Source organism: Manis pentadactyla, chromosome 9 (assembly GCF_030020395.1).
Source record: "Manis pentadactyla isolate mManPen7 chromosome 9, mManPen7.hap1, whole genome shotgun sequence".
Taxonomy (NCBI): domain Eukaryota; kingdom Metazoa; phylum Chordata; class Mammalia; order Pholidota; family Manidae; genus Manis; species Manis pentadactyla.
The window spans coordinates 44,745,943-45,014,585 of record NC_080027.1 but is presented as its reverse complement, the minus strand read 5'-3'; the positions used below and the strand labels follow the sequence as shown (position 1 = coordinate 45,014,585).

Below are 268,643 nucleotides of genomic sequence, written 5' to 3'. Positions count from 1 at the left end.
GAAAGCCCTAGAACTGATTCCTAGGGGATGAAAATCCACACTTGGTACCTACTGGTTTTTTCATTTCAAATTCAGATCCCTTCTCTGGTCTTTTCCTGAAAACATAAGTCTGGACAGCAGAGGGTGCCATTGCTATGTCCAGGAGGCTCTGCTAAAAAGGTGATGACCCTTATGTGCACATCTTTTTATGTTTTTGGCATTTTGTCCTATATCCTCTGTAACCAGCTTCTCATCTTGAACTGGGAACCAGAGAATTTCCAAGAATGGAAGGCCTGAATGTCTCTGAGAGTTACTTGATAATAATTCAAAAGAATGCAGGCTGTTTCTCCTAAGCCAGAACGTCAGGCCCTGAAGCCATGGGATGACCTGCATGCTGGGGTCAAAGGTAAACAGACAGAAACCCATTTCCTTCTTCCCAGCGATGAGAGCTGGAGAAAGTGCTGTGTCAACACGGAGAGAGACTGGAGGTGCCCGATTTGGAATCGCTTCCCTCACCAAACGTCACAGGAGATGGGGGACTGAAAAATTGCTGCCAGAGAAGGGATGAGTGCAGAAACTGCATCATCAAGTAGTCCATTAATTCTATTTGCCTCAGTTCAGAAGTACACAAGGGATAGCTGGCAATGAAAAATGCCAGAAGACCCAGGGAAGTGTTGCAACACCATTTGACCTTGTGCCTCACTGGAGGCACAGGACAGGCCCTACTTCCTTCCTGACTGGGGAGCCCATCTCAGTACCGCTGAGTAGTCCTCTGTCACTCAAAAGTGCTAATGAGGACAAGCACTCTGAAAAATGGAGAACTAGCTGGCCAAAGAAAGAAAAGAGTTTCCAGTGAAAGAGAATTACGGCAGATTTAGAAAAGAATATCAAATAAGTGCAGTTTTAGAACTTGAAGATCACTACTTCCATCCTTACAACAAGGAGAAAGTTTAATATCTGTCAAGCCTAGGAGCCACTGATTCTAAGACTGTCATTTAGCTAGAATGGAGGACAGAAGGACTAGAGGCTTGTCTGTGATTGTCTAGAGATGTCACAAGATGTCAGAGCTGGAGAAGCTCAGTGAGGAGAGGAGGCCAGAGCCCTGTTCTCACTTCATCTACTTCTAAAGCTCATGCTGGGGTCATTAGGATAAATGACTTCTGAAAACCAGTCCATCCTGCCCCCGGGTCCTGGCGAGGTGGCTTGCTCAGTCAGATGAGGCGCTGCCCTCTCAGGTTGTTCTGACAATGGGATATTGTAGTAGGAGTTAAGTCCTGCAACATCCCTGGTGAACTTGCCTCAGAAACAGAACTCCCTGAACTCTTTCTAGTGTTTTAGCTGACCCCACCCACCCACCACTTCCACGGACCATTTCACAGATAGCTAGAGATCCCGAAGCTCAGTTCTTAGACCAAAGTGATTTCTGCTTTGTAAACAACATGTGAACCACCTGCTCCCGGATCTGCTTGGCCTTGACCCCATAAATGATGGGATTCAGCATAGGTGGAGCAAGCATGCAGACATTAGCCAACAAGATGTGGGTATGAGGTGGAATGTGGCGTCCAAACCGCTGAGTAAGGATTGTGAAGATCCCAGGCCCATAAAAGAAGATGATGACACAGACATGGGAGCCACATGTGTTGAGAGCTTTGTGTCGAGCTTCTCGGGAAGGGATATTGAAGACAGTATGGAGAATCAGCACATAGGAAACAAATATTAGCACAACATCTAAAACCACTGTTAACATTAGGATGGAAAACCCATACCAGATGTTCACCCGAATGTCATCACAAGCGTATTTGGCCAAGCCAATATGTTCACAAAAGGTGTGTGGAATAACATTATTTTGGCAGAAAGTCAGTCTTTTCACGAGAAATATGATGGGAAAAAGTGTACAAAAACTTCTCAGAAAGATGGTCACACTAATTTTCCCAATCAGTGCATGTGTAAGAATAGTGGTGTATCTCAGTGGGTAGCATATGGCAATGTAGCGGTCAAATGCCATCACCAGCAAGATCCCTGACTCAGAGATGAAGGTGGAGTGTATGAAGAAGAGCTGAGTGATGCAGCGACCCAGGGAGATCTCCCCAGCATGGAACCAGAAGATGGCCAAGGCCTGAGGCACTGTGCATGTGGAGAGGACAATGTCTGCTCCAGCCAGCATGCAGAGGAAGAGGTACATGGGCTCATGGAGGCTGCGCTTTGTGAGGATGATGCAGATGAGCAGGCTGTTCCCAAGCAGGGCGATGACATAGGAAATGAGGAAGGGGATGGAAATCCACATGTGCTGGTCCTCAAGGCCAGGGATGCCCAGCAAGCGGAAGACTGTGTGGCTAACCCCAGTGTGGTTTAAGGAAGTCATGCCTGCCGCAGATGATCTGGGACCTCACTTCCTGTACATAGAGGGAGGAAAATACATATTCTTTCAAATATACTCTTGTGAAGAATTATATTAAGATATTAATACCTTGTTGCTCATGTAATTGTATATTAATGATACCAAAAAAAAAAAGATGTTAATATCTTTGTGAACTCACCAAAGCTTTTGCATATCTCATACACTCCACTCCTTTAAACATGCAAATAACAGAAAATATGCAGAGATGAAAGGATAAGATCTGGGCTCATGTGAGTGACAGCCAATTACACTTATCTCCAGCTAATCAAAATAAGATACTATTGTATGTATTTCACTTTCCAACAGGATTATGTATATACAGAGGAAACCATTATGCATACCTGCAGAGACTACGACAAGGTGGTACTTGAACTTGACCTTGAATAGACTAGCTTATCATAAAGTGAAGAATGAAGAGAAGGGAGGCAGCATATGAAAAGGTGAATATACAGATCAACGCACAGGATGTATGTGATATGTTTCCAGCTCAGGGTGACAGGTGCACAGGGGGTGCTGAAGAGGGCAGGTGAGGGTCAGACAGGCATTTTCCTGATGGTGAAGGGCCTTGATCCCAACTTCACACTTAGAATTCCAACCTTTACACAGGGGGAGCTATTAGTTGTCTTGAAGCTATTAGTTTAGAACGATCACCTTTGAAGGTTTATTGGAACAGTCATGGACTGAAAAGACTGAATGTTAAAAGGCCAGCTGTGTGCCAGGAATAGAATAGATCTGAATGTAATACAGTCACAAGAAATTAAACTAATATCTATTAAGCATCATTTTATGCCAAGGATTATAGTATGCACATTGCACATGTCACTTTATATATTCTCCCTATAGGGTGCAGATGTGCACTCTGGGAGGTGTGTGCTATCTCCACTTTACATCTAAAGAAAGTGAGACTCAGAGAATGTGAAAGACTCACCAAATTTCATAACTAGTAATTGATAGGAATGAGTTTGAAATCTCTCTGATTTTGCCACATATACCTTGCTTACCTGCGAAGAGCACTAAGATAGCTTTCAGAGGTAGCAGACGGGGCTTGTGTGCCTGAGATCTTTCTGCTGCACACATCTCAGGGAGCTAAGCTGAGAAAGGGCTGAAATTGGAAAAAATAGGCATTATTAGTGGGGAGGCGGTCAGAACTTGATATTTGGAAGATTCTTCTGTTGATAGAAACTAACAGGTACTTTCATCATTTACTTCCTAGTATATTTTACTCATGAGCCTCATCATTCAGCAAGTATATTTTGAGCAGTGACTCTTTCAGGCATGTTCTCAAGTCCTAACTGGGTTTATGGCTTGAGAGAATGGTGGATATGTAAGCAGATAGGTTAGTAAAGTATTCCAGTGTAATGGGCTCAGAAGGCACCTTCTGAGAAGACAGCCATGTCCAATCCCATTTTCATCAGAATGAAGAAATGGTGGCAAATAATAAAACACCCTCTTCATGAGGTTTCTGAGGATATTAAATGAAGGAGTATCTTAAAACATCTAGCTCAGTGGCTAAGATAAATCTATGCTCTTTAACATTTCTTCCACTCCAGTTCCCTCTCTTGGTGGCCTTGATTTTTCTTTCTGAGGAGGAAAAGGGTTCCTAGTTCTCACACCTTCTCAGATGTCCTGGCTGCCTCCCAAGAGCCCCCTCCAATGTCTGGCTCAGCAGAGGTGACCACAATTCCCTGCCAGTTCTCAGGGTTTTTCCATGTGTTTCCAAGAGTGGTCCACAGTCTTAAGTAAATGTGTTTTCTGTTTTCCCTTTTCTAGTCTGTAGAGCACTTGCCGATTACTGAAAGACTCAGCTATTTGCCACACATCAGTAACTTCCACTGCTCTCCCCCTCCATCCCTAGACCTCGCCCTCCACTTCTGCCATACCCACCCAGACTGCTGGTCTTTACCATTCTGTGTGCTCACACATCCATAGTCTCCAAGGGTCCTGTGGCCTCTGGCCTGTCTGGGACACAGCACTAGCCAGTCTTTACCTTGATCCTGGACCCACCCCACCCCAGATGTCTAATCCACTTACCAGACTTAGCCTGAGACTTCAGAAAGATGTAGGCATGAAATCTGAGATCTGTAATAAAATTTAGCTGTTGTGGCTCAGGAGCTGGACGTTTTATCCTCTTTCATGGAACCCTTGAGGGAAGCACACTAGGGCTCCAGGGACAGAGCTGTCTCCGCCAGCCCCACCCTCCTCCCAAATGGGCTGGGTCCCTAAACCATATCCCATCTCCCACCCTTCCTCCTGCTCCTCTTCTCTCCTGCTTTATTCCACATGCTCTGATACACAAGCTTTTCCCACCTAATTTAGCCTTTTAATGAATGTTAAACCCATGTTCAACGGGAACATACTCATAATTAATAATGTACCTATGATTTATAAAGCTTTGTTTTTTATGAAAAGGATTATGTTAAAACTATATGCATCCCCAGGTTTTCATAAGTCTATAATTTCAGGGTTTTAAATCATATTTAACTACTGTCCAAGGGTATGTATACACATAGATAACATTACATACTTAACAGTTAGAAGAAGAGGTATGAGTCTTGATTACCTGTTTGTATTTTACTTCCCTGCCTCCTTTGGCTGCTTTTGGGATTTTTTTTTCTCTTAATTTTCAGTTTGATCATGATGCATGAGGCATAGCTTTATTTGTTTTTATCTTCTCTGAGGTTCACTGAGCTTTTTTGAATCTGTAAATTTATTATTTCATTTTGAGACCCCAACTACACATACGTTAAGACTTCTCAACATTGTTCCACCAGTACCTGAAGGTGTCTTCATTGTTTTTCTTTCTTACTTCTCAAATTGGACAATTCTATTGCTAATTCTTATGGTTAATTAGTACAGTTACCTTAGTCAAAGAGTAAATACCTTTTTAGTTTTGTTAGATACTAAGGATTCCCTCCATAGTGGTTGTACCATATTTCATTACTACTAGCGATATCTGAGAGTGTTTTTTTCCTTATAATCTCACCAGCAGAGTATGTTGTCAGGCTTTTGAACATTTGTCAATCTGATAATTTATCAAATGTGGTTGACCATCTGCAAAAATGGCTGCCAATTATCCCTCCCTCTGCTCCACACACGTGCCATTTTCCGCATCATGAGATGAAGTCTATTCTCCAACCCCTTCAATTTAGGATGACCTCATGACTTTCTTTAACCAATGGAACAGGGCTGAAGCCACGTTGTGTGAATTCCAGGGCATATGAACCTTGCCACTTCTATTTTGCCCTATCAAAGGTCAGTAGCCATTAACAAGCATAGGATAGATAATGAATGGGACCATGTGGAGAGGGAACATGCTGAGGGCAACCAGCATCGCGGGTGACACCATAGAGGCAATGGCTTTGCTTTACTCACTTCCTTAAAGCCTGGACCTGAGCTGTTCTTGAATTACTGGAGGCACATGATAAATATCTGTTGTATAAAATATGATTGAATGAATAAACTAATATTTGAAAGCTAGAAATGTGTGGCTTCAGTTCTGGGAGTAACTTCGAAGGTGCTTGGGTACCCTGACGCCAGGTGAGTGCCCATCAGGGGAAGCCTGATGGAGTTCAAGGATGTTTGTGTAGAATTTGGATGATGCCAGAGAGTGGGATCTGGGAGCCTCTCACTATTCAATTTCAAGGAGGAGTTTCTCAAGAATTCCCACCTGAGCATGGTAATGGAGGCAGGTAGACATTTTGTTGTAGGCCACCTTCCCAGCAATATTTCCCATTTCATATTTCATAACTGTTTCTCAGAAATAGTACATAATTCGAACGTGGATGCAAAAATACTCAACAAAATATTAGCAAACTGAATTCAAAAATACATCAAAAGGATCATACACCATGACCAAGTGGGATTCATCCCAGGGATGCAAGGATGGTACAACATTCGAAAGTCCATCAATATCATCCACCACATCAACAAAAAGAAAGACAAAAACCACATGATCATCTCCATAGATGCTGAAAAAGCATTTGACAAAGTTCAACATCCATTCATGATAAAAACTCTCAGCAAAATGGGAATAGAGGGCAAGTACCTCAACATAATAAAGGCCATCTATGAAAAACCCACAGCCAACATTATATTGAATAGCGAGAAGCTGAAAGCATTTCCGCTGAGATCGGGAACTAGACAGGGATGCCCACTCTCCCCACTGTTATTTAACATAGTACTGGAGGTCCTAGCCACGGCAATCAGACAAAACAAAGAAATACAAGGAATCCAGATTGGTAAAGAAGAAGTTAAACTGTCACTATTTGCAGATGACATGATACTGTACATAAAAAACCCTAAAGACTCCACCCCAAAACTACTAGAACTGATATCGGAATACAGCAAAGTTGAAGGATACAAAATCAACACACAGAAATCTGTGGCTTTCCTATATACTAACTATGAACCAACAGAAAGAGAAATCAGGAAAACAACTCCATTTACAATTGCATCAAAAAAAATAAAATACCTAGGAATAAACCTAACCAAAGAAGTGAAAGACTTATACTCTGAAAACTACAAGTCACTCTTAAGAGAAATTAAAGGGGACACTAACAGATGGAAACTCATCCCATGCTCATGGCTAGGAAGAATTAATATCGTCAAAATGGCCATCCTGCCCAAAGCAATATACAGATTTGATGCAATCCCTATGAAACTACCAGCAACATTCTTCAATGAACTGGAACAAATAATTCAAAAATTCATATGGAAACACCAAAGACCCCGAATAGCCAAAGCAATCCTGAGAAAGAAGAGTAAAGTAGGGGGGATCTCACTCCCCAACTTCAAGCTCTACTATAAAGCCATAGTAATCAAGACAATTTGGTACTGGCACAAGAGCAGAGCCACAGACCAGTGGAACAGACTAGAGAATCCAGACATTAACCCAGACATATATGGTCAATTAATATTTGATAAAGGAGCCATGGACATACAATGGCGAAATGACAGTCTCTTCAACAGGTGGTGCTGGCAAAACTGGACAGCTACATGTAGAAGAATGAAACTGGACCATTGTCTAACCCCATATACAAAAGTAAACTCAAAATGGATCAAAGACCTGAATGTAAGCCATGAAACCATTAAACTCTTGGAAGAAAACATAGGCACAAACCTCTTAGACATAAACATGAGTGACCTCTTCTTGAACATAGCTCCCCGGGCAAGGAAAACAACAGCAAAAATGAACAAGTGGGACTATATTAAGCTGAAAAGCTTCTGTACAGCAAAAGACACCATCAATAGAACAAAAAGGATCCCTACAGCATGGGAGAATATATTTGAAAATGACACATCCGATAAAGGCTTGACGTCCAGAATATATAAAGAGCTCACACACCTCAACAAACAAAAAACAAATAACCCAATTAAAAAATGGGCAGAGGAACTGAACAGACAGTTCTCCAAAAAAAGAAATACAGATGGCCAACAGACACATGAAAAGATGCTCCACATCGCTAATTATTAGAGAAATGCAAATTAAAACTACAATGAGGTATCACCTCACACCAGTAAGGATGGCTGCCACCCAAAAGACAAACAACAACAAATGTTGGCGAGGCTGTGGAGAAAGGGGAACCCTCCTACACTGCTGGTGGCAATGTAAACTTGTTCAACCATTGTGGAAAGCAGTATGGAGGTACATCAAAATGCTCAAAACAGACCTACCATTTGACCCAGGAATTGCACTCCTAGGAATTTACCCTAAGAATGCAGCAATCAAGTATGAGAAAGATCAGTGCACCTCTATGTTTATCGCAGCACTATTTACAATAGCCAAGAATTGGAAGCAACCTAAATGTCCATCTATAGATGAATGGATAAAGAAGATGTGGTACATATACACAATGAAATACTACTCAGCCATAAGAAAAGGGCAAATCCAATCATTTGCAGCAACATGGATGGAGCTGGAGGGTATTATGCTCAGTGAAACAAGCCAAGTGGAGAAAGAGAAATACCAAATGACTTCACTTATCTGTGGAATATAAGAACAAAGGAAAAACTGAAGGAACAAAACAGCAGCAGAATCACAGAACTCAAGAATGGACTAACAGGTACCAAAGGGAAAGGGACTGGGGAGGATGGGTGGGTAGGGAGGGATAAGGGGGGGGAGAAGTAGGGGGGTATTAAGATTAACATGCATGGGGGGGTAGGAGAAAACGGAGGGCTGTACAACACAGAGAAGGCAAATAGTGATTCTACAACATTTTGCTATGCTGATGGACAGTGACTGTAAAGGGGTTTATAGGGGAGACCTGGTATAGGGGAGAGCCTAGTAAACATATTATTCATCATGTAAGTGTAGATTAGTGATACCAAAAGAAAAAAAAAAAAAAAAGAAAAAGGGCAGTTCCTGTGTGGTAACCTCCAATGAGTTCTACACAATGGTATAAAGGGCATATAAAAGTGTAGGCAAAGGGTCTGTTTACGTTTATACAGAAGATCAAAGCCTAATTGGGCTACCCCAAAAATGAACTAAGATACGATATGAAAGAGAACTTCCAACATCAGCACTCTCTGGAAGACTCATGCCAGAAGATGATCATCAAAAAACCCCAACAACGATCCACGCACTGCTACAGCTGTAGATGCACTCATCCCACCAGCTCCTGGACTTGCCATGGGAATGAAGGAGATATCTAAGCTGGCCTGTGCATACAGTAAAACAAAAATTTGACTGGATCTATACTGTTGGAACTCAACCAAGAATTAGGAGAAGTGCAAATTGTAGCGCTCCAAAATCTTACAACTACAGACTATTTACTGTTAAAAGAACATAAGGGATGTGAACATTCCCCAGGAATGGGTTGTTTTAATTTGTCTGATTTCTCACAGACTGTTCAAGTTCAGTTGGACAATATCCACCATATCATAGATAAGTTTTCACAAATGCCTAAGGTGCCTAACCGGTTCTCTTGGTTTCACTGGAGATGGCTGGTAATTACAGATATGCTTTGGTTATGTAACTATACTCCTATTATGTTAATGTGTGTGCGCAATTTAAGTAGTAGCTTAAAACCTATACATGCTGAAGTTACTCTACAAGAAGATATGTCAAAGAAATAATCAATCTTCCCATGTTTTCTTCCGCCTGCTACTTCTATAGCTTTTCTTCTTCCTTCCTAATTACAACCCTTAAATAGAATTCGTGCCTCATATAAAATTTACCGAGTGTCATAATTCTTCAAAGTGGTAAAGATACCTCAAGACAAATGCTGGGCATAGAAGCTACAGGGCATAAATATGCAAAGAAATAAAAAGCTAACCATTTCAAACAATAAGGCTTCTCTCTCACTTACCAACGTTACATTTCCCTGTATGGCCCCGGAAGATGACTGGTTAGCCAGAGATGGGTAAGATTCCTCAAGGGAGGAACAACCTAAGACAGGCACAGTCGCAGGGGGGTCATCAGGTGAGAAATTGGGGATCAACAGAGGTGAAGCTTAGAACCTCACCGCCCCCCGTTCTGAGAGAAATCTTCTGCATACGTGGATGTTTTATTGCCCTTGTCTAGCTTGGATTAACACATAGTCTACAGTCACATACCTGATCATCTACATTTGCTCTCTTACAACACTAAACTATGTTTTCTACCTTTATCTTGTATCTACCTACCACTTCAGCATTTTATTAAAAATAATAATAATAAAGAGAGAAATGTGGTATCCACATATTAATCAAGTATATAAACCAAATGAGTATTCATATTTGAACTGACTGTTTATAGTTCATAATGCATGAGCAAAACTGAAAGTTTCTGTGATGACTGCTCTTGTACTGTTCACTATGTAACTTATTCATTATGTAAGAATTTGTTCTCCATGTAAGAACTTGTTTGTTATGCCTCAGAAGATTGGAGACTGACGAAAATTAGGCTTGGGGTGGATTAATGATTGTGCATTGAGCATTGACTCCCCTATACAGAATTTTATTGTCGTTAACAACCATTTGATCAATAAATATGAGAGATGCCCTCACATAAAAAAAAAAAAATAGGACAGACTTCCAATGGTAAAATAAATAAGTAACCGGTATGTAATGTATAGCATAAGGAATATAGTCAAGATATTGTAACAGCTTGGTAGGGTGATAGCTGGAACCTAGAATTATGTATATAAATGTTTTATCACTGTGTTGTACACTTGAAACTAATGTAATGTAATACTGTGCGTCAACTACCCTTCAATGAAAAATAATTATCTAAAAAAAAAAAGAAATAGTACATAATTCATCCTTCACCCCTCCTTTGGCATCCTACGTTCTTCTACTACTTCTGAGTCCTCATCTTTGTTGATTTTTTCACCAACGATATCCTCTTCCTTTACTGATTGGTAAACTTGCACTCAGATCTTGGGAACCGTCTGAAACCTTAGCTCTTTCACCAAGCATGTTATAACCACCTTTCTACACTAAGTAGTTTTAAGTAATACTTTCGTGAGAAAATATCATGCTTATATTTCTCTTTTTTTTTGAATTTTTTATTAAGGTATTATTGATATACACTCTTATGAAGGTTTCACATGAAAAAACAATGTGATTACTACATTTACCCATATTATCAAGTCCCCACCCATACCCCAATGCAGTCACTATCCGTCAGTGTAGTAAGATGCTGCAGAGTCACTATTTGCCTTCTCTGTGCTACACTGTTTTCCCTGTGATCCCCCCTACATCACATGTGCCAACCATAATACCCCTCAATCCCTTTCTCTCTCCCTCCCCACCCGCCCTCCCACACCCCTCCCCTTTGGTAACCACTAGTTTCTTCTTGGAGTCTCTGAGTCTGCTCACATTCCTCTTTATAAAAAAATTCTACACACTTTTTAGGAAAGCAGATGTATGTAGAAAAATTTGACAGTTTATAAAAATAAAATACTTACAAAAACCATCTATTTTTAAATGTAGAAATACACATTGCTATCATTTTGGAAACTGCTGCTAAATATTTTCTATAACTTACATGCTGTCTGCAGGTAAACATTTGCTTTAAAAATGCATCATATTCTGCTCACTGTTCTGGAACACATTTTCCTAACTTAGCAAAGCAAAGTGGGCATATTGCCATTCCAAAAATATAGACTTTTGCAGACATTTATAATTTAGCCATATAGAAGTATATGTTGGAGGCGGAGCCAACATGGCTGCATGAGTAGGACAGTGGGAATCTCCTCCCAAAAACATATATACTTTTGAAAATACAACAAACACAACTAGCCCTAAAAGAGAGACCAGAAGACGCAGGACAGTGGCCAGACTGCAGCTACACCAGCGAGAACCCAGCGACTGGTGAAAGGAGTAAGATACAAGCCCCGGCCCGGCGGGACCCGAGCGCCCCTCCCCCCAGCTCCTGGCGGGAGAAGAATAGGCAGAGCGGGAGGGAGACGGAGCCCAGGACTGCCGAACACCCAGCCCCAGCCATCCTGGCCAGAGCGCAGACACAGTACATGCCCAGGGGGCCCTGGATACTGGGGGAACAGGGAGTAAGACCTCTGAGCGGGTGCCGAAGCTGATGCCCCTGTGACAAAGAAAAGCGGGGGCTTTTTGAAAGTCTTAAAGGGACAGGGACTTAACAGCTTGACGGAAACAACCCAGGTCACAGTACAGCAGCTGGAAATTACAGGGAAAAACGGGTGCAACAGCTCTGAGACCCCTCACGGAGGCAAACAGTCAAGCAGCACCCCCATCCATTACCCCACCGGGCGCTGCGAAAGCAGAGAAGCAGCCTGAGACAAATTCCGCCCACAGAAAGGGAAATTTCTCCCTTCCGGCCAGGCAAGACACAAAGACCCACTCTACACGCAATTACCCAACACAAGCCACTAGGGGTCGCAGTTGTCACAGTAAAGAAAGGCCAGTAGCAAGTGAAAATTTTGGCCATCCCAGCTGACAGTCAATAGCACCTGTCAACATGAAAAGGCAAAAAAATATGATCCAGACAAGACTAACCCAGACAGCTTCGGCATCTGCTACTTCTTCCCCTGAGAAGGAATCTGGGGAGATAGATTTAGCCAGTCTTCTGGAAAAAGAATTCAAAACAAAAGTCATAACCGTGCTGATGGACTTGCAGAGAAATATGCAAGAACTAAGGAAGGAGAATTCAGAAATAAAACAAGCTCTGGAAGGACTTCAAAACAGAATGGACGAGATGCAAGAGACCATTAATGGACTAGAAAACAGAGAACAGGAACGCAGAGAAGCTGATGCAGAGAGAGATAAAAGGATCTCCAGGAACGAAAGAATTTTAAGAGAGCTGAGTGACCAAATGAAAAGGAACAATATAAGAATCATAGGTATTTCAGAAGAAGTAGAGAGAGAAAAGGGGATAGAAAATGTCTTTGAAGAAATAATTGCTGAAAACTTCCCCAAACTAGGGGAAGAAATGGCCTCTCAGACCACAGAGGTACACAGAACTCCCATGACAAGGGATCCAAGGAGGGCAACACCAAGACACATAATAATTAAAATGGCAAAGATCAAAGACAAGGAAAAAGTATTACAGGCAGCCAGAGAGAAAAAAAAGGTTACCTACAAAGGAAAACCCATCAGGCTATCATCAGACTTCTCAACAGAAACCCTACAGGCCAGAAGAGAATGGCATGATATACTTAATGCAATGAAACAGAAGGGCCTAGAACCAAGACTACTGTATCCAGCACGAATATCATTTAAATATGAAGGAGGGATTAAACAATTCCCAGACAAGCAAAAGTTGAGGGAATTTGCCTCCCACAAACCACCTCTACAGGGCATCCTACAGGGACTGCTCTAGATGGGAGCACTCCTAAAAAGAGCACACAACAAAACACCCAACATATGAAGAAGGGAGGAGGAGGAATAAGAAGGGAGAGAAATAAAGAATCATCAGACTGTGTTTATAATAGCTCAACAAGTGAGTTAAGTTAGACAGTAAGATAGTAAAGAAGCTAACCCTAAACCTTTGGTAACCACAAACTTAAAGCCTGCAATGGCAATAAATTCACACCTTTAAATAATCACCCTAAATGTAAATGGACTGAATGCACCAATCAAAAGACACAGAGTAATAGAATGGATAAAAAAGCAAGATCCATCCATATGCTGCTTACAAGAGACTCACCTCAAACCCAAAGACGTGCACAGACTTAAAGTCAAGGGACGGAAAAAGATATTTCAAGCAAACAACAGAGAGAAGAAAGCAGGTGTTGCAATTCTGGTATCAGACAAAACAGACTTCAAAATAAAGAAAGTAACAAAAGACAAAGAAGGACATTACATAATGATAAAGGGCTCAGTCCATCAAGAGGATATAACCATTATAAATATATATGCACCCAATACAGGAGCACCAACATACCTGAAACAAATATTAATAGAACTAAAGGAGGAAATAGAATGCAATGCATTCATTCTAGGAGACTTCAACACACGACTCACTCCAAAGGACAGATCCACCAGACAGAAAATAAGTAAGGACACAGAGGCACTGAACAACACACTAGAACAGATGGACCTAATAGACATCTACAGAACTCTACATCCAAAAACAACAGGATACACATTCTTCTCAAGTGCACATGGAACATTCTCCAGAATAGACCACATACTAGGACACAAAAAGAGCCTCAGTAAATTCCAAAAGATTGAAACCCTACCAACCAACTTTTCAGACCACAAAGGCATTAAACTAGAAATAAACTGTTCAAAGAAAGCAAAAAGGCTCACAAACACATGGAGGCTAAACAACACACTCCTAATCAATGGATCAATGACCAAATCAAAATGGAGATCCAGCAATATATGGAAACAAATGACAACAACAACACTAAGTCCCAACTTCTGTGGGACACAGCAAAAGCAGTCTTAAGAGGAAAGTATATAGCAATCCAAGCATATTTCAAAAAGGAAGAGCAATCCCAAATTAACAGTCTAATGTCACAACTATCGAAATTGGAAAAAGAAGAACAAATGAGGCCTAAGGCCAGCAGAAGGAGGGACATAATAAAGATCAGAGAAGAAATAAATAAAATTGAGAAGAATAAAACAATAGCAAAAATCAATGAAACCAAGAGCTGGTTCTTCGAGAAAATAAACAAAATAGATTAGCCTCTAGCCAGACTTATTAAGAGGAAAAGAGAGTCAACACAAATCAACAGTATCAGAAACGAGAAAGGAAAAATCACGACGGACCCCGCAGAAATACAAAGAATTATTAGAGACTACTATGAAAACCTATATGCTAACAAGCTGGGAAACCTAGGAGAAATGGACAACTTCCTAGAAAAATACAACCTTTCAAGACTGACCCAGAAAGAAACAGAAAATCTAAACAGACCAATTACCAGCAACAATATTGAAGCGGTAATCAAAAAACTACCAAAGAACAAAACCCCCGGGCCAGATGGATTTACCTCGGAATTTTATCAGACATACAGGGAAGACATAATACCCATTCTCCTTAAAGTTTTCCAAGAAATAGAAGAGGAGGGGATACTCCCAAACTCATTCTATGAAGCTAACATCACCCTAATACCAAAACCAGGCAAAGACACCACCAAAAAAGAAAACTACAGACCAATATCCCTGATGAACGTAGACGCAAAAATACTCAACAAAATTTTAGCAAACCGAATTCAAAAATACATCAAAACCATCGTACACCATGACAAAGTGGGATTCATCCCAGGGATGCAAGGATGGTACAACATTCAAAAGTCCATCAATATCATCCACCACATCAACAAAAAGAAAGACAAAAACCACATGATCATCTCCATAGATGCTGAAAAAGCATTTGACAAAGTTCAACATCCATTCATGATAAAAACTCTCAGCAAAATGGCAATAGAGGGCAAGTACCTCAACATAATAAAGGCCATCTATGAAAAACCCACAGCCAACATTATATTGAGTAGCGAGAAGCTGAAAGCATTTCCGCTGAGATCGGGAACTAGACAGGGATGCCCACTCTCCCCACTGTTATTTAACATAGTACTGGAGGTCCTAGCCACGGCAATCAGACAAAACAAAAAAATACAAGGAATCCAGATTGGCAAAGAAGAAGTCAAACTGTCACTATTTGCAGATAACATGATACTGTACATGAAAAACCCTAAAGACTCCACCCCAGAACTACTAGAACTGATATCGGAATACAGCAAAGTTGAAGGATACAAAATCAACACACAGAAATCTGTGGCTTTCCTATATACCAACAATGAACTAACAGAAAGAGAAATCAGGAAAACAACTCCATTCACAATTGCATCAAAAAAAAAAAAAATACCTAGGAATAAACCTAACCAAAGAAGTGAAAGACTTATATTCTAAAAACTACAAGTCACTCTTAAAAGAAATTAAAGGGGACAATAACAGATGGAAACGCTTCCCATGCTCATGGCTAGGAAGAATTAATATCGTCAAAATGGCCATCCTGCCTAAAGCAATATACAGATTTGATGCAATCCCTATGAAACTACCAGCAACATTCTTCAATGAACTGGAACAAATAATTCAAAAATTCATATGGAACCAGCAAAGACCCCGAACAGCCAAAGCAATCCTGAGAAAGAAGAATAAAGTAGGGGGGATCTCACTCCCCAAATTCAAGCTCTATTATAAAGCCATAGTAATCAAGACAATTTGGTACTGGCACAAGAACAGAGCCACAGACCAATGGAACAGACTAGACAATCCAGACATTAACCCAGACATATATGGTCAATTAATATTTGATAAAGGAGCCATGGACATACAATGGTGAAATGACAGTCTCTTCAACTGATGGTGCTGGCAAAACGGGACAGCTACATGTAGAAGAATGAAACTGGACCATTGTCTAACCCCATATACAAAAGTAAACTCAAAATGGATCAAAGACCTGAATGTAAGTCACGAAACCATTAAACTCTTGGAAGAAAACATAGGCACAAACCTCTTAGACATAAACATGAGTGACCTCTTCTTGAACATATCTCCCCGGGCAAGGAAAACAACAGCAAAAATGAACAAGTGGGACTATATTAAGCTGAAAAGCTTCTGTACAGCAAAAGACACCATCAATAGAACAAAAAGGAACCCTACAGTATGGGAGAATATCTTTGAAAATGACACATCCGATAAAGGCTTGACGTCCAGAATATATAAAGAGCTCACACGCCTCAACAAACAAAAAACAAATAACCCAATTAAAAAATGGGCAAAGGAACTGAACAGACGGTTCTCCAAAAAAGAAATACAGATGGCCAACAGACACATGAAAAGATGCTCCACATCGCTAATTATCAGAGAAATGCAAATTAAAACTACAATGAGGTATCACCTCACACCAGTAAGGATGGCTGCCATCCAAAAGACAAACAACAACAAATGTTGGCGAGGCTGTGGAGAAAGGGGAACCCTCCTACACTGCTGGTGGCAATGTAAACTTGTTCAACCATTGTGGAAAGCAGTATGGAGGTACATCAAAATGCTCAAAACAGACATACCATTTGACCCAGGAATTGCACTCCTAGGAATTTACCCTAAGAATGCAGCAATCAAGTATGAGAAAGATCAGTGCACCTCTATGTTTATCGCAGCACTATTTACAATAGCCAAGAATTGGAAGCAACCTAAATGTCCATCTATAGATGAATGGATAAAGAAGATGTGGTACATATACACAATGGAATACTACTCAGCCATAAGAAAAGGGCAAATCCAACCATTTGCAGCAACATGGATGGAGCTGGAGGGTATTATGCTCAGTGAAACAAGCCAAGCAGAGAAAGAGAAATACCAAATGATTTCACTAATCTGTGGAATATAAGAACAAAGGAAAAGCTGAAGGAACAAAACAGCACCAGAATCACAGAACTCAAGAATGGACTAACAGGTACCAAAGGGAAAGGGACTGGGGAGGATGGGTGGGTAGGGAGGGATAAGGGGGGGAGAAGTAGGGGGGTATTAAGATTAGCATCCATAGCGGGGTGGGAGAAAGGGGAGGGCTGTACAACACAGAGAAGACAAGTAGTGATTCTACAACAGTTTGCTACGCTGATGGACAGTGACTGTAAAGGAGTATATGGGGGGACCTGGTATAGGGGAGAGCCTAGTAAACAAAGTATTCGTCATGTAAGTGTAGATTAATGATTAAAAAAAAAAAAAGCAGTTCCTATGTGGTGACCTCTAATGAGTTCTACATAATGATATAAAGGGCATATAAAAGTGTAGGCAAAGGGTCTGTATGTGTGTATACAGGGGATCAAAGCCTAATTTGGCTACCCCGAAAATGAACTAAGATACGATATGAAAAAGAACTTCCAACATCAGCACTCTCGGGAAGACTCATGACAGAAGATGATCAGCAAAAAAAAAAAAACTCCAACAAAGATCCACGCACTCTCACAGGTGTAGATGCACTCATCCCACCAGTTTCTGGACTTGCCATGGGAATGAGGAAGGAGATATCTAAGCTGGCCTGTGCATACAGTAAAACAAAAATTGGACTGGATCTATACTGTTGGAACTCAACCAAGAATTAGGAGAAGTGCAAATTGTAGCGCTCCAAAATCTTACAACCACAGACTATTTATCGTTAAAAGAACATATGGGATATGAACAGTCCCCAGGAACGGTTGTTCTAGTTTATCTGAATTCTCTCAGACTGTTTAAGTTCAGTCGGACAATATCCACCATATCATAGATAAGTTTTCACAAATGCCTAAGGTGCCTAACTGGTTTTCTTGGTTTCACTGGAGATGGCTGGTAATTACAGGTATGCTTTGGTTAGGTAACTATTTTCCTATTATGTTAATGTGTGTGCACAATTTAATTAGTACTTTAAAACCTATCCATGCTGAAGTTACTCTACAAGAAGATATGTCAAAGAAATAATCAATCTTCCCAGGTTTTCTTCTGCCTGCTACTTCTATAGCTTTTCTTCTTCCTACCTAATCACAACCTTTAAATAGAACTCGTGCCACATGTCGAATTTACCGAGTATCATAATTCTTCCAAGTGGTAAAGACACCTCAAGACAAATGCTGGGCATAGAAGCCACAGGACATAAATATGCAAAGAAGTAAAAAGCTAACCTTTTCAAACAATAAGGCTTCTCTCTCACTTACCAACTTAACATTTCCCTGTATGGCCCCGGAAGATGACTGGTTAGCCAGAGACGGGTAAGATTCCTCAAGGGAGGAACAACCTAAGACAGGCACAGTCACAGGGGGCCATCTGTTGAGAAAATGGGGAGCAGCAGAGGTGAGGCTTAGAACCTCCCCCCTCATGTTCTGAGAGAAATCTTCTGCATACATGGATGTTTATTGCCCTCGTCTAGCTCGGATTAACACATAGTCTACAGGCACACACCTGATCATCTACATTTGCTCTCTTACAACACTAAACTATGTTTTCTACCTTTATCTCGTATCTACCTATCACTTCAGCATTTTATTAAAAATAATAATAATAGAGAAATGTGGTATCCACATATAAATCAAGTTTAAAAATCAAATGAATATTCATATTTGAACTGTGTATAGTTCATAATGCATGAACAAAACCGAAAGCTTCTGTGATGACTGCCCTTGCACTGTTCACCATGTAACTTATTCACTATGTAAGAATTTGTACTCCATGTAAGAATTTGTTCATTATGCATCAGAAGATTGGAGACTGACGAAAATTAGGCTTGGGGTGGATTAATGATTATGCATTGAGTATTGACCCCCCTATACAGAAATTTATTGTGGTTAACAACTATTTGATCAATAAATATGAGAGATGTCCTCACAATATATATATATATATATATAAACACACTTCCAATTGTAAAATAAGTAAGTAACCAGGATGTAATGTATAGCATAAGGAATATAGTCAAAATATTGTAACAACTTGGTATGGTGATACCTGGTACCTAGAACTATCATGTATATAAATGTTGAATCACTGTGTTGTACACCTGAAACTAATGTAATGCAATACTGTTGTCAACTACCCTTCAATAAAAAAAAAAAAAAAAAAAAAAAAAAAAGAAGTATATGTCACATCATTGTAATTACTTATTCACTATCATGTCTACTGGATAGCAGACTCAGAATTCCATATATATTGCTTCACTGGAGTCTATCCTATCATCTGACAGAGTAAGCACTACATTTAGATGTTTATATTTTCTTTTTAAATTGTAAAATAGGGAAATTTCACAGTAAAATAATTGGAAATAATGAAATACATGAAAAGGAAAACTTGTTAGAAAAGTTGTTAGTGTAGTTTATCTTTTCTTTGTTTTTTATGTATGTTTTTACATGTATAAACAAACTAATATTTACAGAGTTTTATAATTTTATTGTATTTCAAACATAATGGTTTTTGGCTGCAATTTGTGGAAGAATCATAATTTACTCATTCATTTCATTATTACTAGTTTAAAAAATTTTAAATAATTTTTGTGGTAAAATACATATAATATCAAGTTTACCATCTTGAGCATTTTTAAGTGCACTGTTCAGTAGTGTTAAGCATATTCCCATTGTTGTGCAACCAATACCTAGAACTTTTCATCTTGCAAAACTGAAAAGATATCCATTAAACAACTTCCCATTCCCCATCTCCTGTTAGCTGGTGGCAGCCACCATTCCCCTTTCTGTCTCTATGAATTTGACTTCTCTACATGGAACTGTACAGTATTTGTCTCGCAACTGCCTTATTTTATTTACCATATGTCCTCAAGGCTCATTTATGTTGTAGAATGTGTCAGAATTTCTTTCCTTTTAAAGTTAAATAATATTCTATTGTATGTATATTCCACATTATGTTTATCCAGTCATCCACTGATGGACACTTGGGTTGCTTCTACCTTTTGGTTATTATGAATAATACTCCTCTGAACATGGGTGTACTAATATCTCTTTGAGAGCCTGCTTTAAATTCTTTTGTATATCCACCGAGAAGAGGATTTGCTGGGGCACATGGTAATTCTATTTTTTATTTTTTAAAGAACCATCATACTGTTTTACACAGCGCCGGTACCATTTTCCATTCCTACCAGCAGTGCACAGGTTTTTATTTTCTCCACATCCTCTTCAATACTTGTTACTTCTTGTTTGCTTGTTTGATAACAGCCATCCTAGTAATCTTAACTCACATAGGTAGTGTAAGTAGACTGACCCCTTTATCATTATGTAATGTCCTTCTTTGTCTCTTGTTACTTTCTTTGTTTTGAAGTCTATTTTGTCTGATACAAGTACTGTCACACCTGCTTTTTTCTACCTATTGTTTGCATGAGATATCTTTTTCCATCCTTGCACTTTTAGTCTGTGTATGTCTTTGGGTTTAAGGTGAGTCTCTTGTAAGCAGCATAAAGATGGCTCTTGCTTTTTTATCCATTCTATTACTCTGTGTCTTTTGATTGGTGCATTCAGTTCATTTACACTTAGGGTGATTATTGAAAGATATGTACTTTTGCCATTGCAGGCTTTAGATTCATGGTTACCAAAGGTTCAAGGGTAACTCACTTATTAAGCTATTATAAACACAGTCTGATGATTCTTTATTTCTCTCCCTTCTTATTCTTCCTCCTCCTTTCTTTATATGTTAGGTGTTTTATTCTGTACTCTTTTGAGTTTCCTTTGACTGCTTTTGTGAATAGCTAATTTCATTTTTTGCCTTTAGTTAGTATTTGGTTGGTCTGCTTTCCTTGGTGTGATTTTATTTTCTCTGGTGACATCTATTTAGCCTTAGGAGTGCTTCCATCTAGAGCAGTCCCTTTAAAATATCCTGTAGAGGTGGTTTGTGGGAGGCAAATTCCCTCAACTTTTGCTTGTCTGAAAATTGTTTAATCCATCCTTCGTATTTAAATGATAATTGTGCCAGATACAGTATCCTTGGTTCAAGGCCCTTCTGTTTCATTGCATTAAATATAGCATGCCATTCTCTTCTGGCCTGTAAGGTTTCTGTTGAGAAGTCTGATGATAGCCTGATGGGTTTCCCTTTGTAGGTGACCTTTTTTCTCTCTCTGGCTGCCTTTAATACTTTGTCCTTGTCTTTGATCTTTGCCATTTTAATTATTAGATGTCTTGGTCTTGTCCTCCTTGGGACCCTTGTGTTGTGAGATCTGTGGGCTTCCATGGTCTGAGAGACTATTTCCTCCCCCAGTTTGGGGAAGTTTTTGGCAATTATTTCTTCAAAGACACTTTCTATCCCTTTTTCTCTCTTCTTCTTCTTCTGGTACCCCTATAATGTGAATATTGTTCTGTTTGGATTGGTCACACAGTTCTCTTAATATTCTTTCATTCCTGGAGATCCTTTTATCTCTCTCTGCCTCAGCTTCTCTGTATTCCTCTTCTCTGATTTCTATTCCATTAATGGTCTCTTGCACCTCATCCAGTCTGCTGTTAAGTCCTTCCAGAGATTGTTGTATTTCTGTTATCTCCCTCCTGACTTGATCCTTTAGCTCTTGCATATTTCTCTGCAGGTCCATCAGCATGGTTATGACCTTTATTTTGAATTATTTTTCAGGAAGATTGGTTATATGTGTTTCCCCAAGCCCTCTCTCAGGGGTTGTCTGGGTGATTCTCGACTGGACCAAATTCTTCTGCCTTTTCATGTCAATATAGTCGTAGGCAGGTGGCATGTGTGTCAGCTGGGAGAACAAAGTCCCTTCCTGCTTGCTGGTTTCCCTGCCCTTCTCTGCTGCCTGTGTCGGTTACCCACACACCTGGAGCAGCCTCCGGATTAATCTCCTGAATTGCCTTGGGTGGGGTTGCCATTGGGGCAGCCCAGAGCCCTGCAGGGAAAGGCAGGTGCACCAGGTGTGCTCTCCTGCGAGAATGGCGCCCCTTCGAATCCTGTCCTGGCTTCCTCTGCCTGTGCTGGGTAGCCATGCACCGGCGGCTCCTGGGTGTGGCCCAGGTGGCTGTGCGCTGGGAGGAGACTCTGGGCAGCTGCTGTGGGCAGAGCTGCTCAGCTGCTCTGGCGGGACCATGCTGGCTGGGGAATGAACAGCAGGCTGTTTATCGCCGTGAGAGACTTCAGAGCTGCGCTGCCTCCCAGGGGGCTGGGGCACCAGAAGCTCCTCAGAATTCCCAGCCTGCTGGGCTGAGTGTGCTGGGATGATTCCATCCAGCTGTGAGGCCCCTGTCCCTTTAAGACTTTTGAAAAGCACTCGCTTTTCTTTTGTCCCAGGGGAGCCGGCTGTGGGGACCCGCTCACAGATTTTACTTTTCTGTTTCCCTAATATCCAGCCCACCATGCAATGTGTGTCCGCGCTCCTGGTGTGGATGTCTAGGGCTGGGTATTAGTCCTGGGCTCCCTCTCCCTCCCCGCTCCAACTCCTTTCCTCCCGCTGAGAGCTGGAGTGAGGGGCGCTGGAGTCCTGCCGGGCCACGGCTTGTATCTTACCCCCTTCATGAGGTGCTGAGTTCTCACAGATGTAGATGTAGCCTGACTGTTGTACTGTATCCTCTGGTCTCTCTTTTAGGTGTAGTTGTATTTGTTGTATTTTCAAAAATATATATGGTTTTGGGAGGAGATTTCCCCTGCCCTACTCATGCCGCCATCTTGGCTTCTATGTAGTGTAAGTAGAAAAGAAAAAAATGTAAGTATTCTCATGTAAATATTAAAACATTAGTATTATAAATGACCAAGTTTAAATGACTTCATTAGTATGGTGTATATTTAAGTTCAATTTTTCTAAATGGTGAAGGAATATATTTTTTATAGTCAGTCTTTAAACGTATATTGGCTTTCAAATTATTTGTACTGATTTAAAATTGCATTTAATATTTACTAATTCCCATGAAAATGGACCCTGGAATATTTGGTTCAATAATGCTACCAATCCATTTATGTAAAATAACACAGGTGCACACTTAATTCAGGTATGGTGTTGCAGAGGAGAGGCTGTTCAGGCTTGGAGAGCCATAAAGATGTTATAAACGTAGTGCTGGGTCTGGGTTACCTGGGGTAATAGCTGCCCCTGAAATCTTCAAGCAAATATATAAACTCTGTTTTTGGTGCTCATCATACTGAGATTCCTGTTGTGACTCATGCTATTCTAGCCCACAAGGACTCTATTTGAAGCAGATAAGAAGTATTTTATGGCTATGGGGTATAATTTCAGGCTGGAATTCTCTATCTAGACTAGATATTATTAGAGCAAAGACAGGTGGTTAAAATATTAGGACTGTCGTCAAGAGTGACATAGACAGAACTGGAGAGACTAGAGCAGTTGGATGCTGGATCCACTTTCATGGTCTATCAGACAATCAATGCAACATTCAGAGTCCTTATGTTGAAATGGGCTATAACAGGAGAATGTAAACCATGAAAATTGGCAAATACTACAAATCAGAGCCTTGTCTATTTATTTATTAATTTGTCTATACTTATTTTTCTATTTATTATTTATTAATTTATGTGTGTATGTATGTATGTCTATTTATTTATTTATTGGTAAGCTTGTTTGCCAGCACAGCACCATTCCAGATTCACAGATAAGGGCTGTCTACCTAGAGTGGGAAGTATCATGTAGGAGGCACAGTGAGGATTTTCTGGGTGTGAAAACCCTTTCTAGCTTTCAGTGTGCAAGTTTTCCTGAATCCCGCCAGATAAAGTACTGTTACTGGTTCCTGATCCTGACTACTGTAAACATCCAGGGCATTCCAGAGGGACTTATAGGTGCCTTGCACTAATTGCACCCATTCAATATTTACCCTCTTGTTGTTTAGTTAAACATTTTGAGGATTTACAATGTGTTTCAGCATGCTAGATTCTGGAAGTACACAAAGAAAATATACTCAGACCTTGGATATTTTACTATTAATTGGAGGAACACTGCCAGGTAATCAGATATGCTCCTATCTGAGAAAGGTCCTCTGAAGATTGAACTGCTTGTGAAAATGGGGGGAAAGGAGTGCTTTATGGGGAGGTGGGTCAGTAAGCACATTCCTGATATATTGGGCAGATAAATACCCTGAATAAGGGTAGTTTTCTCAGCAGCACAAAGCAGGGAGGTAGAGGTGGCTTGTTCAGGATTGTGAAAGCACCTGAACCAGGCTCCTGAAGCCTTCATGAGGCATTTGAGAAATTACTTTAGGGTGACCCTCGGCTAGACAACCAAGCACTCCACTTCACTGTACACCAGACCCCAACTCCTCAGCCTCTTAGTGTGCATTTTCTGCTTCATAGTAGAAAAGCTCTCTTTGCCCCTTCCAAAGTCCAGTGAGCACCACCATCTGTAAGCTTGTTCTCTTTGGGCTCTAATTTTGCTTCATATTAATCTCCTTTTTCCAGCTAGATTTCCATCATCAGTGATGAACAGCTGGCCATGGAACCTCAATAGTATTACGGTCTGTTTTTATTTCTTCCATCTCCTCCAGGGGGCGCCTTTCCAGAGGGCAGGATGTGGACTCCAGGTGGCTGTGGCCGAGGACTGACCTGGTGGTAGCGGTCCTCGGCAGGCGGGTCCTCACACGCCTCTGCTGACACTTCTTTCACGTGATTTATTTTCAGTTGTTTCACCATCACTTAGAGAGCAATACAGGAACAAAAGTAGGAGTGGATTTTCCTCCTCCAGAAATAAAATGTGAAGGTGAGGAGAACAGAACCTAGAGGGGGCGGCAATGTTTACATACACTCACTCTGTGCTACATTCTGAGTCAGAAACTCAATAAATGTAGAGATGCTGGCAGTTGTCTATGTTCTTCACCATATCTTGGATCTCTGACCTTCTCACCTACTTGAGATCTGCACCAAGCTCCTCTCCTGAGAACAGAGATGGGGACATCAAGCACAGCATATGGTCTGAGAGGTCTTGGAAGCAGGTAAGCTTACCCTCGAGTTTGGTTTTAAGAGGATAAAATTATTCCTTCCACCAATAATGGTACTAGCTGCTTCAGAGGAATAATGAGCATGCTGGCTACTGAATCTTCTGTATTCCTTCTAGAATCTGAATGACTTTGCCTCTTTATTCCTGCCCTCTCCACTGCTATTCTGTTACTTAGTCCACGCCCATACGTATGAGTTTGTGCCTACCTGCCCGCCTTGCCCTTCGTGTTAGTGCTCAGCCCCTCCGCTTCTGTAGTACGATGGATAACAGAACGATTTGTGAACTCTCAGTCTTCAGCCAGCCGGGATCCATGGTCACAAATGCCTTAGGTCTTTATCAGAATTTTCACGGTTGCCTGGAGAGACATTGACAAGGAAACTCATCAAATATTGGGAGGGTCTCAAACATCAGTTATCTCAAGACCCATACTATATCACCTCCACTCTTCCTTCTGTAGCCGCCTGCTCAGGAGATGTCTTTGTTCTGCTTCTCTGGCTCCCCTACCCATAGTCACAAGTCCTTTCCCATTTCATTCAGTTCAGAAAGATCTCTTGCCCCTTAATCCATTCACAGAAGATGAAAATATGTGTAGTAACATTTTTTAAATTAATTTTTTACTTTTGGGGAGGGTATTTATTTTCTTTTTTATTAAGGTATCATTGATATAAACTCTTATGAAGGTCTCACAAGAAAAACAATGTGGTTACTACAGTCACCCTTATTATCGAGCCCCTCCCCCGATACCCCATTGCAGTCACTGTCCATCAGTGTAGTAAGATGCCACAGAGTCCCTACTTGTCTTCTCTCCTACACTGTCTTCCCCATGATCCCCCCACACCATATGCACTAATCCTGATACCCCACAATGTGTGTAGTAACTTTTTTTAAATCTTCAAATCCCAACTATATGCCTTAGCACTGTGACAAGATTCTTGAGCCTCAAAGTCCCATGGTGGAAAATTGGTGATGACAACACTTATGGCCCATGTTTTTAGAAGCTAGTGGGGTGCCATGAGCAGCATTTTTATTTCAGTGCCTATCATTTAGATAAGAACTACTTTCCTGATTCTATTTCACTGTGATAGTTAATTCCTCAATCCATCAGATTGTGTTACTAAGGTGAACCTGGGAGTGTCCTAATTTTCCAGTCTTTTCTACCTTTCTCCCTTTTAATTTATTCTCAACTCAGCCACCAGATTATTATTAATATGTTTTCCTATTTCTTAACTCATTATGGCTGACCATTCACTTGTGGATAAAATCCAAGCTACTTAGTTTGTATTCTCGTTAAATGTATTTTGGTTGCCATCTTTTCTCCAATTGCCCACATTTAGTGTCACAACCACAGTGAAAAGCTGGTTTGTTTTGTTTTGCCTAAGTCCAGCCCATCCAATGCCATACAGAAAATGAAATATTGTGTAGTTTTTTTCTAATACATTGTGGCAATCTGCATTTTCTATTGAACTCATTTTGGTTTTGATAATGAGTAGGTCATTTGAAACTGACATTAATTTTGTCAGAGCAGTTTATCAATCCAAGACTAAGGGAAGAACACTAATGGCCATAATAAATATTTAAATCATGTAGGTATGGCTTCTCCTTGGGTTTATCAACAAAACATTACCACATTTTTATATAAAGAACTCTCTTGATATTACCTATTGTGATAGTTTTGCTCAAGTTGTTTGTCCTCCTCATCAACCATTTTTAAGTTACTGGTGAATAAAGCCTCTGCATCCCTTTTTGTGATATGAAATTATCATACCAATAACTTAAGAGAAGGCAGAGGAAGTTTGGTTTGTCTCTTCTTTTCTTTTCCTAACCACTTTATTGATATTCAGTTCCTTGACACCTATTTATACCCCCTTTAACTTCATTAACCACATGCACATCTAGTTATTTAAGCAAATTACTTTGTCACCTATCCATGCTTCTTCCTTTCTGGTCCTTTTTGAGCTCCGGAGCTCCAGCCCCCTTTGCTGCACTCTCGTCAGTACTTGCAGAGGTCTGTCCTGGCAGTGGCAGGGTAAGAACCAGAGCACTGGCTCTGTTGTGGGAGTCAGCCTCATCAGATCAGAGGCCAGCCACTCCCGACTTGGTTGTCCTGAATGTTCTCCAAGCTACATTCATCTTGTTTTATCTCCTTTAACCTAAAATTGCATGGCCATTTTATTTTAGCTTGGCCTTCAATCAAGAAAAGGGATTCTGTTACTTAGTCCATGCCCATGTGTATGACAGGAAAACATCTCACCTCTTCCCTGCTTTTCTTATGAACATTGGACTACAGGAGGGAGTAAACAGCCCCAGAGAAAAAGCTGAGATCCTGGTCTCCTGTGATGAAGTTGCTTTAGGTTCCAAGCACTTATTTTAATGTCCTGTGTTACAGACACAAGGTCTCCACCAAAAGCTCCATTTTCCTTCCCTTGAAATTTGATTGTACATAATTGCATATGCATATGATATTCTCACAATTTTCTTTGCAGTAAAGTGTGGCCACATAACTATTCTCAGCAATACAAAGTGGGCAGAAATTGTGAATCTTATCTAGACACCTAGGACTTAGGGTGCAAATTGTTTCCCATTTTCTTTACCCTTCTGCTGGCTTGATGCTGACAATACTGTCATAGGTGACGGTAGAACCACAGATGAAAGAAAGCTTACACCACAAATCCCACATGAACAGTGCCACTCACCCACTGGGTACACTCATGAGAAATAAACATCTTCAGTTTCTGATCCATTGTATTACTGGATTCTCAAAGCAGGTAAGCCTCAATCACATAAAAAAAAGTCAAGGCCAGCAGGCCCTCCTCAGACCCCCAGGAGAAAGTCGGAGCTGCACCTACATTCCAAGGACCCTGGTAATTCTCTCTAAACCTCAGACTGGGCAACCTTCCCCACATCTCATCTAGAGTCCCAGCAAGTACTTTGGCTTCCTTATCATCGCAGGTCACTCCCTGGGTACTCCGCAGGCAGAGAACAGCTGGGGTACCCCCTTTGTCTGCGATGTACTACACGGCAAGTAAGTGGGAAGAAAGCAATTATTCAGACATTCTCTTCTGCCATCACCTCTTTTCCTCCGACCCCCACCAGCTCCACGGCACTGGTTTGCCTTCTCTCTCATTTCCTATTTATTTCTACCATAGTGCAGGTCAGGATGAGGAGTGTGTGTATGGCCTCTGACCTCACACAAATTTGACCTCCTAAATAAAAACCCTACCCTAGAGCAAACCAGTACCGGGTGCTTACCGTAACCTGTAGTTCACCTCACCGCAGATACGAGTGGGGCTCTGAGGATGGACAAGTACTTCCTCGAACCATGAAGGAACTCCAAGCGTCTGACACACTAAGGGCTAAATACAGGGACCAGATGAGGCAGAGCCCTATTCTCTGGCCGTGATCCCTTCCTATGATCTTCCAAAATGTAAATTTCTAGATATGCTGAGATCCTCTTCTCTCTGCCATTACCTACTACAAAAATGACTCAGCAGGGTAATGGGTCTATGTAGAGGTGAACCTATATACCTTACTCTAGGACCCCCTTTGGGATAGAAACTGCATTACAGTAAGAGCTATCCAGTAGAAATGTAATGTGAGCCACACATATAGTCTAAAACATTTTTAAATCTCCATCAAAACATAAAATTTAAAAAGTTAATATATATTTTATTAACCCAATATACACCAAAAATCATTGCAATCCACAACATCAAAGAAAGTTATTATAAGATATTTTACATCATTTTTTGAACTAAGACTTCAAAATCTGGTGTACATTTTACACATAGAGCACATCCCAATTCAGACTAATCACATTTGAAGTGCTCAAAAGCTACTGGTGGCTCCTGGCTATTCTGTGATGGAGAGCCAGCTCCCGTCTGCTCCTTATTTGTTTCCACCCTCACATCTACTGCATAATTTATTTTACAGTTGGCCCAAAAGGCATGTAGCACCTCCCTACCAAAGTCATAGCAGCTCACCCACTAGCTGTTCACATTTGAGCATAAACCAAAGGGGGTTGTGAAGGTAGAAATCCTCTCTTCCTAGAAGTGCTTTATATTCGTTATTTTCTCTTTATATTTTCCTCCAATTCTGGGAGAAAAATATATACTGGATTGATCATTTTCCTCTTCTCCCCCCTTTTTAAACTTCACTGCATTTGGAAGATTTGTTTAAATTTTTCAATTACTACCCTAAAATATTTAAGATCCATGAAGGTTGTAGTGAAAATTGAAGTTAGAATTTCTCTCTTTAAGTTGAATTTAAAGCCACCAAAATTAATATTATAAGGACTTTTAGCACTGAATCCTATATATACTTATACAAATATATGGCAATTCCTTTGCTCATTTATTGCATTTTATAATTTCTGACAAGGATGTTGCAAGAATATACAATTACAGGTCAACTTCTTTTATAAATAGGTGAAAACAAAACCTAAACCGTGTATTACCAAAAAGCAAATACAGTATTTCATGTGAAGAATATAAGTTTATTTCAGGAATTTGTGTTAGATTTAACAACTGAAACAAATCAATGTATTCAAGTAACAGAATAAAAAGACACATGGTTATCACAACAATTACAGAGACAATATCTGCTGAAATCCAATTTTTCATTCGGTACAAAAACTTAATAGCAAATGAAGAGAAAAATAACTTCCTCAGTTTGATTCCATGACTCAACAAAACAAATCATCAAATACTGTGCTTTCCGGTAAAATGGTGAAACTTACCGCCAGCCCATGTCAAAATCTATAAATAATTAGTCAAGGATGTTAGCTATCACCACTGGGTGTTGGTCTAGCATTTAGTAAATGTTCAAGAGAAAGAGGTGAAATGCAGAAAAACACAAACTTAAGAGAAGCGCCGCTGAACCTCAGAGGGACCCGCCCAGAAGAGGGCGGGGCAGCAGAACGTTCAGGAGCTCGGGCGACGCAGGGTCATCGGGACTGCACAGTTGCAAGGATTAAAATATGGACAAAGGGTGGTGGGAAAGTAATATTTCGAAAAGGTGTAGATGGGGAAGCCATGGTTTGTCACATTATAAAAGGAGACAGTACCAGCCTCATAGTCTAAGAAAATCCCAACACGGCGAGGGGGCACCATCATGGAGAGGAGCAGGGAAGTGGAGGATTCCTCGTAGGCTCTATACTCGTGTTTGTGGTGTAACCCAATCACCCAGTATCCGCTTTGAGGCTGGTATCGGGAGTAAACACTCCGGTTGTTTGTGAACTGGTGGAAAGAGAACGTAGGCCCCGCTGGATTACTGCACACCCCCAGGATCCAGTCGGTCTTCTTGGCCACATCTACCTCCCAGTAATGTTTTCCTGAGGAGAAGTGCTGAGAGCCCAGGACACCGCAGTCAAAATGCTCCTCCAGGTAAGACCCAGACAGCTTCGCACCCACGAATCTCACCCGTCTCCGGTTTTTAGACATGACGAGATTTAAGTTAGCTGTGTGTGGATTCAGAGTCACATCCACTGTGGGAAAAGGCACAACGTGAGCAGGTGAGAATGGGTGTGTGGGGCTTATGGCACTGACAGGGGACACAGGAAGAGGGTCGCAGAACTGGAACTGCATGGTGGGGGCTGGGGGAGGTAACTACACCTCAAACTTGAGAGCATGTGCGGGTCTGTCCGGGGAAAAGCATGTGAAAGAGCGTAATAACATGCAGCTCAAAAAGGCATGGTTTCTGCTTACCCCAGTAGCTCTGGACATCAGTCAGTTCTGTAATGATGAAAAAAAGTCAGTCATATTGTACAGAACCGAGAGTCTCAGGTGTGATGTCTCTCCCCCTACCTGAGTGAGGGGTGAGGCAGGGAATTCTTAAGGATGTGAGCCAGACACTTCATCCCCCCTTAAATATGAACCGCATCTTCTTCAGCCCATTATGCCCCTCCCTCTCTGACCTCTCTCTTTGCCACTATTCCCAAATACCAACTATGCCCTCTATTCATTTATTTTTGCTACCACAGTAATCCCACTTCCAAACTCTGTCTGCTCAATCTGCTCACCTCTAAATACTCGCAGCATCTTTTTCAGATCTGGGGCTCGAAACACACTCTTCAGCTTGGTGGGGAGAGCTTCTGGCTTCTTCAAAGTGCAGAACTCACTCCTGGAGAGACGAGACCTCATGAACCTCCTACACGGCTGACCTTGGGTCCCTCCAGCACCTGTGTCTCCCTCAACTCCCAGGCTCCCTGGAGAGCTTCAATGCTCTTCTTGAAGAAAATTAGCATTGTTCTGTAAAGAACCCTGGCAGGGGATCCAGAAGACCTGGACTAGAAACTAGTTTCCCACAATACGTGTCAACTTTGGTAAGATTTAACCTGTCAAAGCTTCATTTTTGTTTGTTTTGTTATTTTTGTAAGGTACAGTAAATTTCCCTTCTTTCTCTCTATATCCTAGAGATTGCATAAAATAAAATCAAATAATGGCTGGGAAATCCTTTGCTACCTGTAAAACAATACAAAACACTTTACACGTCAGTGTCATCATAGAGGGTCTACCACGGGGGCTGGAGATATCTGCGTGTCGACAGGCAGAACCCCAGGAACCTGCAGCTGGCTGGAGCTTTGAGACCATCAAGTGAAGAGCTCCCTTCTGAAGAGTCTGTGAGCTTAGGCCTCAGGGTCTCCCAGAGGCCAAGGAATAAGGGCCTTCAGAATGGCATCTTAAGATTCACTCTCTCAATGTTATGCCAGTTGGAGAAAGGAGACATCCTCACCTCCAGATGGAGAGTGAAGACTTGAGAAGGGACAGCAGGCTCCATATTCCATGTGTCTGGGAGGAGCTGAAAGGTACCAGGTATGTGGGCAACTTTAGAAGTCACCCTGATGAATGGGATTCTACAGTATGTGAAAGAGAAGAGAACAAGCTCTGTTCCAGGGTTAAAACCACTCTTCTCAAGACCTCAGGTATGCTTTTAGTGTAACTGAGAAAGATGGGCGTCCGAGGGGAACTAGGTTGAGCAAGGCATGGACTGTTCCAAAGCCAAGGGAGAAAGGGAAATTTAAGGCAGATGTTCTAAGTGCTGATTCTTGGACCTTGCAAAGTAATGCAGATGGGAAATTTCCCTCTGATAATATACATGGCAAAAAAACCAAAACCAAACAAACAAAAACTTATATAGTTTGAAGGAGCTGTAAACTACTGGAATTAGGGCTGGAAGCAGGTACAGAGGTTTGGGAAAAAGTCCCACTGTGGGGGACTACGGGGGTCAATGGTACTGCAACCCTTTATGCTTAAAGACACTACCGTCCCCAGTTTGTGACCTCCCTATCACCCAAATTCTCCTACCACAGAAACTAGGCCATCCCTTTATCTTTAGGGACCCCAAAATTCTCATGATGAGCAGTTCAAGACACTATAGTCCTAGATCTCCCCTGCCTTGTGACTTTTTTCCCTTTCCCACTGAACACAAGTTAACTCTATGGATATAGGGATCTTTTGTTAATCCAAGGGAACTACCTCATGTTCTCCTACCTTTTTGTGACATCACTCACATCCTAGGGAGGAAAGAGACATGTTAAGTCAAGGAGTAATAGGCCTTATCCTCTAATATAGCCTCGTCCATGTTCCTCATCCCATACCCACCACCTTGTGATATGATGGGAATAAAGATGGCCCTGATATATGCAGGCCACAAAGTGGATAAGAACTCAGGGTAGACTGTCCCCAAGGCCCTACATAGCCATGTCAGGAAATTCATTCATTCATTAGCACCTTTGTTGTTACAACAGTGTGTGGGTATGTGTGTGCATGTATGTATAATGTTATATATATATATATATATCATCTATTATTTGCATTGTGACTGGCACTAGAGAATCTCACATGATTAAGTTATAATTTTTGCCCTTAAGATGCTTACATTCTGGTTGCTGAGGATACAAGGGCCTTACCTGTGATTGTCTCTCAAACCTCACCTCCATTAACCTTCTATGCTACCTTTGCTGATGTCATCTATTTTTCCTGATTTTAACGCACACATGTGTTATAATTCCAAAATCTGTACTTCTGCTCAGATTTTTCTTACACACCCAGCCAATGAGCCACGGTACCACAAACTCAAGATGTTTAAAAGAAAACTTACTTTTCTTGCAACCATGAGGTCTCTGTTATCTTCCATCTTCTTCAGTGATACGAACATCCATTCAGTCAACAAATTTAGACAAAAAACTCTCCTAAAAACGACTTTATATTCACCATGACGTCCCATATTAAACCAAGCTGCCCATTTCACATCCTTAATCTCTTAGCCACCTGCTCTTCACCTGGTCACTGGTACTGCCTGCATCGTTTGTGCAGAGCTACTTCCTGGCCTCCTGTTTGGTCTCCCTAACTTTTGCTCTATCCACCTCAATGATGCTGGAGAAAAGGTCCACGGTTTGATCAGTGTAACACAGGAGGAATCAAACTGGCTTGAATATAGGAAGTAGTAGGGGTGGTAGGTGTGTCAGCTTACACGCAGCTTCCAGGGTCCTATCAATTGTAAGGGTTGTACTGAGCAACTCCACAATTGGATCAGTGTCCTTTCTTGGCTATTTCTCTTATGTTAGCTGTAGTCTCAGGGTTCATAATTTGAAACTTGAAAGCTGCAGGCTTGCATCTGGCTATCAGTCTTAATGGGAAGCAATGTCTCACAGACAGGGAAAAGAGAAGGAGGAATGTGGCTGTGACGGACAAGTTCTGGAAAAATTGACTGTGGCGTAGCACTCAAGTTAAAATGCCCATCGGGCAGTCATACTAATTGGGCTGAGAGCCTTCACAGGTGCTTGGATGAGGATATAAATTCATGATCCCTTTGCACTTACAGAGGAATTTTTACAGCTTGAGGAGCCCATGGAGGGGCTAGAACAAGGTGAGGGGAGAATATTAGGGTAACCCAACACCAAAGATGAAGATAAAAGGCCAGGAAGAATGCAATGAAGATGTGAAGCCGGAAGCGGTGATTGAGGAAAAGCTCCAACAGGTGGAAAGCAATTACCTATGACCCCAAAAATAGGGCGCAGAACAAGTAAGGAAATAATGACTCTACCAGCAAAAGGAGAGCAAGAGGGAGGCAAGAGGGCAAACAGAAAATAAGGAACAGTCTGAAGGTTCTAGAATGTCACAAGGTACATCTGGCCTCCACTTCAGTCACACTATATTCATGCTACACAGAAAGTACCTGCTCAAATTTCAACCTCAGCTCAAGCTCCATCAAATATCTCTAGATGTGCCACCTTGCACACTCCCAACAACCCCCCCAACACACCGACCAGAGCCCAGTTTTCTTCATGCCCTAAAAGATGTGTGCAAACTCCTATTACAACACGTTAAATGATTTTGCCCCAGAGAAGATAGTGAAAGCACAGAAAGGCTAGAGACTACATAAAGAATCTCTCAGTACTTGAGCTTGGTAAGCTTGATAAGCTTGGTATATGTTTCCTTATGAGTAACTTGGAAGAGAAATACCTGACAAATCCCCAAACAGCACCAGAGAAAACCAGTTCCCAGTGGCCAGTGATTCTCAACAAGGGGACAGGGGAGAGGGGATATGCACCCCTAAGCAGGGGCATATGGCAGTTTGTAGAGGGCTTTCGGCTGTCACAGCTGGAGCGGTTCTACTAGCATCTAGTGGAAGGAGGCCAGGGATGCTGCTGAGCATCTTACAATGTACAGGGCACCCCCAGAGCCAAGAATTGTCCAGGCCAAAATGTCAATAATGATGAGATTCAGAAATGCTGCCATAGAACCTCACAGGATACAATACATCTTCTCCACAGTATCTAATGAACTTTTTATATATAATAAATAAAAATGAGACATTCCCTTAGCATGTGTACTTTTAATTACCCTATGTGTTATACATGACTTCTGCACAGTTTATTAAGAAAGAGGCATGGGAGGGTCAAAGGAAAGTTTTTTCGCCCCTACTGGGCTATCAGCCCCATATCATAAGGAATGGAAATCAGACTCTCTTTGCCCCGACTCCCAGGCTGGGGGCACCTTCAGGCCCCGACTCTCAGGCTGGAGGCGCCCTCACGAGTCTTACCTGCAGCAGCTCCACTGCCGACCCTTGACACCGCCACTCCAGATGTGAGATGAGTTCTCTCAGCGACTGGTTCTGCTGGAACAGCTCATTCTCAGCCTCTTCTAAAATACTCAGTCCCTTCCTCTCTTCCTCCTCCAGATTTTTCAGTTGCTGCTGCTCCTCTTTGTCCAGGATGATTCTCAATTTACTGAACTCTGTCTGGATCCTGTGTCTCTCAGGTTCCATCTGATTCTTCAGGAACATGGAAGAGAAAGAGTCTGCTAGGCTGCTGAGCTAAGGGTCTCCTCTACGGAGGGTGGGGGAGTCAGGCTCAGCTCTGCCCTCCTGGCGGGTCTCACTGGGAGAGGCGGCGGAAACAGGGCAGTAAGTTCCGCAGAGCCTGTTCTTACCCTCTTGTCTCTTCAACTCTTCCCAGACCAGTAGCCCCAGGCGGCCTTACCTCGGCCTCCTAGACACAGACCACAATGCCCGGGTTAGGGTCAGATTCCAAGCAGCCTCCCTGGCCTCTTAAGCCTCGGCATTGGCCTCCCTTCTAGTTCTGAATACTGACATAGGTATGATTGGCCTGTGCCAACCTGTCTTTCCAGGAGGTTTCAGAGCTTGAAACTGCAGAACAAGGTCTAATCCAGAAATTAGGGGCTGTCAATGGCCATGGCTCCTCTCATATGGGACTGTCTTTAAAATACCTAGATTCCCTTTTAATTTGTTCATTTTCTAACTCCCCCTCCCCCCATACACCAAGAACACCCTTGGGTGTTGCTGTGGTGGGCTAGGTGGTGGGAAGCTCCTCCATCCAGTCGGGAACAGACAAGACGAGTTTCTGTGCCTGTGTTCCTATGGCCCATCCTGCTTCTTGTGCCAGGACACCTCTGGAATAATCCCTTACCTTCCAGGATGCCCTCCTCTCCATGATAACAGCTTTGAGCTTCTCAGCTTCCTGCTGCTCTTGCCTCAGCTTCTTCAGAGACTCCTGGAACTTCTCCTGGAAGAAACATATCAAGTCAAGCAGGGTCAAGCATTGTCTCAGTGCCCGGACATTCTGGAATAATGGGGTAGAGATTATTCTGACCTTAGAAGAAGCCTGTCTTGCCCTGGGTTGGAAAACTGAGAACGCCAAAGGATCTTTTACACACAGGGAATGGAAACCAATGGGAGCAAGCTGCCTCTCCTCCCTCCCAGGGAAAACTCACTGCCAGCACACCCCCCACCCTCAATCCACCAAGCCCCCACTCTGCCCCCAGCAGCGTCCTCTTCTCAAAAGGCCATGCAGAGCTGATCTCGGGAGCAAGATATAAAATCTCTATCTACTCTTGGCCATGGGGCATTTTCCAGGTTCATTCCTCTGGTTAAATGGGAAGATTACAGAGAAATTAGATTAGAGCATGAAGTTAAAATCTGCCAAGGACTCTGTTCCTCCCTGCCTTCCACCACCTGGCACTCCTGGGCTCCCACCTGGTACTCCTGGGCAACCTCCTCCATGAGGAAGGTGTGGTGACCGCGGTGCTCCTGAGACCGCTCACAGAGCCAGCAAATCAGCTTCCCATCCTCCTTACAGAAGAGCTGGAGTTTCTCCCCATGGTGCACACAGAGAATCACCTTCAGCTGCCTGCCTGAGCCCAACACCACCTCCCTGAGCCTCTCCACTATGTTGGCCAGGTGCCGATTGGGCCGCAGGTTCCCAGGCTGGTAGCTGGTCTGGCATACAGGACAGCTGCTCTCCCCTTCCTGGCCGATCACCAGTTCCTTGCTACTCCTTGTGATGCAGGCTTGGCAGAAGCTGTGGCCACAGTCCAGGCTCAGGGGTTCTGTGAGGAGCTCCAGGCAGATGGGGCAGGTCACCTCATCTCGTATGTCCACCAGCACTGCTGAAGTCATCATAGCCACTCCCCTGGCTCCTGCCTGCCCAGCTCTCAAGTCTAAGGTACTTCCTGCTTCCAGAATCGTGGCTAGATGGGCAAACAAAAAAAAGAGTCAGCATAAGAGATGAGAAGGAAAAAGGGATGCTGACTATCTTGATAAAGAGGTCAGACCCCTGGGGTAACTCCCAACACGTTCTTTACCCCAGTTCACATTAGACATCAATTATCACCCTCATTAGAGCAATACTGATGACTCCCCTTTCACTCCTATTGTTTGGAGGGACAAACTAAGGCCCCAGAAAGGAGTTGCCCTGTATGCTCCACTGTGTCTCACCTGTTCTCAGCCCACCACAAACACGCCCTCAATGTTAAAAGCACCAAACCACACTGCTGCCTCAGGATGTTTGCACGGGCCGGTACTGCTGCAAGCAAGAGGCTTTGCCCTGACATCCGCCTGACTCTGACTTTATTCAGCTCTCTCCTTACGTGTTCCTTATCAAAGGGTCTGCTCAGCTAAAGCACTCTCGATACACGTACCTGCTCGATTTTTCTTATCACTACATTTAAACAGTTCACTGCTGTATCCTCAGACCTAGCAGTGCTCGACACAGAGGTTCTCAACTTCAGGTGAATAAAAATCTAGCTACACAGGTTCTAGATCTTTCTCCCCATTCCTCCATAGATGATTAGACTTTTCTCACGAGCGTTTTTGTTTCTTTATGCCATTACTCTGGTATTGCTCTCCAGCATATAATTTCCAAGTTCAAAGGATCATTTATTTGTGAAGATGCTTCCACCTTCTGCTGTTCTACATACAGCCCTTTTGTCTCTCACAGTCATCTTCCCAGAAAAACCCAAAGAAACAACACTGACCACAATAACATGAGGCCATATTTCTACAACTAATACTTTTATAACTGGCTGTGATTTGGAAATCACATTCCTCTGTTTTCTCTATCCCTCACAGGAAAACTCTGAATAAGTAAGAGTAGTTTTGGCCCTTTGTAAGGAAATAAAGAGACCTTAAATGACTATAAAATCACATATCTTATTAAGTCCTAGAATTGGCATAACCTGACATGTCCAGAGTCCTGGTTCAAAGCTCTGTCCTGAACCTCAAAACGTTAACCAGTCAGTCAGTGGAAGCAGTGCTGAAAAGTCAGACACCGACCCGGTGCCTAAGGAGTGTGGGAACAGGAGAGTTCCCATGCGGCGGAGACATTTCCCAGGGCCTGTCACAAACTCCTACAGGAGCCTCCACGTATCGGGAGAGGGGACAGGTAGTGGTCGAGGCCACATGTTCTAGTGACAGGACAGTCTTCAGAGGAGGACGTGAGGTATGTGGGGGCTGGATGGGACAAAGGGGGGACTTAGAGCATTTCAGGAAAGAGTTTTGGAATCACTAACTGGATAAACATGTAAAAATGGGGGGGAGGGAGGTAAGAAATACTGATACCTGCTCATTATGGATTAACCTTGAAAACACTGTTTTAAGTGAATGGAGCCAGACATAAAATACCACTTATTATATCTATTTATATGAAACGTCCAGAGTAGACAAGTATATAGACCCAGAAAGTAGGTTAGTGGTTGCCGGGAGAGGGAATGGGGAGTGGCTGCTAGTGGATTTAGGATTTCTTTTGCAGGTGATGAAAATATTCTGTAATGAGAGAGTGGTGCTGGTTGAATAGCTGTGTGATTCTGCCAAAAAACCCCATTGAATTTACACCTTTAAAGGGTGAATTTTATATTATGTGAACTATAGCTCAGTTAAAAAAAAATTGTATGAGAGGATGATAGGAGAGTAGGAGATTACCTGGCGGCTTCATTTCAGAGCTCTCCAACCCACAGCTCTGACACAAGGCATGCTATGGGAGGTCTCAGAGTCCGGCATAGTGCTGCTGTATTTGGTGGGGAGATAATGATGCATGTAATAAATACTCTCCGATAGGTGTAACGTTTAGACTTCCAGCAGGGAACAAATCCATTTTTGAAGACATAGCCAAAGAAAATCATCATTCATGCAGGGAAGTATATACGCATAAAGGTATTTGTTTCATGGAATAGTGAGAGGCAGGAAATAATCACCAATACCATTTTCTAATTACTTTTTATGTGCTAGGCAAAGGTCGAATGCTTTACAGACATCGTCTGACCAAATCCTATGCTAATTCTATCAGGTTATAAGTTTAATGACACCTATTTTACGAATGTGAAAAGTGAATTTCTTAAGATATTTAATCACCAAAAGCCTCAGAGGGAGTAAGTGACAGAGTGAAAATTATAACCTGGTTTTATGTAGCTCCAAATGTCAAGCTGCTAACAAGCCCATCTCATTGGCCTGTCTAGTTCTTATGGGAAACATTTCTTCATCCCACCCACACCACCTGGAAGGCCATGCAGGTCGTGATGTGCCTTGGCTTGTTTCTATCCATGTCCTGACTGGTGCTCGTTTTCTAGTTTTGGCTGCACTGATTCAGCATAGCAGTCCCTTCCTACTGGCATTTGAAAGCATTCTATAGCTCTTCCTAAATTATCTGTAGGCTCCTTCTCCAGCCAAGCTCTACTTCATCCCAGGGACGTGGGCTGCTTCCCTTAGGCTGGCACCAGGGAGCAGAAGAGAAAGCACTGGCAATACAGTAACACAGACCCAGGTCTGAATACTGAATATATGGTCCTAGTTCTGCCACACAAGGCAATTCCTGATCTGACGTGGCTTAATCTTTTGTGCATTGCCAAAATCAATCCCTCCCTAAGAGTGTAGCTATGACAATTACCTGAGTCAATGTGTAGAGGAGTCTCAATAAAAACGAATAAAAACACCTATGGGGGCCACAGCTCTCCAATCCTTCAGGGCCCTTACCTCTTACCTTGAGGAAAAGGGCCTCTTCAGTATTTTTACAAGAGACAGAGCAGTTATGGCAGATTGGCAACTCTAATAATATCTGTTATATGAATGAATGAATCACTTTCTCTCCTGCTTTCAGATTTTCTTACTTCTTTTGGGCCTAGGAGAAAAATCAGCTATCTTAATTCAAAACAAGATTTAATGAGACAGCATTTAAGGACCATGTGAGAAAGCTGGACCTGACCCAGTTTGTCTCTGTGTGCCTGGGACAAGATCAGGTAAGAAAGCTAGAAGTACCTTTAACTAGACAACTAGAGATGCTAGAACTTACTATAACTTTATTTTTCTGTCTTGGCTGAATTAAGATAGATGTCCTTATTGAAAAACACTATTTTTTTCTCATTTTGCAAGGTTTTCAGTTGTTAAATTATATTACTGTTGTCTTATATCACACTGATAATTTTTTTGGAGACATTTAATCTAATTTATTTATTATTCTAGCATTGAATCACTTTCACTGGAGGCCATTTGCTCTGCCTGCCCACCTGGAGTCTTATTTGGAGCCACTCACAAACACACTGCCTAGCTTAAGTCACACTAGCCCTGGTCCCTGTTGTAATCTTCACCCATAGTGCTGAGAGCATGTGTGATTCCATAAAGGATCAAAGGTGATACCATGGAGTGAAGTTTAGTTTCTTCAATAATGGTGCTAGGACAACAGGACATCCACATGCAGTAAAACTAATCTAGACCAGTACCTTATATCCTTCATCAAAATTAACTTGGAGTGGATCAAAACCTAAATGTAAAACATGAAGCTGATAGGAGAAACTCCTAGAAGATAACAGAGGAGAAAACCTACATGACCTTGGGTATGGGAATATCTTTTCTTAATTGATATTTTTGTTGATTTTTTAAGTCTTATTTTAGTTTCAGGTATACAACACAGTGGTTCAACAGTTACCCATATTATTAAATCCTCACCCCCAGTAGTACAGCTACTATCTGTCACATAGGAAGAAGTTACAGAATCACTGGCTGTATTCTCCATGCTATACTATCCCCAGGACCAACCTGGGGATTGAGAATTTCTGTGCCCTTTATTCCCTTCACTCTCCCTACTCACTCACCCCAACCACTCTCCCATGGTAACCACCAGTCACTTCTCAGTGTCTATATGAATCTACTGCTGTTTTTGTTCCTTCTGTTTTGCTTTGCTTTTATATTCCACAAATATGTGAAATCAGATGGTATTTTCCTTCTCTGCCTGGCTTATTTCACTGAGCATAAAGGTAATGTATTTTTACATCTAACATTATAACACAAAAGACACAATCCATGAAATAAATAATAGCAAGTTGGAATTCATTAAAATTAAAAACTGCTTTGCAAAGATAATGTCACAAGAAATGAAAGGACAAGCCACAGAGTGAGAAAAATATTTGCAAAAGACACATCTGATAAAGGACGGTTATCGTAAACACTTAGTACAGAACTCTTAAAACTCAACAACAAAAAACCCCAAAACGTGATTAAAAAACAAGTCAAAACCTTAACAGACATCTCACCAAAGATATACAGATGGAAAATAAACATAGGAAAAGATGCTCCACATCATGTCATGAGAGAAATGCAAAGTAAAACAGCAATCTCATTATACGCTTATTAGAATGACCAAAATCTGGAACACACACAACACCAAATGCTGGCAATGATGTGGAGCCACAGGAACCCTCATTCATTGCTAGTGGGGCAAAAATCAGAGAGCCCTTACAAAGACAGTTTGGTGGCTTCGTACAAAACCAAATATACTCTTAAAAAATGATCTATCAACTACCTCCTTGGTTTTTACCCAAAGGAGACGAAAACTTAATGTGTATGAAGATGTTTCTAGCAACTTCAAAACTGGAAGCAACCAAGATCTCCTTCATAGGTGAGTGGCCAAATAAACTGTGTGGTACAAACAAGGGAATGTTTAGTGTTAAAAAGAAATGAACTATTAAAGCATAAGACTTGGAAGAATGGTAAATATATATTATTAAGCAAAAGAAGTCAATCTGAAATGCTTCAGACTGTGATTTCAGTCTATGATATTCTGGAAAAGGCAAAACTACAGGGTCAATAAAATGATCAGTGGTTGCCAAGGGTTGGGGTGAAGGCAAGAATAGGTAGTGCATGGGGGATTTTAGGGCAGTTTCAATACTCTGTATGAGATTACAATGATGGATATATGCCTTTATGCATTTGTCCAAACACATGATGGCACAACAACAAGAGTGAACCACAAGGTAAACTACGGACTCTGGGTGACTATGACGTGTCAATGCAGGTGCATCAATTGTAACAAATGTGCCACTCTGGTGGGGGATAATGAGGAAGGCTATGCATGTGTGGGATAGGGAGTATGTGGGAAATATCTGTACCTTCCCCTTTATTTTTTGGGACAATAAAACTGCTCTGAAAAATGTCTAATAAAAAATTTTTAGTGATATTATACTTAGTATTTTAACTGAAGGGCCACTCCATCTCCCCTCTAAAACACATGCAGCACTAACATTATTAATTTCAGACAAAAGTGTACTTGATATAAACTATTCTCCCAGGGGAGAGTTTCGCTCCATAAATGCAATGAAATAATAGTCAAACACTGGAAATAACCCATAAACCCATTACCTGGCAAATGAACAAACTGTGGTATATCTATATAATGGCTTATTACCAAACAACGAAATGGAGCTACAGACACATACAAGATAAATCTCAAAAGCATTATGCAAAATGAAAGAAGTTAGACACCAAAGATAAGTTGCTATATGATTTCATGTATATGAAATACTAGAAAAGAGAAAGCTATACTAATTGAAAGCATATCAGTGGATGCCAGTACCCACAGCTATGAAAAGGGGATGAACTACAAAGCGACACAAGGAGACTTTTGGAGTGATGGAAATGCCCTTTATATACCACGATTTTGTTGGTGGTTACACAACTGCTGATATGTCAAAACTGACAGAACTGTGTGCTTAAAATTGATGCCATACTAGATATAAATTATTATCCATCTGATAAAAACAAAACAAAGAAGAAATGCAATGAGAAAAATTGGAGGCTTGGGTTTCTGATCTTCTAAGCATAAATTACACTGTGTTCTCAAATATGGTTGCCACATGCAGCTATTCAAGCGCTTGAAATGTCACTAGTTGAAATTATATATTTTAAGTATAAATACATACGGTGGACTAAACAAGATGGTAGCATGAGAAATGAGGCAGAAACCTCCTCCCAAAACCACATATAACACAAAAATACACCAAATACAACTACTCCTGAAAGAGTGATCCAAAAGAAGACTACAACAGACTGCCTACATCTGGGGAAGAGAAGACCTCATGGAAAAGGGTAAAGCAGCAAAGCCGTGACCTGGAGGGACCCAAGCCCACCCCCACCCCAGCTCACTGGTGGGAGGAAGAGAAATGGAGTGTGGAGGGAGTAGAAGTCCAGGACTGCTAAACACCCACCCCTGGAGATTTGCTCAAGGAGCGCAAACCCACATTACATGGTGCTCTGGAGATTGGAGAGGTTGGACAGCAAACACAAGTGGAATACTTGGAGAGACTGAGATTCTAGCTGCTTGTGGAGAACAGGTACCCACAACAGGACGCTCTGGGACAAAAGAAAGACAGGCACTTTGAAAGACTTCCCAACAGCAAGAGGGATGCTAAAGGGGCAAGGAATGCACAGAGCTTGCTGCTCAAGATAAAGGAAAGGTGGACAAAATTGTCCCAGCACACTCAGCCAAGCAGGATGGGAACATTCAGGAGCTTCAGATGCTCCATTCCCTTGCCTGGCAATGCAGCAGGCCCCACAATGGCAAAATGCAAGCTGCTGCACCTTCTGCCCAGCCAGCACTGGTCCACTTGTCTGCTGCTCCCGCCATTGCATCAGGCCAGCTGGAGGGTGGCTACAAGAGCATAATGCAGAGGTTCCTCCCTGTGCACTCAGCCCACTGGCCCTGGCAGTAGAGGCAGGCACTGCAGCCAGGAAGAAGGAAAGAGCTCTCTCCTCCTGGCAGGCACTGGTACCGCTATCTTGAGACACATGCCATCATTCCAGGGGCTAGGATGCTCCAGATAGTAGAGCTTCTGGGCACTAGAGGGTGCTGCTTACACAGTTTTTATTCCATAGTGATTATTAGAATAATGAAATGGCAAAGGAATTTAGTCCACACAAAAATCTCACAAACACCGGGAAGGGGGCTAAGTAAAACTGAAGTCACCAATCTTGATAAAGATTTAAAAATAAAAATCATAAACATGCTCATGGAGCTATAGATAAATATTCATGACCTCAGGGAGGAATTCAAGAAAGAGACAGAAACTTTGAAAAATACAGTATCTGAGATGAAATGTACAATGAAGGGATTTAAAAGAAGATTAGATGAGGCAGAGGAGAGGGTAAATGAAATAGATATTAGAGAACAGGAATACAAAGAAGGAGGCACACAGATCTCCCAACACAAGGGACCCAAGGACAAGGACAGAGTATTAAAAGCAGCCAGAGAGAGAAAAAAGATCACATAAAAAAACCCATCAGGTAGGATAAAACTAACTGTAAATCAACGATTAATGCATGCTTTAAATATCCTTAATTTTGATCACTTAAAGGGTATCAGACGATCGGCTATGGATGTACACTTTTCTGATAATATTCCTCTCTCTTAAAAAAAAAAAAAAACAGCAGTTCCTGTGTGGTGACCTCCAATGAGTTCTACACAATGGTATAAAGGGCATATCAAAGTGTGGGCAAAGGGTCTGTTTGTGTTTATACAGAGGATCAAAGCCTAATTTGGCTACCCCGAAAATGAACTAAGATACAATATGAAGAAGAACTTCCAACATCAGCACTCTCTGGATCATCAAAAAACCTCAACAAAGATCCAGGCGATGCTGCAGTTGTAGCTGCATTCATCCCACCGGTTCCTGGACTTGCCACTGGAATGAAGAAGGAGATATCTAAGCTGGCCTGTGCATACAGTAAAACAACAAATTTGACTGGATCTATACTGTTGGAACTCAACCAAGAATTAGGAGAAGTGCAAGTTGTAGCGCTCCAAAATCTTACAACTACAGACTATCTACTGTTAAAAGAACATATGGGATGTGAACAGTCCCCAGGAATGGGTTGTTTTAATTTGTCTGATTTCTCTCAGACTATTCAAGCACAGTTGGACAATATCCATTATATCATAGATTTCACAAATGCCTAGGGTGCCTAACTGGTTTTCTTGGCTTCACTGGAGATGGCTGGTAATTATAGATCTGCTTCGGTTATGTAACTGTATCCCCATTATGTTAATGTGTGTGTGCAATTTAATTAGTAGTTTAAAACCTATACATGCTTAAGTTACTCTACAAGAAGATATGTCAAAGAAATAATCAATCTTCCCATGTTTTCTTCCATCTGCTACCTCTATAGCTTTTCTTCTTGCTTCCTAATTACAACCCTTAAATAGAATTCGTGCCTTATATCGAATTCACCAAGTATCATAACTCCTCCAAGTGGTAAAGATACCTCAAGACAAATGCTGGGCATGGAAGCCACAGGGCATAAATCCGCAAAGAAGTAAAAAGCTAACCATTTCAAACAATATGGCTTCTCTCTCACTTACCAACTTTACATTTCCCTGTATGGCCCCGGAAGATGACTGGTTAGCCAGAGACGGGTAAGATTCCTCAAGGGAGGAACAACCTAAGACAGGCACAGTCGCAGGGGGGCCATCAGGTGAGAAATTGGAGATCAACAGAGGTGAGGCTTAGAACCTCACCCCCCCTGTTCTGCGAGAAATCTTCTGCATCCGTGGATGTATTATTGCCCTTGTCTAGCTTGGATTAACACTTAGTCTACAGGCACACACCTGATCATCTACATTTGCTCTCTTACAACACTAAACTATGTTTTCTACCTTTATCTTGCATCTACCTACCACTTCAGTATTTTATTTAAAAAGAATAATAATAATAACAATAAAGGGAGAAATGTAGGATTCACATATAAATCAAGTATAAAAATCAAACGAATATTCATATTTGACCTGATTGTTTATAGTTCATAATGAGTGATCAAAACCGAAAGTTTTTGTGATGACTGCCCTTGTACTGTTCACCATGTAAGAACTTATTCACTATGTAAGAATTTGTTCACCATGTAAGAACTTGTTCGTTATGCTTCAGAAGATTGGAGACTGACGAGAATTAGGCTGGGGGTGGATTAATGATTGTGCATTGAGCATTGACTCCTTTATACAGAATTTTAGTGTTGTTAACAATCATTTGATCAATAAATATGAGAGATGCCCTCACAAAAAAAAAAAAAAAAGGACAAAAACCACATGATCATCTCCATAGACACTGAAAAAGCATCTGACAAAATTCAACATCATTCATGATAAAAACTCTCAGCAAAATGTGCATGGAGGAGAATTACCTCAACATAATAAAGGCCATATATGACAAACTCAGAGCCAACATCATACTTAACAGCGAGAAGCTGAAAGCTTTTCCTTTAAGATCAGGAAACAAACAAGGATGCCCACTCTCCCCACTTCTATTGAACACAGTACTGGAGGTCCTAGCCACAGCCATCAGACAACACAACAAAATAAAAGGCATTCAGATTGGCAAGGGAGAAGTTAAACTGTCCCTGTTTGTAGATGACATGATATTGTATATAAAAAAACCTAAAGAATCCACTCCAAAACTTCTAGATGTAATATCTGAATTCAGGAAAATTGCAGGATACAAAATTTATACACAGAAATCTGTGGCATTCCTATACACTAACAATGAACCAGCAGAGAGAGAAATCAGGAAAACAATTCCATAAAAAAGAATAAGATACCTAGGAATAAACCTAACCAAGGAAGTGAAGGACCTATACTCTGAAAACTACCACTCATGAGAGAAATTAAAGATGATAACAATAAATGGAAACACATCCCGTGCTCATGGATAGGAAGAATTAATATTGTCAAAATGGCCATCCTGCCTAAAGCAATCTATAAATTCAATGCAATTCCTATCAAAATACCAACAGCATTCTTCAACAAACTAGGGAAAATCATTCTAAAATTCATATGGAACCACAAAAGACCTCGAAGAGCCAAAGCATTTCTGAGAAGGAAGAATAAAGCTGGGGGATATTATGCTCCCTAACTTAAAGCTCTACTAAAAAGCCACATTAATGAAGACAATTTGGTACTGGGACAAGAACAGACTCATAGATCAATGAAATAGACTAGAGATCCCTGATATAAACCCAACCATATATGGTCAATTAATATATGATAAAGGAGCCATCAACATACAATGGGGAAATGACAGCCTCTTCAACAGCTGGTATTGGCAAAACTGGACAGCTACATGCAAGAGAATGAAACTGGATTACTGTTTAACCCCATGCACAAAAGTAAACTCAAAATGGATCAAAGACTTAATGTAAGTGATGAGACCATAAAACTCTTAGAAGACAAGATAGACAAACTTCTCCTGAATATAAGCATGAGCAACTTCTTCCTGAATGCATCTCCTCAAGCAAGGGAAACAAAAGCAAAAATGAACTCATGGGACTACATCAAACGGAAAAGTTTCTGTACAGCAAAGGACACCTTCAACAGAATAAAAGGCATCTTACAGTATGGGAGAATATATTTGTAAATGACATATCCGAGAAGGGGTTAACATCCAAAATACATAAAGAACTTACACAACTCAACATCCAAAAACAAATAACCCAATTAACGAATGGGCAGAGGATATGAAGAGACACTTCTCCAAAGAAGAAATTCAGATGGTCAACAGACACATGAAAAGATGCTCCACATCGCTAATCATCAGGAAAATGCAAATTAAAACCACAATGAGATATCACCTCACACCAGTAAGGATGGCCAGCATCCAAAAGACTAAGAACAACAAATGGTGGCGAGGATGTGGAGAAAGGGGAACCCTCCTACCCTGCTGGTGGGAATGTAAGCTAGTTCAACCATTATGCAAAGCAATATGAGGTTCCTCAGAAAACTAAAAATAGAAATACCATTTGACCCGGGAATTCCACTCCTTGGAATTTACCCAAAGATACAACTTCTCAGATTCAAAAAGACATATGCACTCCTGTGTTTATCACAGCATTTGTTATAATCGCCAAGATATGGAAGCAACCTAAGTGTCCATCAGTAGATGAATGGATAAAGAAGATCTGGTACATACACACAATGGAATACTATTCGGCCATAAGAAAGAAAGAAATCATACCATTTGCAACAACATGGATGGAGCTGGAAGACATTATGCTCAGTGAAATATGCCAGGTGGAGAAAGACAAGTGCCAAATGACTTCCCTCATTTGTGGAGTATAACAATGAAGCAAAACTGAAGGAACAAAATAGCAGCATACTCAGAGACTCCAAGAAGGAACTAGTGGTTACCAAAGGGGAGGGATGTGGGAGGGTGGGTGGGGAGGGAGGGAGAAGGGGATTGAGGGCTATTATGCTTAGTACACATGGTGTGGGGGATCACAGGGAGAACAGTGTAGTAGCACAGAGAAGGCACATAGTGGATCTGTGGCATCTTGCTGCACTGATGGACAGTGACTGCATTGGGGTATGGGTGGGGACTTGATAATATGGATAAATATAGTAACCACATTGTTTTTCATGTGAAACCTTCATAAGAGTGTATATCAATCATACCTTAATAAAAAAGTTTTTTAGAAAAGGAAAAAAAAAAAAACCCATCAGGCTATCAACAGATTTCTCAGCAGAGACCTTACAGGCCAGAAGGGAGTGGCATGATATAATTAATACAATGAAACAGAAGGACCTCCAACCAAGAATATTCTACCTGGCAAGATTAAGATTTAAATTTGAAGCAGGGATTAAACAATTTCCAGATAAGCAAAAGTTGAGGGAATATACCTCCCACAAACCATCTCTACAGTGTTTTTTGGAGGCACTGCTATAGATGGGAGTGCTCCTAAGGCTAAATAACTGTCACTAGAGAAAATAAAACCACAGTAAAGGAAGTAGACCAATTAATTACTAACCAAATGCAAAATTAAATCAATTACTCACAAAATCAGTGAACAGACATAAAAACAGTACAGAATATGACAATTAATATATAAAGAGTGGAGGAGGAAGAAAAAGAAGGGAGAGAAAAAAAGAACCTTTAGATTATGCTTGAAATAGCATAATAAGTGAATTAAGTTAGACTGTTAGATAGTAAAGAAGCTGCCCTTGCACCTTTGGTAACCATGAATCTAAAGCCTGCAATGGCAATAAGCTCATATCTATTGATAATCACCCTAAATGTAAATGAACTGAATGTACCAAGAAAATACATAGAGTTGCAGAATGGATAAAAAAAGCAAGATCCATCTATATGCTGCCTACAAGAGACTCACTTCAAACCCAAAGACATGCACAGACTAAAAGTGAAGGGATGGAAAAAGATATTTCATGCAAATAATAGGAAGAAAAAAGCAGAAGTTGCAGTACTTGTATCAGACAAAATAGACTTCAAAACAAAGTAACAAAAAACAAAGAAGGAAATTACATAATGATAAAGGAGTCAGTCCAGCAAGAGAATATAACCATTATAAATATCTATGCACCCAACACAGGAGCACCTACATGTGTGAATGAAATGCTAACAGAATTAAAGGGGGAAATAGAATGCAATGCATTCATTTCAGGAGACTTCAACATACCACTCACTCCAAAGGACAGGTCAACCATACAGAAAATAAGGAGACAGAGGCACTGAACAACACAGTAAAACACATGGACCTAACACACATCTACAGAACGCTCCACCCAAAAGCACCAGGAAACATTCTTCTCAAGTACACATGGAACATTTTCCAGAATAGATCACATACTAGGCCACAAAAAGAGCCTCAGTAAATTCAGAAACATTGAAATTGTACCAGCTTCTCAGACCACAAAGGTATGAAACTAGAAATAAATTATGCAAAGAAAACAAAAAGCCCACAAAGACACAGAGTCTTAACAACATGCTCCTAAATAATCAATGAATCAATGACCAAATAAAGAGATCAAGCAATATATGGAGACAAATGAAAACAACTCAACACCCCAGAATATGTGGGATGCAGCAAAGGCAGTTCTAAAAGGAAAGTATATAGCAATACAAGCTAACCTCAAGAAAGAAGAACAATCCCAAAGGAACAGTCTAAACTCATAATTAAAGAAACTAGAAAAAGAAGAACATATGAGGCCCAAAGTCAGTAGAAGGAGGGACATAATAAAGATCAGAGAAGAAATAAATAAAATCGAGGAGAATAAAACAATAAAAAGAATCAATGACACCAGTAGCTGGTTCTTCAAGAAAATTAACAAAATAGATAAACTCCTTGCCAGACTTATCAAGAAAAAAGAGAGTGCACATACATAAACAGAATCAGAAATGAGACAGGAAAAAATAGTATGGACAACACAGAAATAGAAGATTTATTAGAGAATACTATGAAAAATTACATGCTAACAAATTGGATAACCTAGAAGAAATGGACAACTTTCTAGAAAAATACAACCTTCCAAGGCTGACCCAGGAAGAAGGAGAAAATCTGAATGGACCAATTAACAGCAATAAAATTGAACTGGTAATCAAAAAATTACCTTAGAACAAAACACCTGGACCAGATGGTTTCACCACTTATTTTATCAAACTTTTATGAAGACCAAATGTCCATCCTCCTTAAAGCTTTTCAAAAAGTAGAATAGAAGCAAATACTTCCAAACTCATTCTATGAGGCCAGCATCACCCTAATACCAAAATCAGACAAAAACACCACAAAAAAAGAAAATCATGGACAAATATCCCTGATGAACATAGATGCAAAAATACTCAACAAAATATTAGCAGACCAAATTCAAAAATACATCAAAAAGATAATCCATCATAATCAAATAGGATTTATTCCAGGGATGCAAGGATGGTAGACTTCTCAGAAATCCATCAACATCAGCCACCACATCAACAAAAAGAGGGACAAATATCACATGATCATCTCAATAGATGCCGAAAAAGCATTTGACAAAATTTAACATCCATGCATGATAAAAACTCTCAACAAAATGGGTAAAGAGGGCAAGTACCTCAACATTATAAAGGCCAGAAATGACAAACCCACAGCCAATATCATACTTAACAGCAAAAAGCTGAAAGCTTTTCCTCTAAAATCGGGAACAAGATAAGGATGCCCACTTTAATTCAAAATAGTACTGGAGGCAATAGCCACAGCGATCAGACAACACAAAGAAATAAAAGGCATCCAGACTGGTAAGGAAGAAGTTAAACTGTCATTGTTTGCAGATGACATGACATTGTACATAAAAAGACCCAAAAGAATTCACCCCAAAACTACTAGAATAACTGAATTCAGCGAAGTTTCAGGATACAAAATTAATACACAGAATTCTGTGGCATTCCTATATACTACTGATGAACAGAAAAGAGAAATCAGGAAAACAATTCCATTTACAAATGCATCAAAAAGAATGAAATACCTAGGAATAAACCTACCCAAGGAGGTAAAAGACCTATACCCTGAAAACTACAAGACACTCAGTAGAGAAATTAAAGAAGACTTCAATAAATGGAAATACATCCTGTGCTCATGGATAGGAAGAATTAATATTGTCAAAATGGTCACCCTGCCTAAAGCAATCTATAGATTCAATGCAATCCCTATAAAAATACCAACAGCATTCTTCAAAGAACTAGAATGAATAGTTCTAAAATTCATATGGAACCACAAAAGACCCCTAATAGCCAAAGCAATCCTGAGAAGGAAGAATAAAGCTGGGGGGATTTCACTCCCCAACTTCAAACTCTACTAGAAAGCCACAGTAATCAAGACAAATTGGTACTGGCACAAGAACAGATCCATAGATCAATGGAACAGAACTGAGAGCCCAGATATAAACCCAAGCATTCATGGTTAACTAACATACAATAAAGAAGCCATGGATATACAATGGGGAAATGACAGCTTTTTCAACAACTGATGTTGGCAAACTGGACACCTACATGTAAGAGAATGTAACTGGATTATTGTCTGACTCCATACACAAAAATAAACTCAAAATGGATCAAAGACTTGAATGTAAGTCATGAAACCATAAAACTCTTGGAAGAAAACATAGGCAAAAATCTCTTGAATATAAACATGGGCAATTTTTTTTTCCTAAACATATCTCTTGGGCAAGGGAAACAAAAACAAAAATGAACAAATGGAACTACATGAAGCTAAATAGTTTCTTTACAGTAAAGGACACGATCAGTAGAAGAGAAAGGCATCCTATAGTATGGGAGTATATATTCATAAATGACGTATCTGATAAGCAGTTAGCATCCAAAATATATAAAGAACTCACATGCCTTAACACCCAAAAACCAAAAAACCTGATTAAAAAAATGGGTGTAGGCCAGTAATGATGGCTGCCATCCAAAAGACAAACAACAACAAATGTTGGCGAGGCTGTGGAGAAAGGGGAACCCTCCTACACTGCTGGTGGGAATGTAAGTTAGTTCAACCATTGTGGAAAGCAGTATGGAGGTACATCAAAATGCTCAAAACAGACTTACCATTTGACGCAGGAATTGCACTCCTAGGAATTTACCCTAAGAATGCAGCAATCAAGTATGAGAAAGATCAGTGCACCCCTATGTTTATCGCAGCACTATTTACAATAGCCAAGAATTGGAAGCAACCTAAATGTCCATCGATAGATGAATGGATAAAGAAGATGTGGTACATATACACAATGAAATACTACTCAGCCATAAGAAAAGGGCAAATCCAATCATTTGCAGCAACATGGATGGAGCTGGAGGGTATTATGCTCAGTGAAACAAGCCAAGTGGAGAAAGAGAAATACGAAATGATTTCATTTATCTGTGGAATATAAGAACAAAGGAAAAACTGAAAGAACAAAACAGCACCAGAATCACAGAACTCAAGAATGGACTAACAGGTACCAAAGGGAAAGGGACTGGGGAGGATGGGTGGGTAGGGAGGGATAAGGGGGGGGAGAAGTAGGGGGGTATTAAGATTAACATGCATGGGGGGGTAGGAGAAAAGGGAGGGCTGTCCAACACAGAGAAGGCAAGTAGTGATTCTACAACATTTTGCTATGCTGATGGACAGTGACTGTAAAGGGGTTTATAGGGGAGATCTGGTATAGGGGAGAGCCTAGTAAACATAATATTCGTCATGTAAGTGTAGATTAGTGATACCAAAAACAAAACAAAACAAAACAAAACAAAAAAAGGCCAGTTCCTGTGTGGTAACCTCCAATGAGTTCTACACAAGGGTATAAAGGGCATATAAAAGTGTAGGCAAAGGGTCTGTTTGTGTTTATACAGAAGATCAAAGCCTAATTGGGCTACCCCGAAAATGAACTAAGATACGATATGAAAGAGAACTTCCAACATCAGCACTCTCTGGAAGACTCATGCCAGAAGATGATCATCAAAAAATCCCAACAAAGATCCACGCACTGCTACAGCTGTAGATGCACTCATCCCACCAGCTCCTGGACTTGCCATTGGAATGAAGGAGATATCTAAGCTGGCCTGTGCATACAGTAAAACAACAAATTTGACTGGATCTATACTGTTGGAACTCAACCAAGAATTAGGAGAAGTGCAAATTGTAGCGCTCCAAAATCTTACAACTACAGACTATTTACTGTTAAAAGAACATAAGGGATGTGAACATTCCCCAGGAATGGGTTGTTTTAATTTGTCTGATTTCTCTCAGACTGTTCAAGTTCAGTTGGACAATATCCACCATATCATAGATAAGTTTTCACAAATGCCTAAGGTGCCTAACTGGTTCTCTTGGTTTCACTGGAGATGGCTGGTAATTACAGATATGCTTTGGTTATGTAACTATACTCCTATTATGTTAATGTGTGTGCGCAATTTAAGTAGTAGCTTAAAACCTATACATGCTGAAGTTACTCTACAAGAAGATATGTCAAAGAAATAATCAATCTTCCCATGTTTTCTTCCGCCTGCTACTTCTATAGCTTTTCTTCTTCCTTCCTAATTACAACCCTTAAATAGAATTCGTGCCTCATATCAAATTTACCGAGTATCATAATTCTTCCAAGTGGTAAAGATACCTCAAGGCAAATGCTGGGCATAGAAGCTACAGGGCACAAATATGCAAAGAAATAAAAAGCTAACCATTTCAAACAATAAGGCTTCTCTCTCTCTTACCAACTTTACATTTCCCTGTATGGCCCCGGAAGATGACTGGTTAGCCAGAGACAGGTAAGATTCCTCAAGGGAGGAACAACCTAAGACAGGCACAGTCGCAGGGGGGTCATCAGGTGAGAAATTGGGGATCAACAGAGGTGAGGCTTAGAACCTCACCCCCCCGTTCTGAGAGAAATCTTCTGCATCCGTGGATGTTTTATTGCCCTTGTCTAGCTTGGATTAACACATAGTCTACAGGCACACACCTGATCATCTACATTTGCTCTCTTACAACACTAAACTATGTTTTCTACCTTTATCTTGTATCTACCTACCACTTCAGCATTTTATTAAAAATAATAATAATAAAGAGAGAAATGTGGTATCCACATATAAATCAAGTATAAAAACCAAATGCGTATTCATATTTGAACTGACTGTTTAGAGTTCATAATGCATGAGCAAAACCGAAAGTTTCTGTGATGACTGCCCTTGTACTGTTCACTATGTAACTTATTCATTATGTAAGAATTTGTTCTCCATGTAAGAACTTGTTTGTTATGCCTCAGAAGATTGGAGACTGACGAAAATTAGGCTTGGGGTGGATTAATGATTGTGCATTGAGCATTGACTCCCCTATACAGAATTTTATTGTCGTTAACAACCATTTGATCAATAAATATGAGAGATGCTCTCACAAAAAAAAGTAAAATAAAATAAAAAATAAAAAATAAAAAAAATAAAAAAAAAAAGGACAGACTTCCAATGGTAAAATAAAGAAGTAACCGGAATGTAATGCTGTAATGTATAGCATAAGGAATATAGTCAAGATATTGTAACAGCTTGGTAGGGTGATAGCTGGAACCTAGAATTATGTATAAAAATGTTTTATCACTGTGTTGTACACTTGAAACTAATGTAATGTAATGTAATACTGTGTGTCAACTACCCTTCAATAAAAAAATAATTATCTAAAAAAAAAAATGGGTGTAGGATCTCAACAGATACTTCTCCAAAGAAGAAATTCAGATGGCCAACAGGCACATGAAAAGATGCTCCACATTGGTATTATCAGGGATATGCAAATTAAAGCCACAATGAAGTAACACTTCACACCAGTTAGAATGGCCGACATAGAAAAGAGTAGGAACAACAAATGCTGGAGAGGATGCGGAGAAAGGGGAACCCTCCTACACTGTTGATGGGAATGTAAATTAGTTCAACCATTGTGGAAAGCAGTATGGAGGTCCTTCAAAAAACTAAAAATAGGAGTATCATTTGACCCAGGAATTCCATTCATAGGAATTTACCCAAAGAAAACAAGATTCCTGATTCAAAAAGACATATGCACCTGTATGTTTATCACAGCACTATTTACAACAGCCAAGATACGGAAGCAACCTAAGTATCCATCAGTAGATGATGGATAAAGAAGTTGTGGTACATATACACAATGGAATACTATTCAACCATAAGAAGAAAACAAATCCTCCCATTTGCAAGAACATGGATGGATCTAGAGGGTATTATGTTCAGTGAAATAAGCCAGGTGGAGAAAGATAAGTACCAAATGATTTCACTCATTTGTGGAGTATGACAAGGAAGCAAAACTGAAGGAACAAAACAGCAGCAGATTCACAGACTCTAAGAAGGGAAAAGCAGTTACGAAAGGGAAGGGGGTAGGGAGAGAGGGAAAAGGAGATTAAGGGGCATTATGATTGGCATACACAATGTAGGGGGTCAGGGCGAAGGCAGTATAGCAGAGAAAGTAGTGACTCTATAGCATCTTACTATGTTGATGGACAGTGACTGCAGTGGGGTGTATGGGGGACTTAATTAATATGGGTGAATGTAATAACCACAGTGTTGCTCATGTGAAACCTTCATAAGATTGTGTATCAATGATACCTTAACTAAAAAATACACACTGGATTTCAGATTTAGTTAGAAAAAATAAAACATCTAATAGTCCATACATTTATTGATATAAACTATTCTCCTGTGGGAGAGTTTCTGCCTCATAAATGCAATGCAATAATAGCCAAACACTGGAAATAACCTATAAACCCATTGCCTGGCAAATGAACAAATTTAGATAACTGTACAATGGCTTATTACCAAACAATGAAATGGAGCTACAGACACAAGATAAATCTCAAAAGCATTATGCAAAATGAAAGCTAGACACCAAAGATATGTTATTGTGTGATATCATATATATTTATATTGATTATACAGCCTAATTTTGGATACATTGAATTAAATAAGGTACATTATACAGCCTATTTTGGATACATTGAGTTAAATAAGGTACATTAAAATCAATTTCACCTGTGCCTTCTAACTTTTTAATGAGGCCACTAGGAAATTAAAAATTATATATGTGTTAGGCAGAAGACAGAAATGAGTGGGATGGAAAGAAGAGCACCCCAAAGATGACTCAGGGAGTTGATCAAATAGAACCAGAAAGCCAGAAATGACTCAAAGAGTTAATCAGATGAAGCCACAGAGTCCAAGAGTGACTCAGGAAATGTCCAGGGTCCCTGAGATAAGAAACATCAGAGGCACAGTCACAGCACAGCCCCTGTCCCCATTTCACCAGTCAGAAGAAGCCTAGAGAGCTGACAGATGTCAATCAAGAACCTCTCTGCCCTGCCAAAAGCCACATAAAAGCAGCCTCAGAATGAGCATCCACGCCTGGCTGTCTCACCTTAGGCAGGCCCGCTCTGTGACTCTATGCAGGGTGTATTAAAACTTACTTTGCTTCCTTGACTTTGGTCTCTTGTCTCACTATATCTGATTTCCCTGCGACACTGAGCCAAGTCCTTTCATTCCTAACGTACGTACCTCTGTTATATATTCTGTATTTCTTTTCCATCTAATGCTCTACTTTGATATTCAAGACAGAGAAGGATTTTTCAACAGAAAAAAACAGAGTTGCTGTCTCGTCAAAGGGTATATACATTTGAGGCTGGGGAAAGTGGAGGGGGGAATTCAGTCAGCATGCTTGGCCACATACTGGCAGGCCCTTGATCATTTCCTGCTGCAGCAGAGCACAGCCCAGAGGAAACAGGAGAGGCTAACTGAGTCTCCCACTAAGGCCATGCTCCATGGGCAGTGTGGCTGGGCTGAGAGATGAGTCTGGTGGGCAGATCCCAGAGCCTGAGGTGCAAGAGCCCAGTGCACAAAATTAGCAAATGAAAGAAGCCAAATTCAGGACCAGGTGGGGCCATTATATCAGAGGCAGATGCCTGGAAAAGGTCAAGTGGTCCGCTATCTAGCAGCACAGGCATCCAGGGGAATCTTTATGCAGAATCTCAGCTCACCCTGATCAATTCAGTATTTGCACTTTAATAAGGATCTCCAGGTATTCCTATGCACATAAAAGCTTCAGAGGTACTGCCGTAGGTGAGGGAGCCTCTTTCTCAAATCAATGCAATTTAGGGTGCAAAATAGCTAGGAGGGGGTGGGAAGGGGAAGAGCCAAAAAAGAGACTGATACTTAGATCTGAAGCACCTCTTAGAATGGAAGCTCACAATTTCATATCAAAATGGCTTTCAGAATAAGTCAGTGACTGAGCAAGGAATACTGTTCCATGCTGGGGGCTCAGAATGAATTAGCAGGAAGATGGTCAGGGCTGCCTCCCAAAGCTGGGGAGCTCTGGGAAAGTGGACAGAAAACCTCAACAGGTGGCAAGCTGCATTCATAAGTGAATTGGGTTTTCCTGTGCTTAGGTAGTAACTAATTTTTACCTTTGTTTAGGGTTATAGTCTCCTTTAACCTATTATCTGGAACCGATTATCAGATGGCACTTGACAAATACTTGAATTGGAACATCAGCAGCTTCAAAGATGCCTTTAATTCACTTCAAAAGAATCTGTACTCCATGCATCTCAGAAACTTGTAATAATTAAGTAACTTTGCAAGTTATTAAAATCCTGTCTTGCACAGGTTACTTACTTCTCCCTGAGGTTTAGATAACCCATTAGCTGATTTTTTTTTTAGGATTCTAAGATTTTTACAGTTTTTGTTTTTGTTTTTGCATCTGTAATTCCTAGTTCTCAAAACTGATGCACTTTTACTTGCTTAGCGGTTAGAAGTCAGTCTCTTCTATCATAGTGCATTTTAGCATATTTTATTCCCCACTACATTCAAAAACTTTTAACTGTGCTTTTTTTTAAAAGTTGGCATTGAGTTTGTCAAGAATAATGACAATAATTTGAGTATTTAGTCAGAGAGTCTCATATGTGTTTAAACCTCTGCCTCTCTTAATCCTCACCAAACGTATTACTCTATTTTATAGATGGAGAAATAATCTCTAAGAGATAGATCAGTGTCAGAGTCGGAACTTGAACGCAGGCAGCACAGGTTCTTAATCACATTTCTGTCTTGATTGATTAACCTTGTCCTTAATCTCACTTAACTCATTTGCAGAGAGAATGAAAAAGAGATAAAATTGTATCATGACCTCCAAAAGGCGGGGGGCCTCATGTTTCACTGCCCTGTCACCTCTGCCAGAAGTGACGAGTGGCCGCGCCACAGGACTGCAGGCAAATCCCTGTGACCCGCACATCGAGACAAGGAGGAGCCATCGAAGCTCCAGATGTGAGCAGCACCTGGCAGCCAAGGCCCTTGGGGGCAAACCCGGGAGTGTGAGTCAGAGAGCGGGCCGCCTCCTCGGGGCGGCTGCCTGACTCGGCCCGGCCCTGCCGCCTCCCCAGAACCGCAGGGCTCTCGGCCGGCCCCGGCCCCGCACAGCCCCACCTCGCCGCCGCCTCCGGGACACGCGGGGCTCGCAGGCAGGAGAGCGGGGAGGGCGCTGGCCTCAGAGCGCACGCCGGAGGCGCCCGGCTCAGCGCTTCCAGAGCGGCCGGTCCCCTGCCTCCTTCCGCTTCCAGAGCCCCGGCTTCACTTCCACTGCGCTTTACACAAACTCCCCAAACTTAAGGCAGCTCACACTGCGAGGTCTCCCTCCCTCTTCCTCCGCCCGCGAACGCGCACCCAGCCGCAGCGTGGGCCCGACTCTCGGCGCCCCCGGGACGACTGTCCGGGAAACGGGTTCGCTCACTAACCTGGGACCCGCGGCCTGGATGGGAGCCGACGAATTGCGGCTGCGGCTGCGGCTCCTGCGCCGAAAGGCCGGCGCAAGGGGCGGGCCGAGGGAGGGAGGCGGCTGGGCCCGCCCGGGAGACCAGCGCCCCGAGGGTGGGGTCGGCCTGGCCTGCAGGCCCCTAGGGCTGTTCCCCGCACCTGACCCGCAGCGAAGGCGGGGGCCGTGCCGAACACCCGAAGGCCAGGCACAGCGCTTGTAGGGAGCCTACAGTTTCCTTTAGCTTTCCCACAAACTGTCAGGGTTCCAATAACACTGTTAGTACGCCTGTACTCCACAGTAATATATTAATTAAAATATCTAGCTATACAAGTAAGGAACGATAACTATTTAGCATCATAATGGCATGTTTTGTAAAAAGATGACTAACATTTATAATTTAAGATTGCAGATGTGAAATTATATCGTGTAATTTTTACCTATATGATTAAAAAACTGTATAACTTATATAACGAAGAGTCCGTAAATGTTCTTAGGTTCTTTTGAATATGTGCAAAGCTTATGAAGATTGGAAATTGTAACTATAGGGTCTCGGTTGCACGACTCAGAAGAAAACAACTCAGAAGAAAACGAAGGCCAGAATTCCTGACCCAAGGAGGCCTAGAGGGGCCTGACCATGTCCGGGAAGGTGAGTTGGGGGAGGGGTCCCACAGGGAAGAAGGTATCCAGATAAAAGTCAGGACAGAGGGCTGGGCAATGTGGCTACTTTCAGTCAGCATAATATATTCAAAGTTCATCATGGTGTAACATGTATTAGAACTTTATTCTTTTGATGGCTGAATAATATTCCTTTGTATGCATTTTCCACATTTTGTTTATTCAGTTTTTAGACATACAATGGCATATTGTTCAGCCATCAAAAGGAATGAAGTACTGATGTAGGCAACATCATCGATGAACTTTGAAAACAGTATGCTAAGTGAAAGAAACCTATCACAAAAGATGACTTATGAGTCAGTTTTTTGAAATAGCTAAATCTGAGACAGGGACCGTGGGTGTAGTCAGAGTAGGGTGAGGGCCTCCAGAGAAAACCAGAGCAAGATAATTACAGTCAGAACAATGTAGCAATGTGCAAAGAAGTCCCTATTGAAACTCTGTGATAAGCATTACACAAAGTCAGAGTCACACTAATTCTCTAGGGTAAAGATACCACACTAGGAATATAGACATCTTCAGTGAGATCAGTTAAAACTCAAAAGGCCAGCAGCAACTTGGCCTGGAATGTTTGAGTGTTCTACAGATAAAGAAAATTGTCTCAGCATAACCCGTGACTTCACCGTATCAATTTAAATCATGACACTGTAAAATTTACCTTAGCCTGCTAAAAGGCCCAGCTTATTTTAACTGTACCTATGTGCTATATTTCCTTCTCTGATCCTAACCAAGTAATCTGCAACCTAGGAAAAAGACTAAATTACTAAGCAAGCCCAACTATAAACAGCCCAAGAAGTTAAGAAGTAAGATTCTTAACTTGCTTCAGCAAACAGGCAGCAACCCAGCCCACCTTGGGGGCAGGGTAGGTGGTCTTAATTGACATGCTCCCAGAGGGAAACTGCTATCTTGAGAAAGAATCAGAGCAGAAAATTTCTTCTATTACTCATCAAAAATGAACATTCTGGGACCACTCAACAAGTCTGCACCCCTAACCCTTTACCCTCATTTCTGAAAATCCTCAACTGTGCATAAAACCCCTAGACAATGAGCCAACCACGAACTCTCTTGTCTCCTGACATGAGCCGGGAGCTCTGTCCTCTTACTTTCTCTCTGAATAAAAGCCTGTACCTTGCTCTCCTACCTTGAGTGTTTGTGAAGCTCATTCTTTGGCTTCCTGAACAAGAACCCCAGCATCAAATCTATAGACAAAATGATTTTTGTGGTGGCCTAAGGCGCAGGGGGTGGGGAGGAGGATGAAGAAAAGGAAGAGTGATTGCTAAAAGGACACTGGCTTTTGTTAAGTGCATTGGGGGGGGTGGTGGTGGTGATGGTAATGTTCTAAAATTGATTGTGGTGATAGTGGCACAGGTTATAAATATATTTAAAAATATTGAATCATACACTTAAAATAAGTGAATTGTATGGCATGTGAATTATATTTCCACAAAGCTCTTACTTGAAAGACAGAAAGACAAAAGAAAGGAAAGGAAAGGAGAGGAGAGGGGAGGGGAGGGGAGGGGAGGGAAGGGCAGGGAAGGGCAGGGAAGAGAAAGAGAAACTGCCTTTATTTCCTGGAGTAGAAGAGAACTAGAAATGTGGGCTCTGGCCTCTCAATCTCTGCTTATCTGATGGTTCAGTCCCTTTATCTAAGGCTGCGGGAACGTATCTCCCATCTCATTTAGCTCCCTGCTTTAGGCTCTGCTGGACAATAGCCTTTACACAGCTACGTCATGGCCCAGGATCTTTTCTGTGCTTTCTTCCCAAGCTTGAGTTACACTTTAAACCTGCAGAATTCTCTACATTTCTCGACCCAACACCAGACAATTGCTGAAGTCTGGGAGGGGAGGTGAAACCCTCCACAGGGAGTGTAAAGGCCTCCAGGTTTCACAGACCTGTACCTGTACCTGCATATGCAGATCAGGACAGAACGTAAAGAAAGCATCTGGGGGTGCATGAGGGTAAAACAGGACAGAGTGGGTTGAGGAAATGTCTTGAAGGGACAGGAGGGGCCAGATAAGCCTGCTATAGGGCCAAATTCAAAATACGTCCATTCAGCCCCAGTCTGTGGTTTGGCTGGGAACTGCAGCTCCAATCAGAAAATGGGAAGAGAAAGGAATGTGTATCCCAAGCAAGGAAGGACTTTGTCGGGATCTTGAACAGCCTGTACAAAGGGCTTTGATATTACCACCGGCCAGTAGAGGAGGATACTGAGGTCTCAGCCTCAGTGATGTTTACTTTTCCTCTAAGATTTAGAAGAACAACACACCCACATCTCACTTATTAAAAATAATAAACTATGAAAGTTGAATTGAAGCATAACAGTATGATTAATAGATATTTAGTTAAGCACTGATTTTGGTTTTATAGCTTACTCTCTACCTATACCACGGAGTCAATAAGTCGTTATTTTTAGTATACAAGTCTTTCATTGTTAGTATCCACATATTTTTTGTAAGCTCTTAAAAAGTCCTGGAGTCTAACATTGTGTATTTTAAGGCAAAAAAGAGACTGGGAGAACCTGACTGGCTTGCAGAGAATAGGTGAAGTACATCTTGTCCAAAATGGAAAGGAATGTTGGGGTGATGCCCCCAGAATCAAGAGAGTGCCACTCACCTCTGCTCCAGAGAAGACCAGCCTTCCCCCAGCCTCCACATCTCCATTTGCTAGAGCAGACAACAGTGACTTCTTCTGGATTGACCTCTGATGGTACTCACCATCACTCACTGAGGATCAGTAGGGACAATGCTATTATGCATTTTATACCCATTATGTCACATGTAATAAGCTCAGGGTTCAAGATCCTTGCTCAGACCCTCAACTCCACAGGGCTCTATAAATCCAAGATTTGATTCTATATACCCTCCTCTCCAACTTCTGAAGTCCTTTACTAGGCAATCGGGCGCATAGTCAGCTATCAGCACAATTCCCTATATTATCAACTTCTTGGAATATTCTCCTTGCTTTCTTGGTCCAACAAAAGCCTGGATCTCAAGGAGAACTTGTTCATCCTCTCCCATGGTTTTTATATCCTTGGACCCATGTTGGTATTAGTTGTCATTGTTCATTTCCCTCCTTTCTCTGAAAACAAAATATAAAACCCCCAAATATAAAAATTCCTTTAATTAAACGACATCTCTCACTAACCATCCATGTCCCAGTTAACTGCTCACCCCTGGTTACTCCTCTTCTCTCTGCAGTGGTTTCTGCTCCTGGTTCTTGGTCTTTCTGTCTCTGTAATTCTCTTGTCACAATTCTTGGTGATTTCAATACTGACATAGATGATCCTTGCCTGCTCTGACCTTCAGCAGCTCCATTCAAATCTCTTCCAAAGGAAGCATGTCTTCATCCTTAGCCTCTCGCCCTCCAAAGTCAAGCTGCATGCCCTGTTATCACCAACAATTACATCTTCCTATGGCCTCCATGTCAAGTATGTCATTCTCCAGCCATCATCTGTCATGTTGACTTTCTCTCTCTAGTGCCACTGTAACAGAAAAAGCTTGGCATCTCTGCCTCCATACTCTATTTGTCTAATTTGCTGCTCTACCCTTTGGGGCAGAAATTTAAAAAAAAAAAAAAAGGGAAAAGAGCTTCTCTCAGCCCTGCAACCCTAAATGTAGGATTGTTAATTATCAGAAGTAATTTTTGTACTTAGATTTCTGCAAATAGCCCCTTACCCAAAGCTTGCTTCCACAAAGAAGATAGGGAAATATGTGTGAAAATAATGGTTACCTTGTAAAATATTTATAGGAACATCGTGACCAGACCTATGTCTACAAGAGTCAACTACCCAGGGACAGAGTTGCCCAGCTCTCCTCGGGCCCTTGCTGGCACCCAATGTCTGCAGCCTTCAGTCAGCCCCAGCCTGCTCCCCCTTTCCCTAGCATAAACGAAGCTCGAAATAAACCCTGAGTTAAGATGGTTCTTTAGGACATAAGTCTGTGATCTTAGTCTTCTGACTTTCTGAATAAAGTTGCTTTCCTTCCCCCAACAGCAACAACACCTTGTCTCCTAACATATTGGCATGTCATACGGTGAGTGGCACAAGCTTGGACTCAGTAACACCATCACTCCAATTTTTTTTATCTCACTGGAATCAAACCTAGTCCCCATCCACAGCACCCCCTTCATGTCTACACTAGTTTCCAATTTTCCCCATTAAAATTCCACTATTATAATCACTCTGCGACATGTTCATTCAGGTACTTTGCCATTCTCCACCTTCACTGCACTTCCTTAGCAAAATACCAACCCCTTTTACTTGACTCTGCTGCTTCTTTCTTCATCCAGGCAGCTGACCCTGGTTGGAAACACACACACACACACACGCACAAACACACAATTCTCACTTGAAATTCATGATCACTAACTTCAAGTGAGTCTTAAATGCCATTCCTTCTCCCATTCTCCCAGGTTCTTTTTCATCTCCTTTCTCATTAAAGGATTTAAACCAGATCCAAAATCGCAACACTTTCACAGATATAAAATAAACACATGTCAAAGATTTATTTAACTCATTAAGGAAAGAACCAGTAAGACATTAAAATCAGTTCAAATAAGAATACGACTTAAGAAATGAGGACTGAAATTGAAAGGAAAGGAGCGACACACAGCAGCAATTCACCGGAGAATTCCACTTTATTAGGGAAAGGTGCTGGGTTATATAGGAAGGGGCATGGGGTGATTGTGGTGTCACTTCTACGGGGCTGGTGGCTATTGGCTAGGTGCTGGGATTAGGGGGGCGAGGGGTGATTGGGCTTCAGGTGGCGCCGGCGGGAACCGAGGACCCTGAAGAGAAGCAGGAAGTTCACCATCTTAGGGGTGGGGGCCCTTCATTCCCCCCTTTCTCCTCTATGGGGTTGTGGACGTTGCTTTCTCTCTGACTGCTTCCTGCTGAACGGGGGTGGAGAAGGGAGTGAGGGCTTGAGGACTGGGAGGAAAGGGTTGATAGGACTCCCCACAGTAAGGACGAGTAGATGTGGACTTCTTCAGGTTGGAAATCAGTGAAGGTTCCCTGTAACCATAGGTCGAGGACTTGTTGATTCTAATGGTGCCAAGAGGATACGGGTGCCAGAAGCCAGGCGTCTGCGGCCATTGTTTCCAGGAACAGTTTCCAGCGGAGAGAGGGGTTCATCTCAGCGTGTGGTGAGGAGGTTACGTGAGGGTGAGGGATCTTCTGTGGCTAAAAGCTGGTAGTTCCTGAGTAAAAGCTGATTGAAAGTTTGATTAGAGATTTTACCAACTTGGGATTTGATAAACTTTATTATGCAAGGCAAGAAGAGACATGAGAGGAGAATGATTATTATAGGGCCTGCAATGGGCCACAGCCAGGTGAGGAAGGGGTTTGTTAGTATTGAAGAGAATGGGTTGGAATTGGAAGCAGAGTGGAGGCTGGAGGCAAAGTCGGTGAGTTTGGTAATGTCAGTTTCTACAATGCCGGATTTGTTGATGTAATAGCAGCACTCTTCCCGAAGGAAGACGCAGGTGCCGCCCTTTTCTGCTGTAAGCAGATCTAAGGCCCGCTGGTTTTGAAGGGTGACCTTAGCTAGCGAAGTGACCTGTCTTTGGAGAGAGGCCAGGGAATCATCAGTGGGTGTCAGGGCTCCCTCAAGTTTGGCGTTGAGATCTCTAATTGCCTATAGAGAGTGACCCAAGGCTCCCCCTGAAAATCCTGCCCCAATGGCTGAGGTGGCTAGGGAAATACCGACCATAATGGGAAGGAAAGCAACCCTTCTTGTGCGCAAGGGCAAGGGAGGTTGGAGCTCAAGGAATTCTGCCATGCTGTAAAGTGTAAGCTGTGGGATTAGGGTGATGAGAATGCAGGGTGTGCTGGAGTTGGGAGGCAGTGAGTTGAAAAGACTGCCATTACACCAAAAGAAGTGTTCCGGTTGCGTAAAAGTCTTAGAGCCGGAGGTAGGGGTGTAGATAGAGAGGCAGTGAAGTGCGCTGGAGGGGGTGGAGTTGGGCCTACACAGTGGTGGATGGTGAGATTGTTTGCGTATTCTGGTTCCAATAGGGTATGTCTGCCAGGGGGCGGAGAGGTTGTCCTTCTGCATGGAAGGAGTAGTTGGAAATATTAAGGGGCACGGCGGCCAGCAGTGGGCGCTGTAGTGATGCACACAAGAAACAATTGGCAGTGTTGAGGGTGTGGTTGAGAAAGATGGTGTCTTGAATGAGCTGTAACCAAGAGTAGGAGCGGGGGTAAGAAGATGAAGAGGCGCCGTCAAGAGTTTGGACAATGACTTTTTCGGAATGTCCGATATCTGATGCAACTTGAGAGATCTGGGAATGAGAGGGAACATACTCTCGAGAGATATGAAGGGTACCGTGGGAGGTCGAGGACCCCCCATAGTAAACTGAGGCTGTGACTCTGGTGGCCCATCAAGAGTTCCAGGGATCTGGGATTGATAAGGAGAATGAGCTGTTGGGATATTTTATGAAATGGTTGGAGGAGTAATACTGTGGGTACCGGGAGTTACCCATGTAGTGAATGGCGCAAGACCAGTAGGGACATCCCCCGTAGGTGTCTGGCCACTGCCTGCATGAGGCTTGTTTTTGGTCGTAGAGGAAGCAGAGGTAGGGAGAATAAAGGTAGCTGCTAGTGAACACTTCGGTGGAGGGAGGAAAGTGGAGGTATAAAGGCTCGGAGCAGCCTTTCAGAGGGCAGTCTGATGTGGCAATGAGGGCAGTAATTTTTGTTTGATGCTGTGTGTAAGTCTGTCTGACTTTGAATCGCCATACAAAGGAGGTTGGGGTGGCGGGGAAGACAATAGGAATGAGGAAAAAAAGCGAGAGAGAGCGAGGGAGCAGTAAAGGAGGAAAAAGTCATGATTCGGGTATGGGTGGCAAAGAGGGTGAACGGGATTTTGGAGGAAAGAGGACAGTAAGGTCAGGAGTCTGGAGGGAGGGAGAGTCTGTAAACTTCTGTAGGTTAAGAGATCCTTTAGGTGATGTGGGGACAGAATGGTAAGGGGCGCCCTGAATGTCAGTTTATGAACTTCCTTCTGCAAGAGCTGTCCAGTGGCTAATGCCCGTAGGCAGGGGGCCCATCCCCAAACTGTGGGGTCTAATTGCTTGGAAAGATAAGCTACTGGGGCAAAGGATGGGCCATAATGTTGGCCTAGGTCTCCTAGAGCTTGACTGGACCTCTCATGAATGTATAATGAGAAGGGCTTCGACAAATCAGGAATATGGAGAGCTGGGGCTTCCACAAGGGCTTGACGGAGCTTAATGAAGGAGTGTTGGGGTGAGGAGGATAATGGTTCTTCAGGGGGGCCCTTGCTGAGGTCGTATAGGGGTCTTGCCAACAGGGAGAAGTTAGGGATCCACGCTCTAAAATACCCAGCCAGGCCTAGAAAGGAAAGGATTTCTGTCTTGGTTTTGGGAAGGGGCAGGTCAGAGAGGAGCCGTTTTCTGTCTAAGGTAATGGACTTTCTTTGTTGAGATAGAAGGAATCCGAGGTGAGTGACAGAGGGGAAGAGATTTGAGCTTTGACAGGGATACCCAGTAACCTCTGGAAGCTAGAAGGTTAAGTAGGGAGGCAGTGTCAAGTTGAGACTGTTCCCACGAGGGACTGCAGAGTAGAAGATCGTCCACGTATTGTAATAAGGTGGACTCCGAGTGATCATGATGAAACTGTTTGAGGTCCTGAGCTAGGACCTGTCCAAAAATATGGGGACTATCTCGGAAGCCTTGTGGCAAAACTGTCCAAGTGGGTTGTTCAGAATGTCCTGTGTATGGGTCCATCCAGGTGAAGGCGAAAAAATCTTGGGAGGAGGGGTCCAGAGGGAAAGAAAAAAATGCGTCCTTGAGATCTAGGACTTAGAAGTGGGAGGCCAAGGCAGGGATGTGTGATAAAAGGGTGTATGGATTTGCGACTACGGGATGGATAGGGATGATGGCCGTGTTGATGAGGCGAAGGTCTTGGACGAGGCGGAAAGATCCGTTGGTTTTTTTAACAGCTAATATGGGGGTTATTAAATGGGGAGTGAGTGGGTCTGAGGTAATTTTTGTTTAAAAGATCTTGAATGATGGGTTGAAGGCCTACGAGGGCTGAAGTGGTTAGGGGGTATTGGGCCTGACAGATATACTGAGAGGGGTCACGTAATTTGATAGAGGCAGGAGGACATAGAGCCACGGAGGGGCTTGTAATGTCCCAAACTTTGGGATTTACAGGGTGTATGAGGGCGGACCTGGAGCTTTCATTGGGTAGAGGGGTGTCGTCGGCTATGAGGGCCATCAGAAAGGGAGTACTGGGGGCTGTGGGAGTGGATATAGTTATGGAAACATGGAGGAGAGAAAGGATGTCCCGTCCTATTAAAGGGATGGGACATTGGGGCATAACCAGGAAGGAGTGGGAGAAAGGTATGGGATTGTCTTGGATTGTGCATAAAAGGGGAGGGTTTAATGGGAAAATCTGTTTACCTCCTACCCCGACTATAGGAGTAATGGCAGGCGTGGTAGGGCCCCGGTATTCTCGCAAGACTGAGAAGGTGGCTCCTGTATCTAGGAGGAAGGAGATGGGGCGACTGTTTACTATTAAAGTAACCCTGGGCTCCTGTTTGGTGATGGAAATGGTCGGGTGAGAAGCCCCTGGGCCCCGTCAATCTTCTTCTGCCAGCCCCACTAAGGCAGGCTTAGGATGGGGGTTGTTCGTCCAGCCTCCCCTTCGGGTGGCTGGGCAATCAGACCCCCAGTGGCCCTTTTTGTGGCATCTGAGGCATGGGGTGGTAGGAGATCTGGGGGAGGGGCACGCCCTTGACCAATGTCCTTCTTTTCTGTACTTGAAACAAGCTCCTGGGGGGGGCTTGTTTGTAGAAGGGCACCCAGGTTGCGGTTTTATCAGCTGGGCCAACATTTGGAAATTGGCCTGATCAGCCTTTTGTTTACGGCATTCTTTCTCCTCGTCCCGGTTATGGAAGACTTTAAAGGCCACTGTTAGGATCTCAGTCTGTGGGGTAGCGGGGCCCTGTTCTAACTTTTTGAGTTTAGCTTTAATGTCGGGGTAGCTTTGAGCCAGGAAGTATGTCATAAGGACATGTCTCCCGTCAGGCGTTTCTGGGTCCAGGCTGGTATACTGTAATAGGGCTTGAGTGAGTCTGTCTAAGAACTCGGAGGGAGCTTCCTCCCTCCTTTGAATTATGTCTTGGAGCTTTTGAAAATTGACTACTTTACGAGCTGCCTTTTTTAGACCTGCTATTAAGCAGCAGGCGAAGTTATCTCGAGAGCGGAGACTTACGGCGGTGGGGGACTGAAGGGTTCTGGCTCAGTCTGTGGGGGAGAAACAGGTGATGGGGGCAAAGATGGAGGAGGCTCCTGGGACTTAGAGGGGGGCTGAAAGGCTCAGGCTTGATCTGCAGGGGGGTGAGGTGGGGGAGGAGATGGTGGTGGAGGAATGGGGAGGGGCTTTGTAGGAGAGGAGGGGGTAGGGAGTGGGCGGGAGGCTTCTGCGGGGGAGACGGCTTGCAGGCTAGGAGAACTTGGGGGTGGGCGGGGGGAGGAGGAGGCGGCGGCGGCGAGGGAGACGGGGGGAGGAGGTGGAAAGCTTCGGTACAGGGAATCTCCTTCCATTTTTTCAGGCGCTGGCAGTAGTTAAAGAGATCGCGAGTGATGTTAGGATCAAGAGCTCCCCCTGCGGGCCATTGGTTGTTATTGTCTGGGGGGTATGTCGGCCAATCTTGGGAGCAGTATTTACGGAGAAGTTTTGGTTTTATATAAGGTGTCAGGGAGGGGGTGGCTAGATGCTTGAGCAGGCATTCAAGAGGTGAACTTTCAGGGAGGGATGAGGAGGCTCCCATGGCTAAAGGACAGAGGAGGAGACAAACAGGGGAAGACGAACGGAGACCCTCGGACTGGGAGCAGACCGCACGGAGACAAAGGGCGTCCCCGATGACCCTTGGTGGTCTGCGGAAACTCGTATACGAGTCGGTTTCTTAGGAAGTGTGGGTCGTCACCCAGACTTCTCTAAGAAGGCAGAGTGCCGGGGTCCGAGGTACCCAGTACTAGGAGTTTTCAGCGGAAGGAGTTTTCAGCAGAAGGAACGGAAGGGGAGGGGGAGGGGGCGTTCTCATCCGCAAAGGAGTCGCCTCACTTATGGCTGTTGGAGGGGGGCCTGAGGGTCCGCCGCAGCCGTGAAGGCCTAAGGCGGGGAGAGTTCCCTCCTCGTCCCCGAGCGTCAGGGCCTTGCCGGACGATCACGGTCAATGGCGCTGCAATAGCTCAGGGAAGAGCGGCCCACCCCGGGGGAAAAGTTACCCAAAGGCCAGACAGGAGTGGTGAGTGTGAGGAGCCAGCGCCGGAAAAAGAGGACGAGGGCAAGCTGCTGCTGGTGTCGGGGGAAGACGGGGCCCAGTTGGGGTGTCCCGTCTCCCGGGTTTCAGCACCAATGAAAGGAAAGGAGCGACACACAGCAGCAATTCACCGGAGAATTCCGCTTTATTAGGGAAAGGTGCTGGGTTATATAGGAAGGGGCATGGGGTGATTGTGGTGTCACTTCTGTGGGGCTGGTGGCTATTGGCTAGGTGCTGGGATTAGGGGGGCGAGGGGTGATTGGGCTTCAGGTGGCGCCGGCGGGAACCAAGGACCCGGAAGAGAAGCAGGAAGTTTGCCATCTTATGGGTGGGGGCCCTTCAGAAATATTCTGCATTCCACACAGCTTAATGTCTACATTAACAAAATTTTACTATCGCACTGTCTTTTTCAGCGTGGTTTTGCTATTTTAGAAAGTTCCTGCCTAGGAAGATAAAAGTTTCAAATAACTTTACTATTCTACCTGGAAATTCATTTAAATGTGTATCAACTTGTTTAACACATCGGTCGATAGTATCAAACAATAGTTTACTCCCTTATCTCAAAATTCTTCAAGCCTCTTCAAAATTCAAGCTTCTTCACCTCAAAATTTTTACCTTGCTTTTTCCATCACTCCTAAACTGTTATCCTTACCCAGTCATAATCAAGCCCCTAAATTGCAAGGCCCATCTTACACAAGGCTCCAAGTTTTCACAAATATCCCACAAATAACTTTACCCTCCTCCCTTGGAAGACCGTCTCCCTTGTTGTGCTGAAATTAAACATCACTTTGTTTTAGCGACAAATCATTTATGGGATATTCTGAGGGGGCCAGTATTTGACAAATTCTTTTTCTCTACCAGACTAAAATAATCTGCATTTGCCATGAACAGGAATCGTTTGCAATGCCAGAAAGAAAATATTTGCTCTATTAACATTATCTACAATCTACAGGGTTGCAAAATAGCCTAAACTCTAGTCATTCAAAGAGAATCAAAGTAGTATACATCCTTTTAGAACTAGATAATCCTCAGACTTAGAATTCCACTGCAAAGACACCCAGGAATCTCTTGTCCCATTTCCAAGTCTTTAACAATGTTTCCTGACAATGCTTATGAAGTTTCTTTTAAGGCCCAGCTCCAGTGCCCTGGGGTTTTCAGCTAGGACGGCCAGTTGAGGAATGGGCTGGTGTTTTCTAGGCTGATGGAGGACACAGCAGCATAGGTTTACTCTTTTCCTTGGCTGACTTCACTTCTCCCAGATTCTAAAGGTGCAGCCTCTGCAGATGCTGTGGGCACAACTGGTGTTCAAGGGCACTGTTAGGAGGTCCAGGGTGAGGGCACAGGTCACTCCCTCCCTTGCTCCTCACTAGTGGCTGTTTCCTAATTCAAGCTGGTGAGATTCTGTTTGCTCCAGGGACTTGTAGGCTCTCATCTTATCCAAGACTGTTCAGACTGAGGAAGGGGAGGAGCCAAAGAATTTGTTACCAAAAGTTACCAAAGCAGTTCCCTGAAGTTTGCTAAACTGGAACAGATCCTCTAGGGTTGTTTATTCAAATCATCATTGATGTGTACAAAGATATGCAAGTAAAGTTAAAAAAAAAACTTCTCATTAATAAAAATAGCATAAATAAAGAAAGCAAAGAAGGTGACCATCAGTAGGCTTATGACACCTGGAAGCTCAAGAAAAAGAATTTCATCTAAAGTCTTTTGAATGCTTGTTCTAGGGCTAAAAAGTAAAATAATAAGGAGATTGAGGGTTTTGAGGCTTGGAAACATGGGAAGGACTGTCCTAGGTTTTTCTTTTCACAGTTCTTTCTTTCATTTAAAATTTTTTAATGTTGAGGTATATACAATTAAATGCACAAATCTTAGTGTATAGCTTGATGAATTTTGTCATGTGTATATACTCATCTAACCCTCTCCCAGATCAGGATGTCTAACATGCTCATTTTTTCCCCGTTCTCACTGTTCTTTCCAATTTAATTCTTCTGAAAAGCTGTCAAGTTGAAATGGTAAGGATACCATTCATTTGGTCATTCTCAGGGATAACTGAGAAAACTTTAATGTCAGGGGAAGGCTGAGATAGAGGCTTGGAAGAATGGTAGAGACTCGATGAGAAGAAAAATCTCAAATCCCCAGGTACCTTTTCCCATAAACTATATTTTACCTTCTGGATCAAATCTTCCTTATTCAACCTCCCACTCAGAGTCAGCCTTCAAAGGCCCCCTTGCGTGCTTCTTTAAAAATATCTGATCCTCCCTTTAATTCTGGACAAGAACATGTTATTTTTGTGGAAATAACACCTGGGAAATTTTGCTTTCCACTTTTAAAATTTTATTATTTACTAATTGTGCTAGTTTTTTAACTAAAAATATAATAACATAAGAAGATATAGAATGTTTATGTCTTTAAAAATATATAGTAAATAATTAGAATTTTTAAAATGTATAATATATGATTTAAATGTTCCATTTTTACACATTTAATCTACAGAATACAGTTATCTGAGAGGTGTGCACAAATATAGCTGATTTATTAGATCCAGCTAATTTCATTAATAATCAATACTGTTAGATAAATTCTAGCCAAAATATGCAGGCAAAGAGAGGCAACAAAGGGCCAGGTAATTTATTTAAATACCCCCGGGTGATGTTCTCGCGGCCTGGGTACTACAAGCCGGAGAAGTCACACAGGGTTAGGGAAGTGGGGCGTTTATAAGGGATTAGGAGGGGGAGGAGTGGGCAAGCTATCCTAAGGGGTGTTGAGAGGTATGATTGGCTAAAGGTGACATAATAGTCAACTAGAAACTTTTTTCCTTCCAAGAGGGAGAAGGCTGACAACTGGGTCTTAGTTGGCATATCAGGATGGAATTCAGGGAGAGCTGTCCCCTTTCCATATACAGCACAGACTTTGGGGTCTGGTCTGTTCTCCCCCTAAGGCATCTCTCTGTTCTGTTTGCATGTCCTTGTTTTTCCTTTCTCCAGCCTAACAAATACAACTGTGAAATAGATATGGTCACTTTTTCTAAGGAAACTGACCTTTAAAGAGGTTTAATATACTGCCCAGTGACAAACAGCTAATATGTTCTAAACATGGTCACTACACCTTAACCAGAGTCCATGTGACTTCAGAACCTTTGTGTAGCTTGGGAAGGATAACAGTGCTGAGTAAGCATAAGGGGATGGAATTGTGGCCGGGAGTTCAGACCCCATTTAAGCTGTTGCAAACATTTTTGTATTACAAAACCTTTGCCATCATTATTAACCTTGTCATATGTAGTTTTGTACCCATGGAGGCATATCCAAAAAGTATTTCCTGTAAGTGTGATTGCTGAATCAAGGGATGAATGAATGCATAGGAATTTTGTTAAGAATTTCCAAGCTCCACAGACATTTTATCATACTATGTATTCAAGAGCAGTGTATGAGAAGGCTTGTTTCCCCACATCATTGCCAACATGGTGTTAGTACTTCTAATTTTTGTCAATTTAGCAGGTAAGAAAGACTGTCTTGGCATAGTCTTAATTGAACTTTTCTTGTTAGACTTAAGCATATTCTAATTGTCTTTGTCCTTTTCTTCCATCAGACTTTTGGTCATTTTTTCCCCCTACATTTTAGGGGCCCCATATATATCAGGAAAAAAACAGTCTTTTATCTGTAATATAATTAGAAAACATTTCTTCCCATTTTGACGTTGACTTTTGTATTTGCTTATAGTGTCTCTTTTGCCATGGATAAGAAAGAGGTATTTTTTGTATTGGAAGGTCACAGAGATATCTCTTTGGGAGAGACATAAACAGAAAGCTGAGTGAAAGGAGGAAGTGAGTCATGTAAAGATATAGGAAAAGAGTGTTTCAGACAACAAGGTGAACAAGTACCAAGGCCTGAGGAGAAACTGAATTTGATGTGGCTACAGAACAAGCAAGTCTCTGTGTCTTAAACTATTTATAAATAAATAGTTATATTAAATCAGTGCCTACAATGATTTTTTAAATGCATTTAATTTTGAGTTTTTAAAATTATATTTGTTGAATTCAGTTAAACATTATATTAAAATAATTTTCCTTTGTATTATTGTTTACTCTTACTACTCTTTGTAGAAACAAAACTGGAGCACCATCATGCAATCTGCTTTAGTCTTAGGACAATTTTTTATTAGTTTTGAGGTGATGAGCTATAAATAGAGTTGGATGAGCTACTAATTAATAATAATTAGAACAACAATACAAATAAAGCTATCATTTGTAAAGCATTTATGATATGCCAAGACCATTATAAGATATATATCATATATGTTATGCATATTATATATATAAGTATATAGTTCCCATGTATATATTATGGAGAAAATGCAAGTGGATGCTGAGAAAAGTCCTATTTGGATGGTAGATTTCAGATAAGTTATCACATTTCCCCTATTTACTTTTTCTTGAAATGGTGGAGTATCAGAAGGTATTCAAATAATAGGGGGAAGAAAGTGGGGTGGCTATTCCTGCAGATTTCTGAGAAAAAAATCAAACGTGGATTTGAGTAGAGCATGTATTTAAATAAATTGGGACATAGATGTGAATAATGGGGATAATTGGAAGATGTAGAGATGAGGAGAGGGTGAATATTGGATAATTGATACATACAGAAAGGGATTAAGCTGAGATCGAGTTGGGAGCATTTACTTGGTTTCCTTGTCAAGGTTTGAAAACATCTGTTTAGCCCCTTCTAAAATCTGCTTGGTCCTCACTCCGTAAATAATGGGATTGAGCATAGGTGGGATGACCACATAGAGATTGGCCAGTAGGATGTGGACATAGCGTGGGATGCGTCTCCCACCAAACCTGTAGGCAAAGACAGAAAAGAGGGCAGGGATGTAGAAGAGCAGGATGACACAGACGTGGGAGCCACATGTGCTCAGGGCCTTGGACCGGGCGTTTTGAGAGGGGAGGCGGAAGACAGCTTGGAGGATGTGAATGTAGGAAACAGCGATAAGGACGATGTCCAGGCCTGTGGAGAGCAGAGCAGCTGCCAGTCCATACCAGACATTGATGGAGATATCGGAACAGGACAGACGGGCGATGCCCATGTGCTCACAGAACGTGTGTTCAATGATGTTGATCCGGCAGTAGTGCAGGCGCTTGAGTAGAAAGACGGACGGAAACATGATGGTGAAGCTGCGGGTCAGGGTGGCAGCCATGATCTTCCCAATGACTGTGCTTGTGAGGATGGTGGCATATCGCAGTGGGAGGCAGATGGCCACATAGCGGTCAAAGGCCATGGCCAGCAGGATTGCTGAGTCAGCCACGAAGAGGAAGTGGATGAAGAACATTTGGGTGAGGCAGCCATCAAAGGAAATGTGTCTAGAACCCAGCCAGAAGTTGGCCAGTGCTTTGGGCACTGTGGAAGTGGAGAGCAAGATGTCGGCACTGGCCAACATGGACAGGAAGATATACATGGGCTCATTCAGGCTTGGCTGGGACAGGATGATACAAATTAAAATGCCATTGCCTGTCATGGCAGCTACATACATGGTGCAGAAGGGGATGGAGAGCCAGATGTGTAGGTGCTCCAGTCCAGGGATGCCAGTGAGGAGGCAGCCTGCTGTGCGAGTGTCAGAACTGTTCAGAGCAGCTGTGCTGTTAGCAGATAAAAGAGTCATGTTTTTTCTTCAGAGCCCTCACCTGTGCCATAGGAAAAAACATAGCTTCAGACTTTGTATACACTAGCAGAGGTGTGGGTATACATAAAGGCTTGCAAACAACCACAGGTCTGTACATACTCACAGGTCCTACAACCATTTTGGGCTCTGTACACAGGCATATTCTCATTACACACAGGCTCTGCGCAAAGTGCATGGTTGTAGGCCCTACCCACAGCTGGGCTCTGTGTCTTTATTCAGAGGCTTTCTATACAGCTGTAAGGCTTTAAGGTAACTACAGGGCTCAAATACATTGCCTGACTCTGTACAATGCAGGTTCTGAAGAGTATATGCACAGGTTCTGCAGAGAGCAGGAAAAGCTCGAACATCAGAAACAAGCCCTTTAATCTCTATGGGTATGTGAGCTGTCCTAAGCTCCGCAGAAGCCCCAGGCTCTGTACACAAGGGCTGAAGTCCTGCACCAAAGGGCAACTGCCTCTGCTTGACAGACTGTGTGGGAGAGCAGGGTTGGGGGCAGTGGGCACTGTAGACTCCACCTCTCTCCTCTCAGTCACAGATGCTCTGACAAATATGGAGGTTGTGAAGGCAGCTACGGTATTTAGGAAGAACACAACATTGTGTAGGAAAAAAAATAGGTCAGAGATCTGCTCTGTCAGGTCATGTGATTTGGGACAAGTCACTATCCTCTCTGAGAAACAACTCTGGGACCTTCAAAATGAGCATAATTGTCATCCTGTTGGTTTATTAAATGAATTTTGTCTGTGGAAGCCTTACTAAACTCTGTGGTGCCTCCGCTGTCACCTTTCTGGCCCTTAAGTGAGGTGCTATCACCCAGAACAAGAAGGAAGCTATGGAGCAATGCTTCTCCAGACCAATACCAATAGCACCACCAGGGACCTCGCAAATTCTTGAACCCTACCACAGGCCTAATGGAGCAGAACCTCTGCAGTTGGAGGCAGCAACCTGGCTTTTAGCAAGACCACCAAGTGACTTTGTTTCACATTAATGTTTGTCAACCCCGATGTAAGAATCTTATTACTCTCTTCCCTAGCTAGTCTTAAACGTCCATCACTTCTGACGGACTAACAACTTCTCAGTCCCGACTGGTCTCTGCAGCATTCTCCCTGAAGACGCTCAGGCTTCCACTGAATCTAAGCAGTGTCATCCTCAGCTCACGAAGTCACAGTGTGAATGGCACAACCACACACATGGTCTTTATACATTAGGGCACTGGACCCCTCAGTCCTATTTAATTATTCTCACAGTGAATATACAATTTTACCACTGCCCAAATTCCATTCCTTTATTCAATGGAATGTTCCTGCTATGTAACTGAGGTTTTAAAACTATCAGGAGCCAACTTAAATTATTATTTCAGTCCTGTGAATTTTTTATCTCTGCACCCATCCTCCTCTTGTTTCCTCCAGTCTTAGAGGAAGTGGTGTGAATGTGAATGTTTCTCCTGCGTTTCAATGATGCCTTCATTATTAAAATTGTGACATATTTTACTTAGGTATAAAAATGCTCCCTTGAGTTACTTTAATTGATTGATTAAATTATTTATTTATTTAGTACAAAGACAGTACAAGTAAACATATTTTTCCTACTAGTGGTGAACAACTGGAAAATTAAAAAGTTCTATTTATAATACAAACATAAGAACATACAAAATGTATGTTGAAAACATAGCATACTTAAAAAATAAACTTAAATATGTAAAGCCTCTGCATTAAGAATTACAAACTATTGTTGAAAGAGATTTTTAAAAACAAATAAATGGAGATGTACATCATTATACAAATTAGAGGACCCAATTAAAATGCCAGTTTTCTAAAAATAAATCTATATTTTATTTTTGTAATTTAAGTTTTCACTTTTATTGCCCACTTACCAAAGCCTCCCAACTGGTCTTTTAGCCTTCAGTTCTTTAAGTCTCTAAACCAGCATCTACATATAAATTATATTTCCAAGAGATAATTTTGAGCTCAGTACTTATTTGATTGCAGATAATTTCTCACTGCCTGAAAGATTCACACAAACATATTTCCTTCCTTCTCTACTAAAACTGGACAAGGTGCATGTCTCTGAAACTGCTCTTCTTTCTCTGTGGTCACTTATATATTCCACTTCCTTGACCTCCATCCTCCCCTTTAACCTAGCCAGCTTACATTTCTCATTCAGGAAGCCTTTCCTCTTGCTCCAAGGCTGGGCTATGTGCTTCCTCTGCACTCCTATACCCCCTGCAATTACCTCTCTCTCTCTCTCTCCAGCACTTAACACACTGAAATATTTTCAGCCCTGGTGTATTGTGAGCTCTCCAAGGGTCAGAACTGTGTCTCATTCACTGGTGTCTGGGGGAGCTGACACCCAGTGAATGTTAAAACAATGACAGAATAGGAAGGTTCCCTCTCACTCAATTATGTAAGGTTATGCCATCAAGGGTACACACTCATACCACACCAATCATGGGTTTATAACCAGATCTCACACCCTCCTCATGTCTGTAGTCTGTGTGATCCATCCGTGCGCTCATTCCAGATCCTGTGTGATCATCTTCCACTATGTGCTCCCACATGTCAGTCACCTGACACCTGCGTCAACTCCTCTTCCCTAGCTTCAGCGCCCCTCTGACATAGTCAGCGGCAGCCTTTGCTCACAGTTTCTCCCATTCATTCATCCATGTGACTTCTGTTTTCACTCTAGTTCAGGCACCTATTGATGTTAGGGGATGCCACATCCCCTAACTAGTGAGCATCCCCAAGTGTTCCACTTGAAGTTTTCTCTCTGGCAGCCCATTTTCAGACCTTCCACTCCTATGCCCGATTCTCTTGTCCTCTAGTTGCTGCTTTTCATATCTTTGGAGAAAATACCAGAAAAAGTATCCCTTCTATTCCAGTGAATTCCCATCTCCACCTGATTTTGAATCCTTTGCCTGACTGCTCTGTCTAGGAACTTTATCCTTTGCACGTGGCCCCCCAAGTGCAGTAGAGTACTTTTCCTCCCATCATTCCTCAGTATCTGAGGATACAGCCTATGTGTCATTTAGTAATCTTGTATCCTCCTTAGGAGTGAGGATCACTTACTCGTCAATCTCCCATCCTCAACTGTGAAGTGACCCCCCCCAAACTGCCCTGCCTTCCCCTCCCCAGAACAGTGCCCTGCAGTCGCCCCAGCTGATTCTTCCCTTTCGCCCTTGGCTCCTCTCCAGCACTGCTGCAGAGCTGTCTGCTTATCTGGTACCCATTCCTCATCCATTCCTCCATATTTCCTCCCCATCCTGAAAATAACATACCCAAACTTACCTCCCTTATGTCACCTTCTCAGACTCAGTTGCTCAATTCAGTGTGTCATACACAGCGCAGGCTTCCTTAGTAGAGAGTTGAATCTCAGGCCTTGTCTCCCGTGGTGTTTATCCCTGCCTCTCCTTTGGGAGCAGGGATTCTCCTCCCTTCGTGTATCCTCTCCTTCCTTAGGACCAGGCCCCTCCCCCACCACTTGGGCCGATATGACTCTGTTCAACACAAGGATCTAAGGCACATGGGGATATGCTTTGCCCTAGAGCCAAAGAGAAGAAGTCTATTGACAGACACTCTGAGCATCTTAAGGGATGGTCAGCACCAGCCCAGAGGCTCTTAGCCTGAGAGTTTTCACTGAACTTGATTTTGCATTTCCCATTCCAGTGCTAGCCCTTTTCCACAACTTCAATCCCATTCTTCTTTCTTCATCTCATCCTATTGTCCTTTCTAAAGCATTGTCCTCTTGGGCTTCTTTCATTCATCATCTACTTAGTGTCTATTTTCAAGTCTGTTTTTTTTTAACCTTAGTGATCTTTCTTCACCACTTCACAGCCCCTAAACATTGACGGCATTCGTATATCATCCTAAAGGAAAGGATGGGTAGGGACCTCTGTCCCTGTCTTGTTCATTCAAAAATTTGACAAGCCATGATTGATCCCTTCTTTGGATAAGCATTTCAGGCCAATGGGTAAGGGAATCATGCCCCTTTACCATGAGCAGTGATCAGTAAGTGGTGATATAGCAGTGGGAATCCAGAGGCCAGAGAGTCATTTTGCTAATATAGTTCATAACAGAGCATTGAATTGCACTGGGGACTGAAAAGAACATGTTCGCAGCTGGTTAAGCCAGTGAATGTGAAAAGAATTCAAGGATGAAATAAATGGTGATGGTAATGCTTTGGAGAATTTGGATGGAAGGATCAGATGGAAATTAGAATACTTGAACCAGAGCAGAAATATTAAGTAGCACTCAGGAGATAATTTTTCTCAGGCTCTTCCAAAATTAAAATGACTCCTCTTTTTGGGCCAGGCTTTACTTAATTTTGTCTGTCAACTGAGGTATAATTCACATCCCATATAATTCACCTTTTTAAAGATACAATTCAGTGGCTTTTAGTATATTCACAAAGTTGTTCAATCATCATTACTAATTTCAGGACATTTTCTATACTCCCAAAAGAACCACCCCGCCCACTGTAGTCACAACCCATTCCTTCTTCCTGTCAGCTCTGGAAACCACTGACCTATTTCAAATACATTTACTTGTTCTGGACATATCACATAAATGAAATCATACAATATGTGGTCTTTTGGGCCTGGCTTTCACTTAGCGTACTGTTTTTAAATTCATCTAAGTTGTAGCATGTGTCAATGCTTCATTTCTTTGTGTGGCCAAATAATATTTCATTGTCTGGATATAACTCATTTTGTTTATCCATTTGACCACTGATGGGTTATTTGCATCTTTTGGGTATTATAAGTAGTGCTGTTGTGAAAAGTTATGTATACATTTCTCTGTTTATGTTTCATTTCTCCGTTATATACCTTCAAGTGGAATCACTGGGTCATACGGTGACCTTGTAGTTAATTGTTGAGGGACTGCTAGACTGTTTTCCAAAATGGCTACATCTATTGACATTCCCACCAGCAGTGTATGAAGATTTCCATTTTTCCACCTCCTCTTCAACATTTCTTGTTTTCTGAATCACTTGCGTCTGTTAATTTTCAGTGAAATTTAAGTTCTTTCAATGGGATGGGCTCTTACAAGATTTAGCAGAAAGAAGTCAGAAGTCAGGATTTCCTGTCTCCTTTTATTTTTCAAAAAAATGTCAAAGAAGTTTCTTTGCTTATTTCTTCACTTATTTGTCTATATTCAGCACCCTTCCAGTATGGCTGGTATGTGGATGTTACAGCCATCTGTGGTGGTGTCACTGGTGACTCCTTGTGATCCTTAGATTGTAGGTTATGAGGATTTCTTCAGCAGCCTTTGGGGATTTGAGAATCACCTGTGATAATGCTAGTGGCACAAGTGTCAGCTTCTTGATTATGGTATTTTTTTAAGGTGTGACCTCAGATATAGTAACTCTCCTCATGGAATATTATTCTGGCAGACATTGCTCCTTTCTTGGAACCTGTCCTTTCAACTCTTTCAAATATTTTTTAAAAATTAGCATCAAATTATTCTCTAGAGTTTCTATACTAATTGTCAGTGATATGAGGTTGTAATTGTCAGTACTGACTTTTTGAATAAGCCCAGTGTCCCTTTTTTTTCTTTTAGTATGAACCTTTTATGAACATATCCAAACACTTATTGTTCATTCAATAGTATTTGTTATTGACTGCTTACAAGGGATAACCAAAATCAGATAAAGTCATTGCTGTCATAGAAATCACATTCCAGTGGAAAGAGATAGATAATAAGTAAATAAGTAAATGAATTCATAATATGACATCTTGTGAAAAGTTATATGAAGAAAAATAAAGTTAAGGAAAAGGGATTGAAAATGATGGGGGCAACAGGTAGCTGCTATTTCAGATAGGATCATCAGGAGTGATATTTTATCAGACACCTGAATAAAATGAAGGAACCAAACATTCAGAATTCTGGTTGCAGATCTCTAGCAGAGGGACAGTTAAGACCAAGAGCCTAGAGAGGTGAGCTTCCTTGTTGTATTTGAGGAATAGAATAGGAAGTAACATACTGTGGCTAGAGAATCACTGGAAGCAAAAGGTAGGGGAAGCGGTCACATCATTTAGGGCCTCGAAAATCATCTATGATAGATTGTTTATTTTATTCTTAGTGAGCCAGAAAAACAGGGTAAGAGGTTTTTAAAAACTTTTTACTTTGAAATAATTATAAATTCACAGAAGTTTACCAAGTAGTGTGCTAGGAAGTCTCATGCACCATTTTCTAGCCTCTCCTAGTGTTGTTCTCTTAAATACATATTATACAATGTCAAAACCAAGAAATTGACATTGGTATAATCCAGAGAGCTCATTCCAATTTGACCATTTGTATATGCACTCATTTGTGTCAATTTGCTCCTTCATAGCCACAATTACTGCCTCCCTCCTCCTAATCCTTGATAACCACTAACCTATGCTCCATCTCTATAGTTTTACCAATATTTCATAAGTGGAATTATGCAATATGTATTCTTTTGAGGATGGTTTTTTTCACTCAATGTAATTTCTTTGCGCTCCATCCAAGTTGTTGAGTATATCTGTTAGGCAGAAAGATAGAAATGAGTGGGATGGAAAGGAGAAAGGGCCCCCCAAAGATGACTCAGGGAGTTGATCAAATAGAACCAGAAAGCCAGAAATGACTCAAAGAGTTAATCAGATGAAGCCACAGGGTCCAAGAGTGACTCAGGAAATGTCCAGGGTCTCCCCAGATAAGAAACATGAGAGGCACAAGCACAGTACAGCCCCTGTCCCCATTTCACCAATCAGAAGAAGCCCAGATAGCTGACAGATGTCAATCAAGGACCTCTCTGCCCTGCCAAAAACCACCTAAAAGAAGCCTCAGAATGAGGCTGCCTGTCTCACCTTAGGCGGGTCTGCTCTGCTACTCTATGCAGGGTGTATTAAAACTTACTTTGCTTTCTTGTCTCACTATATCTGACTTCCCTGTGACACCAAGCTGAGTCCTTTCCTTCCCAACATATCCACAGTCAGTTTCTGTTTATTGCCAAGTAGTATTCCATGTAGAAATATACTACAGTTTGTTTAACCATTCACTCATTAAAGGGCATTTGTGTAATTTTCCATTTTTGGCTATTAGGGATAAAGCTTTATGAACATCAATGAACAAGCTCAGGAATAAAAATATCTTTATTTTTCTGGGATAAATGCCCCAAAGTGCAATTCTTGGGTCATGTTGTAAGTCTATTTTTAGTTTTAAAAAATACTGCCAAACTATTTTCCGTAACAGTCATCAGAAAGATTTTGGATTGAGAAATCATATGTTATGACTTACATGTTTTAGACACATTACTGGCGTTTACATGGTATGTAAACTGAAAAGAAACCATTTAAGAAGCTATTACAATATTGTGTTGATATTGTGATATCAAGAGATATGACTATGTGGACTTGGGAGGGGGAATTAGATATTTTGAAAATAGTCAGATTTTGAATGCATTTTGATAGTAGAGCTAGCAGGATTTAATTTAATGATGATTATACACATGATATAAGTGAAAAAATCAAGGATAATTTCAAGCTTATTGGTTTGAACAACTGAAATAATAGAATTGTTATTTACAGTGATAGAGATGATTCAAGGAGAAGTAAAAGTCTGATTTTGGACATGTTTAGCTTGAAATGCCTATCTGGCATCCAAGTAGATATACTGAGAAAGCAGTTAGATTTATAAATCTGGAAGATAAATGTAGGAGTCGTGAGTGAATAAATGTTATTTAAAATACACACAACTGTTTCAGGTAATCTAGGTAGTAAAATTAGAGAGAGAAGAGAGCTGAAGATAAAGTACTGGGATAATCTTAAGATTTAGAAAAATAAAGGACCTAGAAAAGGAAACAATAAAGGAATAGCCAATGAGGTAGAAAAAGAGATAGGAGAAAATACAAAAGTCCAGACATGAGGAGAGAAAACAGTCAGTGAAAGAATTCATAATTTTCAAATGCAGCTGATGTGTTGAGTAAATTGAACACTGAGGACTGCCCGTGGAAGTAGGCGTTACAGAGGTCACTGGGAACCAGGACGAGGGCAATTTCAGTGGATGGTAGAGACTGGAAAATGCTCAAGAGAGAATGGGAAGAGAGAACTGGAAACTGTAAGGAGGGGAGTATTTTTTCTTGTACTTTTAGGAATTATTGTAAAAGAAGATAAATGCCAAATAAAAAGAAGTTATCTTGTATCCTGTTACTATAAATAATCTCTTATCTTAAATAGTTTTTTGGTATGGAAAACTTATAAAGACTACTGAGATTTCCTGCAATTAATAATAAGGCATTATTAATATCTTACATTAGTATGGTACATTTGTTATAATCAATGAACCAATACTGACACATTATTATTAAGGTAAACATATATTAACTAAAATCCATTTCTGATATAATTTATATCAAGATTTATTTCTGTTTATAGTATATTTTCAGTAGAAATACTAGTGTATAATTTTTAAAGTTTATGCAAATGACTTTATAGTAATTTGCTATATTAAACCACATAATACATATATACTTCTTATTACATAAATTAGCTAGTAGTAATAAATATCTTTTAAGCATTTACTATATGCTTTGTAGGTTCAGGAAATAACCAATGTTTTTTAGGAAGAGCCATAACTTAATACTACTTATTCTGATACAGCATTCTAGAATGGTATATATCTGCTCCATTTTCAACAAATCACTTCATAATTTAAAATTTATTTGTTGCAAAGAATCATAATTTTGGTGGGCTAAATAAAGAGGACAGACAATAGTAAAGCTAGTTTCTATTTCCAGGGACTCAGTGCTTCTTAGGGACATTTTTATTTTGCTAACCTTCAAAATAAAGCAGTCAGTTGTTTTATCAGTGAATGGCTTTATTTGGGAATAGCAGAGAACTGCAAATTCAAGACAAACAAGCTGTGGCAAAATCCCAAGCATGTGGGGAGAACAAAGGAGAAGAGTGCTAGAAGAAAAAGGGAGAACTGGGGAACTGTTCTAAGCAAAAAGTCCACTGGAGGAAAACTGGGAGTCCCATATTCATGGATGCTCTTTGGCTGAGTTGCAACAGTCTCTCATTGGCTTGGCTGTTGCCAGGCTGTTGCTGGGGGTGGCAAAAAAATTATTCTCTCTTACTACTGGGGGGACAAAGTGGCCAAAAATAGTGTGAGTTGTAAGATGTCTCTCTTCCTTCCTCTGGGGTCTGCAACTAATTGGGAGTGGTGCGCATGAGAACTCCCCCTGCAGGCTTCCTGATGCCATGTCAGTAAGGTTTCCTTCAATCAGTTTTCACAGTGTCATCTGTTTTTATGCTCAGTGTATGATGTATTTATTTTATATTCCCAAATTGTCTATGTCAAAAACTGTGAAACGTTTGGAGTTTTATTCTATGTGCAAGCTAATGAGTAAGCCTATTGTAGTTTCATGGAAGTTGGCAGGAGACAAAACCCTGCTGGGTCAGAGACAAAGAACACTTCGGTGCCTGCAGCAATGGCAGATTTCTCCAGTTATAACTACAGTAATGTCTTTTTCTATCTCAGATTTCCATCCAGGAAAACTACATTTAGTTCTAACACCTCCTGAAATGCAAGTTTAGTTTTTAAATGTTCTCTCTTCATTACTGTTTTACTTTAATTTTTAAAATGGACTTCTTTGTGTATGTTGTATTTTTACTTTACAATGTTAATTTTTTATATTGTGGAATGGATGCAGTTCATGTTACTGTGTGCTCAATTTGATATTCTGCCCTAGTGTTTGAGGGTAAAATTGCAATATTTCCAGAATCTCTGGCCTGGCCTTAGTGCATTTCCATATCAATAGGTAGCCCAAGGGGTGGAGAGAAGTAGCTTATCTCCATATCAATAGGTAATTACAAGAAGGAGCAAGGGCATATCTGGACCAGAGAGGTTGAGTGGGGTCCCTTCTGGCAGCCGGGTCACAAGAGACATGGGCAAACAGAAGTGGACGACTGCTTGTAAACAATAAATAGGTTTCTTCTACTTTATTTCTCCTTTGACTGATTTCGGTTCCAAAGGCATTTTACCCCAGGAAGGGAAGGTGTATTCCCTGCAGCGTCACAGCTTTCCAAGTCTGCCTTGCTGCAATGAGAGAAAGTCAACTTCAAGTAAGCAGCTGAAAGATCTGCAAGAAAGAACTCACTGACACAGCCAGTCAAAACAACATATTTTTAGGGAAGCAAAAAGTTACTTTACCCATTTAATGTTTCACTATTGACATACCAAGCTAGTCAGCATACAACAACCTTTAATACTTTGGCCTGTTATCCCTTGAGATACTTTGTATTTGATATTTATATCTGATTTAGTAAAATGGAAAGCATAGTTAGCACAACAAAATTAAAATGTATCTTCAGCTTTTTCTGCAAAATGTAAAACTTATTCTTCATTATATATTTGTTTCAATTGTTATAAGGACAATTCAAGTGTGAAAGTTCTCCGTAAGACGCTAAGATCTATGGTAGTTCTTTTTTGGCATTCAGTTCTGTAACCCAGCTCCCCCATCAGAATCAATAAAACTAACAGAATCAATAAAATGAAATGAGAATATGGGAAGTGAATGAAAAAGTCGTGTCAAGAAGGTTTCTGCCATAAGCAGCTGGATGTTAATGATACATCTCCAGCCACATGGCAAACATTCAGTAAGTATGCAATGACATAAGGGGAGTGTGGCATATGTACAATACTAGCTCTTCTTGCTCATCAGTCACTGAGTTTCTTCAGTCCAAAAAAATATCTCAACACAGTTACAAGTAGACACCAGACAGCCCCATGCAATGGAATAGAAGGTGATACAAAAATCCAAAAAACCTCACCTGATGGGGGAGCTGGGTTATGAAACTGAATGCATCAGAATTTGGAGGGCATTGAAAGCTTGATGTTTGTATCTGTCCTACAACCATATCATCTGGAACTCATCAGCATCCCTAACTAATCAAAGGTCTTTTCTCTGAACAGTCACACAAACATCTTCTGAGACCCAGAATTTAAAGGGTCATCATCACTATCCTTCCAAGTCAGAATGTGGACCCTAGCTACTTTAATTCATTTATTCTTTCAAAAAGACACTTGTGAATGTCTATAAATGACTCATCTACATAGGCTATACCCTTAAAAAATCCCAGCACTTCCAGGTTTCTCCCCTGTCTAAAACCTTGAATCATATCCTATTGGTATATGATGTCATTTCTAGACCAGGAAAACATTAATGTGACCATTTACAGACTAATAGTATTGACTGGGGACTGGAGGCTCTGGAGTCCCCCTAGATTTTAGAGTTCTCACTTTTCAGTCTCTCCATCCCCTGAGAAAACCAATGAGAAATAAAAGGTTACTCTACTAAGGGTTGTCTGTTTTTCCTGGCTGGAATTAAGCTGCTTTGTCCCCATGCCTCACCTTCTTATCTGCATACCATTCCCTTCTTTCTTTTTATATATATGTCCTCCCCAGTTGTGTTGTGTTACCACCCATATATCTCTGTTTGCATCTTGGAACCATCCTCTTTAAGTCCTATACTGGCTTTCTAAACTAACACCAACATCGAAATAAGGTGCCTGTGAGTATTTTCTGAGAGTGGTAATGGTGGCAGAAGTCTTGGGGAGGCAGAATGGGAAAGATAACAGACAGTATAAAAGGTCCTTGTGGTAGGCAGAATAATGTATGACCCCTCAAAAATATGCACATCCTAAACTCTGGAAGCTGTGCTATGTTATTTATATGTCAAAGGAGATATAATTATTTTTGAACTATCTGAAACTGTTATTATCTGTTAATAACTTATTATGAATGTGAAGAAAGAGACAATAAGTCAAGGAAATATATACACACACACACATATATATCATGAGACATGTAGACATGAATATGTGTATATATATATGTATGAATTGAAGAATGTAGATTTGCTAATTCACATATGGTCCCTGTTATTTCTTTGAATGGATATCTCAGTGAAGATATTACTGAGACTCATACCGTAGGATATTCAATACTTACACCTTTGAGAAATATCAGACTGAATTATGTGGTGAAGACAAGACAATCCTGGAACTTTACTTTACAATAAAGGACCAATATGCCCCTAGGTCATGGATCTAGTAGGACATGGTCTCAAAACAGTAACAATATAGTTATGGCAATGTCTATAGATAGGGAATGACTGGTTTAACTGAGATCTCTTTGGCAACCTTTGGGAAATGCTGGAGAGGTATGACAAGAGGTAGGCTTGGTTTTACCTAGTGTTTGTTACATGATAGAAGGAAAGGGATCTTGGCTCTTAAAAAGGCAAAGGGAATTCATGGACGGTCAGTCTCAGGAATCAAAAACTGTATTTTGTCCTCAGGGAATAACAGTCACCATGATGGCCACACTGAATTTGACAAGTGTCAATCTGGGCTCCTTCATTTTGGTGGGGATCCCAGGGCTGGAGCAGTTCCACGTGTGGCTTGGGATCCCTTTCTGCGCTATCTACCTCGCGGCCCTTGCAGGTAATGGCATCCTTCTCTACCTCATCACTACAGACCGCAGCCTCCATGAACCCATGTTTTTCTTCCTCTCAATGCTGGCCTCTGCAGACCTCATTTTATGTACCACATGTGTCCCCAAAGCACTTGGCATATTCTGGTTGAAAGCTCAGGAAATCACACTTCCCGGCTGCCTCATTCAGTTGTTCTTTGTCCACTTCAGCTTTTTTCTGGACTCAGCTATCTTGCTGGGCATGGCATTTGATCGTTACATGGCCATTTGCTCCCCTTTGAGATACACAAGCGTCTTGACACCCAGGACAATTGTCAAGATCATGGTGGGCATTGTTGGTAGGAGCTTTAGTGTAATTTTGCCTGTTGTTTTCCTGGTGAAACGTTTGCCTTTCTGCAGGACGCATATCGTCCCTCACACATACTGTGAGCATATAGGGCTGGCCCGCCTTGCCTGTGCTGATATCTCCATCAATATTTGGTATGGCTTTGCTGTGCCTCTAATGACTGTTTTCTCAGACCTGATCCTCATTGGTGTTTCCTACACCCTCATCCTTCATGCTGTTTTCCACCTTCCCTCCAGAGATGCCCGCCAGAAAGCCCTCAGCACTTGTGGGTCCCATGTCTGCGTCATTCTCATATTCTACATACCAGCCATGTTCTCTGTCCTTTGTCATCGCTTTGGCCACAATATCTCTCTCACCTTTCACATCATGTCAGCCAACCTCTATGTGGCAATCCCTCCTGCACTCAATCCCATCATTTATGGTGTCAAAACAAAGCAGATCAGGGACAAGGTCATTCTTTTATTCTTTCATAAAGGGGTACAGTGACCTGGGGTTAAGATCATGGAGAGAAAGAGTGTGGGGAGTCAAATACTCATATTGATTTGATAGGATTACTTTTGTTAGTAGAGGGAAGCCTTCCAATAATGGATCCAATTTCTATGAATTTCAAGACCTCAGTTCTGCTGGAAAAAATCATTGGTAGAATTAGGAGAGGGGTAAGGATTTTTCAAGTCCCAAGGACATGATAGGCATCAGATGGAAGTGTCCTAAATGTCTACAAACAGAAACAGAAAAGCACACATTTTACTCTTTCTTTGGTCTTTTTGTTTCAATTTCTTGCTTTAAAAATATAGAAAAACTAGTAATTAATTCATAGACTTCTTGTGAGGTTAAGTTTGTTTAGCACAAAGTAAGCTTATAAGTTTAATAACTATTCATAAATTCAATAGAAAATTCCCAAGTCTAAAGTTCTGCTTCCAATTCTTTCTATGTCCTTCATGACTATTTGATAACTCCTCTTGACTAGCCCACTGAAACTTCAAAATCGACATGAAGCAAAAATATTACCCATTTTCTCCTCTTCCTTTCCTCACAATACATTTTCTTGGATTCTCCATCCTACTAAATGGCATGGAATTTAACCAGTTTCTCTTGTCCAAACCACTGTTCTTATCTCATTTGTTTCATTTAATTATTTAACAATCTATTTATTATTGATTATGTCTTCTGAATATCCTTTAAATTCATTCATGTTTCACAGTAAAACATGATCACCATTCTATTTCTGTCTGGGACTTTTTTAGCAGCCTCATATAGGAATCTGCTGTCTCCAAGTTTTTCGCTCTCCCATCCATTTTTTACTCAGAAAACCCATCTTAGGAAAATCCAACTAGATTATGCCAATCCTCTACTTAAAATAATTCAATAGTTACTCATTTTGTGTGGAATAAAACCCAAATACCTTAATATAGCTTTAAAGCCTTTTCTGGCATTGTTGGTGCTAACCAATTTCTGTTGGTTTCCACTGACCTAACTCTTCTTTTCCTCCCACCTGTTCACTCACACCCTCTTCAGGCTACAGTCACTCTGTCCTTCTTTTGGTTTCTCAAACTATGTGCTTTTCCTTCTGGACTTTCACACAGGCTATTCCCTCTGGAATCTGTAGCTTAGCTTGAACTTGGGTAGCAATGAGAAGGAAGGAGAATGATTTGTTAATCCCGTTTCATTGTTCTATTTTACACCCATTAGGATAACTATATTTTTTTCTAAAAAATGGTAAATAGCAAGTGTTGGTGAGAATGTGGAGAAATTGGGCCCTTGAGACATTGCTAATGGGAATATAAAACAGTGTATCCTCTATGCAAAACCGTTTGGCAGGTCCTCAAAAATTAAATATTAAAACATCAAAAATAAATTAAAAATTAAAAGCTTATAATATAAAAATAAAAAATTAAATATATTAAATTACCAGTGACCCAGCAGTGCTATGCCTAGGTATGTACAAAGGAGAACTGAAAACAGGTGTTCAATCCAAAACTTTCAAATGAAGGTTTGTAATAGCATTATTTATAATAGCCAAAAAATGGAGAGAACTCACATTAAATGTATGTTGCAGGGTACATGGGCAAAGCCTCCCCCAAAACGTCCTTGTTTGACATGTAGATTATTTCTAGCTGAAAATAATCAAGGCCCAAAAGACTCAGGAAGAAACTTTGACCTTCCCCCTGACTGCCTAAAATACTTTACATAGAGGACCTGCTCCAGGAAAGGAGTCATCTCCATAGATAACTCCATTATAATACGGACTAGGCATGGTAGGCAGAAAGGCCTGTTTGTTAAAATTCCTCTGTGTTCCGTTGTTTCTGTGTGGCCAGGCAAATGTTTGCTTACCAAACATTTACTCATTTTCATCTCCCTGTGAACCACTTTCCTTCCCTTTGAGGTCCCAGACTCCACCCCTTCTTAGTTCAGGACGACATATATACACTCATTATGCCTGAACTGTCTTGGGAGTCTCATGTCTGTGTGGTTACCTGTAGAGATGAAATTAAATTTGATTTTTTATTATTAATCTGTCTCATATCAATTTAATTCTTAGACCAGCCAGACAACCTGAAAGGGTAAAGTTTTTCTTCCCCAACAGTATCAACTTACGAATGGATAAAACAAATGTGTGAAATCTAAACAGTAGAATAATTTTCAGCCATAAAAAGGAACGAAGTTCTGACACATGATGCAACATGGATGACCTGGAAAACATTATGCTATTATGCTACGTGAAAGAAGCCAGATATTGATGGCTGGCATCTTGTATGGTTCCATTTATGCCCAAAGTCCAGAACAGTCAAATCCGTAAAGACAGGAAGTCGATCAGTATTTGCCAGATGACTGGGGAAAGGTGAAATAAAAAGTGACTGCTTAGTGAGTATGTGGTTTCTTTTTGGGGTGATGGTGATGAAAATGTTCCAGAATTAGATGGTGGTAATAGTTGCACAACATTCTATATGTACTAAAAGCCACTAAATTGCATAGTGTAAAATGGTTAAAATGTTGAATTTTATTTTATGCAAAATCTTACCTTAATAAAAAGTTAAATAGTAAGCTGAGTATCATACAAATAATATACAATGCACATACAGCTAATAAGCCTGATTTCAAGTATTTGTTCTCACCTACTCACTGTCCACCTCCCAGTGAGGCAGGATTTCTCAGTAACATTTTTCCTGAGTTAAACCAAAGCCACAGGTTTCAAGTTCATTCTAATTCCAGTGTGTCAAGCCCAAGAAGAGCTACAGTTAGTCGTGTGCTAGAGACTGTGTGTACTGGCTTGTAAGAGTCAAGTGTTAAATTTTCAGCAATTCTGTGAGTGGGTCAGCATCATATTGGTAAGTCTGAAATTAGCCATAGTAGGAGTGTCTACACCTTGGGATTCAGCAAATCTACAAATCAAACCCCCAAAAGCCAGTTTTCAAACTTCAGTACAATCTTGCAGTATAAATGTTCTTCTACTTTCATAGTTCTTAACCCTGTAAGTCTTGAGTGACTGCTGTCCCAACATCTATCCCTTTCTCTCCTTCTCATTCTTTTCCTTGCAGCCACAATATCCTTATACTTAAAAGCCTATCTGCATCACCATAAATAATGTGTTATTCCCCCTCCCAAAAAATGCTACCATGCTTGGGAACATGAAGGGTAAGCATTCACCAGCCCGCCATTGGCTACAACCCTCTTACTCCCAACTTATAAATCAGAGTGCGGCTCAAGCCCCCACTTCAGACCTCATCTGGCTGCACTTCAATTTCAGCCACTCTGTCAGGCTGAAACTTTCTTCTGAGATCTGATTTTTGTGTCTCTTCAGCTATTTTTTTTTTTCCAATGACCCTTCATGTTCCCAAGCATGGTAGCATTTTTTGGGAGGGGGAGTAACACATTATTTATGGTGATGCAGATAGGCTTTTAGGTATAAGGATATTGTGGCTGCAAGGAAAAGAGTGGGAAGGAGAGAAAGGGATAGATGTAGGGACAGCAGTCACTCAAGACTTACAGGGTTAAGAACTATGGAAGTAGAAGAGCGTTTATACTGGAAGTTTGTACTGAGCATGCGTTGGGTTTTAAATATTTGTGTTATCAATTTTACCCTGTATGCACACACAAAATGTTTCCGATCAGGGGCAAATCACCATTATTCACTTAGAAAGCAAACAATAACTGCAGTTCCCCACACCAGATTCTGACCCCTACAGCTAGACAATGAAGGTCAGGTCAAATGCCCTATGCATGCAGAGTCAAGGAATGAAGAAAATTATGCATTTTCTCTGCTTATAAAAGCCATGGAGACTATTCCTCTTCCCCCTACCTCCTCTCCTTCAGAGATCAGTCTCCAAGGAAATAAATCTCTCCTGGGAAAAGATAAGACCATTCTCTCCAGCTCTAAAACCCAGCCATGCTGTCATGCGTCTGAAGTTAGGTCAGTCTCTCTGGAGTCTCTCACTCTCTCCAGTTGTCTCTCCAACTACATGTGTAAATCAGTATCTCAAGACTTGTTCTTAGCCCAGGATCCCAGATTTGGGCAAAATTTATTCAGAAAACCCAACTCAGGAAAAATCCAAAAATATTGCTCTACATCCCACAATATGCCAGGAATCTGAGCAGACAGCTGAGAAGAAGAAAGTCCCACAGAGCAAGGTACAATTTCCTTGAAAATCCCCACAGAGCTCCTGAGAGATGGGAAACGTCAGACTGGCTCACACTGCCTGGCATGTGGGCGGTGCGGACAGAACACCCCGAGAGTGTGTCCCAGCGTCACAGAGTGGGCGGTGCACAGAGCCTGGAAACGCTGTGGGAGGACCCCTCGCTGGAGCTTGAGGACGGTCGCTGGGCGGAGACAGGAGGGTGGAGATGGAGGCGTCTGGCTGAAGCCCAAGGACGAGTTTGTGCTTTGTTTTCAGCCTTTGACCCCAGGACGGTGAGAGCTCATTCCAGGACACGTATGACATCAGCAACAGTGACACCACACATTTGTAGAAACTTTTATAATTTGTAAAGGGCTCTAGCATCCAGTTTCTCACTGGATCCTCATACAACAACACTGTGAGATAAATGCTAAGAAGTCTGAAAGGAGAGCTACTCAACCTCAAATTAAGAAGGTTGTATAGGACATCCAGGTTCCAAGGTGGTTTATAAACACTTCACCTAATTATTGTGCCCTTTTTTCTTCTTCCAAATCATGTACATACTACAGTAAATCTCATTTCACTGCTGTGGGCCATGCTGCTATCATCAGGTACTCCTCCCATTTGTATTACAGGATTGTTAAGGTCCTCTGTGGATAAGGTGAGACAGAAGGGGGAGTCTCCAGTCTCCGTCTCTCCCCTATTTGTATACAATCCTGGTGTTTCTGTTTGTATTCATCATAGCCGTTGTGGAGGACACAAAGAGATCTAAAGTTTAAATAGTAGCTGAAGGAAAAGTGTTCAATAAACGTTATTTTTGTTTGGTAGGATTAGAGATACTATCACCTAATACTGAAGAATCCTATCGACATTTAAAATAGTTTTTATGTCTCTTAATACACATCTTCTCAAGATTCTATTTATCTTTGAAACAAGGGACTCATACAATTTGGGTCATCCTTACTTAATGAAGAAGACTAACTTCATAGCAAGCAAAGCCTATCCTAAAGGACAACCTTTCTGTCCTCTTTTCTAAGAGGACCCTTCCTGCTTGCTTATAAGAAACCAGTGAGAGCCAGTCACTCAGCAACACTTCCTTTTTGAAGAAAACACAAGGGCCACATGTTCACGGATCTGTTTGCTCTTTACTCCATAGATGATTGGGTTCATCATGGGGGGAACAAGGACATAGAGGTTGGCCAACAGGATATGGACATGCTTGGGGATATTTTGGCCAAAGCGCTGAGCAGTGACAGTGAAAATCCCTGGGAGGTAGAACATGAGGATGACACAAATGTGGGAACCGCAGGTGCTGAGAGCTTTCATCCGAGCATCATGGGATGGCAGCCTGAAGACTGCCTGGAGAATGAGCCCATAAGAGATGACTATTGTAATCATATCTAGCATAATACTGAGTAATGGCACAGAGATTCCATACCATATATTGATGGTGATATCAGCACAAGCCAGCTTTGCCAGCCCTATGTGTTCACAGAATGTGTGGGCAATGATGTTTGACCGGCAGAAGGACAGACGCTTCACAAGGAAGACAATGGGGAAAATAGTTGCAAAACTCCTGAGCACTACAACACTCCCTATTTTGCCAGTGACGCCAAGGCTAAGAAGGGTGGTGTATCTCAGTGGGTAGCAGATGGCCACATAGCGGTCAAAAGCCATGGCCAAGAGGATGCCTGACTCTGCCACAAAGGCAAAATGCGCAAAGAAGAGCTGGGTTACACAACCACCAAAGGAGATGTCCATGTTATCAAACCAGAAGATGCTCAGGGCTTTGGGGACTGTGGATGTGGATAGAATCAGATCCCCAAAAGCCAGCATGGAGACGAAGAGGTACATGGGCTCATGAAGAGTGTGCTCCATTGCCACCACACAGATCAGGATAACATTTCCTGACACCACCACCAGGTATATCAGGCAGAAGGGGATGGAGATCCACCCGTGTAGCTCTTTCAGGCCAGGGATGCCAGTGAGGATAAACGTATCATATGTGAAAGTGGAATCGTTGTGATTTGCCACGCCTAAATTATGGTATGGAACTTTCATCACTTGCCTGTAAGGAGAAAGAAAGAAAGAGAGCTAGCCTGTCACAAACAATGAAGACATACTGACTAACCCTCAGCAGGTGCAGACATCTGCTGTGTAACATCTCAGTTACTGAGTTCCCACCTGCTCAGAGATAGTAATTATGGACCTAAATATGTGCTGTGTTCTGCTATGAAGAGAGTGATTCCAGACATGCAAAATGGGATCAAAGCATTTTAAAGATATTTCCAAGGAAAATCCTGCAGCCAGTACTATTTTCTCATACAACTGACATAAATTTAAAATGATGGTCATACAAAGTTTTAAAAGTTATATTCTCTGACTAAACATTTTAAGACTGGAAAGAAAATTATGCATTTGTATAAGTAATATTAAAAAATGAATAAAAACAAAAAGTTTTTCTTTTTTAAATAATTAAACAGTTCTGATATTTAGCACACACTCTTCCCTGGCTGATTACCTAAGCATCTATCAATCACCTAGAGTGTGTATGGAGATATCAACAGGTGCATAAAAGAGAAAAACAGAGATATAATTGGCTACTGCAACCACTTCTTATTTAAACTCCTTTTAAAATAGATTTGATAATGTCTTTCTTTGTTGGTTTTTAATTTCTTAAGGTTTTATTTCTGCATGTGCAAGGAATAAATTTTAATAAAATTAGTAGACAAGGAAATTCTGTCCTTTAGGGAATACAATACAGCTGACTTTCCTCAAATCACCCCTCCCAGAGATTTTTGGAAACCTTCCCACACCTCATGCTAAATGGGTTTCATCACTGAAAAGGGAACATACAATGGAATATGCTATATTCTTTTTTTTTGTTGTTCAATGAATATTTTATTCATCAGGATTTGTTTAAATACAATACTGAAAACAACTCAAAGATATAAATACCTGTGATTTTTCTTTCTTTTGATATTTAATGGCCTGGATTTATTCTACTTCCTATAGTACAACAATAGCATTGACAAGGTACTCTGTAAAGGTGAGAGTTTCCGTTTTGATGAGAAGTTTTACTGTTTCTCCAGTTTTTAAGTGCTGGATCTATTTTTGTTTTCCCACAGTGTTGTATTTTCTCAGAGTTCATTAAATTTAGCAACTAGTGTCTCCTCGAATATTCAAATACATCGTTGTCATTCTCTTTATGCCAATGAACTTCCATAGTAACTTTTTATTGTAGCACAGTTCTTAGTCCGTCCACACAGGTTATGGACTAAAACTGCAGTTCTGGTCATCTTTCTTTGGCTGACAGTGGTCATATTTTTGTTCAAGAAATACAGGGAAGAATGATAGGATCTATCATCCTAAATGTCCTTAGCAACATTTGTCTACGTATTAGAAGGCACCAATATTCTGAATAATTAATAAAGTAGTATTCTATTAAGATGGTGGATTGAGCCCATGCTCTTATTTTCTCTTCTGGTAACCTCACCAAAATGACATCCAGGGAGGCCGGCGCCAGCAGGGCACGTGCGGGGCTGCGGGCGGGCGCAGGCGGCGGGCAGGGCCGGTGGCGTGATCCGGGGGCACGGGGCCAGGGCCGGGGGTGCACCGGGGGGCGGGGAGGGGAGGTGCGCGGCTGGAATATGCTGTATTCTTTAAAAATGATCAAAACAAAATTTCCAAACCTGCTATCATTTTAAATGACCTAAAAATTAATAATTAATCTTTTTTAAAAAAGTTAATTTTCTTATTAAAGAAAAAAAATAGTTTTCCTCTAACAGGAAAGATCAATACACAAAGACAGCTTAGTTATTTTTATGTTAAAAATAAATGCCATTTAATATTTACCATTACTGTTAAGTTAAATAAAAAGAGATTTCAAAAAATGTTTTTGCTTGGTGTCATTGATGAACAATAGTAATGCTACATAAACATATATTTTCATAGATAGAATGTCTGGTAGATGAACCATGGAAATACTATTGCTATATTTGAGTAGTTGAACGAAGAGATGATTTTATTTGATTTTGTTTATCTAGTAGTTTCTATTTTTCTATTATAGGAAAAAATACATTTCTATTGTCACGTATATGAAAATAATTTGATGAAGTTTGTTTTATTATTAATGGGTTAAAAATGTAGGTCTCCATTAGAAGTTACATAATTCATATCTTCAACCTCTAGAGGAGTTTACTCAGTATCACCTCTAATCTGGAGTAATCTAACTTTCTATTGGACTAGTTCCAGGCTCATGAAGGATCTGGAGTTGTTCTTTGACTTTAAAATGAAACAGGAATTCTGGAATTGATGGATTACTTGAAATATTCACTTATGAATCAGCATGGCCAGAACAGGGAGTCACATTTGCCAAAAAGAATAAGTGTGTATGGAAAAATATATACTTGTACTTTACTTCATATTAAGATATCTCCCTAATATTACCTAAAGTTAAAAATCAGGGCATTTTCGGTATTTACACACACACAGTTTCTTGCACTTTAAAAGCTTGAGACATCACAAAGTGATTTTGCCTGGCAAGTTAATCTTTGTGTGGGTAAGCCCTGAGCTTCAGAGCCATGCGGAAGTCACAGCCACCCACAGAGAATGAGATCTGAGAAGCACCCTAAAAGTTCTGACTTTTAACAGGGTCTATTCCTGACTTCCCTAACCTATCAAGAGCTCCTGTTCCCCAGACCACCCACTCAGACACATCTCAGATCTGGAGGCCTACCTTGGGTAAAAAAGATGAGAGCACTCTCCTGAAATAGCCCCCATTCAACCCTATCTCATGCAGGGACCCCTGACTGCAGGCATTCTCATCACACACTCTCCTCTAGGGAACTGGAATGAGATCATGACAGCTGTAAGATATCACCGGGAGAGGCACAAAGAGCAAGGTACAGGAGCGGTCACTATTCCAGGGAAGGGCAAAGAAGCCTGAGCTCAGAAGCAGGGGAGGACCTGCTGCAGGGGAGCAGGGGAATGCAGATCTGGAGAGTAAAGATAACCCAGGGAAAGGCAGTCAAAACATACACTCTAAACAGGTTATGTCCTTTATTATTTACCTCCTGCCACGGACACAGGAACGGCTTCCTGCAGTCTAGGTAATTACAGTCACTGCACTGGGTCTGTGTGTCCAAGTTCACTGGAAATGCTCTTCCTGTTACCTGTGCAGCCTAGCTCTGTCGCCACCATCCATTCTGTCAGCCACAGAAAGGAGACTCTCACAGAAGGCAGAATGAGCCTGGGTCATTTATTGCTCCTGGCAAGTCCTTAGGGAGTGACCTCTGGGACTTGGTGCCTGGTCCTGCCTCCAGCTAAACTGCAGACTGCAGATGGGGTCAAATGAGCCAAGACAATACTTACCTCTTTTCCTGCTGAACTGTCACTTACACCTTGATTGTCCGGGTACTGAGCAGTGAGCTCCGTAGAGATGCTAAGGGCACAACAATTAAGGGAGCACTTAAGCCCCTGAGAGTGAGTTCCTCCTTAATCTTTGCATTCTAGGCACCTTACTGGTCTCACCTTAGTCAGTCCCAGCTCTGGAGGGAGCATGATTTAGTCCATCCCTGCAGCCTTTCAATGCTTAGCTCCTCATCATCTCTGCCTGGACTGGAGTGAAAATTCTCCAACTAGTTTCACTGCCCATGGAGCTTCATTCCAAATGCATCTTACTTATTCCAGTACCAGGCCCACATGACAGCCAGAATGGCGTTTCCAACATGCCACTTTCACTCTGTCATACTCCCAAGTAAAACCTTCCATCAGTTCCTTCATCTCTTAGCCTTTAGAGTGAGATCTAAGTTGCAGAGCATGAGGACCAAGTTCCTGCTCACCCCCTAACTCTTCTGATCTTGCCTTCCCTCTTCTCAGCCTTGCCTGCATGCAGGGTGTGCACATATCAATGTACAGACCGCTCCCCTCCTGTCACCATGTCCTCATCTGTTTCTTCACATTTACTGCCTACCACATTTCTATGCCCCTGGTTTACCTTGAAAACTCCTATTTTCCCTTCAAAACACAACTTTCCTAACAAAATTCTTGACCATCTTGCCCTCCTCACTAATTATATCAGCACCCTCACTGTGTCATCACAGTGCCCTGTGCTTTTTAAGGTCATATCTCTTGTCAATAGCCCGGAATTACCTGCTTGCATGTGTGTTTCACCACCCGTCTGTGATACTCTTAAGGACAATAAAAAAATGCTTTAGTCCTATTTGTATCTGAAGCACCTGTTGTACAGTAATTAGAATAAAATGGAATTAAAAAAATGATTGTCATGTTCTGCCCCAAACAATGTGCAAAGTGCCTTACATACAACATCCCAGTAAGACCTCAAACCTTGTGAGATAGGGAAGCTCTCCATGGATACGTGAGAAATCTGAAACCTGGGTGGTTAAGGGAATTTTCCAGTCTCTTTCCAAGGGGACTGGTGAACTGCAGCTAGTGTTTGGCCTCAAGCCCCTTCCTCTTACTCCCTCTTTGCTGGCTGTAGTCTGCCTCAACAAGTGGGGGATGCGTGAACAAATGAGTGAATGACAAACAGGGACAGCAAACACACTGTTAAGCTGAATGTCATCTTTCAAGTTAGTTCCTTGAACAGGCGAAAGGAGATCCACTGCTCATAACTTGAGCATACTTCCACTCATTTTTTTTAAAGTATATGAACCACAAATGAAAAACAAAATACCTGCTTTTAAGGAGCTTGTGGTCACACCTTCCTCTTTGTTGCCTAAGGGCCATTGCACATTCTTTTCTCTGTGTCTGGAATGTTCTGCCCTTTCCATTAAACTGCTGGAGAAAATGGAGCATGCTGTGAAGTAGAAGTATAACTCAGGGGTCAGCTACCTCAGTTACAAAATTCTCCACTTAAACATCTGGCCAGTTTGGATACATCTTCTACTTTTCATTTTTCTTATAAGATCTGCCTCCTGCGGGGAGAGTAGGGATTACATTTGATAATGTTTCTAAAGTCTTTGGCCCTATAATTGATAAAAAACCAAAAACCCAGTAAACATTATTAACTTTAGTAGCTTTTAATTAAAATTAACCTCATCTTCCAAGTATCTTCCTCAAAGAATCTTTCCCTTTCTCCCCCAGGCCTGACCAGACACCTCAGTTATTTACTTTTACGATGCCCTGTAGATTCCCTCACAGTTGTCAGAGGTAGTGATTCTTTATACGCTCATAGTCTGTCAAGTATTTGAATAATGTGTCTTCCTCCATGAACTGAATACTCGAGTGAGGCATTCCACTGGCTATTCTTCACTATGTTCCTGGTGCCTAGTGGGCACCACACGTGTCTGTATTGAATATTGAACGCGTGCATAAGTGATTGGTTGCCTGCCCACCTCAGCAGTTTCACTTCTCAGCACTTGGCTAAATGTACCTGGGTCTACTGAGTGGCACATGATTCTCAGAACACATCATACCCACTCCCCCCTCTCAGCCTTTGCACCTGCTGGTCTCTAGGCCTGAGATGCCCTTTCATGTCTTTGAACCTTACTCATCCTTGAGACTCATATTGAGTTGACCTAGTCCTCCAGCTCTTCTCTGACCCCTAGGCTGTGGCATTACCCCTCTGTTTGGTTTCTGCGGACAGCCTTGAGTTTCCTATGACTCGTTCTCTATTGAGATTTCACTTTACAAGTCTGTGGACCTTAGCAGGTTATGTCCTCAAGTGAACAGACTGATATTTATCTCTGAATATCCAGGGTCTGGCACAATGCTTGGTGTCCTGGGCCTGATGTACTATTCTTATCTTAATAAATGATGTGTGAAAGAAGTGATCTTGAAATCCTTTTACAGATACCATGCATGGTGCTCACTAGACTTCACACATATAGGTGGAATCAGCTCTATAAGTCACCTTCCTTGCTGAGGTCAGCTTCAAAGGGGGTTATTCAAATAGAATTAGAGTGGGTTGTCTTTAAGTAGCCCAAGTGGCTTGGAACTGCCATTCCCTTGCCTTGACCTTCTGTTGCTTATCTACAAGTAGGACTGTAAAGTGATAACCTGCATTTCTTTTCATGTTAGTTACCTCTAATGTGTAACAAATTAACCTAAAAGTTAGCAACTTAAAACAATAAACACTTATTATCACAACAGTTTCTCTGTATCAAGAATTCAGGAGAGGCTTATCTAGACGGTTCTGTCTTGGGTCTCTTATTAGGCTGCAGTTGAGGTGTTATGGGATTGCAGACATCTGAAGGCTTGGTGTGAGCTGGAGGATCTGCTTTCAAGAGGGCCACTTAGCTCAGGCTGTTTGCTGGCAAGAGGCTTCACATCTTCCCCACACAGGCTGATCGAATGTCCTCACGTCATGGAACCTGGCTTTTCCCAGAGTGGGCAACTCAGGAGAGAGGGCAAAAACGAATCTTCAGTGCCTTCTGTGGCCCAGTTTCAGAAGGCACACACAGCCACATCCACCATATGTTAGTCATTAGAGATGAATCATTAAGTCCAACCCATATTCAGGGAGAGAGGATTATGCTCTATCTCTTGAATACAGGAGTACCAAAATTCATGAACATATTTTAAGACCACTATACTTGTTTATATTTATAATCACTTGAATTATTTGTCTTTCTAATGTTTTGTCATCTGACCTTGGGGCTAACAAGGCTATCACACTAAAATGCCCTATAGGTTCCACGTATGAACCATGATACTCATATTGTATGTGGTATCACTGGTTCTACTCAGAATAAAAACTGTTTTCCAAACTATTCTGTATGAATAGATGAAACACTTATAAAAAATGTAACAACTAAACCCCCAAAGAGAAAAGTAAATTGAGTGCAGCAGTTAAGGTCCCCCAATTATTTCTTTTCTACAAACCATAGTTGTTATGGGGCATGAATTTTTCTAAAAAAACTGGAGTGGGGTATGGGTTTGAACTAGGAGAAGACTACATAACAATGTTAACAATAAAAAAAGAGGTTGTAATATAAGGTGCACTTTTGTGACATTCTGCATTAATCTGAGTTTTCAATACCACCATAAACTAATCAAGAGTTTCTTAAGATTCAGCAATGCAGTATTATCTCTTTTCTTGTCTATATTATGCTATAACTTCAGAAGACTGTAACCATAAAGAGTGTGAAGGGGTGGGTCACTAGACAATGGATATACTGGTAAATAATACAAATACACATTTCATGTCCTTTTACAGATGTATAAAGTAATACAAAATTGTTTTCTAATTGGCAATACTAAAGTTAACATATTAATGTTACAGAATAAATGTCATATAAATAGGTGATAATATTATATTGCTATTACTAATAATATTGAGAAGTTAGATTGAATGCCTAATGTGAACAACCATAGAAGTCTAACGTTGAACATTAAGAGTAAGATACTTATCACCAAGGAATTGCCTTCTGGAAGAGGAAACTGAGAGCTAAGCAGTAACTGCAAAGGATGTGATTAGTGCTAAGGCGGGAATAAACACAGGTGAGTGAGGGATGCCTTTCCAAATGAGGTGATGCTGGGTTTTAAGCTGAGTCAGCCAGAAAAGATCAAGAAGTATGTTCTAGAAGGAAGGAACAACATAGGCAAGGGGTTGATGCTTGCAACATCAAAATGTGTATTTGGAAGTTCAGAGAGATTATTCTGGAAAGTAGGGTATTTGGGGATGAGTGGCCAAAGATGAACTGAAGAGAAGGTCAAGGGCTTCACATTGCTAAATCTTGTATGCTATGCTAATGTGGATTTATTTTATCCTAAATGCATTATAAACTCTGTGGAAATGACAATCATGTTTCTACTTTAGAGTCATAATTATGGCTTCAGGGAAGAGGATGGATTGGTGAGGAAGGACTGAAATGTTTAGATCAATGAGGGTCTACTTAGCAGAAGTGACAAGGGACCAAAGAATAGTGACTGATGGAAGGAAGTGATTCCAAATACATTTTGATAAATTGATAGGGTGGGCAAGCATTTAAGTATGTTCAAGTGTTTGATCAGTATGACTGGTTTGTCATAATGAGGGCATTCTCTTTTTAGGTTTGAGTCAGAAAGAAGAATCTGTGCCCCTCCTTCCATAGAACCACTTGCATTTTCATACTGAAGTAAGATTACATGTACTTACACAAGTGACTATTTCTAACATCACAAAGTAACCTGCAGGGCCTGAAGGTCTTGCTCACACACACTGGGAGCTCAATGCAGAGGGCTCTGGCAGCAGAGGAGGGAGCTATGGCCCCTTCGAAAGCCCCCAGGGCGCTGCTCACTTCCTGCCTGTCCTAAAAGACAGGTGCCTGCAGGGACTCAGTCCACCCCAGGCTTTGGGACCTCCAAGCCTCAGGAGCTAGACCTCTGGGAAGGGTCTGTACCTACGGCCTCAGGCCCATGGGCCTGAGTGCCCTCAGGAGGCCGAGGAGGAGGAACAAGAGCGTCAGTGGCTTGAGGGCACTGTTTCCATGTGTCCCTCTGTGGGTAAATTTGTAGTATTTCCAGAATATCTCGCCTGGTTTTGGTACATCTGCATATCAACAGGCGTTCAGAGGTGGAGGGAAGTATGGCTTTAGTGTATTTGCATCTTCCCTCAGGGGTGGAGAAGTTCATTTCCATATCAATGGGTGATTACCTGGGCAACAGAGGGCTTATCTGTACCTGAGAGGTGAGGGGGGCCGGTGTGTTGCTGCTGGAGCAGAGAAGAAAGATGGCCTGGGTCTGCAGTTTGTGAGCAATAAACGGGTTTTAAGCTTTATTTCTCCCTTTGACTGATTTTGGTTTTTAGAGGTATTTTGCCTGGGATTTCCTTTCCCCGGACTTACACCCTCATTGTGCTCCAGGGCTTGGTGAGTGCTGCTTGGTGGACAAGGTGGGCATGGTTGGGAAGCCAGGGCAGGGCTCAGCCCCAGATCCTGGAGGGCTAAGCCCACTGAAGGACATACAGAGGACCTAAGCCGAGGGACAGGAGATGCTAGGAAAGGCAGGGGTGGGCTCAGTCCAGCTGACCCCGTGAAACAGGGTCAGCAGGCCTGGGGACTGGATTTTAAACAGTCTTAGGGGTTGGAGGGAGGAAGGATAAATGGGGCAAAAGGGAACAATTAGGCCTGGGCTGCCTTGAGAACACAATTCAACCGCCAAAATCAAATGATCTGAGAGCTTGGATCAGAAGTGAAGACTTGGACTCTAGTTCCCCCATGGTTTAAAACTTTTTGTCATTCTGTGGGTTTCTGCCATCCCTGTGTATTCCATGTGTTTATAATAATAATGACATTACATAATAGCCAGTTTTTATTGAGAGCTCATGTTGTCCCAGTCACCTAGCTGAGGACTTTTCCTGTGTAATCTCCACAGAAATTCCAGAAGGAAACAGGAATTTTAGAGAGAGCAAAAAATGTGACTGGTATAATGAAAAATATGCACAGATAAAATGCAAATCTAAGATACTTGACTCAAAAATCCACCTTCTTAAGCAGTAGCTTTGGTGTGACTGCTTATGACTCCATGTGTGTCTGGGCATATGTATAAATGTGTGTGTGTTTTAATTCACTTATTCATTATTTTAGCCACTCATTCATTAAACTGCACTTTAAAGAAATACAGAATAAAAAGAAGGAGAATAGGGGTGGGGTGTGAAGGGCCCCCACCCATAAGATGGTGAAATTCCTGCTTCTCTTCCGGGTCCACGGTTCCCACCGGCGCCACCTGAAGCCCAATCACCCCTCGCCCCCTCCCAATCCCAGCACCTAGCCAATAGCCACCAGCCCCATAGAAGTGACACCTCAATCACCCCATGCCCCTTCCTATATAACCCAGCACCTTTCCCTAATAAAGCGGAATTCTCCGGTGAATTGCTGCTGTGTGTCGCTCCTTTCCTTTCAGGGTGGGGAGAGATATAGGTGAAAAAGTAGAAAGGTCCCATATAAAACAGGAGTCTGTTTGCAATGATTTCAACATTATTCATTTATTCAATAAAACTTCAGTGTCTTATACAAATTGAACTAGAATAAGGAATAAAACCATGACTATGAAAATGTCTTTACACTCAATAAGGATAGAAGATAGGCAAATAAAAGCAATACATTGTAAGTGCTTCCATAGGACATTATTGGCGTAAATAAGAGGACTCAGTCATAGGAGCGAAGAAAACGTTTTGGGGAAGAATTTTCACCTAAGCTGAGACAAAAGAGCTGTGGCAAAAGTAAGCAGTTCTGAAAATGTCTTATTTCTCTGGGTAGTTCTTCAGCAATATTAATAAAAATGTCATGATAACCAGGTGCTTATTTTTATCTTTAAAGGAAATGCCTTTAGCATTCTTCTGGTTTGGCATGTTATTGGCTTCCATTTTGCAGGGGATTATTTTCTTCTGTTTATTCAGCTATAAATATTTAATGATTTCCAATGTGTTTTCAGAGACAATGAGAATATTCTGTATTGACTCATTAGCAACATTCTATCCCAGAAATACTTAACTGAGCACTTTCTAAGTGCCAGCATTATGCAGGCATTGAAAACATTACTGAAACAACAGTAACAATAAGAACAATAAAAATAGGACAGACAGCATTGCAGTCTAGCAGAGAAACAAACATTAAGCAAGTGGTTGCAAGAGTGATGAATTTCAGAAAAGACAAAACATAATTTGGAAATATAATTTTCTAATGGAGAGATCAGGAAGACTATTCCCAGGCAAGTCATATTTGTAAGATAAATTCTAGCCGGAATAAGTAGGCGGAGAGGCAACAAAGGGCCAGGTAATTTATTTAAATACCCCGGGGTGATAGCCGGAGAAGTCACGCCCGGTTAGGGAGGTGGGGCGCTTATAAGGGATTAGGAGGGGGAGGAGTGGGCAAGCTATCCTAAGGGGTGTTGAGAGGTATGATTGGCTAAAGGTGACATAATAGTCAACTAGAAACTTTTTTCCTTCCAAGAGGGAGGAGGCTGACATCCGGGTCTTGTCACATCAGGATGGAATTCAGGGAGAGCTGTCCCCTTTCCATATACGGCATGGACTTTGGGGTCTGGTCTGTTCTCCCCCTATGGCATCTCTCTGTTCTGTTTGCATGTCCTTGTTTTTCCTTTCTCCAGCCTAACAATATTTAACTGAATGAAAAGGGGCTAGCTGAGACCTGAATGGTAAATAGAATTTAGCCTTGTTTGCAGATGGGAATAGAGAGGAGAATGTCCTGAAGTCAAGGAGGAAGTATGCACACAGCCTCATGGGGGAATCTGACAGTGAAGGAATATGTGTTAGCATACCTGTATTTAGAACACGTTAACAGTTTAGACTTTAATTTATGTGTAATGGCCATGGTTCAGGTGAGGGTGTCAGTGCATGAGAGCTCAATGCACAGGTACTACCACCTTGAGCACACTGCAGTATGATAGCTCAACCTTGGGGAGCGGCTGGGGTCTCCTCTGTCTCTGACCTCATTTCTGTTCATCTGCAGAGTTAAGATCTGAGTCTCCATGGATACTTTAAGTCAAAATTTAAGAGGACATACATCAATACTAGAGTTGGAACACTGGAAATAATATTGTAGAGGAAATTACCATCATCTTTTATATGGAAATTGCTTTTAACATATACATTTTTAGAAACATAGGATGTGTTTTTATCCTGGCAAACATTCTTGGAGTGTAACAAGAAGGCTGATAAGACAGCAACATCAGATTGTGGAGACCTTGGTAGCTATGCTAAGGACTTTCTATTTTGATTCAAAAAGGGATTGGATCAATACAATTGATTGCACGTGGGGGTGTAAAAAAAGGAAGATAAATATGGATTTCTAGTTTTTGCTTTGTGTCAGTGAGTGGATAATTTGATATTTCTGAGATATTTGACACAGCAGGGGGCATCAGGTTTCTGAAGAAATATGATGGCTTAAACTTCCCAAATTTGAGGAAAGATCTGGATATAAAAATCCAAGAAACTTCCTCGTCAGAGACTTTGGAGGCCAGAAGGCAGTGGGTCAATATTTTCAAAGTGTTAAAAGAAAAAAAAAATGCTTTTCTGACAAAACTGTTCTTTAAAAGTGAGGGAGACGGAAGATGACTGGTTAGCCAGAGACGGGTAAGATTCCTCAAGGGAGGAACAACCTAAGACAGGCACAGTCGCAGGGGGCCATCTGGTGAGAAAATGGGGAGCAGCAGAGGTGAGGCTTAGAACCTCCCCCCTCATGTTCTGAGAGAAATCTTCTGCATACATGGATGTTTATTGCCCTCGTCTAGCTCGGATTAACACATAGTCTACAGGCACACACCTGATCATCTACATATGCTCTCTTACAACACTAAACTCTGTTTTCTACCTTTATCTCGTATCTACCTACCACTTCAGCATTTTATTTAAAATAATAATAATAGAGAAATGTGGTATCCACATATAAATCAAGTTTAAAAAATCAAATGAATATTCATATTTGAACTGACTGTGTATAGTTTATAATGCATGAACAAAACTGAAAGCTTCTGTGATGACTGCCCTTGCACTGTTCACCATGTAACTTATTCACTATGTAAGAATTTGTACTCCATGTAAGAATTTGTTCGTTATGCATCAGAATGGAGACTGACAAAAATTAGGCTTGGGGTGGATTAATGATTGTGCATTGAGTATTGACCCCCCTATACAGAAATTTATTGTTGTTAACAACTATATGATCAATAAATATGAGAGATGCCCTCACAAAATATATATATATATAAACACACTTCCAATTGTAAAATAAATAAGTAACCTGGATGTAATGTATAGCATAAGGAATATAGTCAAAATATTGTAACAACTTGGTATGGTGATAGCTGGTACCTAGAATTATCATGTATATAAATGTTGAATCACTGTGTTGTACACCTGAAACTAATGTAATGTAATACTGTTGTCAACTACCCTTCAATAAAAAAAAAAAAAAAGAAAAAAAAAAACAGTGAGGGAGAAATCAAAACATTCCTAGATAAACAAAAGCTGAGGGAGCTGGTGACCACTAGACCTGTCCTGCAAGAAATGCTCAAGGAAGTCCTACAGGATGACATGAAAATAGACAGTAACTTGTAGCTGTAAGGAGACAAAAAAGATCTCAGTAAGGGTTAATACAGGGTAATTATAAAAACTAATATTATTGCAGCAATGGTTTATAACTTTATTTTTTGTTTTACACATGATTTAAGAGACTAACATATTTAAAGATAAACCAGTTATTAATGTACAATGTAGTATAAATAAAAAAAAGAAAGAAAAATACCTGACAAGATGGGAAGACTTGAGTAAGAGGATATGGGTTTGTTTTTGGCCCCAGATATAAAAGGAATATTTTTGCAATATAACAAGAAAAAAAGGTAGAGAGTTAGATATTGTGATATATACATATGCATCATGTATATCTACATCTACATGATACATATATGCTTCAGATATGAAGCTGTCTTACATGATATCATATTTAATAGCTTCCAATTCTTCTGTAAAACAAAATGAAGGATTATCTGTTGAGATAGACGGAGCTGGATTTGGCGAATGTACTCAGAGGAAAGTAGAAAAAAAAATGAGATGGAGCTAAAATAGGTTCATGTTGCTGGACCGTTAGTCAGGATCAAGGGTTAAGTTTAAGGCTGATGATCACCAAATTATGAGAACACAAATATGCCTAGTTAAGAAGTATTTTATCATAATGACCCAAGAGTACTTATAGGGTGATTAATCTAGGAATTGAGTTTTGCTGTGCATATGTGATAGAAGGTCAATGGCGCAAAGGCAAGCGAAATATTTGTAAGAGAGTGGTTGGAATGATAAATTACAGAATTTAACCTAGACAAAGAGGAATGCAAAGACATCTGGACACTGAATGAATGGCAGTGGAAGAGACAACGGCCTACAAGACTCGAGTTGCTGAAGAGCAAACTGGTAATAACAGAACCACAAAAGTGCACAAAGCAGGATGTCTGTGTGAGTTGTGAGGTCAGTCAATTCTGAGTTACAGCACTTCAAAGATAAAACCCTGGAACTGTGTAGCTGAGCCCCCAGCAACGAAATAAAATGATCCAAGATGATGTCATGCTACTTTGAGGGAAAAGTGTGGAACAGGTGAGGGACAGGGATGCTAAGCTTGCTGCAGCTAATAGCTAGACATGTGTATTCAAAGAATTAAAGGGAGTACAAGGAAGTCTGTGGACAATAATAAGAAAAGAGAAAAAGTGGTAGATGAACAGACTGCTGCTAAGGAACAATGCTTTTTTGTTTATTTTAAATAAGTGCTAAGAAGAGATGCCTGTGAGTGGTATGACTTACATCTTCATTAAGGAGGGTTCCTTCTAAAAGTTCAAAGTACCTTTTGCTGTACTTAGTACTTCTTAAAGCAAACTTTTTCTGATTTTCCTTTTGGTAGACATTCTTCCTTTGTGTTCCAGTTTGTCTGAAGCATGCTTGAATACCCTTTTCATTCATTCTTTCTGGGTCATTTTGTTTTTGGTCTTTCTCATTTGAGTAAAATATAATTAACTGAATTTTATTTGAAAAGATTTAATTGATTCCTATGCTTTTAAATAGAGGAGTTTAAGCAATCTACATTTATAAGCATAAGTGATGTGTTTGGTTTTATGCTGTTAATTTGTTTTATGCCTTCAGTTTTCTCTGTTTTCTGTTTTTACTGAGATATAATTGATATGTAACATATTAGCTTCAAGTGTACAACATGATTAAATATCTGTATGTTCTCTGAAATGATCACCATAATGTCTATTCACATCAACCACCACAGATACTTGCAAATTCTTCTCTTGTGATGAGAACTTTGAAGATCTTCTTTCTGACAATTTTCAAATGCATAATACAGTATCATTAACTATAGTCACCAAGCTGCACATTACATTGCCAGGATTTAATTTATTTTGTAACTGGAAGTTTGTACCTTTTGACCCCCTTTACCCATTCCACCCATCTCCCACCCCGCCTCTGTCAAACCACCAATCTGTTCTCTGTATCTATGAGTTCAGTAGGTATTTTTGTTATTTTTTACAGATTTTTTAGAGTTCACATATAAAAGTATTTGTTTCCTTTATGTGAACTAATTTTTATCTTTTGATATATAGATATCATGTATATCATTTGCCATAAGCTCTATAGAGAATTTTGTTTTATGTACATGGGAATCTATGGGAGGACCCCATGGGTGTGAGTCCCAGCTCTACCACGTCCTTATTGTGCAGCCATAAACAAGTTACTTAACTTTCCCCACCTTAGTTTCTGTCTTTAAAATGTGGACACCGTATTACCTATCTCATAGTGTTGTTCAGAAGTGATTTCATGTGAAAAATTTTTAGATTTGTGTAGTTAGTAAATTGAAGGTTCCAAAACACATGAATTCTCATTATAGAGCTTGCTTATCTGCTTTCACCTTGACCCAAAACGTAGGACATATTAATTCTGTATTTCTTCCACTAGAGGTCACCCTGCATTTGTCAAAAACCACAAACTAGCTTCCTCTTTAAACCGAACAGTGGGCGGGAGGCTCAGCTGCATGCCCTTTTTCATATTATTCTCCATGGTGAGGTACCAAACTCAGCCTCAGAGAACATTCCAGTCTGCAAAGCTCAGGGTTCTATAGTGTAAGGGATAGCAGGGCAATGCTTGCAGGTGGGGTAGGGTCCTTGTGCTGGACAGTTACAGCTTGTGCGCTATGTTTTTCCATACACTCTTCTCTACACCCCATGACTCTTCACTTTTTGGCATCCACAAGCACACTGAGGCAGTCACCCAAGGTAGGACAGCGGCATGGAAGGGCATGGCTGTGGGACCTAATGATCTTGGCTCTTCTAGTCACTAAAGAGGAGACTGGTAGGAATATCTCAAAGAGTTTCAGTTTCAGTTTTAAAAAATGAGGGGGATAAAAATTCATATCTTAGAAGATTGTTCTAAGTGAGATAATATTTATAAAGGCTGGCCTGTAGTAAGAGTCTATATTTGTTAATTATCTCCTTATTTTCCCAAAGGTGCCCCCCTTTCCTTAGTTTCTTTCTTTCTCTGCATGTGGTTGCCTTGTTTTTCTCTATACTCACATGTATAGAGCAACTGATTACACTGACTCAGGAAAAACTTATTCATTAAAATGGAAATAACATTTTATGCAGTTTGAAGAAGATTCCTGAGTGACTGAGTTACTAGTACCAGGGGTATTAGATTTGGGGACTCTTTCTTGAAGAGATGAGCATTGGGAGGTTCTTGGCAGACAGGGAAGAGAGGAGCCGCCCCTACAGAGAGGGTGGAGGAAGAACCACCTCGCCATTTTCTCATGTACATCATACACAGTTTGTTCTTAGGATGAAGAATCTGTTCATCAGACCTCAACAGCCATGTACAGCCTGAGTAGCTATAACCTAGGTGCCTTCGCCCTTTTGGGTATCCTGGACCTGGGCAGTCCCAAGTCTGGATCAGCATCCCCTTCTGCTTTGTCTACCTTGTGGCCATCGCGGGCAAGAGTATCCTTCTTTACCTCATTGCTGTGGAGAGTAGTCTTCACGCACCCATGTTCTTTCTCTTTTCCAAGCTAGCCATTACTGATCCGATATTGTCTACCACATGTGTCCTAAAACTCCTACCATCTTCTGGCTTGGTCCCCAGAAAATCAGTTTTCCCGGTTGCCTCACCCAGTATTCTTCCTGCACTACAGCTTTGTCCTGGACTCCGCTATCCTCCTGGCCATGGCATTTGATCGCTACCTGGCCATCTGTTCACCCTTGAGATACACCACTATTCTGATCCCCAGGACCATGGTCAAAATTGTTTTGGGAATTTCCTTCAGAAGTTTCTGTGTTTTGTTTCCCTGTGTCTTCCTCATAAACCGTCTACCCGTTTGCAGGACACATATCATCCCTCATGCATACTGTGAACACAGAGGTGCTGCCCGGCTTGCTTGTGCTGACATCTCCATCAACATCTGGTATGGGTTTTGCTTTCCCATCATGACAGTAATTACAGATGTGACCCTAATTGTTGTTTCCTATGCCCTCATCCCCTGTGCCGTCTTTCATCTCCCCTCCCGAAACGCCCACCAGAAGGGCCTTGGCACCTGTGGCTCCCATGTCTGTGTTATCCGCATGTTCTATGGCCAGCGTTCATCTCCATCCTTGCTCACCGCCTTGGGCATAATGTTCCTCGCCCCTTTCACATCATGTCTGCCCACCTCTATGTACTCATCCCACCCGCACTCAATCCCTGTCTGTGGAGTAAAGACAAAGCAGATCAGGGACAAAGTTATTCTTCTGCTCTTTCCTAAGGGGTCCCATTGATATATCCTGATGTCTGGAGGTGGGGGCGAGTTCTCAGTGTGTATTAAAGAGTGAACCTATAGCCAATGTTCCAGAGAAGGGACAGATGAAAAAATTCCTTATTAATCAGAACCTTGGTTTTGCTTTCTTTGTTATTTTAGGCAGCAATATACTCAATCATTGAAGCTGAAAAATAATTCTGAGTCTAAGAAATAACATGTATATAAATATAAACAAACAAACAAACAAATATATATGTTTATATGTGGAAACTAAATTTTGCAATTCCTTTTGACTGGTCAAAGGTGATTATAAAACTTTTAATGAAAAAAATAAAACAATAAACATCTCTTTTTCATTATAATTGTGTTTTTTGAGATCTGTGTATCATGGTAGTTTACATGTCATAGTAGAGCAAGGGGTTTCTGCCACGATGACTCTGTGGGGTTCTGGAGGTTTAGTTTGGCTACCCCAATCCATTTCTAGACAGCATCAAGGAGAGGTCCTGGCATGTACTAGCAGCATAAACAATGTTCATCAAATAAACAAGTGGTAAATAATCATGAAATTATTAAATTAAGAGTGCAGGTATTTTTTTTGGATGAGGAAAGAAGGCAATGATGAAACCTGAAACTCATTTTTCACTCACTCTTGAGAAAGCCAAATGAGATGTCTGTGGTCAGAGTCCCCTAAGAATGAATGAAAGTAAGATGCTAAATTCCTATGGCCAGGAAGATGGAAAAGCATTCACAGACTAAGATGTAGGTTTGAAACCTGACCAATTTGAAGTTCTGGTGGCCCCAGATTTCTTCTTCAGTCTTGTATCTCAAAAGAGATGTAGTCTCATGCCCAAAATGTACATTTTTGATTCATTATCTCTTCAAATCAAGTATGTCTATGTTGGTCATAGTGAGTCATTCCATTGTTAAATTAGTCAAGGAATAACTATTTTTGGTGTTTGTCAGGAGCCAATGATAGTTGACATCTGATTTTCTCCTAATGTGTCCTCAAAATATATTGATTCTTTCAAAACAACCTCTTAGTGTCACCAGCCTGGTATGCACACCCCGCTCCCTTGCCCCTGTGATCCAAATATTCACTTTTCATCTGAATCAAAATACCAGAGTTCTGAATGGTACTCAACTTCGACACTGCTTTCTCACCCCCATGTTACCACTCTATTCATATGTCTTTAGATTTATATTTCTATAATAACTCTCAACATATAATTTGAATAAGAAAGATATATTCTTTGGATGCCAAGACATAAGTTTTGGGTATATATTATTTTATTATGTGACAGTAGCCACATATATTGTTTCCAAAATTATTTGCTATATTTTGAACACCATAAATGAAAATACTATGAAATATGAGTACAAGAGAAAGTAGAAGCAAAAAGAAAAACAGAGATAGAGATTTATTTAAAAAAAGGTAAGAAATAGGCTAATATGCTTTCCATCTACCAAGAATTCCCAACATTTTATCATACATGGGTGATGAATTCAGCACTAACATATTGAGAGTTAAGCATGACTTAGTTAAATAATCACAGTGCCTATAAACTAGAAGCCAGTAAGTTGCTCAGAGAAGTAAGAGTTCTTCTGATATGAATAACAGAAACATTTATTTTCAGAGACCTCTTGGAGAAAAGGCACCGAGTAATGCAGTTAATCACATTCTTACATAATATATAGTTAACAAGGGACTCTTCAGTCCCTTTTTGCAGTAGAGAGCACTGTAAACATCCATTCAATAAAGGCTAAACATTGTGTGGGGAGCCAATATAATGCTAATCTCCTTAGGTTTAGTATAGTCCAGATATTCAGAGTACTGAGAGGATGCCAGGCAATATTTATCCATCAATTAATTAATTAATTAATTAAACAATATTTACCAAATATTTGACAAACATTTTCTATATCTGAAACACTGTGTTAGGTACTTTGTTTACTAGGTTGAACCTAGCAGAGATCGCCCTAACCCTCCTAGAGTTAGTAATTCAGTGAGGGAGGCAGGCCTCAATCACATAAACACCCAAGTGGACATATAACTTCAGATTGCATTAGGTCTTCTGTCAGAGAGAAATAAACAAGAATTTTAAAACAGTGCTTTAGGAGAGAGACTATCAGAGGAAACCAGCTTCAATGTAGGTGTGCAGGAAAGCCCTTCCTGAAAGAAACTGCATTTTCTTGAACAAAGATGGAAATCATGAGAAATAAGTCAAGTTAGGGTATGAGGTGGACATGATTCAGACAGAGGAGATGACAGACCTGTATAGAGAAAACTATGAGACACTGAAAAAAAAAACTGAAGAAGACACAGATAAATGGAAGCTATCCTGTGTTCCTAGATTTGGAGAATTAATGTTAAAATAGCCATATTACCCAAACTGATCTACAGATTCAATGTAACTGCTTTCAAACTCCAATATCACTTTTTACAGAAGAAGAAGAAAAAATTCTAAAATATGTATGGAACCACAAGAAACCCTGAATAGTCAAAGCAGTCTTGAGAAAGAACAAAGCTGGAGGCATCACACTTCCTGATTTCCAATTATATTATAAAGAAATAGTAATCAAAACAGTGTGGTATTGGCATGAAAACAGAAACACAGCTCAATGTACCACAACAAAGACTGAGAAATAAACCCACACATATATGGTTAACAAAAGTACCAAATGGGGAAAGGATAGTCTATTCAATAAATGGTGCTGGGAAAATGGCACAGCCATACACAAAAAATAAAACTGGACCCTTATATTACACTACTCATAAAAAGTAACTCAAAATGGATTAAAGACTTAAAATATATACCTTAAAACTATAAAACTCCTAGAAGAAAATAGAAAAACTCTTTGACCTTGGTATTGGCAATGACTTTTTGGATATGATACCAATAGCAGAGGTAAAGCAAGAAAGATTAACAAGTGAGACTACAGCAAACTAAAAAGCTTCTGCACAACCAAAGAATCATCAACAAAATGAAAAAGCAACCAGGGAAATGAAGAAAATGTTTGTGATAAGGGGCTAATACCCAAAATATATAAGGAGCTCATACAATTAATAGCAAAATATTACCATAATCATCATCTGATTAAAAAATGGGAAAAATAACTGAATAGATATTTTTTTTCCAATGAAGAAGACATATAAGTGGCCAACAGATACACAGACATGTGCTCAACATCAGTAGTCATGAGGGTAATACAAATCATAACCACAATGAGACACCACCTCATGCTTTTAGGATGCCAGTTATCAAAAAGACAAGAGATAACAAATATTGGTGAGGATTTTAAGGAAAAGGACCCCTTGTACACTGTTGGTGCTAATATAAATTGTTACAGCCATTATGGAAAGCAGTATGAAGGATCCCCTCAAAATTACAAATAGAACTACCATATGATTCTACAATCCCACTTCTGGGTATATCTCCAAAGGAAATAAAATCAATATCCTGAAGAGATATGTGCTCTCCCAGGTTCACTAGAGCATTAATCGCGATTTCAAAGATATGAAAAGTACCTAACCTAAGTGTCTGTTGGTGGACAAATGGATAAAGAAAATGATACAACATTTTATTCAATGGACTATTATTCATCTTCAAGAAGGAAGGCAATCCTGCTGTTTGCAACAATGTGGATGAAGGACATTATGCTAAATGAAATAAGTCAGACAGAGAAAGACAAATATTGTGTGGTATCATTTGTAAGTGGAATCTTAAAAAAAAAGCAAACTCATAGAAACAGAAAGAACAATTGTTCCTAGGGGCTGGCTGGCTGGTTGGGTGAAGGACACTGGGAGACGTCGGTCAGGGGGCACAAGCTTCTAGTTACAAGATGCATAAGTTCTGCTGATGTAATGTACAGCATAATGACTATTCATTAATAATACTGTGTATTGTATACTTGAAATTTGTTAGGATAATATATCTTAAGCATCCTCACCACACACACACAAAAGTAACTGCATGATGTCATAGATGTGTTAGTTAACATGATTATGGTAAATATTTCACAAATCATATATATATATTAACACACACACACACACATATATATATCAAATCACGCTGTACACCTTAAATATGACAATTTCACATGTCAATTATACCTCAATAAAGCTAGAAAAAAGGGAAAAAAGTAAACATTTATGGGTGAGTAAACTCTTGCATGCTTATTTTAAAAAGAAGAAAGAGAGGCAGAGGGCTTAGCACCTGTAAGGACACAGAGCTGAAAAAAGGCTCAGTGCATTAAAGGAACTGGAAATAGGTGGGACGGGATGGGTGTAAGCAGAAGAAATACAAAAGGTGAGATTGTAGAAGGTGGAAAAATCCAGATCATTTAAAGGAGTTTAAAACTCTAAGAACCATGGGAAGCCATAGTATTTTAAGCAAGGTGGCAATGAATTCCAAATTGTATTTTAAAACATCACACAAATATCTACTGTTTTTGTTACAAGATTTATGATAGTTTTTGGTGGGGGGGATGAAGGGAATCACCAGATTCAGCAGCCTCTGTCTATTGTCCATTATCATACCCATTAACCTTCAGTAGGTGGGCAGCCTCTTTTGACCAAGGGAAAACCTAAGCCCTCTACCTGGAGGAAAAGGCAAAGGCAAAGTCAGCCTCCACTGGACACTGACCGATAGAAACTCCTTCCCATGGGGCTGAGTCCCTGTGAAGTAGCTCTGATTCCACGTTGTGCAAAACAGCTAAACGGAAGTTCAAGTAATTGATAGGGGCCCAAACTAAAATGAACAAAATATTAAAACTGGCATAAAAAATTTCCACCTTAATCATTTCAAAATGAGCAACACGATTTCAAGTTAAATTGTTACACACATGACAGTCATTGAATTGGAGGACTTTCATTCTGAAATAGTTGATTTGTACTCATGCATGACAATACTAGACAGCAGGACCAGCTGACTGCTAAGGTGCTATTGCTACATCATGCTAAAAGAATAAAAACTTTTGTGCATAAATAATAGTTCGTTTTTGGCTGTTAAGTGAGAGTGAAGGGTAAGGCATATAATTTAAAGTTTTAAGGTGTGAATTATAAATGAAGAGGGCAGGGGCACCAGACCACGTTCCTATTTTAGTCCAGTGGAAATCATTAACTGATTCACCAGAAAACTATTTTTAGTAGCCCAGGTTATGGCAACATTAATCATTAAGTTAATAACTGTGTATATAGAACATGTGTTCATATAAACACTCAAGCAAATTACCTATAACCAGTCCTTTCCCATCCAATCAATAGTCAAAGAAAGACAAATGTCTCCACAAGGAAACAGAATACACCAAAGGTAAGAGCTTGGAATTTCCATGACTTAACCATGCCTATTCCTCCTATAAAGATTCTGGCCCCAAAAAACTAGACTAACAGTACATCAAACAAAACATTGTTGTACATTTGACTGATATTTTCAATAGTCCTGCAATGTGAGATGTAGAAGAGCCATTGAGGATGGAACTATTTGTACTCTGGGTCCAACCGGAAGGAAAGGCAAACAAATGAACAATTTTGGAGTCCACTCTTCAGGCTACTGGTGAGTATCTTTGCAGACACATAGAGAGAAAGACTGGATGTGTCATGCTAGGAAAACTGACCTGGCTGTTAGGTTTATGAAAGAAGAAACTCTTATGTATAAAATGAGATCTGGGCTTCCAGGATTCTGGACAATACCAACAGTCAGATCTAACGGTGTTCCCACAGGAATTTTATTTACATGTTTTATGAAACATGCTCCCAGGGTGTTTTATTGATTTCTATTTTTTTACCAATAAAAATGATAATATAGGTCCAATTTACATTGAGTTTGAAATAATAAAAATGTGACACACAAATATCGGGAGGAAGATAAAAGTAGAGAACATAGCAAAAGTTAAGAATTTGAGATGAGAACAAAAATGAGATTTCAGCGAAGGAATGACATAATCAGATATACTTTGGAAAAAGTAGTCTGCCTGCAGTGTGGAAAATGTGCTGAGCAAGACAAAAATGGAAACAAGATGATTGTTTAGGAGGCTGGTAGAGTAATTTAGTAAGAGACCACAGCAGCTGGACAATGGAGTCAGAAGAGAATAGGATCAGGAGTTATTTAGGTGAGAACAGCAATACAATTTGGAGTGAGCTGACATTCCCTGAGCTTGTGAGCACAGAAAGAGCGAGTTTGGGGGAGTGATGAATGTAGTTTGGGACATGACAGCCTTGAAGTTAAAACGGAATATTCAGCCAAACATGGTCCAAAGTGGCAGCCATTCCATGCTCAGCAGGAACACCCTCACGCAGTCCTTCAAAGGAAACAGCATCCAGGGTTTATTCCACTCCTTCCCCAACAGAGATAGTTCCAACCAACTCTCCTGTGTTCTAGTTCTTGTGCTCACATCCATGTCTGCACTGGCCCCCAGGGAAAAATAACAGGCAAAAAATCCACTGTAGAGCTTGTGAATGCAGATCTGGGGCCCCACTTTGAATGGCAGTAAAGCATCGTGAAGTGGCCATAGAATCATGTTACAAACGTGCTATGAGCCCAGCATTGTGTAAGCATTTCCACAGGCACTGTCTTATCACTTTTGTCAATCCTTGTATAATCTCAAGAGGAAGATAGTATATTATTACCTTGCTAAAGACATTAAGTACCTTATCCATAGTCCATTGTCTTGGAAGTGAGGTCTTGAGCTGGGTGATCTGACAGATGGGCACACACATGACACACACTCACTGGCGTATCAGCTCACATGCAGATGCAGAGAAGAACTACATCCTGAAGCCATGTGAACTCACAGGCATGGGCAGGGTTAATAGAAACTCCTTTATACTCTTCCCTTGAGAGTGGGAAGAGAGGCTGTCAGGGTCCCTCAGGCCCAACTATTTGCCTCTTCCCTACATTGAACAACGGCCGGAAAACATAAACGAGCAGGAACTGGCCTGCCCATCAGTTCCTCCTTCTTTCCTTCACTTATTTCTTCAGCTGGTGTGTCTCTCCCTCTTGCACACTTTCTGTGTGTCTGTCAGCATAATCTTTCTTCCTTCTGTTTGGCCCAGTTCCCAAGATTACGTGAGTGCTAGCTGTTTAAGGGTCTGTTTGAAGGGGCCTAGGATTTGGAGAGAAAGAGGGAGTGAATGAAAAGCTCAGGGCTCCATTTTCTGATGTCTGATGTGGATCAGACACATGACAAGGACCCACAGCCCTAACATACAGGGTGGAATTAAGTGTGCGGGTGTGTGGGTGGGTGTATGTCCCGGAGTGCTTTTAAGTTTTTATGCATCCGTCTATTTACATTCTCTTCACTGTGTGATCTGACATCTGACTGTCAGTGATACTACTGATAATATAAAATATAATCTAATAAAAAATTAGATATAATCTAACAAAATCTAATAATTTATTACATGCTTGTCATGTACCAGATGTTACATTAAGGAGTGGTCATGGGGGGCATATCTTATTTTGTCCTAATAACAACTAAGAATTCGAGATATTCAGCCCTTTTGAAAAATGGAGAACCCAAGGACCACATAGTTCAAGTAAGCAACTCCCACTGCTAGCAGGTTACTCAGCTCTGAGCAAAGTGCCTAGCTGTCTGGATCCACAGAACATACTTTGTGCCAATATTTTATGGAGACACTATGGGCACTTGTGTGTGTATCTATCAGAATAGATGATCACATTTAATAACATCAATACTAATTACTTTATATCATCTAATACCTAGTTGATATTAAATATCCCCAATTATTCATTATCTCCTATTTCTGGTTTGTTTAATAGAATCAAAATTGCATTTGGTTCTTTTTCTTAAATTTATTTTAATCTAGGAAACTATTTCCTAATGGCATCAACATGTGGAAAAGACCAGACTGTTTTATAGATTGCCCCACATTGTAGATTTGTCTGCTGTGGAATGACAAGCCTCAGAGTTAACTTTTTTTACATGCCCACGTGTGTGTTTGCAAATGCTTTGGATGATTATATGAACATCTGTTGTGTTTGAGTGCATGAAAACATAAAATGTAGAGACTTTTCCTCAAGTATGTACGAATAAAAGATGACTTCAGACAAGTTGGAAGAGCTGTGAGACAACATATATGGTTTCAGGGTGCTGACGCCATGCACTGTTACGGGCATGTGAGCAGCATAGAAGAGAGGTTTCCAACATGAAGGCTGAATGGCCTAATCAGACCTCCACTTTGGGTGCTAGGAGGTTCTAGGACCCCAGGGGTAGGAAAACAAAGATCAACATGAGAAAACTGGAGAACAGGAAATCTCAGCAGATCGGGGCTGGACAATCCCACTGTCTGAATTCTGGACTATGTCCCCAGAACCATATGCATCATGGAGACTGTAGAGGAGAGTTTGAGTTGCTACAAGAAATGTGTTTTTGCTCATAGATAAGGGAAGATCAGAAAGAAAAGAAGAGAGAGTCCTGTTTCTTTCTCTTAAATGTGGGAGAATGGAGAAACTAAGGGTTGGCCTGGGAGCTGGAAGGTACGGTAAACTGGGCCAAATAATGAGACAAAAATGGAGTAGGGATGAAGCTGGATGGGAGTTTTGGTCTTGTTGGTTCAAGAAATTTGAGGCGCATGGCCATCACAAGCTTCCTCTTAGTTCCAATCTTGGGAGTTCTTGGTCTTTCTTTATGGCTGGTTATTGATGGATTATAAATAGCTTTCTAGTAAGCACATAACTGGAGAAGAAGAAGGTATATGAGCCTAGTCCCTAAAAGAGCAAGTCTCCAAGTAAGGATTTTGGGAATTTATAAAACAATGGCAGTGCCAAAATCCAATCGTGAAATATTTCATTTATATTTTCCTTGGCATGTGTGCACACACGTACGTATGGTGTATGTGTGGTGTGTGCATGTGTGTGTGAGACAGAGAGAGGGAGTGGAGGAGTTTATGTTTGCATAAGATTTACTGTGGGTAAACATATGATAAAATGTATAATAGAATCTAAGTGTAGATCAGAGTATGATTGAAATTGTATGTATTAAGTGTGTGTGTGTATCTGACAGTATGTGTCCTAGGGTCTATATATCTATAGAATATATGTTCACAAGGGAACAATCCTTCTTTTGGATAGAAATCTTGACTAATGGTGCTAAGGCCAGAGTATTAGGATCTTATACATCTGTATAGTGTATAGGGTCCTAGAAAGTGATATTTTTGGAGGAGCAAGAGCTCCTGGGCCTCAGTTATAGGAAACTTTTAATTTATATTTAAGTTACATGTGTTATCCAGCATAGTGTAGGAACTCGGCTAGTGTTTATTGAACTGAGTTAGGTTTTTGGGTGGCAATAAAGGGCATTGACTTCACAAATTTAAGAGCCACAGTCATCAGGTAGCTTTGAAAAGAGCAAGTAATTGCCTTGGTACAGAGACTGATATTCCACAATGACAGAGGACACAGATATTAACCAATAATGTCCATAAAGTTATATAAACTATAATCCTCTAACCCATGGAAAATATACCCTGTAATTGGTTAACTTGTATTAGGGGTATATTATGTATAATAAGAAGAGTGATTGTAGGCAGTCTGGAACACTGCCTGGAGAAGTAGGTAAGCCAGCAGAGATGTCCAGAAGAAAGAAGATAATCTCTTTAGGTAGAATGACTATACATCCCACTACATCTGAGACAATCCCAGTTTGTGCCTGTTACCTGCCATTGTTATAATACCACCCGTTTTTTCACTTCAAAGTTGTCCCCCTTTAGATGATAAATTATATGGTCACCTTATCTTTAGAAGTCAATAATGATAAGTGGGGGGAAGTGAGAGTGACTCTAGTGACCCTAACTGTCCTTTACTACCCTCTGTCCTCAGGTGCTGGGACTTATCCACCCCAGTCTGCCATGGCCATTTTCAACATGAGCAATTACAACACAGGACCCTTTATTCTGGTGGGGATCCCAGGTTTAGAGCAATCCCACGTGTGGATTGGGATTCCCTTCTGCATCATCTATATTGTGGCTGTTGCGGGAAACTGTATCCTTCTCTATCTGATTGTGGTGGAGCATAGCCTTCACAAACCCATGTTCTTCTTTCTCTCCCTGCTGGCCATGACTGACCTCATCTTGTCTACAGCAGGTGTTCCTAAAACACTCAGTATCTTCTGGCTTGGGGCTCGAGAAATCACATTCCCAGGTTGCCTTACACAAATGTTCTTCCTCCACTATAGCTTTGTGCTGGATTCAGCCATCCTGATGGCCATGGCATTTGATAGATATGTGGCCATATGTTTGCCTTTGAGATACACCAATATCTTGACCCCCAAGACCATCATCAAGATTGTTATGGGCATCTCCTTTAGAAGCTTCTGCATCATCCTGCCAGACGTATTCTTGCTCACACGCCTGCCTTTCTGCAGGACACGCATCATACCACACACATACTGTGAACACATAGGTGTCGCCCGGCTCGCCTGTGCTGACATCTCCATCAATATCTGGTATGGTTTTTGTGTTCCCATCATGACAGTCATCTCAGATGTGATTCTCATTGCTGTTTCTTACACTCTTATCCTCTGTGCTGTCTTCCGCCTCCCCTCCCGAGACGCCCGTCAGAAGGCCCTTGGCACCTGCGGTTCCCATGTCTGTGTCATCCTCATGTTTTATACACCTGCCTTTTTCTCCATCCTTGCCCATCGCTTTGGACACAATGTCTCCCGTACTTTCCACATCGTGTTTGCCAATCTCTACATCGTTATTCCACCTGCACTCAACCCCATTGTCTATGGAGTAAAGACCAAACAGATAAAAGACAAGGTCACACTTTTGTTTTCTTCCAAGGGTAAAGAATGATGCTCCTTTGTGCAATGGGGAAGCTGGGATGACTTTGTAGCATAAAGTAACATAACAAGAGTTAAAAAAAAATTCTGTTTAAATTAGGAATTGGCTGCAGATATTTTTGCATACCAAGAAAATGACATGATATATATGAAAGAGATGGTTCTATGTATAAAAAATACCTTGACGACCTGTTGGCTTGTGGAAAGTGAAGGTGCATAGGATATGATTAGAAAGAAGAGGTGAAAACACAGAGCTGAATTACTATAAATGGAAAAAATAATAAGAATTTGGAATTCAAGACTTGTAGCTATGGAAAGCAATGTGTTAAGTGAAATAGAGACACTGAAGAAGAGATATTAAAAGTGAAAATATCAATGAGAAATTTCTCATTTAGTGGATTAGTAGATAGATTTAGGTAATTTATACTATTCAAATCTTATTATTGTCCATGCTATACCTATGTAATTCCCTTTAAATGTCCCATCTCCCAAAACAGACACTTTTAGTATAAGTCTACTATAAGCAACAAGTTCTAGCAATGGTATTATACAGAAATGGGAATGGGAGAAGTAGTATATTTACCATGCCAGGGTTGTTAGCACCAGAGGTGATAGAGAAGAGCTTTTAGGCCTTAAGACGCATTGAGGGAGTGAGCTACAGAGAGATTGCTCAAGAGAACATGACCCCTGAAAACAGTTGGAAATCTGAGAAAAGGCTGGACTTCTAACAATACATAGAAGAGACCTCAAGCCAGTTCATTTGGACAATAAATTAAAAATTAAACCCCACTGGCCAGAGGATTTATGGAGCTCTTATCTACAGAGTATATTGCTTTGCTCACAAGAGAGAATCAATTAAAAGACACATTTCTGTAGTGAAGGTGGGGATGAGGATAGGAACTCTACATTAAAGTAACATGTCCATGGTAAGATGCATCCATAAGATCATAAGCACTAGCATGAAAAATGGCATATGTTGTGATCAAATAAAGATCTAGAGTTCTTCCAATAAATCTTTTTCAAAAAATTATTTGCTTGGAAGTTATTTATTGAGTGCATACTGTATTACAAATATTGTTCTAAGTGTTCAGGATATGAAGGTAAATGATATGGAAGAGGCTCAGCCCTGCTTCCATGGAGTCAATATTATGAGGAGCATGACAAATAAAAAGCAAGGGAACAAACTCATTACTTGCGAATAGTAATGTAACCAAAAGAAGAATACACTGAATACACGATGGACTGAAGAGATGAGAGGACAGTGGAAGAGGGGAGAGCAAATGAGAAGACCCTGGGGCTGGAAGGAAACAGTGTACCGTGGGTTGAGGACAGAAAGAGACCAGTGTGGCTGCAGCAGAATGAGATGGGGATAGCTGATGAGGGGGGACGAGAAAGAACAGGGCCAGACCCCTGGGCTGGAGCCATTCAAACCTCGTTCTTGGAAGAGGAAACTGAAGCCCACAGAGTGAAAATGACTTTTCCAAAACATACAGCATGGAAGTTAGGAATGTAGAGTTGGAATAGAATGTACTCCCTTCCAGTTCAGAGATATTGCTATTGAACACCACCTCAGTCGTGTGAGAACAGGCTCCAGTGGAAGGGAAAAAATATCTAGGAATATCAGAGTCTGTTTTTACTGTTTTGATGAACTCTAATTTTATTATTAAATTAAGCTACATCTGACTAAATGAGGATTCTGCTCACTGTGCCAGCTTGTTAATGCATATGAATGTTGGAAGAGATGATCTCTTATTCTCTTCTGGATATATTCTGCTGAGAACATGGATTGGATAAGAGTTGATATTTTTAAATGTTTACTGAAGGAATAATAATAAGTAGAGTCTGAGCTGAGATCATTTGAAAGCACACACTCTTTTCATCCTGATAGGAACTCAAACCCATGGTTACTCACCAACACTCACGAATGGTTTTCATGGAAGCTCAATGACGGAGAAAATACAATAAAGGGATTGTCTCCTACACTCTCTCCCTTTCCTTCTCCCACACTCTCTCTCTTTGGCCCAGTTATCTGTAATTACTTTTCTACCCTTTTTCCCCAGTAGAGTTCATTTATTTCTATGGCTTTATGGCCTCTTTGCTGGTAACTCTGTATCTTAGTTTCTATAAGTGATATTCCTGATAAATTTCAGTGTCTACTTTCCTACCTTTTAGGGTCCGTATTGTGATTAAGATTAAAATATCCATGAATGTGTTTTTCAGATTGTAAAACATCATCTTAGTATTAGCTGTTATATTGGTATTTTTACCAATTATCACTGCCATTCTCATCTGGACTCATCAGGTTTAAATCTGAGCTCCTCATTGTCAATTAAAATCTTCCCACCACTTCACTGTTATGGGAGGGAAAAACAGGTTAAATAAGCCCAATTTTGCTCTTCCCTCAAGATCAAACTTACTGTCCTAGCTGCCAATGGCTCTTTCTGGTGAGACTGTCTATTCCACTGTCAGAACATGAATGAAACTGCATTTGCACAGATGGCTGGTTGTTTATGGTCTCTGCGCCATTTCTCAGTAACTGCTTTCACAACCTCTAGGTTATAAAGTACACATAAACTCCACAAGGGAAAGCTCTAACATAAGAGAAGCTTATTGGATTATTTTAGAATATCAAAACACACAATTATGAGAATTTTGTTGTTTGGAAAATGTGAATTTGTTCTGGGACAGTGTAAACACAAACAAACTTCATTCAAACTAGTTCTAAAAACAAATATAAACTGTGGGTAACATATTGTGAAATATCTGCCATTAATTCTTATGCGCCTATAAATGGAAAGGAGCACCTTTTCTGAGGGAGGGAGACATTGTGACACTAAAATGTCTGCATTAGGGTCCAACTGCTAGCCCAGCAGGTTATCTCAGACAGCCAGAGCGTGTCCTCAAGCTGATTCTTTCCACGTTGCACAACCTTGAATAATGTATTAATCTCCTAAACTCAAGGCACCCTGCTAGGTGTTTTATACATATTACTGTAATTAATCTTCACAACCACCTCCTTCAGAAGATACACTAAGTGTCATTACACAAAGGAAAAATAATAAGGACAGAAGAGTTAAGGAACTTGCTCAAGACAATGCAGTAGAGGAGGCTTATTCCAGCCAGGTCTGCCTGATTCAGAGCCAAGGCTCCTTCCCACCAAGGTGCTTGTCTCTTTGTAGGGCTATGGGACAGAAACGATACTGAATCATGGTGACCGTCCATCTCTAGATGGCACCTGAGTTTGTCCTTTGTGTCGAGGGAAGCACGTCTCATGCGAGTCTGCAGCTGCCTCTTCCAGGGAGACACCACTGCAGAGACCTCCCTGCTCAGTCTCTACCTTTCTCTACTGGTGCCTTTCTCTACCAGTCCACAGCATGTCAGGCATAGAAACCTGGGGACCGGGAGAGGCAGCAGAGATGACTACAGGCCTCTGCTAATTCCTCACTAACAGTTCACAGCTGTGACTAGCAGCTTCTCAATCCCATCAGGGGTGCAGCATCCATGCCTCCTGAGGGGCTCGGATAAGAGACCCATAAATCCTTCTCACCACCCTTGCTCCCTCCCAGGCTTACCACAGGGGCACCTTTGGAATCTCCGAGGTCTCCCGTGCACTGACTACCAAAAGGACAGGCTGGAGCGGCTGACACTGATGCAGCACTGGACAGACAGAGGCTGGCTGCCCATTCCTCACCTGTAACCCCACCTCCACAGCAGCAGTGAGAGGTTCCTGCCCCATCCACGGCAGGGGTTCATCGGCCAGGTTGGTCACACTCTGGATAGGATTTGGGGCTCCTGAAAAGGTCTCCTGCCTATTCCCTTACCCAGATTTATTCCCCTATTGAACTAAACAATGAACTTCTGCCAGAAGTGCCAATTCTCAAGGACAGGCTCCAGGAAGCTTCCTTGTCCAAAGAACTAGTTTTTCTGAGAATCACTTTGGGGTGCAAAGGAGAGCATGTAATGCAGGGCTGGGGCAGCTGTTAGGTTTGAGAACGGGGACTGAGTCACCAGCACTCCTTTGCCCTCACTCACCATTCCTGGCTCAGAATGATGTGGGAAGGTGGAGGCTGGGGCCGAGAGCAGGAATTAGAAGATAATGCTACCGATTCCCCATTTCACTTAGAAACGGTTTTGTATCAACCTCCTTTTCTTGGCTTCAGCAGTAAAGAAGTTCCTTCTTTGGTCTAATCAGATCTAATCTGGATCTTTCAGCTTGCCTTTTAGCCATTTTCTTCCTTTTTTTTTTTTAATACTCAAGATCATTCTGCCTTCACACCTTTTTGTTTTTTAAGATATGTTAAAGGATTGTTGATCAGATTATGAAACCGAGAACTAAGAATGCAGTGGAGAGGGACTCAGAAGAATGGGTCTGGGGAGTAACAAAATTGCTAAGGATAATAATGACAATATTATCTAACATGTATTGGGTATCTACTGTGTTTCAGGCAGTAATTGCTTTACATGTTATTTTATTTATCCTTATAACATTCCTGTAAAGTATGTGTACTTACTATTATCCCTAATTTGGAGATAAATAAATGGAGACATATAGAAGTATCATTTTCAAAGTCCACAGCTTATATGTTGCAGAACTAGGATTTGAACCTAGACAATGTGACTTCAGAGTCCACTCTAGATCTTAACCCCTGTGAAGTGGGATAAACAGGAGCACGAAAAATGTAATTCTGTGCCGTGTTTCCCTCTCACAACTCCCTCCTCCAAAATCAGGCTGGGGATCCTATCTGCTTAAACCAAAGCTGGAAGTGATGAAATGATTCATAATGAGAAACCTGAGACTGAATGCATGTTGTCTGAGTTCATTTCTTGAACTCTTTTCATTCTCCCTTGTTTTCCCCTAATGTTTCCGGCTGCATTGAGTATATTCTTTGATGTTCTACTCTTCCTTGGAGGGAACAGCTTGTCCCTCAAGCTCCTTTGGCGGGACACAATATGTGAGCAGAATGGCTCTGAGGAGCCAGAGGCACTCTGAAAGGGCTCAACAGAAAAAGAAGAGGGAGGGGATGACCTCTGGCGTGGAACCCAAGGGGAGGAGGTGGCACACGGTGGGAGACAAGTGTCAGTGTGCAGCTGGTTCAGGCAGGCCGGTGTACCCCCAGTGCCCTCATGCCGCCTGCCAGTGAAACAGAGTGCATGTGTGAGCAGAGTCAGAGCAAGGACACCACCAGAGCTGGGGTGGAAACCCAGAGCCAAACAGAGCTGCAGAAGCCGTGTGCGTGGCAGACAGAGTCTCCAGCTAAAAAGAGAACTGCTGTCAAGTGAGGATCAGGGCACAAAATCCAGGAGAGGAAACAGTCCCGGACTGGGATCCCGGAGAGTTTGTTCCTGGTCCCAGCTCTGTGTGACCCTATCCTTTTCTGAATGTTGATTTCTTGATCCTAGAAAGGGGCACAGGAGGGTGTGGTACCTCTGCGGAGCATCCCCACCAAGGAGATGCTCCCAGACTGGGAGCCACAGCTCAGAGACTGCCCTGTGCCAGGAGCTGTGTCTCAGGGAGAATACAGATCCTACTTATTTCTCACTCAACATGTCGCTTTCTGAACTCATGACTCACAGAAGCTGAGTTGATACCTGGAGATGAGGCAAGAGACTAGACAGGCAAGGAGAGCAGAGCAGGCAGTGGGAGACCAGAGGGCGCTCCTGTGCCTGGAGGGAACCGGACATGGGCAGCGGGCGGAGGCTGAGCTGGTGGCTGGGGAACATCCGGGCTTCCTCCTCCCCTCCACTCAGCCTTTGGGGGAAGTACAAGGAGCAGATGTGTGGGCTGTGGACACGGACAGAGCTGTCTCTGGCATTTTTCCAAAGGAACTGTGGTAGTAGGGTCCACACCCTGAGGCCAAGGCTCCTGCTTGGGTATGGGTTGTGTTAGCCCTGTGGTTTGGGGAGAGACGCTCCCAGGCCCTGAAGGAGTTGACATCCTTCTTCCTTTGAGAAGGCTGGGCCTGCCCTGTGGGTCCTGGCAGAATGTCCCCAGGGTCCAGAGGATCCCACAGGGCCCCCACTGTGAGAGAGGCAGGACCAGGCCCCGTGACGCGGTGAAGCTTCCTCCTTTAGAAGGAAGCTCTGGTTTCTGAACCAACAAGACTTCCACACGGGGAAGTCTAGCTTGGTTTGTTAACTGACTTTACTCTGCAGGAGTCAAAAAGTGGGATGTGAGAGAAGGCCCAGGAGGAAGGGCTGCAGAGAAGCCTGGAGCAGCCCACAGACGGCAGGAAGCTTGACAGCTTCACCTGGGGCTAGAGATCCTATTCTCTGCTCACCTGCCCAGGTTCCTCAGTCCCCAGGATCAGTAAGAAAGTGAAAATCTGTAAAGCAAGATAAGGGTGTGATCTCTTATCAAGGATTGCCTACGGAGCCCAGGGCATGACTTCCTGGAGTCATACATTCACCTAAGCTCTCGGACACTTTCTTTGGAAGGAGAAGAGACCTCATATGCCTTTCTCTAGTAGGTATTATGTGCTGGGCAAAGGACTCTCAAGGATGGGGTGCAGAAGTAGACGGCCTTTATGCTAAGTGCCTACAATATCTGAATTGGAGTGAAGTGAGAGATAGGGAGTTAATAAAGGACACAGAGAGCTACAGAGACCAAATTCCTCAGCTGGACAATGGGAGCAATAAACCCTCAAGAAGAAATCTGAGGCATTTCAGATTTCCTTTCCTAAGGCAACTGGGTGGGTGTGAGACTCATCGCTCCTGGAGAAGTGACACAGCAGAAGAGGACAGAGTGCTTTAGGGTGGCCAGCACAGGAGCACTGAGCTATGACCCTTTGTCCAGGCCTCAGGAACCACACTCTGCCTTTTCTGTAGGGTTACCACAGCCAAGGGCCCAGAGGACTGGAGGCTGCCGGCTCCTGTGGCTGGTTAGAAGACATTGGGAGGGGCTTCCTTGAAGGATCGGTAGTGGACACTTCTGGCATGAGGAGCTCAAATCAGCAGATATATTTGGATAGTGGGGTGGGTGGAAATGTTTGTTTCAAGTGTCTAGAACAGTGGAGGAAGCAGATTTCCAGGGGTGAGGGAGGTCACATGGCAGAGCAGGCCAGCACAGTGTTGCTGAAGCAGTCTTCCCAGACACACAGCTTGGCCCTCACCCAAGGGCACTTGGTCACATAAATGGCTTCTGTCCTCAACACTGAGCAGGCAAGTTTGCATTCCCCTGTTGACTGTTTCCTCCTGCAAAGTTCAGGGAAAGACCATGTCCCTTGTGAAAGGGACCCGCCCCAGGATGTCTCAGGTTTCCCTTCATTTGTTTGAACAGGAAGACCCAGCAGGATGAGGGTAGATCTCAGCTGGGGTTGGACGAGAAAGGTCCTGTTGCAGAGAGAAACTCACTTCTACCCCATCTCTGGAGGCATCAGCCAGTCATTACCCTTTCCTTTCACCCCTGTACCCTCCCCACACCCTCTCACACTCTCAGTCCTTTCAGATGAAGAAATCTGAGCCCCTCCTGCTGAGACTATTCACTTGGCCCAGAGATAAAAGTCCAGGGGACTCAAGGGTATTACTCCATTCCTGCAGCTGATGCAAGATGCAGTCAGGCCTAGCCCCCCTGACCATCCTACTGCTGCTTTACCTGGCTCTCCCTGGACAGTCTCAGGTACGACGGAGAGTGAGGGATCCCACGGTTCTGTGCTTTGGACTGGCTTCTCTCACCACCTGGATCCTTTTCAAAAAGCCCCAGATTCTGGGAGACAGTGAAAGTAGAGAGACTTAGAAACAAATGAATAGCGGATGGGACACCTAGTCTGCTCTGAATATCCTAGGCGTGGGTAGGCAGAGGGGAGAGAGGGAAACAAGCATGGAAGCAAGAGAGGGAGGAATCGTGCGCAGGCCACCTGCTTTTTTATGAAGCCTTGTTTTCTGCAGACGTCTGCCACCCTCTCCCTGTGCAAAAGAATGTGGAGTTCTTGTAGGCATGTGACTTTTCCTTCACTTTCCCCAAAAGCTAAACTACTGGGCTGGAGATGCAGGCTGAAGACATAGTCAGATGAACTACCAGAACCAGAGAAGTTGTGTGCAGGACCACTCAGAGAAGGATAGGGGCCACACATCTTAATTCATGAAGATTCTGTAAGGAAATCCCAGCGGTGCCACCAGCCCAATCAACAATTTAGGAAGAAGTCTCTGATCTAGAATGGGCTCATCCAGCTTTAAAATGGGAGTGGAGAAAAGACAGGGATTATAATAACCAATGTAAATTACTCTCCCCATAGGCTAGGAAGACTCTTTATAAATGTAATCTCTACATTTATTTATAATTCTTAAAAGAGTATATAATTATTCTTCTTTACACACAAGGACTCTGGGACTCAGAGATTAAGTAACTCCACAGAGTCAGAAGTAGAGCTCAGGTGGTCTGGCTTTGAATCAATGGGTCTGGGCTCTGAGTGAGACTGAAGGCAAGGTGACAGGCAAGGGGGAGAAGCCCCCAAATATGCATCTCTCAGCCCTAGAATCTTTTCCCTCTTCCTCTCTTTAGCTGAGTCATATCAGCTGCTTCCCACCCTCACCTTTTTGGCCTGTACTGCATGCCCACCTCAACATAGGTTGCAGCTCCATAGCTCTCTTAGAAGAGGCAAGGATCTAAGGAGAGGTAAAGGCACAGAATCTAGGACAAACAAGACTTGGGGGCAGCTTGCAGCCTTGTCACTTATTAATTATGTGACTTCATAACATATATTTGACTCCCCAGAACCTCTGTTTTTTAATTTATAAATTGTGGATTACAAGTCATACATTGTCATGTTCCTGTGAATGCTTAAGATCAGTCCACACTCTGGTGCCCCATGGTGCTGTTAATATTAATTTCCCTTCTATGAAGATTTAGAACTCTCTGTTCTTGCTGTCTTCAAGGCAAAGTGAACTCGTGCAATCCACTAAATCTCTAGAGTAGGGGTACTGCAGCCCCTGAGATGTTCTCCTAACACCTTTTCAGACCAGCTTTCCTCTCCCCTACAGGGCCTCCAGCAAAAGGCTGCTCCCAGTTATGTGAACTGCAGCCAGAACCAGGCGGCACATGAGGTAGGGTTGAGTGGCCCTACCAACAGGACGTGGAAGGGGACTGCTCTTCAGTTAGGGGAAATCAAGGGGAGGGTCACTCAAGCTCATGACAGAAGGATGCCTAGGCAGTTGAGAACCACCTCCTGCACAGAGAGAGTGCCTCTCAGGCATTCCAGAGCAGGGCCAGCCCCATCTGCCTCATGCTCCCAAATGGGACACTGTGCCCCAACATACTTCATTGTGCTTAATGTGCCTCTGGCCATGCTTTTGCAGCTGCTGAGAAGCGTACCAGGCTCTGTGGATAAGGAAGGTGTGTGCTACTGCGTGGTTCACCTGCCCAGCAACCGCATGGCCCTGCAGCAGCTGGAGCAGCTAGTGAGCACGGCCCAGGTGCTCATGGGCAAATACAAGCAGGAGCTGTCCAGGGTGAGTGTGGGGCTGTGGGTTGCAGCTGTGCTAGCCCCAGGGCTGGGGCTGGGCATTATACAGGCACAGCCCCTCCTGGATCTTTGGGGGGATGGTCCTTGGCAGTAGAGAAGGAAGCACAGCCCTCATTTGCAGGGCTATGAATCCTGAGTCTGAAGGGAATTCTGGGTATGAAGGGAAAATAAGGTACTGTTCTTGGGCCCCTCAGTGGCAGTAACAGCATAGAGAGGCTTATGTGGGAAATGCTTCCTACATTAGTCAGTGAATTAATGGGTATGGAGATGGGCAAAGGGTATAGATCAAGAAAAGATGGCAAGTGGGATGACCAGTACATAGGAGGCAGGAAAGCTTCAGCCGAAGAGCTGTGGTGAAGGTATACGGAGAGTCTGGTAAGCCAGGCTGGGAAGCTTGGTCTTGAAGCTGAAAGGAGGAATGAATGGAAATGCCACAGCAGCAGTATGACATGGGCTTTTTGTAATGGTCGCTCGTGGAGCTCCTGGTGGGTGGATGGGGTGGGGTGAGACTGAAAGCCAGGAGTCTGTCCATTCACTCAGTCACCAAGCTACTCCAGAGAGCATGGCTCTACCCAGAAAAGGGAAAAGAGGGTCTGGGTGTGCAAGGGGAAGAGTTGTTTCCTGCAGTGGAAAGGATATAAGTGTCCTCAGCTGTGAAATGAGGTAACACTCACGATCACCTCAAGGGCTATGAATGGAAGCAAATAAGGTGACAGATATGACAGTATTTTGTGAGCTGTGTGGCACTGGGGGGATGTGAGCAGGTGAAAAGAACCAAAGTACTGAGGTTGAGGGGGCTGCCTGTCCACCCACCACCCCAGGTCAGTGAGTGTATGCGTGTTATTGAAGATCAGAACAACCATGTCCCAGAGATGAACCGTGTACTGGAGCCCAGGAACCCCACCATGCTTGCTTCCTCCTATGAGGCCCCAGCCTTCAACCTGCTGCGCCTGGAGCTGGAGCGGGCCCTAGAGATGGTGACCCAGCTGAAGGCCAAGGGGAGAGTTAGTGGGGCCGAGGACCTCCTCTATCAACTCCAGGGCCAGGTACGTGGACAGGTTAAAGGATCTCTCCCCTTCTGTAGCCTCCTGTCTTTTCCAATCTCATCAATTTGACAATTTCCCAAATCACTTATTTCTGGGAATAAAGAACACTGAGCTGAGAAACGTGGGAGCCTAACCTCAGTTCTTGAGAGCACTCTGTGAGTTGTACATCCCTGGCCTCTCGTTCCCACAGGTGGCCAACCCTAGCCTGACAGTCAGGCTCCTGGCTGACTCTGATTGGCACCGCTTCCGTGCGCTCCGTGAAGAGGTGGACGTCCTCAAGGGCGAGCTGAGCCAGTGTGAAAGGGAGAAGGAGCAAGAGGCCTCCAGAAACACTGGCCCGTACCTGCTCCCTGGTGAGGCCTCAGACTGAATTCCCTGAGATCTCTCCTCCCCAAGGACACGGTTGGGAATGCAGAGCTGGTTATGGTTTACTGTGTGGTGGGCAGTAAATATCTTGATATAGAACAAATCTTCCATTTCCTGGCTTGTTATATCACTATGTCACACATGGGCATACCTGAATACACAGACATATCAACACATATATAGTCAGACATACACACCAACCATCATCCATGCAAAATCACATGTTTACACACTCACGTTTGCACTCAGGGATATGGACACACACGCAAATGTACACACAGTTACTACACTTCCATACTCTGCTCTTTGCAGGTGTGTGCTTCACAAGTACTTCATACCTCACCTGCTCTCTTTCTAGGTTCTTGTGCCTATCAAGGACTCCAAAGGTCAGCAGACCCTCTGTGGTGCAGCTCAACTGGAAAGGCTTCTCACATAAGGCAGGTGCCTGGGGCCGAGACTCAGCACCCAATTCAAACTCTTCCCTCTACTGGGTGGCTCCTCTGGATATAAATTTCAGGTGAGTCAAGGATGATTTTTCTTTTGCAGCCAGGTTCAATCCATATGTTCCCTACCCCACCCAACAGGTTTCTTTGTAACCCCAGCTCAGCTTTCTCTCTGTATTTCCCCTGATACACTTAGCCTAAGCCTGCCAGGTTACCTCCTACTGCTCCTCCCATGGGTTAAGAATGACCTAGACTGCCCTAAGCTTCTCTCACAAATGTGCTGTATAAAATTTCTAATCTCATCATAATCCAAAGCTGGTTCTCTCCCTACCTTGACCTTATCTCAAGAATGAACTCTTATACCAGAGCCCCAGAACCCTAACTTCTTCTAAGAAAAAGTTTAGAGGATGAGATTGCCCAAGCTTGTGACTTGGAGTCAGACATCTGATCTCTGAATCTCAGTACTGCCACTTAAGCTAAGTGACTTTGGAGAAATGAATTAACATTCAGAACCATTCTTAGTCATCTGTAAAATGAGTTCAAGTAAATATAAAAGCATATCACATGAGAGTGTCTAGAAAAAGGTGGATGACTATTGGGCACTGATAAATATTTGTTAGATAAAGGATTGCTAAATGAATCAGTGAGTAGATGAATAAGCCTTTCCATAATCTGGCAGCCTGGCTAGAGAGGTAGACACAGCTCACAGACAGGGTGTTTAAAGTCAGTATATACAGACGTGTGAAAAGACCCAACTGAGTAGGAGATTATAGAAGGGAGGGTGAATGTGGGTTGACACAGTCATTGAAGAAGGCCCTGTGGAAGCTCATCTCAGAAGGACTAGTGTTACTGATACGATAAATGATGCTCTCCAATTCCTATGGATGTTTTACAAGCATATGAAACACATGTATGTGCCTTTGTTGTTTAAGTCCTCTTAAAAATTGTTGGTAAGGTTGGACCTACTGGCCAATGTTAAGCAATAACAATACTCATAAATCAGCAATAATTTAAAGGACCTTCCAGAATGATCTCATGACTGCTAATCTCCCTGAATCCAGCTCCAGAACTATGTCCTGCTACAGGACATAAGTGTCTTAAGGGCAGGTAGAAGGCAGAAGAGTCTGGGTACAGAAGAATATCTATAAAGAAAAAAAAATAGCTATGACTTATTGATTGCTAAATTTGAGATGAATACTCTACTAATTACTTGCATCATCTCAGTCAGTCCTGACAACAAATAATATAGATTCTTTTCTTATTCCTTTTATGGATTTTCATTATGAGCTGAGCAACCTTGAGTGATTTAACTTTTCTAAGACTCAGTCTCCTCTCTGTGGGGATAAAACCCACCTTACAGGGCTTTTACTATAATTAATGAGAAGATGCATGTACAGTGCCCACTAGCATTACTGTGGTGATGTCAATGCTCTTACTGTTAATGCTTTTTATATTTAATTAAAAGAGATTATGAATAATTTCTTTTTGATTCCCAATCCCACCCCCCCACACATACACACCATTAATTAAACATTAGCCTGCTCATTTTTTATAGCATTTTATTACTCTGATGATCTGGTGTGCGGTTTGGCCTAGGTTCTCTGACTACTACTGGCTGCACGAGTCTTACAATGACCTGGTACTGCTGAAGAACTATAAAGAGTATTTCAAGGGCTATGGTGATGGCAGTGGTGACACTGTGTATGAGAACTTCATGTACTTCAATGCCTATGGCACACGTGACATGGCCAAGGTGGACCTGCCTTCCAACACCCTGGTGCTGAAGCGCATGCTGCCCAGCGCCGCCTATAACAACCGCTTCTCCTATGTCAGGGTGCCTTGGAAGGACTTAAATTTTGCTGGTGATGAGAAGGGGCTGTGGGTGCTCTATGCCACAGAGGAGAGCAGGGGCAACCTAGTTATTAGTTCTCTCAATACCAGTACTCTGGAGGTGGAGAAAACCTGGAAGACCAGCCAGTACAAGCCAAACCTATCAGGGGCCTTCATGGTCTGTGGGGTGCTCTATGCCCTGCGCTCACTGAGCACCCGCCAAAAGGAGATCTTCTATGCTTTTGATACTAACACTGGGCAGCAGCACTACTGTAGCATCCTGCTGGATAAGATGCTGGAAACACTGCATGGCATCAATTACTCCCCCTCCAATCATAGGCTCTATGTCTACAATGATGGCTACCTGGTCACTTATGACCTCGGCTTCCTAATGCCAGGGCACAGGCTGCCGAGACCACTAGCTAAGAGGGCTGCGGGGGCTTTGGAGCCAGCAAAGTCTCTCACACTCAACAGGGCCTCCAGGCCCTGAGATCCCAGGGCAGAGCAGTGGTGGATACATGTCCTCTTCCTTGCTCTCCAAAGTGGCCCCCAGACCTACCGATTGGGAGGCAATGATTATCTAGTTAGTTCTTTGTAATTAATATCTCAATCAGCACATTATCTTTAATAATGCTCTAGGTGGAATCGACTGGGGTTTAGTTGGGACACAAAACACTAGCTGGGAAATGGTACCGCCTCTTTATTGGTATCCTAGAATTGTAGGAGGTGGACTCATTTGTTTTTTTTAAAACAAATCTCACATTCAGAATTTTGAAAACTATAAATCCAGCTTTAACAACTGTAGGATTCTCTGAGCTGGGTTTAGAATCTTAGTCTCAGGTTGAGAGCCTCTGTTTCTAGTGCAGAAGATCCAGGGTTGCTGGTCATTACAGTGGATATGGAAGTTCCCTTTCTCACCCAGCCTCCTGTGGGGCACCTGGGGAGAAGAGGAGCAGTGCCCTGGTGTGACAGTCAACATTTCATGGTCCGGTATCAATCTCATTTTGAGTGCAACTGAGAGAGGGGCACAGACCTGAGTCCTGCTCCAGGAAGTGAGCAAGTCAGAGCAGAGCATGAGAGAGTCTGACATGGAATGGGCTGGAGGTCCAGACATTCTTAATGAAGAATCCTTTGGTGCGATAGCAGGAAGCCTCCTGTCCAGCTGTCTAGTTCCTTTGCTCATCTTGAACGCACTGAGAACATACAGGCCTGCACTCTGCTCTTCACTTATCTATCTGCATGGTGCACCTCACCTGAAGGCACGTTGGATGGAATGTTCAAGATTTCAGACCCTAAAGTCTCCCCGGTCACACCAGAATACTTTACACACACTGTCTCATCCTTATACTTTCACATATACATACATTCAAAATCACATCTATGAATCCTCACTCGTATAGACCATATTTCCAAACATCCACACAGACAAAATATACATTGTAACACAGCCACTAACAGAAAATTTATCTTCTACCCAAATAAATATCAAACACCATCCTCAACTGAGAATCTGGCTTTTTAGTTGCCTAAACCTGTCCTGTTAGGAATTTCACTATTAACTATCTCCACCCTCATCTCTTGATTCACAGATCTCTCTCCCTGTTAATGCTTTGACAGTTAAGACCAAGATAAGGCATTGAAACAAATCATTCTAAGAATTCTGCTATAGTGACATGTGGAGAAGACCAAGTAATAGGTGAATAAAAAAAAATAATTTGCAAGTAATGGCACATTCACGTTAGTTTGGAATGCCCCTAGAGGGCGTCTAACTGGCTGGCCCTCTTCCCACTTCCAGGATAGAGGAATCTCTTTTTTGCATCCCTGGGAGCACTCTTAATTAAGTCTAGAGTCCCCAGCTCTAGACCCTGAGAAAAATACGACCTCCTCTTCCATGTAAGATTTTTGCTTTTGCTCCATTTTCCTTTCTAAGGCTTCAGTTTTACCAGATCATTAACAAAAGTAATAAGCTCCTTCTTATGGGAGGGATTCCATTCTTACCCACAGGTGTGTGGTTTTATCTACAGCTTCAATGGACCCAACTTTTTATTACAAGCCTGACATCTCTACAAGGGACCCACACATAGTACAGAGAAACACACATCCCATATAAGCAACCTGGACTTTTTTTTTTTTTTAATAGTTCCATCCTGAGAACTTTGTCCCCAGTTTTATAGAAAATTGTCCTATTTAATTTCTTTATGGAGACTGAACCCCACCCCACCCTGCCAAATCTTCCTCCCTTCCCCACTAGTCCTGGCAGACTGTGAGGCTAGAGTTGACATCACAATATTCCTCTTCTGAAAGGGTTATGCCCTTGGTGGGTGGAGCAGAGGGAGAAGTCATCTCCACTTAGCCCACCTTGTACCAAGTATGAATCAGTAGCCATGACAGGTCTTGGCTGGGCCGCATCTGGAGAACTGGGGTCGGGGTACAACATTGCAAAATCCTTGGCCTCAGACTGGTGACTCATCCCTTTTTGGGCAACAGGAAAACTAGCCTGTGGCCTGAGAATACAACACCTGAGACAGAAGCCAGCAGAAATATTTGCCTGCCCTCACTGCTTCTGCCCCTGCTTCTACCTGTCCTCGCACTATGCCACATGCCATTTCTCGAATACTCAGGATGGCCCAGAGTGGGCATATGTCAAGTCTGCCTGCAGGCAAGAACACCTCTTTGAGTATCCCTCGAATGATGGTGAAGACACCAGGAAAGCAGGAAGACTTTATGACAGCAGATGACACCTTGGTGAGGCAGTTTAAGGAGAAGCTTCTTGGCTCACTTTAATGCCAAATGGACCAACTAGTGCTGCTCTTCATGGGCTGCCTTCTCAAAGATCGTGACACACTGAAGCAGAGGGGCATCCTGGATAGCCAGACCATCCACTCGGTCATCAAGTCCAAACAGAGCTCCAGATCCCTAGCCCATTCCTCCCGGAACCTGTCAGACAACAAGCCCTGCCACCAGGACAGAAGCAGAAAAGGAAAAAGCAGTGAGGTACACCAACCTGCTGATGTGAGTTACCCCCGACGGGAATCAGCTGTCTTCATCGAGCCTGATGTGCCCAAGGTGCATACCCAGGGCCTGGAAGTAGGCAGTCCAGAGTACATGACACGGGTGCTGCAGAATCCTAGCATCCAGCAGCCATTGTCCAACATGGACCTCATGAGACAGTTCATCTTAGAACACCCAGACATGCAATAATCGATGCAGCAGAACCCAGAGGCCTCACACATCCTTGACAATTCTGAGATCCTATGGCAGACTCTGGAGCTGGCCAGGAACCTTGCCATGATTCAAGAGATAATGCAGATCCAGCAACCTGTGCAGAATCTTGGGCAGCCACTGAACCCACAGTCACACGTGGACGTGGAGACAGTCCCAGATGGGGTCAATGCCCTGGGCCAGAGCTATGCTGAGTTCAATGACCAAATGCTCAACAGCGTACAAGATCCCTTTGGGGGCAACCCTTTCACAGCTCTCCTGGAAGGACAAGTGCTGGAACAAGCCCAGTCCTCACCCCATCTCCACCATCACTCCAGGAACGGCAAGACCATCTCCCACAGCTCCCTACAGCCCAAGTCATCTATTGTAGTTCTCAGGGTTTATCCTCCATCACCTCGGCCAGCACTGCCTCCAACAGGGTGAGCCATACTTCCAGGGCCAGCAGTGCCACTATCTCCACTGAGCACTGTAGTCACACCTGTGCCATTGAGGAGCCAGCTAGGGTACCAGCCTTACCTAGCATAGAGCTTGGCCAGAAGCCCCAGGGAGAAGCTACAGGTGCACCATCTTTCTAGATAGCCCTGGCCAGAAATGAGAGGATGATATACAGTGGGCAGATGAGCAGACCAGCTACCCCATCACAGGAAGCACAATCCAGTTTCTTTTAAACAATCCTTACCTGGCAGACCAGATGGTGGTGTTCATGAGTGTGCCCCAGCTGAGGGAACAGGGGAGGCAGCAGCTGCCCACATTCCTGCAGCAGACACCGCTTTCTGAAGTACTGATGGCCCTTGCCAACCCAAAAGCTTTGCAGGCAATACTGCAAATGGAGCAGCGCCTGCCCCTCTTGGTCACAGAGGCACCTGTTCTTCTGCCTTGGATCGTACCCTGCCTATGGGGCCTGGGTTGGCTTCTTGTGCCCAGCTGCGGCCACCCTGACACTGTGCCCTGGGCCTGGGGTGCATCGATATGGCTGAACCCAAAGGGCCTGAGTGCTGACACAAATCTGGAGCTGCCCTGCAGAGGCTGCAGTCCCTAGCTGGAGACCCTGCCTACTTTCTTCAACCCCCTGAAATTTGTTTCAGCAAGCAAATGAAATCTCTTTAAGCCACGGGATTTGGGAACCACCATGCCAATCTGCAGGACTCATTGCCACTGAGGGAGACACCAGGGCTGCTGGCCACCACACCTACCTATCTGTGTGCTACCTGCCTGCTCACCTGTTTGACTACCTTACCTGCCTTTTCTACCTTTTCTAACGCTTCCGGCCAGAAGTCCTGGAATAGGAGAAACCAAACAATGCTTTCTCTGCTAAACGCTAGAACACAGGCCATGGCTAGAATATCTGTCAATAAAATGGCTACACCCATTTGCCCCATCTGAGGTTTGGCTTTTATCTTTTGCAGAAAGGACAATTATCTATATGTGATATTCCCATCTCACCTACAATACATGCATGAACACACACACAGACCCCACATACATATGTTAACATAGAGAATCATCATTGCACACATAGGACCACATGGACACGTAGCCTCAGACAGGTGTGCATGCATACACAAGCTCACACAGTCAAAGATTCACACACACAGGCATATGAAGTCAACAAATGGTACACGCAGTTGTGTGTATACAAAGTTATACACAAACACAGATGCATAAACAGAGCCATGTGTAGAGGAAGACAGTTACAACATACCCATACAAAAAGGGAAAAGCACTATAGGGAGACCCAAAAATTTAGTCATGAAGACTTCCCTGATTTCTCAAGTCCAAATTGTTCAACTTTGAAAGTAGAAGAAGATGGCCTGGTGGGCCAGAGCAGGAAAAACTCACATTTCCACCAGGTCTTGGTAAGTATTTATCCTCATAGGACCTCTCACTAATTCCCATTGTCACAGTCACAGGGCTTTACTGTCACCAATCTCTCTCCAGCCCAGAGAGACGCAGCTGCTGTCACCCCCACTGCATTGCCCGATCAGCAGGCCTTCGGGGCATGTGGCACCTTCCACAGTATCACAGGCTTTAGCACATCCAGTGTTTGCAGCTGGTGTGTCTGATAGCGAGCCGAGGTCCCATCTCCTTCTCTTCCTGCCTCAGTAAGAATATCCCAGACAATTGATATGTCAACAGGGGTGGTTCAATTATGCAATTATTAAATAATAAGCTCTTGCTATAATTTAATAAATCAAATATTGTGGTAGGCATTGAAAAAATAGCAGTGACAATACAAAGATCCTTTATTTATGGAGTCTCTTTGGTGGGGATACAGACGGCATTCAACTTAGCTCATGGATGTGTTAGGTGGTGATAAGCACTATGAAGGAAAAAGGAGCAGGATTAGCTTTTCTATAAAAGGGAAATCAGGGAAAGCCTTTCTGAAAAGGAGACATTTGAGTAGAAATCAGAAGAAACTGGGAGAGCTAAACATGCAATTCCCTGGGCTAAGTATGTTCCAGGCAGAGAAGGAACATAAGAGTGAAAGCCATGAGGTAAGAGTGTTCTTCTTGTCTTTGAAGAATAAATAGGAGAAGGTGTAGTTGGAGTGGAGTGAACAACAAAAACAACAACAACAAAAAAAATGGGGAGAAAAAAGAGGACATCAGAGAAATCATGAGGACTTTGTAGCCTGGTGAGGATTTTGGATTTTATTGTGAATGCAAGAGAAAAATCACCGCTGAATTTTGAGCAAAGGAATGGAGTGAGTCACCACAGCAACCTGGCTGCTGGATGGGGAACAGACTGGAGCAGTAAAAGTTGGAAGAAGGGAAATTAGACAGCTTTGGCGACAGAGCAGGTGGGAGACGGCAGTGCCTAAACTAGGGTGGCAGCAGTGGGTGATGAGAAGTATTCGGATCCGGGTCTGTAAAGGGACCCACAGAGGTTTATGCATTCCTACAACCACCCATCCTTGCCTCGATGTTGCCTTCAGCAAGCACGAAGAATGGACCCACAAAACTCCAAGTGCTCCCAGCAAGCGCAGTGCCAGAGAATGCCCACTCCACCACCAAGAAGGCATGTCTCTGGAAAGAAACCATAGCTAAAGCTGACTCTTCTCCTCATTATGACATCTCTAGCCAATTAATTAATCTAATTAAGCCTTATACCGTGTTTGCCTCAGTTAACATAGAAAGCTTAAGCGCTCCAGGTCATTTTTCTGATTCTCACCTCAAGAGGCTCTGAAAAGCCCTCATCTAACTCAGCTGTCCACTCACCATCAATTCTCCAAACTTTTCCACTCTATCAGATAGAACTCATAATGTAGCCATAGCAAAACTGTCACCTCTCTCCTCTCTCAATGCCTCCTGACTGTTTTGCTGTAACTGAAATCTGGCTTTCCCCCAGGACACTGCTTCTCTAGTGGGGGCTGCTTCTTTCAGCCCGGTGGACTCACACCTTTTGCTTCCTGACCACAGTTTTCCAGCTTCCACACCATTCTATAATCTGTCACTATAATCACTTTGGCATAATACTCACCTAGCAAACTCACCGCGGTTATATTCAACTCTGCCTAATCTCGGTGTAAGCATACAACTCTGCTGACTAGTCTCATTTAAATTTATTGTAAAAGTGTTAATTGGTCTGTTAGTAATTCTACTGCATTTTCCTACTCCAGCATTCCTCACCAGAATCTCATCAGAATCACTTGGAGTGTGTGTTAAAATACAGAGTTCTGGGCTTCGACCCACGGGTTTCTGATTCATAGGTCTAGAGTGGGGCCCTGAAGTTTTCATTTGCAAGTTCCCCAGGGGCGCTGATGCTGCCGGTCTGGGAGCCACACTTGAGGCTCCAATACCCTGGTCAATTCACCACCTTATTCTTTTTTTTTTAGATAATTATTTTTTATTGAAGGGTAGTTGATGCACAGTATTACATTACATTAGTTTCAAGTGTACAACACAGTGATAAAACATTTATATACATAATTCTAGGTTCCAGCTATCACCCTACCAAGCTGTTACAATATCTTGACTATATTCCTTATGGTATACATTACATCCCGGCTACTTATTTATTTTACCATTGGAAGTCTGTCCTTTTATTTTTTATTTTATTTTTTATTTTTTATGAGAGGTGAGGGCATCTCTCATATTTATTGATCAAATGGTTGTTGACGACAATAAAATTCTGTATAGGGGAGTCAATGCTCAATGCACAATCATTAATCTACCCCAAGCCTAATTTTCATCAGTCTCCAATCTTCTGAGGCATAACAAACAAGTTCTTACATGGAGAACAAATTCTTACATAATGAATAAGTTACATAGTGAACAGTACAAGGGCAGTCATCACAGAAACTTTCGGGTTTGCTCATGCATTATGAACTATAAACAGTCAGTTCAAATATGAATACTCATTTGGTTTTTATACTTGACTTATATGTCACCACCTTATTCTTTATGAGGATCATTTCATACCTTTTCTGTCCTTCTCAAACTTTAAATGCTCCTTTTTTAATTCTCAGTCTCAACTGACAACAAGAAGACAAACATGATCAGAAATGACTTATATCACTAAGTGCATGAACTAATCTGCACCTGCAGCTGTGCTGCACCCCATCCTATTTCAATGAATAAAATGTCGATTGTCCTAAATCAAGCTCTCTACTTGGGCACTTAATCCTAATCCCTGTATAATCTGTCTGTGCAGTAACTTGCTCTTGCAATTATTTTCTCTTTGTTTTGCAGGATTCTTTCCCTCCTCATTGGATTGTTCCCATCAGAATCAAAACACAATGTAATATTCTCAGCATAAGGAAAAACAAAACCAAAATGCCTTCATCCCCATATTCCGACACAGCCACCCTCCCTTTTCTCTACTCGGCATGCTCCTAAGGGTCCCACGTCCTGTCCAACCCATTGGCTTTGAACCCCACTCCAGGGTTCCACCGCCACCACTCTTCCAGAGCCAGTCTCATCACAGTCCCCAGCTCTCTCGGGTAAAATCCAGTGGCCCGTTCTCAGTCCTCACCTCACTGACCCACCAGGATCATTTGGTGCAGGTGGTCACTCTCTCCCTTTTGAAACTCGTCACTTGCCTTCTCTCTCTTCTTCTCTCCCCTTTTTCTGACAATGTTGTATTTCTTCTTGGTTTCCTTTGCTGAATTCATCTAACCTTCCAGACTTCTATCTATCGTAGTGCCCAGGACTCAGTCTTTTTATCTCTATCCTTTTACTGTACTCATTGATCTCATGATTGCAGATACTCTGTCACTGCTGATGAAGTCTAGACTCACAATACTGAACCACCTTCCTACACGTCCATTTGGATGTAAAACAGATGTGCCAAATATGTGTAAAACTGAACTCTTAAATTTTCTGTTTAACTTTATTCCCTGGTCATTTTAAAATTTAAAATTTGAAAATTTCAGCCAGTCCATTCTTTGAGTTCTTCAGGGGAATAATAATATTAAAAAAACACAGTTTAAAATTTCATGTCATTCTTGGCCTGTCTCTCAAGACTCTAGATCCTACTCATTGGAAAGTCAATACTTTGAATGTAGATAAAGAATTCATGGCTAATGTTGAATTAGAGAGAAGACATAGAGAAAGGTACATAGATTGCTAGGAAGAAGAGCAATTCAGGGTGTAGCTGAATTTGGGCCTTAATAGGGACAAAGGCATTAAGGAGACTTTCTTAACTCTCCTATCTGCATCGGAGTCTCCACATACCACATACCAGTTTGTGTGGTAGCAGGACTATTGGCCTAGGAAGAGTCAGCCCAGACCCCTGTGAAGAAGGCAACTGAGATAAAGGGAGAAGATGAGTTGAAGAGTAGAAGAGATGGAGTCCTCAGGGATCCAGAGCCCCTTGGCGAAGAAGTCTCAAGAAGCCATTGTATGAGGCTGTGATGTCAGAGCTGACATCACAGAGGCGACCTGACAGAGTGAGTTCTGACCAGAAGGCTTCATGGGTGGCTGTTAGCAAGATGAGGGCAGTGTGGAGCCCTGTATAAGAGGAAGGACAGGGCTACAGCTGATTGGTATGTATTCCTCAGACTGGGCCCTTTTTCCTGACTTTGCCTCTTTACTCAGCAAATAGAGACCTCTTTCCCAGGGCCTCAGGTTTCCCTCCCCTGATCCTGATATCTCTCAAATCCATAGTCTTCCAAAGCATCCTATCCTAAAGGCCTCACAGCCCCTTCCATGTGGATACTCCAGCTTCCCCACCCCAAGATGCCGGGCCCTTTTACCAATCACATTTCCTACTCTCATCACTGCCCAAAAGGTGATCTTCGTCTCCCATCCCCATCCCCCAGCTGTGTCCCCACAGACCTGGGCCTCCTGCTGCCTACCATGGCCAAACGCAGAGAGGCGCTGCCACAGGGCAGCCCAGCACCAGGCCAGGATCCCCAGCTCATCAAGGTGACAGTGAAGACACCCAAGGACAAGGAGGATTTCTCAGTTACAGACACTTGCACCATCCAGCAGCTGAAGGAGGAGATATCCCAGCACTTTAAGGCCCACCCTGATCAGCTGGTCCTAATCTTTGCTGGCAAAATCCTCAAGGACTCTGACTCATTAGCACAGTGTGGAGTGCGAGATGGCCTCACTATACACCTAGTTATCAAGATGCCACGCCACACCCTGGCCACTGAGCGCCCCGCTGCTTCAGTCCTCACCCCAGCCCTAAGCCCTGGGCTGCTCCCTCAGCTGAGCTCCATTTACTCAGCAGAGGGACCACCCACCTTTAGCTTGGGTGTTCTCACAGGCCTCCGTGGGCTAAGACTGACCTCTGGTAGTTTCCCCAACCAGCCCAGCTCACTCATGTCTCAGCACGTATCTGTGCCTGAATTAGTGGCTCAGATCATTGATGACATCTTCACCCAGGGTCTGCTATCTAACACAGGCCTTGTGTACCAGCTGATTCTCAACAACCCCCACATGCAGCAGCTGATCCAGCACAACCCTGATATTGGGCATATTCTCAACAACCCTGAAATCATGCGGCAGACGCTGGAGTTTCTACGCAATCCAGCTGTGATGCAAGAGATGATGCGTAGCCAGGACCGGGCACTCAGTAACCTGGAGAGCATCCCCGGTGGCTACAATGTGCTTTGTACCATGTACACAGATATCATGGACCCAATGCTTAATGCTATACAGGAGCAGTTTGGTGGCAATCCCTTTGCTAATGCCACTACCGTTAATGCCACCAGAGGAAGCTGTCAACCTTCAAGGATGGAGAATTGTGACCCTCTCCCTAACCCTTGGGCTTCCACCTATGGAGGCTTGGGTGGCAGACGAGGCAGGGGGCCTGGGGATGAGGCTATATCCGAAATTAGAAATAGGGTCTCCAACATTCTGGGAAACATAGGGCTCTATGACTATCTCCAGCAGTTCCATGAGACCTCTCAGTCCCTGGGAAACTACCTGCAGGGGTCTGTGTCCACCCTCAGCCCCAGCCAAGAACCACCACCACCACGAAACCGAGCTCCCCCAGCTCCACCCTCATCCCAGGAACCTAAGGAAGGTCAGCCTCTCCCCAGGGAGTCAATAACAATCAAAGGAAAGTCATCCTCTCCAGCCTTCTTGAGATACTCCACAGAGAGCAGTACTGGACAGGACGGAGGCCAAGATAGTGCAGGGAATGGCTCTGACGGCCACAATGCCAACATGCCTGATCTCATCTCGGGGCAGGGGAGCCCTGCCCACAGGGGTCCATCTGCTCCTTCACTACCTTCCACCATGGCAGCTTCTCCTGGGATCCCTGAGCATGCCCGGCTGCCACTGCCAGCTTATCTAAGATCTCTGAGGCCAGCCAGCCTGAATCCTGTCCCACAGCTGCAGGATGAAATGCGCTGCCAGCTGCCACTGATGCTGCATCTTCAGGCGGCCATGGCCAGTCCTCGGGCCATGCACGCCCTGCTGCAGATTGAGCAGGGTCTGCAGACCCTGGCTGCTGAAGCACCTAGCCTCCTACTCTGGCTCACGCCTTGTCTAGCAGCACTGGGAAGTACAGGAGGTACTGAGCCGAGAGAGGGCACCCTTACGCCTGAGGATCCCCCCCAGGCCCCAGCCCCTGAGCTTTCCACAGTACAGGGCTCTCTGGGGCTGGGCTTCCACACTACCCTCCTCCTCCAGATGTTGCAAGCCCTGGCTGCAGCCAATCCCCAGCAGCTGCAGCCCGAAGCTCACTTCTGGGTACAGCTGGAGCAGCTGCGGGCAATGGGCTTTCTGAATCCTGAAGCCAACCTCCAGGCTCTCATTGCCACTGGGGGTGACGTGGATGCTGCTGTGGAGAAGCTGAGGCAGTCGTAGGAGCCCTAGGTGTTCAGACCACATCTTGGCTCTGTGCCCTTTCCCCACAGCCACTACCCTAATGTCCCCATTCTTGAATGCAGTTGCACTATGAACCAAATTCACTATGACGCCCTTTACTGCAGAGACAATGTTGGTCCAGTCAGTGAGGAAGAATGAGAGCCGGCAACAGGGTGGGGGTGCTGTGTGATCCAAATACCCCTGCCACTGTGCCATGATGGGGCCCCAGTCTGAGCTCTGCTTATGCCTATCTTGAGATGCAATTTTATCCAATCTCCAGTGTCAGGTGCTGCCTAAGTCTGATTCTTTTGGTCTGTGTGAAAGGGGGAGGATATGGGAAGAGAGGTGGGGGAAAGAGCTGTCTCTGCATGGTTGGGAGAGCTTGGTTGGGAGAGCTTGGAGGAGAAGCTAAAAGGGCTAAAGTTAGAAGAACTAGAGTCATGAACAGCAAAGGGGGTGAGCTCAGCCCTGTGGCTTTCCTGGTGTCCTTCCAGATATCACTCAAGATTGGTGCCCTATAGAAGCTGCAACCATGTGCTCTGTTCTTAGGGGCTCTCTTCCACCAGCCTGACTGAAAAGGGAGCATAGTTTCTTATTTTTCTTGCTGCTGAAGACTACCCCTCAGGGAACTTTCACTTTCTGGGTTTGATGCTGATCCCTGAGTGGATATAGATTAAGCAAGCATTCAGGCTGAATTCTAAGATATCCTAATCTCACCAAGTTTACAAACTTACTCCCCCTGGTAGCCAGATCCAGACGGCTGATCTCACTGCCATGGACTCAGCCTGTCCTGGGTTTTGTCTTTCTTGCAATTCCTAGTTCAGGAACTGAGTGAGTACCCTGTGCTCAGTATCCTGCTAATAATTTGAAATTCAACATGAGTTAAGAGAGATATGATCCTGCCCTCATGAGTTTATGATCTGGTAGCAGGAACTGTTCCAACTGTGAGTATTTGAAGAGCACTTGTTAATATATAACTAAAAACTATGAAAAGTGCTGTGAAATAGCCTAAGGGGCTGAAACTAGTTGGGGAGACTTGAAAGGTTCCTGTAAGTGCTTCAAGCTAAAATCTTAAAAGTGGTAAGGGTGGAGCTGGGAAAGATCTGAAGGGGGAGGGAAGAGTACTCCAGCAGAAGAGCCATTGTGCACAAAGACGCCGAGGTAGGACGTACATAACACATAAGAAGTGCAACTGAATCTCAGATTAGGTTCTTATTGGCACTTGGGGGCACTGCCCATTACCCAAGTACTTCTAGGGTGAAAGTGTTACAATGCATAAGTTGAGTGACCCATCCATGCCTTCCAGTACACAAAAATGCACCTGTGAGCTCACATGAGTAAAACACACAAATGCATATTCACACTCAAACACATCTTTATCTGGGCATACCTTTGTACTCGTGTACAAGCATACAAAACAGAGTCTGGTCCTGTCAAGGAAAGAAAAAGCTGTTTGATGGAGGACACCACCATGGTAAACATGGCTGTCATGCACAGTCAAACATCAGAGAGTATATTTAATTGCCAAAGGAATCATATCCTTTGGGACCTTGGAGAAACAGAACCTCTGCCTGGAACCCAAGATTCAGTAAGTGGACCAACTGTCATTACCTTTTAGCTACCAGTGTGTAACTCAGAGATGAAACACGTTTTTGGGGCAAAACTCTCCAACTACTCTAGGTCTCCTCCTGTGGAGCAGCTCACTAAACATACCTTCTACTCCCTCCACTCCCCATCGGGGTGTGTGGAAGAGAGCGCTCATCCAGATCAAGGAACCTGTTTCTAGTGGTGCTAAGGGAAAGGCGAGGAAAACCCTGCCTCTCCGTCTCCTGTAACTAACAAGAACTTTGGGGCTGCCTCTGGAGGGGAGAGAGGTACAATGCAATCTCTAATTTCAGTCCTCAGCAGAGGGCTAAGTCAAATATCTGGGCCTTGGGAGGACCCCACATGAGGGACTTGTGTGGTAGGAGAAGAGAAGCAGAGACATAATTTTGATCACATTGGGCCAAGTGCCTGACTCCTCCTAAAGAAAATGCAGCCTTTCTTCAGACCAAGAGATTTTGCAGAAAGCAAAAATGCAGTGAAGCAGCAATGCTGGTTTGTACCACAAAAGCTGGCAGGTGGACAGTAATTTAAGGAAAAGGTACTATCCAAACAAGTGAGCTTTTTTTTTTTTTCAGATATTCCCCTCAGTCATAAATATGGCCTGCATTTTTTCTAGATATTTTAAGGTTTCACTACTTAAATTTAAATAGCATTTAACACTTATCAAGGCTTCCTATATGCCCTGAATATAGGAAGGTTCTAAGCCTTTTACATCTGAAGCCACACAATACAATAGTTCTTCCTTTTGCAGGTAGTATGATTTCCCTATTTTTCAGACGTAGGAAACTGAGGCCTAGGGAGAGGGGAAGTACATTGCTTAGTTAGTTCCATGTAGTGGAGCCAGGATTTGAAATTAGACAGTCTACTTCCACAGACTACACTTTTTACTACTGCACTAAATTGTTTATTAGTGTTTTAATATTCACCCTTAAAAAGCAAAGAAGGGCAGGGTTTGTGGAATTCATGGGAATTTTTGTATCACTGGCTCCTGCAAATCTCTGCACTGGATTAAAATATGTTCTTTACCATATCCTACACATGTGTATATGTGTGTTTATGGGTTTTTACATCTGCTAGTACCAAACTTCAATTATTTTAACTTTGAAATATTTAATGACACAAAGTTTAATGCTTGACTCATTGTTTCTTAACTAAATATCACTGTCTAACTTTGTTTTTGCATATACTGTATAGATGTCCACCAAATGCGACCTTGATTGGCTTTCTGTTATGTTTATAAATTAGAGGAGAACTGAGAAATTCAAGTAGGCAGTTTTTCCTTTTAGAATAGGGAATGCTTCCACTGAAGTTTAATTTGTTTCTCTTTAAAGAACTATAGTTTCTTCATATAATTCTACACATTTGAGTTTATTTAAATGTTACATTTTCTGTTATTTTGAGTGAAAATTTTTGTCTGTTATGTATTCAGAATGGATATTATTGTCCTGTCATCATTTACATTATGAATCCCTATTTTAGATATTTTGTTGATTTTCATGCAAGCAAGCATAAGCATTGTTGAAAAATAGTCATAAAGCCTCTACTCTTAAAATAGTTAAACCTCTTCTCTAAAAACATAATTTGATGTTCTCTCAGTTTAAAAGCCATATATATATATGTATATATACACACATATATATACATGTGTGTATATATATATATATATATATACACGATAATTTCATAGATGATAAAAGCCAGGCTTGAAAGGGCAACAGGGCCAGGGAGGTAGGCATGGGCCAAATTATGAAGGCATTTTAATCTTGGTAAGGCATTGAGATTTAATTCAAGTTCAACAGGAAAACCTTTGGTGATTTTGGTAAAGAGATGAGATTAGCCGATCTATATTTTTAAAATATAAATTTGGCTATTGTGGGAAGTAGTGACTGATGGAGCAAGAGAGGATATAGGGAAACCAGGCAGCACTGAAAATGTGGAGGTGATCAGATTCAGGTATATTTTGAGGAAGAAGCCCATAATATTTTCTGAGAAATCAGATGTGAAAAGAAAGGAATCAGGGATGATTCCAGTACTTTGGGCCTTAACAACCAGATGAATGGTAATCTTAATAGAAGGGAAGGGGAATGGAGGAAGCAGCAAGTTTGAGGTTCTGTTCTGGCATTAACTGTCTTGTTTATAAAATTAGCTGAGCCAGGGAAGGCTATGAGAGAAGCAGGTTTGTGGAGAGAGAGCAAAGAGTCCATTCACTATGGTATATGATTCTATTTATCATGACACCAAAGGGTTCTAACATATGCTTGCTCTATGTTCATCCTATTGCTGGATGTTTAGGTGAGCAAACACCATAAACTCCCATGGCAGTAAATCATTGTTGTGTCTTTAATTCAACCTCCTCTTCTCCCAAATTTACCTCCCTCTGTCCTACCTTTCCTCTCTCCCTTTATATATATATTTTATTTAGTTCCTGCTGGCAATGGGGTAACAGTAACAAAAGGATAAGGTCCCTGTTCTCATGGAGCTTATATTCTAGTGGAGGAAGACAGAAAAATACAATGAATAAGTAAAGAAGAAGCATGATATAACTGTAAGTTCTACACAGATAATTAAAATAGACTGATAAAATCGGGAATAGTTGGGAAGGTCTCTGTTAAGAGATGATCTGGATGGCAAGAAGGATGACCCTTGTAAAGATTAGGTGGACATGCATTAAAGGCTTAGGGAACAGTGGCTGCAATGGTTTTGAGTACGGGAAGGCACTCAACCTGTTCCTGATACAGAAGGGAGGCCAGTGTGTCTATATTCTGTAGGAAAGTTGAAGTCATTAGAAGTCAAAGAGGCAGTCAAGAGTTGCAGCCATGAGAGGCTCTGTAGCTAGACCAGGAGTTTGGATTGTACTCTAAGATGATAAGGAAGTAGCCTCTGCCACTCTCATTAGGGAGTCTCTTGGGTTTAATTCAACAAACTTATAAGATTATCACAAGCCACATTTGGCTCAAATTTACACAGAGGATACAGAAAGGAACACAGAGCTCACTAGCATGGCAGAATCAGACACTCCTCATGCAACAGGAGTTCCAAGAGCAGCCCATGCATCAGGCAGCATAGTCGTCCAGAAGCCCTCTTAACCCAGGTGACAGTTCCAGGCTAAAACAATTAAGCTATTGTTAGATTTTTCTGAAATTGCTGAAAAGAAACACTGAAACTGAATATAATACTGAACCTTTCACACAGTTGGATGTCTAATGAAACTCTCATTAGGATGGGAAATCTCTGTGAAGAAATATGGGAATGCAGTATGTTCTCAGGACATTAGATCTTAATGTTATAAACTTCAAATCAAATGCTTCAAGTCAGTGTTTCACTGAATCTGGTTGGAGTGCTTGGTCTGAAAGCAGACTTCCTGGACACCATTTTTCCCCTGCCAGCCAGTCTATTTGGAGTTGGCTCCATCACCTGTTGCGGAGTATGTTCCTTGGCATTTGGTCAACCTTGACAGACACACCAGGTCTGACCACAGGGTGTGCCAAAGATTGGCAGGGACTATAGTATTTGATAGCATATTCAATATTTAACAAATGTTTGCTTTCTGCCAGGTACCTTGGAGTACAATACTTTATATGAACTATCGTCTTGAAACATCAAAACAGATCTGCGAAAAATGATCATTTCATAGATGATAAAAGCAAGGCTTAAAAGGGTAGATGACTTGTGAAGGTTATGAAGTGGTGGTGGTGGGATTTAAACCAGAGCTATTTTACTCTAGAGAGTCCATTTCCCTTTTTTTCTAAATAGGAAATTATGAGTGGATTAAATAAAAAATAAATCATTTTATTGTATTTTAAAATTATAAAATATTTGTACAATGTGAAACTTTCAAATGAGGTCAGCTTCTCAGGAAGGATAAACCAGGAGATTTGTGCTGAAGAATTCAGTGGACATGTGGACAAGACTCCCTCACCGATGCACAGCATATACCTGGGCTGGGAAAGGCCATCAGCTGGTCTGGGCAGGAGGCATTCAGGCACTGGCAATATAGACAAGGTAACTTGTGGCCTTGACTGGGTCATGGCTGGTTATGTAATCTAGTGGAAGACAGGTGACTAGAATCATCATTTCCTAAGCCAGTTCTTCAAACAGAGCCTTTTGTACTCAGCAGCAGTCATTTATCAAACTTAAGTGGTATGATTTTCAACAGTCAAATAGGCTAGTGCAAAACATGTTTCTAGACAGGAACATTTTAATTTTTTTTCTATACTGTTTAAATCAAATCGTAGATAGCCAGCTTCAGACAGGTGGTAGAGATCTCTGCCCTTCCCCCATTCAGGTCCCTCTCAACTGTGACCTCATTGCTGACACCATATCTCCTAAGGCTGGCCTGGAGAAGGGCTGCTGATGCCCCTATGGAGGACCGGTGGCTGCACAGCTGTACTGGGAGTGGCATCTGCAGGATGTAGATAAGAGGACATCACTGGACCCACTGGGCCCTGTGCCCAGGTGTGCTCAGTGTCACATCTAGGCTTCTACAGGTCTTCAGCTGGCCCTACATTCCTCTTTTGGAATATGGCAAGGGCTAGGGAAGAAGCAGGCGACAGCCAGCTGGTATCTGGCCGAGAGCTATCATCACACATCATTAGAGTGTCTGTCGAGACCCCACGGGACTGCCACGAATTTATGCTGGCAGAAAATAGCAGTGTCCACCACTTTAAGAAAGAAATCTCCAAACGCCTTAACTGTGACGCTGACCGACTGGTACTGATCTACACTGGAAAGATCCTCCGGGATCAAGACAAACTAAGCCAGCGTGGCATTCTTGATGGCACTACGGTCCACTTGCTGGTGAGAACCCATCTGAAAGGAACCCTGCCAAGCCCTGCAGGCCATTGCACCCATCGTTCTGAACCCTCCACGTCAGAGACTGCTGGCATGCTAGCCAGAATGGGCCAGCTAGCCCAGAGTTCATCTAAGCTGGCTGACTTCCTTGGCCAGCTGGCTCAGCTACTGATGGATGTGCCTGAGTCTGTGGTGCAGTCCTTGGATATGGCTCAAGGCCTATCAAGTGAGAAAACAGCCAATGCTAGCCATGTTTCTGAATCCTCAAGGCCAGGAAAGAAACCTGAGCCAGCTCTTAAGCCTCGAGAAATCTTGCAGAACCCAGCCCGGCAACAGGAACCCCTGCAGGCAGACAAGCACGGGCTCGAGCTCTTGAAGGCAGTGCCAGGTGGTAACAATGCTATGCGTCCAGTCTGCTTTGATATCCAGCAGCTCATGCTCTACACTCTGGCCCCACTGGTTGCCTCCAAACGCCATAATCCAGGTTCAGAACCTTGGAGCAGGGAGGCCAATGCTCACAGCAGTACTGACACCACCATCTCTACAGCCTCTGTATCTACCAGGCCACTGGCACAGGAGGTCAGTGCAGGAGGTGCTGCCCAGGCCAAGGGCACAGCCCCAAATTGGGCCAATTCAGGGTGTAGGACCAGTGTGCCAGACTTATCCCCAGGCCAGGATCTTCCCTCCCAGGAAAGCCAGGAGCCCACAGGGAAAGCCACTCTAACCAGTCAGCAGAGACCCTCCCCCTCTGCCTTGCATAGAGCCTTGCATGTCTTGCAGCAGAATCCAGCTCTGCTGTACCAGCTTGCAACTGGCAGCCCCCGGCAATACCATATGCCACTACTTCCCATCCTCACCAACCCACGGGCACTGCAGGCATTGATCCAGATAGAAAAGGGACTGCACACACTGTCTAGGGAGGTGCCTGGGCTGAGATCTTATTTATGGGGCCCAGGTAGACCACATGGGGATAGAGGAACCCCTGAAACTAGGGGTGGAGGACAGGGTCACAGAACAGACCCAGTGGAATCCACCTGGGCTGTTCTTCAGCTCCTCCATGCACTGGCCAATGGCTGCTCCCAGTTCATCCAACCTGCACCATTCTCATCCCCCCTCATTGAAGGCCTCTACCAGCAAGAACTGGAGCATCTGAAGGCCATGGGTTTTGCTAATCTTGAGGCCAATCTGCAGGTCCTCATGGACACAGGTGGAGACATTCATGCTGCCATTGAGAGCCTGCTACAGGAGGCCTAGGTCTCCCCAGCTGATGCCCACAAGGCTCCACCTCATGCAGAAAAGGAAAAGGAAAACGGAAGGGAAGAGGAAGGGAAGTAGTTTTTTTGCAGTTTCCTCCTAATCAGATCATATGCACACTTGAACAGGAGTTCCCTCACTACTCAAGCCTGTTCTACATTAAAAAGATTGCTTGGATCTCATGTGTTATGTCAACTTGGGGGTAGGTGGGCAAAGAAAATATAGTTTCCGGGAGGGATTGATCATGTTATATGGTCTTGGGTCTGGGCTTCCCCTCTTCCCATATCTCAGAGCATTCTCCAAATCTGGACACTAGGTGGGGAAATCCTGAGTTTTATCAATATCTTTCTCCTGCTCAATCAGTAAACCAGTCCCCACCAACATTACCATCATCATCACAGCCAGCTCTATTCCAAATGCAGAGACTCTGAAGGGATCCTGGCTTTTGCTCCCTCAAGAAGCCATGGTTTTATAACCTCTGGAGACGACCCACTCTTTCACCATGTTCTCCTGATACTGTTGAAAAGATGTTTAATTTCCCTTTCAGCTAGGGCTTTTCCTTTGGTAACTGCCTATGCCAGGATCCTGTTATTATCATAATCAACTTCCACTACTTCTGAGCTCCACCCTGTCTTCCTATGCAGGCTGCTTCCCTTTATGCGGCAAGATGCTTGAATCTGCTGCCTTCTCAACTACTAAATTTTATCTTTTCTTTTGTCTCTGAATTTCTTGAAAGCATCTCCTCTTCCAGGGCCCATGTTTCACCATCCTCTGCAATCAGACACTCATCCCTGGTATAGTGCAGCTTCTCAAAACTGCTTCTCATTCCTCGTCTTCCCATTCTACAGAATTTTATATACTGACCTTTCTTTAAGCCGCTTCATTTAATCTATTTTCTTATCTATTATAGAGTAGTGCTTCCTGAGAGTATGTTACATTGATGCTTCTTTATTCAACTTTCAAAGAGTCTGGCCATTTCCTTGGTTATGGCTCATACTTCTATGTTTACGGTTCCTAAATCTTTGAGTCTATTTGCACTTTTTCACTGCCTACCAGCCTTCCCTTTGGGTGTCCTTGAGGAACCTCTGGCTCAGCAAGTCCAAATACAGCTCAACATCTTTCCCCTGGCCCCTGTTCTTACTCTAAATCCTGCTTTCCCTATGCCCTAGTGAAAGTCACCAGTGCTCTCAAGCCACTCCATTCTCTTCTGTAAAGTGCTGATCCATCAACGAAGCGACCCACCATGTAAGCAGATGAAGATGCCCCAAGGACCAGTGGCTATATGTAACCATGTAACAAGAGAAAAGCTGATGAGGGGTGTGGGGGAGCATTTTGGGAGAGATGCTTTGGGGAAACCAGGGACTAAAAATTCAGATCCAGACCCAGTGGCCAGAACTGGCACTTCTCTTGTCTTAACCACGGACTTTGTGATACTTGTTTCGTAGTTATTTTCCTGAGTTAAAAAACTCTCCATTCCCTCTATCTTGATCCTTAGGGTTGTGCCCTCATCTGAAGAGCCCAGTGTAAAATAAATAAACAACAATTAAATTGCTGAATATCTACAGGGTGTCACACACTATGACAGACCCTCGGCATTCACTGCCATTGTTCTTCTCAACGAAGACATCATGCATTTTTTAATTCAACAAAGAATGTGATTCATACCAGTAGAGTCCACAACATTTGTTCCATAATATTTATTGAGTGCTTATTATTTGTAAGGCACAGACGAGATGCCTGCTGTGATGAAGTGTTAGAATGCTATGAGTGAATCAATCAAGAAGTAAATAAACACTACAGATTATTTTAGATGATGCAAATACAATAAAACATAGCAGACTTTTATATATTAAGGATTGTTAGCTAAATGCTATTAGCACATATTTTTATTGAGTGATTTATGTCACATACTGTGATAACCCCTTTGTCACAGGAATATGGATAAAACTAAGGTTGGGGGTAGTTCAGCGGGATATCGTAATTTATGCAGCTATTAGTAAATAAGGAAGCCAAGATTGAATCCCAGGGTTATCTAGATCCAGATCTCAAATTTCTTTCCATTATAAAATAAAATCCTGGGTAGTGTATGAGGTATTGTCCATTTAAATGCAAAATTAGGACTATTAGCCCTTCTGAATCAGAGGAACTTAATTTAAAATGCAGATAATAACAACTGTATTTCCTAACTGTTTGGAGGAGTATCTGTGCATTTTTTATATATTTTAGAACTGGGGTTGCTAAGGAAATGAAGGGCTATTAAACAAGGCACATGGAGTCTGAGAAGGCTCCCCTGAGTCCTTGATAAGGGATAATTTTATGGCTAAAAGGAAAGGATCCTCAACATGGGAGACCAGAGGAGGAATGGGAGAAAACAGTTCTAATAAGCACTACTCATATCCCAAGCACTAGGCAAATATTTTAGAGTTGTTATATACATAGATAGCACAATAACCCCCTGAAGTGAAATCATATAAAACAGTCTTAAGTAAGTTATAACTTGGCTAATAATGTTTAGAGAGGTTACAGGACTTTCTCCTATTTATTTATTGTTTTACATGTTAGGCACTGTCTCAGGTTTTCTACAATCATTAATTCATTTAGTCCTCCCCACAACATTGAGAGATATTAACATTATCCTCCATTTAACAGTCAGCCAAACGGAGGCATAGAAAGATTTAACAACTTGTTCAAGGCCATAAAACTCGTAAGTAGGGAAGCCAGGATTCAAACCCAGTTACTCTGATTTTACACCTTCTGTTCTTAAACACTACCCAAAGTACTGAAATTCAGATTAAATTTACTTCAAACATTCCTTTTTTTTCTACTTGGACTCCCAGGAGAATACCTTCACTATGAAACCCAGACTCCTTTCAAGAACAGGAACTGACCTGATCTTTCATAAGTTGTAAGATACTTTTGAGGCAAAAGCAAAAATACTAGGAGCTTTGTGCTATAGCAGTACTGTAGCTAATGAGGTTTACCCAAGATGTGGTTATTGCTAATTGAAAATGTTTCCCAAAAACAAAAATATTATCATCTTTCTGGGACACTCAGGGCTGCTGAAGTTGCCGCAGGAATATGGCATGCTCAGTGTTAACTCCTGACATCTCAGATTCATCTAACCTTGCTTCCTCCCAGGCAAACACATTCCACTCATATCAGAGATCTCCATCCATGTAAATGCATCTGCACAGATACCATACCCACTTACTTTTCTGTTCTCCAACCTCTGCTCAGAATTCATATCGACATTTTCCCCAAGTGAAGCAGTCTTAGAAATCGACTCTGAATCTCCTTGGTCCTGGCCCCATAGATGATCGGGTTGAGCACAGGAGGCACCAGCACGTAGAGATTAGCCAGAAAGATGTGTACATGCTGGGGGACTTGGTGCTGGCCAAAACGGTGGGTGAGGAAGGAGAAGAAGGCAGGGATGTAGAAGACCAGGATGACCCCAAGATGCGAGCTGCAGGTACTCAGAGCCTTGTGCTGGGCATCACGGGACGGAAGACGAAAGACGGCATGGAGGATAAAGCCATAGGAGATAGTAATGAGAATGGAATCCAGACCCATGGCCAGCAGGGCCACCGTCAGCCCATAGACAATATTGACAGTGATGCTGGCACAGGCGAGTCGAGCAATGCCCATATGCTCACAGTATGTATGTGCCAGGACACGGTGGCCACAGTAGGGCAGTCGCCTCAGCAAGAAGATGAAGGGTGAGACAACAGCTATGCTACGGAATACCCCCACAAGGCCAATTCTGCCTATGACGGTGTGGTTGAGGATGGTGGTATATCTCAGTGGGTTGCAGATAGCCACATACCGATCAAAGGCCATGGCAAGAAGAACCGAGGACTCCAGAGCATAGATAGAATGGACACAAAACATCTGAGCTAGGCATCCCGCAAAGGAAATCTCACCAGCATGAAGCCACAAAATGGCCAAGGTCTTGGGCACAGTAGTGGAGCTGAGGGCCAGGTCAGTGAATGAGAGAAGGCAAAGGAAGAGGTACATGGGTGCATGAAGGGTGCTGTCTGTCACAATGACCAGAATGAGGGCAGCATTCCCAGCCAGCGCCACCACGTACAAGGCACAAAAGGGGATGGCAATCCAGATGTGGGCCCACTCCAGCCCTGGGATCCCCATGAGGTACAGAGTGGCTGGGAGACTGTCATCACTGATGTTGGAAGCTGACATTCTGCTTGGCAAATAAAGGGCTCTACCAAGGGGTGATGGTACGCCTGCCCTGTAACACCAGGTGTCTGGTTCATTCACATAAGGTGTTGGCCATTCTGTGAAATAATCTTTTTAAGCTGAGAAAAATATTTGTGGTTACCAACTTGTTCAAGAATCTTAAAAGACTCTATCACATATAATCAATTTTTTCCATTGACATTTTCTATACTAAATATTTATACTCTAAGAATTCTTCAAGCTAAGAATTTAAGGATTTGCCCAGTTTAATCCCTCCAGACTTTTCTCCCACATACATCTAGGGAATTTTCTTGCCTCTTTTTAAAAAAAATTTATGCTATTCCATATGCTCAAGGAAACGTTTTTTCTTTATTTTCTCCCTTTCTAGTTTGTAAATATCAGGGCAAGTATCTCTGCCTCCCAGAAGCCATTCCTCTCTAATCCACTACTTTGCCAAATCCTTTTGGGCTGAGACTATGTCATAGAACTGCAACCTCCACACAACATGGGTGTGTTTGTACTTCAAAATCTAATCAATATTTACTAAAATATTCAATTCTTATAACTCTTAGTAACATACCATTGACCTCTTGATCTAATGCTGTGATGTGTTATTTATTTAATCTGTGTTTGTAACATTTCATCCCAGATACACACCAAATGGCTTATTTTTAAGTCATCTGAAGAGCCTATAAAGAGGCTAGGTGACCTGAACACACTGAAATTTGTCATAATTGGTTATCCACAGTGATCTGAGCACACACATGAAGGAAAGCAAGAGATGCATCAGACATGCTAGCTGGGGAAGAGAGGGCCCCTCACCCTGGCAAAGCCACTCAAGTCCTGCCCGCCCACCAATGTAACGGGTGGGTGTAGTGGCCGGACCAGGGGGCCAAGTACTGACAGAGGCAGGCTGAGGGAGTAAGTGGTGTGTCTGGGAGTTCGTGAACAGTAGACCGTGGAAAAGAGAGCAAATTACTTTTTGTTACAGAGAGCTAGTACTATATACATCATTCATCAGTGAACTCGTATGCCTCAAGGAATCCTTTGTAGGATGTCTGGATCTTTAGACTTTTAACCGACATAAGAATGTTGAATGTCCTTGAGAAAATCTTTCCCTTCTTTGGACAGTCTCTATTTATAAAAAACAGTGACTCCAGAATCCTAGTCCCCACTTTTCTACTTATTCACTCTTTAGCATTGGCTAAGTCCCACAACTTTTCTGAGACTGAATTTTCTCTTTTATAAACTGGAAAAGGTGACACTGGTTTACTTATCTCACATGGTTTTTGTGGGGAACAAAGAGTAAATCATATGGGGTTAAAAGGTTTAGACACCAAAGATTATGTCCTACCCATTTTTACAAGCTTTTTCCCATAGCCACATATTGGGCTGAGAGAGAATCATAATTATTTTACCTCTATTTTACCAAGGAGAAGTCCAAGTTCAGTGAACTGCTGAAGTCCAGATCACAAAAGCAGGTTGTTGCTGTCAAAACTGAATTAGGTCACGAGCCTCCTGATTCAAAGTCTGATGCTTTTACTTCACTGAGTTGTCTGTTCATTTATATGGCAAACACTGCAATTCCTACCTTTTTCTTGAGAGGCTCTCTAATATCAGTGTATCTAAAGCTGCAACCACTTTACTTAATATCTGGACTCCAAAGAGACAGATAAAAATGAGAGCCCCTCTTACTCACCTGGGGACTTTGACTGACGGCCCCAGCCCCTAAAGGAAAGAAACCTGGGTGATGGAGAGTGGAGACCTGGAGTCACTATCACCTTCTCTTCCCATTCCCCAGCCTTTTCTTGCTTGCGGAGGAAGATTTCAAATGATTACTGTATAAAGAAGCTGCTACTTTATGAGCATCTGTGGATGTAAGAGAAAGATTAGGCACAAGCGAGGCTGCCCGCCAAGGAAAACAATGGGAAAAGGACACTGAGCTGGAGGACCACTCTGGGCAGAATGGGGTATTCTTCCATTTGTTCCACTCAGCATTATGATGGCTAAGTTTTGAGGTCTCCCTTAAAAGACTTAGACTTTAACAACTGAACTCTTGAGTTCTTCCTCTGAGCATATTTTTTGGGGGAATCTCATTTCCAAAACATACCTGTGTGAGTGGCATGTGCTCACAGGTGGAGCTCTGCGCCAAGCGCTTCGGGTGGGAGCGTGGGCTACGTGGGAGAGCATGTGGAGCCACAGCTCGTGCAGGTGATGGGTGCCTGGCTGCAGTGGTTTGTCCAGGGATGTGAGAGCTGTGTTTTTATGCAGATCGCATGGGTGTGATCTGGAGGACAATGGGGTCGGAGCATGTAATATGGATTGAAATGTCTGATCTGTCTTCAGTTCTGGGAGCTGAGAGAGTGTTTCAGTTTAGTTGTGGTTTCCTGCTTCCTTCAGTCAAGGGACTTGCTGAGTGAGGTTATTTATTGACTCTCTGTGACACTCAGGTGTGAAACTCGGGAGGGAGGGGCCTGCCCAGGGGATTTGATCCATGCTGCTCATTCGCAGGGAAGGAGGAAGGAGGGGCTGAAAAGGATGAGGAAGGGAAATTTTCCACAAGGAGTTTTTAAGCAAAGTGGAAATAAAATCTAGTAATTTTTCTCTTCCCATTTACTTTCTCTCTTTTTTTCCCTCTGCTTTTCTCTGTAATTCTGTGTATCACTGAACTTCCTTACATTGTGGCCTATGGCATTCTGTGTGCATACAGCATCATTACTGTTACAGGAAAATACAGTGGCAAGAAATGGCTGAGGACATGCCCATGCTCCATTGTCCCATTAGCCTTCATAAGTTCAAAAATAAATTAAGAACTTCAAGAACATGGCACCCAAACACTGAAACAAACATGGGACCCTTTTTCTGAGCATGGGCCTTATGCTACCTCCCGGGTTTCACACCCACAAAGCTGGTCCTGGCAGAGAACGTCAGTTCTGCAGGCAGATCACTCTACCCTGACATCAGCCATCCGTCAGGCTGTTGCACCAAGGATGCCTTCCATTAAAGCCTTCGGAATACTGCAGTCTTTTCCCTTGTCCACACCTTTTCCCCTCCTATTAATACAAACCAATGTTCCTCGAGAATTTTTGCCTGGCTACTTTCTAAAAGAAATTTGCAATAGTATATGCCCCCTCAAAAATGTTAAGTTGACATCTAAAAATTGTTATTTAATATTTATATAGTAGAAAGTATATAATGTTCAGTATATCGTGAGCATTGACATTTTTAAATTAAAATGCCACATGAGTTTTTTAAGTGTATTCTTTGGAATCCAAGTATCCTAGAAATTTTCTTTCCCCCATTATCCATTAAAAATACACGAACAAGATCTCCATAGCTGTCATAAACTTAGCATTATTGCTTTGTCTCTTTGAAGTTGGTCCAATCCTACATAATAATTTTTATGCTTAAAAATCTTGTGATAGTCATTCTTTCATCATTGTTTGCAATAAAAATATGTATACACATTGGAATTATTTTCTTTTCTTTAATCAATTGGCTCCAGGTATTAAAATGTTCTCTAATTGCAATGTTTTAAGTACACATTAATTCAAGCAACGTTAAAAAAACTATAATTTTATAAATTACTAAGCAGAAACCTATTTATTTGAAAAGACCGTCCTTATTTTCTTGTTTTTTTCTCCAGTTAGTTTATATATTTAAAAAATCAATATTGGTGGAATGAGACAAAATGCCTTCAGTTCTACTGAATTTAATTTTGTATAAAACTAAGCTCTGAGAAGCCTTGCTTTATGTGAGTAACTTAGCTGAGAGTGGAAGGTGTTTGAATCGTGCCATAATGGAGAGGCAGTAACTGCTGGAATCAGCTTCTGTCCTAAAATTCTGGTTATCCAAAGCTCCCAAGAGAGTGCTCCCAGAGGTGGGACCCAGACTTTAAGGATGGGCAAAGAGAGCTGATGTTGGTATATTTGAGGAACATAAGGCTGTTTTGAGGAAAGAGTGGGGGAAAAAATACACTACAAACTGGAGCCAGTTGCTTTTATTAGAATTAACTGCTGTTGCCAAGGAGAGGACAGTTGCTTGGGTGACAATGACAGGAACAGAGAGCTGCCAGGAAAGCAAATCCCTGAACCTTCCCTCCAGCTTTCCCGTCTACATCTAATGCTCCCCATTGGCAGAGCCTAACAGGGTATTAATTTCAGAACTTTCAAATGCTACCCAAATACTCTGCCTAAAGTCACATATTATTCTTAAAATACATGTAAGATCAGGAAAGCAAGCTAGGTAGATATTTGGTGACTGAATTAATAAAGTGGCTTGCTCTAAGTCAGTAAATGAAATTATCCCATGTGGGCTCGTTTATGGCAGCCTTTCTCATTCCCTATGCCTGCGGAAGTTTGTGAGAGGAAAAACAACAGTCTGTTACGGAATGAAAGAATGCTATTCTTTAACAACTCAGAGGAAAAATAAGATGCTTTCAATGTTGGAATTTCTCTCTCTTAATTTTTCTTAAGCTTTGTGATTTACTTTTGTTTGTACCATAATCTATTGTGTGATATGTGGTTTAAAAATACATATTTAAGTTTAATATTAATATATGCCATGATTTTGTCAAAGGAAGCACAAGGTACATTTAATTTCCCACCTAAACATGCTTTTAAATTATAGTAATGACAGTACTTCAATAATGCTTCCTATGAGCAGGACCTGTTCCAAGTCCAAGTTCTTTTTCTCTCTCCCTGTCTCTGATTCTCTCTCTGTATATGGATGTGGATTTGTATATCCATACTATCTCTTTGTGCCTCCCATACTCAACCCTACCATCTATTCCATTAAAACAAAGGAGCCATGCCGCAGGCTTCCCAAGATGCTAAGGTTAAGTCCTGAATCTAGAAGCCCGAGAGGACTTGGAATCGGGGGTGTAGTCATCCAGGCACCAGAGGAGGATGTCAGTCTTGCACTTTAAGTTAGAGCATCAATGATGAATCACTTCATCTACTGTACTGGGCCAGCACCTGCCAGGACCATTTTGAGTCTAATCCAGAAATCAGCTCTGTCAATATCCTCTAGAGACAGAAAAGTGGCTTCTTTGCAAGAATAATTCAGAGAATGTCAACCATCACCACAGAGTGGGGTTATTTTCTGGAGGAACAGGAAGGTAACTTCAGGAAACATGGTGACATGGTTAAGATATCTGGTTATGGACCTGTATAATTCTGAAAAAGACAGAGGCACAGAGGGGGTAATTATGGGCTGGGTGTCACATCACTACCAGTATGCAAGTTTAGGTTGGGTGACTGGTTTCTGATACCATCAAGAGCCAGAGCCCTTTTCATCATGCTGTTTGACAAGTTAAGGTTTGGAGTTTGACAGCTGTAATGTTAATTTTATGTGTCAGCCTGCCTGGGCCCCAAGGCATCTAGATATTTGGTTTAACATTATTTCTGGGTGTGTCTGTGCGGGTAGTTCTGGATGAGATTTGAATTGGTAAACTGAGTAAAGTATATTGCTCCCCACAGTGTGGACGGGCCTCATCCATAATCCAATGAATGCCTTAATAGATTAAAAGGCTGAGTATATAAGAAATAAATCTCTCTGTCTGACTGTTTTTGAGCTGGGACATTAGTCTTCTCCTGCCTTTGGTCTCAGACTTGAACTGAAACTTACACCAGGGTGTCTCGTAGTTCTCAGGTCTGAACCCTTGGACTAGAACTGTATCATCAGCTCTCCGGGGTCTGGACTGCTCAGCCCCCATAATTGTGAGAACCAATTCCTTATAATAAATCGCTTTACACATATATCCTATTGGTTCTGTTTCTCTGATGAGCCCTAATACAACAGCTACAGTATTTAAGTAGTCAGAATTAGACTTGTTCTAGTATGTTCCTAGTATGTTCCTTAGGATCCCTACTATGCTCTTTTCACATGGGAGACCATGAAATATGTAGGCACTAAACTCTGCCAACCTCCAGTAAACTCAACAGTCCTTTGCATTTCTCTCTCCTGAGACCTTTCTCTCACTCTTTCCTACCTATCTGCTTTCCCCTCGTGGAATCTGAGCTCCCTAAGCAGCAATCATGTCGGCCACTGTGCCTCCACACCTGACCTTCTCCATTCAGAAAGTGTCTGATGATGCTAAAGCAACAAGAAAGAGTAAGTGAAAGAATGGATGAAAAAATACTAATGAATGAATAAGAAGGAAATTATGAGTAAACAAATTAATGAATGAACATATGAGTCAATAATGAATGTCATTTAATCAGACTCTCATATCAGGAAACATTTCCTCTCTCTCTGTTCCTATAACCACTCCTATAGAGAGAAGTGAAATTAGAGGTAACATCATTTTTTTCTTTTTATTTCCCCAGTTTCATTGAAATATAACTGACATATAAATTCTGTAAGTTTAAAGTGTCCAACATGATGAATTGCTACACATATATACATTGTGAAATGATTACCACAATAAAATTACTTCATCCATCCAAAGAGGCAACTTCTTGAATAAGCATACTGAATTCCTCAGTCTTAATGTCCTCATCTGTAAAATACGATGCCAATCTCTGATTTATGTACCTCATATATTTATTTTGGAGAGTGAATAAAATAAATCGCTCTACAAAGTATATAATAATACACATCCCTTATTTACTCATATAATTTTTATTCAGCAAGAATACAAAATTCAAAATATCATGAGCATAAGACATAGTCTGAAGGAACAATTTGTCTAAGATTTTCTTGAGCCTTAAGTAGAACTACCCATTCTGTCCCTGCACTGAGTCCCCGCTGTGCTCAGAATTGCTTTAATCACATTGGTTAGTTTGGGTAGTTTGTCTCTTCCACTAGACAGTAAGTAGTTCATGGGCAGGACCCTGTCTTATTAATCTTTATACTCTTCAGTCTCTAATACAGGGCCTGAAATATATAGGACATACCCCAAAAAAGTAGTCAAGGAATGAGTTAATAAGTAATTATATTTGAATATATTTACATACCAACCCATCTCTTTATACTTCAATGAATTACTATATCTTAAAATATTTTAGCCTAATTGGATAATTCTATTAAAAAACAATTTTATATGAAGGTTTTTATATTGCTCATAGTCTAAATATCATATGCATTATAGATCTGACCAGAGTGAATAAAAAATAAATTGTACTTGAAATTTCAAACGTGCCACAAATGCACCTTGCATATATATATATTTTTATATTGGAATTTAGATTTTTTTTTTGAGAGGGCATCTCTCATATTTATTGATCAAATGGTTGTTAACAACAATAAAAATTCTGTATAGGGGACTCAATGCACAATCATTAATCAACCCCAAGCCTAAGTCTCAACAGTCTCCAATCTTCTGAAGCATAACGAACAAGTTCTTACATGGTGAAAAAATTCTTACATAGTGAATAAGTTCCTACATGGTGAACAGTGCAAGGGCAGTCATCACAGAAACTTTTGGTTTTGATCACGCATTATAAACTATAAACAATCAGGTCAAATATGAATATTCATTTGATTTTTATACTTGATTTATATGTGAATCCCACATTTCTCCCTTATTATTATTATTATTATTATTATTATTTTTAATAAAATGCTGAAGTGGTAGGTAGATGCAAGATAAAGGTAGAAAACATAGTTTAGTGCTGTAAGAGGGCAAATGTAGATGATCAGGTGTGTGCCTATAGACTAAGTATTAATTCAAGCTAGACAAGGGCAACAAAACATCCAGGATGCAGAAGATTTCTCTCAAAACAGGGGGGATGAGGTTCTAAGCCTCACCTCTGCTGATCCCCAATTTCTCACCTGATGGCCCCCCTGCGACTGTGCCTGTCTTAGGTTGTTCCTCCCTTGAGGAATCTTACCCGTCTCTGGCTAACCAGTCATCTTCCGGGGCCATACAGGGAAATGCAAACTTGGTAAGTGAGAGAGAAGCAATATTGTTGGAAAAGGTTAGCGATTTACTTCTTTGAAGATTTATGCCCTGTAGCTTTTATGCCCAGCATTTGTCTTGAGGTATCTTTACCACTTGGAAGAATTATGATACTCGGTAATTTCATTATGAGGCACGAATTCTACTTAAGGATTGTAATTAGGAAGGAAGAAGAAAAGCTGTTAGTCCATTCTTGGGTTCTGTGATTCTGCTGCTGTTTTGTTCCTTCAGTTTTTCCTTTGTTCTTATACTCCACAGATGAGTGAAATCATTTGGTATTTCTCTTTCTCCGCTTGGCTTATTTCACTGAGCATAATACCCTCTAGCTCCATCCATGTTGTTGCAAATGGTAGGATTTGTTTTCTTCTTATGGCTGAGTAATATTCCATTGTGTATATGTACCACATCTTCTTTATCCATTCATCTACTGATGGACATTTAGGTTGCTTCCAATTCTTGGCTATTGTAAATAGTGGTGCAATAAACATAGGGGTGCATCTGTCTTTTTCAAACTTGAGTGCTGTGTTCTTAGGGTAAATTCCTAGGAGTGGAATTCCTGGGTCAAATGGTAAGTCTATTTTGAGCATTTTGATGAACCTCCACACTGCTTTCCACAGTGATTGAACTAATTTACATTCCCACCAGCAGTGTAGGAGGGTTCCCCTATCTCCACAACCTCGCCAACATTTGTTGTTGTTTGTCTTTTGGATGGCAGCCATCCTTACTGGTGTGAGGTGATACCTCATTGTGGTTTTAATTTGCATTTCCCTGATAATTAGCTAGGTGGAGCATCTTTTCATGTGTCTGTTGGCCATCTGTATTTCTTTTTTGGAGAACTGTCAGTTCAGTTCCTCTGCCCATTTTTTAATTGGATTATTTGTTTTTTGTTTGTTGAGGTGGGTGAGCTCTTTATATATTTTGGACGTCAAGCCTTTATCAGATCTGTCATTTACAAATATATTCTCCCATACTGTAGGGTTCCTTTTTGTTGTATTGATGGTGTCTTTTGCTGTACAGAAGCTTTTCAGCTTAATATAGTCCCACTTGTTCATTTTTGCTGTTGTTTTCCTTGCCCAGGGAGATCTGTTCAAGAAGAGGTCACTCATGTTTATGTCTAAGAGGTTTTTGCCTATGTTTTTTTCTAAGAGTTTTATGGTTTCATGACTTACATTCAGGTCTTTGATCCATTTTGAATTTACTTTTGTGTATGGGGTTAGACAATGGTCCAGTTTTATTCTCTTACATGTAGCTGTCCAGTTTTGCCAGCACCATCTGTTGAAGAGACTGTCATATCGCCATTGTATGCCCATGGCTCCTTTATCAAATATTAATTGACCATATATGTTTGCATTAATGTCTGGATTCTCTAATCTGTTCCACTGGTCTGTGGCTCTGTTCTTGTGCCAGTACCAAATTGTCTTGATTACTATGGCTTTGTTGTAGAGCTTGAAGTTGGGGAGTGAGATCCCTCCTACTTTATTCTTCTTTCTCAGGATTGCTTTGGCTATTTGGGGTCTTTGGTGTTTCCATATGCATTTTTGAATTATTTGTTCCAGTTCGTTGAAGAACGTTGCTGGTAATTTGGCAGGGATTGCATCAAATGTGTATATTGCTTTGGGCAGGATGGCCATTTTGACAATATTAATTCTTCCTAGCCACGATCATGGGATGAGTTTCCATTTGTTAGTGTCCTGTTTAATTTCTCTTAAGAGTGAGTTGTAGTTTTCAGGGTATAGGTCTTTCACTTCTTTGGTTAGGTTTATTCCTAGGTATTTAATTCTTTTTGATGCAATTGTGAATGGAATTGTTTTCCTGATTTCTCTTTCTGTTGGTTCATGGTTAGTATATAGGAAAGCCACAGATTTCTGTGTGTTAATTTTGTATCCTGCAACTTTGCTGTATTCCGATATCAGTTCTAGTAGTTTTGTAGTGGAGTCTTTAGGGTTTTTTATGTACAATATCATGTCATCTGCAAATAGTGACAGTTTAACTTCTTCTTTACCAATCTGGATTCCTTGTATTTCTTTGTTTTGTCTGATTGTCATGGCTAGGACCTCCAGTACTATGTAAAATAACAGTGGGGAGAGTGGGCATCCCTGTCTTGTTCCCGATCTCAGAGGAAAAGCTTTCAGCTTCTCACTGTTCAGTATAATGTTGTCTGTGCGTTTATCATATATGGCCTTTATTATGTTGAGGTACTTGCCCTCTATACCCATTTTTCTGAGAGTTTTTATCATGAATCGATGTTGAATTTTGTCAAATGCGTTTTTAGCATCTATGAAGATGATTATGTAGTTTTTGTCTTTCTTTTTGTTGATGTGGTGGATGATGTTAATGGACTTTTGAATGTTGTACCATCCTTGTATCCCTGGGATGAATCCCACTTGGTCATGGTGTATGATCCTTTTGATATATTTTTGAATTTGGTTTGCTAATATTTTATTGAGTATTTTTGCATCTACATTCATCAGGGATATTGGTCTGTAGTTTTCTTTTTTGGTGGGGTCTTTGCCTGGTTTTGGTATTAGGGTGATGTTGGCTTCATAGAATGAGTTTGGGAGTATTCCCTCCTCTTCTATTTTTTGGAAAACTTTAAGGAGAATGGGTATTATGTCTTCCCTGTATGTCTGATAAAATTCCGAGGTAAATCCGTCCGGCCCAGGGATTTTGTTCATGGGTAGTTTTTTGATTACCGTTTCAATTTCTTTGCTCTTAATTGGTTTGTTTAACTTTTGTGTTTCTTCCTTGGTGAGTCTTGGAAGGTTGTATTTTTCTAGGAAGTTGTCCATTTCTTCTAGGTTTTCCAGCTTGTTGGCATATAGGTTTTCATAGTAGTTTTTAATAATTCTTTGTATTTCTGTGGAGTCTGTCATGATTTTCCCATTCTCATTTCTGATTCTGTTGATTTGTGTTGATTCTCTTTTTCTCTTAATAAGTTTGGCTAGAGGCTTATCTATTTTGCTTATTTTGTCAAAGAACCAGCTCTTGGTTTCATTGATTTTTGCTATTGTCTTATTCTTCTCAATTTTGTTTATTTCTTCTCTGATCTTTATTATGTCCCTCCTTCTGCTGACTTTAGGCCTCATTTGTTCTTCTTTTTCCAGTTTTGGTAATTGCGATGTTAGACTATTCATTTGGGATTGTTCTTCCTTCTTCAAGTGTGCCTGGATCGCTATATACTTTCCTCTTATGACTGCTTTTGCTGCGTCCCACAGAAGATGGGGCTTTGTGTTGTTGTTGTCATTTGTTTCCATATATTCCTTGATCTCTATTTTAATTTGTTCATTGATCCATTGATTATTTAGGAGCATGTTGTTAAGCCTCCATGTGTTTGTGAGCCTTTTTGTTTTCTTTGTAGAATTTATTTCTAGTTTTATACCTTTGTGGTCTGAAAAGTTGTTTGGTAGAATTCCAATATTTTGGACTTTACTGAGGCTCTTTTTGTGGGCTAGTATGTGGTCTATCCTGGAGAATGTTCCATGTGCATTTGAGAAGAATGTACATCCTGTTGCTTTTGGATGTAGAGTTCTATAGATGTCTATTAGGTCCATCTGTTCTACTGTGTTGTTCAGTGCCTCCGTGTCCTTACTTATTTTCTGCCTGGTGGATCTATCCTGTGGGGTGAGTGGTGTGTTGAAGTCTCCTAAAATGAATGCATTGCAGTCTATTTCCCCCTTTAGTTCTGTTAGTATTTGTTTCACATATGCTGGTGCTCCTGTGTTGGGTGCACATACATTTAGAATGGTTATATCCTCTTGTTGGACTGAGCCCTTTATCATTATGTAGTGTCCTTCTTTATCTCTTGTTACTTTCTTTGTTTTGAAGTCTATTTTGTCTGATACTAGTACTGCAACCCCTGCTTTCTTCTCTCTGTTGTTTGCCTGAAATATGTTTTTCCATCCCTTGACTATTAGTTTGTGCATGTCTTTGGGTTTGACGTGAGTTTCTTGTAAGCAGCATATAGATGGGTCTTGCTTTTTAATCTATTCTATTACTCTGTGTCTTTTGACTGGTGCATTAAGTCCATTTACATTTAGGGTGACTATTGAAAGATATGTACTTATTGCCATTGCAGCCTTTAAATTCGTGGTTACCAAAGGTTCAAGGTCAGCCTCTTTAGTATCTTACTGCCTGACTTAGCTCACTTATTGAGCTGTTATATACACTGTCTGGAGATTCTTTTCTTCTCTCCCTTCTTATTCCTCCTCCTCCATTCTTCATATGTTGGGTGTTTTGTTCTGTGCTCTTTTTAGGAGTGCTCCCATGAAGAGCAGTCCCTGTAAGATGCCCTGTAGAGGTGGTTTGTGGAAGGTAAATTCCCTCAGCTTTTGCTTGTCTGGGAATTGTTTAATCCCTCCATCATATTTAAATGATAATCGTGCTGGATACAGTATCCTTCGTTCAAGGCCCTTCTGTTTCATTGCATTAAATATATCATGCCATTCTCTTCTGGCCTGTAAGGTTTCTGTCGAGAAGTCTGATGTTAGCCTGATGGGTTTTCCTTTATAGGTGACCTTTTTCTCTCTAGCTGCCTTTAAAACTCTTTCCTTGTCCTTGATCTTTGCCATTTTAATTATTATGTGTCTTGGTGTTGTCCTCCTTGGGTCCTTTGTGTTGGGAGTTCTGTGTATTTCCGTGGTCTGTTCGATTATTTCCTCCCCCAGTGTGGGGAAGTTTTCAGCAATTATTTCTTCAAAGACAGTTTCTATCCCTTTTTCTCTCTCTTCTTCTTCTGGTATCCCTATAATATGGATATTGTTCCTTTTGGATTGGTCACACAGTTCTCTTAATATTGTTTCATTCCTGGAGCTCCTTTTATCTCTCTCTATGTCAGCTTCTATGCGTTCCTGTTCTCTGGTTTCTATTCCATCAATGGCCTCTTGCATCTTATTCATTCTGCTTATAAATCCTTCCAGAGTTTGTTTCACTTCTGTAATCTCCTTCCTGGCATCTGTGATCTCGCTCCGGATTTCATCCCTTTGCTCTTGCATATTTCTCTGCATCTCCATCAGCATGTTTATGATTTTTATTTTGAATTCTTTTTCAGGAAGACTGGTTAGGTCTGTCTCCTTCTCTGGTGTTGTCTCTGTGATCTTGGTTTGCCTGTAATTTTGCCTTTTCATGGTGATAGAAATAGTTTGCAGAGCTGGCTCAAGTGACGGCTGGAAGAACTTCCCTTCTTGTTGGTTTGTGGCCTTCCTCTCCTGGGAGAACAGCGACCTCTAGTGGCTTGTGCTGCGCAGCTGCGCACAGACAGGGCTTCTGATTCCTGCCCTGCCGCTATGGAGTTTATCTCCGCTGTTGCTGTGGGTGTGGCCTGGCTCAGGCTGCTGCTCCAAAATGGTGGAGCCGCGTTGGCGGGAGAGTGGCCGGGAGGCTATTTATCTCTGTGAGGGGCCTCCATGCTCCCTGCTGCCCAGGGGGTTAGAGTGCCCAGAGATCCCCAGATTCCCTGCCTCTGGACTAAGTGTCCCACCTTGTCCCTGTAAGGCTTCCAAAAAGCACTCACCAAAACAAAACAAAACAAAACAAAAGCCGCTTGCTTTTCTTTGTCCTCAGGCACTGGCCTCCGGTACCCGCTCACCATTCTTGCTGCCCTGTTTCTCTAGTATCCAGTTCCCCCCGCCCACGCACTGTGTCTGCGCTCTGGTGGGGGTGGCTGGGGCTGGGTGTTCGGCAGTCCTGGGCTCCGTCTCCCTCCCGCTCTGCCTGCTCTTCTCCCGCCGGGAGCTGGGGGGAGGGGCGCTCAGTTCCTGCCAGGCCGGGGCTTGTATCTTACCCCCTTCATGAGGTGCTGGGTTCTTGCAGGTGTGGATGTGGTCTGGATGTTGTCCTGTGCCCTCTGGTCTCTATTTTAGGAAGAGTTGTCTTTGTTATATTTTCATAAATATATGTGGTTTTGGGAGGAGATTTCCGCTGCTCTACTCATTCCACCATCTTGGCTCTGCCTCGCACCTTGCATATTTATACTGCCAGACCATATACACTACAGAAGGACACTCACAGCAATTTAAGTAGAATACCAGTACTGGGCCTGGGTTTTAAAAGGTGCTTAAATAAAAAATTTTAAAAGTGTGTTGCTGTTTAATGATTTTGGGTCTGTCACAAATGACTTATAATCAAGTTACCACCCTAATAATTAGATAGTGTGCTTTCTGTAACAGGACTTCTGCTTGTTCCTTTAAAAACTGAAGGACTTTGTAGCCATTATCTGTCTTATTTATGTACCTGCAAAAAGCTATTTGGAAACATTGGAGCTACTGTTTTCTATACCACTTTCTATAAATAAAGACACTGTTGGGGAGAAAGAATTTTCCTTTACCATTCAAGGTTCTTCTAGCTGGTATAAGAATTAAATTGACATGAGACAGATTAACAGGAGGAAAAAACAAAGGTAATTTTGTGTGCATGGAGGTCCAATAATGAAATTGAGACCTAAAAAAATGACCAAGGCAGGCAGTTTTTACATTTTTTAGACGGAGATATAAATCTGTGATGAGTAGCCTAAAAGTTTTTAATGTCCTCTGTTGTTTAACTTCCTAAACATTCTATAATGTAATTATGATTATAACCAATTTTATAGGTGAAGAAATGAAGGTGTATGTGGGTTATGAACTTTCTCAAGGCAAGCGGTAGAATGCAGACTCAAGCTCAGATCCATTTCACCCAAAACTTATGACCTATGTTAATGCTAATTCTTATTACCTATGTTGTCTCCCTAGCAGCTCTTCAATAAACATCTGTGAAGAAGGCAGCATGGTACTGTGTCCTCAATGCCTCCTTAATCAGGGCAAATGTTTTCTGTAATTCCCCTGGTAACTATACTACGCGTGTAGTCAGCCACAGGGTACCAGTGTTTCTTACCATGCTTGGGGTCAGTTTCATGGATGACCCCGGTGAGGATTTCACATGTTCTAATAAATACAAATGCTTAAATTAATTTATGTAGGCTTAAGCGTTTTTCATAGGATTCAGCATTTTTGCAGATATTGACCATATATATAGTGGGAAAGCCATAAGCTACGTTAGAAGACTTTGCTTGAAATATTCTGTGACCAACAAACTGTATAAATTTGAGATGTCTCTTTTCCTTTCTAGACTCTACTGACCTCTTCTATTAAATGAGAGAGTCAATACAATACTCTTCCAGGTCCCTTCCTGTTCTTATCATCCCCTCTCCTCTGCTTCAACCTTTGAGAGCAATGAAGTACTAAATCAGAGAGGTGTGGAGCATGTAGCTGCCCCATATTCCCAGCAGTCCATGAGTTGCTGAGCTGCTACAAGCTCAAGGGAGATCCTGGATGCAGCCTTATATTGCACAGGCCAGGTAGGGCATTGGCAGCGGTGACTGAGGGTCCTGGGGGCTATGGGTGGGGCATGTGGGGCCCCCACTACTGCTCTTCTTCCCTCCACTGCACCTTCCATGCAGAGAGCTTCAGGGAGGTAAGGTAGAGTGTCAGACACTCCAGACTCAGGTCTTAAAGCACTCTGCCCCTAGTTTAGAAGTACTGAGTGCTATAATACAACCATCTCTGGGAGGGAAGGTTGCCCCTAATCTGAGTCAGAGTCAGGATTTTTTTTCCTGCATGCTTTCACTTTTATCACATTCCCAGTTCTCTATCTTCCATTTGTTGTTCTTGTTCTCTGAAATCCTGCCATGCTTTCTGCTTTAAGACATGACTTTCTTAGCAGGAATGCTTCTTCAGGCTACACTCCTGGTATAGATGCCTTGGTGTGAATAAGCACCCTTACACTTTCCTCAGAACAATTTGGTATGAGGGGATTTATAAAAAGACACTGGCTACTTTGGAATCCACTTGGCTGGAACTTAGTGCTAAAAGTCTCTATATCAAGGGTGTCTTCATACTGTATACAGAAGCAAACAAAACTGTTTAGGAAGAGTTTTCAGATAGGGAAAACAAAAGAGTCCTAAGAATCTGGAGTGGAGAAAAAGTTGCAGCCGGAAGAAAGGATAGAGTCCTTATGCAGACAGAGGAGCAAAGTCAGACACAAGGCAGAAGGTGAGGGTGCAGAGCAGCCTTTGGAACTCAGAGCTGCAACGCCTTTGGTCCTAAGAGTTTTCTCAGCTGTTCACTTTGAATCTTACCACCCCATCAGCTAAGTTTATTCACATCTCCAATTTAACAATAAAGAGAACCAAACCCAGAAGAGATCAGTGACTCACTGAGCTCATCTCCTGTGCAGCGTCTTGCACTAAGCACAGCAGAGCCTGAAACAAGAGTGAGGGCTGAGCTCTGGGGGAGAAGAGCCAGCAGGGAAGGCAGGACTCAGAGCGCTGATGCAGAGCAGGCAAAGGAAAGAGCACAAAAGGCGCTGCAGCCCTATAGCACTGAGGGTGGCAGCAGGGAACGCAGCCTCTGCTGGCAATGAGCAGCCAGTTATTCAAGGAAGGGGGCACATTCTGGGCACGTTTCACACATTCTGGACTGCTCCTCAGAGCTGAGGAGCTGCAGCTCATGTTTGGATAACAAAAAATAGAACAACCTGTGTATCTTGAAGTATGAGGAAGGAAATTTTGAGAATTGAGATCAGAGCTATTGATGTGCTGACCACAGAGGTCCTTTAACTCCAGACTAGTGGGTGTGGATTTGATCCTTTGGTAGTGAGGGGGTTTGATAGTTTCTAATCAGATCTGCACCATATTCAGATGTTCCTCTTCATAACATTAGTTGTACTCCATATTAGAAAATGAATTAGATTTATTAGGAGGCTGTTATTATGGTGAAACAATGTGATTTCTAGCGTCTCACCTGTGAGACTACAGGTGGAAGGAAGTGGAGAAAGGTGTTGACAGAGGCACTTGGGGTTTTCCTTCAAATTGGTTGTTGGGTGAAGGAAAGAAAGAGTCAAAGTGATATTTGGTTCAAGTCTCAGTCTTAGACATAATGATGGTATTATTCAAAGAGATGGAGAACACAGATGAGAAGCAATTCCATGGTATAAAGAAATGATCACCAATCCAGGAACTTTTAGAAGCGAGGTGCTGTTCAGTTCTGAAAGACATTCTTAAGAAATGACTTTCAGTAAATTAAATTATCCAGGGAAAAAGCAATGCCGTAAGTTGAGTAGATAGAAGAATTAAAAGGCAAGTGGAAATATGGGAGACCAGTGCATCTCGATGGATGTCAGAAGGTTATCTTTGTGGATGGATATCTTTCTACTCATTTATCTACTGTTTGGATGAATGGATGGAAGAACTGACACTTTTTTTTAAGGGTATGGAAACTGGGGAGTTACAGTAAGGGAATAAATGTTCAGTAGGATGAGACAGTGGAAAGAGGAAGAGTTAATGGTCCAATGAGTAAGTGGAATGCAGAGGAAGATGGCAGAAGAGTCAAGAAGCATAATCAGGAGTTTGTCTCAGGTCTTGAGCAAAGCGATGTACCGAGACTGGTGAAAAGAGTCCCCAGCTTGAGTGTGAGATGGGGCAGGGCGGCAACAGGCACAGATGTGAAGGGAGGCAGGGTGATCTGTTCAGCCAGCTGGATAAACTGGGAAAACTTAGAGAACTCCAGAAATCTTGGTGACAATCAGACGCAAGGGTGAGTGATTTGGTGAATGAAATTAATTAATGCTATAAAGTAAGGGACTGTATGATGTAAAGTCTTAAAGTATTAGATCCAGGCTAATAAAACTGAACATTTGCCTCCTTTACAGGATAACAGTCCTAGAACCGGCACAGTAGTCCCAGCATGGGAGGAAACCCTGACAACAGCTCAGAGTTGCCTCCTTTCACCCTGACAGGGCTCCCAGGGCTGGAGTCCTCCCAACACTGGATGTTTCTGCTCCTTGGTACTCTCTACATTGTTTCCATTGTGGGCAATGCCCTTATCCTTTTCATTATCAAGGAGGAGCAGAGCTTGCATCAGCCTATGTACTACTTCCTGTCCCTGCTATCAGTTAATGACCTAGGTGTGTCTTTTTCCACACTACCCACAGTGCTGGCCACATTTTGTTTCCACTTAAGGAATATCAACTCTGATTGTTGCATGGCTCAAATGTTCTTTATCCACCTCTTCTCCTTCATGGAGTCTGGGATCCTGCTGGTTATGAGCTTTGATCGGTATGTGGCCATCTGTAACCCACTGCACTATGCCACAGTGCTCACTGATGCCCACGTGGTGCGCATGGGCATGTCTGTCCTCATCCGCAGTTTCTGCATGGTTTTCCCACTGCCTTTCCTTCTGAAGAGGCTGCCCTTCTGCAAGGCCAATGTACTTTCCCATGCCTACTGCCTGCATCCAGATCTGATCCGCCTGCCCTGTGGTGACACCAGGGTCAATAACATTTTTGGTCAATTTCTCGTCATCACTAACTTTGGCCTGGACTCTGCACTCATTCTCCTCTCGTATGTACTCATACTGCACTCTGTATTTGCCATTGCATCCCAGAAGGAACGGTTAAAGACACTCAATACGTGTGTATCACACATGTGTGCCGTGCTCACCTTCTATGTGCCCATGGTTGGTGTGTCCATGCTCGCTCGCTATGGGAAGCAAGCCCCACAGTATGTGCACACACTCATGTCCCTTGTCTACCTCTTTGTGCCTCCAATGCTCAACCCTGTCATCTATTCCATCAAAACCAAAGAGATTCGTCGGAGGCTTTGCAAAATACTACTGGGAACAAAGACTTAAGCAGGAAAAATGTTGAAAGGCCAAGTTCCAGAGGATCTTTACCGTTAGTCCACAAATTCGAGTTTTCAAAAACTGCTTTGAAAAGGTTTCTTAAATTGCCTTTCGTGCACTCACCTACTCTTAGGATTCCTGTCACTAGATGTGCGATGCATTATGTTTCATGAGTGCCTGCCAATAGTTAAGACCGAACCATCAGATTTTGGGGCAAGGTATACGGGGCATAATTGTGCAAAAATATTTGCTTAATTTCCTTCTTTTTAAATCTCAAAACATAATTTTCATAATCAGTCCCCCATTTTGTCACAATTGTGTTTTCCTTGTGTACAGTGAATCATTACAAAGGAAATTACTTATTACCGTGAAAATACTTTTCCCCAAGATTATGTCAAAGGTAATTCTATTTTTAATTTTTGGAGGATTTTCCATAGTGGATGCACTATTTTATAGTCTCACCAACAGTGTGCAAGGATCTGAGTTTCTCTACATCCTTACCAACATTTGTTATCTTTTGGATTTTTTAACAATTGCCATCTTGACAAATGTAAGGCTGTACCTCATTGTGGTTTCAATATGTATTTTCCTGATGATTAGTGACATTGAGCATTTCTTCATATACTTCTTCAACATTCTTATGTCTTCTTTGGAGAAATGTCTATTCAACTCCTTAGCCCATTTTAAAAATCAGGTTATTAGGGATTTTATTTATGTTTTTTTATTGTAAGAGTTCCTCATATGTTTTAGAGATTAACTCCTTATTAGATATATGGTTTACAAGTATTTTCTTCCATTCCATAAGTTGTCTTTACACTCTTCACTGTTTCCTTCATTGTGCAGAAGCCTTTTAGTTTGATGTAGTCTCACTTGTTTATGTTTGTTTTTGTTCCCTGTGTTTCTGGACCCATATGACCCAGTAACCTCACTTTTGGGTACTTATCCAAAAGAATTGAAATCAGAATCTCAAAGAGATATTAGCACTGTGGTGTTCACTGCAGCATTACTTATAATAGCCAAGATGTGGAAACAACCTAAATGTCCATTAACTGATAAACAAAGAAAATGTGGCATATAGATACGATGGAATATCATTCAGTCTTAAAAAAGAAGGAAATTCTGCAGTATTTGACAGCATGGATGACCTTGAAGACATTATGACAAGTGAAATAAGATAGTCACAGAAAGACAAATACTGCATTATTCCACTTATATGAGGTACAGAAAACAGTCAAATTCATAGAATCAAAGAGTGGAATGGTGGTTGCCAGGGGCTGCCAAAAACGAGGAGTTATCAATCAATGGGCATAAAGTGTCCGTTATGTAAGATAAATAAGATGTAGATATCTGCTGCACAACATTGTATCCATAGTCAATGATGTAATATGCACTTAAGATTTTAAGAGTAGATCCTAGTTAAGCATTTATATAAATTTAGAAAAAAGATTATGCCAAACAATATTAGCTAAAATGAAATACATATATAGATACAGAATAGATATACAATAGCTATGGCTACATATATCAAATATATTTCATATAACATACATTATCCACCTAGCTTTTAAGAGATGAAATAAACTTAATTGCATATAAATTATATTAAGTGATCTAAACTGCAATAATAATACAATATGGTAAAGTGTATATTGTAATTTCAATTATATATGCTCACATATATGGATGTATATACATTTATACTAATAATATAAATGCATATAGTGACAAACAATAAGGAAATAATGAAAGTAGTAATACTTAGTAAAACATGAAATATATAACTGATGTGTTCTGCCTAATTTCATAGTTTTATAAACTTTTGGTAGTATTTTTCATGACAAAAATAAAAAGTTAAGAAATTAAGCATTCAATTTGAGACATTATAAAATAATAAAATACCATATAAAATAATTGAAAATAGTTAAAAGGACTGAATGAATGAGAATGAGAAACACTGAAGGTAATCCAATAACTAATCCTAAACAAGCTTGCAAAATAGACCAATTTCTGAAAAATCTAATCAAATGGAAAATAAACTTAGGAATCATATACAATACTAGATTAGAGATTTTTAAAATCTGCAGTAGAATGTTCTATAAGTAATTTGAAATCTTGAATAAATTGTTATTTTGGGGAAAATTATAAAATGTAAACAAATGATGAATTAACTGATAATTGTAGAAGAAATGGAAAGTTAATGATCACACTCTCACCATCTACAACATATTATGGTATAAGATCTTTTTCCTTACTTTTCCCCCAAATTTCAAAAAACAGATCATTCTTCCTATATATCTTAAATTATCAATAAAATTGGAAAGCTAAGAAAAAGGACAAATATAATCCTGATAAATACAGAGAAAAATTTATATCAGCAAAATTTCTATAGATTGAACACATAAATGGAAACATATGTGTAAATGTTAAAAGTTGTGAATACAATTAAGTAAATAGACAAAGAATAATCAAGATATATTCTAGGATTTAAAAAATGACTCATTATATTCATGAGTTAACTAATGAAAAAAACAAAGCAACAGATTCCAGAAAGTGTACCTAATCATAACCTAAAATCCACCCTACATAAAAATAAAACAAATTTTTTTCTGTATATTTTGTTAATGTATTACTGTATAAACTTATTGGCTAAAATAAGAGAGAAACAATTCTGCCATTACTATTTATCACTTTTCTGGAGAAACCTTTGGGTAATATAGCAAAACTTGAGATAGAAATAGCTATTTTTATCCTTTATTTTTACTTTACTTTTTATCTATAACTGGATACTGAATCTAGACAACTCTGATTAGATTCTGAGTTCAATATGCCTCTATATATCCATTGTTGCTACCTTATTTAGGGGCTTCATTATCGCCATTCACCTCACCTTGGAAATATCTTCCAAACTGATCTCATTGTTTACTCTTTCCTCTCATTTTTCCAAACTGCAGCCAGAATGATCTTCCTAAAGAGCCTGTGTGATTATAAAACACCCACAGCTTTGAGAGGCTCCTACTGCCTAAGGATAAAGTTCAAAACCCTATGATGTATCTTAATAATATTACCGTTCTATCCATCTCTTATGTCTCACTAACCCCGCCCCAAGATTTCTTTTTGCTTCAGCCATATGGAACTACTTGTAATTCCTGAACCAACTGGCTACTTCATGCTTCTGTATCTTTGTTTTGATAGTCTTCCCTTGGAATATCTTCTGTGCCTGGAAACAGTATATCATTCTAATTATCTATCAAGAAATAGTGATTAGACAGATACCAGGGACCAGACGCTGGCTCAGCCTTTGAGTTATTACTCTGTCAGCATTTCCAGCACTCCCTCTACCATCTGTCCCTGTTTACTTGGCTCCCTCACCTCCAACAGTGGTAAAAGACATGTTTTATTATTTTTATGCTTCTAGTCTGTTTGTGTAGAATTATATAGCACAGCAGCTAGATGTAATTCTGTACTACTCTGTACTTAGCTCCCTATGTGAATCATAAGTTTCTTGAAAGAATACATTGTTTGTTAATATCAGAAAGAGCATGAACTTTGTGCAAGACAGATCATGGACCTGGGAAAATCCTACCATCTGTAAGCCTCAATTTATTCATTTGAAAACTGTACAACAATAACCAGCTGATGTTTTTATAAAGTTTAGAGCTAATGTACCTAAGATGGTTGTTACATTGCTTAGCATTTAACAAATAATAAAGAAAATTCTTACTTTTATAATAACCAAATTATCCTCAGAACTTAACATTTATAAATTATATAGATTTCAAAAAATATTATGAATTGGATAAGTGAATGAATGCAACCATATTATCCCTATTTACAAATGATGTAATTTGTGGATCAAAAAAACCACAAAGGCTTATTATTATTATTATTTTTATTCATGAAACTTTCAATTTATTAATGTTCCTTCACCCTTAAAGATACATGCAAGGAGTTAAATCATGTTTTTCAATATCAACAACAAAGGCTTATTTAAAGGGAAAAATTACTAAGGATTGAGAAAACTTTCCAAATGTAACAAAATAATACAAAACTAGTAATTTTAAAAACACACAAATATTTCAATTAATAAATATTCCAATTCCTCAACTTAAGAAATTAATTTATCTCAGTAATATTTTAATGATAAATTTTATGGAGTGAAACTTCAAGTATTATTGAAAGATTTGAAATTAAACTTGAATGAATGGACACAAAAGTATGTGCCTAGGTGGAAAGACTAAACACATAATCAAGGTGTCATTTCTTTCTGATTCAATTTACTTCTTCCTGAATATCCTGGATAATATTACAACATGTTTTTAAAATTAATTTAGAATTGTTACACAGTTGACATTACTCTCCCTTGAAAGTTCTAAAAAGGTGGGAAATAGGAAAGGAATGTAGTAAAATTTCCAAATGTTAAAACATGAAGAAAAAACCCAGGAAGTTATACTAATTAAAATAGAGGATACAGCTGCAACAACAGATTTCTAGCACAGGATAGCTTACCATAATTTAAAAACAACTGTAAAGTAGTATATCAAATAAAACATTTTATCAAGTAGTATTTATAGCATGCTGATAAAAACACTAACATATACTGTTACTGTAAAACGTTTATATATTTGCATAGAAAAATATTTGAAAGGACTAACAGAAATTATGTTAGTAGTCCCTGGTTAGGGAGATTGGAAAGATTTTTTTTATATATCTGTATTTTCTACTTTTCAACAAAATATATATATTATGTTTTAATAATAGAATACATATTTTATTTACATTAACAATAAAATAGTTTATATTTATATTATATATTTTATATATATATTACATTTAATAATAACATAATGATTTAAAAAATAAGACTGGGCAGTGGGGAGAGAGACAGAGAGAGAAAGAGATGCAGGCAAAGGAGAATAATCTGAGCTTTCCAAGGAGATGAATGTCACAGGGGCAAAGTCTGAGTGTTGGTTCCCCTGCTGGCTCCCCACCGGGGTGGTTTCCAAACGCTTTTCTCTGCTCATCTCAAGGCATATGTGTTTCCTTTTTCTAGCAGAGCCATCCCCTTCTAGATGTGGCTATGGTTTTGTGGGGGGCCCGCATCACTACCCATGGGGACCTGATTCTGGGCCCCTAGAGCTCTTTCCGCCCAGTGCACATCAGAAACACATAGAACTCACACTCTCCAGATCCCACTTCACCAGAAGCCTGGACGCACCAGAATGTTTATTCTGCAGTGAAAGGCTAGTATCAGACAATTAGCTTAAAGCAAAATGACAGAATATCTATGGCAGACTTGATGTTAGGAGAACTCCCATCTGATCTCTTCAGTTAGGCTAACTAGACCAGTTATTTAAAGTCGCCGATGTTCACTTCACTAGCTGCAAAGTAATACTAATGATAACATTTCTTGATGGCATACTATGTTCCAAAGTTCAAAGGTTATTTTATTTTATTATTAAAAAGAAATCATTAGCACTGATCAGCAAGCCTATGATGTAGGTAAAAGTATTTTTGTTTTACTGGTAAAGGCACTGTTGTAATTGCCTAGGATTGAAATACTGATATACTGACTAGAGAGTGACTGGGAATGGCAAGAAGTCAATTAAATAGAAAGACATTTAGGAGGTCTAACTGAAAGGACACAATAATATTTCTGTAAGTAGAGTTCTTGAAGTCCAGCATTTATTTATTGAGCTCTCTTCTCTCCTCCCCTGGATACTCAGTTTATCCTTTAGGGTCTTGAGCTAAACTCATCTTCCAGATTCTTTTAGGTCCCCTCTTTGAAACAGTTCCTATTCATAGATCTCTAAAGCTCTTTTCTGAAGCAGATTAATGTGGGAGATTGTCTACTGTCCTGATGACTGTGAGAGCAGAGAGAGAAGGCTTCTCACCGAATCTCAGCGCTCCCCTCAGTGTGGTGCTGTCTCAGGGACGTGCTCACATTCACCAAGACAATGACAGAGATGCGTGATGCTCTCAGTTTACAATGAGAAACAGAGTTACTGAATGGGCAAAGATTCTCTTGCCAACATGACTAGCTCATTCTACTTGATGGGAGACACACCATCATTACATTTTTTTGTGTGAATAAGAAATAAGAAGCAAAGGGGCATAATTATGATATTTGAAAGTTTCATGTCTTAAGTTCTGTTGGGCCAGTATCCATCTCCCAAGAACCCCAACATGTTAATTACTCATTAGCCCTGGTGCTTAGTGGGTCCATTCATGTCTTTTCCTTATAACTGCATGGTTCACGTTGTCCTTCATGTCTGTTTTTTCTTTGCTTTTAATATCTTCAAATGATGACCTTTGTGTGTGTGTAGAATAGCTGTTTATAATTATGGTATTCCATACAGATTGGAATCCTGGTTCTTTCAATAAGTTTATGATCTTGGCAAGTGCCGGTAAACTTTCCAAATCTCAGATATCTCATCTGTATAAATTAGGTAAAAAGTTATATAGCTGATAGCATCCATGAGTATTAAATAATGTATATGAAGATTCTAATAAGTATGTGGCATATACTAGATGGCCAATAAATGGTAACTATTTTTGATAGCTTGTATTTTTAATTAAGTTAAATTGGTCAAATCTTAAAATGTTTAGAAATCACTATTTTTTATAAAGGTGTTTTTTCATTTTTCTCTTCTGATTTCTTGCAAGTGAGTTACTGATTAATTCTAAGAAGGCATACCTATTTTTCTCATTTCTAAGTAGTTAGAGGACCTTCCCTTGAATGTTTTTTCTCCACTGCCACAGACATAATGGCACATACTCACACACAGATACAGACACTACAAGCAGACATTAATGAAGGCTTTTAGAGACAATGTCTGAAGTACTCAGGTATTCCCCTATATAAATTGAAAATCAAATTTGAAAATTAAGTCCTTAAAGAGGTAGAGTGAAGTCCAGTAAAGTTCTACTTTTGAGGAAGACTAGGAAGATTCTGAAACTTAAAAAATATTTAATTTATCTGGAGATATCTCTCTCTCTCTCTCTCTCCTCCTGGTTTTATATATATATATATCCATTGAATATATGGTTGGATATACATATAATATGGTTTATATGTATATATAGATATAAACATGTATGTATATAAACCATATACACACATATACATGAATATGCATTTATTCATTAAAGTATATTTTATACACATATGTAGTTTTTTAGTGTATCTATGTTGCTCTAATGGTGTACTAGTCTGCCTACTGAAAGAGATAATAAAAGTATTATCAGGTTTTCTCTGAGGATTAAATGAGTTCATCTATATCAAAGAAACTATTGTGGTCCTAGACACTTGCTAAGTGTTCAAAACATATCACTTATTTCCTTCTTCCTCCTCAACCTTGGTGATGAGGTACATTGGCAGTGGAGGTATACTTTGGGGTCCAGATCAAGATAATTCCATTCAAGTCCTCAATCTAACAATTTCTCTGTGTATTCAGCAAGCTTCTCCCCCTTAAAGCCTCAAATTTTCCACTACAAAAATTTGGGTGTGATGCAAGATGGCTGCAGAGGTAAGACCTTTGAAGTAGTGTCTTAGGAATCAGCCTGCCCTCAGCCTCAGAACCCATACAGCCAGCTGGCTATCCCATCTTCTACTCAATTCTTTTCTAGCAGATGAAAAACTGGCACATCAGTACAGCAGTTCTTGTTGCATAAGAACTAATCATGGGAGATCAAAGTTCATAGTCAACTAGATCTCCAGGCATTTGTACTCCATTTTAGAAATGAAGATTTTAGAGCTTGAACCAATTAAATAATTTTCTTAAGGACACTAACTTAGACAGGGGAGGAGGTGGTTTTGAATCCAGATCTGGATGTAGGGTGAGAATAACTGTCCCAGTTTGTAACAACTGAGGGGTTTCTCCTGTTGCAGGATTTCCAGTGCTAAATCAGTACATTATCAGGCAAACCAGAATGGTCACTCTTTTTGTTGATAATAAATAATAAGGCTCTTAGTGGTTATGCTATTTTGTCTCTTGAAATCTATTTGGGTTGTGGCATAATTAGTAGAAAGAGACCTAATTTGGGACTCAATGGGAGTTAAAGGGCCTGGGATTCACTCCAGCTCTGCTTTTGATTTACTGAATGAGTTCTTTCTGGGCCTCAGTTCTTCCTCTATAAAATGAAGGACACAGTTCTAACTCTTAATTTCTCTGAAAGCCTCTAAGAGGGAGAAATTCCAGGCATAGAGGAGCCATCCATTCACATTTATTTTGCATTCCCTGCTGCCCCACCACCTCTCTGAGCCCTGGGAGTAAACAGTGCCCAGGGAGACTTTAAGAGACAGCTTTACAGAGATCAGAGCAGGGAGGGAGGGAGGCAGGGAGGCTGGCAGGGAGACTGTGTGCAGAGTCCTTGGTGCTCCTTCCCTAGCAGACACTTTGCCTACGTCTCTCCTCCCATCCACCCGAGCTGCCCTGGAGAGGTGAGCTGAGACTTCTCTCTTCCCTCACAGAGGTCTGAAGGAACCCCATTCATAGCTTCAAGATCATACCCTACTCTCTTATTAGAGTATAGATATTTGCAGTAGGAGAAGCTGACTGTAATCTAAGTTTAGAGATATTCTCTGCATTCTACTTCTGTCCCCAAACCCATCTACAGCTCTTGGTGCCTGAACTCCACTACCCTGAGCTCTACTCTAAGTTTCCTAGCCAGGCATCTTCTGAAGCTTTTGTGCTGAGTGATTAACTCATACTGCATTATTCTCAGAGGGCAGTGGATAAAAGGTAGAGGAAAAAGGAGACAGCCTTCGGTTGGGAAACTGAAAGCTGGAAGATAGTACGGAAAAAGGGCCACCGCAGCCCTTAAATGTCCCTCTTCATCACCACTCTCTTGGTAGCTATTTATTCAGTGCCTGTCAAGCTCCAGGGTCCTGAACATGAATTTTAAATGTCTGCACATTTTTTTTCTATGCAACAGATGTGAAAACAGGGTATGAAGAAGTGAACTAAATGCACAGCTGGTATATGGAAAAGTTGATATCAGAACTCAGCTACTACATGTTCACTTATCTAAATTTATTTTACACTGAAAAATGCAGCACATCACACCTTCTTCCTCAGTTAGTGTATTGATCTATGCAATCATTACTAATTGGCTAGAACTAGGGCTGGAAATGTCTGAGTCCTATACCAGGGCTCTATGCCCAGTGAGTTGTCTAAGCATTGAGGTCAAAATGAGAAGAAAAATAGACAATTGTGGGAGCACATAGTTTATTCGGGGAGAAAGATACTAATCAAATAACTAAACATATATATAATAACTCACTGAGATTCTGAAGTGTGATAAGAGTTATGAAGAGGAGTATGTGTGGCCATGTAGAATAGGGATGTACAACCATGAGCAGAAAGAAATGCACAGAGTAATAGGAAGATGACAAGTCCCTAGGGACTGATGATGCTGTGTGCCATTCATGGGAAGGAAAACTGAATTCTTATTTCACAGGATAAGGAAAGCCCTTGGAAGATTTTCAGTAGGAGCATAACACCATTTTATTTCTATTACAAACAATTTGGCTGCTTTGTGGAGAACAGATTAGGAAGGGCATGACACTAAGCTGGGTGAGGAACAAGGGATGTCCTGCAGACATCCTGGTTAACGATGCCAAGGGATCAGTTACAGGTGGAAGAGGAGCCAGAGCTGAGTATATTTTGGAAAGGTGGTAAAAGATTCATTAGATTTGGGAATGGGGGAGGATGAGAGAAGATGCCTCCTAGAGTTGTCTGGCTTAAGCACACAGATAGATGGTGATAGACTTTAATGAGATGGTAAATATAGGAGAGAATTAAGCATGGTGAGTAATAGCAAGTTCAACTTGCATTTGTTACATTTGAGAAGCTGATGAGCTATTACAAATGGTAGTCCAACAGGGAGTTGGATGCTTGAGCCCACAGCTAGAAGAGAAGTCTGAGCCACAGACATAAATTTGGGATCATTCGCATGCAGAGGAGAGATAAGAAGGATATTATGAGTAAAAAATAATTTTGAAGATAACAGTTATGAAAGAGAGTAGAGAAATGAGTGTTTACTAGGATAGTATGTGGGGGCAATAAAAAAGGGTTTTGTTGGTGGTGTTGGTTTGTTTACCACAATAGCAGATCCTGAATTGATCCTCAGTATGGAAGAAGTTGGTGTGGGGTGGAAAACATTTGAAGCTAGTAGGAGTGACCCAGAGCCCTGCTTCTCAAACCTGGCTGCCTATTGGGAGGAAAATGTAAAAGCAATACTGATTCTTGTGTCACACTGCCAGACACGCTGATTTAACTGGTATGAGTGTGGCCCAGGCAAAGGAGTTTAGTTCCTCTAAAGAAGCTAATATACAGCACAGTTTGAGAATCATTAATCTAAACAGAGAAAAAAACATGACAGTACAGGAGAGGAAAGCCAAGAGTAATCAGGAGTGCAGTTGCATGAACTTCCGGACCTTTGGTGAGTAAGGGAGGGGCTCAGGAGATGAAGGCAGGCTGAGGAGCCTCAGTGACTGAAGCCTGAGTGCAGGCGAGAGAGGGGACCGCTCAGAGGTGAAAAAGCCATCGTTTGCACAACAGGAAGCACATTAGTCAGTGGAGTCAGTGGACAGTATACGAAGGAAAGACTCATGGAAGACATTCTACACCCCACTTCTTGAAGAAGGTGGTGGCTAAGACCTGGTAGGGAGAAAGAGCAAAATCTTTCACATTCATTGGAGAAAGGTTTGATTTTCCTGTAATGAATACAGAGACAGGAAAAACAAGGGGGTAATGTCCAGAAAAAGAATCATAGGATTTTTGTTAGGGAAGGATTTGGAGCCCAAGACCCATCTGTGGATGTGGTCAGACTGCAGAAGGCCTGAGATGAACCAGTGTCCCCTAGCCTGCACCTTCCTGACTCTTTCATGATCTTTGGTATGGAATCTAAGTATCATTGTCCCCTCTACCCTGAGGTCAGTGATCACCTGGTCTTTGTGTCTTCCACTATGTGATCATACTTCACCAAAGCCACTTGAGGACCCTCTTGGAGAGTTTTGGGATGAATATCTCTCATGCTGCCAGCTTCACACTAACAGGCTTCCCAGAGATGGCAGGCCCGGAGCCCTGCCTAACTCCCTGCTCTTGCTGCTTTATGCTGAGTCCATCCTAGGCAACATCCCAACCCTCTTCATCATAAAGGAGGAGCATAGCCTGCACCAGCCAATGTACGATTTCCTGTCTCTGCAGTCTGTCAATGACCTGGGTGTGTCCTTTTCCACATTGCCCACTTACTGGCAGCCTTGTGCTTTCCATGCCCCAGAAACTGCCTTTGATGCCTGTCTGACCCAGATGTTCTTCACCCACTTTATCTCCTGGACAGAGTCTGGGATTCTGCTTGCCATGAGTTTTGACCAGTATGTGGCCACCTGTAATCCCTTGCAGTGCTTACTGAGAGTCAGGTGGCTCACATGGGCATATACACCATCACCTGAAGCTTCTGCATGGTCTTCCCACTGCCTTTTCTTCTGAAGAGGCTGCCCTTCTGTAAAGCCTATGTGCTCATCCATCCCTACTGCTTACACCCAGATCTGATCCCCCTGCCCTGTGATGGCAATACCACCATCAACAGCATGTATGGACTGTTCATTGTCATCTCTGCCTTTGGAGGATGAGGAGAAGACTCATCCTCCTTTCCTACGTGCTCATATTGCGTTCTGTGCTGACCATTGCCTTCCAGGAGGAACAGTTTAAAACACTCAACATGTGTGCACCACACATCTGTGTTGTGCTCATCTTCTATGTGCCCATGGTTGGTGTGTCTATGGTTTATTAGTTTGGGATGTACGCCCCTGAGTTTGTGCACAAGTTCATGTCCCTGGTATATTTCTTTGTGCCTCCAATGTACAACCCAATTATCTATTCCATCAAGACTAAGGAGATTTGTAGGAGACTTCACAAGATGTTGTTTGGACATAGGCACTAATTAGAAGGGACCACGTGGAAAGTCAGGTACCTTAGGAGTTTGCTGTTACTGTTGATTTGGGGGTATATGAGGCTAGTCTGTTGGAGTGTTTCAATCTCCTTCTATAAACTGACCTGCAATTGGGCACCTGCCATTAGTTGTACAGGATGGCCAGACTATAACCTATCAACTCAAAACCTCACACTGCCTTACAGTGCAATTAACTATGCTACAAGTTGCCATAAACGATTTCTCTCAGACCTAATGAGGAACAGTCTTCAATTAGTCCCTCTTATTTGTCCACGTATACTAGTGACCTCTATGCTTTCAAGTAAGTCCCCAAAACAGACAAAACTAGTGCAAGTATATAAACCGTGGTATGACTGGGGATTATGTTACTTGAGATCATAGGTATCACAAGACACTTTTGAAAGGAATAATACTTCTGAATATCTAAAAATTAGGTACACAGTAGCTATGACCAACTTTTCCCTTTTGAAGTAAGAGGATTCCTGAGTCCTTCAAAATGGAACATACGCGCTTGCCATTCTGACTATGTGGTGGAACCCATGTAACACCTGAAATCCTGAAGTTTAAAACAAGGAGAAAAGTATTCTGGAAAAATATCCTATGTTGCCATGCCCTGGGTATGACTGAGGGGAGGATTAACTTTCTTCTAGGGAGCTAGCAGGCACTGTAAGTGGAAGCTAATAGACACTAGTGATTGATGGTGAGGGAGTCTGATTCAGAGGCAATGGCAGTTTGGTCCACAATTTTCTGGAACATGGACTTTCATGGCCTGTAGTCAGCACCCAAGCCCAGAGGCTTCAGCACACCCTACAGCAGAGGAGAGGTAGCTGAAGAGTATCAGGAAATTCACAAGGCATAATCCCTGGGGAGTAACAGCTACTAAAATAGGAATCCTCTGCAAATTCATTCAAAGCACACACAACTCAGACCACACAGGCATGTGGAAGCTTAGCAGAGATAAACACAATGGTGTGGGGAACCTTCCTGGCCAGTGGCATAATTTAAGTTTGCTGGATGATGGGAGAAAACAGACTCCATGGCAAAACTCTGTAATTTTTCAAAGAACGATCCCTTTCTGTGTTTTTTTTTCCTTCTCAAAGGATCGTGAAATAACTTTTCTAAAAGAAAGCTGTAAGGATTGAGCGACATGATGTCCTGTATATAACAGCACTATGAAATCTCTTCCAAACCCCTTCTGAATGCCAAATTAACCAACCATAACAAACACCCCCCCAAAAAACAGAATAAAAACCTAGAGATAGTATTTTCAACAATATTAGGTAACAGGGAAATCTCAAGTGTTCTAGAACAAAGTAGGTATAGCTAAACCGCCAGGTTAGAAACTCAGTGGTAGGGAAGTGTGCAGTGGAGGGGAATAATAAATCTTACTCCAACAAGAAATGAAGACAAAGCAAAAGAAAAAAAAGTCATAAATACTCACCCTCACTACTCTTAGCAGAAACCTGGGCAGATGGCTTTGAGAATGACAGGTGAAGCTGGGAACAATCCTGATAAGGGCCATGTCCTTGTGCACCTAAGATCATGGAGCGCTGTGGAGGTCTGCCATTTGAGAACCTCAGGATTGTTCAGCAAATAAGCTTGTACAAATGGATTTAACTTCATCCTGAAAAAAAACAGATAAAACGGATACAGATCAGTTGAGTAAAAGAAGTTGCTGATGACAGATAAAAAGGCTATAGAGGAAGCCAATGCAAAAAGCACAGGGGCAGCTAAATAAAATTTCTCAAGCTGAGAGTACCCTCAGAAGGCAGGCCTGTAGAGCTCTAGGGTGAGAGCAGAGGGAGGGAGCTAAACCTCCTCTAGAAATGGATTAGCTCCCAGACACAGAAGAGGCCTCAAAAAGAGGTGTTACTTTGAGCTATTTGCACAACAGAGGGAGCCCTGGAACCGCAAAGCTGCAAGAGCTACCCTGCCAACCCCTCCCAGTCCAGAGAATCTTCCTCCCAGTCACCGTGGAAAAGCACCCTTCTTCACATATGGGGATGAAGAGTGCACATAAGCTAACTCTGTACACAGTTACGACCAAAAATGAAATTTAAAAAGTCAAGGACAAATATTAGCCTATGGAATTTAGGGTCATGCTTACAATGAGAAAATGGGATTGGTCTTTCTTTTCTTTTTTTTAAAAATCTTTTTATTACCTAATGTTTCAGTATCTATATCTGAATATCAGAAATCACATGGCAGACATATTTCCAAGTATTTTTTAGGCTTCTCTTCATCTCTTAATCTCAGCTACAGAACTGAAAAGTCACAGAAGTAGGTATGAGGATGGGAAGAGTAAAAAGTCACATTAGCAGGTATGAGGTGGGAAGAGTGAGTACCACCATAACACTGAAAGTATTTCTATCATCATTTTGTGCAATGATCCCTTGTTTATTCACTTAGCAAAACCCCATGGAATGCCTTGCACTGGCCAAGCTCTGTGCTAAGCATGGAATGTGGAGATGACTTGAGCCTGGATCCTGATAATGAAAGCATGTGACCTTGGGAGATGTACCCTTGTGTGTGTCTCAATAGTTGAATACAGATGTGCTGAACTAAGTTTTGAAAAAATAAGGAGTCACTGCACAGAACAGTGACAGCAATCTCTTTCAGTGTTATAGAAATACCCACTTTCCAGCTCATAGTTGGATAAAGACCACTGAGATGCAAGCACATGTGTGCATACATGCACACAGCCTGTTTATACTGACTATAAATTACAGAGAAATTTGTTGAGACACGAAATTAAAACTATTATTTCCTTGATATAGAAAAAATAATCCATTGTGTGTGTGCATTTTCCAGCTTCATAATAAATATTGAACCATTCTCTAATAGGCCTGACAAAAAAAGCTTTTTTCTGAAATTCTATTTGTTCAAACTAGTAAAATAAATATTTAAATAATGTACTGACATCTAAGTAAATGATAAATTTTTATAAGCCTGTTTATAATATTTTTGTGTCAACTGAAGGCTGACAGGTTTAAAAATTATACTGAAAATACATTACGATCGATTTAAAAATAGTGCCCAGTTGTACAGTCTATACCCGAGTTGTGTCTTATTACTGTCTTTTGCCCTAATAATCATACACTTGTTTTTCTGCATTATTTGTAAAAACATTCTTGTCGATATTTGGATCCCGATGTTGAACAGTATTTCCTGTTGAAGGCAACCATTAATCTATACCTTGCTGAATAACTGACATGGGGCTTATTTTCAGTCTAGTGTCTGTAACCCAATTTTACAGTTTTGAATATATCTGTTTAGCAGGAATTGCTTTGTTTGAGTTTCAGATTTATTTTTACTTGCCTCTTTCATACTGAGTCAAAGATATGTTTATTAAATAGCTGACTCTCAAGTGTTTGTGTTAAAATCCACAATAGATTTTGTTTTCCTAATGTCCTGACAAATATAGAAAAGACCACACAGCACTGTCACTTATAAGCTGTTTAGCATTTACAGAGGAGTTTGTCTCAGTCAGAGACATTTGGCTTGACTATCAAGACAAATAATTAAAGCTGACTTTGAGCCATTGCTTATAGTCTATCTTTCATTGTAACAATACAGATTGTCACTCAGGAAGCTTACTGACCGGTATGAAATACAGGATATTTGTGTTACATGCATAGCCTTGTGCTTCCAGGCCTTTGTTCTACTCTGACACAGTTTGCATGCACATTTACTATGTTTCCACCAGAGACCCTCCTCCACCACATGGCAGCCATTCAAAATGTGGTGTAGCTTGGGAAGGGAGTATTTAAAAGGAATATGTAGTTAGTAAACACATCCCAGGAGACTTTGGCATGTCTCGTCCATCTCTCTTTAGGTAGTTTTTCTCACAAACACTAGTAACTAATTCCATAACCACTGAGCTCTCAAAACTAACAGCATGCCTGCCACATTGTAGTTTCGATAAACACTGTTGAATGTATAAATAAAATGAATGAGCTGTTTTGCTTGACAGGCAAATGAACAAAAAGCAAAGCTTGTAAAGAAAATCGTTTGCAACCTGAATTATATCCACTCCCTCCGAACATCTCCACTAGTTTTTACACCTGGGGTCAAGTAAAAGACAGTGACCAAATATCTCTGCCAGGAGGAATGAAGGTTGAGGAACACTTTAGGGAGAACTTTTCCTGAGCACCAGGGCTGGCAGGAAGTGATGTAAAATCAGGATGGTCCAGTAACCAGCTCTGTTCTTTGCATTTTTATTAGTTGAGATGCTTTTCTTCTAAGCTTGTAATAAAGCCTCCACACCCTAATGCTTTGGGTGAAGGGTGCATGGCTCCAGAAACGTAGAGAGTTTTGTCTGGGTATTATCCTTTACATTTGAAGAATGTCGGAGGCTTATGCAAATGTCACTGAAGTATCAGGTATTTAGATGCTGCGACAGTTTCCAGGCTCCTTGGGAGCTTCCCTGGTGAAATCTGGAACTGGTCCCCTTACGTGGAGGGCAGGGAGTTGGGGAGAGATGGACGGGAGAGGCAAGCGCTCCAGAGGGGCAGCTGGCAGGCTCAGCATACCGGGACCCTACTCACCGGGCGTGCGCCGGCGGCTGCAGGACCAGACGCTCCGCACACCCGCCACCAGAACGTTCAGAGCTTTCGCGGAGGACCTCACTGGGTTCAGAACGGTCCCAGGAGGCACAGCGCTCTCAGGGCAGAGATCGGAAATGGCTGAGGCTGCGGGGATGGTGGGCGGGACAAACGTTTCAGGGCCGGAAGCGGGTGAAGAGCCTCCGACGTCCCGGACCCAGCTCACGGGGTCATCTCCGTGACCCTTTCACGTTGTAAGGCGTCTCATGAGTCACACGGGGACAAACTAACTAAATGGAATAATCGCTTAACGGTTAATGTATCTCCTTTATTTATTTGCTTACACTTATTTGATAAACAAGTTTTCTATTAGTAATAGAAGAAAAAGGGAAAAAGAACACTTTGTATTCTAAATATGAGCCAAACCACATCTGCCGACCCCTAGCGGGACACATCCCGAAACCAAATCTGGGTTTTTGACATCATGCTGAGTTACTGCTCGCTCAGCAGAGCTCCTCTCCCTTGCAAAGGGTAATTCCTCGCCATGATCCTGCGTAACTGAGGTTAGCAAGATGATAATTCACAGTGATTGCTGGCCTCATAAACTGTTTGTAGTTTCTATGAAACCTGGACCATATAGGGGCACATATTTCATTCAGCTGTAGGGGGGGCATCTTCTGGTTGTTTGTATGCAAATATATAACTGCCAACAAATAGATCCCTCTTACCTGGAAATGAAAGAATAATACAGCGTCTGAGTCTACCCTGCACTGGGATAGTTAGGAAACGTGTCCTGTTAATAATGGAGTAGTAGATGCTCTCCTGATGAGGAATTAACTCAGAAGATAAACTCTCCATGCCCCTGCTCCTACGTGTTCTGTAAAAGGGTTTTTGAGGGAAGAGCAACTCCTCACCCACCTGAACTGTAACCTCAGCAGCCCAGCGTCTTGTCCTAGCAGAGCTGATGGGGTCTGGAGATGGCTTCGCTGCAGCAGGGTTGGGCCTCTTGGTGGCATTCAGCAAGTGAGGCTGATAGCCATGCCCAGCGGCCTCTCCATCACCCTCTTCTACCGGGCTGGGCTTTCCTTTCTGAAGCCTCCCTCACTTCCTGGGCTCACAGAAATCAATTGCACAGAAGTCCACACAATATGGATTTGTGTTTTTTCAATTCTGTATTACATTCTAGTTATATTGACTTTCCTCTGAGTCTTATTATGAGGCACAGAGATCAAGAATCCCTTCCTTTCATATCTCTTCTTCTAGTTTCTTCTCTCTCTCATTACCCCCCCCAACAGGGACCCTTCAGGATGAGATATGCACCGATGACAAGGTGAGCCAAAGGCATGATCTTTACTACTCAGAGATTATTTTTTCCACAAACCTCAAAATAACCCCCTTGCAAGTTCAGCTCAATTATGTTCAGTTTTTAATATTCTTGGGCTAGAGGCAGACCTAAGGGGCCTAAAATAAAAGAAGTATAGTAATTTCTTTTTTCCTTTTTATTAGTCTGAAATCCAAGTATTTTACCTTTTCAATAAGGAAACATACTGAATTCAAAGAAAAGCTCATTAAATTAAAATATGTAAAATAAAGTTTCTACTTAAGGCCAAAGCCAGGCTTATCCTAGGCCTTCTTAGTTAGGATGGAATCTTCAGGAATGGACTTAAGTATTTCTTAAGGCATCTCCTCTGGATCACATATTATCTGAATTACTCTGAAGAAACCTAAAGGTGATTTTTCCCCATCCCTTGCAAACAAGCAGCGTTTCTAATTGATGGTGGATAAAAAACGGAGGAAATAAAGTGCAGAGGAACACGAGGCTTTCAGGAGGATCACACTCCCCTGATCCTTGTCCTTTCTCCTATTGTTCTACTAGGCTTCACACTTAGGGCTGTGATCATACGGCTGTATTCCTCTCTCTCCCTGGGGTGGGAATCAGTGAGAGTTTTCCCTATATTCATAGATTCAGAGATTATTTTTTCCACAAACCTCAAAATAATCCCCTTGCAAGTTCAGCTCAACTATGTTCAGTTTTTAATATTCTTGGGCTAGAGGCAGACCTAAGGGGCCTAAAATAAAAGAAGTAGAGTAATTTCTTTTTTCCTTTTTATTAGTCTGAAATCCAAGTATTTTACCTTTTCAAAAGAAAACATACTGAATTCAAAGAAAAGCTCATTAAATTAAATATTCATAGAGCAGCTTCCCAAGCCTTGCTTTTGCATCTATATAGTCATTTAAAAGTAAACTCAAAAGGCATAATCAATTATGATGATGATTATTATTTGATGTTGCAATATAGAGCTTCTTCTATAAATCAGAAAGGTCATTACTTAAATTGGCTGAAGACCATAGTCTGACTCTATCACCAAATGACTCAATTATTTTCCATTTAAGGTCATGCTGAGTTACGTGATTCAATCATGCCCTAAAATAATTTATTTAATAGATAAGGGCACATATATTATGAGTCTTTTACTGTACTTATGTGCATTTTTGGAAACCTGAATCCCAAATTCTAACTTTATCTCCATTGAGAAATAGACCTCTTCCTCTTGCACCTGACACTTCTCCCTGATATTTCCTCAGGAAAGCTTTGCACAGAAAGAAAACATCTAGACAACCATATGCTCTGCTGCAGTGAGGTCTCTGCTTCAGTTTCTCCGGTCAGTAGGTCAGTCTCCATAGGGCATCTCCTTTAATTTAGTCAAGAAGTAACCCAAAATTAATGAAAATTAACCCAAGGGAATTCTTATTGTCTGCTATCTCCTTGGTATCAAAGAAAGAGTATGCAAGGAAAATCAATCCAACAGGAGGTCTAGAAGAATCATTGTCTAGTGTCTAAATCATAAATTCTATATTCTGCCTATCCCAGGACTTTTTGGAGCTAGATCTCTAGAAGGCCATAGTTTCTGACATCTCCTATTAGAGTGTATAAGAGAAGTAAAGTTGCAGGGAGGGAAGAGAGAGAAAAATTGTGTACTTAGCACAATGTCCAAAAAATAAAAAAGTTGTGATTCAGCTGTTGAATATTGTTTTCCTATGGATGGGCAGATAAATGAAGCAGAGAGAAATCTGGAGTTTCTTCTAGATATTAATATCTACCAGATTTCCTGGGTCATATTTGTTCTTGCACCTTCTTTTTTTTTTCTTTTTCTCAGTGCTTATTCATTTAGTATAGGTAACTGTTCATATGTTTCATGGAAAGTTCTGACAGTCTTTCAAATTTCACTCTGTAAAGTTAAAGCAACTCATGAATGTTTGAAAATAACAGTGGTGGTGAAAGCAAAGATAACTATGGTAATGTTAATTTTGATGCCAATAGACACAGTTATTGTAGTGGTTAGGGACAAATACTGGAGACAGACTAGTATTGAATCTCCTCTGGATCACATATTATCTGTGTTACTCTGAACAACTTAATTTGCAACACCTCATAAGACTGTTATGAAGATTAAATGAATGTACACCAATAATTTAGAACAGAACTTGGCACTTTTAAGACTCAACATATGAATTATTATATTAGTATTATAGAAAACAATTCCTAGCTTAATCTTCTGTAAAATTTTATCTAATCACTCAGTTGCCACCAATATTTATCTTTCTATGAATGCCATTTGTGTTTGCTGAATGCACTGTGCATTTTGTATTATAAATCTTGCAATTCTACTTCCTGATCTTTACTTTTCCCCCAGGACACAGATCTATCTTATTCTTAATGATGATGAAAATGGCAGTGATGTTGATGATTCTAACACCATGGATGACAGTCTATGGCTACAATAAACATCAGATTTTAAAGCCAAATGTGAAAGTCACATTTTGATCTGGCGAAACATACGGACAATGGCTCTGCGGATCTCCTTTGTCTTAACGCTATAAATGAGAGGGTTTAGCACAGGAGGTACAAAGAGGTAAACATTGGACATGAGGACATGTATGTAGCGTGGAGCATGTTTTCCAAAGCGATGCACTGTGGAGACCCCAATCATTGGCACATAAAATGCAAGTACAGCCAAGATATGTGACACACATGTGTTCAGTGCTTTGAAGCGTTCCTCACTGGAGGCAATGGCCATGACTGAGTGCAGAATGAGCACATAAGAGAAGAAGATAAAAAATAGGTCCATGCCAAAGGTGGATACAAGAACAAAGAGTCCATAGATGCTGTTGATAGTGATATCAGCACAGGCCAGCTTCATCATGTCTGGGTGCAGGCAGTAAGAGTGGGAAAGAACATTGGATCTGCAGAAAGGCAGCCTCTTGATGAGGAAGGGAAGAGGAAAGAGGCTGATGAAGCTCCGAGCAGTCACAGCTAAGCCCATTCCAGCAATGACTTCATTAGTGAGCACGGTGGCATAGTGCAAGGGATCACAAATGGCCACATAGCGGTCAAAGCTCATGGCCAGCAGAATCCCCGACTCCATCATAGAGAAGGAATGAATGAGAAACATCTGGACTAGGCAGGCATTAAAAGTGATGTCTCGGGCATTGAGGCAGAAGGTTCTGAGTACAGTGGGCATTGTGGCCATGGACATGGCCATGTCGCTGAAGGACAGTATGGACAGGAAGTAGTACATGGGCTCATGGAGACTAGGCTCCCCTTGCACTGCCTTCAGGATCACTGTGTTGCCCACAAGGGACACAGCATACATCACACAGAGGGGCCCTGCTAGCCAGGAATGAGAGCTCTCCAGATCAGGGATACCAGTTAGGAGGAAGGAATCAGGGTGGGTGACGTTGAACAATCCCATGGCAGGAGGAATCCCAGGGCACTTTCCAGGCTCAGACCTTTTGACTTGGAGATTTCTGAGTTTCACTTCCTAGAGGACAAGAAGCCAGGGAGTAAAAGACAGTGGGAGATGTTTCTATTGCAAACTGATACATCCATGAAATCACTGGTTTGGGGAAAATGCAGGTAAACTTATTTTCTTCATACTTTATGTTTATCAGGCCACAGGTTGGGCTAATATTTCCCTCTGTTTTGTGGAAGAAGGAAGACATTGACCTGCTTCCTAAATGACAGTTAGTTACACAGAAAACACTTCAGTTTTTTATCCAAAATTTTATTGTGTTTTAGAAGAATTATTGAGTGGAAATATGTTAACTATAATCCATAGATAGTTATTATAAAAGAACACCAGGAGTTTAAGTTTTTAATAACTCTTGAAAACGTTTTAATATTCCCTTGAAAATGTTGTTTAATTCAGAGGTGTCCCTGATTAATGACAGCATTCCCCAGAGCTCGTCTGAATTATGGCATGTGTTGGTCAGGATGGGGAAGGGGCAGAGGGAGGTGGAGGAAACTGCCTGAATATTAGCCTTTCCTGGCGGAATTGCTGCAGAAAAAGCAACAGAGAAACTACGTTTGTGCAAAAGCACAAAGCTGTTCCTGTTTGTGGAAAAATTATGACTTCTTCCCCAGCATTCTGTAGGTACACTAACATTCAGCCTGTAGGTGGGCATTGTTCCAAACACAGACTTTCACCAGCATACATGGTCATATGTATTCTCAAACTATCCATTATTCACATAGACACATTCTTGTGCCTTCACAATAGCCTTGTACTGCCTTCTTCCCATCCTTACTCTTAGAGACATTCACCCAGTCTTTCTCTCTCACAATCTTACAAATATATTCAACACTGCTTCTTGAACTTTATACTCTAACATGCACACTCCATGTGGTGCTCATGTTCTCAGTCCACATGTGTATATATGCATCATTTATACATGCATAATACTTGGGTGTACATGCAGATTTGTATACACACACAACACTTCCACCTATGTGTCTGTAGACTCCCACCTGCCCACTCTCATTAACCCACTCACCCACACAGAGTGAATATTGCATTCCCTCACAGTTTTTCAACAAGTGACACTTAGTTATTAATTGTTCAATTCCTAGAGGATTACCCACAACCATTTCTCTGTGAGAGTGATCATAGTTTTTATTCTCCTGTCATTCTGATGCTCTTGAATTCCCTTCACCTTCATTCTTTCATGATGGGTGAAGGTAGAGAAGTCTAGAAAGCTTTTCACCGGGCATACATGTTTCAGCCTTCTGAGGTACCCTCCTTTGGGAAAAGAAATCCAGAAATAAATACCACTGTTTTCCCTTTCTCCTTCCTTTCCAAATTGTAGCAAAGTAAGGCCAGAGCATAATCTTAGAGTCCTTTCTGATGGGAATGGAGGAGTAAGGGTACCTGCATTGCATTATCTGGGAACATTGCTGAATTTTCTCCGGCAATGTGGAAGTCAGTTCTCCCTGTGAAAGTGGCCACTTCTGTGTATGACTGATTGCATCCCTTCTGGCCTTAGAGCTTGGTCTGTGCATGGCTGTCTCCCCTCCAGAACTATGATTTCTTGGTCTCCAGGACTGACCAACCTTATTTGTCTCTCATTTCTCCCACCTGACTACAATTTCCATTCTTTATACAAGCCTCATGGAAGGTAATAAAAAAAAAACAGAAGAGAAATGAGCCAATGTAAAGGGAACAGAAAGGGAAGGGAAAAGAAAACAGGCCTCAATGAAAGCAGGATTGTGTATAGGGCAGGGCAAAGGTCATTCTGGGTACACAGATTTAAGTTTTAGTATTTGGGGGAAAAAGGCTGCCTGACAATCCCAGGATCACATTCTTTATCATACCCAGTGGCCACTGACCTTGTCGGTTGTCTGGATGCATGTTAAGAGAAGAAAACAGTGAGAGAAAACACAAGATTATTGAGCACATGCTATATGCCAGTTACTATGCAAGGGACTCTACATCCATTTGCTCATTTAATCCTTGATGGACGTGGAAACTGAGGACCACTGAGGCAAGCTTGCCTCATGGTGCATGACAAGTCAGTGATAAAACCTCAGTTTAAATGAAGAACTGTAAGACCTTCTGTTTTCTTACTGAGATCTTTCAGGCAACATTAAGGTGTTGGAGAAGAAGCTGAAAAGGAAAATAGAGGTACGCCTTTCTGGATGGAGATTTCTCAGGTACTCTTAAACAAGGGTCTTGGCTAAAAGCAGAATTGCGCAGAAAATGATGCAAAAACTACCTGTTTCCAATTCTGGACGCAAGTTTTCCTGCCCCTGGAATGCAGAACTCTTCTTTAACTGAAATGAAGGTGGTTTAGGGTTATGACCCCTAGGTAACACCCTGGGGGTCAGGGGTCTCGGAATTTAACCCTGGCTCTCCGAGCTTTGGAAAATCTGTTTCTCTTTCTAGACTTCATGATCCTCTCCCTTACAAATTTTTTATAGGACGTATTCAAAGATCCTTTATAGACCTGATGTTTTATTTTACTTTTTGTATTCTAGTAAAGTGAATGCCTAGAAATAAGGTGGAGACAGGGTTTGACAGATGTACAGAAAAGCTTGTCTAATGACCAGAGTTTCTAATTTACATCATGAATAGTGAAAGATTGAAAATGCTTAGCTATTTCCAATTCATCTAAAGTTTAGCACTAGCTGATTTCTCCTACTCTTTTAATCTTCTTGGAGGACTTTAACATATTTTATCTCAGAATTCCTGAGACAAGACCAAAATTCAGCCATGTGTGCTGGCTCAGCTGTTAGTCTGAGTCCTGGAACAGGTTGTGATGGCTCTGCTCCTATATATCTGAACCTTTTCTGTGCCCTGAGTCTTGCTTTTCTCCCTCAACTTGCAACAATGTTAATGAATCACAGAACCATCTAACCCAAGGAGACTACTCTGGAAAGTGAGGGATCTAGAGAAACACATTGATTACCCAAAGTTACAGTCAGTGGCAGTGCCAGGACAAGAGCCCCACGTCCAGGGGCTTTTCAATTGACTCTGCTCATAATGCTAAGATGTTTGCATCTGATGACCAGACCACCACACAGTCTCTCCCTGTTCACCTCACCTACCCTTCTCCCTAAGGTGAACCCTTTCCTTAGAGCAGGCTTCAGGAGAGTCAGCTAGCTCACCCTTCCTGGAGTCAGAACTCACCTTAACACAGACGAGTGAGAGACACGGAGAAACATACCCTCGTCTCAAGCAGCAGAAGTGAATCTCTGCCGGCCACTTTATGCCTCACCCTAAGCCCAGGCGAGAGAGGAGCGATGCTGACGGGGCCTGAAAATGCTTCAGGAAGGTCCCTTGGGTCCCTTAATGACTACTGAGAATAAAGCGTGTGCTCTTTTAGCTGGAAAATAACTCAGCAATCTGCCAGAACAATTCTCTACTCAGTACAAGACACCATGTGGTGATGGGTGGACAGGCACATAACAGAGGGACTCATTACCTTCTAAGAGATCCCAGGATTATGTAATATGTTGACCAAGTCCAACAAACAAGGTATAATCAGAGAATAACTAATTTTATTTTTCTTATCCCTTTCAATGTATAGAATAGGGCTAGTTCTTTCTTTTTCCGGGGATGAAAATTCAGTTCCCTGAGATTTATGCTCACATTCACATAATAAGACATATTTTATGAGTCTGGAGAGTAATCAGAATGCTCAACCTCATGTAATAGTCAAGCTTTCCAGCACTCAGAGTCACAGCCTTTCCTCTTCTCTCATCCCTCATTTGCTGCTAACCATTATTTCTGGCTCTTACTTTAGGGAGAAGAGAGAAGGGACAGTGTTTGATTTATGATTGATTAGTGCTTCAGTTAACTGCTATCATGTTTACTAAGTATGTTACATGTTTAGAGCTGACTTTCACTGGGTGCTTTCATAGATTATTTGAAGAAGCTTCTTCTTATCTTCTAGTTCTCCACTTGATTTGTACTCATGTATCTGTACTCTATATGGTTGCTTATGACTCCATCCACAACCCAGATCTCCCTGTAGAACCATGTACCCTTTTGGACAAGATCTAAGAAAACACCATGACAGATCTCTCTAGCATGGAACCCACCCAGGAAATGGTCAGCCTTCCTCTACTGCAATAGATGCTCTACTCTAAATCAGCAACCATTTTCATTCAATCCTGCCATCAGGATAGCAAGGGAACTTCCGTCTCTCCACTTAGACTGACAGGCATGAACAAAGGCTAGTCTGTTGTCTCTCTTTCTTGAATTTCGGGGAATACATGTGTCCTGAGTAGAATCCCCGATATCCCCCTTTGACTCCGGGTAAGGTGGGAAGCGCTTCCCTATCCCTTTCCCTTCCATGTGGGGTGGAAGTTAGCTCTTTCCAGTGTATCTCTTCAGAAATCTTTATTTAAACCCTCTAATCATAATTCATTCATGCCTTTAATTAGGGCAGAATTTCTCAATCTTAGCACTATTAACCCAAATACTAAGCCCCAAATTAACTCAAATGTAAAGCCCACAATGTTAATAATGCTAAAGTTGAAAAATTCTGCCCTAATTATGATTATCTTTAAGTATTCTCAATTACATATATTTTTATTAACAAAAGATAAATAAATACAAAAGAGACACCAGTGTCAGACTTTATGTTGAACCACCCTATGTTAAGGTACAAATATGAAAACATACGTTTTTGATATTCTCAAGTAGGTAAGAATTAGCTCCCTTGCATTGCATTAGTTCCTCTCACTTCCACCTACTATATGTTGGTTACTCAATAATATTCACTGAATAAGGAAATGAGTGAATAAATGAATTAGCTAAACACCACTCATTGCTAAGTGTCTAGTCCATGCCTAGACTTAAACCTTTCAGGCTTTGACCTATGGATCCTGTATTCACATTAGCAGTCCATTAATATATAACAACTTACCAAAAAAACTCAGCAGCTTAAGATAATAAACACTTATTCTCTCACTAAACTATGATATCTGTGCCTTATTCATTAGGTACTAGGGGTCTAGGAGAGGTTTAATCAGGTGGTTCTGGCTAATATTTTCTCATGAAGTTTCAGTCAAGCAGTGGGCTTGGGTAGCAGTCTGTGAAGGAACCTGACTGGGTCTGGAGGGTACAATCCAAATTCACATGGCTGTTGGCAGGAGGCTTCAGTTCCTGGTCATACAGTCCTTGCCAAAGAGCTGCTCATGACAGAGCTCCCTCCAGAAAGAGGGCTCTGAGAGACAAATGCAAGGCCGCCTGCCTGTCCTCCCTCCCTCCCTCCCTCCCTCCCTCCCTCCTTCCCTCCTCCTTCTCTCTTCTCTCCCTCCTTCCCTCCCTTCCTTCCTAAAACCACATCAGTTCCTTTAATTAGGAAGAAATAATGTAAGCAATTGTTAACCAAGCATTAGAGAACCCACAAGACAAAAAGAGAATATACAGACGGTCACTGGAAGTAGCAAATTCAGGAAGTGGTTTCTAACCCTAGGGCTGGAGGAACAAAAAGAGGAGTTTGGAATTACTAATTCTTATGAGGTTGGAGGGGAAGCGCTGCAAAGCTGAAACCCAGAAGAGTGGCGCCATTTCCGTGGTGCTGCAGTCTCAAGAGTTCAGACAGGTAGACTTACTCCTCTGAGAAAGGAAGGGCAGGGGACTTCTCTAGATTGTTTGGAGGTGTTTAAGAAGTCATGGTAGGACCGGTTCTGGGATTGTTGAAAAGCTGCAAAATGTAACCAACTAATGCTTCTGGAATTAACCACTTGTGCTTGGGTGAAGAAGTGTTGCTGGGGCAACACAATAGTCACAGAAAGCAAGTCTTCCTTCCTACTCTAGCTTTCTGGTGCCCCCTATTTGTAGACCTTGGGAGCTGGTCGGCCTAGGAGAAATGCAGTTTGCAGAGTCACAGGCCCAACATCACTAAGAAAAATATGAAAGGTAGGATTGGGACCAAGAAAAAGTAACATAATAACCATAAGTCAGTGAGTTTAATCATATAATTTGTTTACACAGGTTTCAAAAGAGCTGAGAAACTGACCAGCAGATGCTTATAAAACCTAGAGATTTGAAACAGCAGGAAGCCACCAATATCCCATGGCTGAAGAGTCTAAGGTGCGCCAGAGCTGGAGCCAAGTTGATCTCAACCAACAGAAGCTGGAAGAGATGCCAGCCCATGCCAGACTCTGCTTTAGGCAGAAGAGTGGAGTGAGTGACATGGTGACATGTCGTCTGTCTGCCAGTGCTTCCCAAGCAACTGACCCATCTGGAAACCAGCTGACACTGGAGACTGGGTGTCTTGTCAATTGGTTTTAGCCCCAGGCAAGTTCATTATGGATTCAATGTGACCAAAGAAATGACAGTAAGACATATTTGGGGTGAAAGGGTTTATACCCAACTTTATTTTCACAGTGGCAGGTCAATCACTACAATTCTGTCCGCTCACAGCAAGTCTGCATGCAGCAAGCTGGTCTCCGCCTCTGGACCTCTGTCCTCGGCACTGCCACCACTCCAGCCTCTGCTCTGCTCTCCTGCAGCCTTGCAGCCATGCCACCGTGTGTTGCCCAGAGCATTGGGCAGAGCTCTTTATACAGAGTCAGTAACAACACATTTCCCACACATGTGGAGTGAGTTAGCCAGCCAGGGCCAGGTGAGAATCCTGGCCACAAGAACCTTCATTTTATCCACACTGGGATATTCGTTAAGCAATGACTGGACCCCTGTGATATGGAGAAGAGCTTCAGAAGGGTGAGGAGCAGATCTGAGGGTAACACAGACTATCCTTGGTCCAGAATAGGAGCATAATTCATTCATTCCTGTCAGTCTCACTGCTTTGTTGCACTGTAAAATACATACTCTCCTGTGGGCTTTCATCTCCACAGTCAGCCCATGCAACGTGTCAACTCACTGTAGTCTGTGAAAAGTGAGAGTAATGAACTTCTCGAGTTCTGAGTAGAAATTTGGTTTATAAAATGATCTCTCACCAAGTCAGCCAGATTTCCTGGGAACAACTTGAAATTAGCACATAATCAAGACCTACATGTGTCCTTAAAATCGTACACACTTAAGTAAAACTGACAGCTCTTAAGAACATTATTCATTTCTACTGTGACAGCCGTGATTTCTCAGAGTTGGCTCTGCATGGCTCTGTAGCTCTGCTGGAGAGAACATCTGTGGGAACAATCAGGTGCCCTGAGGATGGGGCAGAAGCACGGTGGGGAGGGTTTATTTGTGAAACATAAGCGGATGGCCTTGGGACGAAACAAGCTGATGCTGAGAAACTTGATCCTCGTGTTTAATCATATGAAGATATATCAGTTATGCCAAATATATAATTTCTCCCATAACACACAACTAAAACCGAGTTTATACAAAAGATGACCAGGAGATGGTTTAAACTGGGATTTGAGATCATTTTGCCTTAGGTTGAATTTTCATTGCGGTTGTGAACATGCTTTATGCCTTCAGAATGATCCATATCTTGCTCCACTTTGTTATTTTTTCAGATTTTCCAACCTTCTCATGAAAAATTTTAAACAGAGAAATTTGAAATAATTTTACAGTGAACATCAGTATAGATATATCACTAATATTTTATTATGCTTGCTTTACTATGTATCTACCTATACATTCTTCTTATCTATCCATCAGTCCATCTATCTAATTGATGGATTTAAAAATAAGTTGCAATATCATTATACTTCCCTGTAAATATTTCAGCACTCATGTTATTAATTGAAGTTTAATATTTTGTGTAATTCTTTGACTTTTTTCAAACACATAATGCATAGACCTTAAACTCACATTAGATAAAATTTGACAAATAAATTGATTATGTGAAATTGGTTTATGACATATTTCTAGGTAGCATCTGGAGGTATATTTGTCTGGACTGTTGAGCGGTCAGTTTTTCAATATTTTTCTTCTTGTAAGAATAGGTGCCATGTCTTTACTGCTCTGAGAATAATACCTGGTGGAGAATAGTGTTCAAAAATGCATTTTTCTACCATTTTTTGTTTGGTTTTAGTTCAAACTAAGTTGCAATTTGTAAGCCCCATAAAGTAGTGGAGTAGAAGGAGTGTTCACATCAGAAGCATGTCTATGGATGCTGACATGCATTTGAAAAAAATATGCAATGCATTTATACTCCAAATATGAGCCTGTGAATGGATGGGGTGATATGAATTTGTTGATGTGAACATTTTGTTGTCGGTTAATGAGAATGTGAATATGTGTTTGAAACATGCACTTTTGGATATGTGAACATTAGAGTGTATTTAAATATATTCGATTGATTCTTCAAATATGTGTGAGTCTCCAATTATTTCTAAAATTCTATCTGTAACCTATCAATTAGTCTCTAGAATCAATGTAAGCATTTATAGATTATAGTGTGTGTTTGATGTCAAGATTAGAGACTAGTGCACTGGGAGGTTGATGAGCATATTTGTATTTATCTGTATGTATCTGGATCTAAGGGAGATAACATGAATGTTAATAAACAGCTGAATGTGTCTAGGGGTGTATCTGTGGGAGTCTCAGAATGTCTATGACTATGTATGTTTGTGTGCATATATGTCTGCACTCCCTGATCAGGAAAGATTAACATATTAATTGATATGGATGATGACATCAGGGATAATGGGGCCAAGGACCAGATCCTCCTGGGAGCAATTCTCATATGGCCCAACTCACTGCTCATCAATATCAGCCTCTCCATTATTTCCACTCTTCCTTCTACCACTGCAAACAAACAAGCCTTGGGATTCTGGGATATTCATAAACACATGAGTCATAGAAAAGTGAGCTGAGCTGCTCTGCTGGCTGGACTCACAGACTGGTACATCTGGCTACAGGAGAGGAAGCATCTGCCACCCAGTGAGTGCCTCTCCTTCAGATGGCCCACCTGTTCCTTACCTAAAACTTGGCCCAAACTTTAACATCCTTACTACAACCTCAGACAATCTCTGACCCTCATATTCCCTCTCCAAACATGAGCCCAATCTGTTCCCTCCCAAAGCCAAGGAGCACAGGCCCTGATGCCAGCTTCCCATCTGAATCAAAACCCTAATACCAAACCATAACCCTTAGGTTAAGGGGTTGATGCATCAAATCTAGATATTTGTCTTGAGAATATTCTATACACTTCTCCCTATAATTTGAATTATTCCCTCCTATACCTAACTGTTGAGTACACAGCTGGAGAGAAAAATCACAGAACTGAATAAATCAGTCATTCAACAATGTGGTTTTCACTCTTAGCTGGATTTTCAGTATTGAGTATGTCATGGGAATATAATTGGTGGGGATATTACTGTGGGTGTGTTAATGTTGACAATTTGTGGTACTGGATATATATGTGTGTGTGTATGTTTGTACATATGTGTTCCAGAGGGCATGAACATGAGAGGATATCTGAAACATCTGTATAATGGCAATGAGTAGCTATGAGTCTTCCTAAATTCTGTGGTTGTGAGTGTTATGTGTGACTAAGGGAGTGTGTGATAGTTTCTGTGTGATATGAGGAAGTACCTATGAATATCTGAGTGTCTTAAGTATGTGTAGGAGTATAAAAATGTATGTTTGATGGTTCCTCTGTGTGGCTATGTGTGTGTCCCTGCTCATTCACATCTTATGCAAAAGAACTACATTATTATTCTGCATCCATCTTCTTGACTTTTCTTTCTAAATTAGTCACATTTAGGAAGCCTTAACCAACACACCTATGGCACAAACAAAGAAAAAGTGTTTGTTGGGTGGTGACAGAGCATATTTTCCTTTGGGGAAAAGTTTTCAAAATTCTTTTCTAGGTTGAGAAAAATCTGGAACATGGATGAAATATGCCCTGTTGGGTTACCTACATTTGCACAGCAGGAATTAAAGACAGTGGGTAAACCTACCTTGTAGGAGAGCCCTTAGTATCTGTTGATGTTCTTTAGAGTCTCCCCATTCCTTCAAGTGTTAACAATAATCTTGGAGTGAAGATGCTAAAGAAGTAGAACTGCAGAGGCTGAACCTAAGAAGACTTCTTGAAGACATTAACTTTAAACCTGGGTTAGGGGGAAGAAAGATGTTTAAAGGGGAGTAGGGAAAAGAAATCCTATTGATTAAAGGGTTACTTTGAACTCTCAGCTGGAGGACAGAGAAAACAAAGGAAGAGACAAATACTTTCTCATGGCCCATATATTGTCAGGATTATTACTGATAATTACTGGTATCTGGGAATTCCCCAGCCTCTAGTCACCATCTAATTTCACTGTGTTTACTAAGAGGACTAGGAAGAAGATGGAAACTCTAGAAAAGTCAAAGGAAGAAGGGAGTCATTATGCCTCAATTCCAGAATGGAGCTTTATTTTTAAAATTTTAAATATAGTTTTTTTCCCAGATTTAATGAGATATTATGACATATAACATATATGTTTAAGGTATACACTCTGATGATGATACATATATATATATTGCAAAATGATCAGCATACTAAGATTAGTTAAAACCTCTATTCCCTTACATAATTACCAATTTTGTGTGTGTAGTGATTATATTTAAGATCTACTCTCTTAACAGCTATCAAGTGTATATTATGGTATTGTTATTTATTGTCACCATGCTGTAATTAGATACCCAGAAATTATTCATCTTTGAGCTGGGACTTTGTATCCTTAGACTAACATCTCCCAATTTCCCTCCCCCTTCCCTTCTCAGCTCCTAGCAACCACAAACCTATTCTCTACAAAATGGAGTTTAATTCTTAGATATCCAGTACTATGGAAAGTTACAGAGATATTTTACATATAATCCAGTTGCTATCCTCAAATTGCTCCTAGTTTAGTATGGGAAGCAGGAACAGGGAAAAACACTTTCAATCTCTGACTTTTTGTGTTGGAGACAGGATGTCTGAAAGAAAGTGAAGACCTCCCCCAGTACGCCCTCTTGGGCTTGGCCCCCATCGTATCCTCCCGCCTGCCTGCCATGCTGGGCCTCAATGGTACCCCCTCCCAGCCGGCCACACTCCAGCTGACAGGAGTTCCTGGGATGCAGACGGGCCACGCCTGGGTGGCCCTGATTTTCTGCATCCTCTACCTGATTTCCATCATAGGCAACCTCAGCATCCTCTCTTTGGTGGTCCGGGAGCCTGCTCTGCACCAGCCCATGTACTGCTTCCTCTCTATGCTCTCTGTCAACGATCTGGGAGTGTCCTTCTCTACACTTCCCACAGTGCTTGCTACTTTCTGCTTCCACTACCGTCATGTTGGCTTTGATGCCTGCTTGGTTCAGATGTTCTTCATCCACACTTTCTCCTTCATGGAATCAGGCATACTGTTGGCCATGAGCTTTGATCGCTTTGTGGCTATCTGTGACCCACTACGTTATGCTGCTGTGCTCACCAATGGCCGCATCTTGGCGATGGGCCTGTGCATCCTCGCCAAAAGTTTCATCACTCTCTTCCCTTTCCCCTTTCTGGTGAAACGCTTGCCCTTCTGCAAGGGCAATGTTTTGCATCACTCATACTGCCTCCATCCTGATCTCATGAAAGTGGCATGTGGAGACATCCGTGTTAACAACATCTATGGGCTCTTTGTGGTCATCCTCACCTATGGCATTGACTCAGCTTTCATTCTGCTTTCTTATGCATTGATCCTGAGGGCTGTGCTGGCCATTGCATCACAGGAGCAGCGGCTCAAGGCCCTCAATACCTGCATGTCACACATCTGTGCAGTGCTGGCTTTTTATGTGCCCATAATTGCTGTCTCCATGATCCACCGCTTCTGGAAAAGTGCCCCACCTGTTGTGCATGTCATGATGTCCAATGTCTACCTATTTGTACCTCCAATGCTCAATCCCATCATCTACAGTGTGAAGACAAAGGAGATACGCAGAGGGATCCTCAAAGTCTTCTCTAAATTCCAGAGCTGATGAAGGCTGCAGACCATGAAAGGATTTCTTTGGAGAAGGGACTAGAACTTGTCTGCTAATGTTAGCAATACTAAAACCAAAAGGAAGAGGAGAACCAGGATTTCATAGCTGTGAATATGGAACTAATAAAAGAACATCTGACTCAATAAAATGGCATAAATATGTACTGAACATTTACTGTGTGAAAAAACTTATGTCAGCAAGAATATTATAATGGTGAGTAAGGCATATTGTTAAGTAAGAGACATATCAAGGGAAAAACAAGAAAGAGTTACAGATGCTTGAAAAATGTTTGATATGTAGGGAAATAATGGAAGTTCTGCAGAGCAAATAGGCTTGAACACAACAAATTCTACTACCATCCAGAGTGAGAGAAATTATAAATACTTGAGACAAACAAAATTCTGTAGAGACTTGGTGCTTCATGTGAGAGAGAAGACCATTCTGGTTTGTGGAGATCAGGATGAGTGTGTGTGTGTGTGTGTGTGTCTGTGTGTGTGTGTGTGTGTGTGTATGTGCGTGTGTGTGAGGTATCTTGTGAAGGATGAGAGGGATGTAGAATGTGGTACAGGGTGGCAGAAAGAAGGAAAGATAATGATCATGGCAAAAGTCATGACCTGAGAAGAAATATTTAGGCAAGAAAGTCCTTACTATCCCAAGTGTGGCCCAATGAACAACAGTATTGTTATCAGTAGCTTGTTATAGAAACAGGATCTTAGACCTCACACAGGACCTACTGAATTCAAGTTGCATTTAATAGGAGCCATGGATGATTAACTCTTGAGAAGCACAGTGCTTCTCTTTTTGAATACCTCTTGGGTCATGCTGATCTGATAGGTAGCAAAATAGTAAGACTCATCAGTGATAGGAGTCTGGAAGAGTGTGAGTCCCAGACCAGCATCATCAGTATCATTTGGGAACCTGGTAGGCATGCAAATTTGCAGGCCCTTCCTTGAATCTCTGGAACCAGAAACTCTGTGTGTGTGGTGGGGCATGGGGGGTGAGGTTTAGCAATCTGTGTTTTAATAAATCTGTACTGATTAGTAATCCTGACATTAGGTTGAAATTGAAAGTTTAGAACCTTTAACCTGAAATACTGGCCTACAGTATTTGGGATAATCGCAATTGTTTAGTCAAAGGGGAGGTTTCACATTGAGAAGCCCAGGAAACAATATATCGTAGATTGCCGAAGTCAGATTGTGGAAGGTTTTTAAAGCTGGGGGAAACGAGTGCACCGCACACCCACGAGGCATGTGGTGTTGGTAGTGAAAGGAAATGCAGACTTGGAGCCTTTTCCTCCACGAGCTGACGTGGATGGAACACTGACATCACCTCACAGCACAAATTCCATGAATGATCTCCAGCCATCCCCAGTCACTCTGAGGCCTCTGCCTCTCAGTGATCCCTTTTTTTTCCCCCAGGCCCTGGGACTGGCTCTAGGTTCCAGGCTCTCGCCTCTGGAATTTGCCCATTTGGCTCTAAGCTTTAGGTGCTGCCTGTGATATGGGTTTTAAGCCCAGAATTTGGGGATCTAGACTCTGGGATCTGGGCTCAGAGTTCCAATTTTGAGACTGGATAATTAGGGGCAGAAGGGATATTGTCATGGAGCTTGGAGGACTTTGTCTTCCTCTTCATCACAAGGGAAGGAGTTGAAATTTTATTTTCTTTGTCGAGAGAGGGCAGTATGTCCAGTAGATGTGTTTTTTCCTTTCTGCTCCTGGGATGAGATACAATCCCCTTCCTTTCCCATCACCAGGACAGCATGACACTTGGGCAAACCAGGACCCTAGAGGCCCTGGCTTCTGGGAACTGTTATTCAGAGACATAAAGTCTGCCTTTTCTCTTGACTGGTGCCTGCCTGAGGCTCATTCTGGAGCCATTGTGGGCTCTGGCCTTCTGTCTTTCAACTCACTTGTCATTTCACAAAAGTCTCAGGTGAGTTTGAACCTATTTGTGTCTCCTAGATATGTGCACAAGAACTGTGTTTCTGCCTACAATTCTGTCTGTGCCTCTGTGTGGTTTTCAGTTTCTCTCATGTCTCTGAATCTTTGAGAGAACCTGCCACACATGTCTGTCTATATGTCTGTGTGCTTGAGTATTTGCTGCAATTTATATGGCCTATGATGGAGAGGCTTAAGACAAAAAAAAATCACCAAATTTTATTTTCATGTAAGTTTCTACAAAAAAGAGTACCATTCTTTGAAATGCTCTTGTGTCCCCACAGACAATTCCAGACAGGGCTTCCAGAGGCTGCTTTAGCAGTGAAAGACTCATAATGATCCCATGGCAGGGCTGAGAGCTTGCCTCTGTTCTGTCCCACACACAGCTCCATAGCCATGATATTCTCAGTGTCACAGAAAAGGCGAGACCTTGACAGTCTGGGACATCAGGCCTGAGGGAAGGGGCATGGAAACAGCATTTAGTGGCAGTTCAGCAGATGCTGGAATTCTCCCTCCAGCATTCCCATCAAGGGTTATTCAGTCTGCTTGGACATCTCTACTGACCAGAGGATTACTAGTCCATTGTGCAGCTTTGACTCAGGAAATCCATTTTTACATGAGCCCCAGACTGTCTTGCTGTCATCTCCACCCATCAACTCACCATCTCTCACACCTGCCCCCGCCCACCCCTACTGCAGGCTCCTCTTCTCAAAACAAAGCATCACTGGTTTCTTTGATGCTCTTTCAATAACTAGATCCCTCTGCCTTTGACTGTGTCCCAGTTGGTTTAACTGCAATCTAGAATATGAAACCTAGACAGAGCTGAATGTGCTTCAGTTACGGCTCTGAGCAGGATGTTCATGCTTTCATTAACTCACGGTTTCTTTAGCGCCTCTTTATGTTAGAATCACATGAAGTGCTGGGCGGGCAAGGATAGAGCAGGCACGAGTCTGACTCTAACAAAGCTCAAAGGATTTTTAGAGTGACTTTCTTGACCCAGAAGGCAGATACATAAATATAATTCTAATGAAGTAAGAAAAGTTTGTAGAAAATATTTTAAAGTTACAGATGAGAATGTCATTATTTCCACTTAAATAGAGTGAGGAAAAGCTGCAGATAAAATGAAAGGTTTGAGTATGAATAATAGTAGGAGTTTAAAAAGAACTAATGAGGAAGAGAAAGACAATGTAAGTGGGGGGAACAAAGGGGAAACATAGAACTGTGAGTGTCTGTTTCAAGACATGTCATCTTCTGAATAGAATATCTGTTTTAACAGAGCCTAAAACTCGTTAATTTTTTATAAGCTGCACAACAGGCTGTTGATTGATACTAGATTTCCTGTCTCTGAGACACTGCGAGAGGAGGACTCAAGGTGAAGAAATTCAAAATCAGGTCCTTTGAGAAGCTAAAGGAATTTAGGATAGGTGATCTGAAGAAGAGATGACAAGACACGATGACTGAAATCTCCAGGTACAACTAATTCATCAATTATTTATTAAGTATCTGCTACATGCTGGACCCTGTGCTACTACTAGGTATCTAGTGATCAAAAGTGAAAAAAAAAAGGCAGTTAATACCCTCCGTACTTTGATGGAGTTCCAATCTAATAGGGCATATAGGTATTAAAGAAATAATTACATGTAAATATGTGCTTAGAAATTAAGATGTGTTTTGCAAGAAAATTAGAGCTACCATGGAGAGTGGTATTCCAGTGACACCTGAGTCAGATTGTCCTGTCTCTGCGTCTGCAGCATTGTATACACTGTGGAGGACACAGGTTTAAGGCCATGGTAAGAAAGCACTTTATGTCTGGACAGGGGCTTTAGGAGCAATGAGCTCCCTGTCAATGAGAGTGCTCAAGCTGAGTGGGGACGACATTTTGGTAAGGATGCTGTGGAGAGGATTCTCTCTCAGTGGGACTCTGATTTCAGGTCTTAGAGAGTCTGTCATGTTGGTAACTGAATCAATGGACTTCTGAGCAGGGTCACCTTAGAAGGTCACCAAACAACTAGTCTCTTCCACTTGACCCCCAGTCTGCTTAGGAGACAGAACATAATGTCTGTCTGCCATTCTGTCCTTTTCTCTATGAAAATAAATTTGATCACCTGCTCCAGCATCTTGACATTCTTGTAACTCAGGTGGCTCCAATTTCAGAAGGCTGGTTGCTGGATGTCACAGAAAAGGCCTCAGAACTTAACAGCTGGAAGAACTAGGCTCTAGTCCCAGCTTAGCCACTTAGTGGTCTAAGGCAAGTCCATAAATATTGTTGGTATGGGACCCAAATAAGGCAGCTTGGCAGTGAGGCAGTTGCTCCTCTGGTTATCATTTCTACCACCCAAAGACTGAGTTTATTACCTGGAGCTGTGCTCTCTTGTGTATGGCCCTTCTCATCCCCCATCCTGCATGTTCCTGCTCGATGACATGGGTCATGGCTAGTGTTTCCAAGCCTTCATTGTTACTTCCTGCCAAAGATGTAGTTTCACCAGGCGCAGGAAGTCTCAGGTGAGGCAGGTCAAGACCCACAGATGAGATGATTAGAGAAAATTTCAAAATGCTTCTACCCTGCCCCTTTCTCCCTTTTGGTATATCTCCAAGAAGGTGATACATGACACAAGTCTACCTGTGTGGGCACCACATTAGAGTGTTATGAGCAAACCCAGGTTTATTTAGAGGAGCTCCAGGATGCTGAAGAATCTAGAAGGTGATGAAACACAAGGAAATATTTAAGTTCCAGGTCAGGAATGGGGTTGGAAGGTTGTCTGAAAATAAAAAAATGGAAGACCTGGGGAGTGCTTGCAAGTTACATTTTTTGTCTAATAAAACACTGTCACTGTAAAGAGACTGGAATGTCACAAAAAATGCATTTGGAGTGGTTCTCAACATTGGGTTTGCCTCAGGAGCTTTAAAACATATTGATAACTAGATACCACACCCAAAGAGTTTAGTTTAATTGGTATGGGGTATTATGTGGGTACTGGGATTTTTAAGTTCTCCACTTAGATTTTTAAACCAAGGTTGAGAACCACTGATCTACAAGGCAGGACCAAGGGAAATCAACAGATAAAAGGCACAAGCAAGTATATTTCACCTGTCAGGGAAGTTAGGGAAGTTATTGATCTCAAGGGAAGCATAAGAAATAGAATGAATGGGATTTTAGCAGGGCTGGTACATGAAGAGAGGGCTTGAGATTGAAGAGAGTAAGAAAAGGTAAGCTCTGGGGCCATCTCATTATTACATTGTATGTGTTTCCATGGTTCTAGCTCTCTTTATTCCCTTAGCTATATATTGTTCTATCTGTCCATCCATTCCACTGGGGCATTCCCATTAGACTCTTCAGATATATGGACCATTTCACATCAACATGAGGAAGCCACAGGATAAAGAATTGATAAAGAATCAGGGAATCATATATCCATATCAGTTGAATGAATAAGTGAACTTATGATTGGAGATAATTCAGCTTTTATACCATTTGTGACTGCACCTTGTTTTTTAAAATTCACTTTACAAATGTACTTTATTATATTTCATAACATAATATTAATTATGCTACATACAAGGACAAGAAGAGTCTGAAGATCTAAGCTATAACCTATACTCTGCAGAAACTGATTCACAGGTTTTTGGCATATTACCCACTCTTCCTCTCCGGGTCTTAGTGTCTCCCTAAGAATAAAATAGTTTGTTCAGTGTTTCACATACCATACAATATCATCTTGTTAACCATTATAACAACCATATGAGGCAGATGTATTTTTATCACTAATTTACAAATAGATACACTGGGAAGGTTAAGTTACCTGCTCAAGGTCACACTGAGCGTAAACTGTCAATTAAGTTTCAAACTAAGGTTTACTAGAATCCATTTGTAGAGCTCTAAAACACTGAGCATATATTAATTTTCCCATTTCTTACAAATAAAGAGTATTACTATTATTATTATTATCTCTCTGCACAAGAAAATAAAACTTCAGATCAGAGTATAAATAAGATGCCTACATCACAGTTCTAGTAACTGGCTGAGTACAGTTTTTGTCCCAGGTCTGATTTAGTCCAGTGTTTCTCTCTTAATTTTAAGCTCTGCTGTCTCTCAGAAGATTAGGAAGTCTCAAATATCCCTTTCACATGTAAAGTTTTGGAATTTTGGAGGTCAGAGGATCAGGAAGTGAGAAGAGATTGTTATGTTTTTGCCCAGATTGAATTAGATGACGCCAACCTCCCCTACCTCCTTTCACCTCTCTCATTCCATCTTTGAGGTGGGCTGCTATGGCAAAACACCCTTTAGATGGGAGCTAATTTCATTTTTTTCAAATGACAGGTGAACACTGATCCCTGCTATTGGTGACATGGGAGCTGAAAGCAATGAAAGTCTTGACCTCCTGTCTGTCTTTCTAGCCGGCATCCCGGGACTGGAGGCCCAACATGGCTGGCTTTCCATTCCCTTCTTCACCATGTATATTGTGGCCATTGTGGGCAATAGCCTAATCATGGCAGCAGTGCAGGCAGCCCCTGCCCTGCATGAGCCCATGTACCTGTTCCTCTCCATGTTGGCTGTGACCGAGGTGGGTGTTTCTGTGTCTACTCTGCCCACTGTCATGGGTATCCTTTGGTTTGATGCCCGCCAGGTCAATTTTGATGGCTGCCTGGCTCAGATGTTCTTCATTCACACTTTCTCCTGCATGGAGTCAGGGGTCCTACTGGCCATGAGTTATGACCGATTTATAGCCATCTACAATCCACTGCGCTATACAGCCATCCTTACCCTGCGCTGTATCATCTGCATGGGTTTGGGGATTACAGTGAAGAGTGTGACCCTCATGGCCCCACTTCCAATCCTTTTGAAGCAACTGCCCTATTGCCACACTCATGTCCTCTCCCACTCGTACTGCCTCCACTCAGATCTGATCCAGCTGCCGTGTGCTGATACCAAGTTCAACAGCATCCTGGGCTTGGCCATTGTCCTGGCCACTTTCGGGCTGGACTCACTGCTCATTGTGGTCTCTTATGTGCTGATTCTTTATACAGTGCTGGGCATTACTTCTGGGGAGGGAAGGCGGAAGGCCCTCAACACATGTGTGTCACATATCTGTGCAGTCCTCTTGTACTATGTGCCTATGATTGGTGTGTCTGTGATGCATCGTGCTGCCAAGCATGCCTCACCCCTGGTCCACACACTCATGTCTAGCATCTACCTCTTTGTGCCTCCTGTACTCAACCCCATCATCTACAGTGTCAAGACCAAGCCAATCCGACATGGAATCTTCACCTTGTTCTCCTGCAAGAGGGAATTGCTCTAAATCACTTCAACAGGGCAGGGACTTTGAGTCAGTCAAGTCTGATGGCATTTCTGCTACAGATAAAGGTCTGAACCAGGCATTTTTTTGAAGAGGAATAAGGAGGAATTCAAAGAATTGCTACAGGCTTACCCCTGGATCACAAGAGTTATCCCTAGTCCCTTCCATTTCAGTTTACCAGCATATGTCTGTCTCTGTATGTGTTTATGTGTGTGTCTTCTCCAACCATGTATGATCAGCTTGAGGGCAAAGATCATGAATTTCTCTTCCTTTTCCCTCAAAACTTCTGGCATGTGCCTGATAAATAGTAAGTTAACAGTAAAGACTTGAGACTTCATGATATTTGAATTGAAATATAACAAATGTCTGTTTTGATGTGTTAGGCAGGGGTTAAGAGTATTCCCCAAGAAAGAAAGATCATCGTAGGCACAGACCTTTGAGTAGGATGAGCATGTTTGCTGCTTTGCCCCAGATCACTATGGTTTACATTTACTTTCCCAGCATTACTATCAATAGCACTCCCTAACCCTCTTAAAAATGTCTTTATTTAAATAATAAATTATATGATAAATGTATCTGTGAAGAAGAAACATCCTTCCTGTCATGTAAATAACCAGATTTCCCCCACAACCCACCATCCAGTGGTCTCTATCCTAAGAATTTATGGACCAAAAGACTCTGAGGTTGACAAACAAATGACTAAATGGCCTCAACTCTGGTGTAAAGTACAATATGGACAACCTCATAATGTCCAGGTTTCAGATCCTACATATCCCAGCAAAAGCACCATATTCTCTTTTAGCAGAATCTTAGAAACTGCAATGAGATAGCACCTCATACCAGCTGGAATGGCTACTGTCTTAAAGACAAGGAATAACAAGTGTTGGCCAGGATGTGGAGAAAGGCATCCCTCCTACACTGTTGGTGGACATGTAAATTGGCCCAGACACTTTGGAAAGCAGTATGTGGTTCCTCAAAAACTAAAAATAGAAATACCATACAACCTGGTAATTCCACCTCTGGGAATTTACCTGAAGAAAACAAAATCACTGATTTGAAAAGATTTATGCACCCTTATGTTTACTGCCATGCTATTTACAATAGCCAAGATATGGAAGCAACTGCAGTGCCCATCAGCAGACGAATGGATAAAGAAGATGTGGTACATATAGTACAAGTATACAATGGATTATTATTCCGCCATAAAGAAGAAAGAAATCTTGCCACTTGCGACATTGTGGATAGACCTAGAGGGGATTATGCTAACTGAAATAAGCCAGGCAGAGAAAGACAAATACCATCAGATTTCACTTACACGTGGAATCTAAAAAACAAAACAAAACAGAAATAGACTCATAGACACAAAGAAGAGATTGTTGGTTATCATGGTGGAGGGGTTGGGGCAGGTGGGTGAAACAGGTGAAAGGGATAAAGAGGCACAAAATCTCAATTAAAATATAAACTAGTCATGGGGATTAAAATTATCATGGAGAATATAGTCAGTAATACTGTAATATCTTTGTCGGTTGACAGATAGTAACTGCACTTACTGGGGTGAACATTTAATAATGTAGATAACTGTTGAAGCACCTTGTTATATCTTGAAAGCAATATAATATTGTGTATCAAATATACTTCAATAAAAAGTGAAAGAGTTTTAGGCTCTATTTTTAGGGCCAAATAGGTCTGGGGTCACTGGGCCTGGATATTTCTGTTTCCCTTTCTTCCCTTCCCTTCAGCCTTCAGTAACCTTACCATGTCACAGGATGGCTATTTTTTATCTATCTATTCCTTGACCCCTTCTTTTTCTCAGCCCTGTCAGTAAGGACCTAGTTGGTCCTGCTTGCATCTGCTTACGGCATCTAGGGTTTCCTGGAAGCCTTTACACAAATGGGAAAGATCATTGTAATGTTCCTAAACAGTTCAGGTTTTCATGACAAGTGGATTGGACTGGCTGACCAATAATTAACCCCAAGTTTTCAGCCTCTTTCACTTCAGGGGCTCCAGTCACAAGGAAAATGTTTTCCTGACCATATTCTATTCTTCCCAACCTGATCCAGCTCATTAGGGTCATTTTTATACAGCAACCTTTTTGAAATAGTCTGTTTAGAACAATACACTAAAAAATCGATTTTTTATGTACTTCCTAAAATAATAAAAAACTAACCATGTACCTTTTTGCACATTTTCAGGTTGACATCTAAAATCATCATATGTAGTTGTTGAGCATGAATTTAGGGATATACTCTAAATATAGTAAGTTAAAAAAATTTTATATTGCATCTTTACATATTAAATGGAACCTAAATGCATGATGTTTTGATAACTGACATCATGAATTTAAAAGTCACAGGGATGGAAGTATAGCACAGGGAATGTGGCTCATAGTATTACCATATCTTTGTATGGTGACATATAGTAACTACTCTTATGGTGATCATTTAGTAATGTATATAACTGATGAATTACAAAGTTTATCTGAGACTAATATTTCAATTAAAATAATACACAAACATATTAAAATTCAGATATTTTACATCAATCCACTTCCTCATGGAACTCGTTTTTATTTTACCTCCATCAAAGTGTTTAGACCATGTAATATATTTTTGTTTGAAATAATTTTAATGTTTTAATCGAAAACAGTTGATATACAATATTATATTAGTTTCAGGTGTACACCATAGTGATTCAACAATATATACATTACTAAATGCTTACCATAGTAAGCGTAGTTGCCATCTGTTATCATACAAAGATATTACAATATTATTCACTATATTCCCTATGCTGTACTTTTATCCCTGTAATTAGTTTATTTTATAATTGGAAGTTTGTACCTCTATTGTTTTAAAGTAATCATTCTTTATGTGCCACTGATTTTGTTTTTTTTAGAGGGCATCTCTCATATTTATTGATCAAATGGTTGTTAACAACAATAAAATTCTGTATAGGGGACTCAATGCACAATCATTAATCAACCCCAAGCCTAGTTCTCAACAGTCTCCAATCTTCTGAAGCATAACGAACAAGTTCTTACATGGTGAACAAATTCTTACTTAGTGAATAAGTTCTTACATGGTGAACAGTGCAAGGGCAGTCATATCACAGAAACTTTTGGTTTTTATCACGCATCATGAACTATAAACAATCAAGTCAGATATGATTATTCATTTAATTTTTATACTTGATTTATATGTGAATCCCACATTTCTCTCTTATTTTCTTTTATTTTAATAAAATGCTGAAGTGGTAGGTAGATGCAAGATAAAGGTAGAAAATATAATTTAGTGCTGTAAGAGGGCAAATGTAGATTATCAGGTGTGTGTGCCTGTAGACTAAGTATTAATCCAAGCTAGACAAGGGCAACAAAACATCCACGGATGCAGAAGATTTCGCTCAAAACAGGGGGGGTGAGGTTCTAAGCCTCACCTCTGTTGATCCCCAATTTCTCACCTGATGGCCCCCCTGCGACTGTGCCTGTCTTAGGTTGTTCCTCCCTTGAGGAATCTTACCCATCTCTGGCTAACCAGTCATCTTCCGGGGCCATACAGGGAAATGTAAAGTTGGTAAGTGAGAGAGAAGCAATATTTGAAAAGGTTAGCTTTTTACTTCTTTGCAGATTTATGCCCTGTGGCTTCTATGCCCAGCATTTGTCTTGAGGTATCTTTACCACTTGGAAGAATTATGATACTCAGTAATTTTCGATATGAGGCACGAATTCTACTAAAGAGTTGTATTTAGGAAGGAAGAAGAAAAGCTATAGAAGTAGAAGACGGAAGAAAACATGGGAAGATTGATTATTTCTTTGACATATCTTCTTGTAGAGTAACATAAGCATGTATAGGTTCTAAACTACTAATTAAATTGCGTACACACATTAACATAATAGAAATACAGCTAATAACAAAAGCAGACCTACAATTACCAGCCACATCCAGTGAAACCAAGAAAACCAGTTAGGCATCCTAGGCATTTGTGAAAACTTATCAATGATATGATGGATATTGTCTAACTGAATTTAAATAGTTTGAGAAAAATCAGACAAATTAAAACAACACATTCCTGGGAACTGTTCACATCCCATATGTTCTCTTAACAGTAGATAGTCTATAGTCGCACGATTATGGAGCACTGCAACTTGCACTTCTCCTAATTCTTGGTTGAGTTCCGACAGTATAGATCCAGTCAAATTTGTTGTTTTACTGTATGCACAGGCCAGCTTAGATATATCCTTCTCCATTCCAATGGCAAGTCCAGGAACCGGTGGGATGAATGCAGCTACAACTGCAGCATCGACTGTATCTTTGTTGAAGTTTTTGATGATCATCTTCTGGAATGACTCTTCCAGAGGATGTTGGTGTTGGAAGTTCTTCTTCATATCATATCTTAATTAGTTTTCTGGGTAGCCAAATTAGGCTTTGATCCTCCATATAAACACAAACAAAACCTTTGCCCACACTTTGATATGACCTTTATACCATTGTGAAGAACCTATTGGAGATCACCACACAGGAACCACATTTTTTTTTAAGAGAAAGGAATATTATCAGAAAAATGTACTTCCATAGCTGATCATCTGACACCCTTTAAAAGATCAAAATTAAGGATATGTAAAACATGCATTAATCATTGATTTGCAGTTAGTTTTATCCTATCAGGGAGTAATCCCCCTTTTCTTTCTCTTCTTTTTTGTTATCATTAATCTACAATTACATGAAGAATATTATGTTTACTAGGGTCTCCCCTATACCAAGTACCCCCCACTAACCCCATTACAGTCACTGTCCATCAGCATAGCAAAATGTTGTAGAATCACTACTTGTCTTCTCTGTGTTGCACAGCCCTCCCCTTTCTCCCACCCCCTACATTATGCATGCTAATCATAATACCCCATTACTTCTCCCCCTGCCCTTATCCCTCCCTACCCACCCATCCTCCCCAGTCCCTTTCCCTTTGGTACCTGTTAATCCATTCTTGGGTTCTGTGATTCTGCTGCTGTTTTGTTCCTTCAGTTTTTCCTTTGTTCTTATACTCCACAGATGAGTGAAATCATTTGGTATTTCTCTTTCTCCGCTTGGCTTATTTCACTGAGCATAATACCCTCTAGTTCCATCCATGTTGTTGCAAATGGTAGGATTTGTTTTCTTCTTATGGATGAATAATATTCCGTTGTGTATATGTACCACATCTTCTTTATCCATTCATCTACTGATGGACACTTAGGTTGCTTTCAATTCTTGGCTATTGTAAATAGTGCTGCGATAAACATAGGGGTGCATCTGTCTTTTTCAAACTGAAGTGCTGCATTCTTAGGGTAAGTTCCTAGGAGTGGAATTCCTGGGTCAAATGGTAAGTCTATTTTGAGCATTTTGAGGAACCTCCATACTGCTTTCCACAATGGTTGAACTAATTTGCATTCCCACCAGCAGTGTAGGAGGGTTCCCCTTTCTCCACAACCTCGCAAACATTTGTTGTTGTTTGTCTTTTGGATGGTAGCCATCCTTACTGGTGAGAGGTGATATCTCATTGTGGTTGTAATTTGCATTTTTCTGATAATTAGCGATGTGGAGCATCTTTTCATATGTCTGTTGGCCATCTGAATTTCTTTTTTGGAGAACTGTCTGTTCAGTTCCTCTGCCCATTTTTTAATTGGATTATTTGTTTTTTGTTTGTTGAGGTGGGTGAGCTCTTTATATATTTTAGATGTCAAGCCTTTATCAGGTATGTCATTTACAAATATATTCTCCCATACTGTAGGGTAACTTTTTGTTCTATTGATGGTGTATTTTGCTGTACAGAAGCTCTTCAGCTTAATATAGTCCCACTTGTTCATTTTTGCTTATGTTTTCCTTGCCCGGGGAGATATCTTCAAGAAGAGGTCACTCATGTTTATGTCTAAGAGATTTTTGCCTATGTTTTCTTCTAAGAGTTTTATGGTTTCATGACTTACATTTAGGTCTTTGATCCATTTTGAATATACTTTTGTGTATGGGGGTAGACAATGGTCCAGTTTCATTCTCTTACATGTAGCCGTCCAGTTTTGCCAGCACCATCTGTTGAAGAGACTGTCACTTCCTCATTGTATGTCCATGGCTCCTTTATCAAATATTAATTGACCGTATATGTTTAGATTAATGTCTGGAGTCTCTAGTCTGTTCCATTCGTCTGTGGCTCTGTTCTTGAGCCAGTACCAAATTGTCTTGATTACTATGGCTTTGTAGTAGAGCTTGAAGTTGGGGAGTGAGATCCCCCCTACTTTATTCTTCTTTCTCAGGATTGCTTTGGCTATTCGGGGTCTTTGGTGTTTCCATATGAATTTTTGAATTATTTGTTCCAGTTCATTGAAGAATGTTGTTGGTAATTTGATAGGGATTGCATCAAATCTATATATTGCTTTGGGCAGGAAAGCCATTTTGACGATACTACTTCTTCCTAGCCAAGAGCATGGGATGAGTTTCCATTTGTTAGAGTCCCCTTTAATTTCTCTTAAGAGTGTCTTGTAGTTTTCAGGGTATAGGTCTTTCACTTCTTTGGTTAGGTTTATTCCTAGGTATTTAATTCTTTTTGATGAAATTGTGAATGGAGTTGTTTTCCTGATTTCTCTTTCTGTTGGTTCATTGTTAGTGTATAGGAAAGCCACAGATTTGTGTGTGTTAATTTTGTATCCTGCAACTTTGCTGTATTCCGATATCAGTTCTAGTAGTTTTGGGGTGGAGTCTTTAGGGTTTTTTATGTACAGTATCATGTCATCTGCAAATAGTGACAGTTTAACTTCTTCTTTACCAATCTGGATTCCTTGTATTTCTTTGTTTTGTCTGATTGCCATGGCTAGGACCTCCAGTACTATGTTGAATAACAGTGGGGAGAGTGGGCATCCCTGTCTTGTTCCCGATGGCAGAGGAAAAGCTTTCAGCTTCTCGCTGTCCAGTATGATATTGGCTGTGGGTTCATCATAGATGGCCTTTATTATGTTGAGGTACTTGCCCTCTATACCCATTTTGCTGAGAGTTTTTATCATGAATGGATGTTGAATTTTGTCAAATGCTTTTTCAGCATCTATGGAGATGATTATGTGGTTTTTGTCCTTCTTTTTGTTGATGTGGTGGATGATGTTGATGGATTTTTGAATGTTGTACCATCCTTGTATCCCTGGGATGAATCCCACTTGGTCATGGTGTATGATCCTTTTGATATATTTTTGAATTAAGTTTGCTAATATTTTATTGAGTATTTTTGCATCTACATCCATCAGGGATGTTGGTCTGTAATTTTCTTTTTTGTTGGGGTCTTTGCCTTGTTTTGGTATTAGGATGATGTTGGCTTCATAGAATGAGTTTGGGAGTATTCCCTCCTCTTCTATTTTTTGGAAAACTTTAAGGAGAATGGGCATTATGTCTTCTCTGTGTGTCTGATAAAATTCCGAGGTAAATACATCTGGCCCGGGGGTTTTGTTCTTGGGTAGTTTTTTGATTATCATTTTAATTTCTTTGCTCATAATTGGTTTGTGTAACTTTTGTGTTTCTTCCTTGGTCATTGTTGGAAGGTTGTGTTTTTCAAGGAAGTTGTCCATTTCTTCTAGGTTTTCCAGCTTGTTAGCATATAGGTTTTTATAGTAGTCTTTAATAATTCTTTGTATTTCTGTGGAGTCTGTCATGATTTTTCCATTCTCATTTCTGATTCTGTTGATGTGTGTTGATTCTGTTTTTCTCTTAATAAGTTTGGCTAAAGGCTTATCTCTTTTGTTTATTTTCTCAAAGAACCAGCTCTTGGTTTCATTGATTTTTTTCTATTGTTTTATTCTTCTCAATGTTTTTTATTTCTTCACACATCTTTATTATGTCCCTCCTTCTGCTGACTTTAGGCCTCATTTGTTCTTCTTTTTCCAGTTTCAATAACTGTGATGTTAGACTACTCATTTGGGATTGTTCTTCCTTCTTTAAGTGTGCCTGGATTGCTATACACTTTCCTCTTAAGACTGCTTTCGCTGCGTCCCACAGAAGTTGGGGCTTTGTGTTGTTGTTGTTATTTGTTTCCATATGTTCCTTGATCTCTATTTTAATTTGTTCATTAATCCATTGATTATTTAGGAGGATGTTGTTAAGCCTCCATGTGTTTGTGAGCCTTTTTGTTTTGTTTGTAAAATTTATTTCTAGTTTTATACCTTTGTGGTCTGAAAAGTTGGTTGGTAGAATTTCAATCTTTTGGAATTTACTGAGGCCCTTTTTGTGAGCTGGTATGTGGTCTATTCTGGAGAATGTTCCATGTGCACTTGCGAAGAATGTACATCCTGTTGATTTTGGATGTAGAGTTCTATAGATGTCTATTAGGACCATCTGTTCTAGTGTGTTGTTCAGTGCCTCTGTGTCCTTACTTATTTTCTGCCCAGTGGATTTATCCTTTGGGGTGAGTGGTGTGTTGAAGTTTCCTAAAATGAATGCATTACATTCTATTTTCCCCTTTCGTTCTGTTAGTATTTGCTTCACATATGCTGGTGCTCCTGTGTTGGGTGCATATATATTTAGAATGGTTATATCCTCTTGTTGGACTGAGCCCCTTTATCATTATGTAATGTCCTTCTTTATCTCTTGTTACTTTCTTTGTTTTGAAGTCTATTTTGTTTGATACTAGTATTGCAACCCCTTCTTTCTTCTCTTTGTTGTTTGCCTGAAATACGTTTTTCCATCCCTTGACTTTTAGTCTTTGCATGTCTTTGGGTTTGAGGTGAGTCTCTTGTAAGCAACATATAGATGGGTCTTGCTTTTTTATCCATTCTGTTACTCTGTGTCTTTTGATTGGTGCATTCAGTCCATTTACATTTAGGGTGACTATTGAAAGATATGTACTTATTGCCATTGCACACTTTAGATTCGTGGTTACCAAAGGTTCAAGTTTAGCCTCTTTAGTATCTTACTGCCTAACTTAGCTTGCTTATTAAGCTGTTATATACACTGTCTGGAGATTCTTTTCTTCTCTCCCTTCTTATTCCTCCTCCTCCATTCTTTATATGTTCGTTGTTTCATTCTGTGCTCTTTGGTGTTTCCTTTAACTGCTTTTAGTGGGTAGTTGATTTTATTTTTTGCCTTTAGTTAGTATTTGGTTGGTCTGCTTTCTTTGCTGTGATTTCATTTTCTCTGGTGACATCTGTTTAGTCTTAGTAGTGCTCCCGTCTAGAACAGTCCCTCTAAAATGCCCTGTAGAGGTGGTTTGTGGGAGGCAAATTCCCTCAAGTTTTGCTTGTCTGGGAATTGTTTAATCCCTCCTTCATATTTAAATGATAATCATGCTGGATACAGTATCCTTCGTTCAAGGCCCTTCTGTTTCATTGCATTAAATATATCATACCATCCTCTTCTTGCCTGTAAGGTTTCTGTTGAGAAGTCTGATGATAGCCTGATGGGTTTTCCTTTATAGGTGACCTTTTTCTCTCTAGCTGCCTTTTAAACTCTTTCCTTGTCCTTGATCTTTGCATTTTAATTATTATGTGTCTTGGTGTTGTCCTCCTTGGGTCCTTTCTGTTGGGAGTTCTGTGTATTTCTGTGGTCTTTTCGATTATTTCCTCCCCTGGTTTGGGGAAGTTTTCAGCAATTATTTCTTCAAAGACACTTTCTATCCCTTTTTCTCTCTCTTCTTCTTCTGGTACCCCTATAATACGGATATTGTTCCTTTTATATTGGTCACACAGTTCTCTTAATATTGTTTCATTCCTGGAGATCCTTTTATCTCTCTCTATGTCAGCTTCTATGCATTCCTGTTCTCTGGTTTCTATTCCATCAATGGTCACTTGCATCTTATCCATTCCACTTATAAATCCTTCCAGAGTTTGTTTCACTTCTTTAATCTCCTTCTGGATGTCTGTAATCTCCCCCCAGGCATCTGTAATCACCCTCCGGACTTCATGCCTTAGCTCTTGTATATTTCTCTGCATCTCCATCAGCATGTTTATGATTTTTATTTTGAATTCTTTTTCAAGTAGAGTGGTTAGGTCCGTCTCCTTCTCAGGTGTTGTCTCTGTTATCTTGGTGTGCCAGAAATTTTGCCTTTTCATGGCGATAGAGATAGTTTGCAGAGCTGGCACGAGTGATGGCTGGAAGAATTTCCTTTCTTGTTGGTTTGTGGTCTTCCTCTCCTGGGAGAACAGCGACCTCTGCTGGCTTGTGCTGGGCAGCTGCTCGCAGACGGGGCTTCTGATTCTTGCCCGGCTGCTATGGAGTTTATCTCCGCTGTTGCTGTGGGCGTGGCCTGCCTCGGGCAGGTGCTCCGATATGGTGGAGCCCCATTGGAGGGGGAATGGCTGGGAGGCTATTTATCTTTGTGAGGGGCCTCCATGCTCCCTGCTGCCCAGGGAGTTAGAGTGCCCAGAGTTCCCCAGATTCCCTGCTGCTACACTAAGTGTCCCAGGATGCTTCTGTCCAGCTGTGGGTTCCCTGTCCCTTTAAGACTTCCAAAAAGCACTCGCTTTTCTTTGTCCCCAGCACGCCGGCTGTGGGGACCCACTCACAGGTCTTACTATCCTGTTTCCCTAGTATCCAGGACCCCACGCATGCACTGTGTGTGCGCTTTTGTGCGGATGGCTAGGGCTCGGTGTTTAGCAGTCATGGGCTCCCTCTCCCTCCCCGCTCTGACTCCTCTCCTCCCACGTGGAGGTGGGGTGTGGGGCACTCGGGTCATGCCAGTCCGGGGCTTGTATCTTACCCCCTTCGTGAGGCGCTGGGTTCTCTCAGGTGTGGATGTGGTCTGGATGTTGTCCTGTGTTTTCTGGTCTCTCTTTTAGGAAGAGTTGTCTTTGTTGTATTTTCAAAAATGTATGTGGTTTTGGGAGGAGATTTTCATTGCTCTACTCATGCTGCCATCTTGTCTCTGCCTCCTATGTGCCTCTGATTTTTAAACATCAAGTTTAAATGTTTTTGTTGCAAGTAATTATTTTACAAGTGCATTTTCTATTGAGTTATTTTTCCAATACTTATTAACATATAACTGATCTAAACAACACAAGTACAATACAAATTTTGATATATTGAAAGTACAATTTGTTTGGAAATCCAATTCTTAATGAGGTACATGAGTTTTTCTTTTCTTGGACCTGAAAATGAATATTATTTATTAATAGAATGTGATATAGTCCAGCAATTATATTCCTATTCACTTGTTTCCCTTTCTATAAATATCAGTACTGATAAGCTTGATATCTTAAAGAAGAATATGGTATTGGAACCATTTTATCATAGTCAACTACCATTTTTAATGTTTTATGGAATTAAGTGACAAAATCATATGATGATCTCATCAAAAATTATTTGAATGACCTAATTAATTATAATTCAATTGTATCCCTCTTTTGTTGAAAGCAATGAAATCATAGCATTTGTCTTAAAGTATGTTTTTCATTTGTGTCATTCACTTCACCAAAATCTATGCTAATATTTCCAGTTGTCTTTTTGTTTGGTATCTCAGAAATTTTTACACCTTGAGGTATATCATGGAAAAATTCCAAACAGCTTTGAGATTTATGCTTAGTCTTGGGTTTTTTTCCTTTCTTAAATATAAAAACAACAAAAAATTGGTAAAATTTGAGAGTGAGATTGTGAAAAAGAAAAAATGGTTTAAAAATGGAAGAAAAAATGGAGACACAGTAAAACCAGGTACATTCTTGACAAAGCAATTTAAGCAAAGAGATTATATGGACACTGAATACCTAAAAAAACCCCATTCCTTTAAAACTATTTGTGCTCAGGCACTTCCAGGAATATCTCCTCATTTCTTCAGCGTAACTTCTTCATGTAGTTAGTTTAAAGATCACTAGATTGAATGTCCAGCAATGACAGCTGCTGTAAAGCCAAGGTGACTCTCCTGGAGAAATTCTGGTCAAATCTCACTGTCAAAAATCAGGGAAGACAATGCCACTTGTGAACGAATATGGATGTCTTTCACCAAAGAGTGGCTAATTATTTATTTATTCAACTAATATTTTTGAGCACCCATCACATGTGAAGTGTAGATATGCAATAATCATTTAGTTTTAGACATGTAAGGAGAATAAATCTAAGACCTTAACAACAGATGTTGCAGTAATTTCTTGGGGCAGGTCCAATAGTCCCTTCTAGGTTTTAAATGTCATCAGCACATGAATATACCAAGTCAGCCACAAGTCTAAAGCATGAACATGCATGAAAGGACTTTGGATATGTGATCAAATTTCATTTTTAGCAGGCTTACTTTCACAGTCACTTCTGCTATAGTAGAAATAATCACTTCTGGGGACATTATTGCCCAGCAATACTCAGTGAGATGTCCAGATCATTCTTAATATATTTTTTTCATAGTTCAGGAATCCAAGACTAAGAAAAATCCAAAATAATAGGTGTTTGATTTTTTTAAAAAACATTATGTTAGAATATTATGGAGTAAACTTTTTGGCTATCTTCTGATTTTCTCAAGGACTGTACATATTGAGGTATATCATGGAAAATATTGATACACAAAAATAACTAATTTCTAAGAAAAATTTGTATAATATTATGGCATAATGATTGTGCTATCTGTGATTATTTAATACTAGCCAATTTTTGATATACATGAATCTACTACCTTTTTCTGCAAATTCACAGGTTAAAAGTGGTTACTGGAGTCTTCTGCTTTGCACGTATTACCTGGTGAATAATACACAATGCATATACCACACTCAGTAAACATATATATTTTACACATTTATTTATATATTGAGAAAGGCACTGAAACTATGACTAGACCCTAGCTTCCAAGATGAAAGATAAGGAAATACTGAAATAGATACCAGGTTGGAAAGCTATGATCACAAAATGTACCAATAAAAGACGCTCATATAAAGACATAAACAGCATGTAAAATGTTTTAATATTTTGTAAATAAATGCAGAAGGATTATATAAGTACTCAGATTTACTTTGTATTCCTGGTAAAGGTGACTTGTTAGACTAGTTAGAATAGGTTAGCATTTTTATTAAAATAATATTTAAATGTATTTTATGCCTGATATTATTCCAATATGGGATAAAATGCTAGAATAACATTTGAATTTATAGAAGACTTGGGTTAATTTTCTCATGGAAAAATGTAATCATGTTTACCTTTAATATTTCCTGTATTGGTTTTATTTGTTAGATAAATTTAAATTGTTCCCCACAATATTTGATTTTATGTGAATGCATATGATTATTGCAGCTGGGTTGTTGTTATTTCTAGGCTCTCCTGGCTGACAGAGTGAGGAAACAGATGTCTGTATACTAACTTGTGTGTATACAAATATCTTTAAATATTTCTGCATTTAACCATCTGCATCTACATGAATCTAAATACGATTTCATACTGATGTCTTCAACTCCAGCACATGGATCACTCAGGCCTTCTCCCCTTGCTTTTCTGTAACCTCCCAACCTAACAGTGAGAAATTTGGCTGCTATCTATTTACTGAATTGTTCAATTCCAGTACACATGTGTAAAGTTTGTGGAACTTTTAATCCACACTCCTGTGAGAAATTGCTTTATCAACTAGAGTACAGCATTTATTATACTTCCTTTTGCCTTCAGTCTTACAGACTCCACCCATTTCCAAGGTTACTTAGTTCAGAAACTTTCCCCCCTAATCTCTTTCAGTGTGGTTGTTTAAATTGCATATATGTGTAACAGAATCATATTTCACCCTAGGGTCCCCTGGTGTCCCAAATGCTTTTTTTAAATTTACAGACCTTGACATTCACTCTGTGCTGCCATAAAGTTCTATGGGTTTCAGCAAATGCATACCTAGTGTCCTGTGTGCACCTTACAGTAGTACAGCCTGATCTCACCACTCCAGAACGTCCTCCGTGCTTCCCCAGTCCAACACTCCATTCCCCCCAACCATCGGTTACCACTGATCAGTTTAATGTCTCTATGGTTTTGCCCTTTCCAGAATTTCATATAAACAGAATTAGACATTGTTTTAGACATTTCAGACTAGCTTCTTTCACCTAGTAGTATACATTTAGGATTCATTCATGTCTTTATGTATTTTGTAGCTTACTCCTTTTTAATTTCTGAATAGTATTCCATTGTATGGATGTCCCCTGATTTTTTTTAATCCACTTGCCTACAGAAGGACATTTTAGTTACTTGAAGTTTTTTCTCTTCTCTTTTTATGGTTATTATTTGCAAAAAGATTCGTATGCACCTGGATGGAATTGGGTGCTTTCTGCAGTAGAAGCCTGAGCTATCTTCCACTCAAATTAGTATAATCCATTTAACATCTCTAAAAAGCTGATTCAATCCTATGTCTTATTGTATATCTCATTTAAAACAATTCACAATGAGATAGTAAGACCATCCACTAAATTTTATGAAATATAAACATATTTCCATGATCAAGTGTGACCCATATAGTTATTTACATTCTGGACAGTGGATAACTTATGCAGAAGCATTTCTAATAAAAGAGTTTCCAAAAAACAAATCTATTTTTAAACTGAAATATATCATGCTGTTTCTTAAGTCATACAAATATATGCAAGCACACGCACACAAGGAAAATAATAAACAATTTTTTCTTGGGAAGGGAAACAGGAAGGTTGAAGAACAAAGAACAAGGGCAAGCTTCCTGATTTAACCTTCATTTGATTTTCAGTTAAATTTTGGCTGTTGTCTGGAGTTCATGATCTGTGACCATAAAATTCAAATGACAGATAATTCTCATCAAAATATTATTGAGAAGACAGAGATAATTCTCAGCAGTTGCCAAAAAGGTGTTCTGCAGACTGACAGAAGCCTGTCAACAGAAGCCTGTTGACTTTTGAGTCAACGCATGCCTTATCTTCAATTACTTAGCGTTTGTAATGGTCACCAGGAAGTCAATCAGGCCATTTGTTGGTTATCAAACAACTTATTTTGTCCAAGATTCCCCTTTATGTTTCTAAATCCTAGTCCCTTCACAACTGAAGTATTTTTGCTTTCTTCTCTCACAACTAACCTTAATTTTACAGTTACAGAAACAGAGGCCATGGATTCTTGGTTGTATTAGTTTGTGAGGGCTATTGTAACAAAGTAACACAGACTGGATGGCTTAAACAACAGAAATTGGTTTTCTAACAATTCTGGAGACCTGTCATAATTTCCTACCAGTCTGGCTTCTTTTGAGGTGTCTCTGTCCTGGCTAGGAGATGGCTGTGTTCCCCCTTCGTCATCTTGTCTTCTTCCTGTCCTGTGCTTCTCTGTGTCCTAATCTCTTCTTATAAGGATACCATCCTAATGACCTCATTTGAATTTAATTACCTCTTTAACAACCTCATCTCTAAATACAATCAAATGCTAAGTTATACAGATTAGAATTTCAACATATAAATTTCTTCGGGGACACAATTCAACCATGACATTGGTGGATCTCATTGTCATGAAGCTAGTTTTGCTGTCACTTCAACCTTCAGCGCCCACCCACCCCCATCCAGGGAAGTCTTTAGGGCAGAAGCGGGGAGCAGCTGTACATGCGGACAATTACCATTTAGCCTTCCTAATTCCCTTCTTACAAGGGTTGAAATCACAGTTGTCCTCATAAATGTTCCTATACATAATCTGCAGTGTAACTTTTTGGAAGGGAGAAGGAGAAAAGAATTCACAGAAGTGGAGCACCTGTTAAGCCTAGGAGTAATGGAAGACACACTGTGTTTCATTTGAAACTCTCAGTAGCCTTATGAGATCGATATTATTATCCAAGTCTTAGAAATCCAAAAAATAAATCTCAGGGAGTTTAATAAGCTGGTAAAAGAAAGTCAAACAATTAGTAATGAAGATAAAAAAAGAGATCATTAATGGTGTCATGTGTTCCCTTCAGACACTGGCACAACCCAAGGTTTATTTTACCCTAATGTTGTTTTGGGAGATTCTCAACCTTATACCATGCATTGAAAGAAAAGTCTCCTTTGGTCCATATTCTTACCTATTTCCTTGACTGTTTTTTTAATACTTGAATTCCTGATCCTAGTTTTCCTTACTCTGAGACTGCATTCGTTTCCCATTCTGCAATGTATTTCCCTATGCCAGTTGACTCATGCTTCTCTAGATAAGCATGCTAACTTTTAGACTCTGGTATAGAAATAGGAAAATAAGGGAGGAAAAGGATACTGGTGGAGAGAGATATACCCTTTCCCCATTTGCTCCCTTCCTTTCACCTCCCAATCCTCCCTCCCACTATGCTCCCACTGAAGCCTGCCTATTTTGATCTAAATCTAAGTTGGTCCTACAATTGACTCTCTGCACTATGAGTTCAGTAATTAAAAGCTGTGACCCCAAATTATGGCTGTGCTTCAAATGGATATTTTTGAGAGAGCCTACCTGGTTTCCACAAAATTATCTTTATGATCATTAAGGTCATGCCCATTCTATCACAAATTTTTTAGCATGTAATCCATGATGCCAAAGGGAACCTGCCCGAAGAATATGAACCACATTAAGGACATTAAGGTTTTAAAAACAAAAGTCTGTTCTGGTCAGAAAAATGAGTTCCTGTTTTCACAAATATCACCTGTAGACTTCCTTGACATTTTAATTCTAAATGCTAAGGACCTCTAGCAAGGAAGGAGCCTTACTCTGGCTGTTGGGAATCTAACCACCCAACCCCAATCTTTAGACTTGGCATGTGTTCATTTTGTCTGCTCAAATCATTACAGGTGTTAATTAGGTAAACCTGAATAGTTGAGAAACTTGGTTTGTATCCATTCTCTTTTAAAGTTTTATCACTCTTTTGCAAAAGGAAGTCAGAGCACACCTACACAGGAGGAGATGTCAGGGCGATGGAGCTGGTTCTCCTGAGTGCCCAAGCGGAGCTGCCCAAGGGAGTGGGTGATGAGAGCAAAACGAAGGCTTTCCTTCAGACTTATTTTAACCGTGCCATGGGAAAGAAGATATCTAGAAATGAAGACAAAACTTAAATGGGTCTTTACTCAGTCGATGAAGCTCATCCCACTGGCTGGTAAAGGTGCTAGAATTTAATCAACTCAGGTCTGCCTCTCTTTTGGATGGAATGTTTGCTGTTAGCTCCTCCCAGACAGAGGCATGCCAAAAGCCAAAACCATGTCATACTGTCTTAAAAATAGGATGGGGTTTTATTTTATAGTCTCCATTTCCCAATTCTGACTGTACTCTCCCTGTAAGCCTATGACTCTACCTCCTGTAAAATCTAACAAATCCATTCTTTTACCTTAAATGCATGTTTTTTTGGGAAAGGAGGCTGGTAATTCCCTGGCGGATCTGCTTAGTCTTTACACTGTAAATTATGGGGTTCATCACAGGAGGTGCCAACAGGTAGACACTGGCCATGATAACATGGACCAGTGGAGAGACATGCTTGGCAAATCGATGAGTCATAGATACCCCAACCATGGGGACATAAAGCACCAGCACAGCCAGAATGTGGGACAGGCAGTTGTTGAGGGCCCGGCGCCGCTCAGCCATGGAGGCTACTCCCAGGACACTTCTCAGAATCATTGCATAGGAGAGCACAATGAGCAGAGGGTCCATCACAATAATGAGCAAAACCAGAGCAAGTCCATACCAGCTGTTGACCCGCGTGTCCTCACACACCAGGCGAATCATATCCTGGTGGAGGCAGTATGAGTGAGACAGAAGGTGGGAGCGGCAGAAGGGCAGGCGCTTGAGGAGGAAAAGAGAGGGAAGAACAGCCAGAACACAGCGGCAGACAATGGCTAACCCAATCTTGCCGATGACCTCATTGGTGAGGATGCTGGCATAATGGAGGGGGCGGCAGATGGCCACATAGCGGTCAAAGGACATGGCCAAGAGCACAGAAGATTCCATGAAGGAGAATGTGTGAATGAAAAATAACTGTGCAAAGCAAGCTTCAAAGCTGATCTGACCAGTGTTGAACCAGAGGAGCTGCATGACGGTGGGCAGGGTGGTGAGGGTGAGACCCAGGTCAGTCAGGGCCAGCATGGAGAGAAACAGGTACATGGGCTGGTGGAGGGATGGCTCTTTGCGGAGGACAGCGAGGACGGTGGTGTTGCCCAGGATGGAGGTGACGTAGAGACAGCAGAAGGGGATGGAGATCCAGATGTGGGAGGCCTCAAATCCAGGGATGCCCATGAGGATGAAGTAGAAGGGGTCTTGGGTGGTGTTAGTCTCCTCAGACATGCTCTTTGAATGGAAAACCAAAATATGCGAGTTCCACAGTAGAATCCCATCAGTGTGCTACTTCTATAGAGTCATTGTCTGCTCAATTTAGTATGCAATTATATGTCAGGCTTGGTTTTTATACTGCCCCTGAGCGATGCCCCAGCCAGAGCACTAACACGCAGAATTACAGGTTCTTCTGCTATAAATATCTAATTAAACCGACCTTGTTTTTTCAACTCTCATACCTGCCACTATGCACTAAAGTTTAGCTTTATGCTTTCTGAAACCTTATACTATGGATTCCACTAACTCTTGTATATATGTATATGTTCATTTAAACTTACACATATGCATTTACCAGCTGAAACTTCTCTCATCAATATGTCAAACCCAGAGACATTTTTAGTTCATCTTATAGTTGACACACAGGAAAATAAGATTCAGCTGACCACTTATCTCTATTCAGTTGGATGGAAATATTATTGATAGAGGGAAGCATGACAATGTCCGGGTGTCTTGTTTGTGCAATTCGGTGGCTCATAGTGATGGTTGTTTTGTCTGGAACATTAGAGTGGGAGGAGACTCTGGGAGAAAGATCACAGGTTTGTTTTGTGCACATTGAGTTTGATGTTCATAGGAGCTGCCCAAGAGAAATGACAACTGAGCACATGGATATGAGGCCCCAAAGGACAGAGAAGAACCCTGCCAGGAGAATAGGCATATGGATGGTAGCTGAGAACCTAGAAGTTGACGTTGACAATGTAAGCTAGAATTCAGGGTGAGAAAGGAAGAAGGTCGAAGACATATCTATAGAGAAATGTAAAATTTAGCACTTGGGTAGGTGTGGGAGAAAAGAAAACCCAAAAACTGTGAAGGACTGCCTAGATAAGTGGGTGGAAAACAATGAAAATGGGAATCAGAGGCCAAAAAGGTAAAGGGGGTGTGGCGTGGGCCATGCTGCTCATGCTGTTTGACAAGGTCCAGGCACGAGGAGGAATCCTGAGAACAGGAAACCTCATAGCTGGCCCCTGCTAATTCCCGCACTTATTTTTGCAGTTATGATGTTGGTGATTGGGCTCATATATGGGAAATCTTATGTATTTAAGATTTCTTAATCTTTAGTAAATAACATAACCCAAAATATTGATCAAAGCAGCAATTCCAGAAATGAAAGCAATATTACAGAACCAACTGTTCCGGCATACTGCCACAAAGAAGTGAGGCAGAACCCAGGCCTCTCAAAACTAGATGCAGTTTGTTCCTCCTTTTGTAACAATTGAAACATGATTAACCAGGAGTTATGGTAAACTGGGCCATAGAAAAACCCCCATAGAAAAACCCATTTTTCCAAGAAATTTATATGAAACAGCAAAGTAATAAAGATTAGTAGTCCCCACTGCCCAGGGTCCCCCTTATGTTGCTTATAATATTAGAAGATACCTCTGGTATCTACCCCTTATAGAAAGAATTTATGAGCAAAATAGGAAAATTTATATTTATAATATCCCATATATAAAAGTTTATAATAAATTAATGATAAAATATTATTATAATGGTAAGGTAGTAAGAGCAGATTTAGCGTCATTATATGAAAGATTAAAGAAGACTGCAAGGCTCTGGTGCCTGTGGACACAAGAGGAAAAGTATAAACATCTGAAATTGTGGAATGAATATTATGAAAGAATAAGGTGTTTTTATTTTATTTGTAAGAATGTTGAATGGGTGATAGGAGTGCCATCCCTAGACTTTAGATATAAGCCTAAACCCACATGTGTAGGATAAGATTTAATTAATACTACATTTAATAACCAGAAGACATATAGCTTGCATTTTATATAACCTGCTTAAACTTTACATAGCCTTAGACACATATCTTAAACTCTATATAATCTTACATGCTTATAAGTAAAAATCAGCCCACACGCTTAGCCCACACACTGTCTTACGCCATTTCCTGTCTAGCTCCTAGCACGTAACCTACATCTCTGGCCAAAAAGGTTAAGGGAAAGTTAAACATCAAATGTTACAAGAAAGCTGTTCAAAAAAATGATAACATCTGTAATGAGCCAGAATTATACAAAAACTGAAAGGAAAAAACATTGTACCATCCATGATCAAAGAAAATGTGTAACATTATGTAAACCTTAAAAAGATATAAAAATAAAAACCCTGCTACTTGATGTCAGGAGATGTTACAACCTTAACTGGGTGTTTCGTCTCCTCACTCATCTCACTCGCCGACGCTGTCCTTTCCTTCATGACCCACACCTCGGCTGGAGCTGGACTCCGGCAGGGGAGGTCACCAGTTTAGTGCTGCTCAGATGCTCAGAATAATGAGTACCGGAAAACATCTATTCAATTTGGTGATGTAAATGTTAGCAGTAGTCTTTTGGAAAGGTATTTCAGTAGGGTGATGGGTTAGACCAAATTCCTGTGAAGGGTTGTTCAGTTTCTTTCTGTAGACCATGATTCCAAATGGAGCTATACTGCCTCCAAGTGGATGAATGCAGACTTTTATTTTTTAAATAAAAGAATTGATATAAATTCAGTAAATGGTTATTAATTTTCAGAGTGTTCTGAGAAGGAAAGCTGTGAACTTTCTTTTGGGAAAATATACATATCACTTAGTAGGTTATTACAATTCATGGAATCTAACCATATTCCCCCTAAAGGGTCCATCAATGACAAAGACTCCCTGGAAAATCATTAAACTCAGGAATTTAGAAAATAATACAAAAAAGAATTAGGGGAAGTGGCAAAAAGTATATGAATATATATTTTTTGCATTATAAAAATAAAAGTTAAAAACATTCAAAATATTTTTTTGGAAGAATCAATGTAATTTGAAATCCTCTTGCAAATCTGATCAAGAAAAAGAATTATAGGCAAACATTTTGAAATAAAACCTAATGAGAGAGACAAAACTGCAGGGAAATGACAGAGGCCAATGAGAGGTCACCATAAAATAGGATGTGATAGCAATTATGTCTTTTATGACTGAAACATACATAAACCAAAAGACCAGAGACCAGAACAAAGGTTTCCTAAACTTCTTCACACTGAATCCTAATGGGTGAGGTTAATGTATTTGAGGTATTGTAAACTTACATAATATTCTAAATAAATGCTTCTTAGGGCAGTGCTTGGTCGTTTGTAGATGCATAAAGGGAAGAAAACTCCAGAGACAAATGGTGGGGGTGCCCATTCAAGCCCCCTGTTGGGAGCAGGTCCTGTTATATCTCCAGGAAATGGCAACGGTTGTTGTTACATGAGGCCATAGAGCTTGATACTATGCAACATTTAATCACTGACTGCAACCTTGGTCTGATCCAGGGACTCTTGACACTAATTTTGATTCCTGCATCACTTTTTTTTTTTTGGCACAAATTTTTCATGTATGTGGTACTTCTTCGCTTTTGTACTTCAGTTCCCTTTAGCTTAGTTGGTGTGAGTATTAAGAGAGATATATTTGATTTTGACAGAACCATGATTAGAGATAACAGAGTTAAGAATCAGAAAAAAATGCTACAAAAAATTACTAAGAGTAAAGTAGTGCCATATGGAAAGGGTTCTTGACAGCGAAAACATCAGGCTTTTCTGTGCAACTTCCAAATACTTTCTTTCAAGCTTCGGTATTTCAAACTTCAGTGTGTCCTCCACAAGTATTATGTGTCATAGTGCTATGGTTGAGTGCATTTGGGGTAATCCATGTGATATGCTTATTGCTCTACTGGCAGAGAGCAAGGGACAGCAACAGTGTTTGCAGAGAACTCACTATGGGTCAATACTGTTGCTAGAGCAGTAATTGCTTAATTGATGTCTATGGTTTTAAATAATGAAGGACACGTGGCACTGGTGAATAAGTAGTTTATTTTTTTTCTTTGAAAAACTAGGCCAGTCTTGAGGGAGGAATTGGCCTATCAGCTGTTTTGTAGTTTGAGTAGAAACTCAAAGAAGGGTAGGTGAGGGGTAAGATGAGAGATAAGAGTATTTCAAATAAAGTATATGGTACTAGTGTATGAAGTGTGGGAAATGATGTCCTCTAGTCCTCTATAGGCTCTGATGTGGACATGATTGCAGGGGTGGTGAGAATAGAATAAAGGCTTTAGAGGATGGTCGTGGGGCCATCAAAAGGCTTTACAGCTGGGAGTAACATCATCACATTTTTAGTTGAGAAAGGGAGTGTGGGAAGATGCAAAACAAGACAGAATTAGGGGGAAAACACTCTTTTCTGAAGAGAAGCAGGTGAGGAATATGAGAGCTTGTGTCTGTATATGTAGCATGTGAGTATGGACACCTGTGGGCGGATGGGCAGAGGGGGACAAGGAAGAAGACATGAGAGGTGCACCACCCCGAAGTGTACCAGACAGTAGAGAATTTAAGGACTTATACTTGACCTTTTTTGATCTCAGGGCAGACCTAAGCCAATGGGCGTTAAGAAAAAAGAAGTCAAGGTTTAATATAAAAAAAAACTTGATAATAATTTTCCTCTGCTGTAAAGCAGTTACTTGTAGTCTTTCAAGTGACTAACTCTCCAGGTAGACAAAAGGCTTTGGGACCTTTTACCAGGTGCAGATGACGAGGACTCCTGCATTAGGTGTGGCGGTAGTTCCCTGAGGTCCTTAGGTTTCTTCCAGCCCTACTTCTTTGCTGCTTTGACTTGTCCTTGTGTCCTAAGAGGTCTAGTAACTCAGTAACATGCAAAAATCGAGGTTTTTCTTTTTTTTAACTTTCACATCAGCCTCTGACTTCTCCAGGCCTTACTTGAGGTTAATGGTAATTCATGAGCCCCCAGCTGGTTCTTGCTGGCTTCTGTTTATTCCTCATTCATATGTTTCATGCTTCTCTGTACCCACCTCTTCCTGAGATATTTGTTGAGCCATTTGCCCCCAAGTACAAATAGGAACAAAGGGGCAGGATCTGTTGACAGACGATCCATGACACTTACCAACATGCACTGAGAACTCTTCAGCTTTGACAGCCACAGGTATTGTGTAAAAGAGAATAAAGGCACTAGGGCTACTTTCAACTAAGTCGGAAGCAGTGATAAATGTCTCCATGACTATTTCACTTACGTTCCTTACCTGTCACAGCCCCTCATCCTAGTCCCATCTCCTGTCAGTACATGTCTGAAATGGGTTGGCTTCATTCTCCCGGGCCTCTGTGGAGTGTCTTCTGTTCTTGTCCCCAGGTGTCCCCCTCCTTTATTGCTAATCATCCACGGAGCAGTCCAGACTCACCTTTGTGCTTTCTTGCTCCATCAATGCTGTCTGTGGCTTCTGTTCTCTGCTCTGTGGCTAAGTGTGGTTAAATGCTCCTGAAGACCCCAGGCTGACAAAGGGGGGAGGGGTACGCGGAAACCTCTGGAGGGATCTTACAGGAATATGAAGTTCATGCTCTGAGACCTTAGGCCCCAAGGGACAGAACCAGAGAAAATAATACTAATAATAAATATAAAAGCAGCTGGTGTTTATGAAGTGCTCAACATGTGCCAATAGTTAAGCTAGCTGGTTCATGGAAAAGTGAAGATTTTGTTAAGTGATATGGAAAAGAGACATATTCTGGGAAATTTTTTGTGATGATTAGTTCTCTGCTTACTATAGCAGCATATGTGATTTTTAAATTTAAATTTAAATTTTTTTAAATTAAGGTATGATTAATATACACTCTTATAAAGGTTTCACATGAAAAAACAATGTGGTTACTACATTTACCCATATTATCAAGTCCCCACCCACACCCCAATGCAGTCACTGTCCATCAGTGTAGTAAGAAGCATCATATGTGATTTTGAGAGGGATTGTCGTGTTGGAATAGAGTGCCCTTTTGATGTCATCTTGAATAAGAAAAACATCAAATTTGGGAAGGCTTGAAGATTTTGGGGATGGTATCCTGGATCTCTTGATCGATTCAAAAGTCTGAGAGGCAAAGTGGAATTTCCTCTTCCGTCTTCCAGCTGTCAGCCTCAACATACACTGTATTTCACCTTTTCCCCAGGGAGGCTGGATCTCTACTCAGACAACAAAGGGCTGTGATGAGTGTCATATGACACAGGTGTTTTATGTGTGTGACTTTAGGTTATACTCCTTTCCAGACAGCAGGAATTGGCAGCTGTGTGTGTTCACTGTGAGCGTCTCTCGTTTTCCACCACCAGAGGCACACTGTTGCCACAAACACGGCTGTCCTGTGATTCCTCCCGTATCTGGACCACTTGCCTTTTAAGATGGATTCTGGCTCCAAGGAAGATCCACCTCTACACCATTCCCATGGCTTCAAAAGGGAGATGATGATGATTATAGAGCAGAATATAAAGTTATAAACTCTGAAAATGTAGCTATTAAATAAAGAATAATCTGGTTGGAAAGGTAGTATTACATTTGGGATGTGGTGTTTAATATATGATTATTTATCTTTAGTAGTTAAGTCTTAAAAGACAAAATTCAAAATTGAAAAATAAAAACACTGTTCTTTATCAGTATAAAGGTAAAATTGTCAAAACTGATAAAATATGGGCAGTATTGGTAATTCTTGAAGTTGAGTTTGAATAAAGTATACGTGAGAATTCTCTATAATATTCTCCCTCTTTTTATGTATATTTGAACATTTCCCTAATAAAAGGTTTTTAAAATAAGACAGTAGGTAGAAGTTGGTGGTGGACTAGAAAGTTCATTAATTTCATTGTTGTTTATAGTAAGAGATTAGTAGAAATTGACTAAAGAAATAGAATATTAAATGTATATGTTTTTGTATGGCTCACAGTATAAGAACTGGTTTTACATTTTAAATTAAAAACAATTATATTTCGTGACATGAAAGTTATATTAAATTTATTCAAAATTTGGTGTCCATGTATAAAATTTTGTTGGAATATACTCACACTCATTTATTTGTTTACTATGGCTGCCTTTATGCTACAGTGATAGCGTTGAGTAGCTCTGAAAAAAGTTGTATAGCTCACAAAGCCTAAAATACGTGCTATCTGGCTCTTTGCAGAAAAAATTTACCAACCTCTGACTTCACAGGAAATGGACATAGGAGATAAGCAAATTTCAAAGAAATGGAGATAAATTTCCCTAGTTATATACAAAGATGTTCATTCTTCTTTATAGTAAAAAATGAAAAGAAGAGAAAGTTTTAAAAAATGAAACTCAGCATATAGATGAGTGATAACTGACCTTACAGAGCAATGAGATACAGAACTTAATTGACTAGAGAGGAGCAAATAAACAAGAAGCTAAGCAATTCTGGTAACTCAGGAAGTTTCATGGATGTGAAGCACTGGGAATGCAGTGTATATAGGACACAAAAATGGATATTTTGGGAATATCCATGTGAGAATAAGTTAGATGCAAAGACTCACTCCTCCCCACCACCAGCAGATGACTGTTACACTCTAAAAATGTCAGATTGCATTTTTATACAATTTTTATTGGGGTGTAATATTCATAGACAAAATTATCTATCTTCTAAGTATATAGCTGAATAATTATCACAAAAGGATTAGTCTTGTATCCTCAATCCAGATCAAGATGGAAAACATTATTATGCCCAGTGGTCAATTTTGGTAGGTTGTTCCATAAAGTCATTTGAAAAGAATGTGAAGAATATAGTTGTTGGCTTCTTTTTCTTTAACTGTTAATTAGATCAAGGTTTTAAATCAAGTTTTTCAAATCTTTTAAATCATTTTGGTTTTTATTTGGCTTACTTATGATGTTAGTTACTATGAAAGGTGTAGTAAAATTTACCATTATGATTCCATAATTTATCTACTTATTTTTGTAGTGCTGACAACTTTTGCTGTCTATATTTTGTCCTCTATTTCAAGCTTAGAATTTTTTATATCATTTTTGTATGTTATTTTTTATTATGAAACGTCCCTCTTTATCCATAATGCCATGAGGCTTACTTTATATAATACTCATGTAGCTGTGCCAGGCTTCTTTTTAGTGAGTGACTACAGAGAATATCTTTTTCAATAACTTTACCTGAAATGTTTTTGCCTTTATTTTAGATAGGTCTTAAAAGCTTACATATATATAAGCTTGCCAGGAACCTAATCTACCAGCATTATATATATATAATACATCTAACTTGCCATCTTACTATTTATCATACTTTTATCTTGCTTTATTTTAGATTATTTACTATACTTTATCATTATATTTTCCATTATATAAGATTTTGTTTAAATACTATTTTACTATTCTTTTAATGGTTATCATAGAGATTAAAATATGCATCTTTTATTTATCAATTGATGGACTGAATATTTGTCCTCAAATTCCCCCAAATTCATATGTTGAAGCCCTAACCCCCAGTGGGATGGTATTTGGAAGTGAGTCTTGGAAGGTAATAAGGCTTAGTCAAGGACATGCGGGTGAGATCCAAGTTATGGGATTAGTGCCCTTAAGAAAATAAAGCAAGATCAGGTCTCTCTCTCTCCATCTTGTGAGTACACAGTAAGAAGATGGCATCTGCAAGCCAAGAAGTGGGTCCTTGCCAGGAACCTAATCTACCAGAACCTTCATATTGTGCTTCTCAGCTTCCAGAACTGTGAGAAATAGGTTTCTGTTCTTTCAGCCACCCAGTCTCAAGTATTCTGTTATGGCAGCCTGAGCTGATTAATATGTTGTCTAATTTATATTGGTTTTTTACTGCTTAGTACACAAAGCAGACCTGAAGACTAATTTACCTCCACTTACTCCTTCCCATCTTTTGTCTTTTAGTGGTATGTTTTATTTTTGGTAATTTAAGAATACAAAATATTTTTTTCATATTGTCAATCTTTATTTACATTTATCCAGTTATTGTCTTTATTGATTTTTGCAGCCCCATACTCTATCAAATGATTGTCCTTTAAATTACCATTAGTGGGTTCTCTCATTTACCTCCATTTTTGAATATTATTATGTCTGTTTATAGAAGACATGTTGGCCTTTATTTTCTTTTAGAAGTTTGATGGCATTACTCCATTGTCTTTTCTGTTCATTTTTTGTTAGAACATCAGAAAAAGAGCTGTTACTCTTTTTACTGAAAAATTGATGGATTATGATGTTTTTTTCTAATTGTAACATTTACTCTTTAACTTTTACTATATAGTTGTGTGATCTTGAAGTGTCTACAGTACTTTGTTTATTTGTTTTGTTTTTATCCTCCTTGCAGGCTATTGTGTTTCTTGAATCTTGGCTTATGTTTTATGTCAGTTTTTGAAAATATGTTGCTATATTCAAATACTGCTTTTGCCCCAGGACACTCTCCTTCTAGGTCTCCAAATACATGGGTATTTGATCTTTACAGCAAACACCATATATTCTTTCAGTCTATCTATTATCTATCTATCTATCTATCTATCTATCTATCTATCTATCTACCTATCTTCTATCTATCAACTATCTATCTATCTATCTATCTATCTATCTATCTATCTATCTATCTATATCTATCTATCTATCTATCTATCTATCTATCTATCTATCTATCTATCTATCTATCTATCTACCTATCTATCCATCCACCATTCAGTTGTGTTTTATCCTTTTACTTCTCTAGTCTGGATATGCTCTAAATTCTCTAATAGTTTTTATTCTTTAATTGTGCTTAATATGATTAAACCTATCCATTTACTCTTTGATTTCAGTTATTTTTAGTATTTTAATTTCATTTTTAATGGCTATTGCTTAAATTCTATACTTTCCAATTTAAGTTCTAGGTTATATTAATAAAAAATTCTTAAATGTCTGTGTGTGCTATCCCAATAGTTGTATCTTCTATGGATCTAATATTATTTTCTTTTTTCTCTTGGTTTTTATTCAATTTTTTATTTTACATTCCTGGTTGGATTTTAATGAATGTCATGAAAAATTATGAGGCTAATTTGAGATGATGGTTAATATTTTCCTGTTGAGAGTATTTGATTTTACTTCTGATTAGAGTGACCAACCATCCTGGATTATGGCTGAGGGTTTTCCCAGGATGTGGTACTTTCTGAAATCTACAGAAGTCCTGGAGAAGCTGGGATGGTTGGTCACCCTAATTCTTACAGACAAAGTAGTAAAATTAGGTAGGGAGTTGGTTTTAAACCCTATGTTATGCTAGTCTATTTCTGACTTTACCTTATTTCAAAGTATAAAATTTCTGGAATCCAAGTAAATGCCTAGTTATTTACCATTCCCCTTCATCCATGGGGATCCTTGGGTTTAATTTTGTCCCTCTGCACTCTAACCCATTGAGATGGCTGTAAGCTTTTTTCATTTTATCAGCTATTACTTCTGAATTGATAAATTCCTTAAGGGGGAAATGGCACCAAATTTCAGCTCCTTTTCTGGGTTTTCCTTGTCTTTGGGGTCTTAGCCTTTCCCTCTTCATTGCATTGGATGGTGTCTGAAGTCATTTGCAAAATATTTCTCTACCTCTGCTATTTTCCTTGGCAGGAAGACTGGACTAAAATAAACTAGTATGCCCTTGATGAATGTGGAAATGCCTGTAATATTTTACACATTTTTCTCAAGTGTTCTATTGCATAATTTAGCTTCATGTCTATCTTAATATAATTATCATTTTTTTCTGTTGAGGAAATAAAGGATCAACATAGTTTCAAAAGGTCTAAATTTTAAGTTATTATAGTAAATATAATGGCAGAAAAAGATGGAGCCAAACTTGTGTTTCCCATAGAGTCACATTGGATTACAGTAATTATTCAATTTCATAGACACCCAGAGAATTCTTCCTTTCAGTCTGTGAATTTTTGGTATTTTGTTTGATTCTGAGGTTGTCTTTGAGACTGAACCCCAGGAAAATAAAGCGATAAAGACTGGAAATCAAATAAGAAAGACTAGAGCTAGAAGGGACATTATGTGTGGAGTCCTTCCTAGGATGGAGTTGAAAGGTTCCATTAAATTAACCATGATCTGAAAAGCTATATATTTAGAATCTCAATGTCTTTCATGGCGTTAAGCATAGGGAGTAATCATTTTTAAAAGGCCTAAGGATTCACCAAGCAATGTCAGAGGGAAAACAAAAGTAAGACCTAAGATTCTCACTTTTTTGTCAAGCCACTTGACAACCTGGTTCCACATTTCTTCCTGTGTCTCTCCAGCTATAGGGAGTCGTTCTCTAGACACTCTAAAGATATGTCTCCTTCTCTTATCCTCTCAGGAAATTACCACTCTGTCATTTCTCTGGGCATCTATGGGCTGACCTTCTTTTGGTTTTACCCACTTAGTTTTTCTTGATATTTCTATAATTCTGAGTTTTTCTTTGCAGAATTCTGCCATCCATTTGTAGTCTATGAGCTAGGGTACAGTTATAAGCAACTTAATATCCCTCAGTCAGAATCTATGGAAACAAGGTATGTGAAAATCTGGAGGTAGAGTCAGAATTAACTTTGACAAAAAAATCTTTGGCTGTTTTGGCATCTCTATAATGTACAATGCAAGCAAACCATTTACATTTTTGTTTATTGAAGTACAGTTGATATACAGTATTATATTGGTTTCAAGTATACAACACAGTGATTCAACAGCTCCCCATATTATTAAGACCTCACCCCAATTAGTGTAGTTACTGTCAACACAGAAAGATGTTACAGAACTATTCACTATATTGTCTATACTGTACTTTCATCCCCATGACAAATTTATATAATGATTGAGATTTTGTGCCTCTTTTTCCCCTTCCCCTGTTTCACCACCTACCTCCACCCCTCCCCCTTGGGAACCACCAGTCTGTTCTCTGTGTATATGAGTCTATTGCTGTTTTGTTTGTTTGTTTTGTTTTAGCCCATTATTTATAATAGCCAAATACAGAAGCAACCAAAGTGTCCGTGAGTAGATGAATGGATAAAAAGGATGTGGTACATATATACAACAGAATATTATTCAGACATAAAAAGGAAAGAAATCTTGCCATTTGCAACAACATAGACGAACCTAGACAGTATTATACTAAGTGAAATAAGCCAGGCAGAGAAAGACAAATGCTATATGGTTTCACTCATATGTGTACTTTAAAAAGACAAAAACATTCAAAAATTTTAAGATTCATATTCAAAGCTTTATTTGTAAGACTGTTATAAAGTCTATTTTAATTGGTTCTAAATGTTGTTCCAGGAGGACGTACAGCAGAGACAGAGGTAGGAAAATAAATATTTATAAGCTCCTTGGGGGAAGGACTTGGTCTCTTTTGTTACTACTTTATATCTAGGACCTAGATATGTGTCTGACCCAGAGTGTACTCAATCAATGTTACTTGACTGACATTTGCTGTGAGGACCCAAGGAGCTGCCGTTCTTGCTTTGTTGACATTATCATTTAGAGGCTAGTATCTCAGACCCTGGAGTTAGACCCAACTGCATTACATTGCTAGCTCTCAGTGTATTGTTTTGAACAAGATGTTTACTGTATCTAAGCACCAGTTTGTTTTTCATCTGAAAAATAAAATTTGCCTAAATTCTACCCCAAAGGATTGTTGTGGGGAATGATGGAAATAATAACTATAAAATGCCTAGTATACATTTGTATCTTAAAAGTCCTAGTTCCTTTCCCTGAAATTGTAAATGTAAAATTTTTACATTATTCTAGATGTCTGCAAAGGAATACTCAATCAGACAGAAAATACTAATGTCCACAAAGGGTATGCTTGCTTTTTTGAAGGATTCTGCACCCTAGGTGGGAGGCCTTCAGAATTTTACATAATGAACAAGATTTTTAATTGTTGGGACCACCAACTTGGAGCACTGGTGAGGTTGAGTGAATGCCACATCATAGCCAGTACTGAAAGCCTCCTGTGGGCCAGCGAGTATGTCCTCCTGCCATTGAGTTCAGGTACCAACAACTCAATATAATGTAATACGTTTCAATTCCTCTTTCCCTAGAACTGAGGGCTCAATAGACTTCCTAGGACACCTTTTAATTCCTGTATCTCTCCCTCATGCAGAGTTCTATGTTTTCATAAATAATCCTTTCTGCATTCCTGCTCCAGCTATGTATGTAAAGTAATGCAAGACCTTATACCACATGACATGTTGTAAAATGACATCGATTCTTTATACTATTCTGCCACATATATTCTACCCCCTCTTGTACCTGCACTCCAGTTCAGTGTCAGATTCTGGGGAACCTCCTATCAGATAACAAAGTATAAAGTAACACTACTTGTATAACATGCAAGCTAAGACCACCTGTGATTATAGAAAAAAGTCCCTTCCTACTTTGTCCTATGTCTAAATTCTGGGTCTCTTCTTTGATAGAATCCGGACAATGCCGTGATGGATCTCCTTGGTCTTCATGCTATAAACAATGGGGTTGACAACAGGTGGGAAGAAGAGGTAAGCATTGGCCATCATAGCATGCAGCAAAGGGGCCACAGGGTCTCCAAAGCGGTGCACCATAGATAAGCCAATCATAGGCACGTAGTAAGCAAGCACAGCACAGACATGTGAGCTGCACGTGTTGAGTGCCTTCTTCCGCCCCTCTCCAGCGGTGATACTCAGTACAGTGTGGAGTATGAGTCCATAGGAGATCACAATGAGCAGTGAATCTAGTCCAAAAGTGGAGGTAACGATGAAAAGCCCATAGATATTGTTAATAGAAATGTCCCCACATGGTAGATGAATAAGGTTGGGGTGGAGGCAATAGGAGTGGGAGAGGGCATTGTGGCCACAGAAGGGCAGGAGCCTTAGGAGCATGGGCAATGGGGCCATGAGCATAATGCTTTTCAGCCCAATAATCACCCCTGTGCCAAATACACGAGGCCGAGTCAGGATGGCTGTATAGTGCAGTGGGCTGTAAATGGCCACAAATCGGTCCACAGACATGGCCAGCAAAACAGCTGACTCCATAATGGAGAAAGAATGAATGGAGAACATCTGGAGAAGGCATGCATCAAAACTAATCTCAGTAGAGCCAAAAAGGAAGATGCCCAGCACTGTAGGAAGAGTGGATGCAGAGACACCGACCTCAGCCAGTGCCAACAGGGCAAGAAAGAGGTACATGGGCTGGTGTAAGGCAGAGTCCGTTCTGATGACATGAAGAATGATGCCATTCCCAAGGAAGATGATAATGTACATCATGCAGAAGGGGATGGATATCCAGATGTGCTCTGCCTCAAGCCCTGGGATGCCAACCAGAATGAAGGTTGTAGGCAGGAACTCCAAAGAGCAATTGGAGTTCTTCATGTTGAAATTTCATCCCACGGCATCAGTGATACTTTGAAAATTAGAAACTCAAAATTGTAGTTCACCTTGGAGCTGCTAAAGGAGAAGGGGCTGCTTCACCTTGGTGTGGAGATGCCTGACCCTGAAAAACAGCTGGGAAGAGAGCCATGTGTAGGTGATCTCAACATAAAGTATAGACCAATGTCAGGAATAGGTGAACAAAGGTACTATTGGTAAATATACAGATACGAGGCAAAGAGCACTGTATATGAAAACAGCTAAAAATACCTGCTAAATGAATATAAATATATCCATAATTGAAGTCCAAGGCGAGGCTGAGAAGAAGCAGGGACCAGAGCCTAGAGCAGGTGACTGGACACTTAGCTAGAAAGCAATGGAGCATGGACCCATCTGGGTTTAGCTGTCCTGGCCTTTGAAAGGACTGTGAAGCAACTGGAAAGATCATGTGTAAAAGACAGAGTGAGGCAGGAGCCAAAGCTGGTAGGTTTGTATGCAGACTTTAAGTCTCAAGTCATGATGACACGCACCATCTCTTGACTCACAGTTCTCAAGGATGAGGCACCGGACCCACTGGGGCTTTGTTCTGGTCCAGGCCCACCTTTGAGCACAGCAGCGATGGGACCTGGAACAGACCTTCAGGGAAGGTTCTCCTGGGATAGAGAGGATGGCAGCCCAAGGGAGGACACCACTGCCCTAAGCTGGGAAGTCCTAAACTTAGCACTGTCTGGAACAGCACAGGAATAACAACAGCATCCTGGACTGACAGGGTAGGAAGGGGCTCTGGTGGCATTTTTCAGCCCCTCCCACCTCTGACACACACACAGTCTGCTCACATACTTGTACATGCACATATTTCCACCCTTGCTGAAGTCTTGTCTGTATCTGTCCTCATGAGAACTCCCCCACAGGAGCCTCACTAATACATGGTGGCTATTACTAGGTTTTCCTTGGCAAGCTAAGGAGCTACCCATTTAGGAAGTGACATGATTAACAATTAAAATATAAATGGGTGACTCACTGCATTAAGCCAGTTTCATTAGCTTACAAAGATGGTGGAGTTAACTACTACCAACACATGGATTAAACAGTATTTTGCCAGGGAAGGGTATACAGATAGAGCTAACTTCATATAGACCCCATTACACAACGGGATTTGCAAAAAGCTTTTAAAATAAGAACTGGGCAAAGCTAGCTCTCTTTTCAGAATCATGAAGCAGAACCAATGGAAAAATTGTGGTATTTCACCTTCACAGGTTGGAGCCCCACAAACGATGCAGCCAAGTTTACATTTTTAGCCACCCTTCTACACACAGTCCATCTTCTCTACCTTGGTTCCAAGTTTTATCTTCATTCCCAATTATGCCAAGTTCACTGTTACTTAAAATGAAAATGCCTTCCCAGTCAGAAACCATTTTGCTTACCCCTGCCACCCCTCAGGACCTACAGAGAGGATGTGGATCTGTAATCAGTCAGCACTAGTTCATGCCAGGCACCACGCAGGACCCTGGCGCACGGAGCCTGGGCCCTACTCGGAACATCTCCACCACTTTCAACCACGGGTCAAAGAATGTTTCCTCTCCCTCAAATATCCAAACACAGTCATCACACAGGCTGACATCTTCTCTCTGACGTAGTTACAACTATGTTAAGAGCTGTGAAAAAACAGTTCAGGATACAATGGGAGGGACTTAGAGGGGAAATTCTAATTTATTCTAGAAGATCAGCAAAAGCTTTCCTCAGAAAGTGACACTTTGGCTGAGGCCCGAAGAATCAGAATTTTTCTTGGCTACGTGGAGATGTTGGGAGAAACATGATGCAGGAAACAATCACCATGGCAGTGGATATATAAGGCTGCACTTTGAAAAGGTCTGACAGAAAACAGGCAGAAAATGACAATTCCTAATTCACATATTCAGATCATTCACTTTTTTCATAGCTTTTACTTTCATGAATATATGAGAGGGAAAAAAAAGAAAAGAAAAGAAAGTGTCCTTTGCCTGCCAGAGCACAGCATCCCTGTGCACCGACCAAGGTCGGATACAGTTCACCTTAGCAAACATCAGCTTAGGACAAACTCCATGCTCTGGGCTGGGCTAAAACCTAGGGTGGGCAAATTCAGCAACAAATTACTGACCTCAAGAACAGATCACGCTGGCCAGAACTTCCCACAGCTGAGGGACTTGAGGTTCTAGCTTCAGTTGTTACAGGGAATATATGCTCTTGCCTCACCTCCAAAAGCCCAACGTATCTTTCTTAACTCTTTCAATGGACCAAATATTGCTCTGCTTCCCTGGTGAGCAGCTCTTTCTCCCATGTGGGGCCTCACCACACACTTGATCCCATCACACCCTATTTCTCAACTACGTCAACCCAGATGACCTGACACTGCAAGGGGCAGATTTTGAAAGATATTTGCTTGAAACTAGGGTGTCCCCTTCCCTATTATCAGCAGCCTTCTCTTCCTCTCAGTGCTCTTTTCTATCCCTTTTGCTCTTGGCTTCATTTCCATCCTTGACTTCCAGTCTCCCCAGCCAAGCAAGGCTCAAGTCTCCTTCCCAATGATCATTCCCCTGAATTTAGGATTTGTATAGCAAAAGCATTTCAGTTTGGGAGAGGAAACATGAATTATTTACTCTATAGACCACTGAAATAGGACACAAGAAATTAGCAGAAAGAAGAAAGTGTTACAGCAAATACCACATCCCTGGACGTGAACACCCCTGGAGGTGAAGGCTATCTGCAGTATATATTTACCTGCTTAAGCTTTGTGATGCTCCATTTTTTTTAAAGATAGGCTAATTCCTGCCTCAGAGAGTGGCTCTGAGTGCTTAACATGAGCCTTTAGCAACCAGTGAATATTAGGATATCCATACACTTTCTGTCTCCCTTCTCAGGTATTCTCACAAGGGATCAAATGCAGATTATCTTCAAATTTCTACTGATAATGATTTTCCTTGTTATCTCCTCACAAATACTCAGATCACATCTGTAAGGGAAACAAGGACATGAGGACTTTCTACTTAACAGATGAACATATACACAAGGTACATGCATTGCCAAGATATTATGCATACCCAAGGTATTATGGTGACCAAACTACTTCTAGAATCCATGGCATTCTCTGACATTTTTGTTTGTTCTTCACATGCCATCAAGTTTAGGAAAAACTTCCCCTCACTCTGTCACATAGGTTCAGGAAGCAAAGGGAAAAATCTAGAGGGCTAATTATGGGGTGGTATTGGGACTCCTCCTGGATGGCTCCTCCTGAAGCTTCTGAAAGCTGCTTCAGGAGGTGGGGCTGGGAGATCCTGGGCTTGAGTACTCACCACCAGCAGGACTGATCACTGGCATCAAATGGGGCAGGGGCTCCACACTTCAGCAAGTCCGTGCCACCTTGGCATTAACACCTCCCCAGTTCTGGGGCTGGAATGCTGCTTCTCTCTTTGTAAGATGATCAGCTCTGGGGAGTGGAGGAATGAGAGGGACTTGCATACCCTGAGGAGCACTTACCAGGGTCATTACCTCATCCTCCTCAACGTCTAGAGACCCATAAGGGGAATAAGAAAGGCATAGTCGGTAATTCTGTGAAATAAATACAAAAACAGCATGAATCTACTTAGAGAATGAAATAGTTGGTATATGTAAATTGCTTAGAAAAGTGTCTGCCTTATAAAAGTACACTACAAGGATTAGCTATTATTGTAACTATTATAGGATGATTGAATACTGGATAAATAATATATTAATAGTCTATGATCACCAACTTTCACTATTATAAACACACATTTAACAAGTAAGAAGCAGAGCACAAAAAAGTATCCACAGAACACTGGGGTAGTTAATATCAGGAGATGATAGAATTCAAGGGGTTAAGCTATTGTGAGAAAAAGTTCCAGATTGGGTTGAGGGCCAGGAAGGGGGAGATTGGTTGGGAAGGTATGATGAATAGGGCTTCCCAGCATATGATACAGAGAACTAGAAGAAGGTGAGCATTTCCAAAACCTAATGTTAAAGAGGATTTACAATTGCTGAACCAATGAATTCTGATTATTTGTAGATGGCTGGTTCACTGGCTAACTTTTCTGACCAACAAGGAAAAAAAAAAAGAAAGATTTGGCTTGAAAATTCATGACTCAACAGAATTTTTGAAGTTGTTCTTAAAATATGCTTTTTTGTGTTGCTGGTTTAAGAAGAAAGAAGGTAGCTTTGTCGTAATTTGTGGGGAGATGTTTTAAATGACAGGTTATGTGGACAGATTAGATCCAGGTATACATGAAGGCAGCAGTGAGCTGAGAGATTTGGAGAAAATGGAGGGATTAAGTGAGAGTTGGACTTAATTAAGACAGAGACATCTAGTGTGAATAAGAAAAAGAGGGCATTTAGGAGAGAAATATCTGCGGACAGTTGGCTACTAGAGGTTAATAACAGAAGAGAAAGACTTCTAGCTGGTGACAAGGATATGGCTGTGGATCAAGCAGCTAAAGGAGAATTGAATTAAACTTCACTGGAATTGAAGATCTGAAGCTGCAATGTAAGGTCGCTGAGTGGATAATACACTTGGACACTGAGCTGAATTTGGGAGGTTGATATATTTTTCAACCCAGATGGCAGTGCCTGTTTCAAACATGTAGCAAAAGTATAAATATAAAGGAGGATGTCATTTTCCATTACAAATTGTGTTCTGGGAGACTTATAGTCCAATTTTCCTTTATAAATTTTATCACTTTTAACACTCAGTATAAAGTTAATGATTCCCTCTCTCTCGACAGATATATGAAAATTAGAGTGTGTTTATTAATTATTATTCTCAAGTAAACCATACTAAAGATACTTCTCACATGTTTCTTAGAAAGTCACATCTCATATCTTTGCAACTAAAGGGGCAGAAAACATTTGTGATGTGTTCATGAGAAATATTTGCCAACAAAATGTCTTTTGTAGCAACTTTTATACAAAACTCTTGCTGAGGTGAATATATTTCATATGGGGATATTGGGATGAAATTGTGTTTTTGAAAATGGAGGTAATAATTTCCCACTACCAAAAAACCCCAGGAATTACATCATTCATAGTTCAAAAAAGGCTGGGATTACTACAGTATCAAACACAGTGTACTTCTGGAATTGCATATTTCACGTGAAATTTTTCATACTAAATGGAAACTAGCAAATCCCCAATACCCCACATAGGTAAACACATACTACACACATTTTAGTTTATTACAAATGCATTTGCACTGTGTGTACAGAGCTTAATTTTAGATAAATTTTACACATTTTAAGATGATCATTTAGCCAGGCATTTTCCTTCCAATCTTAGCCAAAATAATTTATATATCTATTGTTTGTCATTTTGTCTTTAAGGTAGAAGTTTCTTTAGGGAAAAGGCTGTTTCACTTTTCTTTCTTTCTTTTTTTTTGTCAGTTGTTTCATTTTTTGACAATGACATGCCAGCAATTGGACTACAGTGAGATATTTCACTTATCTTAGAAAGGGAAATCAGGTCTTCCTAAGATGGGTCCATGGGCTTAATGTGTGATAGATCAAAATTCAAAGACAAAAACAAACAAATTCTATGCCTGATGTGAATTTCTAGTTATATCATATCTGTTTTAGGTTTAGTAGTTTACTCCTGCACATGAAAAACTTTTAATTTCTCATTGCATTCCAGAACTCTGTATTGATATAAATTTCCCTCCATTTCTTAACACTTTAAACATACTTTGACAAGCCATCAACATTTTCCATGAGTGTTTCTTATAATGTAAAATATTTCTTAAATAACCACAGACTCAAGTTTGTGGCAGGGTAACTTGCCCTTAAAAACGAGGGCAACAAAATAATGAAGTTATATTGCTGTCACCACTACCAATCATCTCTGCACCAGCAGAATTATAAAAGGGGTTAAATAGCTCACTCCCCTATCCTCTAAAGCAGACTCTCAGGTGTGGGCCAAGCTCTCTGTGTTTGTTGCTAAAAAGTGAAGGATCTGCCTGAACATACTGGGGAAAAAGAGAATTTTTTTAAAGACTGTAAATAAAGTGATTTTGCAATTTTGTTTACTTGGATATTAAATAAAGAATTAAAAGACAGGACAAAAACATTTCTATGCCATCTATAGTTCCTGGTATACACAATATCCTATTTATTAAATATTTAAATTATACATAGGACAAAGTCTAGAGGGGAGTCACCCTGATTTTTGGCAAACACCTAATATAGTGCATCCTGACTGAGAAAAAAGTAGAATTATGAGTAACATGGAGATATTCCCTTAAGAAAAAGAAACTACAGATATGAAATCTTATAAAAAATGACTTTTAAAAATCTCTTAAGAAAAAAGGAACCCATATTCAAATTTCAGTCTGAATTAGTCTTTACCACATTTTGAAGCAGATTTACAAAGGCATTTAAGGATGATGAATTTTAAATCATACATACATATGAGTGAATTCAAATCTCTTTTCATGACCCATCATCCATTGTATAATGTGAACAATCTACTTTGTAGGGTTGTGAAGATTCATAAAATATATTGAAAATTTATAAGTTTGCTAACACTCTTACAGATCTCCTTTTTATTTTCAAACTTCTTTCCAAATGTACTCATATTTCACATACTACATCTATAGTATTACCACAGATTTTCCATATACAGTGAAGATTAAAACATGCATTTCCCCAAAAGTCTTTCAAATGTCATTGGGATTGTTTAACTTAAGCACCTGTACTGGGACTGAGAATGATTTTTGCATTAAAATCATAAATGTTTTACTGAGAAGTTGAAGGGCTTAGTATCTGCTAGAAGCATATTCTTTTGACTTTAGAAGAAGCTGAAAAAGTAAGAGAAGAGGAAAAATGGTAGTCAATACAGAAAAAGAGGGGAGAGAGAAAGGATAGACACAGTCATCAAATGGGGTTAAATGCACACAGAAGAAAAGGGGTAATATAAATGTAAGGATCAAGGAAATATATGTAGGTCTGTATCAATTCATTCAATAATAATTTATTCATTTACCAAATATTTATTGAGCAGCTAATATTCCAGGCACTACAGGGGTCACTGGGTGTATACAGTGAATAAAAGAGACAACCAGGTCCATGTCCTACTAAAATTTAAGTATACTGTGTTAGAGAAAAATTAAAAATATAAAATGGTACAAAGATAATTATTTGATTACAATTGTGATGTTTGGAATAAGATAAATGACAAGAAGCAAAAAGTGCTGATAGACTGCATAATGGAATAGGGACGGGGGAATAACCAGTCTTGATAGCCACTGAAAGCTACTAAGAGGAAGATAGGGATGCTTATAAATCCACACCCCCACAAATCCAAGGAAAACAAGGCTCCCAGAATATGTGCCCTTTCGGTGTTACCCTAACATTCGGTGAGCAGTGACTTTCAGTACAATTGAAATCTCAGAGTTCAAATTCTCAAACTGAGTATATCCAACACTATTTTCTTGATCATCTCAATGCCAATATAAAGGAACTTCTTCCAATGAGGTCTTCGCAAGAGGAACTAGAATTATTCCTCAAAGCCAGAATTCTTCAAGAACCTTACAGCTTCCTGATACACAAAACTCTTCTCTCTGGGCTTATTCTCAGTGCGTAGCTTCAGCGATAGGGCTTTGTCCTAAGCATCTAGTTTGCTTCTAATCATCCCAAGGTTTGCATAGGTTTTAAGTGTAGGCGTAAATATATGTATATATACATAATTTTATACATTTTTTATAACAAAAGAAAGTGTTGGATGTATTATTCTTGACTTTTTAAAAATAATACAGGTAAAGTGAGAATTCCTTTGTTCCTCTCTTCACAGACTTCTCCAAAAGAGCTATTATTGTTATCAATTTAGCATGTCTTTATACACATAATAAACTGATATTTTATGTGACTGGATTTTTTTACAAAAGTGTTATCAAATGTGACTGTGTGTCTATAGTTTTTTCTTCCTTCTGTCCAAGATTACATCTTGGACACCTATCAGTCTGGGTCTTTTTTTGTTATTGCAAGATATTCCATAGGATGGACAGACCCTAACTCATTTAACTATTTGCCTGTTGATTGCCAGGTACTTCTGGGATTAAAAAAAAAATCTTATTTCAAACATTACTGGAGTGAAAACTCATATTCAAGTGTCTGTGTTCATGAACAAACATCAGAGTATGACTGTAGGGCAGTGTAAGAATTAGAATTTCTGGGTTAAAGAATATGTACTTTTTAAGTTGACATATATAACAAAATAGCAAACAAAATACTCCTAATAATGTCTATGTTACAATGTAAATTATACCATCTAGTGTATGAAAACATGTTCATCAACATGCAGCTTAGGCAAGCTTTCTGACAAGGTGAGGAGTGCTGTCCCCACTCTGGCCCGCCTTTGATGATGAAAATGACCATCTCCTCGGCCCTAGGCTCCTTACTGTTTTCTTTGAAGAAAGAGTTGAATTAGTGCCTGGCGTATCTGCTTGGTTTTAACACTGTAGATGATGGGATTGAGCACAGGAGGCACCAGGAGGTAGACGTTAGCCAGGAGGAGGCGGACGGCAGGCGCAGCGTGCTTCATGAAGCGGTGGACCAGGGCCACGCTGATCATGGGCACATAGTACACGAGGACTGCACAGATATGCGACACACAGGTGCTGAGGGCCTTCCGCCGTCCCTCCCCAGAGGTAATGCCCAGCACTGTGTAGAGGATCAGCACATAAGAGATGACGATGAGCAGCGAGTCCAGCCCAAAAGTGCAAGTAACGATGCAGAGCCCCAGAATACTGTTGGGCCGAGTGTCCCCACAGGGCAGCTGGATCAGATCTGAGTGGAGACAATAGGAGTGGGAGAGGACACTGTGGCCACAGAAGGGCAGACGCTTCAGGAGAAAGGGCAGCGGAAACATGAGCATCACACTCTTCAGTCCAAGCGCAGCACCAGCGCCAGCAATTCGGGGCAGAGTCAGGATGGCCGTGTAACGCAGGGGGCTGCAGATGGCCACAAAGCGGTCCACAGACATGGCCAGCAGAACTCCTGACTCCAAGATGGAAAATGAATGTATGGAGAACATCTGCAAAAGGCAGGCTTCAAAACAGATCTCATTGGCTCCAAAAAGGAAGATGCCCAGCACCGTGGGCAGTGTGGAAACAGAGACACCAAGCTCTGCGAAGGCCAGCATAGCCAGGAACAGGTGCATCGGCTGGTGAAGAGAGCTGTTTTTTTTGATCACTGCCAGGATCAGGCTATTGCCCACAAGAGCCACAAGATATGTGGAGCAGAATGGGAAGATAAACCAAGGATACAGGGCCTCCAGACCAGGAAGACCAGTCAGCAGAAAATATTTTGGGATGCACTGACTGGTGTTGAACATTTTCTATGTCTGGAGCCTGGGGACTTTGATCCAGGGAGGTGCCAGGGATGCAAACTGGGGTGAGACACGTAAAGGTTATTGGAGAATGAGGGGGACCTGCATATTCCACTGCATAGTACTATCTGCCAGCTATGTCCCTCCTCCCATCCATGAATAGCTTCATTTGGTGTTCAATGCTAAATGAAAAGGTGGAGTCATACTTCAAATAAATATACCTCCAGAATAAGGGAATCAGGTAGAATATTTTATCATTCATATTTAAAGCTAATCTCCATAGTGGTTTCACTGTGTGTATTTGGCAGGAATTTAATGTTTCTCAGGTCTCTGTCAAGAAGTGGTACTGTGTAGTTTAAACAAGACATCATTGAAAAGACACTAACATAAATGAAGCTATAATCTGTAAGACATGTGAATGTTAGAGCACATAGAATTTTAAGTGGCTGATGGAGATGGAGTTAAGAATAAAATCGCTCCAATGTTAGTACAGAATTGCCCAGGAGATAAAGATTCTACATGCCCATCCCTGCCACTCCGAGGAAGACCAAAGGCTTCTCTCCACTGGGGACACAGACCTGTCTGCCTTTACCTGGATGAACCATCTCTACAAGGGGCTCAGCTCCCCGTGTGCAGCCCGCCACCTCTTGGATGGTCACTTTGGCTTTTACATGTGGTGGGGGAGAGAACAGAAAAAAGTCAATGGTATAAAAATTAATTTGCCCACTGGAATTCCTATTCATGGAAAGAAGTATTCTGCCGATTGGGAAATTCCTCTCTAGCTGTCAGTCCACATGTTGCAGCTCACATGATGGTTAATCAACTAGTGCTTACTGTGTGTGTGGGCACAGGGGGCAAGTGCCCAGCATATGGTCCCTTCCGACCATGGTTCTGAAACTTCAGAAATAAGGACAAATGTTTTTTCATGCCATCTCACCTCAGTAGAGCTGGTACCTTCTTAAATCCTGCCTCGGAAGGAAAACTCTGCATCTCTTTACATTATCCAAGAGATGTATCTGTTAAGGAGAGAGGAAGATACCAAGAAGATATATCTATGAGGAAACCTCCATATCTCAGGATGGAAAGTCAATCAAAATCTCTGTGTTAGAAAAAAAAATGAGAAAAAAAATTGTATTTGTCTCATCAGGTAAAGAACACAGATCTGATTCCTCACTGGAAACAAAAAGAAAACACGGTACAGGGGGAAAGGTATTGGAGATGAGGACACTGGAGGTATTGAAAGGTGGGATAGAGTTGAACTTACAAACATGATTTTAAATCCCTCATTTTTATTTTCTAGTGGGCTATTCTTTGAGCTTGATCTTTTTAAAACCTGTGTGATATGCATGATACCCCCTTCACTTCAAAACCGTCTGATGGAGAGGAAGACAGTGGCTTATGATCATGCATCAATTTTAATTAACAAAGGGAACTGCGGTTTTTGCTCTCCTGTCACTGTTTTAAGATGAAAGAAAAATTCTTTGTAACTCATACGTGTGTCCTTTTTGACTGGCGCACTTCTTAATGCATGTGGAACTCTGGTGAGATTTTGATCCTCAACTTGCCTCCTCTATAAATACTGACACACCCTAACAAGTCATCCCCCGCCACCCAGGGCCTCCCTGCGATTTCTCCTTTGTTGTTGTTATTATTGTTTGGTTTGTTTTTCTTTTCCTTTCTTAAGTATCCCAGCATTCAGTTCAACTAAAAAGGTGCACTTTGAAACAAATCCAACCTCTAGCATTGTTTTATAACCTCTGGCTCCCATGTCAATTCCATGTCTCCTTCCTCACACAGGCAGGTAGTCAGTCACTTTCTACAGCAGCCTGTCAGCACACTCGCCTCTAATCTAGCACTTGGTTCCCTATAGTGCAATTTAGTTGTCTGTGTGGTTCTGGCTGTCTGCAGGGTCTTCCAAGGAAGGCCTAGAGCCTATATTTTGAACATACCTCAGGGCTTAATACCCGGAAAGGGAGGAAGGGGAGGAGGGCAACAGGGAAGGTGGCACACACCAATACACAAATTTTTCCAAGCTAGGAGTTTCAGGAGAAAAGGACTTAGTCTTCTTTTATTCAAAGAGAGACATAAAATAGACTCTGAGGGTTCCTTGAGGACAGAAAAATAAAGTCAGATCCTTTTGCCTCATTATATATGAAGAGTTGCTATTACAGAAAGTCAGAGATCAATGCTAATGAGTGAGGTGAGAAGTTGAGTGGGAAATACTACAAGGAGAGGTTAAAACCTGGTGTTTGGTAGGGAAAGGGCAAAATAAGAAGTATGAGAAAAGAAAGGAAATGTATTGATTTAATTTTGTGCATCAGGAACTCTGGAAGGATGCCCTGTGTATGTTATCTTTGCACATGTCACCTTATTCATTTCCTCAGAATACTCCAAATGACCTAGTCATACTCATTTTTTAACTTGGAAGAGAGAGAAGTTGGCATTTCAAGTGACTTGCCAGAGTCACAGGGGCAAAGCTGCAGCTGCAGCTTGGAAAGGAAGGAAGCCCGATCAAGAGCCATGCCAGGAAGCCCGTGGCGATACACGAGACGGTGACGCGCTGCCTCAGCCAGAGAAGCGTGAGGGGTCTGGGAACAGAACAGGTCAGCCGGGAGCGGAGTGGAGAGGGACCAGGCACTAGCGTGTGTGTGGCTGCCTGAGTGCGATGGGACTGGCTAGGCCTGTTGGTATGGAAGGTGCAGGAGAGGAGGGCAGATAGGCCTAAGACATGATGACAGGTTTAAAAACAGAATCAAATATCTACTTTAAAAAGAATTGGATTTGGGGACAAAACAGAGCTTCCCTGTCCCAGGTTTCCTGAATTAATAGAGAGGAGATGTGTAGAACAGACTCCAGTTGTTTCTCCGCCACAGTGAGGCTTTCAGGACAAAAGATTTCTTCCTCCAGGGAGGAGTCTTTCCTGACATGAGGAAAGGGAAAATAAAATATGGGCTGGAAATGCACTGCATCTGAGAACAAAACCCCAGGTTCTGCTCACCTGAATCAATCTCCTATCCTCCTGATCGCAGGGGCTGGATTTCTGGCCAACTCCTCTCTACCTCTGTGAAGGCCCACCTGCCCTTCAATGTGTTTGGTCTCAGTCCTGGTCCCCAGCTCACTAGCTGGAGCCAGGGGCTGAGTGGCCTCCTTATTTATCATGATTCCAGAAGTAGCTCTGTCTTGATTTTGCCAGTTAGTCCCCTGGGAGACACAGGCAAACCAACCTCAGAAGGTGCTGCCTCTGGGCCTACAGGAATAATTGTGCAAGAGCACAGCATCCTAGAAGGTGTTTTCTGGGGAATCATAAGTCAAATTCTGTGTACATGTGTACTCATGCATATGGGTGTGGGCTGATACATGCATAACCATGTTCCCTTATGTAGAATTTTGTTTGCAAATTTTCATGAATCTGTGAGCATGCATATCTTCCCACAAATATATTTACCATTGAATGTGCATTCATGTAGATGGTAAAATGGCAAAGGTATGTCCTTGATCGCTAACCTAAGGAAAGAACCCCTAGATCTAAGTAAAAGGTGCAATTAGGTATATACATTCTTATCTGTGTTTGTGCATGCATGTATTGCATTTCACTATATACTTATGTATATATAATATTATATGTTTGTTTGAAGGCCCTTCTAAAATACTCTGACAATTTCTTACACAATAAACCTGTTGGTCAGGGACATTCCTGTGTCCTAAGGACACAGGCAGAAATTGCTTGTGCTGAAACTGGCAAATACGATTTAAGGGGCCCTTTGAATTTGTACCTTTTCAGTTCCTGTTTTCTGTTCCCCCTCTACAGCTACTTTGACTTGTACCCTAAGAGGAATTCTAGTTTATTTTCTCTGAAATTGAGATTAAGTGATCTCTGTTAAATAATAGCATATATATGTGGATCACTTATTATGTACCACTTGCAGCTTAGAGTCCTATTCTGAGTCTATCTTCCCACTTCATGTAAACATAACAGTCTGTCAAACAAGACTCATATTTTGTAAATGGGAATCCAGAGAGGATACATATGTCATGGATGAAAGACGGAGCAGGCAGTGAAGCAAACACATTTTATAATAGCAAGTTATTTTAATTTACTTTCTTTCTCTAGCTGCTTTCCAATCATACTTCAGGGACCTGGTTGGAGGGAGCCACTGTTATATCTATATTCTTAACAATCCTTATTTAAGTGACAGATCTTAGAAATATTTGGCAACTACTATTAAGCTGTTATCTGATTCATGGGTGTCGTATTTAGTTCTCCCTCTAACTCTATAAAAGATATACCATTCCATCCAGATTTTCTGGATGAGGAAAGTGGATCTTAGGCTAAGTAAATTTAAAGCCATGCTAACTATCTTACTGTGGTAACCAAAATTACAATTAAGCTACAAATTTATTTTATTGCATTAATTATACTTTGAAATAAAAAAAATTGCAGCAATTCACACTTTATTGAATTCATTATTCTGGTCTCACTTTGAGTCAATTCCTATCAACTTTTTTTCTTAAGTGTGGTTATACAAGTACCTATTTCTTTGTGTGTCTGCTATTTTTGTTGTAGTTAAAACTGCATATATTAGACGACATAATGCTGAACCTCTGGATTTTATTTTTTTCTGGAGTGTTGTTATTATTGTGTTTTGTTTCTTTGTTTAGTAATTTTCTAATTACTAAATCTTTCTCCTTTGGGGCATTTCTTAGCCTTGTTTGAACTCTCACAGTAAGAAATCTCATTAATTCAAATATTACTAATTACATATTTAAAGTGTTGCTAGACATTAAAAGATTAATGATCTCTAAGAAATTAGATGAACATATAAAATTCAGAAAAATGTAATAATTTGTTTTAAAAATAGTGTTATTGCCTGGTCTTGGGAAAAATCTAAATTTTTTTTCAAATAACGAGTAAAAACTAGTCTTAAGTGACTGGGTGGTGGGTTAAAAAGTACGAATAGGCTTAGAAAACTGATAGTTGACTGGATAAATAATGAGGGGGTCAATTTACTTCATATTTATTTGTAGAAATTAGAGGTATGAATAGGATTCAAGGAAAGGCTTAGACCCAACTCAGACGCAATGTACTTTTATAACTAATCCAAGTCTTCTTTCAAACAACAGTATACCACTAATGGGAAGTGTGAGTACATTATAATGACAGAACAGTCTCATTCCTTCCTCCCATCCCTTGTAGCATTACTGACATTCATTTCACTTATATATAAGCATACTTAAATGTACATATCACATATGCATGTGTAGTTGAGTACATTGTTGCTTTTATTTTGAAAGAACTATGTTAGTTAAGAACAAGAAAAATAAGAGTTTTATCTTATCCCACTTATTCCTTCTCCAATATGCTTCCTTTAATTCTGTGGGTCTGAGTTTCTGAACTACATTATTTTCCTTCTCTCTACAGAGCTTCTTTAAACATTTCTTCCAAAGCAATCCTACTGGCAATGAATTCCCCTCAATTTCTATTTGTCTGAAAGTCTTTATATCTCCTTCACCTTTAAAGGGTGATTTTACAGGGGACAGAATTCTAGGCTGGTATATATATGTATTTTTTTTTTGTTTTTTTTTCTGTATTTTTTTCTCTCTCAACATTAAATGTTTCATTCCATTCTCTTCTTGCTTGCATGTTTTCTGAGAAGCTGTATATAATCCTTATCTTTGTTCTTCTATAGGTAAGATGTTGCCCTCTGGCTTTTTTCAACATTATTTGAAAAGTTACGTTTAATTTTCTGCAATTTGAAAATTATATGCCCAGGTATAGTTCTTTGGCATTCATCTTGGCTGTTGTTTGAGCTTCCTGGATCTGTGGTTTGGTGTCTGACATTATTTAAGAAACTCAGGAAATTCTTCTTTCAAATACTTATTATTGTTTTAAATATTTCTTCTGTTCCTCTCTTTCTTCTCCTGGTATTCTCATTATATGTTGCACCTTTTGTATTTGTCGCATAGTCCTTAGTCCATCCCCAATGCCTCACTGTATTCTCCCCAGTGAAATCACCTTGAGAATGGCCCTGCGAATCTGCTGGGTCTTGATGCTGTAGATAACAGGGTTCATCAGGGGTGGGAAGAGCACAGAGACAGTGCCCATGAGGATATGTACCAGGGGAGAGGTGTGGTGCCCGAATCTGTGCACAATGGACAGGCCTAGCACAGGCATGTAGAAGCAGAGTACAGCCAGGATGTGGGAGACACAGGTGTTGAGGGCCTTGAGCCTCTCCCCTGCAGAGGCAATGGCCAACGGTGCGGAGGATGATGGTGTAGGAGAGCAGGATGAAAAGGACATCAGAGCCCATGGCCAGCATGATGATGCACAGCCCATACAGTCTGTTGAAACGTGTGTCAGAGCAGGCCAGGCGGATCATGTCCTGGTGAAGGCAGTACCCATGGGACAGCGCCCCAGGGTGACAGTAGTCAAATTTCAACAGGAGCAACGAGGGCATGGCAGTGATGGCAGCACTCCACATGCCCAGCACACTCCCCACCAATGCCACACGAGGACCTGTGAGCACAGATGCATAGCGCAGTGGGAATCGGATGGCCACCAGGCGGTCAAGAGCCATAGCGAAGAGCACAGCTGACTCCATGAAGGAGAAGGAGTGTAGAAAGTGCTGCTGCAGAACACAGGGCACCAGGCCCACCATCCGGGCATCAAACCACAGCACACCCAACACTGAGGGCAGCGTGGACATGCACAGGCCCAAGTCTGTCACAGCCAAGATGGCCAGGAAGTAGTACATGGGCTGGTGGAGGGAAGGGTCAGTTCGTACCAGATGCAAGATGGTGGCATTACCTAGGAGGGCCACAAGGTATCCTATAAAAATGGGCAGTGAGATCCAGTGGTGAGCCCATTCCAGGCCTGGGAAGCCTGTCAGCAGGAATGCAGAGAAGCTCATATTGGCCCGTGCTAGAGGGGACATCCTCATTCTCAGGAGGCCTATTCACTCTGGGAAAGGGAGCAGGATTTTGAAGGTTACTAGGGCATTAAGCATGGACCTTCTGCTGTCACAGGCACCAATCTTCTGCTGCTCTGGCCTCTGTGAGCTCTCTGGGACCCAGTCCCCTCTCAGCGTACCACTGCCCTCACAAGCAGCCTGTCCTCTTTCTGCTTTCTTCCCTCCTTCTTATTCCCATCTAATCTTTTACTTACTTTAGTGACATTAAGCCTCAACAGGGCTTTTCTCTACTCTTATTCTCGACCAGCTTGTAAAAGACATGTTTTTTTTCAACTTCTCTGTATAGCTCAACCTTCATAGAAAACTCAGATTCTAAGAAATTCTGTTATTTTCAAATTGTCTTATTTGTATGACCTCTTTTTCTGGTAGAAGAAGTTGTCTCAATTTTTATAGGCAAATTGAGGATGCCTGTAGAGAGTTTCATCGAATCTGCTTTCCACTTTATCTCTTGTGGTCATTATGTGGCCCTCTCCATATATCCGCAAGATCAGGAAAAGAGGCATCTACTCTTCTCCAAAATCAACCCCTCTCAAGGTACCCACGACTTACAGTCCATATCTCATGCCCCCAGCACCTTCTCAGGTCCCCTGGGAACCTCATTCCCCCTCTTATGAAGGTATGTTAATTCATCTGATACAGCTACATCTTTAAACCTGCTACTTTATTCTAATTTCTGAGATTTCTTTTTTTTTCAATCTGATTTCGGAGTGTACTGACATGCCTGCTCCCTTCTTCTTTTTAGTCTCTGCGTTTTCAAAGATATCTCTCCTTAGAAATTAAGCTGGAGGCTTGACACAATTTACACAACTTTAATGAATCGGGTAAACTTATTAGAGGAATGTTTCTAAACAAGTATTGCTAAAAGCACATATTTATACGTATACCTTGAAAGAGAAACAACCATGTCGAGCCTCTTCCATGCTCAAATCAGTGTATTATATAATAAAGACAGGGAACCTACAGAGATGCTCACAAGACAGCCCTGCTATGCTGGATTTCAGTGTCTGACAAAATATTTGCTTCTGTGTCATCATCAGCAAAATAATGATAACTGTACTTCCTAATCAAAGAATGGATATTTTTCATTGGCATGCCACATATGTAGAGTTTTGCACAAAGTCTGGAATATAACAAATGATAAATATATATTATTGTTCCCAAGCAAAAAACTGATTTTCTTGTATTTTTCCAGTAGTTTTCACT

The 268,643-nt window shown here is 41.1% G+C and overlaps 18 protein-coding genes and 3 pseudogenes across 21 annotated transcripts; 11 read left to right on the top strand and 10 right to left on the bottom strand.

The window, feature by feature from the left end:
• Positions 1-1,378: 1,378 nt before the first annotated feature.
• Positions 1,379-2,341, bottom strand: LOC118933045 (olfactory receptor 52B4-like). The gene has a single exon (XM_036927014.2). The coding sequence runs from the start codon at positions 2,339-2,341 to the stop codon at positions 1,379-1,381; it is 963 nt and encodes a 320-aa protein (XP_036782909.1).
• A 26,614-nt stretch (positions 2,342-28,955) lies between these two features.
• Positions 28,956-191,900, bottom strand: LOC118933075 (tripartite motif-containing protein 6). Of its 2 annotated transcripts, none has more exons than XM_036927045.2 (8): positions 191,790-191,900; positions 36,672-37,165; positions 36,106-36,201; positions 35,220-35,450; positions 32,666-32,688; positions 31,195-31,295; positions 30,881-30,907; positions 28,956-30,660 (listed from the first exon to the last, which is right to left on the bottom strand). In XM_036927045.2, the coding sequence occupies exons 1-8, from the start codon at positions 191,890-191,892 to the stop codon at positions 30,098-30,100; spliced, it is 1,638 nt and encodes a 545-aa protein (XP_036782940.2). In that variant the 5' UTR covers positions 191,893-191,900; the 3' UTR covers positions 28,956-30,097. The 2 variants fall into 2 exon arrangements, with proteins under 2 accessions (XP_036782940.2, XP_036782943.2); XM_036927048.2 differs by lacking the exon at positions 191,790-191,900 and adding an exon at positions 59,287-59,434.
• On the bottom strand, positions 73,341-191,907 carry LOC118933078 (olfactory receptor 52B6-like). Of its 2 annotated transcripts, none has more exons than XM_036927054.2 (2): positions 191,790-191,907; positions 73,341-75,935 (listed from the first exon to the last, which is right to left on the bottom strand). In XM_036927054.2, exon 2 carries the CDS (start codon positions 75,911-75,913, stop codon positions 74,933-74,935), a length of 981 nt encoding a protein of 326 aa, XP_036782949.2. In that variant the 5' UTR covers positions 75,914-75,935; positions 191,790-191,907; the 3' UTR covers positions 73,341-74,932. The 2 variants fall into 2 exon arrangements, with proteins under 2 accessions (XP_036782949.2, XP_036782948.2); XM_036927053.2 differs by lacking the exon at positions 191,790-191,907 and adding an exon at positions 147,417-147,524.
• Positions 88,238-89,239, top strand: LOC118933082 (olfactory receptor 52H1-like). The gene has a single exon (XM_036927057.2). The coding sequence runs from the start codon at positions 88,262-88,264 to the stop codon at positions 89,210-89,212; it is 951 nt and encodes a 316-aa protein (XP_036782952.1). The 5' UTR covers positions 88,238-88,261; the 3' UTR covers positions 89,213-89,239.
• Positions 94,338-101,670, bottom strand: LOC118933019 (olfactory receptor 52B2-like). The gene is made up of 4 exons (XM_057506648.1): positions 101,666-101,670; positions 98,713-98,782; positions 96,836-96,999; positions 94,338-95,407 (listed from the first exon to the last, which is right to left on the bottom strand). Exons 1-4 carry the CDS (start codon positions 101,668-101,670, stop codon positions 94,423-94,425), a joined length of 1,224 nt encoding a protein of 407 aa, XP_057362631.1. The 3' UTR covers positions 94,338-94,422.
• Positions 111,652-112,587, top strand: LOC118933081 (olfactory receptor 52H1-like; annotated as a pseudogene).
• On the top strand, positions 122,280-123,381 carry LOC118933020 (olfactory receptor 52H1). The gene has a single exon (XM_036926993.2). It carries the CDS (start codon positions 122,296-122,298, stop codon positions 123,379-123,381), a length of 1,086 nt encoding a protein of 361 aa, XP_036782888.2. The 5' UTR covers positions 122,280-122,295.
• Positions 130,900-137,013, top strand: LOC118933083 (olfactomedin-4-like). The gene is given in 7 exon segments (XM_036927058.2): positions 130,900-130,983; positions 132,660-132,812; positions 133,648-133,872; positions 134,063-134,225; positions 134,597-134,617; positions 134,620-134,755; positions 136,278-137,013. Coding segments are annotated over 7 exon segments (1,491 nt in total). The 5' UTR covers positions 130,900-130,914; the 3' UTR covers positions 137,002-137,013.
• UBQLNL (ubiquilin like) lies at positions 139,104-140,772 on the top strand. Its single transcript, XM_036927051.2, is given in 3 exon segments — positions 139,104-140,025; positions 140,028-140,284; positions 140,287-140,772. Coding segments are annotated over 3 exon segments (1,665 nt in total).
• On the top strand, positions 145,354-148,488 carry LOC118933074 (ubiquilin-3). Its single transcript, XM_036927044.2, has one exon. It carries the CDS (start codon positions 145,883-145,885, stop codon positions 147,995-147,997), a length of 2,115 nt encoding a protein of 704 aa, XP_036782939.2. The 5' UTR covers positions 145,354-145,882; the 3' UTR covers positions 147,998-148,488.
• LOC118933021 (ubiquilin-1-like) lies at positions 154,124-155,647 on the top strand. Its single transcript, XM_036926994.2, has one exon. The coding sequence runs from the start codon at positions 154,124-154,126 to the stop codon at positions 155,645-155,647; it is 1,524 nt and encodes a 507-aa protein (XP_036782889.2).
• On the bottom strand, positions 158,888-159,911 carry LOC118933079 (olfactory receptor 52D1). Its single transcript, XM_036927055.2, has one exon. The coding sequence runs from the start codon at positions 159,842-159,844 to the stop codon at positions 158,888-158,890; it is 957 nt and encodes a 318-aa protein (XP_036782950.2). The 5' UTR covers positions 159,845-159,911.
• LOC118933080 (olfactory receptor 51I2-like) lies at positions 177,458-178,432 on the top strand. The gene has a single exon (XM_036927056.2). The coding sequence runs from the start codon at positions 177,458-177,460 to the stop codon at positions 178,400-178,402; it is 945 nt and encodes a 314-aa protein (XP_036782951.1). The 3' UTR covers positions 178,403-178,432.
• On the top strand, positions 188,770-190,787 carry LOC118933022 (olfactory receptor 51I2-like; annotated as a pseudogene).
• A 6,800-nt stretch (positions 191,908-198,707) lies between the features above and the next one.
• LOC118933106 (olfactory receptor 51I2) lies at positions 198,708-199,646 on the bottom strand. The gene has a single exon (XM_036927080.2). The coding sequence runs from the start codon at positions 199,644-199,646 to the stop codon at positions 198,708-198,710; it is 939 nt and encodes a 312-aa protein (XP_036782975.2).
• Positions 199,647-203,118: 3,472 nt separating this feature from the next.
• On the top strand, positions 203,119-211,574 carry LOC118933109 (olfactory receptor 51I1). 2 transcript variants are annotated; one of them, XM_057506610.1, is made up of 3 exons: positions 203,119-203,141; positions 206,201-206,222; positions 210,675-211,574. In XM_057506610.1, exons 1-3 carry the CDS (start codon positions 203,119-203,121, stop codon positions 211,572-211,574), a joined length of 945 nt encoding a protein of 314 aa, XP_057362593.1. The 2 variants fall into 2 exon arrangements, with proteins under 2 accessions (XP_057362593.1, XP_036782979.2); XM_036927084.2 differs by lacking the exons at positions 203,119-203,141; positions 206,201-206,222 and having other exon boundaries at positions 210,630-211,574.
• A 6,286-nt stretch (positions 211,575-217,860) lies between these two features.
• Positions 217,861-218,811, top strand: LOC118933131 (olfactory receptor 51I2-like). Its single transcript, XM_036927107.2, has one exon. It carries the CDS (start codon positions 217,861-217,863, stop codon positions 218,809-218,811), a length of 951 nt encoding a protein of 316 aa, XP_036783002.2.
• A 17,192-nt stretch (positions 218,812-236,003) lies between these two features.
• Positions 236,004-236,969, bottom strand: LOC118933132 (olfactory receptor 51Q1). Its single transcript, XM_036927108.2, has one exon. The coding sequence runs from the start codon at positions 236,955-236,957 to the stop codon at positions 236,004-236,006; it is 954 nt and encodes a 317-aa protein (XP_036783003.2). The 5' UTR covers positions 236,958-236,969.
• Positions 236,970-250,158: 13,189 nt separating this feature from the next.
• Positions 250,159-251,112, bottom strand: LOC118933066 (olfactory receptor 51J1). Its single transcript, XM_036927029.2, has one exon. The coding sequence runs from the start codon at positions 251,110-251,112 to the stop codon at positions 250,159-250,161; it is 954 nt and encodes a 317-aa protein (XP_036782924.2).
• Positions 251,113-259,539: 8,427 nt separating this feature from the next.
• Positions 259,540-260,478, bottom strand: LOC118933046 (olfactory receptor 51I2-like). The gene has a single exon (XM_036927015.2). The coding sequence runs from the start codon at positions 260,476-260,478 to the stop codon at positions 259,540-259,542; it is 939 nt and encodes a 312-aa protein (XP_036782910.2).
• Positions 260,479-266,458: 5,980 nt separating this feature from the next.
• Positions 266,459-267,410, bottom strand: LOC118933100 (olfactory receptor 51L1-like; annotated as a pseudogene).
• Positions 267,411-268,643: the final 1,233 nt, after the last annotated feature.

What these genes read in the sequence shown, in the direction of transcription:
- LOC118933045 (XM_036927014.2), bottom strand. Translation starts at nt 2,341, where the DNA reads ATGACTTCCTTAAACCACACTGGGGTTAGCCACACAGTCTTCCGCTTG.
- LOC118933078 (XM_036927054.2), bottom strand. Translation starts at nt 75,913, where the DNA reads ATGACTCTTTTATCTGCTAACAGCACAGCTGCTCTGAACAGTTCTGAC.
- LOC118933082 (XM_036927057.2), top strand. Translation starts at nt 88,262, where the DNA reads ATGATGGCCACACTGAATTTGACAAGTGTCAATCTGGGCTCCTTCATT.
- LOC118933019 (XM_057506648.1), bottom strand. An exon ending in ACAGTTCAGCAGGAAAAGAG is followed by an intron (nt 97,000 to 98,712) that starts GTAAGTATTGTC and finishes TCATTTTTAAAG; the next exon opens with AATACAGCATATTCCAGCCG. An exon ending in CCTCCCTGGATGTCATTTTG is followed by an intron (nt 95,408 to 96,835) that starts GTGAGGTTACCA and finishes TTCTCCTTACAG; the next exon opens with GCAAGTGATGAAAGTTCCAT.
- LOC118933020 (XM_036926993.2), top strand. Translation starts at nt 122,296, where the DNA reads ATGATAAATTATATGGTCACCTTATCTTTAGAAGTCAATAATGATAAG.
- LOC118933074 (XM_036927044.2), top strand. Translation starts at nt 145,883, where the DNA reads ATGTGGATACTCCAGCTTCCCCACCCCAAGATGCCGGGCCCTTTTACC.
- LOC118933021 (XM_036926994.2), top strand. Translation starts at nt 154,124, where the DNA reads ATGGCAAGGGCTAGGGAAGAAGCAGGCGACAGCCAGCTGGTATCTGGC.
- LOC118933079 (XM_036927055.2), bottom strand. Translation starts at nt 159,844, where the DNA reads ATGTCAGCTTCCAACATCAGTGATGACAGTCTCCCAGCCACTCTGTAC.
- LOC118933080 (XM_036927056.2), top strand. Translation starts at nt 177,458, where the DNA reads ATGGGAGGAAACCCTGACAACAGCTCAGAGTTGCCTCCTTTCACCCTG.
- LOC118933075 (XM_036927045.2), bottom strand. Translation starts at nt 191,892, where the DNA reads ATGATCTTAGGTGCACAAGGACATGGCCCTTATCAGGATTGTTCCCAG. An exon ending in TTCTGCTAAGAGTAGTGAGG is followed by an intron (nt 37,166 to 191,789) that starts GTGAGTATTTAT and finishes TTGCCCATCTAG; the next exon opens with CCACGATTCTGGAAGCAGGA. An exon ending in TGATGTCCAGAGCTACTGGG is followed by an intron (nt 30,661 to 30,880) that starts GTAAGCAGAAAC and finishes CTTTTCCCACAG; the next exon opens with TGGATGTGACTCTGAATCCA.
- LOC118933106 (XM_036927080.2), bottom strand. Translation starts at nt 199,646, where the DNA reads ATGGGATTGTTCAACGTCACCCACCCTGATTCCTTCCTCCTAACTGGT.
- LOC118933109 (XM_057506610.1), top strand. Translation starts at nt 203,119, where the DNA reads ATGGGTGGACAGGCACATAACAG. An exon ending in GGTGGACAGGCACATAACAG is followed by an intron (nt 203,142 to 206,200) that starts AGGGACTCATTA and finishes CTCCTGCAGCCT; the next exon opens with TGCAGCCATGCCACCGTGTG. An exon ending in CAGCCATGCCACCGTGTGTT is followed by an intron (nt 206,223 to 210,674) that starts GCCCAGAGCATT and finishes GCCACACTCCAG; the next exon opens with CTGACAGGAGTTCCTGGGAT.
- LOC118933131 (XM_036927107.2), top strand. Translation starts at nt 217,861, where the DNA reads ATGGGAGCTGAAAGCAATGAAAGTCTTGACCTCCTGTCTGTCTTTCTA.
- LOC118933132 (XM_036927108.2), bottom strand. Translation starts at nt 236,957, where the DNA reads ATGTCTGAGGAGACTAACACCACCCAAGACCCCTTCTACTTCATCCTC.
- LOC118933066 (XM_036927029.2), bottom strand. Translation starts at nt 251,112, where the DNA reads ATGAAGAACTCCAATTGCTCTTTGGAGTTCCTGCCTACAACCTTCATT.
- LOC118933046 (XM_036927015.2), bottom strand. Translation starts at nt 260,478, where the DNA reads ATGTTCAACACCAGTCAGTGCATCCCAAAATATTTTCTGCTGACTGGT.